The 288358-nt window shown below is 45.0% G+C and overlaps 1 protein-coding gene across 5 annotated transcripts; it reads left to right on the plus strand.

Moving 5' to 3' along the window:
* Positions 1 to 105088: 105088 nt before the first annotated feature.
* LOC144755652 (uncharacterized) lies at positions 105089 to 236876 on the plus strand. Of its 5 annotated transcripts, none has more exons than XM_078644805.1 (11): positions 105089 to 105283; positions 105477 to 105725; positions 112706 to 112832; positions 122212 to 122322; positions 129908 to 130021; positions 163323 to 163433; positions 171914 to 172030; positions 214771 to 214884; positions 231935 to 232048; positions 233941 to 234042; positions 236023 to 236876. In XM_078644805.1, exons 2-11 carry the CDS (start codon positions 105702 to 105704, stop codon positions 236715 to 236717), a joined length of 1629 nt encoding a protein of 542 aa, XP_078500931.1. In that variant the 5' UTR covers positions 105089 to 105283; positions 105477 to 105701; the 3' UTR covers positions 236718 to 236876. The 5 variants fall into 5 exon arrangements, with proteins under 5 accessions (XP_078500931.1, XP_078500932.1, XP_078500936.1 ...); XM_078644806.1 differs by having other exon boundaries at positions 105111 to 105283; positions 233944 to 234042; XM_078644810.1 differs by lacking the exons at positions 122212 to 122322; positions 171914 to 172030 and having other exon boundaries at positions 105117 to 105283.
* The last annotated feature ends 51482 nt before the right edge of the window (positions 236877 to 288358 follow it).

The raw sequence follows: 288358 nt of genomic DNA on the forward strand, positions 1-288358 counted from the left end.
AGTGCACAGGTGGCAAACAAATCCTGTATGAGAATTCCCTCCCTTGCATCCGACCTCCCCTCTGCCTCAGAGGCACACATAGTGCTACAAGGCGAATTGGTCGTTGGCACACAAGTCCATCAGGTATTGGCTATGTTAGACTCAGGGGCCACCGGCAATTTGATTGACAGTGGTTTGGTCTTTCGGGGAATGTCACGGAAGGTTCCGGAAGAGGTGGTGGCGGTGGACGGCAAGCCTTTAAAATCGGGTATGATCACCGCGCAGACAGAAGAGTTGAGATTGATCCTCTCGGGTGGAGGGAGGCAACACACAGAAGTTATAGTGTTGAATATCATAGACGCACCACAGAACGAGCTCATACTGGGAATGCCTTGGTTTTGCCGGCATAATCCAGCGGTGAACTGGGCAGACAGGGTGGTGAGGTTTCCCTCAGACTTTTGCAGTAACCACTGCATGAGAGAAGAAAGGTCTCCCACGACAGCGTTGGCATCATCCTGGTGTGTAGCTACAGTGGTCGAAAAAGAGATTAGTTTTCCACTGGAATACCAGGCTTTTGCTGAAGTCTTCAACAAAGCAAAAGCAGAGAAACTACCGCCTCATCGACGTTACGATTGTCGAATCGATTTAATAGATGAAAGTGTTCTCCCGGCATGCAGAGTGTATGCTTTATCAGAGCCCGAAACTGTGCATCTTCCCGCCTATCTGGACAACTATGTCAAGTTGGGGTTCATCTGTCCTTCTAGGTCTCCGGCGGCATCCCCTTTGTTCTTCACATCGAAAGCCAATGGAGATTTGAGGGCTTGCTGTGATTATAGAATGCTGAACAAAAATACCATTAGGAACAGGTACCCGCTCCTCCTCATTAGTGTGTTATTGGATCAAGTGCGTGAGGCTGTGAAATACACCCGGTTAGACCTGCGAGGAGCGTACCATTTGGTGCGTGTTAGGCAAGGGGATGAGTGGAAGACAGCCTTTAAGACAAGGTATGGGCTGTACGAGTATCTGGTAATGCCGTTTGGGTTGTGCAACGCCCCGGCGGCCTTCCAGTACTTCTTGAATGAAGTGTTGTCTGAATTTGTGGACTTATTTGTTATAGTTTACTTAGATGACATTCTCATCTATTCTGAAAAGACACAGGACCATTACCCCCCTGTGTGCAGGGTGTTAGAGAGGCTCCAGAAACATGCACTCTTCTTTAAACTTAGCAAGTGTGAGTTCGGCGTGAATGAGGTGGAATTTCTAGGAGTTACCCTGAGCCCAAAAGGACTGAGCATGTCGGAACGCAAAGTACAAGTGGTGTTGGAATGGCCCACGCCCAAGAACATCAGGGAAGTGCAGAGCTTCCTTTGGTTCGCAAACTTTAATAGACGTTACATCAGTGATTTCTCAAAGAAAGCGGTACTCATCACGCGTCTGCTTAGGAAAGGAACAACTTTTGCATGGAACACCGAGACGACCAGGGCTTTCGAGGTTCTCAAGAAAGCCTTCACCAAGGTCCCAGTGCTGAGACATCCTCATCTGGAGGCGCCGTTCATCGTTGAGGCGGATGCATCCGACGTTGTCAGAGGCGCAGTTCTTCCTCAAAGGGATATGGATACGGGGCGGTTGCACCCAGTGGCGTATCTATCCAAGAAGCTGGACACTGCGGAAAGCAATTACACCATAGCGGAGAAAGAGCTCCTCTCCATAAAGAAGGCGTTTCAGGAGTGGCGACCGTACCTGTTGGGAGCCCGTCACCCGGTCACGGTATACTTAGACCATAGGAATCTGCAATACATGCAGTCTGCTCGTCATCTCACCCAGAGACAGGTGAGGTGGACTCTCTTCTTTGCGGAATACAATTTTCATATCACGTTCCGACCAGGAGTCAACAATCGCAAGGCCGATGCCTTGTCCCGACAGGAATGCCCCGGGGATCAGGAAGTTCATGCACCCATGGCTATCATCCCAAAAGAGAAGGTGATATGTGTAGTGAAAGCTGAATCGTTCTTGAATGAGATACGCGAAAGCCGTTCCAAAGAAAGCTGTTCGGCCTGGGCTGAGAGCTCGGATGGACGAAAAGTGAGGGAAGGTCTTCCCTTCTTCAAAGAAAAGTTGTTTCTGCCTACCCAGGTGTTACAAAGGCAGGCGTTTACTTGGTGTCATCAGTCACCTTTGGTCGGTCATCCGGGGATAAAGAAAACCCTAGAACTGCTACAGCGACATTTCTGGTGGAAGTTCATGTCTGTGCTGGTCAAGAAATGGGTATCACAGTGCGAGACCTATGTCAAAGGGACATCGACAATACCAAATACAGGGGGAAACTCATGCCTATGCTCACGCCTCCTTATCCCTGGCACACCATCAGTCTCGACTTCATCACAGGGCTGCCCGCAGAGATGGGCAAGTCAGCGGTACTGGTAGTGGTCGACAGCCTGACCAAGATGGATCACTTTTTTGCCTTGCAGGAACTTACCCACGGTGGGTCAGACGGCCCAGCTGTTGTTGAGCGAAATAGTACGTCTACATGGACTGCCAAAGGTGATCGTGCCGGACCGTGGTCCTCAGTTCGTGGCTAGTTTCTGGAGAACTTGGTGTAAAGCCCTACAGATCGAGTCAGCAGTGTCCACCTCGTTTCACCCACAAACGGATGGGCAGACTGAAAGGCTCAACCAGACATTAAAGAAGTACTTGCGGTGTTATTCCAAGGATGCCCATGAGTCGTGGGTCTCATTGTTATGGTTGGTAGAGCTCTCTTACAACAATGCGGTGCATAGCTCCACTAGAGTCTCTCCCTTTATGGCCAACTTCGGATATGCCGCACGGACACTCCCAGTGGCCTTTCCCGCAGAGGTGAAGGATCAACCAAAGGTACAGGCCCGTATCAAGGCCTTGGTGCAGGTACACAAGAAGATGACTGGACACTTGCTGCGGGCTAAGCAGGAATATAAGAAATGGGAGGATCGAAGGAGAGTGGAAGGGCCCAAATACAAGGAGGGGGATCGGGTGTGGCTGCCCACTAAGAACATTGGGTTCAAGCTCAGGAGCGTCTTTCACCCTCGTTTTATCGGTCCGTATGAAGTGATTTGGAAAGTAAACCCTGTGGCTTACAAGCTCCGGCTGCCTGGAAGCCTAAGAATACACCCGGTGTTCCACTGCAGCCTTCTGAAAGAAGCTGGGCCCGCGAGGAGTAAGGCCCCTCCTCCGATCCTCACGGATGATGGCGTGGAGTACGAAGTATGGAGGATACTCAACTCACAGTTTCGCCGGGGCCGTTTATGGTTTCTGGTATCTTGGAAGGGGTATTCGGAGGAAGAGGATTCCTGGGAGCCCAGTAGCGGAGTGCATGCCCCGCTTGGGATTCAGTCCTTTTACAAACGGTTTCCCAGGAAGCCGGGTTCTAGGAGGGAAGAGGGGGCTACTGTCAGGAACTGAGTAAACAGCGCCTGCCGAGGTTCAGGACTACAAGTCCCAGAAGGCTCAGCGGTAGGAGGAGCGGTTAAAAGAAACAAACGAAGCACTTCCGCGCGTGCGTAATTCTTTGTTTTTTCCGGGAATCACCAGCGGGACCTAGACGCGTCTGGAGAAGACGGCGAACACGGATGAGTTGCCGTTTCCTTCGTTCGAGTGGAGAAGCACCCGAAGCGGAGCATTTTGGATTCCGGACTACTGCTGCTGAACGGTAGGGAGAGAAGAGTCGGGGCTCCGTTCTATCTCTCATGACATTCAGTGATAAAGGGAAACATTTCACGGAGCATTTCGGGGGGACTACCGTGCTGCTAACGGCTCCTCACGTCAGCTCCACAGTATTAAAGAGCACCATTTCATTTAGCGGCTATCACTCTGGATGGAGGGAGGTCGCGGTTTTCACAGGGTTTGTTTTTGGTTTGGAAACTCTTAGGTGTATGGACAGCGTGTTGATCCCCCGTGAGGAGGAGCGCTGAGTGAGACTATTGATTTAAGGGCGGCGGTTTATTAGACACCGTGGAAGCCAAGGCTGTGATAATTCCTAAACACATGTAGTACTGGAATTCTCCTGTAGTGTAGGAACTAAGGCCCACATGCATCAAGCATTTTTGCAGTCGCAAACGGTGCGATTCCTTAAAATCGGCCGTTTGCGAATGCAAAAGTGCTTTTTGGGATGCATGAAGCAATTTTAGAATTCGTAACATGTGTGCGAATTCTAAAATTGCGGGTGCTTTTAAGAAGTCGCAGATGTGCGATTTCTTAAAAGCAATGCATCATTTTTTTAAAAAGTGAAAATTCGCAAATAGGGTGCCAAATTTACCGAGTGGTTGAACCACTCGGTAAATTTGATAAAAGTGTGTAAAATGTTGAAAATGTTTTTTTTGCAACATTCATGTTACGGACACACATGTCCTTAGGACATGTGTGTGTGCAACATGATGCGAAAAATACATTTCAGGGGTGCATGGGGGGGTCCTTTGGACCCCCCCCTGCACCCATGAAATTTTCTAAGTGCCACTCGCAATTTCCATTGACTCCTATGGGCCTTTTGGCCCATAGGAATCAATGGGAATTGCGAAAATTAAGTTAAGAAATCGGTATTTCTTTGGGATTCGGTAAAAATTGCGATTTTTACCGAATCCCACAAGAATACCGAAAATATTGATGCATATCATTTTGCATTTCTTAATTTGCGATTCCTTATTTTTCGCAAATTAAGAAATGCAAAAAGACACAATGATGCATGTGGGCCAAAGAGACTTCCTTGCATCTTAGTTCTGGAAACAGTCCTCTCACGCCTGGTCTTAGGGTGATGGTTTTTGACTTTTGATTTTAGCATTAATAAAGGCTGCTTCAATTACCGCCGTATGGTGAGAAGTTATGGTTTCAAATGATGTTTGGGTCTGCATTTAAGGTAACCAGGGTTAGCAAGAATTAATGAGAGTAGACTTATTTCTTGTCTGTGGTATGTTCATGGTGTCTGCTTTTGTATTACAGATCCTTTGTCCTTGCAGTCCCTATCCGTCCTTGTCCCCTGTCTGATCTGACTTGAACTCAGTGGTTTTTTATTCTGAGTTTGGAACGATCTGGAAGTGGAACCCTTATAACATCTGCCTGATCCTGAGGAGCATCAGAACCTTGACACATTGCAGTACTGGATGAGCTAGCATTGGGGAGATATAACTGGTGGACGTGGGCTTGTGCCTCAAACTTGCCCTACCCATTTGACTGGCAACCCGTCTCACTCTGCAATTTGGCAGGGGTCTGTCGTCCACCTGTGATCCATGATTGATATCATCATCATTTAGACTGCCTTCCTGGGACTGATTTTGCCCAATGTATATTGTACCTGGGAAAAGCAGAACTATCACAAAAATGCAGTAGCATGCTTTGATCCCCCGAAGATCCTTTTGTTTGTTCAACAATCTGTTGCCATTAAGAACAAAATACTTCAGCAAGCCTAATAAAAGTGGGCAGTACAAATACCACCTCTTGAACAACCAGCCCTTGAATAGTCAAAGTCCTTCCTCCACTGTAGTTTGTAAAATGGCAAGAAGGAAAACCCTGCTATCCCACATGGCCCAGCTATTCCAGCCCTGTGCAAATGCATACAGAGCGGCAAGAAGTCCCAAAACTGCCTCCGCACCAACTAGTGCAATGTTTAGAAATTCAAAGAAATGTATTACTGACTTTTATCCGAATCTCCAGGTTAAACCAGTGTTAGAAATGGGGGTCTCTAGTTGGCAATGGTATACACCTTTGTCCAAATAAGGACCCTTGCTTCTAGTTAGGGAAAGGAGAATAACTCCTGAATAACTCCTGCTCACCCCCTTTATTGCTTGGCAGAGGCTTATCTCAGAGGCAGTGTGTAAAGCATCTGTGAACACATACAGTAATACAGTGAAAAAACTACAAATGGACAACACACTAGTTTCGAAAAATAAGTATTCTTTACTAGACTTAATACAAGACCAAACAACAAAAATCCACACTACAGTAATCAAAAATAAGACTTTAAAATGGTAGAAATAGCTTAGTTCAATGTAGATGGTAGATGCAACACTTTACTCGCAAAGTACCTCGGAAGTGTCACGCAAAACAAACAAAAGGGTCGCAGGGAAGGTGATGCGTCAGTTCCTTGCTTCGTGGGAGGTGATGCGTTGGTTCTTTACTACAGCGCAGGGGAGGTGATGCATCGGTTCATTACTGGAGAGAAGTTGATGTGTCGGTTACTTACTGCGTTCCAGTTACAATGCGACAAGATGGCGCCTCGATCCGATGTGACGATCCGATGCAATGCGACAAACTGGCGTCTTGGATGCGATACGACAGCGTGGATGCGATGCGTGCATGCCCAACAGCCGTGCGGCAAAATCTATGAACTTTGGAGCCACGGCAGGCCCTGCGACATGCTTCTCCGGAGATATAACTGCAACCTCTGCAGCGGCGGCACACATCTCCGGTGATGCGACAAGCTTCGTCTGCGTTACTACGGTGAACAGCTGCGGTGGTGGCACGCTTTTTCGGCGATGCAACTGCAACTGCTGCGGTTGCGGCATACTTCTCCTCATTGCGTCGTGCTTCAAGCTCCCAGCGGCATGCAGTCTCTCAGAGGGCCCAAACAACAGCAGGCACCTCACTGCAGGTAGAATTCCCAGCAAGGGCATTCAGGGGGAGCTGGTGGTGAAGTCTTTGTGACCCTGAGACTTCGGAATAGGAGGCAAGCTCAGCTTCAAGCCCTTGGAGATCTTCCTCAAGATGGTGAAAGTACACTCAAAGTTCAATTTCTCCTTTCTTTGGCAAGTATTACCCACTGGAGGTCAACTCTAAACAGTCTTTTTGCGCACCCGGACAAAGAAGGCAGTAGACCGTTTGGATATCCCGCTCGACAACTCTTAAATAGCGTGTCAGAGCAGGAGATTGTCTATTTTCCTATATCAGTCCATCCGTATCAGTTTGGATATTCCTCTTGACAGTTCTCAAAAAGCGTGTCAGAGCAGAAGACTGTGTACTCTGCTAAATCGGCCCATCTGTAGCTGTATTTCATGTTTAAACATCACACGGGAATTATTTCAGCTTGCTCGAAAATCCTGTAAGCACGGATGGTAATACCCCATGTGATCCCTTTCGGGGGCCTTTTACTATCGACTGGTTGCACCTGGATTTATACATGCTCCTTCTGAAATCTTGGAGCATTCCGTTTTTTGGTATATCTACATGCACCTAGAGACTTTCTATTCCAGCTCGCCCATTGAATCTGTACGTGGGTCTCTTTAAAAGAAACGCTACGCCTTGCAGTCTATTGCCCAGCAAAATTGAAATGAAAATGTAACCTACCTTCACCTGTGCCCTGATGAAGGAATTCTTAATACTGGCACTTTTTCCAAAACGCGCGTCGGCACTTTCTCCTGTTTGTTGGTCTTAAATGTGTTCACAGTTTTCTGTTTTGATATATATGATGATGGCTGTATGTGTGTGTGCCTGAAAGTATGAGTGGGTCTTTGTATATAATGTTTTATTGCTTTTTGTGCTGGGCTAATATTGTTATGTACCCTATTGACTTTGGAAAAAATTCTATCTGAACAAATGAATTTTTTATGAATGCTTTTTTATTAAGAAATATATGAAAATAAAATAAAATGATTTGATATCTTACTACGTCTCTGTGGGCAATTGTCAAAATGTCTTTGAACGCCTCAGTCCTTTAGAGTTATGGGAACTTCCCTCTCATGTTTTTGTTGTGATTCAACTCTAAACAGTCACCAGCGCTGGGGCAGTCTCCTCCGTCAGCTTCCTTGGTTTCTCTCCTTAGCAAAGGTTTGTCTTGATTCCCAGAAGAGATCTAAAGTTCTGGGGCCTGGGCCACAATATTTATACTGCAAATTCCTTTGTTCTCTGAAGGCAGAGATTGTCTGTACCTAGTCAAAACCAGTTCTGTCCTCCTGGGTTCACCTTCCTGGCAGGAGGTGGAGACAGCATTATTTGAGAGCAGACTTGGCCCAGATAGCCAAAAGGAAATCTCCGCCCCTTACTCTCTATTCTATGAGGGCTCAAGGCAGTGAAAGGAAATCTCCTCCCCCTACTCTCTATTCAATCCAGGTCCTATTCAGCCCAGCCCTGATCCATCAGACTGCTGGATACAAGGCCCTCTCCAGCCCCCTGTCACTCACAAACCAGACATGGAATACACAAACCTGGCAGAGGCAAACTGGATGGTTAGGCAAAAATAATACATACTTTCTAAAAGTGGTATTTTCAAACACAGAATGTAAAAATCACCTTCTCAAATTTCCACCTTGTTCCCTGGGTCAGTTAGGATTGTAAGATGTTATAATAAAAAAGTCAATGCTGGCCTATCGGAACAGGTCGCCTTGCAATAGTGAAAAACGAAATTGGCTGGAATTCACTATCAGGACATGCCACACACATCAAGGCATGTCCTACCCCTTACATACAATGCACACTGCCCATGGGGGTACCTTGGGCCTACCTTAGGGGTGACTAACATGTAGAAGAGGGAAGGTTTAGGGACTGACAAGTGGGCACACTTGCTAACTCGACATGGCAGTCCCAGACTGCACACAGGCTCTGCAATGGCATGCTTGAGCGATATTTTATAAGCTGCTTCTGTGGGTGGCACAACCAGTGCTACAAGCCCACCAGCAGCATTTGATTAACTGGCCGTGGGCACATGTGGGGCACTGTACTTGGGTCTGACAAGTAAATCAAATAGCCAATCATGGAGTCACTAATCCATTACAACAATTCACAATGGGGAGCACTTGCACTTTGGCACTGGCAAAGTGCCCAAAGCATCTAGACCAGCATAAACATAGCACAAACACTGGAGGCACCGCAAAGAATGGAAGGGAGACCCACGTCAATGGTGCCAGGTCTAACAAGCAAGCTGTTGCAGTCATAATGCAACAAAAAAGAGGGGCCTGAAAAATTAGATCACCAAGATCTAGAAGACTAGTAAAGAGACAAACAAATAAGTGGTAAAGGAATCTAAGCTCCTAATTGTAGCAGGAGATGAATTGCCTCAAAACATTTTCTTATGCCAACAAGGCAGGTAGGGATTCAAGCCAATACAGATTACAGCTCAAACATAGAAATCGCGCCAAATAAGGCAGGCAAGTAAGTTCCTGCAACACTCTACAATTAGTAGAGTTGCCCCAAAACACGTTGCTCTCCTGACAGCACTCAAGATTCCACGCACTTTGGTTGTGAATCAGAGGCAGGACCAACACTGATGCCCTGTTTAACTTGCAAGCCTCCAGCACGAGCCCTGGATAGCCCAAACAGGTATGCTTCCAGTGGAAACAACATAATATTCATAGAAAACATGAAGGATAAATGCTGGAGTCAGATAACATGCAAGTTCATCCACAAATTCTCTGAGCCCTACAGAATCCAACACTACACCAGTGGGAGCGATTCACTCACTGAGAGAAGCTCTAGCTCCTTGTTGGAGAGCAGTCCAATTATTCTGGAACTACTAAATGACTATACACTGCCATAAGTCCCTTCCCATATACTGGATGGGCTTGGGTGCCAATTTCACAGCACCTCAGCCTAAAGATCCAGGCACCCCTTTTGAAGAGACCTTAGTCATGCAGAAGCCGCCCAGCTGCCTTGGTCAAGGCCATATAATCTCTAGTTCCTTGTTGTCATTGAAACGGTTACTGTGCTCAGTACTCGCATTGCTAGAGAGCACTGTCCACGATAACGACCACAGCACTGATCTCCCTAGGCTCATACTAGAAGCTATGGCCGTGACTAAGCATGAAGCTTTAATACAAACAAGTATTAGTGCAGGTACCTGGCCCATTCCCCTCTCCAGGCCTGAAGGAGTCATCAATCCCACTGCCTCTCCACTAGTATCTGGAGGAATTTTAGAATCGGGGAAAAATATATCAGCAAAAGGTCTGGGAGGTAGAGACTGGGCCCAATCAAAGGGGCAATTGAGCAGCCACGGCCGGCAGTGGGAGTACCTGCAGGGCGGTGATGTGGGTAGCGGGAGGGGCAGGGTGGGGGGTAGTAATGTATGGATTACGGATTTTTACAGGTAATTAAACATTTAAATAAATAAAACAAATTTCGTTGAGTGCACTGCATCACCAAATGCGATGCAGTGCGCGCTACGAAATTCGTTTTATTTATTTAAATGTTTACTTACCTGTGAAACTCCATAATCCATACATTACTACCCCCCATCCTGCCCCTCCCCCTCTCCACGTCACCGCCCTGCAGGTACTCCCACTGCCGGCCGTGGCTGCAATTGAGCCAGGTGTACACTAACCCCGGCCCCTGCAGTGCAGTATATCCAAGCTGCAATGCTCCACCAGGTGAAGCATTGGATTACACTCCATTAGGAAAGATAGTTAGCTGCTGTAGCGACCATACAGGCAGAGCTAGCATACAGCAGTAACTGAACTGCCACTTGAAGCCGCGAAGAAGACAGCCCGGTAAGACAGATGTTAGACTCTACCACGCATAAAGTTGCAATCAGTAAGCCAACACCAGTGCTTTAAATGGGCCGGTACTCACCGGTACTGAGTACCGGCACTTCTTAGAATTATTGTTCTGAATACCGGCACTTCTCCACTGCCCTGGAGAGTACCGGTACTCATGAAAAGGTCGGCTCAGTGGCTGTGCTGGTGAGCAGGAGATGAAGGTGTCTCTGGCAGCCAAGGCGCCGCTTCTGTCTCGCCGATCTGAGCCACTGCGGAGCTATTCCGCAGGGCTCATTTGAATAATGTCAGGTGCTCACCCTCACGCTGTGAGGTATTTGATGGAGCAAGGTCCATTCAGGCCCTGTGCTGTCAATCACATTGCAAAAACAAAGGTTGTGATTGTGCTCCTTTAAGTATAAATAGGCATAATGCATCAAGTTGTTCTTGCCTTATGTTTAGGGTGCCAGTGGGTATTCCTTGCCTGAATTCGACCCACAGTTCGCACCTTACTTACTTGGTTTCCATTCACAGTTATTGTGCATTGGAGACAGTGACTCACATTTACATTTTCTATTTTTTGTTTCCTTTCAATTCTGTGTCACATTACTCGTTCTTTTATTCTATGTAATTGACACCCCGCCGCGGCATTGCGACGTCTTCTATTTTAGGTGAAGCGTGCACCTGGTTCTCATTCACTTGGATACTGATCTATGCCACGAGCACATTAAGTTCGGTATCACAATTAAGCAGGAACCGTTGCTTTCTTTCTTACAGGGCACATTCTTATGCCAGACACATGTTATTTTTCTACAGTCACCCTTGGGGCTGCTGAGCCACTCGGATTATGAACGTCATTTCACGTGATCAGGAACTTGAACGTATAATTGTGATATTAAGGCACCATTGTTTAACGGTAACTAGATGTTACTGGAGCAGTACATTTTTGTGCTCTGTTTTTTTTTTAACAGTGGAGTGCCGGGAGGGTGCGATTTTCCTCCTGGGAGAATGTTCTCTTTACACTGACAATCACATTCTCACTATCCTGTGCATTTGTGCATACAAAGGAATCATGGCAGTCCCCTGGCAGTGGCAATCAGGATACCGCCAGTCCGGCCCTGGTGGCAATTAACAAAGCCATGGTAGGTGAAGAGTATTACATGGCTTTTATCATGCGCGAGTCTTTTGTGTGTCTGCTTAGGTTTGTGTGTTTGCCTGTATTTGTATGCCTGATTTTGTTAGAGAAAAGTGAAAGAGAGAGAATCAAGACACTCTCAGGAGGTATTTTAAAGAAAATGTGTGGCACTTTGTTTGTACATGTCTGGTAGGTGACAACAATTCATAAATAACATAAAAGTGAGGGTTGTGGGTTGATGGGTGAGTGAATGAGTGAGTGGGTGGATGAGTGAGTGGATGAATGGATGAGTGAGTAAGGGTGGATATATAGATGGATGGGTAGATGAATAGATAGATACATGAGTGAAAGCATGCATGGGTGAAAGAGAGAGGGTGGATGATTGGATAAAATGGTGGATAAGTGAAAGATTGGATGGATGAATGAAGGGTAGGGAGGATGGATGAAAGGGTGAGTGATGGATGAGTGAAAGGAGGGATTGAGTGAAAGGGCGGATGGAATAAAGGAGTGAAGGGGTTGATTGCTGGATGAAGGAAAGGGTGGGTAAAGAGATGGATGAGTGAATGAATGAATGGATAGGTTTGGAGGTAGATGGATGGATAGGTTTAGATATGAAGGGTGAATAGATGGAATGGTGAAATACTGAATTGATGAAAGACTGATTAGACAATAGAATGTAAAGGTTAAATGGTGGACATCAGCAGGTAAATGGTAGGGTGAAAGGATGAATGGATAGAATGATGGAAGAGACAAGAGATATCTTCTGGGGAGGGTCATGATGAGTTGTTTCACTTGCCTTGTGCCATAAGCGCTTTGGTGCGATGTGGGGGTATTTTCAGTCTCTTCCTGCTCGCGTGCTAAAATATATATAGTATTGTGCCAAACAGCAATTAACAGTATGACATTAAGAAGGTGCAACTATTGAAAAAAAAATGAAATATTAACATATTATCGCGTTTCTTTTTCATTTTGTGTATGAGTTAAACTGCTTTGTTTATATAAACACATTTCTCATGTGTTTTGGTATGTGCTGCAACTAATATAGAAGTTGTTAAGTTTCATCAAGTCTTACCCTGAGCCCCGCCCCTAGCCCCACCCCTGGCCCCGCCCACTCATTACACCTACAGCTCATTTTAATGAGTACCTGCACTTATTTCTTTCCATTTAAAGCACTGGCCAACACAATGCCTAAAAGCAGAGGGCAAACAATAGGGCAATAAAGAAGTCCAATTGCAGGAAAAGTTAAAGGAAAGGAGGACAAAATTACAAGCAAAAGCTAGAGCAATGGACTCGGAGGGGCGCTATAATGTAATTACCTTTTTGCAGAGTCTAAGAAAGCTGCGAGGAAAAGCGGCTACATTCAATGTTATGTTTAGGAGATCGACTGTACATACTAATGTGCCTTCAACGGTGGTGGATGAAGAAGTGGATAATACTTCGTAGAAGATAGTGGCTTTTTTTTTTTATACAAAGGAGAAAAATAAAGTTTAAAAACACAAAATAGCCTAAAGGGGTGCATTAAAAGTTTAGAGGGGTTGCAAAACCATCTGTCATCTATCGGGTGAGAGACAAGTACTGCCGAGCAAACAACAACCTCCTTAAGTGATGGACCAAGGAACCACAGGTCCCACTGAGGAGGAACCCCAGAGCAGCCTTCCCTTGGGCTCGGTGTTACTAAATCCCCGTGCTAGAGCATTCTCTCTGTCTCGTCTACAACCGCTAGTAGTTTCTGAAATAACACTCAAAGGATCACTACATCCACCATTAGAGAGAGGCAGCCTATGTGGCAACGCAATTTACCTTCATTGACCTCTTTCCAGACCCTGAGTACCAGCCCCCCTCAATCATCCATGCTTGCTGGTGGTGTTCCTGGCCATCCCTGGACTTCCTATATCATTGCGGGATATAAGTTGATCAGTGATAACATAGATTGCCTCCATGTGATGGGCCTGGACATGCCCCTGCATGGAAGGGCAAAGTCAGCTGGCACATTACACAATCATCAAAAATAATTTTGCGCTGCATCAAGCGGCCCAAGAAACAGAAGAGTGACCAAGGGGGGAACTACTGATGACAGGATAGTCGCCTAAGACAGAGTAAAAGGCCTGCTCTCCGAATAGACAAAGCAAGCTGGCAAGGGTTGCCCACAGCTCCTACAGCTTAGGGAAAACCTGGCCAAGAGCTGGCATAGTTTCAGACACACATTTCAAACGGAAATAAAGCCCCGTCTACTAGTCACCTCTGCAAGACCATGGATAGTGATAATGCCTAAGGTGGGGCAAATGGGAATAATATCCTGTCATGGAATGCAGCTGGAATACAGTCAAAACTTCAGGATTTTGATTGGATCGAATTTGTAACTATAAAGGAGGTATTTTGCTTTCAGCACACGTGGGTTGCAAATGTTAACAGGCTTCCTCGGATGTTATGGGGTTTGCTGTTGAGGGTGGTAAGCTTAGGAGAGCGAGAGCAACAGGGGTTTTATCTACCTGGAACTCAACGAAACTGGTCTGTACAGTAACTATAACCTCCTCAACTGTATCTTCGGAGTACACGCTGCATGCCAGCCTGGTCCAAGTGCAGAGAAAGGCTAGCATTGCACTGGACGTTCTAAATGTGTACTTAGATCCAAGCAAATGCAACAAGCTCAAGGATCAACCTGCAACCCTAAACACTATTTTTTGCGGCATAGGGAACAAGGCTCCAAATAACAGCAAGCACTACCTTCTAGCTTCTGGAGATTTTAACATCTATCCAATGCAAGACACAAGTGATGAGGAGACCAGTTGGCTTATACCGTCACCCGAAATGGAAGTACTCTTCCCCTTAGTAGGCACAAGAAAGGGAAATTATTCAGTCATTTCCTTACTAAGTTGCAGATTCTCTTCCTAAATAGTCGAACAATAGCCGTGCAGTGTTGACATTTGGAAATAGTAGAACTATCCTTATCGAATATATTCTCTTTCCAAACAAATGCTGGGATCTGGTGTTCACGTCTGTGATTCCAGTGGGATCTGGTGTTGGGCATGGAAGTAATTCAAAGACCTGAGAGTGATCACGACCTTTATGCTTGAACGGTACAGTCCTGACTGAGGAGAGAAAGGTCAAACACTTTGCTGCCAGTATCATTCCAAACAACAGCATAAAAGCTTTACGTGGGTAAAACGGAGCAGAGAGAACTAATCAAACCACGAGGCTTCACTAAAGGCATGCGCAGAGCATTTTTTCACCAGCACCATGGACAGCGACGAGCATGAGGGAATATTAACAAACTATAATAAACTCTCAAGAGAACTTGCGTGTCATTGGTCTGCACCATGGACATCAAGGAGTAAAAGCAGGACATCTGACCAAGTTTGGTATGATAAAGAGTGCAGAGCTGGCAAACAGATTCTGAAATGGGTGTACGATGACTGCCGTGCCTCCCTAGGAGAAGAGCGAGCCATCAAGGCCATAAGGAGAGAATGTAAAGCCCTACTTAGAGGTAAGACATTGATTACCTGCAAGAAAGGTTGCAAGACTTGATCAAAGCAGCAGAAGAAGAGAACAGCAAATCCTTTTGGAAAATTGCTGGAATATTCAGAGAAGGAATAGGATCCCAAGATCAACATATTCCATCATGGACCTGGATAGATTATTATATCTTGTATTAACCAAGTAGCTGTAGCTGCCTGGACACAGAGTGCTCAAACATTTGGGCCCGTATGTCAAAGTTTATACAGGTTATGAAGTATAATTAAATAAATAATCAAATAAATAATCTGCAAACCTAGCGTGCAAGTTTTGAAATAGACTAGATTTGCAAAATATTCAGTAAGTTAAGTCCTTCTTAAAAATATGTCCAACTGCATACTTGCCTCTGAGCCTACCCCGCAGCTGCTGCTAATACCTGAGACTCTCTCTCTGCAACGGCTTCCACTTGTACACCAATACTCACCACCTCTGTGTAGATACTATATGTGCTGATTATAAATAATGCCATGTCACTCCCAAGCATCGCTTTTATTTTAGTTTACGCCTAAAATTACTTTGACCCTATCGTATTGTCAATATCATTGTACCTGTTTTTTTCACTATGTACCAATTTGAGATACTCACAACCTTATCTACTGCTCGCATCATGGTCAATTATTTTTTGTATGTATGCTTTTGATTCTGTTGGAAACTCCCAATAAATAAATTGTGACATCAAAAAAAATATGTCCAACTCTTGCCTTGTTCTAGTTCAATCCCAATGCATTTCGAGTGAGTGCCCAGTCTCCTGTTTTACATGAGGTATGTTCTACCTCATTCTAGGTTGCAGTATGTACAGTGCGCTGTTACCTTTCAAGAGTGCATTTTGTCAGAATGCAAACAAAAAACAAACGTTTTCCTGGTGTGAGAAACTCTTTATTTTCTACACAGTGAGGCCCTACGAAATGACAATGTAGACGGCATCACTCGTAGTTCTACAAACCAATTCCACAACTATCACCAAATTACATTGCTGAAATTCCAAACACATTCTCCTTTCCCCAACAGTTTAGTGGCAGTAGAAATAATGCACGCCACTTGTAAAGAACTCTAAATGTTGAAAGTAAGAGAGTAAAGTCTTCAAACTTTAATTAATAGTATAACCAATTACATTGCATGTGTTTCTTCTCTCGACATCATTTACAAGGAGACCTACTTGGTGACAGTAATATATCATGCTTACAACTGCATTTATGGTAGTAATTTCATTCAAAATGTAAGATGATGTTTTTAGTGATGTCACTCATGATGTCACTTGTGATACCATAAGATGCAAGGGGCCATATCACATAAAGTGAACACTGCAAGTAGCACTTAAATTGTGTGCTCAGGATGGGCTACGTCACGCTGGGCGTGTGCTCAGGACGGCCGGGGGCCGTCTGAACACTGCCGATTCCTCATCGCGGCGCAAATTCCCTGCCTGTGCTGAAGAATTAATTTGTGGGCGGGGTTCAGAAAGCCCCTGGCCATCCTGAGCAAACGCCCAGCATGATGTAGGATGGCCGGGGGTCGTCCTGAGCACGCAAGCAGGGGCGGCTCTAGGCTCATGGTGCCCCTGTGCAGGGAGCGTAGGTGGAGGCCCTGGAAGAGGGGGTCCGGCCGGGGCGGAGCTCAGGAAGGTGTTTTAATAATACGTCCAGAAAAGTCATTAGATGACCAGTACCTGCGGCTGCTCCTACCCTTCGGAATTCGTCTCAGAACGATACAATTTAGGAGCAGTGGCGTCACTAGGGTTGGTGTCACCCGGTGCGGGTAACTCATGGTGTCACCCCCTCACGACTTACCACATGGACCTCCTCCGCTCCGAGTCTGCCAGTGGACACAGTTGGCAAATAACAGGACCATATAGAATCCTTAGTAACGTTTGTAAATGTAATTTGTCACACCCTATTTGAGGGGATAGCGAAGTCTATAATCATTGCTCATGAGGAGGGGGCAGCCCTGCTAGCCCAGAGGAGACGGCTTCCCCCTCATTTCATGGCGAACCTGGCGGTTTAATCAGATTTAACTGGTGGATGCGTTTCTGCCAGGCAGCTCTCCACCATGGTGGAGTCGTGTGACAATGACACCGTAGTTGAGCCTCCCACCCAGGCTTGGACATCGGGGGGAGCTGTTCCTACAAGCTATTCCAAATAAAGGTCTCAGTTCAATAGCACATAAATGGCCAAAAAAGGACAGCCAAATATAGCCCCTGCCCCCCTTCATGTACTGTGATGGGAGTGACAGAAGTAAATGGTCTGAAAAATGATAGCGCGACAGATTCAGCCCTTGTGTCGTCTTCACATTTCAAATTACAGATGGCTGCCAGTGCCAGGTCCCATGATAGTGAATTTTACAGCACATGTTTCATTACATATTAAAATTGTATCAACTTTCAAAGCACAGCAAATAGTAGATGATGACCTTAAAGAACATCAGGTTACCCACCTAGTCATAAGTACCCATAGACATTCTTTCAGAGAGCACCAAAATAGACACAAGTAGCGAATCAGAGAGAGAACAAAGTAAAAGTGAGACCAGCCCCCACATGGTGTGTAGCGAGCAAGCGCAGTGAGCAACCACTACTAGGGGGAGTTTGTGGGGGTTGAACTTCTCCCCTCTCAAGAAAATTTGGGAGACAGAAAGGTCAAAAACAAAACATTTTTCAACACATATTAGATTGATTTAAGGTTATAATTAGTTATTGACAGTAAAATGTATTCAGAAAGTGGCCATGGGATATGCTTCTAATAGCAGAATGTCCCCAAATACGATAAAATGTGGAAGCACAAGCCATTTCTCTCCGAGCCATGGAGCTTCTGTCATCATTCAGCACTTCTCCCTTTTCCACAACAGCAGTTCAAACATGAATGGCTAAATATCCTAGTTTGCAAAAGTTTTCTAAATAATAATGGCTCAGCCATATTTGCCCTTATAATGCAAGATCTGCAGCATGATGTGACCATTTCAACTAATAAATTGTTTGTAGCTCAAACGTATCAAAAGTTAAGAAAAAATGTGACTTGTGTTGCTGCAGAGTAGATGACATAGCTCAATGTTCTATGTTAGGATTTTAACTTATAAACTGCAAGTAACAAAAGGATCACTCTGACAAAAGCGGTAGCCCACACCACCCACTGGCCTATTTACATGATTATGTGCACTTTGTGATCTGCATGGTACATGTTCTTTGCAGCAGGTACATTAACCCTCTGAGCTACCTTTCCATGAGTCAAATCTTCCATTAGACAATATTCCGATCTCTCTCTAGGAAGAACATTAATCACCAGAGTCATCATGACATTTTTGTTGTTACCGAAAATTGCTGGAAGGCAGGGAGGAGGCACTGGTTATTAAGGCTGGCTGAACTTGGTTCCCCAGTTCCAAATTCAGCATCTCCTCTGCCCATAGTGCCACATCCTCTACCCCACTGAACAGGATACTGCAGTGCCCCACTGAGAAAAACTCAGACTGCCTTCAACTACAACCCAATTGTTGCCACTGCGCTACAAACACCTGGATGCGGCTCAATTACGCACTAGGCAAGAAGAGCAATATGTGGCCTACAAAAAAGAAGTGACAGCATCCTGGAAAAAGCAAACAATCAAAGGGAATGCAAAATTTTGCAAACCATGTGAAATGTAAGCAGGAACAACATGGTTACCTTAACGCTTTTACACTCAGTGTTCAGAAATGAGTGCTTTTGCCTGAAAAGTTAAGGACATGACTCGGAGGCCCTGAATGGACCCATTTCAATGGCCATTGCTTATATCCTTACAAAACGTAAGCAGTATCTATGGTAAAAAAGACATCTCTAGATGCAGAGCAGCAGTACAAATTTTGTTTTTGAATCCTCACATTGCAGTACCTCCAAGATTGGTGCACTAGTTCCAAGCCCACTGAAAACAATGCCAAGACAACAAAAATAGCGCTTCACTGGTAAACTCTGTATAAGTGGCGCTAAATGTTTTTGGGTGTGAATAAAATCAATCTCGCCAGTTTCCTACCACTAGTCTGTCTTACTTTATTTTGTTATTTATTTTTCATATTTTTTAACTTTTGTTCCCGATGCTGCACTTTGGAATTAAATGTCAGAAAAATACGACATTGATTTCCAGCAAGAACTACAACCCATTAAAGGCAGTGGGCAAAAATAAAGTAAAATAGCAGCTCCAGGGACAGTCCGGAATCACCAAAGGAACTATGTAGAAAGCTGACATCGATCTCACTGCTCACCTCACAAGTCACAACCCATTTCAGTCCAAAGAAATCATCTTTGAATTACATCCATGGCATGACCCACATTTCAAGTAAAACTGTGTGAAGACTGTGAACCACTCTTAGAAACTGCAACTCGCTCCAGTCAGAAAGCTAACAGCGGGAAGAACTCAAAGGCAAATCAGTATGGCATCCCTAACAAGTGTAACATAACATATGAGGCAATACTTTAAATCAAGCCAATGTGATTTTGAAAATGTATACATTGAATTGACATTGCATTTAACAAAATTCGATCAAAATGTTCTATTATACGTGCAACAACTTGGTTCATCATAACTTGTCTAGATGAAAGAAGAGGTGCAGAATAGTTGTAGAATTTTTCATACCAAATTCCCCACGATAGCACAGCCAATCTATGCTGAGCAGCTGAAATCGTTGTTACTGGTTTAAGTGTTAATCAAACATCCATTGAACTGCTACGAAGAGAATTCAAGTTTTATTCCAGAGGGGTCTTGGAAATGGTTATTGTTGTCCAATGGTGTGTCTAAGTTTAAGTGGGTATGTTGATTGAACTGGTTCTGTTCTGTGGGGCTTTTGGCTGAAAGTACATGTTCCACGTTACAAAAATACTCTTCCATACCTGGATCCACTAAAAATCACATATATCTGGTGAACTATATTCTCAAGTGTGGAAAGACTAAATGTTTTTAAACAGGAGCAAATATCTTTGGATTGCATCACAATGTGTACTATAAGACGGGTCCTTCATGAAGGCAGTGATTAAACAACTAAATACTAGGACTTCTTTATTATATTTTATTAGTTAAAACAGTGCGTGTTAGCACATGCTATCCACATCAGTTGACAAACACAATAAAAAGGTGGTAATTGAGTGCACATAAGGGCACAGAAACGAATTACTGCACTCTCTATTTCCTGTTTGTTTTTTATACCAATATGCAGTTCAGGTTTAAAAAGACTCCTGATAGCCAGAACGTATTATATTTGCTGTGTGTTTTCAAATTTACACTGGGGGGAATGATGGTTTCTCTCTGGGTAGGGAGTTTTGCAGGCAAATGAAACGCTTCTCATTCTTTGTGTATTCATCTGTGCTGTCTGGACGATATTTACATGTATATTTCTTGTCACTGGTGCATTGTCTCAAAGAAAAATTATACACATAGAAAACACATCATTTAAATCAACTTTGGGATTACTAATCGTGGGTTAGGATTTTACGGTATTTTACCAACTGTAACATACTGTACGTTTGGAGCAAGGCATGTGTTACTAAGACAAAAATGTGGGGTTTTAAAAATAGATTCGGCATGTTCTGCCTCATTTTCTGGATAAAAATTCGGAATAGAAGGTATTCATCACACGTGGTAAATACCTCACCCTGGGGTAATAACCTTCAAGCGCAGGGCCACAGAAATGGAATCCATCTCCCGGGCGTGCCAAATCCTACCTCTTGAGAATACACTACAGCAGTCTGACACTCACATAATGAAAACTACAATGAACTTTATTGGCAAATTTAAAGAGAAAAAAACTTACAGAGTCTACAATCCAATCAAAACACCCATGGACATCTACATCGACATCCACGGAAATCTATGTTGAAGCATCACCTCATCTGTCCTTTCCTCCTGTGAAAGGGCAGATAACAGAACTTCTACCCTCCATTTCGTTCAAGTTACCACTTAACAATCAAGGTAAATTAAGACAATCACCACCTCTCTCTCTATAGCAGTCTCACCGCCCGTTCCAAATTTGAAGGGGAGAGAGTAGAGAGAGACACTCACAGCAATTAGTGCCGGTCCGGTGGTGGTGGTCTCTGATGTCGTCGTGACTCGTGTGGCGTCGTCGTTGGACTCGGTATTTATTTGTTCTCTTTAATCTCACAGTCGCAATTACCGCGCAGGCACTCTCCCTGGCGGGCGCCCGCGCGGTGGCGCGTCAGAGGCTAAGCAGGTGCAGTTGGGCACTGCGCGCAGCGCACGGGGGCTGTCCCAGGGCCGTCACGTCATTGGTAGTAGGGAGATTGACGGCCCTGGGACCCAAAGTTAACTGCTGCTGGGCAAGTGAAACTGAAAGCCGCCCTGAACAACAACGCCGCCGCTGCTCATTGCCTGCCTGATAATGGTATATGCATGCATGCAGTATGCATTCATAACTGGGTTCGGCTTTGGTTGGTTTAATCACACTGACACTCACAGTAATTGCAAACCCTTCGTTGTTGTGTGACTGTGACTGGTGACGGCGGTGGTGCGCTTTTAAGTTCTTCTTACTAGTCAGTGAGTCAGTGAGAGTGTAGGTGCGGTCCGCACCCACCTAGTGACGCCACGGGGGGCCGCCAGTGCCACGAATATTATATGATTGGTATCCGATGGATCCGATCCTCGTCGTCTTGGCGGCCCCTGGGGTTTGGCGGCCCTGTGCAGGTGCACACTTTGCACATGCCTAAAGCCGGCCCTGACGCAAGGGGTTACCCCCCCTCTAATTAAATCCCTGCACCACGGCGGAATTAGCACCACAGGGAAGGGGTTAAAGACACTGTCTTGCCACTCTTTTTGGCTAACTAATATCTTAAATAGCTGAAGAGCTGTTACAGCACTATTTTACCACCATAGACAGCGGTAAGTGATATGCTTCTAACAGGAACCTAAAATCATTAGGTGCCCCAGAAATGTAGCAGCTTTTGTTGACATACCTAAAGCATATAACATAACACAGTAACAAACACAAATCAACATAACAACACCGTGAAAACATAACTGGGCACACCAACAACAGAACAGACAAAGCAGGATGCAACAGAACATCAATTTGCAGTAAAGCAGCAGAAAAACGCTGCAGCTCAAAAATCAACAGGATACATCAATACCACAACAAAATGCCACACAATAAATATGCACAAACACTGTTATCAAACATTGCCTCCTCCAGAAATACGTTTTCATAATATGTTTGGTAAAAGGAGTTTGCACCAAGCACTGCCTTAATCCACCACCAACAATGTGAAATAGTGGATGTCAAAAATGATCCGTGATCCAGCTCTATGTGTGATGTCACTAGCAGTGCAGTGGGGAGGATCATGGTTGTGTAGCTCACCGTAAATGCTATACTGCAGTGATATTGGGTCATAGTGCCTCACATGCTGTACAAGACAGCAGCTTAAGTTTGCAAATGAGAGATAAGAAGTAAAGCTTGGTATTATCTTGAGAGCGAAGGATAGCAGAGGGTGTTGGGAAATTGTGAATCGTCCCTTTTTACAGATTACTTTACTCCCAGAGTTGATTGTTTAATACCTGCAAAAACTGGGGTAAAACGTTAGCACGCCTTATAGTGGTGAACATAGTAGCCATTAATAACCTGATGATAATGGAGATGTAATCCTTGATTTTGTCGCAGCATCACTTTTAAGCCAATCTATAGATTAAATAAGTCATAGCAGGTATTATAAAGAGCCCCTGAAAGAATCTTCAGGACTCAATCGTGTCCCGATAGACGTCTTCAAAGTGAGCATTTTCTTATGGTCTCCAATATTAACTAATGTCAACTCAAAGTCAAAATGTTAAGTTTATTTAGATCATTGATCTCTAAACCACAAGGAATACACATTTATTTTAAAATTCTTAAAATAATTACTAAAACCACACATCGTTAACTAATGTGTTGAGAGCAGTAACTGTCAGCCCAATTATCGGTTCTTGGAAAGAAGCAATAACTGTTCCTATCTTCAAAAAAGGAGAAAAGAATCAACCTTCTTGCTACTAATCCATTTCACTATTTTATTTGACTACCAACATTTTGGGCAGAGTTCTTCTTTCCAGATGAGAGATTTGGGATGAAGATCATCACATCTTGTCCAATAATTAAATTTAGTTTTCGTCCCAGTGTTGTTCAGTAGAGCAAACTTTAAACCTTTATCTTATCCTGGGGGAGTATACTAAAGCCAGAAGCGGAGTCATCCATATGGCTTTTATGGACCACTCCTGTGCTGAGGACACAAGCAGGCCACTTCAAATTGTTGTCCATTATGGATATTTGGGTGTTTAAAAAGCACTAGTGGAATTGATGAGAAGGCTTCACCGGGGAGCATATGCAAAAGTGTGTTATGGCCCATATGGGGAGTGTACCTCGCTAATAAACTGTAACCGTTGTGTACGTCAGGGATGCATACTTGCATATTTTTTGTTCACTATCCACATCAAATCACTGGAGGGTCACCTTGTGGCAAAAGGGAAAGATTTGCTGCAGGTTGGGTATGTTCTTTCCTAATTCCTTTTACATGCGAATGCTGCAGTACTTCAGCGAGAACAGGTAACGGCCTCCAATTACTGCTTGATTCATTTACCTCATACATGACCTTGATCTAAAATGTCACCTTTCTCAACCATTTATGTGAAGCAATGGACCTAAAAATGTTAACTCCAGTTTTTATTTGATTGAGGGAGTCCCTGTTGCCATAGGAAATAAATGTCAATTATTTAGGGATGACTTGCAACTCTCGCCTTAGGTTAAGTCTACCTTCGGAATTTAAGAACTCTTCAGATTCACAGAGCAGATGATGCAGTCTTCAGGTTTGCTTCAAAGTTAGGATATTAATCAGTGAAAGTCATATTACAGATATACAACAGTAAGTGTAGTCTGATGGGGCGGTATGGGGCAGGAGTCAGGGCATATACCAAAGCTAAAAGCCTACAAAGGGTCGAAAACTGTGTCCTGCGTAGGATTTTACCTTTATGGCAGGGAGCAGCTACCTATATTTGCCATATGGATAACGAAACGAACTATTTGGAAGATGTAATTAAGGTATTGCCTTTTGATGTTGTGGCTCAAAATGTGGTCTAAACCGGTAGTTGTTTTCACAAGAAGCATTCTTAAGGACTGTCTACTGTTCAATAGCATGGTTCAGATCACAGGGTTACACTATGTGAGACAGACATTTGTAAATGTGTCTGTTTCAGAACTTTTCACTAATCCTGACTTCACAGAAGCCACCTCCAAAGAGCGTGCAAAAACTCTGTTCCTTAAGTATTGTACTACTGCTCGCTGTGACAAGGTGCAAACCATGCAGTCGTTGCAACCTTATCTTGCCCTAGTAAGTAATCCAGGAATATAGATGTTATCTTATTCGATTGCGACTTAGCACATTGCACTTTATGGCAGCATTTCCTGTGCATGGTACATGGCTCCCCAACATTACGACAAGTCCATGTCATCACTTATCATGTCAAATCAAAATGCACTTTATGCTTTTTTAGCAGTTTGAATAGTCATCAACGCAGACAATTTTTCATCCCTATTTTGAAGGCTGCCAACATTAGACGATATAAATAAGATCAGTATGATAAGTTTACGTCAATTAGGGCCTAACTCAAATTTGTTATGCTACTATTAATTATATTAGAAGTGCTTTATTAATCAGGAAAAGTTATGGTGCATCTGCTTTTCACTAACTAAATTGTTTTAGTTAAAGCGTATAAACATATTTATATAGATTTTGTTATGATGTTTTAGGGTCATTTGCTTGAATCTTCATTCTTAAATTGTGTTTTTAATGATTTGTATCAACTGGGTACCAATTTTTACTAGACATTCACTATAGATTTATATATAATCTGGGGTAGGTTGATTTTTCAATCACCGTGGTGTTATTTATTTGTGTGTTTTTATGTATTTTTAAGCCAATTAAAGGAATTCGACTGGGCCATACTGCCCTTTTAATTGAACATTTAAGGGTATAAATTATACATGTGTATATTTAGAAAAACATTCATTCAAAGAACTCAATGTGAATCATAAAAATGTAATGAGAGTCTTAATTGCGCTCCAAGTTTAACCAATCTTCCCTATAGCAATAATGGTGAAAAAATTAAAAATGATTTTGTGTAAGATGGAGCTGCTTGAATCATTTCATAAGCAACTATTTGTTCAATACTCCAGTGTTAGGAGTAAGTGATTTTACCCATTTGGACAGCAACTCGAATGGTACACACTTTAAAGGGCTATAGCTCTTTGACAGAGGTTTCTACTAAAGCTCTTTTTTTATATACTAAATAGAGCACACTCATGCGCAAAAATAAATTTCAAAAGAGCATAAAAAGAATGCAAAAAGAGAATTGTACGCTCGAGAGGATTTTATGAAGCAATTTCACATATGCAATATAAATCTGTGCTAGTGCCCAAACGTTCAGTTTTCCCATTATTAACCACAATGGGGTGATAGGTTTGTATGTGATATGTATGTCAGACGATAAGAAATTTTGGTGGTATACCAGACAATGGCCTAGTGGTGTCCTTGGTTTTGTGTCCATCTTCACTTCAATATTTGCTGCTCTTGAGGGCCTGGAAAGAATTGCACCATGCATTACTGCTGCTTTTCCTGACTAATTCATCTTCATTGCAATCTATTAAAAAGTTGGACTGTATTCATTGGCAGAGCACTGACAGACAGAAAGTTAAATCTTCACAAAAAATATTCTGTCAGTTATCATACAAATTGTCATGGACACTCCATGTCTCGATTAAACGTGAACAAGGAAAAAGGTAAATAAACATGCCTGAAATTGCTATTAAAAACACTTACAAAGCAGAGCATTAGCTTTCATTAGTGCAGCCACTAGAGTTGCTCTGAAGCACAGGGATATGAAGAGCAGGGCATACTTTACAGCCATAAAACAAACACAAGTGCGTTTAACTTACTTTTTTTCGAACTTTGTGTATTTTCAACCCATTTGTTCTTCTGTTTAACTGTCATCCTTTTAAGATCTGTTTTTTGAATCATAGAATGTTGAATTTTATGATTTGTCGTTTGGTTTTACCATTATAAGTATAGGCAGGGCTACTGGAATTATGTGGGTCTGCGTCTGCTACTTTTTCCCAATAATTACAGATTTGTCTCACTTCAATGGTGTAGCAGAATTTAAGGGCCCCCCCTGCACGATATGCCGATGGGCACCCCATCAAATGTCTAACCCGGGCGGAGCTGGCCTAGTACACGTGCATGATGTGCAATGTAGAGGTTTTCATGGACGAGGACGGCGAGGACAAAGAAGGAGAGAGAGACCATGGTGAGGAGGAGGCGGCCACAGCAGGTAAGTGCCTTTAAAAAAAATTATAATGATATTAGTGAGGGTGGAGGTGCTGGCTAACTACGCCAACGAGACGTAGTCGGAGATTTGCTTGAACTCCGTGTTCTCAATGGAGCGCGGAGTAGGCAAAACTCCATAAACTCTACTGGCTGAGCGTAGTTACCCACCCATGCTTACAAATGTCTCCTCACTCCAATAAATCCAGTAATTATATACATTTAATCTATATATTTGTGGGATGAATAATAGTCTAGAGATGGGATTTTCCATAGTGAAACCCACAGGCCACAATTCTATTGTATTATATTTATATTTTGCTTTCAGGTACACAAAACAAAAAAGAAAATATTTTACTGAAAAAAATATTTTAAAAAAAAGTAAAACACATTACACCTTGAACCGCAACATACCACTTGAATATTTACCTAACATAAAACCTAAAAACCAAATAACTTGGGCTTCCCAGTCCCTGTGCTTCACGAAGTCATAGGGTTTGCAACCACAAAGTGACTTTTTAATATGCACTAAACCCATTTTGCAATTCAGTTAAGCCTTTCAGACTCCTCTTTTAGCAACAATTTTCTTACAGCCGCCCAGCATTTTCATCATCTGCCCAATAAATTAATGTGCTTGGTCGACTACTTAACAGGCCCATAGACCATGCTTTGGTATCACAGACTCCCTTGTTATATGTGAGAGAAGGATTTTAGTTTGAAACTACAAATTAAATGCTGTTGAGCATTTCTGTTATTCTACTTGGCAGGAGGTTCTGGCCAGGTACGATAATAAACTAAAAACGGGGTTTTGGGAATTTTTTCAAATCATAAATTTTATACATAAATATAATGTGCCGGCAGGGGAAATGCCACTGGCTATTGCCCTATACAAAGTAAAATTAACAGGATTAGGGAATTCGTATAAATTCCTTAGGAAGGGGGAAGCTTCTCCTTTAGTCGACGGAATCCTGGCCAAAATATCCCTGGATACCAACTGTTCCTTCTCGTGGCAGGAGTGGGAGCGGATCTCAGAAGTGGGTCGTAAGTCTCTCAGAGCGGCCAATTTTAAAAGAATGTCGTTCCTATCCTGTTGGCTGGCGTACCTCACTCCTAAAGCATTAAGTAAACGCTTTTTGGGAGTAGAAAACAAATGCTTTAGATGTCAGCTTCATGAGGGGGGTGATTGGTTGCACATTTTTTACACATGCCCAAAGCTGTTCGATTTTTGGTGTAAGATCTTTTCTTCAATCAACAGGGCCATAAATAAAGTAATTGAACCCGAAGCTGAAATAGCCTTGTTGGGCATTTCAACAAAGAGAAGGGATTTGCTTAGTGCAGAAGTAACTTTCACTGCAATCTGCACTTTAGTCGCCCGTTCTCTAATCCTTCAAAACTGGAGGTCAGAGGAGGTACCATCTTATTTTAAATGGGTAAATAAAATGCGACGGACGAAAAGATTTGAAGAGGCGTATGCTAAAAGAGTAGGGTCAACGAGAAAATGTATGAATATTTGGAAATATTCTCCTATTCGTGCATCTACCACCACCTCATAGCATTTCACACGGGAATATACTAAGAACACACAGGGTCTGAGGTATAGAAACGAATACTATTTACCGAAAAAACAAAATAGCACTTTAAAAAATTATACGGCACGATTGCACTTTAAAGATTTTTAGCACTTATGCACTTTAGCACTTGAGCACTTTAGCACTTTAGGTTAAAGGCTCAATTGGAGGAGGGTATTCAGTTTTTTGCACTAGCCGTGTGTCAATTATTGAAGCTGCTAAACTGTTTAAGTGTAACTGAAATTGAATGTTCTTGGTTCTTTGGTTTTAGCTGTGTTTCTTCTCATGCGCTTGATTTTATTCTGATTTTATTCTGATGATGTGTATAATAATCCCTGCTGAAGTATGTTTGTTAAATAGGTACGTTTTTGTATTTCTTGCACTGACCTCTGCTCTGCTCAATAAAAAAAAAAAAAAAAAAGGACAGAGAAGGAGAGAGAGACCATGGTGAGGAGGAGGCGGCCACAGCAGGTAAGTGCCTTTAAAAAAAATTATAATGATATTAGTGAGGGTGGAGGTGCTGGCTAACTACGCCAACGAGACGTAGTCGGAGATTTGGTTGAACTCCGTGTTCTCAATGGAGCGCGGAGTAGGCAAAACTCCATAAACTCTACTGGCTGAGCGTAGTTACCCACCCGGGCTTACAAATGTCTCCTCACTCCAATAAATCCAGTAATTATATACATTTAATCTATATATTTGTGGGATGAATAATAGTCTAGAGATGGGATTTTCCATAGTGAAACCCACAGGCCAAAATTCTATTGTATTATATTTATATTTTGCTTTCAGGTACACAAAACAAAAAAGAAAATATTTTACTGAAAAAAATATTTTTAAAAAAAGTAAAACACATTACACCTTTATCCGCAACATACCACTTGAATATTTACCTAACATAAAACCTAAAAACCAAATAACTTGGGCTTCCCAGTCCCTGTGCTTCACGAAGTCATAGGGTTTGCAACCACAAAGTGACTTTTTAATATGCACTAAACCCATTTTGCAATTCAGTTAAGCCTTTCAGACTCCTCTTTTAGCAACAATTTTCTTACAGCCGCCGAGCATTTTCATCATCTGCCCAATAAAATAATGTGCTTGGTCGACTACCTCACAGGCCCATAGACCATGCTTTGGTATCACAGACTCCCTTGTTATATGTGAGAGAAGGATTTTAGTTTGAAACTACAAATGAAATGCTGTTGAGCATTTCTGTTATTCTAGTATGAAAACACAAATGTACTTTGTGGAAACAATGAAGGAAAAGGCTTTCATGGTGTATATGTGTACAAGAAATCTTCCATTAGGCCCTACACAGTGATCTCGATTGTTTCCATTTCAAGTGTGAGTAGTTGATGCATTCCATTCTGGTACTTGCAGTCCTGTCTATAATGGGAAAAGCAAAATACCAAGAACCAGGTTGCAAAAACAGATACATCTGACAAGAGAGAAATTAAGACCTTTGCTTTACAAAACTGCAACTTAAATTGGTTATTCCTTTTTTCCTTCTTTCTAAACAGAGTTTTATATAGCGCGAACTTGACCCGAAGGTATTGGGTATCAGAGCGCTTTACATAGCACCAGTTGCTTTACATGAGGACACATTTATATTTGTTAGGCACTGGGATTTTAAGTGATTTGTCCAGAATCACAGGTATTTAAATATTAGCGGGCACATTAGGATGGTGGGCGGACTTTGTCCACCCGCCATCCCGTCATACAAAGGGACAGCCCGCCATAAGGGCGGGCGTCCCGTGGCTGCCATTAGGATGCTCCCCGCACAAGATTGCTTTTGTGCAGAAAGGGGCACCTTCCGGAACAAAAACAATACACTGAGGCCTATTTATCTATGTGTGCTGCAAGATGCAGCACACATAGAGGAAGTAACGAGGGGATATGAAGATAGTTCTCCTTGTTATACCTCACCTGGGAAGGAGCAGCATTTTGGCGCATTCCCAGGTCTACCAGCAATAATAAATTTGGGAATGCGCAAAGTCCATAGGAGTTGCGTGGGAACACCCACGCAACGCTCATGGAACACATTCCCAGGCAGAGTAACGCAATGTGGCAATTTGTGCTGCATTGTTATTACTCCGGATTTATCAAGCCATTATGTGGCTTAATAAATCACATTTGTGGGTTGCAATGTGCATGCACCACGTTGCATGATGCAAAAGCGATGCAATCCACTTCATAAATATGGCCCTTAATCTCAGTTTTCAGGCTAGCATACATATGTCACTGCCAGACATGACCTTCTTAACTGTCTCATTTTGCATTCAACTTTTACAACATCTATATTAGCAGCCCAATGTCTCAGAGGCTGAACTGAAAATGTCAGAGCTAGCAATAATCCACAAGCAGCTGCAGGGCCAGGGTCCAGTGGAGATGACTCATTTTAATTAAAACCAAAGAGCATACAGTGACTTCAAGAGGGGGGATACCACAATGTGAGTGAGAAACAGGGAAGAGTCTATGCTTTAATAATGTCGGATGTCTAAAACATACTGGGTGTACCAGATATTGACATTAAATCCACCATCACACAGAGCAGGTGCAGACATTCTTTTGAATGAATTATCAAACCTTACTGCTTTCATTAAAAGTAGGTGCTTGAAAGCTGCACCAGGTGCGTGGGAGACTTCACACACAGGTGGCGGTGGAGAAGACGACACTGTCAGCACAGTCTGGTCGTACAAAATGCAGGTTCTCGTTCTAATCAAGTTCAACTTTTCTCATCATTTTTATAGCTATCTCAGAACAAGCAGGCTATTCCTTGGGCTTTCCCCGTGGAATAGTTAACAATATTGAAATTCACCAGAGGATAATTAAATGAAGCGCGAACAGGAGCTAAGTTTTTTTTTCTACAGGAAGAAGGATCCGTACTTCATTTTGAATGTGTATTTCGGTCCCTTCCAAAAAACAAAGAATCGGGGTGCCTCGAAAATCCATTCCAAACACAGACCTGGGGAGCAATTGAGAAACAGTGATAAAAACGTGCAATTGAAATATAGTTAGAAATAAAAGAATGGATATTACCTACAAAGAAAATTCCCAAATATAAATCATTATAACGTTAAGTACCTAAAGAAGAGATGACCTTCTTGATGGGTAGGTCATATGAAGAAAGACATAAGGGAGAAACCTACAGCATATGCTAGAAGAAACTAGTTTTTCAAAACAAACTCCAAAGTTCCACACCATGAAATCTGTGCTTTTTAGTCAACGTGCTCCAGTTTTAACATCGCCGGGTCCGTTTGGTTTTCCACCACAGCTTCAGGGCTCTTTGAAATACAGAATGTACTAAGCAAGGTCCTGCACAACCACATTTCCCCATGCACATGGGCCACTAGAATTATGTGGTGGGGAGCACCAAATTATGCTCCAGGGTTGACTAAATTAGACAGCTAGAAAAAACAAATTATTTGGCACAATGCATCATATTTTGAAGCTGTTTTGATTCACTATATGTCATTTTGACACATTAACAATTTTCAAGGCTCACCTCAACTGAAGTAGAGCACCACAATATAAACATGCTAAACTGTCAATGTGGAAGGAACCATAAGGGAAACATGGAGAACAAGGATTCCAATAGGTAAAGAAGGAAGGGCAAAACATAGTAGGAGCATATACATTTGTTTATATGTTACAGATAAAGTCTCTCTTCCCTACAGGAGAGGTTCTACATCTTTTGACTGCAACATCACTTTTATCTCTGTTATTGGTCTCATGTTCATCAGAAACTTTCGCAAAGTAACTAGGTGATTCACCAAAGCATTTGATAAGTCTATCTATACTCCAGCCCTGGACATTTCCAACCTTTACAACGTTATGCTTGACCTCACCAATTTACGTGGGTTCATAAAATGTGCCCACCATTACTAGATTATTATCAGGCCTTTTAACTGAAACCCAATCAACCACCCTCTATTTTTGTTTTTTAGCACCCTATTTAAGATCATACTGTATTTTGTCTTCCTTTTGATGTCTTTCTATAATTTCTGAGCACTTTTTGTGATCGGTAGTTACTCTATCACTTCCCTTACCAATCTAACTGGGGCTAAGTTTACTGCAAGGATTTCTGCCAATTAGACATAAAAACGTGGATATACCCGTGAAAGGATTTGGTGAATTGTGGTCAAACCTTAAAAGGGTCTTTTATTGATTTCTCAACGTGATGACCATTGACACTGGCTAATTGTATCTTTTATCATGTGATTAGCCCGTTCAACTGGCTTTAGGACAGAATTGCAGGGGTGGCTCCTCCTCTGGAGAGGAGGAGAGTCCCGTCACTTAAGTGCCCCTCAAAGCCCCAGAGATGAAAAATAAAATGATAATTCTTTACCATTTTATTTTTCATCTGCCTGTCCTGAACCGAGTGTCAGGACGGTGTTAGAATAGACCCGAGATTGCTTACGCAATGCCCTATATAAGTTAGCATTCGCTGCACCATTTTCTGTTCAGACGCCATTTTGAATGACGATTGAAACTAATCCTTTGCCATTTCCGAGAAAAGCCTCTTTTAAGTTTTGTTTCAGAAATGTTGAAGTTTTGCTTCAGTAATGAATAGACTGCTTATATTAACACATACCTTTCGGGGCGTGGCCAAGCAGGCTACGATGGCTGACATATCCTGCTGAGGCTCCCTGATCGGGTGCACATATTGCCCGCTTCCAGGCATCGTCTCGACCAGCACAGACAACGGTCACGTGTTGGAAAACCTGCAGCACTGAGGATTGCCGTGGAATCGTACCTGGGTGCGCTCCAAGCCACAAAACGAGGAAAACTGGCCTACAAGTTCCCGACGGCAAGATGGCGCCCGCCGACTTCTGACCGCGGGCTCTGGGAGTCCAGACAGGTGCCCCAGGCCATACACCAGGAGCAGCATTCAGGCACATAAGGGCGGCCACAGCCAAAGAACAGGGGCACTCCAATACTGCCACTGTCTGTTGTGAGACCTGAAGAACACACGCGGAGGTGGGCGGCGGAAGCGATCAGTGACGGCCCGCCATTTTGGCCGTCACTCCACAGCCCCACAAGCCTGTCGAGTGTGGTCGCAGCACCATACATTGATTGACAGAGACTTGAGAACCAGAGGATTGCTTATTGCCCCCAACGCCACATAACGGTACGAGACAGCCCCCGATCAGCAACAGCTGCCTGACTCCAAAATGGCGCCCAGTATTGAACATGGCCGATGGAGCCGATCCTGAACATCTGGAAACTCCTGGGGGCGTGTGGCACCAAGGGGATAAAGGTGAGCAGCGGGCTACAAAGAATCAGGGACAATTCTAAAGAGACTTTCTCACTCTGCAGCAAGGATATAACGTTTACATGAGGGCGGCTGCCCGACCTTAAAATGGCGGCCCTGCAATCCTGACTCTCCCAGCTCTGATCTCTCCGCTGGAGCACTAGTGAGGCACACAAACTGGCTCCTCGATCACCTGGGGGGCCCCCGCAAGGATTTCTTTCCCGTGACAATGCCCAAACCACATCACACCATTCCTTACAGCACCCACCTCCCCCTGCGCTTCGAAACTCCCATTGAACTGCTGTACGTTCCTTTTTTTGCCAGGTGGGTGCCATTGCACCCGGAAGGACCACACAACTCAGCATACACACAGTGGGCACCACACTACGTGACACCCATTCAGCCACCGCGATGGGGAACCGAGAGCTTCACAGCACGCCAAGGTCCCCGAGACCGCCCCAGAGAACATGCCATAGAACCAGACATGTGTCACAAGTACAGCACCTCCACCCGACCTGTCCATTTCAGACAAACTGGACAAGTTCTTAACCGCCATCAAACTCTCCAGGTTCTCCATGGAATAACGACTTGGCACCCTCGCGACGGATGTCAGCCTTATCCGAGATGACCACCGCAAATTGGCAGACAAAGTGAGGGAAGGTGAGAGGACATTGGCCAATATGCAACCCATCATCAAGGCACACCAGAAAACACTGCAAGACGTCCTGAGCCGCCTATCCACCATGGAGGAATGCGCAATTGATTTAGAGGGACGCTCGAGGCGCTGCAACATCCGCGTGCTTGGTCTTCTGGAGGGAATTGAAGGCGCAAACCCACTGGAGTATCTAGAAGCATGGGTGAAAACCTTCACCCCCACGCCTGATCGAACAGCATTCTTTTCCATTGAACGCGCCCACAGAGTCCCAGCCCGTAAACCTTCACCAGGATCAGCCCCCAGACCGATGCTGCAGAAATTCCTACATTTTCGAGACCGGGATGCAGTGCTTCGAGCAGCCAGACAAGGGGCCGCCCAACGGTTGGAAAATAAACAGATAATGATTTTCCCTGACTACGCACAAGCGGTGCAGCAACAAAGGTCATCATTTCAGGAGGTAAAACGTCAATTGCAAGCAAACAATATCCAATATTCATTGCTCTTCCCAGCTCGTCTCAAGGTCCTCTTCAATGGCTCCACTATCTTTTTTGCCAATGCTGAGGAAGCGCACGAATGGGCCGACCAACACTGTATGCAGCAACCCAGAACCGAGACAGCACAAGGCTCACCCTTCAAAGCGCCACGCACCAGGAGACGCAACCCGAAACAGCAACATGGCAGGTCGAATAAAGTGGCTGGCACACAAGACTCTCTGGACCTGGAACAGATTATGAAGGAACAACGGGAGGTATTGCAGGCGGTGATTGACCTGTAGACCTCCCCCTATGCGGAGGACATAGATCGACCCCCACACATTTTTTCATCGGAAGGAGAAGATGACAACAACAGGACACTGTCTGGAGTGGACTCAGTCGCACCTCCCCTGGTTACCACTCAGACAGCAGAAGCCAAGTTGGATGGACAATTGTCTACCCCCGTCATGAGACGATTCTTTGGAGAACACAGTAAGGACTCACTCCACCCAGGCTCACCCATTGAGCGCACACTACATTGACACAACCTGACAAGTCTCAGGTGACGCGCACTGATCCTACTTAGGCCCGATCAGCATCCTGCCTCGCACGCAGTAGTAAAATACTACAGGAGTATGACACATAAACCAGGTTGGGATCTGGGTGGAAGAATAACATAAACAGACAATATCCCAACAGGTATTATTAGATAGACAATTAAACATGTATTCAAAAAGCATTACTAGTAGGGAGATAAGGAGACTCAAATTGTTTTAGAACGTGCTCATTGCATCATGTATTTCAAGCACAGACAGGGAATACAGTTATGGCAGCACTGTATAAAAATGAATTAATAAACAACCTGAATTACACTTGGTGCTCGGTATGTGAAAGTGACATAAGTGGCAACGCAGGTGACAATTGTGGACATCGTGAACGGCGCAAGGTGTGAGAGTGTAATAATATATACAGTGTGAAAGTTGAACAATCTGGCTCCAAAGTCAATTACAATCAGTTGTATTTAATTTAGCGGTAACAATTCAAGTGAGCCACTTTGGGAGCTGCGCCATTTTTTGCGCTGTGTAGTCGATGACGTTTCGATACTCGTGACTCGGGATCGTCTTCAGGACCGGGCTGTGATGTATTGGCGGTGCTTCTGTGTGGGCCAAGCGATGGTTAGGTCATGCTGGAGGGTCCACTGTCAGTAGGGCGGAACAGCGTCTGAGAAAGATCTGTAGAGGGGATGGAGGCGCCTCGGTTAGACGATATCTTCGAGTGCGGCAACCCTGTCAAGCCAGGAGTTCGGCGGGATGAATCACGGGTTGGAAATCTGAATTAATCAGTGCGGACTCGTACAGGATCGGGTCCCCGGGCGGTATTTAATCCAAAGAGTTCCCTACTAGTAATGCTTTTTGCATACATGTTTATTTGTCTATATAATAATATCTGTTGGGATATTGTCTGTTAATTTTTTTTTCTGCCTCGCACGCATGCACTACCACCCCCATTGTATATTGTTGTACTCCCCCCTTTTTCTTCGAGGGGTCCGGTTTGGACGCATCGTCACCAACGATGGGTCCTCAGTATTGGGACTGTTTCCCGACCCCACTGTTTATTACCCCTGTTCAGAAACGTCCCATACCCTCATGGAACGTCACACAACAGGGTACCCGCAAAGTACGCATAGGCGACATTATATATCACATAGGTGCATCACACTACTAGGGAGTCACTGGTCACTATGCTCCGGCGGATACCAGCCACTTTAGCGCATGATAACAACCATACATGGCTATAACAACACAGAACACTAACATCAGTATCCTCACGCTCAATGCCAGAGGCCTCCACACTCCGAGCAAGCGCTATGCGGTATACTCATACACAAAGAACCAGAATGCACGGATCGTGTTTCGGTAGGAGACGTACCTCACTACGGCAGAGATAAGCAAACTACAGCCAAATGGTGTGGAACCATATGTGCCACATCATACTCGGCATTTGCACGCGGGGCACTGATTTGGGTTTGTCCAGGGACCTCATTCTAAGAAATCAGACGGGTGGTAGACAAAGAAGGCAGATATGCCCTGTGAGAGGGACTCCTAGATGGGCAGGCAGTACTACTGGGCAGCATATACGACCCGAACGTCGAGCAGGACAAATTCTGGGACCACCTCACAAAGGTTCTTGCCCAATTCGCCCCCACACCATGGATCCTGAGGGGAATACAACTGTATACAAGACCGCATCCTGGACCAATTTAGGCAAACTGAACAGTTTAAGGCATGGGTCACACAATGGGCACTCACAGACACATGGGGAATGCAACACCTAGACTCGACTGTACTCGTTCCACTCCTTCCCACATAACCTGGGTTCCGTTTAGATAGATTCTTATGCTTGGCGGCATTACTCCGCAAAATCCACCACTCGGACTACATGGGTAGGATTGTTTCTGACCATGATGCCCATATCCTGCAACTCAACTGGAGGCCCCCACACACCCCAGTCCCCACATGGCGACTACCACAGGACTGCCTAACAGATCAAGCCTTCAAACACGAACAGGGACAGAGTATCCAAGACTACTTCGCCCATAACACAGGGACAGCGTCCTCAACATTAGTGGAGTGGTACACATTCAAAGTAGTGGCCCAGGGAGAATGTATTAAACAATGGGCTGGGGTAAAACGGACACTAGAATAGGCTCTCACCAAAGCTGAAACACAACTTGCTACTAAACGAGATGACATATCCAATGAAACTGCGACACTAGTGGCTAACGCCAAGACAGAATACCAAGCAGCCTGTGTAGACCTCCGGCGATACAATTTTAGAACATATGCGACCCGTATGCACAAAGAACGGGATAAAACCGGTACATTGCTGGAATGGTTAGCCAAACAGGACACTGACGTGCGGCCCATAACAGAAATATTCGACCCCCTCGGAAATCTTGTACGGTCCCAGATCCTCTTGGCGTTTCATCAATACTACTCGGCGGTTTATCGTAACCCAGCACCCACCGAGCAGGTCATACTTGACCAATTTCTTGACCCCCTAACGATCTCCAAAATTACGGAGCCAGACAGGACACCATTAGATACGAAGATACAGTCTACCAACATTACTCAAGCCCTTCACGCCCTAGCTCGCAATAAGGCTCCGGGACTAGACGCGTTCCCCCAAGAATATTATACCTCCTTCTCCCCCTTATTGGTCCGCCGATTGGTCGAAATGTTCGCGGTCGCATTCGAGACAGGAGAATTGCCAAGATCCCTTCGGGAGTCGGTTATAGTGACTTTCCAGAAGCCAAACCACGATCCACAGCAAATGGCCTCCTATTGTCACCCTCACGCTTCTGTCCGCCGACTGTAAGATTTTAGGAAAGATACTAGCGGACAGATACTCGCAAATCATACGACCGCTGGTGCACCCAGACCAATACGGCTTTGTCCTAGGCAGGAACACATCCCAAAATATACGCTGACTATTCCATGTTCAAGATCAAGTCGGTGACGAGAATCCCCGGGCCGCCTGTCTCATTCTAGACCTTGAGAAGGCCTTTGATACCCTTGTGGTAGCAAGCCTCAGCCAGGCCTACTAGTGCAAGGGATTCGCCCTTCTCTGCTCAGAGTCCTTAGACCAATAGTAAGAAGTTGGCAGAGAAACTGGAATAGAAAAGACAGAGTTTATTAAACCTCATGAGGTGGAACTACATTCACACAACACCCTTCGGTATAGTATGAGGTAGCACACTGACTAGAAGGAGCTTGCGCCTTTTATACCCACACAGGGGCTCAAAAGAAGCTGCTGTTCTTAGGCACATTAAAGGTCATATAGAAACTGCACAGTCGATAAGTCGGAGGAACTAACAGTTAGCTAGTTGGAGTGAACACATCCTGACAGTTACATGCTAGGGACAGCTGCAAGCTCAACTGAGCATGCGTGGAGTGGCAGAAGCTAAATATAATCTGTCTCTAAGCAGAATTCATGAGCAGTTAACAGAAAGGTAGGACAAAGCACATGGCATACAAAATGGCCGACAGAAATACAAAATGGATTCCGTAAAACAGGCAAGATAGTCTTTAAATGCCGGATGTCTTCTGCTAATGCTTAAACCAAATATTTCTAAATTTCCACAGACAACCCTTTCAGCATTTGCTGAAGACATCTGTCTGTCTGGGGTAATCTGGATCTGCATCCTGTATATTGATATTCATCATATCAGAAATCTCTTTGCTTAACATTTGCTGTTCTTTTGTAGCACTTCTTTTGGCAGGTGTACAAGCAGTAAGGCACACAGAGCGAATCATGGGACCACATTGTATACAAGTACAGCATGTAAATAGGATCAGCAGTAGTATACAGAAGATAGTCAGTAGTTTCCAGCCCCAAGTAGTAAAAAGTGTCTATATCCAATTCGAGAATGTTCAAGTACCAGTCTCTGGGTGAATATCTGCAGCAATCTTATGCAGCTTAGAGATTGCGTCATAAACTGAAGGTGAGTGGTCTGGGAGGAAGATGCAACAATTGCTTCCGATGATGCGGCATGCACCACCACGATCAGCCAAGATCACGTTGAGCACCATTTGCTACGAGTGCTACAATCCTTGCGATTTGCAGTTCTTCTGTAATGTTCCCAAGTGCCATAGCTGTCAGATTGGTGACAGCTTCTACTACATGAGTCAATTGTCTAATCTTTCTACTATTGAGTGCAGCACCCACAAAGAAAAATAAACCCAAATTGAAATCAACATACTGTTGCAGGGCGGTGTCTGTCTGATCAATCTCATCAGTACTTGTTGTCTGTTTATATCTATTCTTTGAAATATCATTATACAGTTTCAGGTCAAGATGATATGATGCAGGTGCTAAAAACACAGGGGGTAACAAAAATGATATGTAGCATACCTCTGCCCATCCAACAGGTAATTGATAGTATCCTTTATTACCGCACACAAAATAGGTGATGTGCGACGATATAAAGCTACTATTATTAACACCCTCAATGTTTAATAGAGTAGTACATTTGCTTCGTCCTACGGGAATTCTCCCAACACTGCCAATACATAAATCTGCTTTTGCTTTTGTTACAGATATCACAAAAAGTCCATTGTTTTTAATCGCCCTCACATTTGTGAAGACATTTGGTGTCGAAATATTTTCCAGTTGGTATTCATCCCATTCCCATGTAGTCCCTTTAGCTTCAGGATATCCATTCTCATCTTGGTAACACTCTTTATTCAATTGAAAAATTATTCCACCTATTGAAGGCTTTCCATAGGCAAACAAAAGAGCACACCAAGCTTGACATGAACCATTATGGGAAAACGGCAGAGGAATAAAAGGCGTTGCTCCTTTCTTCTGGTATGCAGGTATCATCCCACAAACCCAACAATTGGTAGTATTTGTAGCATTATGGGTATGATGCAACATCTGAATTAATGTGTTATTCAGATAGGACTGTCGATGCTTCTGCTCATGATAAGGAAGAGTATAATACCAATGCTCCCGTGGAGCTGGAGTAGATGCAATAAAAAGCTGTCGAGCAGGAACTGCTTTCTCAATGAACCAAGTGGTTATTGCCAAAATCACCAAGGCAACAATAAACCCTATAGCACAAATAATGTTCTTGGTGTTATTCATCTCTATAGCAATGATGATCAATCTTTCAAACAATCTTTTAAAAAAAACAATTGTTGGAGCTCTTCTCCCGTGTGTTGCTGTTGGTTTCTTCACCACAGGCCAAGAAGGGTGTCACTACACCAATGCAGGGCTGATCCCCCCCTTGCCTTATTGGCTCTCCGTTTCACAACCCAGGGCGGTAGCTCAACCAGTCTCGTTCAAAACTGCAGATTCTTTTCTCGGTCTCAAATTATATCGTGCTTTTCCAGGAATCGTGTGGTCTGGGAAGACTTCCGTAGACTCGTCAGATGAGATAGCTTGACCTTTCTCTGTTTCCAGAATCTCTCGATGGTCGATCAGCACAGCAGGTTCCACCAAGGCGGGCGATACACGCTTGCAGTGCGTGGTATGGAGCCAGTTCTTTCTGTTCATCACTCGGACCGCTGTTCTTGTAGCTAACAGCACCTGCTCTGAACCTCGACACCTCGGCTCCAAGCTGTTCGATCTGTCGAATGCTTTGACCATCACATGGTCACCGGGACAGAGATCATGAGCCTCACCTTTAGATCAGTCAGGAAGAGCTTCTCGAACCTGTTGATGAATAGAGGCCAAACTGTCAGTTAATTGTGCCAAATAATCATTCAACATGAACACAAGGTACATCATGTATGGGGCGTGGTTTAGGAACCCCCCAAATTTTTGCAGCGTTCAAGTTGGATGTAATCCATCTGCAAACCTTCAAAAGGTGCGGTTGGTGTAGTAAACCCTCCTGTAGGAGTTTGTGTCCCTTTCCCAGGATTATACTGCCAACAGATCAAACAGGACTGTATTATTCTTTTAGCCGTGCTGGCAATTTCAGGATGCTCCCAGACTTGTGTAAGCAATTTAGTTATTGCTAGAACTCCAACATGTGCCAGCCCATGTGCCATTTGAACCATGGGTTGTAAATAGGCTGCAGGCAATTTCCACTTGTTCATATCTTTGTTACGCCAGTAACCCTCATCATCTAACATTCCATCTTTGGACCACTGTTCAAGTTCTTCCACAGAGGCAGATCTCTGCATATCCTCTCTAGCATCATGCCAACGCTCAGCTTGTGATTTTACTACATACATAGGTGTAGTGCTTCGCTGTATTGCAGTTTCGCGAGCTACACGGTCTGCAAAGGCATTTCCTTGTCCTATTTTATCAGTGATCTTCTTGTGTGCGCTACACTTCATAATGGCAACTTTCTTCGGATATGTAAGTGCAGTCAAAAGATTATGTACTAATTCTCCATGCAATATCTGCATCCCATGGGATGTAAGAAAGCCTCTCTCCTTCCAGAGTAGGCCAAAATCATGAACCACTCCAAAAGCATAGCGGCTATCCGTGTAAATGTTCACACATAAGTCAGTGCTAAGCTCACATGCTCGTATCAAAGCTATTAGTTCAGCTGCTTGAGCCGACTTCTGTGGTATGCAAGCTGTTTCCACTACTGTCTCAAGTGCCGTGATTGCATTTGTGGCTGAGGTTGTGCCAACTGGTAACTTCAAACAGGATCCATCAACCCACAGCTCCCCATCTACATCTGGAAGGGGCGTATCTTGCAAATCAATACGACCCTTTGTCTGTTCCTCAGCAAGGAATATACAATTGTGAGGCTCCTTTGATTGAGACTGAGTCACAGGATATGGCAACAAAGTGTCTGGGTTTAGTGTTGCACACCTCTTCAATGTAATATGAGGTGCTAACAGTGTCAATTCATATCCTGTCAAGCGAGCACTAGTTAAATGCTGAGTTTTAGTCTAATTCAAAAGGGCATCTACTGCATGGCGTACTAGCACCAACACTTTATGTGACAAAACTATCCCTTCACTCTGACGTATAGACACGGCTGTCGGTGCAACTGAACGAAAACATCCAGGCAGCGCACGAGCAACAGGATCAAGAACTGCAGAAAAATATGCACAGGGACGCTGCTTGTCACCGTGTGTCTGCACTAAAACTGACAATGCACATCCATCTTTCTCATGTACTTAGAGTGTAAAGGCCTTCGTATAATCTGGTGTTCTTAACACTGGTGCAGAGCAAAGAGCTTGTTTCAACTGGCGAAAAGCATTTTGACATTCATCTGTCCAAGGAAGAGGAAGAGGAATATGCTTAGTCAAAAGTGCTAGCAATGGTTTAACAATGTGTGAAACACCCAATATCCATTGCCTACAAAATGAAGTTAAGCCAATAAATGCACAAACGTCTTTCTGTGTAGAACAGGGGTCTCCAACCAGTAGCTCAGGAGCTACTGGTAGCTCACCAGCACCCTCAATGTTGCTCTCAGAGAAGAATCAAACCAAGCCAATCTGGGAGATTCTCTTTATATTGTAAAAGGCAGCACTGCTCATTTCACTACCCTTAAGAGTTACAGACAGCCAACCCAATGGCTGGGCCATTTGATAACACTCAAACACACACTTTGGTGGCTATCAAGCAATCAATCAGGGATTTATAGAGCGCACTACTCACCTGTGAGGGTCTCAAGGGGCTGGGGGAGTGTGTGTGGGGGGATTTGGGCAGCTCAGGTTATTCGAAAAGCCAGGTCTTGAGACTCTTCCTGAATGCTTTCAGTGTGTTGCTTCATCTGATGCTGAGGGGGAGTTTGTTCCATGTCTTGGCCATGATGTAGGAGAAGGGTATGCCTCCTGTTCTGGTTCTGTAGATGCAGGGGATCTCGGCAAAGACCTGGTCAGCGGAGAGGAGGTTTCTTTTGGGGGTGTAGAAGGACATTAATTTCTTGAGATATTGGGGTCCGGTGTTGTGGAGGGCTTTATAGGTGTGTGTGAGCAGCTTGAAAGTCACTCTTTTTTCGACTGGGAGGCAATGGAGGATGCTGGGTAATGTGGTCTTGTCATGCGATGCTGAGGATGAGTCTGGCTGCGGCCTTCTGGACAGTCTGAAGTTTGTAGAGTAGAGGTTTGTTGATTCCGGCATAGAGGGTGTTCGCATAGTCCAGCCTGCTGGTGATGAGTGCATAGGTGACGGTCTTCCTGGATTCGGGGGGGTGGGTCCATTTGAAGGTCTTGCTGAGTATGCGGAGGGTGTTGAAGCATGTGGAAGCTGCAGTATTGGCCTACGGGTCTGCCACATGAACCATCTTTATCCACTTAAAATCTACCTAAGAAAGAGATTGGCCATATTATCCGCCCTGCTTGATCAGTCGCACGGTATATGACATCAAAGAATAGTAGCAGCAGTAACCAGGGATGACCCACCTAAGGGTGTGACTTCAAGAACTAAAGTGAAAATACGTTAGTTGGGAGCATGATCAGCCAAAGAGTTGAAGAGAAGAGAGTATGCATCCAGTGCAGGGAACATTAAAAAGATCACATTCATTTTTGTGAGGGTGTGTGACATTGTGCCCTTCCTAAATAAACAGTGTGGATTCCTTAAAACTACTCCTAGCGTCAAGGACTGCCAACTATGTATGCTGGTCTCCGTCATAAGAATATTATCTCTGATGCAATTGTGCACATTCATGGTATAATTGTGCCATAGCTATAATATTTACGTCCTTGACTATTTTGGGCACATAAGTAGAGTAATTACATACTTGCTGCCATCACTGACATATTAAGAGCATGACTGGTCTGCTTTAGCCATTCCTTACAGAGTGGCAGCATCTTCTCCCATAATAATGGCCATAACTGATATATGTTGGACATCCAGCTGTGCCACAGTGGTAGCCCGGGTTTAATGGTGGGCATTATTAGCATAACAGAGGCATTCTTAGTATTATGGTGAGGAACCATGGCCTATGATTCCAATACCTGGGTATTTGACGCATAATTTGTCCATGAAAAGCATTTTTACATGGCGGTACTCAATTAAAACTAAAAGCTGATGTTTACGGACTGTGTATTCTCTAAGAATGAAAACTGATTTGATGTTTAAAGGAATAAATTATGCTTTTTAAAAAAATGTTTTTCTTCTGGAAAATTGAGTTTGATTGCTCAAAGCTGAAATGGATTTTGATAGAAAAGTATGTGTATTTTCAAAAACTAATATGTGAATGAAGACAAAATATTGCAATTCTAAAACACATTTAAAGTTGTTAGCTGAATGATAATACAATTTGAGTTGGGGAGGAGACTTACTGCTGTGATACTACCCTTTGTGGCACACAGCATGTGATTATTTGAATATTACTTCATTACAAGCATTTAATATTGATAAACGTTTTCCTAGCATTCTGCTGATAACTTCACCTGAAATTTTTGGGGGGTTACTACTGATAAGTGTGCTTAGGGTGGTCATAGTGTAATGTTAATACATATCATCGGCATTTTACAGTAATAAAATATGCTAGTAGCTCAACAGGACTTTCCTACGTCAGAATTAGCTCTTACTACAGAAAAGGTTGGAGACCCCGGGTGTAGTAGGTACTGGAGTGTCTAGAATTGCTTGAATGCGATCTGATGTCAGTGCACGTCCCTCCTTAGACAGAAGATGACCTATATAGGTTACCTTCGGTCTACAATATTGCAATTTCTTCCGTGATACTTTGTGATGGTGTGTAGCAAGAAAAGAAAGCAAGGACAAAGTACATTTTTCACGCTGTTCAGGTGTATCAGCTGCCAACAAGATGTCATCAACATATTGTATGAGAGCCACTCCTTCAGGCAAAGTAAAGGAATCGAGTTGTCTTTTTAAGGCTTGACTATAGATACTCGGACTCTCAGCGTACCCTTGAGGAATTCTACAAAATCTGTATAATTTATTATTCAAAGTGAAACCAAACAAATATCGGCTATCAGGATGAATAGGTATCTAGAAGAAAGCATTCTTCAAGTCTATTACAGAGAATGTAGTTGCAGTTGGAGGGACCAAAGTAAGTAATGTTGTTATGTCTGATACTACAGGGTACTGCGGTACTACAATCTTGTTGACCTCTTTTAAATCAATAATAAATCTATATATCTTAGAGTCAGTATCTTTTTTCAGAATGGGAAAAATCGGACTGTTGCAAACATTATAAGGCACTTCTTCCACAACCCCCACTTCAATCAGGTCTTGTACAATACGTGTGAGTGCTTCTTCTCCTTCTCGAGAAATTTTATACTGAGGCAATCTCGGCAATATAGCACCCTCCTTGACACTAATATGTACTGGTGTTAATGTTAATGTTAATGTTAAGCTACATTTATAAAGCGCGCTAACACTGGAGGTTTCCTGGAGCTGAGATTGGGATTGAGGGTGAAGGCAGAGGGCTAGTGGGAGTTTGAGAAGAGCCAGGTCTTCAAGCTCTTTCTGAAGCTCAGCATGGTAACATAGGTTTTGATTTGTAAGGGGAGGGAGTTCCACAGTTTGGGTGCCAGATAGCTGAATCTGCGGCCACCCAGTTTCTTTAGTTTAACCACCGGAGTGGTGAGGAGGTGGAGATGGGCAGAACGGAGGTTACGGTGGAATAATCATTTGCCATACGTCAGTGTCTGAAGTAGCCCACAAAGTACTAGGGAGTGAAGCTAGTGCAATATCCTCTTTAACAACACTAGATCTCTCAATCGTGGGGTGGTTGTCATTTAAAATAACCCGTAGTCCTTGCGGAGAACATCGTATAGTGGCCCTGAAATATTTGAGCATGTCAAGACCCACAATATTGTCTGGTGTATTTGGAGAAAGCAAAAATGGACATGGAGCAGTAAACTTATCAACATGGAGTGCAAGTGGCTGTGACAATGGGCTAAGGGAGGATGTTCCATCGAAACCTATTGATGTAATAGTTAAGCCAGACAGAGGAGCCCTAGGAATCAAGTGTTTAGACAAGGCGCTACGAGTAGCTCCTGTATCAACCAGAAACTGATCAGTAGCACCCAAAACATGTGCTGTAACATAGGGACACTTCTAATCTACTGGAACTTCAACTGATTCCTTACCCCATCCTAGGCAATCCTATGCATAAGCAGAATCTTGCAAATTAGACGGCTCATAGTCGGACATTTGATATTGATTCCATCTGTCAAAAGTATTAGCTCCCTCTTGTCCAAGTGTATTTGCATCAAACCTAGCACGATCATTTGTATTTTCTCTAGGCCCTGAATATCCTGAACGATTTTTCATTTGTCCCCGACCACGTGAACCCTGCTGGGCATGTAGTACCGGACAATTAGAAATCCAATGTCCTAATTGTCTGCAATAGGCACACTGATCAACAGACAAATCTACACAAAGATAGGGAGAAAAAGACGACCCATAAGATCCACGTTCACCTCTATTATTACCTCAAGAATGTAGGCCATAAGCTTGAGCCATCATAACATTTGTTTTTAACGCTTTAGATATTGTATCCTCCTTACTTTTTGCTTCTAATTCTTGTTGTTCATAATACTGAGCCATAGTTAGGAGAGAAACCGGAGAGGAGGTAGTCCATGAAGTTTCGCTGGCCTTTAGGCTGCTAGCTATTTCTGGCAAAAGGTTTGTGACATATTTATCAACAAACAGATGCCTACCCGTGTCATCTGTCAATGACTGGCCACTAAAATTGTGGAATGCTTCTTCAAAGCGTGTGAAAAAATCTGAAACTGATTCATCTACCTTTTGCTTGCAAGACGCTAACATAGTCCAATCTATCTTTTTAGGGGGAATAATCGTCTTTAATTTAGCCAATATAGCTGCTGGAAGATCTAAAATTTGCTGACATGGTTTTTGTGCAGGTTCTCTATCTTTATCTAATTGTTCTATATCTGACGACAATGCCCCAAACACCGCACGATTGTCAACTTTACGCACAGTTCTCCACATATCAGGCGGTAATATTAATCCAAAAAACAAATCAATGTCAGACAAAGTCGTAGTACAAGAGCTAATGACACACTCAATTTCTTCATAAAAGGCTGTCGGATTCTTTCCCGGATCAGGCAATGCATTTTTAAGAGCCATGACATCTGCTCTATTCCAAGGAGTGTAAACCCAATTATAAATAAAATACCCTTTTGCGTCAGTAGAAGTCTTATCATCACTTGCGCTTGTTCCTTTAGGAGGAAGATATAAAGGCGCAGCTTCCAGCATAGGTTTCAGATTTACAACATTCTTATCTGTTTCGAGCATCGGAGCTCGTGCCATGTTGATTCGAGATGTTTGTGCAGCTGCGTCTGCTGCCTTTTTCTCCTCCCGCAAACGGACTGCTTCATCACGTAGTTTAACCAAGCATCTGATTGTGTCAGCCACCTCGGAGAAAACAAAAGAACCTTCACGTAATTGCTTACAATCAGCTGCTATATCATCTGGCTCTACTTCCTCCGAAGGTTTCCTAAATCGCTCAAGAACCTCTCCAGCAAATATCTCGGTGAAATATTTCTGTTCCCTTTCCGACCAATTCTTAATAGTATCTAATATTTCGCAAGCAGTATTACTACTACGATCGGCTTTACGTGCCGCAGATCTAATCTGAGAGGAACGTTCGGTATTTAACATTGAGCGAGTGTCTCGAGCTTTATCCTGATCCGTAGGAGAGTCCTCATCTGACTCATCAGGAGCAGAGGGAAGAGTATACGGAGGTGGAAAAAGATCTAATAAGAGAGAATCATCTTGGGGTTTATTAAGAATAGGATAAAGAGGCCTACGAATAGCGTATTGGCCATTTACCTGTAACTGACGCTCCCTATCACACAATCAAACATGTCTTGCCTAGCCTTTCCCTTGAACATCCGTTGCTTCACATACTGAATCTTTGGTAAATCAAATGACCCATGCATAGGCAAACGCAACTCAGGATCCTTACGGGTATATTTGTTCCATAACGTGCTGTACATTATGGCCGAAATACCATATTTAACATACATGTCCCTATTAGGCGTCCCCTCAGGGGGGGCCGGTTGTACTTCATCTATTCTCAAATTGGTACCACTACAAAAGCAACACATCTTACGAAGTGTGCTGGAAACAGGCATGCCGCAAATAGTGCAAAATATGCAGTATTATAATCAAAATAGCGCTTAAAGTACTCTTTGTACGTTGCGCCGTTCAAATTTCTTGGAAATAGAGAAAAATCTCCTCATTACCTGCCCATGTGTACTGCAATATACATGTTTAGTTTCATATTCATAGGACTAACTCAACATTTGGCCAACTCCATATGCCACAGTAAGTGTTTCTAAACTACCTTACCAATCCAAGGCGTCAATCTTACAACAAGTGCCTCAAAACAGCTCTTACCAATCAAATAGTGTCCACGTTCCTACTGCCAAGTTCTCAAATCGACCAAATGGTCACTGCACGGCGTATCAACAGAAGAGATCTCAGTCGAGGACCGGCCCCACCTGGATGGTCAGATCAGAAAGAAAGGGAAAACGCAGTGGATGCCAAGACTCGGGTCTCCTCCGGCAGTGATCACGTCCAAAGCGAGATTACAATCCTTCGTCTCGACCAGTCCTTCGGGCATCCAAGTCGCCGATGAGCCCCACGTTGGATGCGCCAATTTTGTGGTAGCAAGCCTCAGCCAGGCCTACTAGTGCAAGGGATTCGCCCTTCTCTGCTCAGTGTCCTTAGACTAATAGTAAGAAGTTGGCACAGAAACTGGAATAGAAAAGACAGAGTTGATTAAACCTCATGAGGTGGAACTACATTCACACAACACCTTTCGGTATAGTATGAGGTAGCACACTGACTAGAAGGATCGTGGTCCTTTTATACCCACACAGGGGCTCAAAAGAAGGCGGCACAAGTACAAGCTGCTGTTCTTAAGCACATACAAGGTCATACAGACAATGCACAGTCGATAAGAGGGAGAAGCTAACAGTTAGCTAGTTGGAGTAAACAGGTCCTGACAGTTACATGCTAGGGACAGCTGCAAGCTCAACTGAGCATGAGTGGAGTGGCAGAAGCTAAATATAATCTGCACCTAAGCAGAATTCATGAGCAGTTAACAGAAAGGTAGGACAGAGCACATGGCATACAAAATGTCCGACAGAAATACAAAATGGATTCCGTAAAACGGGCAAGATAGTCTTTAAATGCCGGATGTCTTCTGCTAATGCTTAACCCAATTATTGCTAAATTACCACACCCTCACATGGCAGTTCCTTTTCTCGGTTCTACAATGAGCGGGACTGGGCCCAACCCTCATAGCGTACACACAGCTCTTATAAACTAAACTCACCTCACGCGTTTGTATCGGGCGGTGCAGCTCACCAGAATTTGCGATGCAGAGAGGCATGAGGCAGGGCTGCCCGCTTTCACCACTGCTCTTTGCACTCGCTGTAGAACCCCTGGTTATACTGTTGCACCAGGAGGGACAACACTGGGGAATTCCAATTGCGGACACCGTGCACAGTGTATCCATGTACGCCGATGACCTCTTTTTATATGTTCGGGACATCACTGCAGATCTCACTCCCATTTGGGCAACGCTCACAGAATTTGCAGACGCCTCAGGCTGAGAGTGAATTGGGATATATCCACGGTATACCCACTACATCCGAACCTTCCCCCCCAGGACATTTGGCTGGGGGACCAGAAAGTAGCCTGGACTGCAGAGGCCCCCCAATACCTCAGGATCCGTCTCTACTATTCCCCAGCCGACATATTCGAGGGCAGTCACCGTAACACATTGGCCGGTATCAAGTCGGCAGTTGGATTTTGGCGGATTCTCCCTTTGGCCCTGATTGGTCTGGTGGCTCTAGCCAAAATGATAATAGTCCAGAGACTGCTGTACCATTTCACAAATCTTTTAGAAGTCCCGCCCAGAACCCTTTTTCAGAGACCTAGACTCACTCCTCAGCTCACTAATATGGGGAAAAATCAGACATAGGATAGCATTGGCAAAACTGAAACTACATACTACACAAGGAGGACTAGGTGCCCCGTCCTTCGAATCATACTTCCTTGCGGCGCAGCTGCAGTGGCTATCCTACTGGACAGCAGGAAGACACTTAGGTGAGACTTTCACTACAACCGGAACTGCGCCACCTACTAGTACCAGGAACTACACCGAGACGGACATACCCCTTACAAGTAGCAGTGGCCTGCAAGTGCATGCAAAGAATACATCGTATGTCACCAGGGAAGCCCCCATACTCACCTCTGCTGCCGCTGGTCGGTTGGCCCATACACGAACACAATTATACACCCAACATGCTCCACACATGGACGATCTGCGGTATCACCGAAGCAGAGTCTCTATTTGAGGACGGACAAGTAAGACCGTTCCAACAACTCATAGATGACTACAAGCTCCCCCCTGGCCAGTTTTTACTTCATCGCCAATTACTCAAGAGTTACCAATGGTACCACGACCTATCGTCGGGGGGACCAGCCACGCACCCGGTCATCCATACAATCTTATATATGGGGGTGGGGCAACACCTAACCATGTGGCTCTACAAAGCCATACGGGAACTAACAGACCCCTAGAGACGCTACGGACCACCTGGGAGGAATAAATAGGGCGCCCCTTACATGAGAAAGAATGGGGGAAGGCACTTAAATTTCCCAAAAAGGTCTCCAGAAACGCACGTTTTAAAAATATATAATTCTATATCCTACATAGGGCATATCTGACGCCAGCCCGCCTCCAAAGATTTTATCCGGATACCCAATTCCTTTCCCCTAATGTCATGCACAGGAAGCAGATTTTTACCGTATGTTCTGGAACTGCCCAACTATACAAGCATACTGGCACAATATTCACAAATCACTCAGAGAGCTCACCAGGCTCACACACATGACCACCTTGGAATCCTGTGCACTAGGTATCTTCCGGAAACAGAAGCAACACAAAGTGCCCACTAGGTTTGTCTCACTGGCCATTTTACTAGCTAAACGAGGCATAGCCATGCACTGGCGATACCCCATAGGCCCCCGATTATGGCATGGGTGGGAGCAGTCCTCAAATGGCCAGCGGCAGACGAAGAAACAATGCGCGAGGAAGGAGGTGAAAGGGATATGCAAGTTTCCCATTTCAATGGAATGGGCCCTGTTACTGCACCAATTCAAACAGTCCCCGCCCTGTGATAACCCACACCGTGACACACACATATCTAGGACCTCACAACCGCCAGACCAGCCCACAAGTACACACCCCAGATCTACTCCCGTGGCATCCACGCAGAATCACTAGCGCATAGTGCCATGCATCACGTTAGATGTCAGATGTTTTTCCAATTCTCCCTAGTAGTGCATAACTGTACCGGCCAATGTATATACCCAGAATTCCTTGAACACCCCCCAGTTTCGTACCCCAGTTTGATATGGCAAACATTTGATTTGGCGCCCCACTGTCGCCAGAACAATGGACTAATCAGAGTATGAATAGCACTGTACCACATGCTAACGGGGAGTATTGCAATCCAATCTACTGTATCCAAGTTTAGTCTGTCAATGTAACCTTTAAATGCCAATAAAACATGTCACAAAAAACATTAACGCATACCTGTCTCACTAGATAGAGGCCCTCTCCCACTTGTCTGGTGGTGGGCGCAGGGTCAAACGACCTTGGAATGTGCTAGGTTGTGTGAGATATAAGAACCAAAACCTATATTTTTTTCATTTTAAAGTCCAATTGCACCTGCCTGGAAAATTCCACTCAGGCGTGGCCAGGCTACTGACCAAGATGGTCGCGCAGCGCTGAAGATCTGCCGCTAAACCTGACATTCTGGCCCTATCCTGCTAATCTGCCTGAAATTTGGGCTTTGTGGGTTGCGGAGATCCTGGCTGCTGTGTGTGAAGGAGCTAAGGAGGCTCAGAGATTGCCTGATTCGGCCTTCGCTACCAGGACGCTGCAGGCCTACACTTGGCTGCTTCTATGATCGGTTGCCAGCCATGCGTCGGCTGTGGCCGCAGTGCTTACCATACATCCGGATGACTTGAGAGCCGTTGACTCATCTGCAGTTGCGGCACAGCCCAGGATCCCCCGCACCAAGCAGGTGCGTCGGCCTGCTTGTACCCAGAGGCTATGTGGCATTAGCGACCGCAAGTAAACCTGGGGGCCTGTCACCCAACAGGTCCGGCTTGCGGAGGTGGTGCGGGGTCAGACAAGCACCACCGATCCCCCATTGTGCTTCTGGTCCACATGGTGTCCTGATGGCGGCCGACAAGGCAGAGGAGCAGATTGAAGCTCCAAAATGAGGTGCCGGAGGCATGGTGTGTCCCGGTGCTCTGGGCCTGCCCCCACGGTGGTAGCAGAGATCAAGGCCTGCTTTGGAGATGAGTCGGCGAGACTCAGTAAGTGGCCCCCTGTTTGAGTGTGGTGACAACTGAACAGAGCGAAAATGATTAGCCTGTCAGGCACTGTGGGATTGAGTGCCATGTAAACGAATTATTAACTGCTGCTGATATTATGATATTTCTTCAGGCAGTGCCATTTTGAGGACTAGATCCCCCTCCCATTGCTGCCTGAGATATAGTCTGTCACCCTCATTTTCTGGGTGTTTATTGGCTGTAGTTAGGTGAATGGTCTGGGATATTGGACGCAAGAACCCAAAACAATTCCTACTGCGATTTGGCCACCTTGAAACATCGCCCGAAGAGTCTGCTGTAAATATGGCAGATGGGGGAGTGGAGGGTGCTAGTTCGATAGCTCCCCCCTGGCTCAGAGGCACTGATGCAAGAGGTCAGGGCAGGATTCAGAGCTTTGGATGGGTGGTTTGATGCCCTGGAAAAGCGTCTGGACACTATGGGGGCTAAACCTGACACACAAGAAAGGCGACTGAACAATGTGGAAGGGAGGGTGTCAGACGTGGAAGATAGAGCTGCGCAGTCTTTAAAAACAATTGACCGGCTGAAGAAAATACTTAAATCTGTAGCTATGAAGAATGAGGACTTGGAGGTGTGCAGTACGAACAATAATATTAGCATCTTAGGTGTTCCGGAGTCCACTGACACAGGGCGCATGGACTTGTTTGTGGAAAATCTGCTTACTGACCTCTTCGGCAAAGACGCTTTCACTGCCACTTTCCTAGTAGAGCGGGCACATCGTTCCCTTGGCCCCCACCCCAATCCAGGATGCCCTACCAGGCCTATAATTGCCTGTCTGCTGAACTTCAGAGACAGGGACACAGTGCTTAGACTGGCAAGAGAAAATGGCATAACTTCCTAGCAGGGTTCAACTTTAATGTTGTTCCCTGACTTCACAGCTATGGTCCAGAGGCGAGAAGAAAGTACACAGGATTAAAAGCCATGCTCCGAAATTTGAGTCCACGTTATGGTATGATTTATCCGGCGCGCCTTCGGGTGGATGTGGACGGTAGGTCCAGAGTCTACAACACCCCTTCTGCGGTCCATGCGTTTTGTCAAGACTATAAAGTGAACACCGGCGGCAAGACCAAAAATCCACCCAGAGGCTCCCCATTGCATAGTGGCTCGGTGGCAAGTGGGGAACTCTTTTCATCGGAATGACCCATGTCACTGTAATTTGTGTGCACGGCTAACCTTTTTTCTATCCCTTACTGTGGAAAAGTAAATTTTGCCATGTTATATGTGCCTACGTGTTCCCCACTCTATGTTATATGTGCATGATCGATATGCATGTATTCCCCCTATGATCAATTAAAGACGCAATTACAGTTGTGTCCAACTCTAGTATGCCAGTTTCCAGTTCTCGTGAAAGTAACGAGTATTAGGCCTATGTTGCCACATTTTACAGTGTGCACGTTAATCCATTGAATTGTCCCCGTTTCTAGGCCTCAAAAGGGCCCGGACACCAGATTCAAGCTCCAGTCTCCTGAACCCTCTCCGAGGAGCGATACAGCCCCCACCTGCATCCCTGACCCTTCACTTACTTCCTGCCGCACAGTGCCCGGCCCGGCCTGGCTCTGCCTGCCTGTCTGCCAAGAGTATGTTATGCTTCTAGTTATCAGTCCAGCCCTCCTTCCCTGCATTCCTAAGCTACTGAATCGCATCAACAGTTCCAGCTATGGTCTAGTCTTTCTGTCTCCATGTAAGAGAAATACTGTATTAATATTCATAGAATATTCCTCGCGCACGCAATACATGTAGAATAATGCATGCACCAGTCTTAGTGTCAAGTAGCCTTTGCCCTGATAACTTTTGGATTCTATCAACATGTACTCCAAACACCAGATACCAGATATGATATAGGTACATGTCGTCCTGACACCGCAGACTTTAGTCTCCTCTTCTAGTGCAGAAGTCATAGCCCTAGTTCTTCCTGGTAACACGTCATTGCCCGTTTGCGCGCACCACTAGGTTAAAGGTCCCAGCTGCTCAGGTAGCCCCCTCCATGTTTCCGCCCCATTTATGACACTTCTGTGACGTCTACATCACATGTCTATGTATACGCCCTGTACACGCCTTCTTGTTACACCCATTTTGTCCTTATCTTTCGCGACTGCTACGAGTTACGCCTACTGCTACGCCTACTGTATTGAATGTAATGTAATTGTTATAGTATATATACAATGTACTGTTAATGTGATCTACCCACTTCTCCCCACTTCTTCCCCCGGCAGCTGCCATCCATTCTATTTCCGTGCAGGCTATCCCGTTCCTGTCCCTTCCCTTATGCATGATTAAAGCCTGTTAGACTCAAGATACCTCGAATCCTGTCTCTTATTTATTGAGCTATCTGTTTTATTCACTGTATTCAAAAATAGTACCGGTAATTAATTATTTATTTACCACATAATGGCGCCCGAATAGGGACTTGCCCTTTCCCCACGCGCCGGCGACGCCACGCAGGCCCCCTGACCCTCTGCAGCCGTGACGGAACCATACCGTGCACATGCAGATATTTCTGCTTCAAGTATCCCTCAGGCCCACGGAGGAGACGGAGGTTGCGGTCCAGCATCCAGACGAGGCGGTGAGGAACGCGGCGAGTCCCGACCAGAGCCCAAGCCGAGAGTACAGGGTCCGAGGTATCCGGAGGCCCACCTGTAACTGAAGTCCGAAGTTCGTAGTCCGACGTCGTAGCAGTCCAGTCCAGTCCGAGGCCTTCCGTTCTTGCTGCCCGGTGAGTACCGTTGCTGGGGTAGTATCTAGACAGGGTCAATTAATTTGTCTCTGGTCCAGTGGGTTTGGGTACACAGATCCAGTCCGAAGTGTTCACCTAGGTGGACACGGGTCCTGACGTGTCTCTTTATGAGACCGGTATGTTTCGTACTGTTTTAGCAGTGCATCTAGTAATTCTAGTATGTTCCGTTCTCGAGAAACTCATGTTTTCTGTTTTCAGTATACCAGGTAATATTTCTGTCCGAACTGTTATTCTAAATGTTATTTAATGTGTTTTCAATGTCGTGGTATGAGTGATTTGTTTTTCTAGTCATTACTGTGTTTATCGTGTATTGTATTGTGTTCGGATTCAAGTCTAGGATGCCTCTGTTTTCCAAGTTACGTCAGTTAAAGACCAGAAAAGGGTTACTCGAAGAAGCAGTTCCTGTCCCTCCGAGGGACAGTCCAGGACATTTTATGTATCACAAGCATGGCTTAAATGCCATAATATATCTAGACTTATGGGCGGACTATACCAAGGAACTAGAAGAGAAATATAGATGGCCCGCATCAGGTACATGGGATGCCGAGTGCATCATGCGAGTAGAAGAAGCATTATGGAAAAAGAAAGCCAGACAGTCCCAGAAAGATGCCATCGAGTTATGGCGCAAAGAATCTCATAAGAGAACCGAAAAAGAATTCAGAAAAACAGAATTAAGTAGGGAATCCTCAGAAAGAGCCCAAGAAAGGGAATTAATCGAAGTAGGTGAACGAGTTAGAGCAGAACAGTCAGACAGACAGAGAAATGCCCTTATTAAGGGTATGTATCCTCTTCTTGCCGAGGGCTTGCCAAAAGCAACCCCGGAAGCACCATGTAATTTTCCGCCGCCATTGGTCCCGATTAAGCTACGTCATAAACCAACCGCAGCTGATATTTTTCTCTCGTCCTATTTGGACGACACAGTCCCCGAATATGCAAATCCTGTTCCGTCTGCTCCCGTTAATAATGTAATTCCTGTTCCTCCAGCCACTGGTCCCGTGGGTCCAGTTAATGTTACAGTACCTGTTACAGCACCCCCGGCCCAGTCCACAGTACATGTATCCGCTTTACCAGTCACTTTACCAGCACGTACAGTACACACCGACGATTCTAGTTTAGGAGCCGCGGGGGGAGATTCTCCTCGTACCCCGCCTCAACATAGACGTATGACGCTACATGAACTAGCGTTACAGCGTATGCCAAAAGTGAATACATACGTAGATATCAAGCGAGCACTTACCGAATGTCGTTATGATCCAGTTCCAGGCGATGGTACCATGGTCATATATTCATTACGTTTAAGACGGGTGACCGACTATTTGGACACCCTGCCCGATATGAGAGAACATCTAGACAGAATATATCGTTTTATCCGTACAGGAGTGAATCCAGAAAGTATTCACGAAGCCATGGTTCAGAGAAAAGTCGAGACTCAGCTCATGCTTTTAAAGTTTTTGATTAACTGTTTAATATGAGAGCAAGATTGTCCAGAAAAAGATCAAGAAGAAATGAAAGTCCTGACCAGGTGGAGTGACAATATAGCCGAGGGAAAACACAAGACACAAAATTGTATAGAGAGTATGTACAAGAAAATTTGTAGGGAAATCATAAAGATACACGAGAAACGAGAAGCAAAACAAGCAACCGAGAAAGAAGATGACTCTTCTACTGAAGAGGTAGACAACAAGAATACCTCCAGAATAGCGTATGTAGGTAGAACTAGACTTTCCGACCGACACTCACGCCCAGATTACAAGAAAACTGTTCCTCCTCCAGTACCAGAACAGTGTTCTCTTGAGCAAGTATTTCAAGCTACCGATCACATTCTGAAATCACGAATAGGTTATAGTGAGCTCAGTACAATGCATGAACAAGAACTAGCCCGATCAGCAGTCCGGTGGACTACTGATTCTACCACTTTTCCAGACGAAATAGTGGCACAAATGTTTCTGAAACTGCCCCCAGCCGAGCAACGACTGGTGGGTATGTATATGATCCAGCATCTCATTACACTGTATGAGGAACAACATTCTGATCCAGGTCCTCTACATGATGTATTGAACGAGTTACTCCAGTACAGATGGAAAGGTCTAGGTACCGATTTAATAAGTGTCATTCTAGAACAGCGCCACAAATACCGAACGTTTCTGAATCCGCATTTTGTTCACGTCTCACCCCCAGAGAGTAAGCCATTCTGCATAGACAGACAGAACCCGTTACGAGAAGTACATCCAGTCAAGAAAGAGGGTGGTGGTCTAGAACGAGTATTTGTTTACACCCCCATCACAAAGATGGAACTCTTAGAAATGAAGAAGTTAATTCCCTGTCACGATAAAGATCCAGCAGGGTTCCACCGTGAATTAAAGGACATGCTCCGTATGGGAGAATACACGTATCCTGATATCATTAAAATGTTAAAGGTCCTGTTGCCTGCGGGCATATATGAAAAACTCAAGGAAAAAGAATGGGAGGTGGGAGAGAAAAAGATAGATTGGACAGCTCTAGAAGCTGAAGAAAATTCACGAGTACCAGGTACCGGTCTTGGGGATAAAGCTAAAGAATTGCCCGAGTTATTGATACAAGTTTTGCCAAGATTACTAGCCACGAAAAAGGAAGATTGGGATGCCATCTCAGCCTGTAAACAGAAACAAGACGAAGATACTAGTGATTTCTATTCTAGATTTGAAAAATGTTTTATTATTAATAGTGGTCTGAAAACAAGTAGTGAATCATACCCTCATCTTTTTGTTACTAAACTAGTCGAGAATTCAAGTCCACAAGTTAAAAATCGAGTCTTGAAAGTTGAAAGCACCTGGCAAGCTAATTCTCCGTCACAGATGCTCCAGATGCTCCAGTACCACCAGAACAGAATCAGGGAAGAGCAGGAACACGAAAGGAGACGTATGAAAGACACAAAAATGAAAGTATTAGTTGCACAGTCTGTTCCACAAGACAGTCAGAAGAGGGGTCCGAATCAAGCCAGTCATCCTGCAGTTCCCGTTAAAGGGACCTGCAATTACTGTAAACAGCCAGGTCATTTTATAAACGAGTGTGCAGTTCTGAAACACAACATAGCTACTGGTAAAACTAAAGAAAGACCACGTCCGCCTAGACAAGAACAAGTTTCACAGACTTCCCAGCCACCACAGAATGCACAACAGACAGTTACAGCATCGCGGCCTATCGCTGCAACACAGCATGTTACACAGCAGATGTACCAGTATGCACAGTCAGAGTATCCAGATTATCAGCCATATTCATGAAACAGCCTAGAGAGGGAGGTAGGCTTGCCTCTCATCGAGATTCCTGTAGATCAAGAGGGTCCCTATGTACACAGTCAAGTATTAGGGAAAGACAGAAAGTTTCTGATTGATACAGGGGCAAGTAGGACTACCATCAGTCATGACGAGGTTCCAGGGGCTCCACTCTCAGGCTCTAGAAATGTTTCCCTTGGATTTTCAGGAAAGCCTATTGTTAATGAAATATCGAAACCAGTTACTCTAGAAGTTGGTCCATTGTCCCGAACTACAGACTTGTTACTCACGAAATCTTGTCCAGAAAATGTGTTAGGCATTAAGACGTTGAAAGAATTAGGAGCCGTCATATGTTGCTCCCCAGAAGGGGTCCGCCTGTTCCTCCGAGACTTTAAAGGTCATTATGTATTACGTGATTTTGATCCAAGATTATTGAATGTACCACAGCATTTATGGGCGCAAGGTCCAACTGATGTAGGTTGTATGCATATCACACCCCATCGTGTGTCTCTGAAGCAAGGTGTCGTTTTACCACGAATCAGACAGTACAAATTGCCACCTGAGGCTGTAGCAGCCTTATCCAAAATTATTGACGAGCTTATCGTTCAAGGAGTAGTTGTAGAAACTGACTCCAATGTATGTAATTCTCCTATCATTCCAGTCCTGAAACGTACTGATCCAAATGCACCTCCAGTATATCGATTAGTGATTGACCTTCGAGAACTTAATAAATGTATCATACCCCAGTACCCAGTGGTCCCAGATATTTCATCCCTATTGACAGCCATTGATTCTGAAGCTACGTTCTTCACAGTTATCGATCTCAAGAACGCATTCTTCAGTGTCCCCATTCATCCAGACAGCCAGTTCCTTTTCGGATTCTGTTTAAATGGAAGAAGCTATAAATTCACACGAGCTCCTCAAGGTTTTACAGAAAGTCCTAGCATTTACAGTCAAGCACTTAAGAGACAACTAGACAATATTCACATGCCAACTGACACTGCCCTGCTCCAGTATGTTGATGATCTACTGATCACAGCCCGTTCTGAACGTGACTGCGAGCGTGCGTCACTTACAGTCCTGTATTTTCTGGCCGAGATGGGGCACAAGGTGTCCCCTTCCAAATTGCAATTCTGTGTCCAGCAAGTGGTCTACTTGGGACACTTACTGTCCAAGAGGGGTAGGCAGTTGACACCCGACCGTATCCAGTTAATAGCATGTCTTCCACAGCCCAAGACACAGAAGGAGGTACGAGCTTTCATCGGCCTCACTTCTTACTGCAGACAATGGATTCCGCAGTATGCATTTCTAGCCAAGCCACTGATACAGTTAACGATACAGGAGGCAGCCGCATCGACTGTCCTCCCTTGGACCCAGGAACATACACTTGTTTTTAATGAGTTAAAGAAAGCCTTATGTCAAGCACCTGTTCTAGCAACACCGAACTACAGTAAGCCTTTTACACTTTTTGTTACAGAACGTGATGGTACTGCATTATCTGTTCTCACACAAGATCAAGCAGGACAATACAAGCCCTGTGCTTACTTTTCTAGCACATTAGATCCGGTGGCCCAGGCTCTGCCTGCGTGCCTTAAGTCAGTTGCAGCCACAGCTCTAGCCATCAGACAGAGTGATTCCATAGTGTTAGGACACTCCCTGACAGTACAAGTTCCACACTCCGTGGAAGTTCTTTTAAACCGAACACAGACTCAGCACTTGACAATTGCACGTTTAACAGGTTATGAACTGACACTGTTTCAGCCACACATATTAATTAGACGCTGCAACATTTTAAATCCAGCTACATTGTTACCGTCAGTTACTTCAAAACCTGCCACACATGACTGTGTGGAAGTTGTTAACACTATGACAAAGCCAAGACAAGACTTGACAGATATTGCATTACCTGATCCCGACCTGACACTTTATGTGGATGGTTCATGTATGAGAACAAGTGCAGGAGAACTAGTAGCCGCGTATGCAGTGACTACTGGCACTGAAGTTACAGAAACACATCGTATTGACACCCTGTCTGCTCAAGCCGCAGAGCTAGTCGCTCTGACCCAAGCCTGCATACGTGCCAAGAACCTGAAAGTAAATATATTCACAGATTCACGTTATGCATTCGGAGTCGTACACGACTTTGGAGTGCTCTGGCAGGAAAGAGGTTTCATGACTTCTCATGGAACCAAGATCCAGCATGGTCTCCTTATTCAAGCTCTGTTAGATGCAATACATTTACCGACAGCTATCGCTATCATGAAGTGCAAGGCACATACGAAAGTCACTGATATCATTTCCCAAGGTAACGATCTAGCAGATCGAACAGCCAAGCTCACCGCTCAGACTCCAGACATTCCAGTTAACACGACACAGACACTCACTCCAGATCAGACTACTTGTATGACAGTTAAGGACCCTACACAAGATGTCATAGATATACAGTTACATGCTACTCCCGATGAAATCAAGAAATGGTCCGAACAAGGAGGGGTCCAGACAGACCAAGGATGGTTGACGAAGGGAAAAGCCACATGGTTTCTCCCCGACTCTATGGTTCAAGTCATTATTAACACCGCACATAGTCCAGCACATCTAGGAGAAAAAGCTATGTTAGACAGTATTCAGAACCTTTGGTTCAACAAGCATTTACGAGCAGCAGCCAAGCAGAAAGTCCGTACCTGTATGATATGTTGTCAGTTCAATCCAGGTAAAAGTGTCCCGGTGGAACAAGGTGGATTCCAACCCCCTGACCACCCTTTTGAAGTCCTCCAGATGGATTACATTCAGATGGAGCGATGTCGAGGTTTCAAGTATGTCCTCGTAGTTGTATGCGCTTTGTCCAGGTGGACAGAAGCATATCCAGTTCCAGATTACACAGCTGCGACCACTGCCAGGCAGTTGGTTCTTGAGTATTTTCCCCGCTATGGATTACCTAGGGTCGTGTATTCAGATAACGGCCAGCCATTCTCATCCGAGGTCATGAAACAAGTTTCCCTTCTGTTAGGGTACCAGTGGAAGTTCCATTGTGTACGCCATCCTGAAGCAGCTGGTCTCGTAGAGAGACATAACCAGACTTTGAAAATCCGCATTGCTAAAGTGTGTACAGAAAAAGGTGTAGATTGGTTAGTAGCCCTACCAGTTGCTCTTTTTTATATGAGAATGGTTGCACATTCCAGATCAGGTCTGTCCCCGTATGAGGTCGTATTCGGCCGCCCTCCAAACATGTGGGGTACACCTATGCCCCGAAAGATTACAGACGTTTCCAGTAATATGCTGACAGATTACCTAGCTTCCTTGATGTCTGCTCTACACTCTTGTCGTTCACAGGTTGCCGCTGCATTTCCAGACAACACTGAGGTGAAACCGCATGAAGTCGTTCCAGGTGAATTCGTCCTGGTGCGCAATTTCGATCGTTCAAGTCCGTTGGAGCCCCGTTGGAAGGAGCCCCAGCTGGTGTTATTGACAACAAGGACCGCCGTCAAGCTAGAGGGTCGCAAGGGCTGGGTGCATACCAGCCATATCAAGAAATTCCATGGATTGCGACAAAAGACATTTATCAAAGACTGCCCTATTCTTAAGGACTGCCCAAAGACAGACTCTGAATTCAAAATTCCCCTGTTAGAGAAAACTCCGCAGCAGGAGTATAAAGCAAAACTCCGGTCTAGTAAAATAAGTCAGCCAGTTTAATTGTCTAAGTCCCTCTCGGGTGAAACGGTTAGACAGGTTCCTGACATGTATGAGACAGACCCACACAGTGAGAGAGTTAGTCAAAACTCTAAAAGATGTATTATCGTTCTTTTCTTCTTATTATTCTTGAGTCTTAGGTTACATGCACAAGTTATGCTTTACATTTATGTTTTCCAATTTCACATGTACATATGTTTTCTAATGTTACAGTAGAGCACACATTTAGTGATCTGCCTCCTCACGAATTATCTTATCGTCTTGCTATGCGTAACAACACATTCATCCGAATGTTGCATTATTCACACCAGACCAGCAATGCCACTAATTGTTGGGTGTGTGGTCGACTCCCCCCTTTCCAGACACCGAAGGGAGTTCTGCCACTTTTTCCCTATCCGTTTTCACATAATGGTTCGTGTGGAGCATGGTCCACATTAACGTCATCCTCCACTGATACGTCCCTTCTGAATCGAACATGTTTCTCAGACAAGCAAGGTCTTTCCCATAGAACAGGGTAAGACCTAGAAAATGAAGTATATGATTTAGGTAATTATTCCTCGAATTTCATGGTCTTGGATGTTCAGTCCGATATTACTCCAGATTTGCCTGCTATTTCAGTACTACCAGTTAAAGGCGAATTATGTGTCAGAAAGAATGGTTCCGCACATGTAGGACATAGTGATTGTACTACTATTGTCGAGTATAGTGACAGTGGGAAATCTATTTTCAAGGCCTCACGTCATTCTTATTTTGTTTGTGGTCAGACCGCATATGTTCGTCTGCCCCTTGATTGGGATGGAACATGTTATATTGCCTTCCTACTGCCACCAGTTTTCCTAGCCCCATCTGATTATCACAGAAACACACATCTAGTACACGTTAGACCTAGAAGGGAGACTGAGTCCCCAATTGTCGATCAAACTGAAACTGCTCTAGAACAATATCAAGACTTCAATAAAGGTTTCTTTTTCTTTATAGGACCTGTCCAGAATAGTAAGTTAATACGTAGGTTAACCAGAACCCTTGAAGCAGTAGTGAATGAGACTACTTCCGCTCTAGGTAACTTGACCGAAGAGCAATCTGCTATGCGTTTTGTTGTGCTCCAAAATCGTCTCGTTCTTGACGTCATACTGGCCGATAGAGGAGGAGCATGTAGAGTCATCGGATCTAGTTGCTGCATTTTCATTCCTAATAACGCGCCGTCTGTTTATTCAGCTATAACCAGACTTCATAAAATTGCCCATCAGTTACACCAGAATCCAGGCACCTGGACATGGTCCGGTTGGCTCTGGAGTATCATATCTGCCTGGGGATGGAAAGTATTGTCATTCCTAGGTATAGCAGTAATGATCATATTCAGTTGCTGCCTCTGTTTACAATGTGGCCCTGCGATTTGCGGCATGTGTGCTACCTCTTGTATTCCTAGTCCTAAATTCCGTTCCAAGACAATTCGAGACGAGCAAATGATGCTATATGAACAGATAGATGGTATCATGAATATTGATGTTTCCTGATGTTTCCTGATGGAAACGTAGGGCACAAGGAGGGAATGTGGAAAAGTAAATTTTGCCATGTTATATGTGCCTACGTGTTCCCCACTCTATGTTATATGTGCATGATCGATATGCATGTATTCCCCCTATGATCAATTAAAGACGCAATTACAGTTGTGTCCAACTCTAGTATGCCAGTTTCCAGTTCTCGTGAAAGTAACGAGTATTAGGCCTATGTTGCCACATTTTACAGTGTGCACGTTAATCCATTGAATTGTCCCCGTTTCTAGGTCTCAAAAGGGCCCGGACACCAGATTCAAGCTCCAGTCTCCTGAACCCTCTCCGAGGAGCGATACAGCCCCCACCTGCATCCCTGACCCTTCACTTACTTCCTGCCGCACAGTGCCCGGCCCGGCCTGGCTCTGCCTGCCTGTCTGCCAAGAGTATGTTATGCTTCTAGTTATCAGTCCAGCCCTCCTTCCCTGCATTCCTAAGCTACTGAATCGCATCAACAGTTCCAGCTATGGTCTAGTCTTTCTGTCTCCATGTAAGAGAAATACTGTATTAATATTCATAGAATATTCCTCGCACACACAATACATGTAGAATAATGCATGCACCAGTCTTAGTGTCAAGTAGCCTTTGCCCTGATAACTTTTGGATTCTATCAACATGTACTCCAAACACCAGATACCAGATATGATATAGGTACATGTCGTCCTGACACCGCAGACTTTAGTCTCCTCTTCTAGTGCAGAAGTCATAGCCCCAGTTCTTCCTGGTAACATGTCATTGCCCGTTTGCGCGCACAACTAGGTTAAAGGTCCCAGCTGCTCAGGTAGCCCCCTCCATGTTTCCGCCCCATTTATGACACTTCTGTGACGTCTATATCACATGTCTATGTATACGCCCTGTACACGCCTTCTTGTTACACCCATTTTGTCCTTATCTTTCGCGACTGCTACGAGTTACGCCTACTGCTACGCCTACTGTATTGAATGTAATGTAATTGTTATAGTATATATACAATGTACTGTTAATGTGATCTACCCACTTCTCCCCACTTCTTCCCCCGGCAGCTGCCATCCATTCTATTTCCGTGCAGGCTATCCCATTCCTGTCCCTTCCCTTATGCATGATTAAAGCCTGTTAGACTCAAGATACCTCGAATCCTGTCTCTTATTTATTGAGCTATCTGTTTTATTCACTGTATTCAAAAATAGTACCGGTAATTAATTATTTATTTACCACAGTTAGGACAATTGCATATACTGTTCATGCTTGAGATTATGAATAATTGGGTGTGCGGCTTGGCGTTGCCTCGCCCCTAGTGTTGTATCGCTTTTAATCTTCTATCCCGGTTGGAATGTACGTTAAGTTGTTTCCATCTTGCTATACAGTATGTTCCCATGCTGCATTCTATAGGTTTGTCAGTGGGGATCTTCCCTGCAAGGGAGTGTGCAGGGATGGGTGGGGGGGTGCAGGGTGGGGTGTTTTGTCTCATTGGGGATTTACTGTACATAGTTTTAAATGCACACATTGATGGGATATGTACTTTTTAGTACTCATGCTTGAACTATCATTATGTCTTTAGGGGGTAGGCTATCTGCTCTTTCGGACCTTACATTGATCACTTGGAATGTATGGGGCCTTACTAATGTCAGGAAAGGGATGCAGGTGTTACACTATCTACAGAGACACCAGGTTTTTTGCAAGAGACGCACTTGCCCAGGTTAGCTTCCACTAGCTTTGCTTCCTCTTGGTGTCCCCATTGTTATTTCGCAAACTATAATACATATGCCAGGGGGACTGCAGTCCTGCTACATAAGCGCCTGCCTTTTCAGGTGGACAGAGTCCGTAATGACAGTGAGGGTCGTTATACAATGGTAACGGGGCTATTAATGGGTTATCGTGCGGTATTTGTGTGTATGCGCGGAATACTGATACCAAAACTTTTTTCATGACCTCCACACGCAACATGATGCAGACTATATGTGCATTGGCTGCGATTTTAACATTGTTGTTGTGCCAGCATTAGATAGCACATCAGGCTCCTCTGATCCTAAGCCGCAATCCCGACATGCACTTTTGGAGCTTTGTGACTCGTTAGTGTTGGTGGAGGTGTGGCAGCTCTGCCGCCCCGGGGAAACTGCCAACACTCACTACACTGTGCAATATGAAACCTGGAACAGATTAGACTTCTGGTAGTGTTCCCAAATTTAACTTCTTGGCACCTTGCAACAAAGCATCTTCCTAGCACACTCTCTGACTGCTCCCATGTGGTGTTCATGATCAGGGTTCCAAGACCAGAGGGTTGTGAAAGACAATGGAGGTTCTCGGGTCAGGCGTTGATGGATGCGGTGTTCAATGCTGAGCTACATTCAGCTATTGTAGAATACTTTGCTTTAAACAATAGTTCAGTGCAGATGTAGGCCATTCTATGGGAAGCCTATATGCGTGGAATTTGTATTGCTAAACATTCAGGGAATTAAGGGATCTGAGGGCCACCTTATCCTGCATTGAGCAGCAGCTTGAGGCACTTGACAAGGAGCGAATGGCACAACCTGACCAGACTAGATGGAACCACCGATTGTCGCTCCTACTGGAGTTAAGGGAAGCAGCAGAGTGGGAGACACTTTTCTTTTTTTTTTAGTTTAAAATGCTATATTGAGAATTTAAAACAATGTAGAACATCGGTGCAAACAGTAGCATAATAGGAGCAATTAACAACATTGAAGTATAAAACTAAGCAAGTTGATAAAATGTCCTGTAAAAGAAAAATGCACTTAGTGAAAAAGCATTTTGGAGATTTTAACAGAAGAAGAGAGGAAAAAAGAAAAAGAAGAAGAAAAGAAAGAGAGAAGAAGGAGAAGAAAGGGAATGCAGATAAGAGAAGGAGAGGAGAAGAGAAGCATCATAAAGCCAAAAACTATTTGTTTTATATAACAATAAGAAATTAATAATTGCTAAATTCATGTTAATGTTCTAGACAAGAAGGTAGTTAAAGGTAACCATAATAGGTCTCTCTTAATTAACACGGAGGTGGAGGTTGCATAGGCTCTGTCCATTCTGTGATGATGACATAGTAGATTCCACCAAGCTTGGTAAGAGATATTAGAGGTATCCTTCCAATTAACAGTAATAATTTGAAAGGAAATTGCTAAGAAAAGATTAATAAAAGAACCAACATCCTTATAATTTGCAAAAACAGGGGAGAGATTGCCCAGGAAAACGTGGTTAATTTGTAAGGAAACATTCAGTTGAAGGATATCGTTAAGTTTAGTCCAAATAGTGGTCCACATGGCGTTAGTGCGAGGGCAATGAAAAAACATATGCAGGAGATCTTCACTAACATGAGGACATGACCAACATTTAGGGGAATCTAATAAACGAAAGCAGGGTAGGTCAGAATGGGTCAAAAATAATCTATTATAAAAATAGAATAAAGTTTGCGTTGTGCTGGCGGAACGAGAAATAGTGTGAATTCTGGAGCAAAGCAATTCCCAGGTATGTATAGGAAGATCAAGATTCAGGTCTTCCTCCCATTGGAGTTCTAGGGAAGATTTAGTTCTAATGGCAGGAGGATGGGAGATCAGTTTATATATGGTAGCTGCTTTAAATGGAGATGAAAAATCAATAGGAGTTGAAGAGGGAGGGACTTGGTTTGAAGAGGTAGTGGGAGTGGAGTGCAAAGGGGCATAATGACGAGTAAGGACGTCTATGAGTGTAGTGAATTGAGAGGCATGTTGTGAAGAGATATGATAGAGGGATTGGAGGGCTGGAAAGGGCATAAAGGCGCCGTCTTTCATCAAGAGCTGTGGGGTGAAACTGCCTTTATCAATCCATTCCTTCCAAAACAAAGCACGATTGTTAATCTTAAAGATTTTGTTATACCAAACAGGGACATTAGTGGAGAGGGAATGAAAAGAAGGCTGGGTGCGAAATTAAGAAAGAACTAAGGCCTTAGAATGAACCAGAGTGGGGAAAGACAAACGTTTTGGAGGTAGAGTAATCTGGATGGCAGAAAGAAGAGAAAAGGGAGAATATTGAGCTTGTTCCAGGGCACTCCATGCCGTAGAGGAGGAAGGGGTGGAGTCAGAAAGGAAAGTCCAAATTTGTTTCAAAGTGAAGGCAGAATGATATCTTTTAAGATTGGGAAAATTAACACCCCCTGAATCTTTAGGAAGTTGAAGTCTAGCTAGCGACAGTCTGGATTTGCGATTGTTCCAAACAAATTTGATGAGAATAGCGTTAATGGTGCGAAAGAAAGAATTAGGAAGAGAAATGGGAAGCATAGAGAGATAGAAAATAATAATAGGAAGAAGCATCATTTTAATAGTAGCTAATCTACCCCACCATGAAAGGAAAAGGGGAGACCAACTATCAATAAGGGCCGAGGTCTTTTTACAAATTTCGGTAAGATTAATTTTAATAATGTCCTTTACGTTATTACAGTAGAGGATACCGAGACATTTAATATGAGAGGAGGACCATGCAAAACCCGAGTCAGTAAACATAGAGGGGAGACAGAATTTGTTGAGGGGTAGAATTTCAGATTTATCAATATTTAATTTGTAGCCAGAGACAGTGGAATAACTATTCAAAAGAGAGATAAATTCAGGAAGGGAAACAGATGGGTTTGAGATGAAAAGAAGAATATCATCGGCGTAGGCAGTGAATCTAATGTCAACATTTGGAAATTGAAAACCTGTATAGGATTTGGAGCATCTGATGGTTTCTAGGAAAGGTTCGAAGGCAAGAATGAAGAGGAGGGGAGAAAGGGGACAACCCCGTCTAGTACCTCGAAGAAGAGGGAAATAACTTGATTGACAACCATTAACCCATACGGAAGTGGTAGGAGCGGAGTAGAGTATCTTAATTAATTCAATGAAAGTGGGGCTAGAGCCATGCCATTTTAAGGAGCCAAAGATGAAATCCCAGCTTACCCTATCAAAGGCTTTTTCAGCATCGAGGGTAACAGCTGCAAGGGGAGAATCAGATTTAGAGGCAAGATGAATGATATTGAGGAAAGTACGTGAATTATCTGTAATAGAACGGCCTTTCACGAAACCCGATTGGTATATGTAAATTAAATCTGGTATAACATTATTATTACGGAGGGCGAGGAGCTTGGCATAAATTTTGAAATTGGTATTAATGAGGGAAATTGGTCTGTAATTCTTACACAGGGTAGGGTCTTTATCCTTTTTTGGGATAAGGCAGAGCATTGCTTGCATAAAGGAGCCCTGAGGAGAACCATCAGACAAAAAGGATTCTATCAGTGACAGTAACTGAGGGATCAGAAGTGCTTTAAAATGTAGGAAGAAACGAACCGTGAAACCGTCAGGACCTGGTGTTTTGTCTTTGGGCAATAAGGAAAGCGCCTCAACCAGTTCCGCAGTAGAGATGGGTGAGTCTAAGGAAGAAAGGTCAGGAGCAGTATCAGGTGATTTGGGAATAGTTTGAAAAAAGGAGTCCAGAAGGTCAGAAGAAGGAGAGGTCTCTGGTGTATATAAGGAGGTGTAGAATTTAGAGAAGCAATCAAGTATAGAGGAATAAGAGACATGTGGAGTGCCCGAAGTGTCTTTAATGGAAACAATGTTAGACTTTTGTCTCTTAATCTTTAGATAGTTCGCTAAAGATCTGCCGGCTTTGTTGTGACCACCATACATCTTAGAGTTAAATTTAAGGAGGGTGTTACTGGCTGAGTCCCAGGAGAGCTTGTTATATTGCATCTTAGTTTGGATGAGAAGAGGTAAAATATCAGGAGAGGAGTTAGTGAAGTATTTATGTTCAAGAGCTTTAATTTGCTTAAGAAGCAAAAGGGAGTGAGAAAGGGCCTTCTTTTTCTTTTGCCAAACATAATCAATAATAAAGCCTCTGGCTGAGGCTTTAAAAGCATCCCAAAGAGTATGAAAGTGTGAGACGGAGGAGAGATTATGTCGATTGAAGTCTTGAGCGAAAGCTAGAAATTGTTCGGAGAACTGAGGATCTAAGGGAAGAGAGTTATTAAAGCGCCATCTTTTGGAAGTAGGGGAAGGAGAGGGATAGTCCATGTCTAGAATCACAGGGGCATGGTCAGATATGAGAATGGAGCCAATTTCTACCTTATTCAAGTGTTGGAGTGCGGATTGTGTGAGAAAAAAAGTAATCAATTCTGGAGTGTGATTTGGGAACAGGGGAAAAAAAGGAAAACTGAAAAATTAGGGTGAGAAGTGCGCCATACGTCTATAAGCCCCCTATTGGTAATAGTCTTGGAAAAACCTTTCTGCATTCTGTTAGGGATGAGGAGAATTTGGAACCACTAATTAGGGAAATTATTCGATACGGGGGTTTCTGTGGACTTGCCATAAATTGGGGTAAATCGGTCATTTTCCCTCTAAAGTCAAGCAATGTCAAATGGAATTGCGGGTTTACCCTGCAGTAGTGTGAGGAGTCGACTCGATATTTAGGGATTCAGATACACTGGGACACTCAACAGCTTATATTGCTCAACTATGGCCCAGCTATTTATAAGTAAGAGCAGCAACTAGAGCGCTGGCTTAAACTCCCTTTGTCAATGACTGGAAGTGTCGCAATTATAAAGATGGTGGTGCTTCCAATTTTTTTATATCTGTTTCATAATATCCCCATCCTGCTCCCCAACAGTTTTTTTTAAAGCCATCAGGCCCATCTTATCAGGCTTGTTTGGGGAGAAAGTAGGGCCAGATTGGGATGGGGCACATTAACCCTGCCATACGAAAGGGGTCGGCTTGGGGTTCCAAACTTCCATGTATATTATCTTGTAGCTCAGTGTAGCTTTGCACACTCCTGGTATCACCCTGATGCATGGATCCCTTATGCTAGGCCTGAATCTCACTTAGTACTACCAGCCCCGCTGAGAACAGTGTTACTGCGAGGATCTCCCTGGGACCCCTGCGACATTCAAACTGTCTCATCAACGAGTTGGGTTTGGCAGAAGCGGGTAACAGGTGGGGGGGTTTCTATCCATCTGAGATTCCATTGCGTAATAGCTCATGGCTCCCCATTACAGAGGAGAGATTAGTACAGCGCACTCTTACTTCCTATTCCCTGGATAAGTTAAGCAATTTGTTTCCGGAGGGACATGTGTTCAATAGTACAGATGATGTGCGGTTCAGTGGAGCCACCTTTATGGACCAATTTGTCTAATGTAGAGTTCGTAGCGCACTTAGAGAGAGGCTAACTTTCCCCTGGAACGGGAGTCCTTCCCGCCATTAACGTTATTGATTACCAGCAAAGAGGGGAATCATTTGATCTCTAAGCTTTACAGAGCATCCATGACTCTGGTTCCTTGCAGGGATGCCAGAGTTAGAGAAGCATGGGAGCGGGATTTGGGACACCCAATACAGGACTCACATTGGGCATATTGTTGCTCTCAGACAAAGGAGGTTTCACTCAACAGCAGATGCAAGTTATTCATTTTAAATATCTGCGTAGGACATATATGTCACATGTGAAAATCCACTCCATTGATCCTGATAGGCCGCACAACTGCCCTAAGTGTGGGGGGACCACATGCTGATTTCGCATATATGACATGGAACTGTGCAAAAATTGGGGATTATTGGAGGTCTATTCATGAGATATTGTCGCACATGATAGGCCGGGATATTATCCCCTTGCCAGAGGTTGCTCTGTTGGATTATGTGCATGGGTTCCCTAAGAAGTTGTGTAAATTCATAGCTATTGCTTCACTCCTTGCGAAGAGAGAAATTGCACTTCATTTGGGCAGTAAGGTTACCCCCACAACGAACGCATGGCTGGCTAGCCTCACGTATTGTAACACAAACTGTGAATTGTATGTGTCATTGCAGCCCACTGCATCCAGGCTCAAAGACATTTGGAATCCCCTACAGACATACCTCTTTCAGATAAGTTCCACCCCGCCAACATCACATCCTGCGGGTATTGTGGGTTAAGTTTTAATTGACAATGTTTTAACTATGCTAATTTGTACTTTACTAAGCATGAGATGCATAGACATGTGTTCAATGAAAGGAAACGGTCAAATGTCTTATTTCGAATGCCTTGGGGGTGGGAGAATGTATGGAATATCTGTTGGAGGTTCCATTGTACTGATGTGTGAGGACCTGTAGCTACTGCCTTGTCATGGTGTGTGTAAATGATATTCCTTTATTGTGTGCATTTATAAAAGGATAAATAAAGTTTACAAAAAAAACAATTACTAGTATATTCTCAACTGTTCTTCTAACTCTTCCTTTGGTATGGGAGGCTGATAGGTGGTCCGAGGTGATTTGGGTGGCCCCAAGTGGGTCACTTAATTCAACGGGGTGGGGCCTGCTGAATGACAGCAGGGAGGAGTGGTGGGCAGAGGGCTGCCTTTGCACTGTTTAAAGGGATCACTGACATAATATCGAGGGACATAATATCGACTATCAAAAATATCGGCGACAAAATATCGACAGACAAAATATCGAGTTTGTATCTACAAACAGGTAAGTACAAAAATATCGAGTAAAAAATATTGTTTACAAAAACATAGTTTAAAAAAAATCGACTTTATTAAAAACAATGTTAAATTAAATTAATATTAAAAATTAATTACTGAAATATACTTAAAAATACTTAAATTACCTTATAAAAATTAAATAATTAATGAAAGTTATAAAAAAATGTTTTACAATCATATTTGTTAAAACATATATATATATATATAGTAACATAATATAATTAAATAATATACAATATTATTACCATACGATAGCAGAAATGTTAAAATTACTATTCCCACTCCAGGGAATGCAACAGTAGGGAAAGCGATGGATAGCTTAGGGATAAAAATTACTATTCGCACTCCAAAGAGTGCAACAGTAGGGAAAGCGTTGGATAGCGTAGGGGTAAAAATTACTATTCCCACTCCAGAGAGTGCAACAGTAGGGAAAACGTTGGATAGCGTAGGGGTAAACATTACTATTTCCACTCCAGAGAGTGCAACAGTAGGGAAAGCGTTGGATAGCGTAGGGGTACAAATTACTATTCCCACTCCAGAGAGTGAAACAGTAGGGAAAGCGTTGGATAGCGTAGGGGTACAAATTACTGTTCCCACTCCAAAGAGTGCAACAGTAGGGAAAGGGTTGGATAGCGTAGGGGTACAAATTACTATTCCCACTCCAGAGAGTGCAACAGTAGGGAAAGCGTTGGATAGCGTAGGGGTACAAATTACTATTCCCACTCCAGAGAGTGCAACAGTAGAGAAAGCGTTGGATAGCGTAGGGGTACAAATTACTATTCCCACTCCAGAGAGTGCAACAGTAGGGAATGGGTTGGATAGCATAGGGGTTCAAATTACTATTCCCACTCCAGGAGAGTGCAACAGTAGGGAAAGCGTTGGATAGCGTAGGGGTACAAATTACTATTCCCACTCCAGAGAGTGCAACAGTAGAGAAAGGGTTGGATAGCGTAGGGGTAAAAATTACTATTCCCACTCCAGAGAGTGCAACAGTAGGGAAAGCGTTGGATAGCGTAGGGGTACAAATTACTATTCCCACTCCAGAGAGTGCAATAGTAGGGAAAGGGTTGGATAGCGTAGGGGTAAAATTTACTATTCCCACTCCAGAGAGTGCAACAGTAGGGAAAGGTTTGGATAGCGTAGGGGTAAAAATTACTATTTCCACTCCAGAGAGTGCAACAGTAGGGAAAGCGTTGGATAGCGTAGGGGTAAAAATTACTATTCCCACTCCAGAGAGTGCAATAGTAGGGAAAGGGTTGGATAGCGTTGGGGTAAAAATTACTATTCCCACTCCAGAGAGTGCAACAGTAGGGAAAGCGTTGGATAGCGTAGGGTTAAAATTACTATTCCCACTCCAGAGAGGGCAACAGTAGGGGAAGCGTTGGATAGCGGGAGGGTAATAAATTACTATTCCCACTCAAGAGAGTGCAACAGTAGGGAAAGCGTTGGATAGCGTAGGGGTAAAAATTACTATTCCCACTCCAGAGAGTGCAACAGTAAGGAAAGGGTTGGATAGCGTAGGGGTAAAAATTACTATTCCCACTCCAGAGAGTGCAACAGTAGGGAAAGCGTTGGATAGTGTGGGGGTAACAATTACTATTCCAACTCCAGAGAGTGCAACAGTAGGGAAAGGGTTGGATAGCGTAGGGATAAAAATTACTATTCCCACTCCAGTGAGTGCAACAGTAGGGAAAGTAGATAACATAATTATCAATTAACCAATTTAATAAAATTAATTCTCAATTAAAAGTTAATTAATTACCAATTAACAATTATATAACTATTAATTATAAATAAATAAAACTACATTAATTAACATATTTAATTAACTATAATTAAATTACTTCCCACCCTATTCCCCTAGAAACCCACAACCTGCTACAAAAAATAAATTAGTTAAATTAACGTAATTATCAATTAATCAATTAAATTAAATTAATAGACAATTAAAAATTATAAAATTACTAGCTAAAAATTAAATAACAATTAATTAGAAACAAATACCTATACATAAATTAACATAATTAACAATTAATCAATTAAATATAATTAATTGGCATTTAAAAATTAATTAATTACCAATTAAAAATTATATAACTATTAATTATAAATAAATAACACTACATTAATTAACATATTTAATTAATTATAATTAAATTACTTCCCACCCTATTCCCCTAGAAACCCACAACCCGCTACAAAAATTGAATTAGTTAAATTAACATATTTTATCAATTAATCAATTAAATAAAATTAATTGACAATTAAAAATTAAAAATTTACTAAATAAAAATTAATGAACAATTAATTAGAAAAAAATACCTATAAATAAATTAACATAATTATCAATTAATCAATTAAATAAAATGAATTGGCAATTAAAATGTAATTAATTACAAATTAAAAACGAATTAACAATTATAAACAATTACCAATAAATTAATTAACATATTTAATTAATTATAATTAAATTACTTCCCACCCTATTCCCCTATAAACCCACAATCCGCTACAGAATTAAATTACGCAAAATTAAATTAACTATAAATTCATTAATTTAACTACATTATAACATAAATAAACACTTTTAACACATAAAATACACTATAAAAAATTCGATATTATTAAATGTTCGATATTTTTATTAACCTATATTATGTACTTCGATATTTTGACTTTCTATATTTTAAAATTCAATATTACATTACTTACCTTCAAAACGATATTTTTGATGTCTATATTCTGTCCATTCGATATTTTGTCCAGCCTATATTTTGAACTCGATATTATGTCCATTCGATATTTTGTAGCCGATATTATGTCTGTTTACCGTTTAAAATGTGTGCTATTCCCTTTTGCTGGCCGTCTTTCGAGGGCAAGCCAGACTTGCGCACTTCAAACCTCTCAACCCAGGTGTATTTATTTATTTATTTTAGGTTTACTAACCCGTAGTATGTCGCTTTGCACCCCCTCACTGCCGTCACCCCTACCCCACCACCCCACCGCGCTTACCTGCATAGACAACGTCCGGTATAACTACCTATGCTTAGAGTTGTTTGTCAGACATATTGCTGGAGCTCCAGGAGCTCCTTTGGCATTCATCTGATATAAACTTAATTTAAGGTTCATTAGATGACAGGGCTATTGGACAAATGTAGGCAAGCCATGAATCTCAAGATCGGCGACAGGCTATGTTGTGTTGAACCTAACATGCCCAGAAGGCCTAACAGAGGCATATTGCTCTAATATTTCCATGCACCTAATGGTAATAGTTCTTTGAGAGTGGCCACAGGCATAGGGTTGGAGAAGAAGTAGTAAAAGGTTAATCTAGGTAAAAATAGATAGATGCACTCTGGTTGTCTGTTAGAGGTGAAAGGTGTGACATGCATTTCTCCCTTTTGCATCACCATAGAGTGCATGCAAAAAGGGCAAATGGCGAAGGAAAAGAGTATATATTTGCCTTTATAAAAGGGGTGGTTCCCCTTCAGATGTATGCGTGAGCTGGCAGAGGAGTAAGGCCCTTCGGGATATGAAAGTCGGTTAGAGTTTGTGATTGAAACCCTTACCCTTACCTAAGTAATCTCACAGGCACAGCAGATAGACAAATTGTGTCCGTTTTCTCCTTCAGAGGTTGTAAGTGGAAACCTTTCTTCGGAGGGTCAAATGGGTGGTTCCACTCCAGCTATGCGTACAGAAATATTTTAGCTGGGGTAGCTCCTCTTCAGGTGTATGAGTGTTTTTCCCCACCCAAAGTCAATGGTAATTCTTAAAGTAATGAAGGGTTAGAGTTGGCACATATCCCCTCCCCTGCAAAGTAATGCCTGTGAACTAAAAGTTGATAAAGGTTGATAGGCATACTTGTTTGTGGTTGAAGGAATGGCAATAGCTCACCAAGAAAGACATAAAATTGCAATTTCCTGAAAATGGTTAATTTAAAAGAAAAAGTTAGCAATATTTGCGAAGATGGTTGATTGAACTACAGATGTCCCCTCAACCAGCAGAGGTTGACGCAGTGAATTAATGGGAACAGCGAGTGTAAGATAAAGATAATGAGAGCAAGGCAAAGGGACAGGTGTGAAAGTTGTTGACTGGTATGAAAAAAACTTTGCAGAAAAAGGAAAGAGTGTTGACATTAGCACCTGATGGAAGAGACTGGGTTATGCTCTTCTTTGGTAATACCGTCAGCTCCTGAGGGGTTGGACGAAGATAAAGATTGTCTCATTGAAGATTTGCTGAATGTTCCTTTCCCACCATGGCATTATGTCCCAAAAAGGGTGCTAGAAAAACTCTTAGGAGAAACTGTTGGATTACTATGTTAAGCGATCAAAGAAGGGCCTGGCATTGATAGGATTAAGCAGAGATTAATTGGTTCATTTGGCATTAAAGGCAAGTAGTCGAGCGAGAATGCCATGTCATCAGTTTGTTACAATAGATGCACTGGTAGGAGTGGTTGAAAAAAAAGAAGAATTACATCCATCACATGTGTTAAATGTGAGTGAGACTGAGGTGAAGTAAGAGAACCTGGTGACGTGGCAGACTTTGTTTGAGGAGTTATTGGAAAAGATAAGAAAGTGGGAGGGCCTGTAAAGTTAAAAGAGAGGGTGGAGTAAGGAATCATCAATAAAACAGATGGCAGAGGCTGATGATGACATTCCATAGGTAATATATTTGAATCAACAGAAGAATACTCATTGAGAGAGGTGCCAGGAGCAGATGGGCAACTGGTACACATTCATGTGCCTTGGACCAGGTATGATGAGTGATCATTCACTAAGGATGGTACATGGAGGAAGGAAAAGAACATTGCCAACTTTATTGTGGACAGTTTTGGATGCATTGCTTTCTATTTTAGCACCAAAAGACTTGTGGGACACTTGAAAGGTCTGTGAAGTGGGCAGATACAGAAACTCAGCATCTAAGTCCAGAGTTTGAACCCTCATCAGTTGTGGTCAATAAGTTCAAAGAAACAATGCAGTATTTGAAGGAAAGAGAGCTGCCGTATCATATAAACTGGCCACAAACAATGCAAACTATCCAGAATAATAATCAAAGTGTACACACTCATTGCTGGAAATGGGGGTCTCTAGTTGGCCATGGTTTGCAGCTACGTTCAATTAGGGACCCTTCTTCCTAGTCAGGGTAAGGTAGATACTTCCCAAAAAAAACATGCACCCCCTTGGTAGCTTGGCACGAGCAGACAGGCTTATCTCAGAGTGTAATGCATTTGTGCATGCATACAGTAACACAGTGAAGACACTACCTAGTTTAGACAAATAAGCAATTATTTTCTAAACCAAACAAGACCAAAACCAACAAAAATCCACAATACAGTTCTGAAAAAAATGCAGTTTGCAAGAAAACCTTAAACCTGTGGAAATATCCACAAAACACAGTTCTTCTGAGTTGGTAGCTCTTCTGGGTCTACCACGATGCCGAAAACAACAGTCTACCGTTCCAGCCAACAGCGTCGGTACATGCCAGCTAAAGCGTTGACAGACTCGTGAACAGTACCTTTCTCGTTGTGGCCGACAAATTGCAAGTTCATCGGGGCAACTGTCAAGGTTTGCATTGCAAAAGTGAAGCGGTGCAGTGACAATGCCCTCATGATGCGGTGAAGGCAGCGGCTTGGTGACCATCGTACGAACGGCATCTGTAACACCAAGGCTTATGGTGCAGGGTGAAACAGTGCCCTATGCAGTGCTGGCAGGTTTGCAGTGCAGGCGAATGAGCCAGTCTATGTTCGGGTCATGCAGCGACGATGTCGGTGACGTCCAGGCATAGTGAAGCGAGGCAGTGTGGAGTGCGGTGCCAAAGGATGCGGTGCAAGCAACGGCCGGTGACAATCGTCCAGAGGGCGTCGGTGTGACCAAGGATGCGGTGCGAAGTGCGGCGAGGCCGTCTGTGTTGCCTCACGACACGGAAGCTGTGACAGACTTGGTGACAGAGTCAAGAACTCCTTTCTTCTGTGGCAACTGAAACCAGAAGTTCCAGAGACAATGCCCAGAAGAATGGTGAGGTTTTGATGTTCCTAAGACATCTGGAACAGAGGGCAGGCTCTACTTCAGAAAACTTGGAGACTCTTTACGAGAAAGAAACACACACAGCCCTCTCTTTGTAAGAAAACAGCTACTTCAGGTCAACCCCAGCTAGCTCAAAGCAAAGGGGCAGTACTTTTCCTCCAGCTTTTCCCAGCTCTTCTTCTTGGCAGAGGTTTCTCTTGAATTCCAGAAGTAGTCTAAAAGTCTGGGGTCTTGGCCCCACTTTTTATAGCACAAATTCCTTTGTTCTCTGGTGGCAGAAAAGCTCTTTGCCCAGCCAAAACCAGTCTGTCCTCTCTGGAGCAGCTTCCTGGCAGGAGATGGAGACAGCATTGTCCAGAGTAGACCAGGCCCATTCAGGTGTGAACAAAATCTCCTCCCCCTACTATGAATGCAACCCAGGTCTATTCATCCCAGCCCTCACTCACCCTGGAAAGGCAGGACACTCCTCACTACCCCAAGTGTCTGTCTGAAAAGAATGCACATCCACCAGCCCCTGTCACTTCAAAGCCAGACAATCATTACACAAACCTAGCAGAGGCACACAGGATGGCTAAGCAAGAAATACCTATTTTCTAAAAGTGGTATTTACAAACACAGAATGCAATAATCATCCTTACTAAAAGATGCATCTTTATATTCTGAGTTCAGGCATACTAAAGGTTACCTTCCTACCTTGTCCATATGGAAAGTTATATTTATAAGATGTTATAAATAAACTCCCATTCTATCCGATTCAACTTCTTAGTTGCAGGAGGAAGTAGGTGGGACAGGCAAATGGTCAACAATAGGGTCCATCTCAATGACAGTGTTGTGTGGTGCGTTGAAAGTTGCGCCAACCCCAGGATTCCTATAAATTGTGGGGCACCAAACAGCAGGCGTCATACTATTCAGAATCGGCCAGACGTTGCAACTTGACACTGTCCACTGAGATGTATCTGTTGTCTTTGCGACTAGGAAGCGGTGGTAAAATGAGTGTGTGAGTACCCTTCAAGCCAAGGACTAGAACCGGTGCACGATAAGAGGGACCAAATTCTTTTTTGTTTTCCAGTCTTTCTCGGACCAGATCACCATCTTTCGGAAGCCAGACGGTCACCTGAATCAGCAGTGCAGCATCAGTGGCAGAGGGCAAATGTTCAGTTGCAAGACAGTCACGGGTCTTTTGTAGGTCCTGTAACATAGTAGAATGATTATCTATGTCAAAGGTTGCGGCAGCTGCTGCAACGTCTAGACCATCAAGGTCTGGCACAAATATTTTGATGCCAAAGAACATCCCGTATGGGGTCCCCCCACTCAGAAATCTTCAAGGGAGATTATTCAGTGCACGTTGATCTCCATACAAATGGGTCAGACCCTGCCAGTACCTAAGACTCTAGATGCCAATGATTGCTTTAAGTCACCTTTCATCCATTCCACAATTGAATTGCCCTCAGGCCTTTATGGAGACGAAAAACTGCACCAGCACCCCCAGAGACTTTTTCGCGTCCTTGTACGCCTTAGAGGTGAACGCTGGACCTTGGTCTGAATGAAAGGTGCCACAGGCAAACATCCCTACAAAGACATGCAAATCCCTGACAACATTTCGAGGGTCAGCACTGTGTTGTGGCCAAACCCAAAGGAATCTAGTGCACGAATTAACTGCAACCAACATTTATTTATATGCAATATCAGAAGAAAATGGACCGCAGTGCCCAAGACATACACAACCAAAAGGCGGATTAGAAATGCATAGCTGTGTTTGTGGTTGACGTGTTACCGTAGAAGGCTTGATTTGCTGACAGATGTCACAAGAAAGTACATAATTATGGGTCTGTTTACATAAATCACGCCACCAGTAATGTTGCTGCAAGATAGAAACTGTCGCAGACACGCAGGCATGGGCCGAGTCCATGCCTTTGTGTGCGGCTTTAATCAAAGAGAATCAGCGGTCTGCGTTGGGAATCAGCTGATCCCCAACGTCCGGTATCCTTTCAAAAGGAACTTGTTCAGGAGTGAACTGATAAGAATACTTTGAAGGGAACCCCTGTGGGTAATTGGCGCCCTCCGCAGTAGCAGCTATTGCTGCCAAAATCTCATTATCGATCTTGGTCATGGACCTTGTAACGGCTGCTACAGAACACGTGGCTACTGCAGATTTGGCTGCTTCATCAGCCAAAGAATTACCAACAGCATGTGCTCCCACATGCTGATGGCCAAGAGTATGGATAGCCTGTGTGAGTGGGAGACAAATTTTAAGTTCTGCTACTCAAACCCAAAGCTGTTTATGCTTTATAGTGCTGCCTTTAGAATCTCGATAATCATTACGAGGCCAAAAGAATAACTCGTCATTGAAAGACTGAACAGAGTAGTAAGAATCACACACAATGAGAGTAGACATATTTGGATCTTCAAACTCAAGAGCAAGAACCAGAGCGAGCAGCTCACCCAATTGAGCGGAACAGTCTCCTAGCACCTCTGTATGCACTATATTAGACTTGAGTTCACCATTCACTATTGTACCAACTACAATAGCACAAGCCGTTGAATAAGCATGTTTAGAGTCGGTGACCGGTTTCGCCGAGCCATCGTTATAAATAATACATTGGAACTACTCTAAAGGAAGTAAAGACAGAGGAGGAGGATGAACATGTTAATATTGCAAGGACTCCTGTGTCTGAAGAGCGGGATCAAAGATAAACGTGACATCAGGAGACGTCAGAGAAGTGGTCCATTGTATCCAATGGGGATGTAACGCTTTAGAGTTTGGCACACTAGCCTTAGTCACTGCTTCTAAAGCAGGGAAAGGCATGCCTATTAAAATGTGCTTCCCCTGTGCCAGTGCACATTCTTTCAGGACCGCCATCTGAACAGCTGTTAGAACTTTTTCAACAGTGTAAAACCGCATTTTGGCAGAAGTGTGCAAATGTGGTTTGTATGCCATAGGTACTGTGTCACCTTCATTGTACATCAAGTAAGTGAAACCCACTGCGCCAGGCACTATTCGTATCACCAGGTTTGGGTGGTTATCACGCCTCAAAGGGTACTTAGATTCAAGTAGATCAGACTGCAAAGATTGCAGTATAGCTGAATGTTCCGGAAGCCAAATGGCATTAAAAAATGTAGGTTGTATCAAAGCATAAAGAGGCTTGATACGCTGGGCATAATCGGGAATGTAAGTCCTCCCAAAATTTAAAAATCCCAGTACCGACTGAAGCTTTTTCACTGTAGATGGAGACTGCAATCTTGCACATTTCTCCAGAAAGTGGGGGGCTAAGCCTCTACCTTCATTGTTGAGCTCGTAGCCCCAAACGAGAACTGCATAGTAAGCAGTTTGATTTAGCAAAATTTAATTTTTAACCGTACTCTGCAAACATAAGTATGGTGTGGCCGACACGGCATAGATGCGGCCATAGTTCATCGTCCGTGAGATAAATATCATCAAGGTACGAGTATGCATCAGGGTCTATGCTGTCCAATAAAGAGACAACACACGCAAACTTCAAGAGAAATGTAAGGGCGATAGCTGCCGGAAATGTGACCCAAGAATAAAACACCTCAAAAGGATAAGCTGCGTTTGTCTTAACCACAAAAATGAGTGCGACACCAGCATCAGGGACTCCATGTTGAGCGAAAAAGGCTCTGACAGCAGTCCTATTTTGCGGCGGAATATGAACAGCCGCCATGCTCAAGAAATAGAGAAAGACAACTTACGCGTGGCAGCACGATAGTGAGTATTACAAGTAAATGAAAAGACCTTTTAAAATTTAAGCTTGAAAAACCTATAAAAGAGTTTAATATAGGAGGATACCCCGTCACAACTGTCTCTGGAAACAGAAGTGAGGGGATTGTGGACAAGGGCGAGCACTACTCAAGCGTCTTGCAGATAAGAACCAGACCAAACGTTGGCAGCGCCATGTTGCACAGATTCTGCACATAAACAGAACTATGAGCAGGAAGCCAGAACCTCGGTGTATAGTGGTGTACCAACCTATCACCTTAGTGCCCAAAAATCGCAAAAACTGGCTAGCTATAGTGTCTCATTCATTCTCCGACAAATAGCAAAGATACCAATGATTAGACAACCCAGAACACAACACTCCAGACTCTCTCAGGAATCGCGGTAGCAAGACAACTCTTTTGCTCACTCCCTCATAATTGTCCACAATGAGACTATCAGAGTCACTGTATAGTTTAAAATGTTTATTTTAACAAACGTGCTCTAGGGTGCAGTATACATGCCATTATTAGCAGCAAAATGCATAAACATAATACCATCAGCATTGTTACAATTCCATAGAACACAAAAGGGTATGTCAATTTTTAAAGGCAGTGGAAAAGGGCTATAGGACCTAACCACCCTCCCCGTGATAAGATATAGTTTATTATAAAAAAGAAGACCTCTGGTCTTCGTCAGCAGACCCCATACCTCAAGGCCTAGATAAAAGATTTACATCTCGGGATCAGCACAGCTCTTCTCTCTGGAAAGGTGTCTCTCCAAGTGCATGTATAACATGCATCTCTGCAATATTAAAAGCACTCGACTTTCCATAGTGCAGCTGTGTGTCGTGTTATGTCTAAGTGCGAGGGACTCACGAGAACAGAATAACAAGGGGCATTGTTTATCGACCTTGTACATCGTGTGCAGACCAAACCCCAGAGAACAGCAAAGAACGCGAAAGGCATACAGTTCTCATGTGAAAGGCACAAACATTGTTTTGTAAAATAAAGGAATTTAGTAATGTGTTCAAAAGCAGCTTCATGGCAGCGAAGCTCACGCTAACTTAGCATGCAACGGAAATATAGCAAAGAGGTCTGTAGCCCTCGAAGTCTAAAAAGAATCTGCCCAAAGCAAGAGTGTGACCCCCATATAAAACTTAAAACAGAATTTGAGAATCTCACACCACGTGTTTGAGTACTATTCCACCTTCTCACAGTAAAGCTTGGCTGTTTCATCCGATTCTCCCTTCTCTTGGTCTGTACATCAGAACGTCCCTGGATTCCTTCTGTCTCCATGAGTCAGGGTCCTCCCGTTGTTCGTTGGTGCCTCTCGCCCTTGCCAAAAGTTGTTCTCTTAAACCTCACTTTCGCTCATACAGAGTGCCTTTCACTAACTATGAGACCATGTGAACGCACCAGCAAATAAGAGAAAAACATTGGAACACAAGCAAATTTCTCATTGAAGGTTAAACATTAAGACTCCAAATGCCAAGGCCTTTGGTCAAGTTAGCGTTTAAAAGCATGGTTATCAATACACATACAATTATAAAATAAATGCAGGATACTATTCAAATGAATATGTGATTATATAAGAATTAACAATCTTATTCACACCACACAAATGCAGATATATATGAGAACTGCAATTCAGTGATACTATAAGGAAAACATTAGTATGCACACTCATGTAAATGTTGCGATTATACAGTAAATGCACTTTCAGTATCTGGTCAAGTGCATCACTTTACGCTAATGACATTCAGTCACACAAATATATACATGTACAAATATATATATGTTACGGTCAAAACGTAAAAGGATGAACTTTGGCAGGGCACAAGTCGTAAAAAAAGAAGTGGGGGGACGCTGTCAACGGAAGTGACGTCACGAAAGATGCCGAGCTCCTCGTCCCAGAGAGGCCAAAGAGTGAAGTCAGCTGTTTGGCAGGGGGACGGCCAGACATGCCAACCCTCCCGTTTCAGGCGTGAGACTACGATTTGAAGGCTAGTCTCCCGCCTCCCGATTCCTAAAAGCAAAAACCCGATTCCTCTGGGGTTTCTGCTGACAGGGCATGGTATTGTGTAAAGTGCTAATTCTTTCAGCAAAGAGTGGCGATGCAGGGGCTCTCGATGGAGTGAAAAACCAACAATGCGTCATTAACAAAGGAATTGTCTTTTAATGACCTGCGAAGTAGGGGGGGGGACTGTTTCAGCCCAGGCTGCCACAGGGGGGCTGGGGGGGTGCATGCACTGCCAACAACCTGCCAGGCCAGTGCCCAACACTTGTATCACCCTCTCTGCCTGCCATTATGCTCCATGCTTCTGAAAGGTAAGAAAAGAAACGTGCATTTACGTTTCAAATGTCCGATCCTACAGCAGCACACTTCCACAGCCCATACATGCCAGTAACCCGATTCAAAGCCCCATTCTCCCGATTTTTTTTTGTGATTTTTTTTTTAAATCTCCCACTTTGCTCTCCTGAAATGTTGGCATGTATGGACGGCGTCCCCCCGGTAAAATAAGTGGGGGGGACGCCATCCACCCGCGTGGTACCCCTAATGGAGCTCTGGACTTTGGAGCCAAAATTGCGCTGCTCCAAAAGCGAAGTTCTCAATTTCATATCAATTCAATAATTTCGGAAAATTGTTCAAGACTGAAACCAGAATCTCCACAGAAGGCACATCTCCAAACATTGCATACTCTAAAACAACTGCGCATACAGAAAACGCACTACTCGCTAGCAATGCCGAGGTCAACCCCCGTGCAAGCAGACTATGAAGCATGCGCACAAACAACCTGAACTTACAAAAAATGCACTACTCGCTAGTAATGCCGAGGGCAACGCCCGTGCAAGCACACCAAGGAGCATGCGCAAAAAATGAAACGGTTCCCTTTAAAAAAAAAAAAAATTTGAAGCAGGAAACATAAAAACTTCTATAGATAATACCTTTATTACAGTATCTCTCATTTAGCAACGATGAAAACGCCTTAACAATAAATTATAAATTGCTGAGTGCCGGGGCTCTGCGGACTGAAAACAACCGGAAAAAGCACACGTTATCTAGTGTCAACGATCAGTGTCTCTCTCAGTGCTGTCTGAGCATGTCCTTGAGAGACCTCTTTCGGCTTCTGGGCATAGGCAGTCGGACAGATGATGGTGGCAACCCGAACAACATTCTTGTTACTACCGGTCAACAGGAAGATGTTATTTAGCAATTAAGGCCATACATTTTACCCTGTTATAGGACGGAAACTGAAATTACGGCGTTAAAATCGCGCTCAGAAAAGAAATGTTCAAGCAGATCCCAAATAAGGTGAGTACACAGGGTGCCTGTGCTCTATTGTGCGGGTACTTCCTGGTTTACCCATGATCTGGACGTATAAGTATTTGAGGTTAAGACAATGTTTTGGTGTCCCTGTCTTGTGCTCTCTCCCTCGTTCCAATTTCTGTGCGTCCTGCTTTGCAGGTATTCAATGACAATTTTAGCAGTTATTTATGTGAGTGGGGAGAGAATGCCGAAGTTTTAGACAATTGTGTGCGGGTGTATTATAGTCGCAACCTAAGGATGTGCATTGTGAGAAGTTGGCCTGATATGCAGTGCTCACTATTCTAGTGATCACTATGTATCAGTCCAGACAACCCTTATTGATGATTGGTTGTAAGTCACCTTATAGACCAGCTATCCTAGTAGCATGGATACGAGCAGTCTAAGGCTAAGACTCTAGAGGGCGTGTTAAGCCAGCTGTTTTACCATCACATTACCCCTTGAACACCAAGTGAAAGGACACCACACAAGTTGTTATGAAAATAAACGTGTATTTATTTCTAACAAGACTACCCTGAACTCTTTATTCAGGGAGCTAAGCACACAACAAAACTCTTATAAAAATACTTTAAGTCGCACAATTTACACAAATGCCCGAGGGGCACGAAAAACCATATACACAAGAAGTGGAATGCGAATTACTAGCAGGTAAGTAACTATTCTCATAGACTTTAGAATCGCTAGGCCTACAATACTAAACACTTAGATTAGGAGCAGGAGGCCTGTGGACGTCGTGTGCAGAGTGGGAACTCTCACGCGTAAGGCGGGAAAAAGTCTATGGAGGCTAGTAAAGGCAAAGTTACTGTTCTCGGGCAAACCCGACTAGGTGGGTCAAAAACGGGAGTGGATCCGAACACTTAGGGTGTTGGACTATGCTGGAGCACCGGGGTACTCAGTTTACCTAGCCCAGGGGCTGCGGCTGCATAGGGTTGAAGTTGCGTCGGAAACCCTCGTTGAAGAACCAGGAGCCTGAAGAAAGAAGTTGCTGGCAGGCGGCCAGTAAAGAAGTTCGTAGTGATCCAAGCCTGGATCAGGGAAGAAGAAGACCTGAAAGCAGAGGGGACCAAGTTCTGAATCACTAGCCAGTGATTTAGGTGGGCACCAGGATGGCACCGGACGAAGTCACCTCGACCAGGTGAGTGGGCGCTGCTGGGCTCTGCAGTCTCTCGGACCAGGAGGCGTTGTCGGCGACCAGGATGGAGGTGCGAGCTGTCCCACGAAGGTCTCTGCTGTCGACGTCGCTGGACCCAGGATTGGGGCAACAAGTCTTGGCAAATGCAAGGCCCACGCGGTGGACCTAAAATGGCGTCTTGAGTGGACCAGGAGGGTCCAGGGTGCTTCTCTGATGGAGGGAAGCAAGGGCCAGTCTGGAGCAACCAGACCAGCGGTGTTTGTCATCGTGGAGCGTCGTAAAAGGGCCACTAGCCAACGGGCAAGTGACCTGGACAACGCGGTGAGCAGCCAAGAGCAGAAGGGCCCCACGCAGATCTCGTGGATGCAGGGGGGCTGAACTTCGGTGCTGGAGCTGCTCAGGGTCGGGGCTTCTCTTACCCCAAAGCACTCGGTCGAGGGTCACTCGGTGGTCGTGCTGGACAAGCGTCGTGCAGTTCTGAAGATGGCCGGTCCCTCGAGGTCTCGTCGCACCCACGGATCACAGCTGGGCTGATGATGTGGGTTGAGGTCAGAGGTGCCAGGGAAGCCGGTTCTCGTCGTGCTGGAGCAGTCTTGATCCGAAGGTGAGACTGGCAACAAACCGCGATGCTTGGTTGGTGCCTGCTGCTGCAGGGTGACTACTCCTTAGTCACAAGGGAGAAATCTTGAGAAGAGTCTTGAGTTCTTCGTGTAGAAGGTCGGTTCAGGATTCAAAGATTGATCTGATTTGGAAGGGGGCCTGCTCCTACCTTTATCCTGCAAAAGGGGGCTGGCACGCGACTAAGTCCTGCCCTATGGGTGGGACCAGGAGGGGGGTGGTTACACCCCTCTCCTTTGGCGGGCTTTTCCCCAGCTCAGGGTCTGGAGTGCCCCTGGAACTTGTTCAAGCCGGCCTATGCACAGTGAGCACCGGGGTGCCACTTGCAGTCACCTTCCTCTAAAGCCCTGCCTACCTAGGATACACAAAATCCTGTCTGGGACGGTGCTGGCACCGCCCCTGACAGGAAACCCTTTGTCCTTGCCTCCTGCGCTGGGAGGACTCCCAGCAACAGGAGGGCAGACTTGTGTCTCGGTGGCAGTATCCATTTTGTGGAGCTAAGGCTCTGTCTGACTTTTACCGGGGTTACAGGTTACCAACATGTCGTGTCCCTCTAGAAGGGTGGAATGCTAACCCCGTCGCCAGAATTGGCGAGGGGCTAGTATTCCAATTCGTATGACACCTTACTCGACATGTTTTGATAAAGCGATACCAGAGTTGGCATATAACCGCGAGGATTATAATGCACTTAAGAGTATATGGTATGCGATATCATGGAAACGGCTAAGGGATGGATCCCGAAAGCCGCAGACAGGCTCAGCTCATGCCAGAGCACTATCTCACACGATTCCAAGCACTCTGCCTTCAGGATTGTCAAGGCCTGCCATAGGAGTGACTGATAGGAGATCTGTGTGCCCATTTAGGTTTAGATATAGGAATACTATACCTATAGCAAAGGGTGAGTACACCACTTTGCCCCAGCTGTCAAGCAGCCAGTTGTGTCTGTTTAGTTAGTCAACCCAGGGGTGGCATAATACATGCTGCAGCCCCTGGGAGACCTCTGGGTGCACCTCAGCCCTGGGTACAGGGACTTAGAGAGGGCCCAGTGCCAATTCAGTACCTGGGTACAATTTGGGATAGAGAGAACAGCTAGGCTGTGGGTCTGATTAGCAGGCCCACAGCCAGGGAAAGTTGTAAACCAGTGAAGCAAAAAGCAAAAATCTGGGTGATCATAGGATTGCAGACCCTACTCTCCTACATGACCCCCCCCCCAAACTTTGGGACAATAAACTAACCTTGACCAGGTGAGTCTTCTTGCTCTAAGTGGAAATACCTGGAGAGCCCATCGGCATTGCCATGATCAGTACCAGGTCTGTGCTCCACTGTAAAATCCACCCCCTGTAGGGAAATGGACCACCTAAGTAGTTTGGGGTTTTTACCCTTCATCTGACTTAGCCATAAGAGGGGCTTATGGTCGGTCTGAACTGTGAAGTGAGTTCCAAACAAGTAGGACCTCAACTTCTTCAGGGCCCATACCACAGCAAAGGCCTCCCTCTCAATAGCTGACCAATTTTTCTCTCTGGGGGTCAGCCTTCTGCTAATAAAAGCAATGGGCTGGTCATTACCATCAAAATTCAGTTGAGATAGAACAGCTCCCACACCCAACTCAGAAGCATCTGTTTGGACAATGAATGGCTTGGAGTAGTCTGGACTCTTTAGGATAGGTGCTGTGCACATGGCCTGCTTTAGGTCATCAAATGCTTTTTGACAGCTTGCTGTCCACTGAACTTTCTTTGGCATCTTCTTACTTGTCAGGTCATTAAGGGGGGTCACAATGGACCCATAATTTCTGACAAATTTCCTGTAATAACCAGTCAGGCCCAAGAAAGCTCGAACCTGAGTCTGGGTGATTGGAGGAGTCCAGTCCTTGATGGCCTGTATCTTACTCACCAATGGCTGAACCTGGCCTCCACCTACAAGGTGGCCCAGGTATACAACCTGTGTCTGCCCTATCTGGCACTTAGTGGCCTTGATAGTGAGGCCTGCCTTTTGCAGTGCCTCTAACACTTTCCTCAGGTGGACCAGGTGATCCTCCCAGGTGGAGCTTAAGACAGCAATATCGTCAAGATAAGCTGCACAGAAGTCATCCAGCCCAGTGAGGACTTGATTCACCAACCTTTGGAAGGTGGCAGGTGCATTTTTCAAACCAAAGGGTATTACCAAAAATTGATAATGCCCACCAGGGGTAGAAAATGCTGTCTTGGGCTTGGCTTCCTCAGCTAACCTGATTTGCCAATACCCAGCTGTCAAATCAAATGTGCTTAAGTAGTTGGCAGAAGCCAATCTATCAATAAGCTCATCTGCTCTTGGTATTGGGTGGGGATCAGTCTTAGTGACTGCATTGAGGCCTCTGTAGTCTACGCAAAACCTCATCTCTTTCTTACCACCCTGGGTGTGAGGCTTTGGCACTAGAACTACTGGGCTAGCCCAAGGGCTATCTGAGGGCTCAATGACTCCCAGCTCCAACATTTTCTGCACCTCTGTCTTGATGCAGTCTCTGACATGATCAGGCTGTCTGTAGATTTTACTCTTGACAGGCAGACTGTCTCCAGTGTCAACTTCATGGGTACACCAATCAGTTTGGCTGGGTGTCAGAGAGAACATATGTCTGAAGGATTGCAGAACTTGTCTACAATCCTGTTGCTGACGTTCAGAGAGGCTGCCACAAAAGACAACACCATCTACTGAGCCATCATCAGGATTCTGAGTGAGCAGGTCTGGGAGAGGGTCACTCTCTTCCTCCTGTCCCTCATCTGTGGCCATGAGCAAGCTCATGTCCTTCCTGTCAACATATGCCTTGAGCCTGTTTACATGGAGCACCCTGAGGGGGCTCCTGGGAGTTCCAAGGTCCACCAGGTAGGTGACCTCTCCCTTTTGCTCAATGATTGTGTGGGGCCCAGACCATTTGTCTTTGAGTGCTGCTGGGGCCACTGGCTCCAGCACCCACACCCTCTGTCCAGGCTTGTACACAGTCAGGACAGCCGTTTGGTCATGCCAAGCTTTTTGGAGTTCTTGGCTGGCCTCAAGGATTTTAGATGCCTTTTCCATATACTCAGCCATCCTGGAGCGGAGACCAAGTACATAGTCCACAATGTTTGTTCCAGGCTTTTTGAGAGGTCTCTCCCATCCTTCCTTTACCAAACAAAGGGGTCCTCTCACAGGATGCCCAAACAGAAGCTCAAAAGGGCTGTAGCCAACCCCCTTCTGTGGGACCTCTCTGTAAGCAAACAAGAGGCAGGGGATCAGGATATCCCATCTTCTCCTAAGAGGTTCAGGTAATCCATGAATCATCCCTTTCAGGGTCCTGTTAAATCTTTCAACAAGCCCATTGCACTGTGGGTGATAGGGTGTGGTGAACTTGTAGTTAACACCACATTCCTTCCACATTGCAGTCAGATATCCTGACATGAAGTTTGCACCTCTGTCAGAGACGACCTCCTTAGGGAAACCCACTCTGGAGAACACTCCAATTAGGGCTCTTGCCACCACAGGTGCTGTAGTGGTCCTAAGTGGTATAGCTTCAGGATACCTGGTGGCATGATCCACCACCACCAGTATAAACTTGTGCCCTGATGCTGTCTGGGGTTCCATTGGACCAACAATGTCAATCCCCACTCTCTCAAAGGGCACCCCCACCACAGGTAGTGGTATGAGGGGGGGCTTTGTTTGACCACCTGATTTGCCACTGGCTTGGCAGGTGTCACAGGAGCGACAAAACTCCTTGGTATCTTCATTCATGTGGGGCCAGTGAAAGTGTGAGACAAGCCTGTCCCACGTCTTTGTCTGACCTAAGTGACCTGCAAGGGGAATTTCATGGGCCAAGGTAAGAAGGAAACCTCTCTGAGACAAGGGGATAACCAGCCTCCTGGTCATACCAGGCTGGGGGTCTCTTGACTCAGTGTACAGGAGTCCATCATCCCAGTATACCTTGTGGGTACCTGTGGCATTCCCTGCAGCCTCAGCAGCAGCCTGCTGTCTGAGGGGTTCAAGGGAGGGACAGTCTAACTGTGCCTTCCCCAGAACTTCCCTGGAGGGTCCCCCTGAGCCCAGAAACTCAACCTGATCAGGTTCAAGCTCTTTAGGCTCAGTTTCCCTCAGTTCCTGGAGATCAGCTTCCTCAGAGGCTTGATCCTCAACCTGGGGCAAGGGGGAAGGCAATGCCTTAACCCTACTGCTCCTCTTCTTGGAAGGTGTCTGGTCCATTATTCCAGGATCCAGCACCTGTTCAGTGGGGCATCTTTTGGCCTGTGACCTAGTCACAGCAAGGACATGTGCTGGCAAGCCTAACATTTCCATGTGAGTCCTCTGCTCCACTTCTGACCATAGGGATGTTTCCAAATCATTGCCCAACAAACAATCAACTGGGAGGTCTGAACTAACCACAACTTTCTTTTGGCCACTTACCCCTCCCCAGGAGAAACTAACAATTGCCATACTATGGTTGGTAGTGACATTGCTAGCATTGGTCACTAGGTAGTCTGTACCTAGCATGATCTGTCCAGGGTCCACAAAGTTAGGTGTCACCATTGTGACACTGGCACAAGTGTCCCTGTAGGCCTGAGCCATTTTTCCATTTATCAAAGGTGTCTGCCTGTATTTGCCCAAAGTATTGGGACTTGTGTCAGGGGATATATCCATATCCCCTGTACAGACAAGGACAGCCTGAGTGAGTGTGCCAACTAAGTTGTCAGACCCCTCAGTTCCCAAGGTTAACCCAACTAATGCCTTGGGAGGTGCACTACCACTACTGACTGTACTAGGGGGTGCAGTTGCCTTAGGGGCTGTAGTGGTAGGAGTTTGCCCTCCTCTTTTGGTGCACTCACTAAACCAGTGAGACTTACTTTTACAGTACTGGCACCACCTTTTTGACTGGCCTTCAGGAGTCTTCTTTTTCTGCTGTGAAGCCTGACCCCCACCCTCTTTGGTTTGTTGGGGACCTGTCGAAGACTTCTGGTCATTTTGTTCATTCTTGTTATTACCCTTCTGGTCTGCTTTCTTCTGACCACCCTGGTTCTGGTTCTGGTTCTGCTTGATCCTTGTCCTGACCCATTTGTCTGCCTTCTTTCCCAATTCTTGGGGAGAGGTCAGATCTGAATCAACAAGGTGCTGGTGCAACAACTGGTTCTGACAATTATTTAAAATCTGTTCTCTCATCATGAGATTGTACAACCCTGTGTAATCAGTAACCTTGCTACCCAGCAACCAGCCCTCCAAAGCCTTAGTGGCACAATCCACAAAGTCAGACCAGTCCTGAGACTGAGTTTTCTGGGTGTCTCTGAACAGCAACCTGTACTGCTCAGTGGTTAAACCAAACCCATCAACCAGTGTATTTTTCAGGACCTGGTAACTGTTAGCATCCTCCACTCTTGTAGTGAGGAGCTTGTCTCTACCTTCGCCATCAAAGGAGTGCCACAGTATAGCTTCCCACTGACTTTGGGGAATGCACTGCACAGTGCAGGCCCTCTCCAAAGCAGCCATCCATTTCTGGATGTCATCCCCTTGCTTGAAGGGGGGCACTATCTTTGTCAGGTGTTTAGTATCTAAACCCTTCTCTTTATCTCTTGGGAGATTGCTGCCACCAGTGGGAACCATCCCACTCATCTGCTGCTCTCTAGCAAAGGCAAGCTTTTCTTTGGCCAGGGCAAGTTCTTCCCTTTCAATCCTCAGAGCAGCCTGTCTCATTCTGGCTTCATGCTCTATTCTCTGGGGGGAAGTCAATCTCCTCTGGGGAGAGTTCCTTCTCCTCTGAGAAGAGGCATTAGAGTGCAGAGATCTATTGGAGTCCCTAGAAAGAGATCTATCTCTCCTAACTCCAAGGTTAGGCCCACTTCGGGTCAGTACTGGGGGTCCCCCAGATCCTAGCCCAAGTAAGTCTAAGTTGGCCCTAGTTAGCCTTCTGACTACCTCAAGACCTTTGTCTACCTCATCCCCAGAGAGCTCCTCGAGTTCCTCCTCCTCAACTGCTTTTGCAGTGTTGGGGAGGTCTGGATCCCCAGAGGTACCCTCTAAGGCTGGCATATTCCCATCTAGCTGAGAAATCTTTCTCGCATCATATGTCTCTAAGAGACCTATCAGAAAGGGAATGGTGGGGTTAGACCCCTGTTTCAGTTTCCTGGAGGTACACACTTGTCTCATCTCCTGGAAACTGAGAGCTGCATATCTTGATTTGACCTGTGGAGGGTCAATATCCACAAGGGGGGTCTCAGTAGACTCTCCCTGGGTAGACATGCTTTTCTAGTAAGGTGTAAGTGGTGCACTTACCTACACTATATGTTTGCCTACTGATCCCTTGCTAGAGCTGTAGTTTAGGGTGTGCTAGGCCCTAGGAGCTACAACAGCTGGTTCAGTAGAACTCAGAGTATTCTAAGCTAAGTTATATGTACCTCAGTACTTATGTGATCTTTCAAATGATATTCTTAGGATATGCGTGGTAAAACAACAGCAAGCTCAAATCCCAACCGCTGCTCACCAATGTGAGAAGTTGGCCTGATATGCAGTGCTCACTATTCTAGTGATCACTATGTATCAGTCCAGACAACCCTTATTGATGATTGGTTGTAAGTCAACCTTATAGACCAGCTATCCTAGTAGCATGGATACGAGCAGTCTAAGGCTAAGACTCTAGAGGGCGTGTTAAGCCAGCTGTTTTACCATCACATTACCCCTTGAACACCAAGTGAAAGGACACCAGACACGTTGTTATGAAAATAAACGTTTATTTATTTCTAACAAGACTACCCTGAACTCTTTATGAGTCAGGGAGCTAACCACACAACAAAACTCTTATAAAAATACTTTAAGTCGCACAATTTACACAAATGCCCGAGGGGCACGAAAAACCATATACACAAGAAGTGGAATGCGAATTACTAGCAGGTAAGTGTTATCCTCCAAGTCCTCGGGATCAGCCAGATGATGTAATAAGGCCACCTCCTGATCTATCCGAACCCAGAAAGCTATTATAGCCAGGGCCCAAGAAGGATCAAGTGAGGGCAAGAGGAAAAAATAATAAACAGGAAGGGAAGGATGGGAACAGCAGGGAGGGAGAACTGAAATGACAAGAAAAGAAAAAAGAGTGATCGTCTCAATTCTTGATGTATACAACACAAACAATGCTCAAGGAATCACTGTGGCCAATACCTGTAAATTAACTAAGAATAGGCCCTTTAGATACTTCTCTTTTCCCCTCTATCTGGTCCGAGAAACAGGTTCGAAACATAGAGCACACCACCTATAATACACAATCATATGGGGGGTTTGAGATCAGGGTAACCATATCATGACAGGCAAGTAGGAAGATTTTACTCAGTACATACCATGCTACTCTGATGGAGTCGATTAAGTTCCAAATCCCCAGTGCACAGACCAAACACCAAAGTACTACGTAAGGTAAGAAAATACTGGATTATTAAACGGGTTACGTCACCCCTAAAGTAAAGTAAGGTCTACAGTACCTGATAAGAAGGCTCAGATCTGTGTAATTCTTAGCGTGGTGCACCCTGCATGAGCCGGTGCAAGAAGGCTCTGCCAACAGGGGCACCGTAAGTAACGACCAAAGAAAACGGAGCACCCCCGCACGAGCCGGTGCAAGAAGGCTCAGCCAACAGGGGCGCTTAACATGGGAAGAAACACACAAGGCGTTCCCCGCATGAGCCGATGCAAGAAGGCTCTGCCAACGGGGACGCCAAGGAAAACAAAGGACTGTAGACACTTAGCGCACCCTGTATGAGCCGAGGAAAAAAGGCTCTGCCAACAGGGGCGCGGATGAAAGCTCACACCAGTAAAACAAAGGAAGCACCTTGTTAGCTTCACAAGGTGTGACGGAATTCTCGTTCTCTGTAACTTCCCTGCACTCGCACAAGCCAGCGAGCAGGGTAACGGATCCGACAGCACAGAACACCGCCTCACCGGAAAGAGGCGTCCGGCGAAAGACTCCACCTCTACGCTAACTCACGAGGCTGATGAGCTGACGGCCACTGCTCTCAAGATGAAACACAGGAACTCCAAACACGAAACGCACCTCTCCCGGTCCGGAACCAAAATATCCGACGTCCAGCGTTGTTGACTTCCTCTTTTTATATCTCCGCCCACGACGCCAGGGTTTCTGGGAGTTGTAGTCCTTGTCGGCATGATTGTTATTACCGGCGCTCTATCAGGGTGTAAATATGCATATGACAGTATATCCCCCCTCACCGAGAGCACCCAAAAGGGCCAGGTCGCAGAGGGTAACGACTATGGTACTCCGCCACAAGCCGAGGGGCATGCACCCCCGACGCCGGCTCCCAAGAGTTCTCCTCCGGGCCATACCCCTTCCACGACACCAAATAACAGAGGCCCCTACCCCTCCGTTTGGAATCCAGGATGCCATCCACCTCGTATTCAGGACCATCCGGAGAAGCCACCGGAGGAGGCGGCTGACGCCGTTGAGAGGAAGAGGGCTTCAACAGTGACACGTGAAACACCGGATGCAACCGCAAATGTCTAGGCAAACCGAGTCTCATGGCCACAGGATTGACACGCTGTACAACGGGAAAGGAGCCGATGTATTTCGGGTTGAAAACACTGTACTTACGAAATCTGATGTTCCGGGTAGACAACCATACCAGATCCCCCACTTGGTACATCGGGCCCTTTCTTCTGCGTTTATCCGCAGCTCCCTTGTAAACCGCTTTAGAAGCTTGGAGACTAGTTTGGGCCTTCATCAACGTCTCCTTGATGTGAGACACCCTTGCTGCTGCCTCAGGCACTGTCTGTTCCCCATGAGGATGAAGAAAAGGAAGAAAGCGTGGATGGCGCCCGTACGTGCAATAAAAGGGAGATACCTGAGTGGCACAATGAGTGGAGTTATTATAGGCCACTTCCGCAAGCCACAAGTATTGCACCCACTTGTCTTTGCCTTGGTCCACATAGCATCTCGGGAACTGTTTCAGTGTCTGATTGAGACGCTCAGTCTGCCCGTCGGTTTGGGGATGGAAGCTGGTGGACAAAGCAGTCTCGATGTGTAAACGTGAACACCAAGCTTTCCAAAAACGGGCAGTAAATTGCAAACCCCTGTCAGAGACTATAACAGACGGTAGCCCATGCAGCCGAACAACATTTTCCATCAATAATCCTGCCAAGTGACCAGCGGAAGGAACTTGTGGACATGCAATGAAGTGGCCCATCTTGGTCAAATAGTCTATGACCACCAACACCGCTGTGCACCCTTGATCCCTCGGCAGACCCACCACAAAGTCCAAAGAAATGCGTTCCCAAGGAACCGAAGGAGTGGGCAATGGTTGGAGCAGCCCAGCCGGGCGCCTATGATCCATCTTAGATGTTGCACAGACCTCGCATTGTGAAACCCATCCTTTAACGTCATTTCTTAAGGAGGGCCACCAACACCTCCGTAGGAGCTGATCGATGGTCTTGTCCACCCCCATGTGCCCTGCACTAGGCGACTCATGGCACCAACTGTACACTTGTTTACGAAGAGGCAACGTGGGTACCAATAACCTTCCTTCTTTCACTGGATATCCATCCTTTACTAGCCATTCAGGATGCCTGCGTAACCAATCCCTCCAGTACGTGGTCTTGATACCTAAACGGAGTCCCTGCAAGAATGCGTCCGGTTGGATAACACATATCCTATTGGCTGGGTCAATGATGGCTTTTTCCCCCAACCTTTCTGGTGTTTTCAGTGAGGATTGTCTTGTCAAGGCATCAGCCTTCCTGTTCTCCACCCCCGGACGGAAAGTGATAGCGAAATGAAACCCTGAAAAGAACAGCATCCACCTGAGTTGTCGCGGTGTGAGGAGCCTAGCTGATGTCATATACTGCAAATTCCTGTGATCAGTGTAGACAGTCACCATGTGTTTTGCTCCCATCAGAAAGTGCCTCCATTCGGTGAATGCCGTCTTTATTGCCAGCAGTTCTTTTTCGGCGATGCAATAATTGGATTCGGCCCCATTCAATTTCTTAGACATGTACGCAACTGGATGCATCTGCCCTGTTGAGTCATGTCTTTGCGATAGAATGGCCCCTAGGGCAACATCGGAGGCGTCCGCCTCTACGATGTAGGGCTTCTCTGGGTCTGGATGCGCCAACACCGGTGCGGACACAAAAGCTGCCTTCAACGTCTGGAAAGCCTCATCCGCCTCTTGCGTCCAGTTAAAGGTCTGATTCTTTCTCAATAGATGCGTAATGGGAGCCACTACTCGTGAAAACTGTTTGATGAAGCGCCTATAAAAGTTGGCGAAACCAAGGAAACACTGAATGTCTCTGATGTTTTGTGGCACAGGCCACTCCTTGTCAGCTCTGATCTTTCTCTCTGCCATTTCTTGTCCATGGGGACTAAGCATCACCCCCAGAAATTCAACTGTGGTGACATGAAAGTCGCACTTGCTGAGTTTACAAAAGAGACTATTCAGTTGCAATCTCCTTAGGACCTCCTTGACATGCTGAATATGCAACTCCACCGATTCTGAGTATATCAATATATCGTCTATATAGACGACTACATAACGATCCAGTATCTCTCGTAGAACATCGTTCAGGAAATACTGGAACGCCGCCGGGGCGTTGCATAGTCCAAATGGCATGACCAAATATTCGTAAAGGCCGTATCGGGTCTAAATGCTGTCTTCCACTCGTCCCCCTTTCTCATTCTCACCAGATGATAGGCACCCTTCAAATCCAGCTTGGTATAAATGACAGCTGTCTTGACTTGCTCCAATAATACATGAATGAGAGGAAGGGGTAACGGTTCTTTACTGTGACTGCATTCAAGGCTCTAAAGTCAACACACGCCCTCAATTCTCCATTCGCTTTGGGTATGAAGAAAAGAGGGGACGCAGCAGGTGATTTGGAAGGCCGAATGAACCCTAACCTAAGCAGTTTATCCACATACTCTCTTAAATGAGCGTTCTCAGGCTCGGTCAGGGCATACAATCGTCCACTGGGTACTACAGCTCCAGGAACCAAATCTATTTGACAATCGTATTGTCGATGAGGAGGGAGTACTTCAGCTTGCACTTCATCAAACACCCCGGAAAAGGCATGATACACCTCTGGCAAACACACATCTTTTTCGGCTGCCGTAGCTATGTGTACACTGTTGGCCAAAGAGAAGGATGGTCTAGGACTGTCTTCATAGCAATGTTTTTTGCAATATGCGGAATTCATGGTTACAATACCCTCTTCCCAATCGATGTCGGGGTTGTGCAACCTCAACCATGGTATTCCTATAATCAAGCCAGAATGAGGGGCCTGTATGATGCTAAACGTAACCCTTTCTTGGTGACTTCCAAACAACATGTCTGTCTCTTCGGTTTGGTAACTAATGGGGCCTACATCCAATTTCCGTCCATCTACTGCATAGACCTTTTCAGGGACGGACTTCGGGATCAGGGGGATACCAAGTCTTCTAGCCTCTGTTGTGTCCATAAAGAGCCCTGTGGCCCCTGAATCCACCATGGCCTGTATCTCAACCCATTCGGAGTGTACTGACAGTTTAATTTGTATGAACAAATGATTCCTACCCACAAAATCGTTCAAGAGTGAAGGGATGACTGACCGACTCCAAGGAACCCCTCTATTACCCTCGGAGCCCTCTAGTTTTCCGTCGGTTTCTCCACTACTGCTGATGCCCCCTTATTAAAGCGGAATCTAGACACCTTAGGCTTAACGGGGCATTCTCGCACGAAGTGCCCCTTTTTACCACAATACAGACACAGCCCGTTCTTTCTTCTCTGTTCTTTCTCGGTCATGGTTAACGCTGCTCTCACTGCCCCTATGTCCATGGGTTCAGCTCCTGATACAGGAGAGCTATCAGAGGTCTTGGAAGAAACATAAGATGGTGTGGTTCGACTCTTCTGATCACCCTTTCGAGCCCTCATCCTATGGTCTAAGCGCATTGCCAGATTTATCAAATCCTCACACGTAGTCGGTTGAGGGTCTATTTGGGCAATGACGTCCTTCATTTCTTCACTTAATCCCTGATGAAACAAGGAAGCTTGTTTGGCTTCCGGCCACTTGGTTTCTGTGACAAGCCTCCTAAATGAATTCAAGTATGTTAACAGGTCGTGGTTACCCTGTTTCAGAAGCAACAACTCTCTATCTGCGGTATATGTGTCTGCTCGTCTGTCAAACACTTTTACGAACTCATACCGAAAGGCCTCCCAATCATGAATGATGGGGTCATTCCTTTGAATTAGGGGAACTGCCCACTGGGCAGCATCACCGGCCAGATATGAAACTAAAAAGGCCACCTTGGCTTGGTTGGTGGGAAAGGATCTGGGTTTGCATGAAAAATGTAACGTAACTTGGGTTAAGAATACCTGTATGGAACCAGCATCACCCTTGAATCGCTCAGGGTTAGCTAAAGGTATAACAGTCGGCATTTCCACCACCACTGAATTAGTCGGAGGTGTTCCCCCAGCCCCTGCACTGAAAGGGTTTCTCTGTATGTTATCAAGCCTATTTCGTAGCTCTGCTGCCTCTTGCTTGGATGACTGGAGTTCCTCCTGTACTAACACCAATGCTGCCAATACGTCATCCAATGAGGCCATTATTACCAACAACCCACTGATCGGGAGGACGATAAAACTTGGGTCGGATATTCTGTTATCCTCCAAGTCCTCGGGATCAGCCAGATGATGTAATAAGGCCACCTCCTGATCTATCCGAACCCAGAAAGCTATTATAGCCAGGGCCCAAGAAGGATCAAGTGAGGGCAAGAGGAAAAAATAATAAACAGGAAGGGAAGGATGGGAACAGCAGGGAGGGAGAACTGAAATGACAAGAAAAGAAAAAAGAGTGATCGTCTCAATTCTTGATGTATACAACACAAACAATGCTCAAGGAATCACTGTGGCCAATACCTGTAAATTAACTAAGAATAGGCCCTTTAGATACTTCTCTTTTCCCCTCTATCTGGTCCGAGAAACAGGTTCGAAACATAGAGCACACCACCTATAATACACAATCATATGGGGGGTTTGAGATCAGGGTAACCATATCATGACAGGCACGTAGGAAGATTTTACTCAGTACATACCATGCTACTCTGATGGAGTCGATTAAGTTCCAAATCCCCAGTGCACAGACCAAACACCAAAGTACTACGTAAGGTAAGAAAATACTGGATTATTAAACGGGTTACGTCACCCCTAAAGTAAAGTAAGGTCTACAGTACCTGATAAGAAGGCTCAGATCTGTGTAATTCTTAGCGTGGTGCACCCTGCATGAGCCGGTGCAAGAAGGCTCTGCCAACAGGGGCACCGTAAGTAACGACCAAAGAAAACGGAGCACCCCCGCACGAGCCGGTGCAAGAAGGCTCAGCCAACAGGGGCGCTTAACATGGGAAGAAACACACAAGGCGTTCCCCGCATGAGCCGATGTAAGAAGGCTCTGCCAACGGGGACGCCAAGGAAAACAAAGGACTGTAGACACTTAGCGCACCCTGTATGAGCCGAGGAAAAAAGGCTCTGCCAACAGGGGCGCGGATGAAAGCTCACACCAGTAAAACAAAGGAAGCACCTTGTTAGCTTCACAAGGTGTGACGGAATTCTCGTTCTCTGTAACTTCCCTGCACTCGCACAAGCCAGCGAGCAGGGTAACGGATCCGACAGCACAGAACACCGCCTCACCGGAAAGAGGCGTCCGGCGAAAGACTCCACCTCTACGCTAACTCACGAGGCTGATGAGCTGACGGCCACTGCTCTCAAGATGAAACACAGGAACTCCAAACACGAAACGCACCTCTCCCGGTCCGGAACCAAAATATCCGACGTCCAGCGTTGTTGACTTCCTCTTTTTATATCTCCGCCCACGACGCCAGGGTTTCTGGGAGTTGTAGTCCTTGTCGGCATGATTGTTATTACCGGCGCTCTATCAGGGTGTAAATATGCATATGACAGTAAGTAACTATTCTCATAGACTTTAGAATCGCTAGGCCTACAATACTAAACACTTAGATTAGGAGCAGGAGGCCTGTGGACGTCGTGTGCAGAGTGGGAACTCTCACGCGTAAGGCGGGAAAAAGTCTATGGAGGCTAGTAAAGGCAAAGTTACTGTTCTCGGGCGAACCCGACTAGGTGGGTCGAAAACGGGAGTGGATCCGAACACTTAGGGTGTTGGACTATGCTGGAGCACCGGGGTACTCAGTTTACCTAGCCCAGGGGCTGCGGCTGCATAGGGTTGAACTTGCGTCGGAAACCCTCGTTGAAGAACCAGGAGCCTGAAGAAAGAAGTTGCTGGCAGGCGGCCAGTGAAGAAGTTCGTAGTGATCAAAGCCTGGATCAGGGAAGAAGAAGAACTGAAAGCAGAGGGGACCAAGTTCTGAATCACTAGCCAGTGATTTAGGTGGGCACCAGGATGGCACCGGACGAAGTCACCTCGACCAGGTGAGTGGGCGCTGCTGGGCTCTGCAGTCTCTCGGACCAGGAGGCGTTGTCGGCGACCAGGATGGAGGTGCGAGCTGTCCCACGAAGATCTCTGCTGTCGACGTCGCTGGACCCAGGATTGGGGCAACAAGTCTTGGCAAATGCAAGGCCCACGCGGTGGACCTAAAATGGCATCTTGAGTGGACCAGGAGGGTCCAGGGTGCTTCTCTGATGGAGGGAAGCAAGGGCCAATCTGGAGCAACCAGACCAGCGGTGTTTGTCGTCGTGGAGCGTCGTAAAAGGGCCACTAGCCAACGGGCAAGTGACCTGGACAACGCGGTGAGCAGCCAAGAGCAGAAGGGCCCCACGCAGATCTCGTGGATGCAGGGGGGCTGAACTTCGGTGCTGGAGCTGCTCAGGGTCGGGGCTTCTCTTACCCCAAAGCACTCGGTCGAGGGTCACTCGGTGGTCGTGCTGGACAAGCGTCGTGCAGTTCTGAAGATGGCCGGTCCCTCGAGGTCTCGTCGCACCCACAGATCACAGCTGGGCTGATGATGTGGGTTGAGGTCAGAGGTGCCAGGGAAGCCAGTTCTCGTCGTGCTGGAGCAGTCTTGATCCGAAGGAGAGACTGGCAACAAACCGCGATGCTTGGTTGGTGCCTGCTGCTGCAGGGTGACTACTCCTTAGTCACAAGGGAGAAATCTTGAGAAGAGTCTTGAGTTCTTCGTGTAGAAGGTCGGTTCAGGATTCAAAGATTGATCTGATTTGGAAGGGGGCCTGCTCCTACCTTTATCCTGCAAAAGGGGGCTGGCACGCGACTAAGTCCTGCCCTGTGGGTGGGACCAGGAGGGGGGTGGTTACACCCCTCTCCTTTGGCGGGCTTTTCCCCAGCTCAGGGTCTGGAGTGCCCCTGGAACTGGTTCAAGCCGGCCTATGCACAGTGAGCACCGGGGTGCCACTTGCAGTCACCTTCCTCTAAAGCCCTGCCTACCTAGGATACACAAAATCCTGTCTGGGACGGTGCTGGCACCGCCCCTGACAGGAAACCCTTTGTCCTTGCCTCCTGCGCTGGGAGGACTCCCAGCAACAGGAGGGCAGACTTGTGTCTCGGTGGCAGCATCCATTTTGTGGAGCTAAGGCTCTGTCTGACTTTAACCGGGGTTACAGGTTACCAACATGTCGTGTCCCTCTAGAAGGGTGGAATGCTAACCCCGTCGCCAGAATTGGCGAGGGGCTAGTATTCCAATTCGTATGACACCTTACTCGAGATGTTTTGATAAAGCGATACCAGAGTTGGCATATAACCGCGAGGATTATAATGCACTTAAGAGTATATGGTATGCGATATCATGGAAACGGCTAAGGGATGGATCCCGAAAGCCGCAGACAGGCTCAGCTCATGCCAGAGCACTATCTCACACGATTCCAAGCACTCTGCCTTCAGGATTGTCAAGGCCTGCCATAGGAGTGACTGATAGGAGATATGTGTGCCCATTTAGGTTTAGATATAGGAATACTATATCTATAGCAAAGGGTGAGTACACCACTTTGTCCCAGCTGTCAAGCAGCCAGTTGTGTCTGTTTAGTTAGTCAACCCAGGGGTGGCATAATACATGCTGCAGCCCCTGGGAGACCTCTGGGTGCACCTCAGCCCTGGGTACAGGGACTTAGAGAGGGCCCAGTGCCAATTCAGTACCTGGGTACAATTTGGGATAGAGAGAACAGCTAGGCTGTGGGTCTGATTAGCAGGCCCACAGCCAGGGAAAGTCGTAAACCAGTGAAGCAAAAAGCAAAAATCTGGGTGATCATAGGATAAATACCATCAGCATTGTTACAATTCCATAGAACACAAAAGGGTATGTAAATTTTTAAAGGCAGTGGAAAAGGGCTATAGGACCTAACCACCCTCCCCGTGATAAGATATAGTTTATTATAAAAAAGAAGACCCCATACCTCAAGGCCTAGATAAAAGATTTACATCTCGGGATCAGCACAGCTCTTCTCTCTGGAAAGATGTCTCTCCAAGTGCATGTATAACATGCATCTCTGCAATATTAAAAGCACTCGACTTTCCATAGTGCAGCTGTGTGTCGTGTTATGTCTAAGTGCGAGGGACTCACGAGAACAGAATCACAAGGGGCATTGTTTATCGACCTTGTACATCGTGTGCAGACTAAACCCCAGAGAACAGCACAGAACGCGAAAGGCATACAGTTCTCATATGAAAGGCACAAACATTGTTTTGTAAAATAAAGGCATTTAGTAATGTGTTCAAAAGCAGCTTCATGGCAGCGAAGCTCACGCTAACTTAGCATGCAACGGAAATATAGCAAAGAGGTCTGTAGCCCTCGAAGTCTAAAAAGAATCTGCCCAAAGCAAGATTGTGACCCCCATATAAAACTTAAAACAGAATTTGAGAATCTCACACCACGTGTTTGAGTACTATTCCACCTTCTCACAGTAAAGCTTGGCTGTTTCATCCGATTCTCCCTTCTCTTGGTCTGTACATCAGAACGTCCCTGGATTCCTTCCGTCTCCATGAGTCAGGGTCCTCCCGTTGTTCGTTGGTGCCTCTCGCCCTTGCCAAAAGTTGTTCTCTTAAACCTCACTTTCACTCATACAGAGTGCCTTTCACTAACTATGAGACCATGTGAACGCACCAGCAAATAAGAGAAAAACATTGGAACACAAGCAAATTTCTCATTGAAGGTTAAACATTAAGACTCCAAATGCCAAGGCCTTTGGTCAAGTTAGCGTTTAAAAGCATGGTTATCAATACACATACAATTATAAAATAAATGCAGGATACTATTCAAATGAATATGTGATTATGTAAGAATTAACAATCTTATTCACACCACACAAATGCAGATATATATGAGAACTGCAATTCAGTGATACTATAAGGAAAACATTAGTATGCACACTCATGTAAATGTTGAGATTATACAGTAAATGCACTTTCAGTATCTGGTCAAGTGCATCACTTTACGCTAATGACATTCAGTCACACAAATATATACATGTACAAATATATATATGTTACGGTCAAAACGTAAAAGGATGAACTTTGGCAGGGCACAAGTCGTAACAAAAGAAGTGGGGGGACGCTGTCAACGGAAGTGACGTCACGAAAGATGCCGAGCTCCTCGTCCCAGAGAGGCCAAAGAGTGAAGTCAGCTGTTTGGCAGGGGGGACGGCCAGACATGCCAACCCTCCCGATTCAGGCGTGAGACTACGATTTGAAGGCTAGTCTCCCGCCTCCCGATTCCTAAAAGCAAAAACCCGATTCCTCTGGGGTTTCTGCTGATAGGGCATGGTATTGTGTAAAGTGCTAATTCTTTCAGCAAAGAGGGCGATGCAGGGGCTCTCGATGGGGTGAAAAACCAACAATGCGTCATTAACAAAGGAATCGTCTTTTAATGACCTGCGAAGTAGGGTGGGGGGGGGACTGTTTCAGCCCGGACTGCCACAGGGGGGCTGGGGGTGCATGCACTGCCAACAACCTGCCAGGCCAGTGCCCAACACTTGTATCACCCTCTCTGCCTTCCATTATGCTCCATGCTTCTGAAAGGTAAGAAAAGAAACGTGCATTTACGTTTCAAATGTCCGATCCTACAGCAGCACACTTCCACAGCCCATACATGCCAGTAACCCGATTCAAAGCCCCATTCTCCCGATTTTTTTTTGTGATTTTTTTTTTTTAATCTCCCACTTTGCTCTCCTGAAATGTTGGCATGTATGGACGGCGTCCCCCCGGTAAAATAAGTGGGGGGGACGCCATCCACCCGCGTGGTACCCCTAATGGAGCTCTGGACTTTGGAGACAAAATTGCGCTGCTCCAAAAGCGAAGTTCTCAATTTCATATCAATTCAATAATTTCGGGAAATTGTTCAAGACTGAAACCAGAATCTCCACAGAAGGCACATCTCCAAACATTGCATACTCTAAAACAACTGCGCATACAGAAAACGCACTACTCGCTAGCAATGCCGAGGTCAACCCCCGTGCAAGCAGACTATGAAGCATGCGCACAAACAACCTGAACTTACAAAAAATGCACTACTCGCTAGTAATGCCGAGGGCAACGCCCGTGCAAGCACACCAAGGAGCATGCGCAAAAAATGAAACTGCTCCCTTTAAAAAAAAAAAAATTCGAAGCAGGAAACATAAAAACTTCTATAGATAATACCTTTATTACAGTATCTCTCATTTAGCAACGATGAAAACGCCTTAACAATAAATTATAAATTGCTGAGTGCCGGGGCTCAGCGGACTGAAAACAACCGGAAAAAGCACACGTTATCTGTGGCGCCGCGGCCAGGGCGACTGACGCTGGAATCTGGGGACCACGGTTCGATCCCCGGCTCCGGCGGCAGGGTAGCCCAGCACCATGTGACTCTGGGCAATAGCTCGCTTAATCTTCCCGACGGCCCCCAGCGCCTAGAGACCCTTACGGGTGATTGTGCGCTTTACAAATGTGGACTTTACTTTTATCTAGTGTCAACGATCAGTGTCTCTCTCAGTGCTGTCTGAGCATGTCCTTGAGAGGCCTCTTTCGGCTTCTGGGCATGGGCAGTCGGACAGATGATGGTGGCAACCCGAACAACATTCTTGTTACTACCGGTCAACAGGAAGACGTTATTTAGCAATTAAGGCCATACATTTTACCCTGTTATAGGACGGAAACTGAAATTACGGCGTTAAAATCGCGCTCAGAAAAGAAATGTTCAAGCAGATCCCAAATAAGGTGAGTACACAGGGTGCCTGTGCTCTATTGTGCGGGTACTTCCTGGTTTACCCATGATCTGGACGTACAAGTATTTGAGGTTAAGACCATGTTTTGGTGTCCCTCTCTTGTGCTCTCTCCCTCGTTCCAATTTCTGTGCGTCCTGCTTTGCAGGTATTCAATGACAATTTTAGCAGTTATTTATGTGAGTGGGGAGAGAATGCCGAAGTTTTAGACAATTGTGTGCGGGTGTATTATAGTCGCAACCTAAGGATGTGCATAAAGTTAACTTTAATTTAAAAGAACACAATTAAACTGTTAATTTCTGCAACTTAACTTTTGTTTGTATTACCGTGAAATATGTTGTACCCTATTTATTCATGTTCTATGTAGACTGTCTTCGGCAACTTAACTGACGATAGGTAGTCCACATTCTTCTAATGGTTCATATTACTTCGTTTTTGCAAATTTCCGTATTGTTTTTACCCTACCACATCTAAAGGCAGTTCCAAGGCCTTTAAAGTGATGCCAAATGGACTAACCGGGAGTCAAATGCTGTCAATAGCATTAGGCTGTCGCTGGACACGGGATTATCAGCTATGTTTCAGTCCAAAAGCCTGGCTAAAAAGGTATCTCTTGAGCCACTTCCTAAATCCTAGAAAAATGTCTTCTGTGCAAAGATGGAAGAGATTTCCATTGCCATGAGCCTTGAACATGAAGGTCAGTGTACGACAGGGTGCCTGTGTGTTTTTGAAAAAAAATCAATCCTTTGTTTTGTCATCCTTCAGCTTTGAGATATTACTGTTGCGAAATTTGGTCACCGCCCTTCAGGGCAAAGATGAGCCACACTGTAAAGTTTTGGGCTGTTTGAAGCTTGATTCCAACAAGGATCTGTCACTGCGAACACGGCAAACACAGTGACAATTCTTGAGGGAGAAGCTAGCAGAACAGGATATATTGTGTTAGACTTGGCATCCTTGGAATGGTTTCCCCTGAATTTTTGCTTCTACCTCATATGTTTTTGATGCTGTTCGGGATTTTGTTTTTGCTGGCTTAGATGCTTTGGGCACTTTTCCACTGTTGATCAGTGTCAAAGTGCAAGTGCTCTCTATAAATTACTACTGTGATTGGTTATCCACGATTGGCTTATTTAGTTTACTGATAAGCCCCTAGTAAATTGCACTGAGTGTGCCAGGGCCTGTAAATCACCGTTCTTTAGCTCACTTCGCCACCCCAGTTTAGACCCAGCCATATGCAAATCAGTCTTGACCCTGTACCTCATGAGAGCAGTCCAGCCCGAACTGCCAAGCCAGGTCTTCCCTGGACCGGAAACAAGCATCCTGGGACTGGTCTCGTGTCAACACCCCTAATCTGCCTGGCTAGCTTGAAATCTGTGGCAAAGTGAGCAAGGGACCCACGTCTGGGCATACCCTGCCAACTTAGGGCAAACTGGGTGGACCTGGCCTGGCAGTTCAGGCTGGACTGTTCCCATTGGGAACAGGGTCAAGACTGATTACATATGGAAGGGTTTAAACTAGAATGGAATGGGGAGCAAACAAACAATGGATTTAGGCCTTGATCTCTGTACTGGGGTGAATGTATGACATTGTTCTGCATTCTGCCCATCAATTGTTCTTTTTGCATATGTCACCTCAAGTGGGACGGATATGCCCAGACGTGGGTACTGTGCTCTCGATGCCATTGGAGTTAAGCTAACCTGGCTGATGAGGGGTGAAACCCCAAAACCAGCCCTAAGATACTTGTTTCCAGTCCAGGGAAGACCTGGCCTGGCGTTTCGAGCTGGACTATTCCCTTGAGGAACAAGGTCAAGACTGATTTGCATATGGCTAGGTCTAAGCTGGAATGGCATGGGGAACAAAAAAACAATGGATTTAGGTCCAGATCCCTGTACTGAGGTGAATGTATGACATTGTTCTGCATTCTGTCCAACAATTGTTCTTTTTACTATTAGAAAGTAGGACTTTTGTTATTCAACCATTCTGTGTGCCTCTTCTGGTTTGTGTATTGGCTGTCTGGTTTTGGAGTGACAGGGACTGGGCTGCATAAAGCCTTGCTGCATTTAGAGTGGTGTGAGTAGTTTCATACCTGAATAGGCAGCGTCTTCTCTGCACAATGCTGTCTCCACCTCCTGTAGTGATGCTGCATTAGAGAGGACAGAACTGGTTTGGGCTGGGCTCAGAGTCCATTGCCATAAAGAGAACAAAGACAAAATGGGGGAAAAGTGGTGGATCGTAAACCTCAAAGAATTAAATTACTTCTGGACTCAAGAGGAACCTTTGCCAAGGAGGAGAGCTGTGAGGAAGAGTACTGCCCCTTTGCTGCTTGTGGCTGGCCTGCAGTGTCTGCTTCTGCCAAGGAAAGGACAAAGATTGCAACTGTGCTGAGAAACCTGCTTGAAGAAGAATCTCAAAGGGCTTATGTGTGCTGGCCTCCTGCTCTGATGTCTCTGGGATACAAAGATTGGACCATTGTGATTTTTGGGACTTAATGGCATGTAAAATTGATACACGGCTCTGAGAAACAGATTAGGGTGGATGACGGGCCTCCCTTGTGCAGCACTGCTGTGCTCTATACTGATCATCCAGAGATATACTAATCCCTGATGAAGTCGATATATTTGTCGAAACACCTGTTGGCTACAGGGAAGAATCTGCTGTTTCAACATTGAAAGTACCTACTATAAATGACCTTTGGAGTTCAAGTTTTGGAACATCAAAACATTTTGTGTGGAGTTGAAAATACTCAATTGTTTATTACTGATATCACAATATTGTGTAACACTTTAATATATATCATATACACAGTGTGTGCCAAAGGGATTTGTATGACTTTTTTTTAGGACCCTGGGCATAGGGCGTCTGAATGTGAATGTAGGTAAAACCGTCCTCCCCTGTGTGCATCACTCCTTAAACTAAGGATTAAAAACACTGTGTTGACCGCCAGGTGAGAATCGTTTTTAGATCCTGCTTTTTACCCGTAGTACTTTACCCATTGCCTCTGGGATAAGCCTGTCTGCTCATGCCACGCTACCAAGGGAGTGAGCAGGGATTATCTAAAGTGTGTATCCCACTTACCCTGACTAGATGCAAGGGTCCCAACAAAGGTACTTACCTCTGCCAATTAGAGACTCCCAGTTCTAAGATATGAGATGAAATATCACCTCACGGAGGAGTACCCGGTCTATAGTGAGGGATGACGTCGTAGGCCGAATTCCTTATAATGCAATGGAACTCCGAGGTGACTTTCAATATGTGCGTAACAGGGCACTTTATTACTTGCAGTACATGGCCACACCATCTCCATTGCCACAAGCCCCTTAAATACTAGGTGTATTTTATTTTCAATGCAGACGTGACAAATCAAAGCAGGATCTCTACTGCAAAAATGAAAACACTAAAAAGCAGTTTGCAGGTTTTGCAAAAACGATATTAGAATCTGTTTAATCTAAATTACAATGAAAAGCTACGACCCCTGGCTTGTCTCTTGCTATTCCTGCCACTGCTTTTGCATCCCCTGGTCCAGGAGGTGGCACAATCAGTGCCTGGAACACGGGGGCAGCTCTTCTTAACGGACACTGTTTGGAGCTCCACTTGCCTGTTTTTCTGTCCATTTGTTTTATGACACTAATGGTGAATAATATTATTCACTATTAGTGTATTTAAAAAAAATGGATGCATTCGCTGTAATATGACCATACCTGGAAGCTAATGTAAGTAAAAAATGGTGTTAAATGAATGTTGGATGCATGCTTGCAGGTGAGGGTCTGTCTATGTGCGCAAGAGTGTGTGAATGTATAAGCATGTGTGTGTGTGTGCGTGACAGTAAAGGTCAAATGGAGTGCGATGTTGCTTCTTCTAGCCCAGGCATTTTGGTGAATTGAGTCCATGAGCAGGTCCTCCAAGACATGCCTCTCAAGTGCGTAAGACAATTTGAAATTGTCTATGAGAACTAACAGTTCTCTCGAAGGCGCAACATCTGAATTCCCTCCAAATTAACATCCAGTTAGTGTTCTGGAAAGCCCAGGCAATGCCGTCTGCAAAGTTGATTAAGAGTAAGGTACCTACCTGGACGTAAGGAGCGTTTGGGGCTGGGTGCGCATGGTGTTTGGTGAGAAGAGATGTGAGAATAAGCCATTCAGCACCATTATAAATGCCCCAAGGTCTATATAAAATACAGACCAAGTATCAAAGGGTACCATGTTCGGGCGCCATTAAAGAGAATGTACAATGTCAGAAGTGCATCGAAAATTCCTCTAACAATCGTTGTACAAAGTCAGGTTGATTTAAAAAAATGCCTGCACTCATGTTCATATTATTTAAACTTTTCTTCACTATGTGTCTGTTGGACTTGCCCCCCTCTGCAGGTCACCCATTAACTTTTTGCCTTCACCCCACCTGTTTATGTTGGCTTTTAGGACTCCGTGCACTTAACCATTGCTATCAAGTGCCAAACTGTTTGTGCTCCCTCCTGAAAACATGTAAAAATCAGCTTACACTCAATTGGCACTCCTAATTTACTTATAAGTACCTAGTACAGTGGTACTATATGCACCTAGGGTCTGTAAATTAAAGGCTACTAGTGAGCCTGCAGTACTTATCGTGCTACCCTTTTAAGTAGCTCCTTAAACATGTCTCAGACCTTCTATTGCAGCCTGCGTGAAGTTTCAAATTGCTAGTTCGCCCTGGGAAAATGAACCTTTTGCCAGACCTAATCCTTCCAGTTTAATACATATAAGATACCCCTAAAGAAGGCCCTAAACAGCCCATAGGGGAGGGTGCATTTTATTGAAAAGTAGGACACATGTTTCAAACATCCTTATAGTGAAAATCTTTTACATTTTTTTTTCACCACTGGAAGGCCTACCTCTCCCATAGGATAACATTGGCTTATCTTATTGCATTTAATAAGTGGTAACCTTTGATTGGGAGCAGGTAAAATGTTCTATTTGGGCTCTAATTGTAATTTAAAATCTTCTTTAACATTAAAATTAGATTTAAGATTGCAGTGCCACATTTTGAGAGTTGACATTTTCCTACCCTAAGCTTTTTGCGGCCTTCAAAGAGTTTCCAGCTGCTTGTGCCTTTTATTTTCTCCCCCATCCGGAATGTGTTTGGTCCTAGACAGAGAACAATAGAACCTGGGTGTAGCTAGGAGAGGGCAATGCAGCCAGCATGGGAAGGGTGGAACTGTTCCCTGCCCTACATACATTTAAAAGTAGCCGCCTCAGCACACTCACAAAGAACTTGACGGTAGGCTTTTGTCACCCTAGGTGGACCGTAGAAGTTTCTTCCACTTCAAAGCTGCACCAAGTATACATAGTGGACACTTAAAGCAACTCTTCAGTACACTGCTAGACCTGCGGAATACTACAAAAGGACTGCCTTGTATTGCCGGGGAATGCCCGCTGCTTGAGGCCTGCCTTGTTTCTCAGAGTACTCAGAGTACTGCTCTGCTACTACTAGAGGACTGAACTGCTGGTTGAAAACTGCCTTTTTCTACGGATGACTTACCTTCAACTTGAGGCCTGTCTTGCTGCTTGACGGAGAGCGCACGATCTCCTTTAATCCAGGACTACCAGAAGAACTCTCGCCATTTGGCTGACCTCCTGTACTGAGCTACAAGACCACAACAAACTCCAGAGGCCACCCTTCAACTACCCTGCTGCCTTTTTGCAATTGGACCTTCCCAAGCTCTGCTCACTTCTACTAGAGGAGTTCCAGATCCCCAAAAGGTGCCTCCCCAGGTCCTGGACACTTGGCTGACATTAGGCGAACTCTTCTTGGGAAATCCTGAAGTTTTAAAGTCTACTCACTGAACTTTGAGAAGGTAACTTTTTCAGGAAGACTGACCTGGCTCTTGTATCTAGCTGGCAGACCAGTGCCGTCAGCCTGACCTTTTGACACTGTCCCAGTCTAGCGAAACCAGATATCCACAGTTTGTGATTTATGCTTCTTTCCGCTATTTTTACTTAAACCTTTAACATTTCTTATTTCCTGGTCTACAACTTGGATTTTTGTCACCTTCGTCTAATTTTATTTATTAAATTTCACTCTATTTTTCTGAATTGGTGCCGGAGTTTTCTTGTTGTGTTTTCACTTTATTACTGTTTGTGTGGCATAAATACTGGACACAGTACCTCTAATTAAAGACTGCTTTTGTGCCAAGCTCCCAGAGTGTTAAGCACAGATTAATTTAGTGACTTTTGCGGTTCATCCTGACAAGGATTGTGGTTGTTGTCTGAGTTGGGTTTCCAACTCCCCTAACCAATGATACAATTTCTCAGAGTGTCCTGTTCCACTCAATCCTCTAGGAGGAAGTCTTGAATGATTAACTTCACTGCCATTTGAAAGTAAAGCTTAAAAGGGATATACTCAGCAATGCGCTGAATTTGCAGCAGAACATGTCTCCTGTAAGGGCAACAACAGTACATCTTGAAAGGATTACCTAATTGCCCTTGAGCTAGATTGACCCCAGAGAACTGTCCTGACCAGGTGCGAGTCTTGTAGTATGTCACTGCTGTAGCTACTGATCGGGACATATTAATAGGCAAAGATTTTGGTATCCTATATTCCCTATAATTGTCTTTTAAGAGTAGGGTAAAGATTCATGGATGAAGAGAACCATTTTTTTTACTTTGGATTATGGAAAATGGGTATAGTGTCAAGCTTCAACTCACAACTTTAATCATTTATTGATGAAGTGTCTTCACGGATTACCCTTAGTCAAATGTTCCTGGGGCTGTGCAGACCATGTTCATACACACATTTATTTTTGGGTAAAGCAGTTTTGTGCATGGAGATACAATTTCTTACCAGCTTTTAAAACAAGGAGGGAAACGCGGACAGTTATGGGTGTCCGTAGGTACCCATATAGGTAAGAGCAGAAAGTAATACCAGGTGTAACATTATTGTATTGTTAGTAAATATTAAAGTTTACTGTATTATTGCCATAAGTGTATGACCTACATCTTTGTGTTCCAGGTGCCAGTTACTCTCTCCGATGCTGCGACCTATTTCCCTGAAGAAGAGTGGAAGCTTTTACATGAGTGGCAGAAGGAACTTTACAGGAATGTAATGAATGAAATTCATCAGGCCTTGATTTCTTTAGGTAACTTTACTCCGGGGGCTGGAATTCTATGAAGAGCTTTGCCTAGAACAGTAGGGACGTGTCCAGAATTTATATATCTTTTAAATTAATTTGACGGTCATTAATTATGACATGAACAGTGTTTTACTGACAGCATAATATATAACACAAATATAAAGCAGGCATACATTCACTTATGCAACAGTGCATGAATAGTTGTTCACGCTTTCTAGCCCTTTTTGATACTCTCTGTTCAAATGCAAAATGTGCCTGCATATAACTCCATTTGTAACAATAATGGTGTTAACAAACCTTTTTGCTTTTTATAGTAATTTGTATTTTCATTTCAGTCCTTCACTTATAGTTCAAACTAAACTGAACTAATATAAATGCATTGCAAATAAAATACACTTCCACTCTAGACTCCCAGCTTCTGCAGACATAACTCCTGTTACCTTTCTGCTCACATCCAGGGATTTCTAAAGTATTTTCAGTTTATTATAGAAGTCTCCAGCCAATCTAGGTAGTCCGGGATATAGTTTCATCTGTTGTGTGGATTGGCAATTTGATCGTGATACAGTTGCATACTTTTTATCCACTGGTTTTACATCTGTAGAATTGTACTTCCTTTATATAGCCAGTCAAAATTTGAAAGCTAACACTCATTATGGCCAAACATCAACCCTGGCAGTAGATGTCTTTATCCTGGAATCGATGTGGGCAATATGAATGTTCTCTGGGAGTTCGGAAGAAACTAAGGAGCCACAAAAAATAAAATAGACATTCATTGAATTAATGGTCTAAACCTGAGCTAGGCTTTCAAACTTATATTCCGTTTTGTGTTTGGAAATGCTTTTAAGCCTATGCAACTTCCCATCTTGCACTCTGTTAAATAGGGATTAACCAAATCAAGCAAATGTTGATATTTTTAGGACTCTCACCTGCGACGCAGGGTGAAGCCCTGTCGCAGCGAGAGACCTATTGTCGGCGGCTCTGCTTACAAGGGGACAGGAGATGGGCACGCGCAGTATGCCAGAATCGGATCAGGTCGCGCGCTCGTTCACCATCTCCTGTCTCCCTTGAAAGCCTCCAACACACACAGCCACACCCCCCTGCTTTCGCACACGCAAGCGCACAAACCGAGACACACACGCACACACACGAGCGCACATACACGCCCACACACATACAGAGACACACACCACCCCCCCGCCGCACACACACACGAGCGCGCACATACACACACACGAGCGCACAGAGACATACTCCCCCGCCAGCCCCCCCGCCACCAACCCCAGTACAAGTAAGCCCCACTCACCGCATCGGCGCCACTACGGACTTCTGCAGCCTCCGCGGGGCTGTCCCTCGGGCATGGGAGCCCCGCGTCACCACTGCTCCTCTGGCCAGCCACTCCGTGGGCGCGGACTTCCCGCAGAAGATGGAAGTCCCGCCCCACAACAGGTTTCGTTTCGGCAGTGCACGCGCACGTCTTGTTGTTAAGAGTTAACAAGCAGGTAATCACTGGCTGTATGTCCTGCTGCCGGGGAGGATTCTAGTGCATGCTATATGTTTCATCTCTTGTTTTAAATGCTCTGACTGGCGATCAGAAAGCAACCAAAGCGCGCTGGATCGGGTGTCACACGGGGATGGACGGAGAAACTGACAAATATTATCGCATCCAAACATTGCCTTCGAATTAAAAAAGTAATACGAGCAGAAGTGAAAATAGTGACTGTTGAATATTAAACTCACTCTATCCGCAGTTGTTTAATGAGCGCGGCGCCCACTAGGGACACCGCGCTCACTTTATGTTTCGCGCATGGTGGATCATCATCCAGCCGCAATCACTCGGAGGCGCTCACAGACTTCTCCCTGCTCCGCGGAACAAACTGAATCATTGTGTGAAGCCGGTGCCGAGCGGGCTCTGTTTGCGTGTTTATTTACGTGCGTGGTTGGTTGGTCTCCGGCCCCATGACTCAAGGAGTTTACAGACCTCTCTCTGGTCCGTGGGTCTGACTCCATGCCCTCACCGGTGCCGGGTCCGTGCGTTTGCCGAGCTCCTCCCGGTTTCGCGGAACTCGCAGTGTGCATCAGGAGCTGTTTGTTGACTCACGGTCGGGGTGGGGGGGGGAATTGATCGCCGGCCCCATCTCCCCGGTCCCAGTGAACAGATTGACTCGCACAGAAGATGAACCGCTATGTGTAGCTGAGACCCCGGGAAGAGAGGCAGAGAAAAAAAATGAGCGACACAGTGTCCACCCTTGTTTGCCCGTCTCCATTGTCCCCAGCCCATCCCGCAGACGTAGACGGCAGCAACCAGCTCCGCGAAGAAAGGCCGGCCCTGCATCTGCTCCAGGCACCCACCGCGTTTGGCAGAGTCTGGGTATTATCCGCCTAGAAAACACTGAAATGTGCCTACACCCAACAAATTTCCAAAATTCTATTTCAATTATAGGAAAAACACAAACTTATTGAGTTTGACCTGGTATTTTTATTTATACCTGTCTATTTCAAGTATTTTTTTAACTTTTTTTTTAACTTTTTTGGGAAGTTTTGCAAAAATAGAAAAACACTATACATTCAATACATTTACATACCAATATCTGACTATTTACAAACAAATTATTTACAATCCATATATACAGTTAACATGCAATCCACAACAAATACATTAAACAAAACAACATACAATTGAAAGTTTCAATAAAGTTAATCAGAATTCATAAAGAAAGAAGGGACAAAGTCAAACGGAAAGGAGCACGTCCTTAACTAAGGATAACTTATACAACCAGCTACAGCTAGTTCAAACTATTATTGATGTCAGTTCCCGGACTGTCCTCAGGGCTTTGTCGCTTTTCTTTTTTGTTTATTATCCTTGCCTCTCAAGATCTCATCAGGCTCAGAAAAAACTTTTTCTATGAATCTTGATGTTCAGGAATGGCTCATGTTGTAATACAGGACACTTTATAGGCTGCCTCTGTCTAAGAATCAGGGTCCTAATTACTGCAACTGGGTCACCTTGCCTCCGTTTTGCGCTTTAACAATGCATAGGTACCCAAATAAATTACTTTCGCTTGGCTGCCTTCCCTTGCCGAACCCGGCGGTAACCCGGATTCTCTGATTTAATCTTTGCCGGCGAACCCAGGAAGGCTCGTGTTATCTCGCTCGGCTCCTTGAATCGATCTTTTGCACACCGCGGGTGCTTTCTCTAATCCGCATTGCCGGTAGTCATCTTCAAAACAAAAAAAAAAAGTTAAAAAAATACTTGAAATAGACAGGTATACATAAAAATACCGGGTCAAACTCAATAAGTTTGTGTTTTTCCTATAATTGAAATAGAATTTTGGAAACTCGTTGGGTGTAGGCACATTTCAGTGTTTTCTAGTACAATAGGGTCCGGCCTACCCCATATCCCATATGGACCTAACTCCTTAGTTTTACAAAGGGTATTATCCGTCAGCCCCGTCTCCCAGATCCCTTTTTGTGTGCCCTGATATGTGTGCTAAATGAAGTCTTAATTGCATCACTTTTGAATGATAAAACAATGTTAATCAGGCAGAAGAAGTAAATATCAGTTTCCGCCGCGCCTTTACTCTTTGCTTCGCTACTTGTTTTGCAAAGAAATTACATAAAAGCCGGCATAAGGTGCAGTGAGCGTAGTACCCCAAAGGAAAAAACAGGGAGGGTACATGGGTTGGCACATGCTACCTACACCAAGGGGCAAAACGTACGGAAACAAAGGGCCGAAAGCCAAAGCCCCCCCCCCCCGGAGTGGCAGACTCACCCTCTTCCTACTCCACAGCATAAGATACCCACCCCAGCATGCCCATATCTCACTCAGAGGAGCCCCTCACTCGAAGCATAAAAGCACCAGCGAGGCTGTGGACTTTGAGGTGGTGTCAGCACAGAAGCATGTTGCAGACAGACCTCGCAAACACTCGCATGCAGGCCGTCGAGTGCGGGACAGACTGCAGAGATATATACGCCCCCCCCATGCACCCAGAAACTCAGGCCAGCTGGAGACACACACAAAGACTCAGGTCCTCACCCAGTCACTGCATAGGGCTACTGCGACACAAACAGACTGAGGTACACCTACATTCCAGCTACACTTACAGCACAGCCAGTGGTGCAGACACAGGCATACTAACATTCACATGCGCTCGCACACATAAACACACGCTCACCCGCAAGCATGCATACAACATACATTTAACAGTATTTTTTTTAGTTACCTTAGCTTCCAGATAGGGTCATATTCTACCTAATATACTCCATTTTATATAACACTAACAGTGACGAATAATATTCACTATTTGCAAAATTAAACAAGAATTTTCAATGCAATAGGTCTCCCATTTGATATAGTTTAAGCTATTGGCATTGTAAATGACAATGTCTTTGATTTATGTTTTAAAAAACAATACATAAATAAAAGGCATTGTCATTTACAATGCCAATAGCTCAAACTTGCGCACATGCGAGACCTATTGCATTGCAAATGCTTGTTTTGGTGTGGTTATCAAATCTGAATCAGCATTGTCAAGCGCGAACTGTGCAGTTGCAGCTTGGTTTTCTTTTGTGCCTGTTGTCAAGTCGCAGTATCAATTTTGAACTTTCTTCATGAGATTCTTAGTTGCCTGTTGAAGGCACCAGGATTGACCAGTTGCTCAGCACGATTATTCCCAATCACCTAGTGCTGTGTAGACACATTTGGTCTTGTTCCAGTATATGGTCCTCTCCTTGTCAAGGACAGGGTCATTGTTTGAGAGTAGATTGCCATGGTTTACATGTTTCTTATTTGTATCATTTTATTGGCTTTCTGGGCATATAGGTAATACATAAAACCTTGTGGTACAAACTCAGAGTTATGGTATATTATTTTGTTATGGTAAGGAACAGGGGAATCACTTGTAAACAGCCACTGTATCATTCATGCAATGGCTTGTTGGGCCCAGTTGAGAAGCCTTCTTTAGAATATCATTGACCCATGTATTACCAACAACAGCCTCCAGATCACTCTTCTACTTTTTCTGGTAGGTATATCCTTAATAAAACTCCAAACAATAATAAATGGGTATAACATTGATAGTAAATGAGTATAACCTTCTACATGTGCTTCACTCTCATTTACATGCACTTCTCACTCATTTACACTCATCCAATCATTAACCCATTCTCGCATTCACCTATTTACCCATTCACCCAAACTGCAGACAACATCCGTGAAAAAACACTGTAATTTGTTTGAAAAAGGCAAACCTATTATCTTTGTCAGTGCTTTTTAGGTCTCGCCTCTCAATGCGCATTGAGCAGAGCGAGACTATAGGGGCTTAAATAAGCTTTAACTAGACTGGCGATTGACTGGCGATTTGATGCTGTGCCCGTGCACTTTTAGGTCAATGCGCAAGTGCATTGACCTAAAATGCGGGTGCATATCATCAAATCGCCATCTGTTCCCCAGCAGCACTCCTCCCACACCTTTGAAGTGAAGCTTAGCTTCACTTCAAAGGCCCCTGCTGCTTCACACCCTCATCGCCGCTCTCCCCGCTCCGCTCCGCCCCCTCCCCTGCCCGCCGTGTCGCATTTCTCCTCCCCCCCTCCCCTTCTCTGCCTTCCCTCCGTCTTGTTTTCCTAGCACCCTCCCCACCCCCATGTCCCCTACCAGCCTCCACTGAATGTTCCGATTTTTCTGTGAAAGTAACTGGGCTCGTGAGAAGTTACGCTTTTCTCCTTCCAGTCCTAATGTGCATTGAGTTCCGGCAGCTTCCAGTTCTGCAGCACTTCGTCTATTGCTTTTGGAAAGCTGCATTTCTGTAATTTTGGCTCTCCCCGCTCCGCCCCCTCCCCTGCCCGCTGTGTCGCTTTTCTCCTCCCCCCTCCCCTTCTCTTCCTGCCCTCCGTCTTGTTTTCCTAGCACCCTCCCACCCCCCACCCCCCTGTCCCCTACCAGCCTCCACTGAACGCTCCGATTTTTTATACCAGTCTCAGATTTCATAACATACGTGGTGGCGGGGAAGAGGGAATGGCAAGCTGGCTTATATTTTTACATATTCTAAAATTTCCAAGTAACGGAAAATGTGTAGTATTGAAGCCCAACTTCACTCAGTTTTGCTCCTTTTTTGTATGTAAACAACTGAGAATTAAGCAAAGATGTTGTGATTTTTTTTTTTTTTTTATATATACGCATCGAGTCCTAGGTACATTTTACACACTGAGCACGTGTCCTTTCACTACTGTTTCCCCCTTTAGCGTGCTTCTGATTTCAAGAGGCAGTTTTCATTCTAGCAGTTGCATCATGTCATGTGATGCTGTGTGCAAAGTAAAGCACCTAAAAATAAGACGAGGTCGAAGGTAGCTCTCTGAAAGGGACGGGTGGGTTTTGCTTGGTCATTTTCGTTAACCAATCAGCCTTTTAACATCAAATGGCCAGGGCGTTTTTCTTCATTTCCTGCTATTGTCTGGATTGTTTCTAGGTTTTAGTAACTGTTCTTGTGAAAGGTACAGGTAGTATTTTTTTCTTACTAAAGTTTTGGAAAATACATAAATGAGGCAAAAAGCTAGCACTTATGAGTTATACGTAAGAGCATTTTCTTGGCTAGTAAACAAGCCTAACACTATGGCTCGAGCGAAATAAGTGCAGACTGGCCAAATGTGTGGCAAGGTCTCGAGTGACATTTCTGATTTTATGTTGAATTATAGTTTTGAAAACGGCCATGATGTTAATGGTAAAATTAAACAGGGCACGTGTAGCCTGCCTGCTCTTATGAAGAGTGCTGTCACATTGATAACCTTGGCAGATTGCTGGCAAATTACATTTGTCTGAAGCCAGCCATAGTATGGTGTGTGCTTCCCCAGGTACTATGTACAAGGCCTTTCGGTGGGATTGACACCGTAATGTGAAGACATGTTTCTGTAATAAGCCTGTCGATCATCTGCGTCCGTTGTTGATGGCAACTTCTGCTGTGCTTAACTAAATCATGTGGTTTGTATATCAGCCTTAATTAGCTTCATGTGAAATGGCTAGAATGAAACTGGAGTTCTTTTACTTCTGCTTGTCACACCACTTAATGTAGTAGTACTCTGTGCTGCAGGTAAACCGCAGATGTGGCCTAACGACCAGAGCTGCCATCTAAGTCACGTAAATACAAAACATGTTGCATTACAAATGCTATAGGTGTCACATTCGCGAAAGTTATAACTATTGGCATTGTAAATGACAAAGCTATCAATTTAGCTATTTTAAAAACCAACACATAAATAAAATATTTTTCATTTACAAGACCAATAGCTACAACTTTTCTAATGCGAGACCTATTGCATTTCCAATGCTTGTTTTTTTATTGTTTCTACAGATCAGTTTCCAGTCTGCACTGCTGTTTTACCCTAATTTCATTGAAGTTACAACCTGTTGACAACAAAGCTTCTTGCCTCAAGTGTTTCGGGCATGTGTACATTTTCAGTCACCAGTGTAAACTTTAGAACAAACACAGTATATTTTATTTCATATCTTACAAGTGCTTTGCAAATGGTTCCCCTTTCTCTAATCCTGTCTTTCTGGCTTACTGAAGCTGCACAATGTGCCCCTTAAGTGACATTTATTTACAGCATCATGTATGTAATATTTGAGAATTAGTTAGTGAATGCGATAATACCGAGACCTTCATGACGAGTTTACTGGATGTTGATGCAAGGATACAGGGGTGCTGGAATCTATGATGCTGAATGGTGCCCCACACAGAAGTTCGGAAGTTTCAAGATTTTGTTTCTTGAAAAGAGGAAGAACCACACAGTCCTGGGACTTTCAGAGCAGTCAGCAAGGGGCAGCTGGGTTGTGTAGGGTTAATTATTATTTATTATTATTTAAAACATTTATATAGCGCGACTGTCACCTTACAGGCATCCTGGCGCTGAGATGACCCCAGAGGGGGAAGCACGGGGAGGGGCAGCAGTTCAATGGCCAGCAATTTAACATTTAGGAAACAGCCAAGTTTTGACACGTTTCCTAAAGGGAAGAAGTTCTTTCATTTGACGGATATCGAGGGGCATACTATTTCAGAGTTTAGCAGCCGCAACTCTGAAAGATCTGCCTCCGGTCCAAACTTTTTAAAATCTCGGCACTTTTACAAGGGATGCTGTTGTGGAGCGAAGTGCTCTGGTTGGAGAGTACCAGTCAAACATGGCTTGCAGAGAGCTGGGCCCGAGTCCATGCAGGGCCTTGAAAACGAGACAGAGGGACTTAAAGGCCACTCGCTGTTTCAACGGGAGCCAGTGGAGTTCGGCCATCGCTGCTGTGGCCGAGGATCTTCTTGGCCAACCAAGGGCCAGTTTAGCAGCGGCAGATTGTACTCTTTGAAGTCTGTCTAACAGAAAGGCAGGGGACTCGAGTAGCAGCGCATTACAATAGTCCAGGCGACTAAGAATATTACACCTGACTATTAATGCCCGGGCCTGTAAAGGAAGTAGTGGCAGGATCTTACGCAGGGATCGAGTGAGGGCTGAACAGGTGGAGACTGTTTTCGCGACCTGGGCTTCCATACTGAGTTTGTTGTTCATCATAACACCCAGGTTGCGAACAGTAGTGACCGGCTGTTTTTTTTTCGAGGATTCTGGAGGCCAAAAATCCATCGGGAAAGGGCGAGGGATCCGGCTTCCTGCACAGTACAAGACCTCCGTTTTGGAGGCGTTGGGCTAACTTGTATGCTCCCCCATACCCCCGTGGTTCAGATGTAAGAATGGGACCAAACTGTGCTTCTGCCCACAGACTGCCCCTGTTCCTGCAGTGGTTTCACCGGGTGCTCATTGTCACCCGGTGAAACAGCGCCTATAAATATAAGGTCCTGAGACACCATTGTGCATGGAATGACCCAGGACAGTAATGCCCTCTACTGGTAATGTAGGCTTCAGTATATTTTTAATCATTTTACTGTAAATGTGTACTATACAGTAAAGCTTGCTTTTTTGACTGAGAATTGTGACTATACTACTGTGAGCATTGATTTCCCATTTACTATTTCGGTGCTAACCTATGAATTGATTCCTGAGATGTATGTGGACTGACTCGTGTCCTGTGCATTCCTACTGTAGACTATGACTGTGACGTCTGCACTAGAAGTCTTTCTCTACACTTGTTGTTCTCTTTCTCTACTGGCATCTATGCTGCTTTGTCTAAATATTGTTCTCTGCTATGATTTCAATTCTCCTCCACTTTTCCCTTCATTAGCATTTCGTATGAGGTTTGGATAGAATGCATGGAAAAGTTTGAGAGTTGCTATTTTCTTACCGTAAACTCATTAGATTGCTGTTACAGCAAGATATAGTGCGACCATCAGTTGTAATTGTACTCATTGCTCATGGTGTTATATATTCACTGTTTCTCCCCATTTACTTTTAATGCCAGGTCCTCTAATTGCCACCACAGTCTTTTCATTAAGAGACAATGAAAGAGAATCTGCTCGGCCTGTGGTCAGTCAGGACTCTGAAGCAATACAGGATGATAAACATCCTTCAGGTGAGAGATAAGTGAGTGGATGGGTATGCGAGTTCATGTTTGCACCTATAGCTGGGTTATCACCACAGTGACATTTTAGTACCTTTCACTCTATTACGAAGGTCTCCCCTATTAATTCTGCATGTTCCTAAAATCTTGCTTTAAATTTCAGTCCAAATAAAATTTCCCCTTGCGTCATAGTGATTATAACTCACACAAAGTAATGACAACCCTCCCTCATTTAATAGTCTGCTGTAAGCACTGAACATTTGAGTCCAGTGATTGAACTGAAAGTATTAATTTTTTTATTATATTTTATTGATAGATTGCACACGTTACACATCAATGCGGAGTGCCTCTCTGCCAGTACACATTGTTCGATAAGTGCAAACCATTTTCTTCATGTTTAAACCACACCCACACCCACACCCACTCCCCCCCCCACCCAAACATCCGAAGGTCAGCAAGTACAGTGATAAATGGAAAAAACATAATGCATGTTACTTTAGAGCTATGCTGGTGAAATGTGCCATCGTGGATAATCATTCAAGTCCAGAATATGTACATCATCACGTCGCCTGCAGGTCTACATTTTGTAGCAGAAACAAAGTCAATGGTGCCCAAAAACCTTTTGGTCTAGATGTTATGGGCAGCTCCTCTGCATATATGCTCGTCTGTTCCTTATAATACACCAGATATCGGATCCATTGCAGGGTCGTTGGGGCAGTGCTAGCACCCCAATGCATCGCAACTGCTCGCTTGGCGTATAGCGTGGATATAGCAACCAGCCTCCTATTACATGGTTTAACTCGTTTCATCCAACCCAGTAGCACATGGAACCTGCTCAGTAATAATGTCTGATATCATACGAATGACCTTGCCCCAGAATACATTAATGGGAGGACAATTCCATGCTATGTGCAGGAAGGCTGCCTCCTCCTGCCTACATCTGGTGCAGCATGCCTCTTCGTGCAACCCATATTTCTTACGCTGACTAGGGGTATAGTACAATTGATGTAAGTACTTGAAGTGTATAATCTGGAGATTACTGTTTGCTATTAGCCGACCAGTCAAACCACAACAGGCTTCCCAAATCTCAAGCGTCATTGGCGAGGCCAGCACATTATTCGATTTTGATAGCGAATGGGGGTCTAGTAGCACATTTTTTAACTGAGAAGCCCTATAAAGCTGGGTGATCAGCCCCTTAATTTCCTCCCCAGCCAGCACCACCTGCAAAGCTTTAAGGACCGTTGGCTCGGCAGGCAACACTTGGTAGAGTGATTGCATCGCTTGGCGCACTCTTACAAATTTGAGTCGCAGCATAGTATAATCTGTGCTCCCAGCCTGGAATTCGGCCAAGGACCAGAACGTCCCATTATGATACAAGTCTCCTATTTTTGTGACCTTTGCTTTCCGCAAAAACCTTAGAGCTCCCTGTTCTTGCACCGCAGAAATGCCCAGGTGCGCCGCAATTGAGAGTTCTGGAGCATTAATATATTCCAGTCCGGCTCTCCTGGCAAGACTCTTCCAGGCCCACGACGTACACTTCACTGTGGATTTGGGTGAGGCCCTAAAAGGTGCCAATCTAGTAGCACCCAGACTAGGAAGCATAAGGCTACCACTTTTACAGTACGCCGACGATACAGCCATTATGGACCATACGAGGGTAGGCTTACAAAGAGCTCTAACGGCCTTAAACAGTTTCAACATTGCCAACAGCCTGACGGTCAACAAAGGGAAAACCAAGGTCATCATCTTCGGATCGTTCCGTCATAAACGGCACGCACAGTGGCAGCTGGGGAACGCTCAAATACACTCAGTGGCCTCTTACAATTACCTGGGGGTCTGGTTTTCGGAACGGGCAAAAGCAAATGTCCACCTCAATCATCTGGCCTCAAAAGCTAATAAGGTAACACACCTGCTAAGACAACTAAATCGGAACCTGATCAGCCCCTCTGCTAGCCCAATTTTGATAGCTCTAAGAGCAAAGCTTCTGCCCGCAATCTCCTACGGGCACTTGGCATTTCCAGGGAAGTTGGATGCACTCCTCACCTCTGCCCAAATCAAGGCGTACAAGTCGGTGTTACACATCCCAAGGTCCGCTAGGAGAACCAGGCTGAGACTGGAGCTTGGCCTTGCAAGGCCAGACGTGATCGGCCAGGGGGAGCTCATCAAACTGTACCTAAGGATATTAAAGGACCCGGCCAACTCCCTAAAATACCATCTGCGCCCCATCTTCGAAGATCCAGCATCGACATGGCACATTAGGCTGGGAAAAGCAACTAAAGCTCTTAAGTTAGTAGAAGAAGATCTACCGCGGCAGGACATCCCGCTGAACTTTTGGAAGAGAGCTATCAATAAACAAGTGAATGAAATCTCCTTTGAACTTGATCACAGATCCACTCGTCGAAGCTCCAATTTGGAACCCCTAAACAGCTCCTACACGGTGGGCAAAGCACAACCATATCTAAGCGAGGCCATCACAACACATGCCCGAACTAAAATTCTATCTATGAGGCTGGTCACGCTCGGGATAGCCGATTTCAACCCTGCTTGGGCCCAAAAAGGGGTCCCCTCATCATGCAGGCTTTGCACATACAAGAGGGAATCTTGGCTGCACCTTCTTTGCTGCTGTCCTCCTTTCAAGAGCGAACGTCGGCGACTGCTGCGCCCGATCTGTCTCAATCAGAACATTACAACATGCTCAGAAGCATCAGCCCTGTGCCTGTCAACCACTAACACCATGTTCCTAGCGCGATCAGCGAAATTTGTTCACCAAATTAGTATAGCACTAAAAACTCATAATGAGAGTACCCCCCCCTAACTCAGGACACTCACCACAACAAGAACTGATATGAGCTGAACAGAACCAGACCCGTTGTTCCACCGAAAAAGTCACCAGCTCGCCATCGTAACCAACAACGCAAAGTCTTACCTGAACCAATACAAATGCTGGGAACTCCTAATCAATGAGACTAAGACTGTGGGAGCTGCACTCATCTCCACCCACTTTGCTCTCCCCTATATACCATTATCCTAATCAGCATAGGTACACTTTTTTTTTTTTATTCTTTATCTTATTTAGAAGGTTATTCTAGAATTATTGATCTTTGTACTTTCTCTTTTACTGTAAAGATTTTAATTAATTGCGCAGTCAATAAAAACCACACTTCACTGTGTTTATTTCCTTGCTTTATGGCACCTTCCCTACCCTGCAAAGTCATTGCTACTAGCGGGGTAGGAAGCGTAGTAGCCGCTTCCACAGCCGTGTGGGGCAGAAACATTTGGGGGTAGAACCAGTAGTGCGCATACTGCGCTTGTGCACATAAATAATATAGCCGAAGATCGGGTGCCTCAAATTCACCTCACTCAAAAGGCTGCTGAGCACTTTCCAGCTACATCTCGGCTTTTTCCCAGCCCACACCAGGGACAGCAAGTAAGACTGAAGGGACCTACAAAAGAGCTAAATTAAGCCTGATCGGGATATTAACAAATAGATATAATAGCTTTAGTAGAATAGTCATCTTTACAATGGCAATCCTATCTGCGAGTAAGAGAGGGAGACAAGTCCATCTAGCGACCTGATCTGCGATTTTAGAATTGAAAGTATTCTTTGGCTGTCTGTATATGCATTAGGTTTAAGATTTATATGAATTTTAGAATGTGCCAGTGTGTGTAACTTTAAGTTATTTTTGTATGTGCATCTAGAATTTGGCAAGACGGCTAGCTATAAAAATGCAATATTCCTATGCACTATCAACTGCTCTAACAAGACCGCCACCTTCCCCGTTGACTGGAAACATGCCTAGATCAACCCTCTGCTAAAGAAACTATCCGCTGGCCCGACAAACTTCAAGAATTTCAGACTCCTACTCCCTGCTCTCCTTCCCAGCCAAGGTAATCGAGAAGGCCGTCAAAGCCCAACTTTCCAAGTTCATTGGAACAAACCACGTCCAGGACAATTCCCAATCCGGCTTTAAGAGCAACCACAGCACTGAGACTGCACTCCTCGCTGCCACTGATGACATTCACTCCCTCTTCGACCGAGGCAAATCCACTGCCATCACCCTCCTGGGCCTCTCAGCCGTCCTCGAAACTGTATCCCACCTCATCCTAATCAAGTGACTCCGATCCTCTCTGAACCCATAGAGATCAGCTGCGGAGTCCCCCATTGTTCTTCCCTGAGCCCCACCCTCTTCAACGTCTACATGGCCCCGCTCGAGACCATCGCAGGAACTAGGATTTAACATAGTCCCCTACCCCAATGATACCCAACTGATCCTCCCCTCACCAACAAATCAACAACCGCCAGAAACAACTTTCACAGAGGAATGAAAGCCATTGCCACTTGGGTGAAGAGCAGCTGCCTCAAACTGAATTCGAGCAAGATCGAAGTCCTCATCCCAGGACCCTCACCCTCCTCTTAGAACGACTCGTGGATCCCACCGCACAGACCATGCACGAAACCTCAGCATCATACTTGACTCCTCGCTCGCAGTGTTCCATCAGATAAAAGCCCTCGCCTCATCATGCTTCAAATGCTCCGCCAGCTACGAAAGACATTCAGATGGATTCCCAACCAAATCCAGAAAAACACCCACGTACTTATCAGCAGCAGACTTGACTATGCTAATGCACTCTACTCTGACTCTAAACTCCTCAAAAAACTTCAGAACGTTCAAAACCCCACAGCCAGACTGATCCTCGACATCCCTTTGCCGCAGCCACATCACCAAACACATTGGAGAACTCCACTGGCTCCTAGTCACCTTCAAGCTGCTCATGCACACCTACAAAGCCCTCCACGACACAGGACCAGCATACCTGAGCCACTGTTCCTCGGATCCATAAGACAAGTATCAGGGAAAGATCCTCCTCCTACCTCGCTACCAACACCTGGAGCACCCTGATGACCCACATCAGACTGTCTCCCGTCACTGACCCAATTCAGAAAGGACCTCAAGACCTGGCTCTTCGACTGAACACCATAGCAGAGACGGTTCAGCAGCCCCCCTCGCCCAGCTCCTTGAGACCCTGACTCGGGAGTAGCCGTGCTTTGCAAACCCTGACTGATTGATTGATTGATTGATACTGTGATTGAACTGTAAAAATAAATCCTTTATTCGTGATTATAGTATAATCAGTTACTGAACAATTGAAAACTAATATCCAACGAAACTGTGGGCCTTGGAAGATTTACATTTTCAGTCAAGGGATACTTAACATTTGACAATTTACTTCTTGACTCCTAATTCTATTATTGTGATCTATATAATAATTATTCTGTGGTTTGGAATCTAGTTAACTATAAATCTGTTGTGTCAGGAACCTTGTTGGCTATGTCTTTTTTTTTCTTTTTTCTTTCCAAATTGACTATGCAGATGTGATACATTTATCATGGACTATTTAAACATTATTCAAAAGAAGAACACATGTTTAACTTTTTTGGTCTCATGTACAAAAAGTGTAATGAATTTATTAAAATTGTGATTGACAAGAGTTAATGATGAGCTAAGATTGTTTGACAGGACTAAGCTTTCGTAATACTTCTAAAATGAGACTACATTTGGATGGTAAACAAGATTTACAGTAATTTGTTGTAGTCATAAATTGGGTAACAACATATCAGACAATTGATCCAGTAATTAAAAGTAGTTATTAGCTGCACCCTGGCTTTCCATCTCTTAGATCAGTTCCTTATACCACAACTCAAGTGCTCCGCCAAATACTTCTCAAAATGCTTAAATAAACCTGACAATTGAACAATACAAAAAACAGTGGTTCACGGAGGGGTCATTAGTAAACAATAATATATTTTCTTTAGGCGTGTTTTAGAAAACAAATAGTTAATAGAAACAAGAGAGTTTAAAAGTTGTCCAAAGAAATGGATATTCTTGTTTAAAGGAGCCTTAAGTGGACCATTGTGCTTGTAATCCGCTTCATTAGCTCCAAAATTCAAAATATGCTGCCTCATTTACAAAGCCTGCATACTTCACCCACAATCTCAGTCCGTTATCATTTCCTCGGAAGAAAATAACTTGTTCCACCTGGAAGCAATGTAATTGAGGACTTCACAAGCGCAGACTCAATCATTCACAGTCATAGCAACAAAGTTATGTAACTCACTTCCAGCCAAAATATGTTCTTTACTCCTACATTTTTATCTTTAGAAAACATGTAAAACATTTATTGCAGCTTAACCTGAACTGTTTCTTATGTTATGTTATATGTTTGATTACCATCAACATGCCTAATGAGTATTTGTAATGCCATGCCTCTGCAGTGTGGGGTCCCGCAGGGCTCCGCTTTGAGCCCTACACTCTTCAACATTTACGTGGCCCCACTTGCTAGGCTTGTTAGAACTTTTGGACTGGAAGTTCTCTCGTACGCCGATGACACCCAGATTATGGTCTCCTTGTCCCAATCTGTCGAGACCACGGCCCTAAACTTCCGAAATTGTATGGAAGCAGTGGCAGGCTGGATGGCCTCGAACTTCCTTAAATTAAACGGGGAAAAGACGGAGATCCTGGTCTTTGGTGGAAACAAGGAGATCTGGTCAGATGATTGGTGGCCCCAAACATTGGGAACCTGCCCCCTGCCCTCTACCGCCGCCCGCAACCTGGGAGTCATATTTGACACCTCACTTGCCTTTGACAAGCAAGTAAACAGAACGGTCTCAACCTGCTGCGGGGTCCTAAGGGTTTTAAGAAAACTTACCCACTACCTCTCTTCTGATGCCCGGAAAAGGGTTGCAGTCGCCCTCATATCCTCGCGTCCGGACTACTGCAATGCCTTATATCTTGGCATGAGCAATAAATTACTCCATCGTCTGCAGGTCGTCCAGAACGCGGCAGCGAGATTTGTCGTTAATGCCCCAGACGCTCTTCAGGTACCAGGATTAGGAGAAATCTCCACTGGCTTCCGGTACATGCCAGGATGAAATTTAAAATTCTGACCATCACTCACAAGGCTCTTCATGGTGCGGGAGCTGAAGCTACTAGGACCCTAGTGTCGACCTATGTCCCAGGCAGGGCCCTGCGCTCTGCCGGCCAGAACCTGTTGACTATCCCCCGAGTCGTTAAGGCGAGATGGGGTGGGAGGGCCTTCTCTGCTCTAGCCCCTAGACTCTGGAACGAGCTCCCTTCGGTACTCAGGGGTCAGGAATCTCTTCGGCTCTTCCGAAAGGGCCTTAAAACTCTACTCTTTACTGAAGCCTACTCCTAGGCCTCTATCTCCTGTGTCTTTTCATCTGTACCTGGCTTTATTCCATCATTTGCGCCTTGACGCCTTCGGGCAAAGTAGCGCTTTTACAAATCTCAATTCAATCAATCAATCAATCACTAATACTTCCTCTGGTGCAGAACCTTTATAGTAAGCTGTTAAAATAAATTGAAAGATAAAGTACAGAAATGGCCAGACAAAGTGAGTGAATTGGGGTTTACTCATACGACCATAAAATAAAGTTGTGATGGTTCTAAAAGTTAGGAAGACAAGTCCCCTTCATTGTCTTTTGAAAGAGGCAAGGAACTCCAGACAAGCTGAATCATATGTGGACTAGGCAGACCTCACTAAAGTAAAGGAATTGATTTCTGTCTTTGGTTTACAGGAGGTGTGGCTGTCGACCCCGAGGAGTGCCTGGAAGTCAAAATGGAGACAAACCAATGTCTGAAGAATCGCAAGAACAGTAACAAGAGGCGAAGCTGTGATTATCCAAGCATTGGTAAGGCATTAACGTTGTGAAAAGGCACACACTGAGAAAGAGCTAGTGCAAATGAGGCCAAAAAGTAGAGAGAGCAATGGACACAATGACAGGAGTGAAGACTAGAGAGTCGGAAGATCTAAGGGACTAAGCCTGTAAAAATGAGGAACAGAGGCTATGTGATACAGTTGAGAGAGCACAAAATACTCTTCCTTATTCGGCTTCAGTAATGTGATTCCTGATGGACTGGAAGCAGCCTCATTTCTTTGATTTTTGCAGTCTGCACCAGATGACTTAAACTGTCTATCGCAGACAGCATTGTAACCAATACTTAGATTAGATTAGATTGGGTTTTGGATCTGCCCCATGCTCATGATTGGATGGCGTTCTTGTCCGTTTCAGTTCCCTGCCCCGAATTTGAACTCGTTCTCTCCCTATTCTTGTGTTTGTCCCTACTTTGAAGCATTTAGGTATTACCTCGTGCATTTTGATTGAGAATATCCTTCTGCTGTTGCTGTTATGGAACTACTTTTGTTTTGGCTTTCGTCTATGTGTGCTGTTTGATATTAACCGCTCAACTGATGTGCTTGTCCTGCTCCTCAGTCTCTTCTTCTCTCTTTCATTTACCCCAACTTCACTCTACCCCCCTCACCTCGCCATTCATCTTTTACTGCTCCCGCCTCCCGCCTCCCTCCTTTCACTGTCTCAATACTGCTGTCTCTGATACCAAGCACTACTGTGGCTCCATGTCCTCCCCCAACCTCACTCTCCCTACACACCGCCCACTACCACAGTTGATTTCACCAATGCTTCCACAAATGCACCGGCAGCAACAAAGCCAATAGTGGAGGCCAATTAGCTTGCATGCTGATTCAAAGTGGTGGCCATCTTGGAAGTATGGAAAGTAATGGACAAAGATGGCTTTCCACAGCTATTGACTTTGCAAATACTTGTAATTAGCAATTTTACAAGCATTGGCAACAGTGCATGAACATTTTGAAACATTATTTTCTATATTTCCGAAATGTCCACCATATTGCATCTAGATGCAGCATATTGGTCATCATGGGAGGATAGGAAAAAAATAAAATGAACAATTCAATGCTTGCCATTCTTTGGCAAAGTCACTACCTGCAGTTAATTAACATTGGCAAAACGAGACCCTTGGCTTTAGCAGTGCTTTTCCAAAATTAGAAGTGATAAAAAGCCTATGCCTTATCAAATCAACACCTTCTTAGCTTTCTGTATTAAGAGTAGGTTTCTGACAAATAAACAGTAGGTCTGACTGGTGGATTTGTGGCCAAGGTGTACTTGGGAGTCATTTTAGACCCTAAGCTGTCTTTCGAATATCACACCAGGCAACTCACCTCTGCATGCTTACTCGTTATGAGTTGTCAGAAGAATTCTGCCATTCATTCCTCGGACAGCCAAAATAAAGAAGGGAAGGAGCTCACTAAGATTATACTGTATTCAAAACTGATAAAAAATATGATTGAGAAAGCAGCAAATGACCTACAGAAAGAGGGAATTTAACTATTAACTGAAGAGGAGAAACTGAGAGAAATAGAAGGAATTGATTGGCAAGGAAATAACTTCCTAAGATGTCATGCAGGGTTGGGAAAGAGACAGGTAAAGATAAGGGACCCAGAAGAAGAGGAAGGAACCGCCCTGGGTAACATACAAATAGTAGCAAATAATTCAAACTTAGAAAACTGGTGGGGAAATTGAAGTAAGGTCACGGCCCAGGCGGGTCCTTCATCTAGAGCCCTTGAAATTCAGGGCGAGGATGGATGGCTAGAGGACATAGAATAGGTAGAGGATATGCCACATAGCATAAGATTGGCCTCCTGGAACATAAATGGCCTAGAAGATAACGTTAAACAACAAAATATAAAGGCATTCGGTAAAAACACAGAGATTTTATGTATCCAGGAGACCTGGCTGTGTGGCAGAACCCCGACAATAGATAGCTTCTTCCAGCTAAATAGAATGGCTAAGAAACAGAGGTTTGGCCGTCCTGCGGGGGGGAATAATAAAAGTAAAGTCCACATTTGTAAAGCGCACAATCACCCGTAAGGGTCTCTAGGCGCTGGGGGGCCGTCGGGAAGATTAAGCGAGCTATTGCCCAGAGTCACATGGTGCTGGGCTAACCTGCCGCCGGAGCCGGGGATCGAACCGTGGTCCCCAGATTCCAGCGTCAGTCGCCCTGGCCGCGGCGCCACACCTCTCCCACATAATGACCTTGGTGTCAACAAAAATTATGAAAAACGTGACAAATTACCGTAAAATGTAAATGGCTACTTGTCTGTAGAATAATGTTATCAGGATGTATGGAAAAGAACATGTTATTGCTAATAAATGTATATATGCAATGGGATACTGTAGAGGAATATGCTGCGGAAATGGGGTGATTTACAGAAGACATTGATACAATCTGTGACAAGTATGGTAAGGATGTGATCATGTTAATGGGCGACTTTAATCATAAAATGCATTCCAAAAATGTAGATTGTTGGTTTCAAGAATTACTAGAGGCCTATGAGATACCGCAAGCTATTTTTTGAGACTGCACAACAAGTGCCAAGGATATCCAGTTGGGAAACTTTTTGGGAACAAAACATTTTTTCTCTCTAAATGGAAGATCCCCCTCAGACTGTCCAGCAAAAAAAAGGTTCAAAGTGGGCACTCAAAATTGCCCAATTGACTACGTATTTGTGTCCCCCTGGAGTTTCCAACTAATAACAGGGTTTAGGATTCTAAATAGAGAAGGGAGCGACCATAATATTGTAGTCCTGGAGATTCCAGATGTACAACTAGAACCCGGAACCCAAGGTATGGAACAAAGGACGTATTATCCTAAACGTCGTACAACTAGGTTAACCGAAGAATATATGGCCAAACTAATGCAACTACAACAGAATTTAGATCTGGATGCAGAAAATGGCCAGGGCCTAGACTGGTACGTAGGGAAAATTGAGAAGGTAGTCCAAACCCTCAGTGATGGACTGAGAACTAGCCAAAAAAACCCTAAAGGAAACAATCTAAAAGTGGACAAACAAAGAGGTTGGTTCACAAGGGAATGTCGGGAAAAGAAAAGAGAAGTGAGGAGAATGGCACGACGTAAACTGATAAAAGGTGGGCATGGCAGTGGAAATGCATTAGCATCCCTAAAAAGAGAATATAATATGTTAATCAGGAGGACAAAAGTGGAATTTAAAGAAAGTTGTTGGCAAAAGCTATTAGAGGCCATAGAGGCAAAGAACTTACGACAGTTCTGGAAACTAGTTCATTCAGCAGCAGACCATCAGCCAGCTGGAATGAACTGTGTAGTGGAGGAAGCAGCCTGGGAGGATTACCTTCAGGAATTATATAGCCCGGGGAGTAACCGGGAAGTGAATCAGCACACAGATTGGAGCGGTCTGGTAGCTGATATAAAACTTGACTTCACGGCCTCTATAGTTAAAAAACGATAAAGGGCCTGAAATTAACAAGGGCAGCAGGTCCAGAAAACCTCCCGGCACTGACAATTCAGACTGGTGGGCGGAATTTTTTGCTAATATGTTCAGAGTAATTTTAGATACTGGAAGGATCCCTGAGAATTGGAAAGGGGCAATAATAAGACCAATACATAAGAAAGGCAATGAGCACACACCAAAAAACTACAGGTTAATTAACCTGTTAGACATAGGGGAAAAGGTATTTACTAAGATAGTGCTGGCCAACCTAAAGACTTGGGTAGAAGGGAAGTCAATTATCCCGGTAGAACAGGGGGGATTTAAAGCAGGGCACTCCACGGTGGATCACTGTTATGCCCTTTGGGCACTTGCACGGAAGTCGACGGAACAAACGGGGAACATGTTCTGTTGTTTCGTCGACTTCCGGGCAGCCTTTGATTTGGTGGACCGCGGGAAACTATGGGAATGCCTGACTAAATATGAAATCCCAGCGGGACTACTAGCAATCCTAACAGAATTGCACAGAGAGAACTGGGCGCAAGTAATTAAAGATACTCAAGGGGCACTGACAAGGAAGATTGACATAGCAAACGGGTTAAGACAGGGCTGTGTCCTGGCCCCACTCCTCTTCTCGATTTTTCTAGCAGATCTGCCAGCAGCACAGGAAGTAGAAAGAAGTGCTAGCCCAAGAATGAGTGGCAGGAAGGTGACAAACCTGCTATACGCGGATGACCTAGTAATAATCGACCAAACAGAGCTAGGGCTGCAGAGAAAACTAAATGTTTTTAATGACTACTGTAAGGCCAAACTCTTAGTAGTAAATACGGATAAAACGAAGATTCTGTGTTTTGGTAAAAGGTCGAAAAGTTTTAGCTGGTACCTAGGCAAAACTAAATTGGAAACGTTAAAGGAATATAAATACCTAGGCTTATGGTTCGAAAGCTCCTTAAATTGGGATAGACATATTGAAGCCCAAATGGCAAAAGCATCATCCTCTATTTGTGGGTTGAAAAAATTCAATAGAGATTACGGGGACCGGTCGCATAAACCCATGCTAAAGGCTTATGAAGCAATGATCCCTCCCCAAGTATTGTATGGGATGGAAGTTCTCTACTTCTGTGGCAAAGTGGGTTGGGATCGGGAGGAAGGTAAGGTGTTGAAAATGCTTCTGTCCTTGCCAAAGTCAGCGATGATACAGGCAATTAGACTAGAGACCGGAACAATAGCATGGAGCATTCAGGCTAAAATGGCTGTGGCTGTGTTCTGGAAACGACAATTACAAGAGGAAACCCAGAAGGTGTCCCTTTGGTGCAGTAATGAAATCCGGCATAGCAATCTAAAATGGGCAGTGGAGGCAAAAAGGAAAATAAAGGAGGTAACTGGTAGCTTAAAGGTGAGTTAGTCAGAATCCAGTAGAAATTTCTTTCACCAAAGGCGTACTAAGAGCACAAGCAAGGGAGCAATCAAGACATCGGGACATAGAATACTTGAGAAAGAAAACGTCGGTTCAATGTATGTTAGAAGCATGGGAAAATGATGCATGGTATCCATACTTAGAAACCCTGCCGAACTACGGATTGAGGTGGGAGATTTTGAAAATCCGAATTGGAACTAACCCTTGGCTATTGGAGGGGAGATTAAAAGCAGAAATGCTATATCCTGATGGTCTATGTAAGTGTGGACTGGAGACGAAGTGTGATATCTTGCACATATTGTTGGATTGCCTAACAGGTTTAGGAGTGAGAAAACAGTTCCTACGACCGTTATTTATAAAATATGACATAAATTCCAGAGGGCAAGCTGCTACACTACTAATAAAAATGGAAAACTTGGATACTGCAATTGCACTAGGGAACTATCTGAGAGGTATAATCCGTTTGGCCAGGGAAAAGCTCAAGAAAGTATTGTGACTCATTTTAGTTTAGTTTAGGACATTTATAAAGCGCCTGGTGACGCCAGAGGGCGTGTCCCCGCGCTATGATAAGTGAGCAGTTGCCATCCCCCCTCCCCCAGGAGTTACCTGCTAAAAAGGTGAGTTTTTAATTTTTTCCTAAACAGGGCCTCTGATGGCTCAAGACGCAGGTCTGGGGGCAAGACATTCCAGCATTTGGGAGCAAGGTATCTGAAAGATCTCCCCCCCATCCGTGCCTTCCTAACTCTGGGCACCACCAGTAGTCCCGTCTGTGAGGACCGTAAATTGCGGGTAGGCTCATAGTGGGACACCAAACTCTGGAGCGGCACAGGGGCTTTGCCGCTCAGAATGCGATGGCACGTTGAGAGGGCCTTAAACTCAACTCTCTTCTCCATCGGGAGCCAATGGAGGGCTTGGAGAGCGGGTTTAGAAGGTGACCTTCTCGGGAGTCTAAGCACGAGCCGTGCTGCGGCATTTTGGAGCACCTGGAGACGACCCATGACCTTGCCTGAAGCCCCCAGATAGAGCAGGTTCCCGTAGTCTAAGCGCGAGGTGACCAGGGCGTGCACCAGCGTCCTACGAGCCGAAATGGGAAGCAGATCTAAAACCTTCCTCAAAGTTCTCAGGACACCGAAACACACCCCCGTCATCCGGCCAACCTGCGGGCCAAAGGCAAGGTCCTTGTCAAGCCACATGCCAAGATTCTTGGCCTCCAGACTGGGAGTGGGGGCCTCGCCTAAGCAGGGTGGCCACCACGCAGGCGACCACGCAGAAGGCCCGCCCCCCACCACGATCACCTCGGTCTTGCTACCGTTCAATTTTAAACAGTGTGCGGACATCCAGGCTGCAAGATCTTGCATGCAGTTCCTGAAGATGTCCGCCGCAAGGCCGGGGGAACGAGACAGGGAGACGACCAACTGCGTGTCGTCGGCGTAAGACACCAGGTGGAGACCGTGGCCCTCCGCGATGGCTGCTAAAGGGGAGACGTAGATATTGAATAAGGTCGGGCTCAGGGACGAACCCTGTGGTACGCCCTGGCCCAACTCGATCTCCCTCGAATAGCATTCTCCCATCCTGACTTGGAAGCACCTGTCAGACAGGAAGGACTTGATCCAACCAAGCGCAGCGCCTGTGACCCCACCTTCACTCAGACACTGTAGCAAGATGGTATGTGCTACAGTGTCGAATGCTGCACTTAAGTCGAGTAGGATCAGCGCCATAGTCTGGCCCTCATCCACACCCTGTCGGAGTGCCTCCACCGCCGCAAGAAGTGCAGATTCCGTTGAGTGGCGGGGACGGAAGCCAAATTGCGAGTCGTGGAGTAGCGATGCCTCCTCCACGAACTGCATCAGTTGAGTATTAGCAATTTTCTCCGCTATTTTAGCCATGTAAGGCAAAAGAGAAATGGGGCGGAGATTGTCGAATTTCTCGAAATTCACATTGGCCTTTTTTTGCAGGGGGAGTACAACTGCCCGCTTCCAAGCCTTGGGGACACTCTGGGACAGAAAAGAGGAATCGAGTAGATTGCGAACATAAGGTTCAAGCACCTGCAAGCTACCCTTAAGCCGACTAGGGGTCGTCGGGTCTCTTGGAGAGCCAGATTTAATTGACCCGCAGATACGGATTAGCTCTTCTGTGGGCGGGGTGAAAAAAGAGGTAAGCTGTCGTACTCCCATCTTTTTAACACCCTTCCCCCATGTGGGAGCGTTTAGTGCCTGCCGAGGAAAGGAATTGTAGAGGTGAGTGACCTTGTTAGTGAAAAACTCTGCAACACGGTCACAGCCCTCCACCGTGCAGAGTTTCGAGGGGCATACAGCAGACTTGCCTATGGTGATGGATTTGTAGATTGAAAAGAGCTCTTTAGTGGACTGCTCAGCTCCTTCAATCCTAGCGCAGAAGTACGCCGATTTGCCCTTCCGTAGCAATTTATGGTAGCTACGCCTACAGTTAGTATACTCTGCTTTAGCGGAGGCGGAATATGCTACTCTCCATTGTCTTTCAGCCCTTTTGCACGCTGCTTTTGCCACCCGCATATCAGCATTAAACCAGAGAGCAGATCTTTTTGCTCGGCCCCCCAATTTGGCCGCACCAAGTGGGGCAACCAGATCCAAGGCCTCTGTAATACGTTGGTCTAGGTTGGAGTTGATGTCTACCACACCTATTCCGCCTGGATGACCTTTGGCTTATTACCCACTTTTGCAGGAGACTTTATTAAAGTCCGATGCACGTCTAGTTCAAATGGTATTAACTTTTGTAAATAATAATGATGTTTGTACAGGTTTTTTTTTTAAAGATTGTAAATGCTTATTTTATCAAGTTTAGATGTTTTTAAACATTTTAACTGACTTTTAAATTTGGGAATACGGAAATATATGGGCCTATAGTAGCTAGGGTTTTACTAGAAATGTATAAGTAGAGCAACTTAGAAATGCAAATGTGTGATTTTAGAGATCATTACGTATCATTGTTACCGTTTGGATTGTAAAGTTTTAATTTTATATGAACTCGAAGTTTAAAGACCACGGTCTATATAAACAGATTTCTCTCTCTCTCTCCCTCGGACATCCAAACAACTATTGATTTAATCCCTGTTTAGTAGCAGCCTGGATTATTGCAAAACTTTGTTGGTTGGCCTCCCTTCCTAGTACATAAGCTGTAGTTTATTCAGAATGCATCGGCCAGGCTGCTACTCGATATCCCCGTTCTGTAAGGCCGTGTGCTTTTGTCACAAGGCTGTGTTCCCCCATGGCTCGCACTAATTTCCTATTGTAGATGTTCTCCAAATATTCTCCTCCCAGACTGTTACACTTCTTGACTTTAAACTTGGTAGTTGTTCCCCACCAAGGCTCCTTTGTGTTTTAGCGTGCTCTATAAAGGAAAATCAAATTAAATCAGAATCAAAAAGGCAAACATTGCTCACTGTTTCCAAGCACTAACTCAGAAATATTCAGTTAAATGAATTCTCATTATGCCCTGCAAGCGTATAACCACAGGCACTTGGCTCTGGACTGAGCCAGCAAAGCCTATCATGATACAGCTCCACGTGATGTTCAGTGGTGCTCAGAGGACTGCAAAGAATGCAGCTGCGTGCACCAGGTCATGGGTGAGCAGGCAGCCCTGTGCAAAGCATGAGCCTATGCCCTGACTAACTCCAGGGGCTTCCACGGCCTGGTCTTGATCACATGAGAACTGAACTGTGATATTGGAGGCATGGTTAATCTTTTCTTATGGAAACACTTTCAAAAGTAAAATATTGGTGCTTGCTTTCTCCTTGAATGTAGTCCGTCCTATATAGAGTGCCGTAACTGCAGCTCTGGAAAAAACAACATATTGCTGAACAAACAGCCCGCCAAGTGATTCCTATTGGTTTGGCAGGGGATGCATTAACCTAAGGTGGCAATGACTACCCCATCATGAGGTTCACATGAAGGCCATCTTAGAAGATAGGATTTTCCTCCCAAATAAATGGAACTCACCAACTGGTCTGTATAAATGACTTCTGGTATAACTTCATGTGACTCACAGCTAACAAAGCCAGCACAGTGGTACACCTTTCAGCTATATCACAAGAACATAACAAGTGGCAAGCAAATTTATTGTAGCTCTCGTTGACACATACACCTGCAGTGCCCAAACTTCACTCACACTGTTCTTATGAAAAAGGTAAACACCTGCCAAATGACTTGTGTATAAATGCCATTTCGCACAAGCACTAACTGAAAAATTGCTGACCCAAAGAAACTAGTGACTGAGGGTTGACCCTGATTACAAGGTGCACAGATCCGGGTAACAGTGAAATTGCATGTAATTTTAGCGTTAAAATGCAGTAATTCTGCACTAGTACTATGCAATTATGAGTAAAAACCCCAATACTATATGGGACTTATTGTTTCAATCATGAAAGCGCACACAGAATTCCCAATTATATGGGTTTTTAATGCCTACATATAACACCTTCTCTGAGTAAAACTGGATGTGAAAAAACCGACCAACTCTGAATCGGCAGAGCGAAACTCCAAGCTCTAATTTTGCTGCTCGAGCCTCAGACCTGCGTGTATTTTATTTTGGTGTTTATTATATGAGCTAGGGCTGACCGATAAAGCTTTCTGCCACCAATCCTTAAAAGACCGACAGAGCGAGACATTGTGGATATGCTCTGCCTTTTCTGCAGGAAACACAGCAGAGATCATATAGTCTTCCTGCTTTTTTTAATATTGTTTATTTTCATTTTAGTTGGGTAACAACACATTACAAGGCTTATACTATTGGGGCACACGCAGGTGCAGATGCACAAAAGCACAACGACAACATTGTCAGTTCTTGAAGCGCGCAGGGCAAAACAACAGGACGCAGTTGTATACAGGATTGTTCACTCTCGATCAATGGTACATGAATCACACCTGCTTCCTCTGGAACCACCCAGACCTCCTCGTCCCCAGATGACAATGGCAGTCAGTGCTTCGCAGTATACACAGAGGAGGAAGCCCTATAAACGTCCACCATTTTCTCAGATATCCCCATTAGGCAGGTCCCCGGTACATTTCACCAGATCTTTAGTGGTAAGCAGATAGGAAAGCAGGGGACCCCATATGTTTTTTGGCCTCTTGGTGTTGGGTAGAGTGCAAAAATAGGTGTCTTGTTGTTCCTGACAGTGTCCGATATCAAGAAGCCATTCCCTGACAGTGGGACTCTTGTCCCTACCCCAGGTGCATGCCTTCCATTGTGAAACTAGCAGTAGTGCAATAGTGATGTTGCTGCAAGCTTAACTCTGTATCTCAACTGTGTGGCCCAGAAGCACCACCAGCTGAGACTGTTGAAGTGACAGTTCCACCATCCTCAAGAGGGCCTTGAAGACCCCCACCCAGAAATCATATGTAACCAGGCACTGCCAAGTTAGTTGCATGAAATCCGCATCCCAGGCCCCACAGCGTAGACAGCGAGAGTCGGGTCTCATTCGGAGCCTAAAGAGACCAATTAGTGTACAGTAGAGGTATGCCAAACCTTGAAATGTAGAAGGCGCAATCTGCCATTCGGAGGCAACTGTCCGATGAGCCCACAGCAATAGATCCACATTTTTCAGGGATAGCTCCCCGAAATCTGTTTCCCAAGCAATCCTAGCCTTATGGGTCTCTTTCAGGGTCTCAAAATTTGGTGGGTCAAAGCTCCCCTCTCAAATGGCAATGTGTGGATGTCCCAGCAGATCTGCAGCTGCTTACTAGCCCATGCAAGTGTGATCATATGTGAGCTTAGTGTAAGAAAGAATCGGTTGGTCGGTATTACAGGGACTTTATAAAAAAAGAATAGCCGAGTAATATTACTATTTTCCTTAGGGCAATCTACCCCATTAGCTAGAGGACCAGGTGTCACCATCTCTCCACATCTTCTGTCTTGTACATGGCTACCCAGTAGTTCTCGGACAAAACTCATTTTTATCTTGGCTAATGCAAACACCCAGGTATTTCAGTGATGAGCTGCATCAAGGAATGGGGTACTCCAGTGTGGTCTCCAGCGTGCCGGAGGCAAGAGGGAAGATGGTCAATTTGTTCCAGTTAATGGTAATGCCCAATGGCACTCTAGACAATGAAAATTCACTGATAACCGGACTGAGATTATGGGCAGGGTCGCAGATGTATACTGTCACATCTTCAGCATGGAGTGAAATGAGAAGGTTGCAAGACCTGAAGTTTAGTCTGCTTTGATCATGCATTTGCCACACTGTGCAGCAAGGGGCTTAGAAGCTATGGCATATAACAGTGATGAAAAGGGTCATCTCTGTCTGGTTCCCCTGCTCAAAAGTATGGGATCTGACATTAGTCCATTCAATTTCACCCTAGCAATGGTGTCCGTGTAAAGTAGCTTTAATCCAATTTATGTATTTGCGGGAAGGCCCATCCTCCCAAGAACAGCAGATGGAAAGGACCACTCCAAGGAGTCAAACGCCTTAGTGGCATTCAACTGGTGTATAAGGTCAAAGAGGGTATGGATGTTGTGATAGGTAGACCGGTTGGGGATAAACCCACCTCATTGGCAGTAACCCATAAGGGGTGCCAATGCATATGAAGCAGACCTACTGGCTTTGTCACCACATTAATAGAATCAGCAACATGTAATTTTTTAACCTGATAACGCCATCAAAATCAGTAAATTCTGTATTATTAATTAATGACATTCATTATAATGATGAACGTTCACTGTTCAACATCCATATTGTCAATAAAGCTTTTACATTCATAATAGCCTGTGTTTCTGAGTTTTTGCTCACAATCAACAGGCAACAAAATGGAATCCTAGGACCAACCACAAGGAGCAGCTCAGGGAGCTTTCTATGTAAATGAAACCTCTCCCAGGGTCATGTATGCTTCTCCCTGATAGAGTTAGGGTGTCATATACCAATTACCTTCCCTCTGGGCAGCTGAACATCAGGCAGCCCCCAACAGTACTGGGACATATCGTTGGTGTCTTCCCAGCCCCTCCTTAGGGCAGCACAAGACAATATGAAAATGAGTCCATGTGGGGCATTATAAGGGGCTCCCATGACGGAGTTATACATAAATAATTAGTGGGTTTGCCCGCTTTGCTAGGGCTTCTGCTGCCTCTCCCCACAAGATTTTTTCTTGTGATTTTTTTTTTTTACTTTGTGGGGGAAGGGAGAGACCCACAGGCCCGCGGTCCCAGCCGGCTTCCTACGTGCAGCTGTACTGCATGGGACTGGCATCTTATTTTCTGCTCCTGTCATGCAGGAGCAGCTACTCTTTTGCTCCTGCATTACCCCCTACAAATGGGGAGCATGGGCAGGGAGTCCAGAGCTTGGGATGCCTCACACACCACCCCTGCAAAGTCAAGGACACGGGAGTGGGCAGCACAACCAACCAGGCCTCTCTACGGCTCCCATTATGAAGTTGAAAGCTAATCATGAAGCTGCAATATGGAATGGAATGGAATGGAATAGGATTTAAAGAGCGCGTGGTTACCCGTAGACGTCCCAGCGCTAAGAGAAGAAATTAGACCAGAGCTAGCGGAAGTGGTGGAACCTTTAAGGGAAAAGGAAGGTTTTCAACAGCTTGCGAAACTTCTGAAGGCTGGGTTCAGTGCGAATCTTGAGGGGGAGGGAGTTCCAAAGCTTTGCGGCATTAACGGAGAAACAACGTCCTCCTGTTCGAGCCTTCTTTACTCTGGGGACATTAGCGAGGTACAGGTGGTTGGATCTAAGTGCCCTATTAGCTTTATAGGGGCTGACCAAGATTTTCAAAATGGGGGGGGGCCTTGCCCAGTAAGCATTTGTGCATAATGCACAGCGATTTGAATTTGACTCTCTCCCATATTGGCAGCCAATGGAGACATCTGAGGGCGGATTTGGCTGATAGCTTGGTTGAAGATCCAGTTAGCAGTCTCGCTGCCGAGTTCTGGATATCTTGTAGTTTATTTATAGTGGCTTCTGGAGCACCTAAGTGTAGAGCGTTGCTATAATCCAACCTGGAGAGGATCAAACCCTGCACAAGAAGTCTCCTAGAGTGGGGAGGTAGGAGAGGCACAATTTTCCATACAGTGCGGAGTAGGCCAAAACACACCCCGGCCGTTTTCTTGGCTTGGGTTTTGAGTGAAAGATCTTGGTCAAGCCATGCCCCAAGACTTTTGATTTCATTTTTTGGTGTTGGAATTGGTCCTAGGTATGTGGGCCACATAGAGCTAAACACAGATGTGGTGCTATGGCCTAATAGCATTAGCTCTGTTTTGTCTCCATTTACTTCTGACAAACAGGACCGTAGGTTCTCGGAGCAGTGGTCAGATTGATTGAGTGAAACGACCAGTTGTATATCGTCAGCATAGGTGACTAATTTAATCCCAAAGGGGGTGACGATATCTTCCAGTGGGGTCATATGTGCGTTGAAAAGTGTCGGGCTCAAAGACGAGCCCTGTGGTACACCACACTGGAGAGGGGTCGATTTAGATCAAGTGTTGCCTTCCAAGACTTGAAAGGTTCTGGAGTGTAAGAAGGATTCTAACCATGCCAGGGCAGAGCCCGTGATCCCTCGGTTGCTGAGGCGTTTGATATGGATACAGTGGTCCACCGTATCAAAGGCCGCACTTAGATCCAGGAGGATCACTGCCGCTGATCCTCCTGAGTCCAAGGTCTGCCTCGCCTCTTCAACCACAACTATAAGGGCGGTGTCAGTACCCTGACCAGGGCGAAAGCCTGTCTAGGACCTGGCCAACCGCTCACCCGCTTCTAAAAAAGCAGACATTTGCTGGTTGGCGAGTTTCTCCGCGATCTTACTGATCCCTGGCAGTAACGAGATAGGTCGATAGTTAGCCATCTCTGAAGGATCCAGCTGTGGTTTCTTTAGTAAGGCTTTCACAGTAGCCTTCTTCCAACTGGGCAGAACAATACCCTGGGAAAAGGAGGAGTTAATTAAGTCCGTGGCTAAGGGGGTGATGGTTGCAGACACCAATTTCATGATATGCATTGGTGCCGGGTCTCCCGGGGATATAAAGTCTAAGACATAGGTTAAAAATAAAACCAGAAAGCAATTATAGATAGAATATGGGAATCAAGATAACGAGGATCGTAGTACCCAACCCAATGATTAATTATATATCCTCAGGGTAGGACAAGTTGGATTGAAAGGGTGTGTTGGTGTGACTATGTGGTGACAGCCAGCATGAGTGATTCAAATAACACTGAGCTTTTATATGGGATTATGCCAATCCTAATATGCCACATCAGCCCTCCAAAACTGTGCCAATCCTCATTCTCTGACACTCCAGAATGGTGACGTAACGTTTTCTCTAGAAGGAGCTCCTCTGATAGCCTCAGTTCCATCCCTAGCGGGCTTCACAGCCAGATTCCTTCGCACCAAACTTAAACAAGCATTTACAATGCAACGGTCTCGCCTTTGCAAAAGTTAGAGCTATTGGCATTGTAAATGACAACATTTTAATTTTATGTGTTGGTTTTGAAAGCAGATAAATAAATGGCATTGTCATTTACAATGCCAATAGCTTAATCCTTCGCAAATGCCCCACACAAACACACAGATCCACACACACAGAGCCCCACATACAAACAGAGCCCCACATACAAACAGAGCCCCACACACAAACAGAGCCCCACACACAAACAGAGCCCCACACACAAACAGAGCCCCACACACACACAGAGCCCCCCACACAGCCCCCCACACACACACAGTGACCCCCACACACACTCACACAAAACTGGGTCTCTCCTACCTAGGAGGTGGGATTGTCTTTCCAAGGTACGTCTACCACATCTCATCTTTCCTTTATAAAGACACTGCAGACCTGCGATGTTATGGTTAATGAACTGCTAGCGAATGAATGAGTCCCGTTGCTACTGTACATGCTGTACTAATGGAAGATACACCCCTGAGTGGGGGGGCTTAGGGGATTGCATTGGAAACAGAATCAGCTTCACAGTTGTAATTAAGAACTTGGACCTGAGAAATGTGCAGCTGAAAAGACAACAGTGCGGGAGTTCGGGACAATGGACTTTAAATAAACCTCAGCGTGTGTAAGATAGCGCGGTTGGCTAAGCCCCCACTGCTGTGATCTTGTACATTCTGGTTTGACTGAGATAGTTTTTGTGATTGGTTTGGAGTAATGGTAATCAAGAACAACCAGTATTTATAGCGCCTTTAACTTACAAGCAGATGTGACATGTCTATAGTAATGGTTTGTTTCACAGCACTCACTCTGAAACTGAGCCTGTCTGTTAGAAATGAAACTGTTCTTGGCATCGGAACCGACTTTCGGCTACCAAGAATGTTTACGGAGGTATTATTGTGTGTATGGGGAGGTGGGGTTGATGGTGGGGAGTTCACAACGAGCTGTATTCCAGTGCCGAAATACTTGTTCTCATTTGCTCTAGGTTTGCCCATGGAACACAGCGCACTGAAAATACAAAACGTAGTGCTGGTAGGCGCTATGAGCTCTCAGGCCCCTCAGGCATCCACTAAGAGGTTTTAGGAACTATATAGCTCAAGGGCACTGTGTGCGCCTATGGTTGTCATTTGTAACCTCAATGGTTCGAAGCAGACTCTGCCTTTCATCCTTCTCAGGTCAATGAAATGAGAACACTTGAGGTTGGTAATTGTTACTTCTGTTCTGATGACGCTGATACCCGGAACATTATTACTGTTGGGAAATGCAATTTATTTCTGTTTAAAGGCAGGAGTTGAGATGCATCTCGCAATCACCCCCACCCCCCACACACACACCACAATGCAGGAGGTGGGCAGAGAGAGTGTTATCTTCTGATGTCGCACGTCAGTAACAAGGACGGAGGGCTCTGTGATACCATGCAGTGCCTGCCCCTCTCTCCACTGCTCCCCCCTGCCCCCACCCTCGCTCCACCACCACCACCCTCCTTTCCCTGGCACCTTTGCTTATCCTTACAAACACTCCTGCTCTGGCCTATTCGAAATGGGAGGGGACAGGGGCTGCAACGTCTTCTAGCTGACTAGACAGCTCTGCATGTTTGCGCTCCTGTTGTGGAGATCTGTGCACAGTGGAATTAGCTTTGTATCTCCCTTGACTAGATTATTCTGTCATCCTTCTGAAGTGGATACAATGAGACCTTTTACGACTGCGTGTGGTTTTATGAATCTGCAAGACTTCCGTGCAGGCGATATAAAGGACACTGGCATATTGTGGACCAACTTCACACCCCAGAGGCAAAGGCTGCCCTGATCGGGAGATGGAACCACAGACTTCCCATCGGGACCCAACGCTGGGTTCGCCCGGAGACGGCACAGCTGGCAAAGGGACCTGGTGTCCTGGGTGACGCCTTTGTCCGGCCCAAGATTCGCATCCATAAACAAGGTCGGATTGGGACAGAAGACAGCGGGCACCAAAATAAACATGCCTCTCTGTTAGTGAATCACACAGCTTAAAAAAGTGACCAAAAGTTGCCCAAGTGCTCGAATTGGGGCAGTTTTAAATCTATAAAGACACGCTACTTCGGTGTTTTTGCAAAGTAGGGGAGAATGTCTGAATGTGTGCTTTCTGTAGGAAATATGTGCAGTAATAGCAAACAAATGAACAGCAAACCCCGCCAACAGACCCTAAAACAGGACCACAAACAGCAAAAAAAATACTGCTCTGTCAGACCAGCCCTCTGGCACAATTTGACACTGCCAACCACATTCTTTAGGCTGAGATTTTTTTAGACCCATTTGCCTAGTGATAAAAACACAACCGCACGCCACACACCGCAAGGAGGTGTCTGATAGAGACAGCCAAAGTTTACTGCGTGACACTTGTCCGCTAGCGTATGTTGGTGAAACTACATAAAACTGTGCGCACCGGACACTGTTCGCGCCGCATCTTCAAGGCGACTTCCCAAAAAACTCCAAAGAGGAACTTCTTGTCAACGGAGCCACCATCTTCACACCAAGACACTCATAGACAGCTGACCGCAGGCTTAGGCACATCACAAGCTCAATGAACTCTTGGCGCTGAAATAAGCAGGCGCTTGTTAGTAATGCCGAACGGGACTGCGGGCGTAGACCTCGGGAGGATGAAAGCGCTATATAAAGGGCACCTTCATAAAAAACAGTTAAGAGGTGAGAAGAGGGGTGGGGGGAGAGAAGGCAACGTCATTTTTGGAAGCTAAGCCCCGTCCTTTGCAGACTGGGGGGGCGTGTTTTTCGAGGAGAGAAAGAAACTAAAAAAACACGCCCCTCAATCTGAAACAGACGGGGCTTAGCTACCAAAAATGACGTCACAGAACCCTCTTCTTCAATGGCTGGCCGCCATTTAGGCAGCCAGCCAATAGAGAAGAGGGGCGGGTTTTACCCTCGCTACCTCTGAGACATGCGCGCAGCCTACGCTAGTCTCGACCTAAAAATGAGCGTCTCCTGTGTTGTCTCCAGAGGCCAGGTCGCCTTCCTTTGTTCCAATGGGCCTGTGCTATCCCAGCCCATGTGCAGTGTGACAAGCTAATGATCAGATACAGATTTCCTCCCAACCCCTTCCATTCCTGAGGATTGCTCCTTTTGTGTGGGGAAGCCTTTGTTCCCTCTGCTCCGCTCCGGATCGACGTCGACAAAGAAAGTTATATTCGGCGCGTATTCCCTTTCCAATTCGACGGTATTGTTATCGAACGCGGCTACACTTCCATTTCGACGCGTTTCGACGTCAACAACAAGTTTTCGAACTGCTACGTCGACGAGACCAAGAAGCCCATCTCGACGTAGTCCAGCCCGGAGTCCATGGAAAGGACTCCCTTCAAAAAATGTCCAACGTGTGGTGCTAAGTTTCCACACAAGGACCTACACGAGGTGTGCAACCTCTGCTTGTCCCCTGAACACGAATCCAGGGACGGTGAAGCCTGCGCGGCATTCTCCTCCAAGTCGACGATTAGAAAACGTCGAGCCCGAAGACACGAGGTATCGAGAATGCAGTCACAGGCAATCCCGGAGCTGTTCGAGGACCAGCACCCCGAATAGGAGGAAGAAGAGGAGGACGAGGCGGGGTCAGAAGCGGACGAGTCCGACGTCGATGAAATCGACGTTGATCAAACCGTGAGTGACGACGTTCCCTTTACCAAAGAACAGACCCAGCACAGTGTCGACCCCGCCTTCGAGCCCGGTCAGACAACCGAAAAAAGTTTCAGACGCCCCGCCTTCGGGCCCGGCAACGAAACCGAAACACTCGGTCTCCCACCATGGTGGATCCGAAAAACGGCCCACCTCGACATCGACACCGAAGCTTCATACAAAGGAAAGCTCGAAGTCGAAACAGTCCATGTCTAAACCGAAACATGCTTCGACGTCGAAGACATCCTCGACAACGAAGACATCCTCGACACCGAAAACATCGGATCCGAATAAACTTTCGGTGCCGAAAACACAAATGGACAGTCAGAAGAAAAGGCACCTTTCGGAACCAAAAACTTCGGTACCGACACAGGAGCATCAAACCGATCCTAAACAAAAGACTCTGTTTATTGATCCACAAACTGGCAAGGTAGTGACAGAACTACCTAAAAAGAGGAAGAATGAGCAGTTGGACGACAAAACTCCTCCTCCTAAGAAGAGAACAATGGGGACGAATACAACTCCTCCCCTTTCTCCACAACCTAGGGACACACCCTCTTCTCCTCTTCCTCACAATAGGCCAACTACTCCTTTCACACCACGCTCATCTACACCTATAACAGACGTAGAAAGTGACACAGGAGAGGGAGAACATCCTAGGTATGATGAAGGCACGATCCCAGAGGATGCAGACCCATGGGAAGATAATAATGTAGGGTCAGATAATGATAACGACCCTGAACTGTATCCCTCAAAACCTTCACCACCTGATGATAATACAGATTTTGCATAACTAATTAATAGGGCAGCAAAATACCACAAGGTAGAACTACACGCAGAACCTCAAATAGAGGGTTTCCTGTTAGAAACACTACCTGCTGCACAAAGAACATCAGGAACACTACCAATGCTTAAGGGTCTCCACAATCACACATCAGAAATATTCAAAGACCCGGTGAGGGCTAGGGTATTAAACCCAAGAATTGATAAAAAATATAAGGCAGCTCCAAAAGACCCAATATTTATCAAGGGACAAATTCCTCTAGACTCACTAGTGGTCACAAACGCTCGTAAGAGAGCAAACTCTTTAACTACAGGAGAAGCTCCGCCTCCTGACAAAGAGTCTTAGGTAATAGATGCCTTGGCAAGAGAGTAGCATCCCAAGCGGCAAACAGCTGGCGCATAGCTAATACGCAAGCGCTACTTGCACGGTATGACAGAGCTCATTACGATGAATTAGAAAAACTCATCATGCATCTCCCTAAAGAACATCAAAAGAAGGCAGATCAACTCATACAAGAGGGAAAGATAATAACTAATACTTCCATTAAGTGCGCCCTAGACGCAGCAGACACTGCAGCAAGATCCATAAACACAAGCATCATGCGAAAAAGACATGCATGGCTCAGAGTTTCAGGGTTCAAACAAGAGGTACAAACATCACTATTGAACCAACCTTTTGATGAGAAAACACTTTTCGGCTCAGGGACAGATGAGGCCTTAGAAAAAATAAACGGAAACGGCTAAATCAATGGGAGCATTGCAACAGCCAACCCAAAGAGGTTCCTTTCGTAGGACCACCTATAGAGGAGGATCTAAAAATACAGGTACAAGCCAGCAACCAACCTCTTTTACACCAACATCACCCAGAGGTAATGCTAGAGGCAGTTACAGAGGTAACAACAACAAGGGTAGAGGTCGCGGAAACAACAACAACAGCAACTCTCCAACCCCAAAGCAGTGACTTCATACAACTCCCCCCAGACCATATAACACCGGTCGGGGGACGCCTATCACAGTTCCTACCTGTCTGGGAAAACATCACATCAGACAGGTGGGTGAGACAAATTATCCAACATGGTTATTGCCTGGAACTCACAGCTACCCCACCAAACATCCCCCCCAAACAGCGTCCAATGAGCCAAGACCACCTAACACTGTTAAAACAAGAAGTACTATCCCTACTAGAAAAGCATGCCATAGAGAAGGTTCCACAACACCAACAAGGAACAGGAGTATACTCCCTATACTTCCTAATCCCCAAAAAAGACGGGCCTCTAAGGCCAATACTAGACCTCAGACCTCTCAATGCATACATAAATTCGGAACATTTCCACATGGTCACGCTCCAACAAGTACTTCCTTTACTGAAGAAAGGGGACTTTCTTTCTACACTGGATCTAAAAGACGCTTACTTTCATATCCCTATTCACAAAGCCCACAGGAAATACCTCAGGTTTGTGGTAGAAGGACAACATTATCAGTTCAAAGTCCTTCCGTTTGGAGTCACAACGGCACCAAGAGTGTTCACAAAATGCCTAGCAGTGGTTGCAGCTCACCTAAGAAGACAACAAATACATGTCTTCCCTTACTTGGACGACTGGCTAATAAAGGCCAAGTCACAAAAAGAATGTCTTCAGAACACACAAAAGACAATTCAGCTGCTGCACCAGCTAGGGTTTACGATGAACTACACAAAGTCACACCTGCAACCAAGCAAGGTTCAACAATATCTAGGGGCTACTATAGACACAGAAAAAGCCAAAGTATACCCCAATCCAGTCAGGATCCAAACAATGCTTACAGTCATTCAAAAATTTCAACCACAACACTCACTAACAGCGCGAGTGTTCATGCAGCTATTAGGGATGATGTCATCCTGCATACTGCTAATACCATATGCCAAACTACAAATGCGTCCGCTGCAAGAATGCTTAGCGACACAGTGGAATCAGGCTCAAGGACAGATTACAGATCTGGTGTTGGTAGACGACCGCACACACCGCTCTCTGAAGTGGTGGAACACAACAAACATTGCCAAGGGGCGGTCGTTCCTAGAACCAATTGAACAGGTGATAATAACAGCGGATGCATCGCTCACTGGATGGGGAGCGCATATGGAGAAATATACAGTACAGGGAAGATGGAGTGTGCGGGAAAAAAGAGTGCACATCAATCATCTAGAACTACTAGCAGTGTTTCTAGCATTGAAAGCCTTTCAAATGCACGTTATCAACAAAGCAGTCCTGATCAGAACAGACAACATGACAGCAATGTATTATATTCAAAAACAGGGGGGGTCGCACTCTCTCCAACTATCCAGACTAGCGCAGGAAATCTGGAGATGGGCCATTCCTCAAAACATCTATCTATTAGCCGAACACCTACCAGGAGTTCAAAATCAGATAGCAGACATCTTAAGCAGACAGTCAGAACAAATACATGAATGGGAACTGCACCACTAAATACTACAGCCATTCTTCCAAAGATGGGGACAACCAGAGATAGATCTCTTTGCCACTCATCAGAACGCAAAATGCCAAAGCTTCGCATCCAGGTACCCACACCACCTGTCGCAGGGCAATGCGTTATGGATAAATTGGTCCAACAAATTTGCATACGCTTTTCCCCCTCTCCCACTAATCCCATTAGTGGTCCGAAAGCTGCAACAACTCTCAATGACCATGATACTAGTAGCACCCACGTGGGCACGACAACCGTGGTTCACCACACTCCTGCAACTCTCACAGGTGCCACACCAAAAGCTAAAAATTTTACCCATGCACCTTACACAGAACCATGGAGAAATAATGCACCCAGATCCCAAACAACTGAACCTAGCGATCTGGCTCCTGAAATCCTTGAATTTGGATACTTAGATCTACTCCCAAACTGTATGGAGATCATTAAGCAGGCGAGACGTCCCACCACCAGAGCATGCTACGCAGCGAAGTGGAAAAGGTTTGCTGTATACTGTACCAGTAATAACATCAACCCTCTGGACGTATCAACAAGAGAGATTATTTGCTATTTACTACACTTACAGCAATGTAATCTGGCGTGCACATCCATCAGAGTACATCTAGCAGCTATAGCAGCGTACCTACAAAACAGGCAACACTTATCCCTGTTTAAAGTGCCAGCAATCAAAGCCTTCATGGAAGGCCTTAAAAGAGTCATTCCACCAAGATTACCACCTTCCCCGGTCTGGAACTTTAACATAGTACTCACCAGACTAATGGGACCACCTTTCGAACCTATGCATAGGTGTGAAATACAATTCCTTACATGGAAGGTGGCCTTCCTTATAGCCATTACCTCCTTCAGGAGAGTAAGCGAATTACAGGCATTGACAATACAAGAACCATTCCTACAGTTACACCAGAATAAAGTGGTTCTTAGAACAAACCCAAAGTTATTGCCTAAAGTAATTTCAGCATTTCACATCAATCAGCCAGTGGAACTACCAGTCTTTTTCCCAAAACCACAGACGGTAGCGGAAAGGGCCCTACATACATTAGATGTAAAAAGGGCAATATTGTACTACATAGAAAGGACACAAAATTTCAGGAAAACTAAACAACTATTTGTAGCGTTTTCCCCAACACATAAGGGCAATCCTATCTCTAAAGCGGGCATTGCCAGATGGATTGTAAGATGTATACAAATATGTTACATAAAAGCAAAGAGAACATTAGCTGTTCCTCCTAGAGCTCATTCTACACGTAAGCTAGGAGCATCTATGGCATTCTTAGGAAACATTCCCCTAGATGACATATGCAGAGCAGCAACTTGGTCTACACCACATACCTTCACAAAACACTACTGTGTTGATGTGCAGGCTACACAACAAGCCAGAGTGGGCCAAGCTGTATTAAAAACTTTATTTCAAACGGTTGCGACAGACACGGGTGACCACCGCTAGGGAGGTAACTGCTGTATAATCTATTCATAAATGTACCATCTGCAGCCCATATGCCTCGAACGGAATATGCTACTTACCAGTATGCATCTGTTCTTGGCATAGAGGGCTGCAGAGTGGTACATGCCCTCCCGGCCTCCCCGGAAACCTGTGTCTGTCCCAACATTATCTTATTCAGATACACTTACATGGGCATCTCTTTCTGTATTCTATTACACTACTCCATCTAACCGTACTATGGCAAAACAATCTAAGGATGGAGCCGATGCCCATGCGCACTAGCACCCAAAGGAGGAGTCATCGATCTCGTGACGACAAAGACTTCTCCAAGAGAAAAACAAGTGCAATCATCCGAGCCCAACACCAGATGGCGATCTATTCATAAATGTACCACTCTGCAGCCCTCTATGCCAAGAACAGATGCATACTGGTAAGTAGCATATTCCTTACTTGACCCAGTAGGTATGGACCAAGGCCTAGAATATGATTGTGGGCTGAGCAAGAGAAAACTGATACATCTAGAAGTCACATAAGATGTGGGTTATTAGGAACTGCAAATTCAAACTGGTTGTGCATGTGATAAGCCAGGTTTATACCTTGCTGGACTATAAAGGCCAAAGTGAAGCAAACTGTACTTTTGGGCAGATTTCTCCTATATGTAGTAAAATTACTACAACTTTTCCAGTAAGTCCACCGATCTACATTATGAAGGCCCCTTATTGTATAAGGCCTATATCAGGTGACTACCAATCCTTTCAGAGCCCCTGCTGTGATAGGCTACCTGTGTGCAGATACGGGGCTGCTCCTGATGACAGCCTGACAATTGCAGCCCACATATATGCGTGAGCACATGTTCATTTGTAACCAGCCATAGTCTCTTAAGCTTGCTTCAAAACAAAAACCTTATTATAAAAGGCAGACACTGTCATTAACATGCTTATTTCAATTCCTGTGAATGAGGCTCAGGTAGTGAGATTCGCTTACAGTAAAAGTGTAGAATAAAAACAGGTAGTCAATAGCAAAACATCCAGGTGGACTAAATGGGTGGAATCCACTTGGTACTAGAAGGCAATCCAAAAGTTGTAATTTGCTAGATTTATCTGTGTAATCAACAATCTGCATAGCTGTTTTTGAGTTTGCCTACAGACTGCTTTGGTGACCTTTTAATTTCCCTATTTTCAACTGTACATAGAGTGGGCTTTGGCCTGGCCAAGAAAAACATTTATGATATTGGCTGTTTGTGTTTGAGTCCACCTTCTTTTGAATGAGTGCTTTGGCATGTATGAGGTACTACAGTACAGTCTCTTTTTGTCATACAACCATTTTATACACAGATCAATCACTTTTTATATTATTTTCCATTGCAACAGCCTTTTTTAGGTCTGGTCTAGAGAAGGCTTTAGTTTTGTCACCCTTATGTAATCAAATCATGCATGCAGAAGGCCATGAGACCCAGCAGCCTCAGTGTTCTTCTCACTGAAATCCAGGCTAGAGGACGGAACATCAGAATCATAGCCTGAATATCCCAGACTCACTGGTCCGTAGAATAGGTGCAGAACTGCATTGTGTCCAGAATGGCTCCAATAAAAGGGAACATCTGGGAAGGAGTCCAGTATGAGTTCGGCATGTTGATAATGAACCCCAGCAAATGTAAAAGGTTTGCCGTATTCTGGAAGTGAGCCCACCTTTAACAGCCAGTCATCAAGGTAAGGGAAGACTGGAAGCCCTGACCTCTGCAGATGTGTGGCAACCACTGCCATCACTTCCATGAACACCAAGGGGCACTTGAGGCAAAAGGGAGCACATCAAACTGGAAATGCTTGTTGCCACCACAAACCGCAGGTAGTACCTGTGGGCATGCAGGACATAGAGGTGGAAATATGCTTCCTGCAAGTGCCGGGCCACTATCCAGCCTCTGGGATCCAGGGCAAGCAGAACTTGAGCCAACATGAGCATCCTGATTTTTCTCTTTACTTAGAAGAACTTGAGATGGTGCAGATGTAGTACAGGGCAGAGTCCTCTATCCTTTATCAGACCCACAAATTAGTGGGAATAAGAAATACATGCTGCGTCTGGTGCATGCACCCTCTCAATGGCTCTTTCGGCCAAATGTGCTTGCATTTACGGACTAAGGGGAGAGATGGACCTTCGGCAGCTGTTCCTGGGATGTTGGCAGGTGCTGAGATGTTTCCACAAATTAGTATACTCCTTTTGCTTGATCTGAAGCACCCACTTGTTGGATGTAATTTCTGACCATTGGGGCAGGTGGTGCCTGATCCTGTCACCAATGGGATGGCTGTGCTGGATGGAAGGCACACTGAAGGGGCTTGCTGGCTGCGGCAGCCAGAGGGTCAGGGGACTGGACAGCATGATTGGACTGAGTCTTGCATCCTTTTTGGGCTCTACTGTTCCGTCCATGAAAGGACTGGACCAGCTACAGAGTTTGGCTGGCACAGAGGGCACCCAAATTTGCCCCTTCCATGTCCGTGATAGGGGCAAAAGGACTGCTGTTGCTGCCGGGTCGATACAAAAATCATGGACCCTGCTCTTGCAAAAGCTCTTCAGCGCCCGTCGCCCTTGTTGCTAAACAGGTGGGAGTCATTGGAGGGCATATCAATCGGTGATGGCTGAACATCCCCATAGAACCTAGTAGATCAAAACCAGGCGTGGTGACACCGCACCACTGTAGATGCCATGGCTGTACCCAGGGACTCTTCTGCGGTCACTGCTCTCTGACCTCTTCTTCGGCCACAGCTCTCTAACCACTTCTTCGGTGACTGCTCTGACCTCTTCATTGATCACTGCTCTCTGACCTCTTCTGGGGTCACTGCACTCTGACGTCTTCTGCGGTCACTGCTCTCTGACCTCTGCTGCGCTCACTGATCTCTGACCTTTCCGGGAATTCTGGCGGTTGGACCACTTACACACGGGATGAAATACATCGATTAAATATGGGATTTCACCCCCTAGATCCAGCTACGCTAGCCGTATTGGACTAGCTTTCCATCCAAAACCCATATTCAGGTAAGTCCATTTCTGACCTGTACACTTTGAAGTTGACTAGCCTAAATACGAGGTCTATGCAATGTCATAATCTTGAGATCTTCACCTTGCTCCAAGATGAAGATATAGATATCTTGACGCCGACCGAGACCTGGCTTGGGGAAAATTCCTTACCTGATATCATAGCTGCTGTCCCGTCAGGATATGATATACATTGGCATAATCGTGCTGGGAATGCCCGTGGAGGAGGAGTAGCAATTTTATTCAAAAAACATCTAGCAGTAACCAAAATTTTGGCAGAAACAGTGGACTTGGCTGACATGCTCGCAGTGAAAATTATGTTTGACAACTTGTGTCTAACTATTCTCACTGTCTATCGTCCACCTAACTCCACTCCGTCTTTCAATGACCTATTTATGACTAGCATGTCTGACATATGCTCACGGTATAAAAACATAGTAGTTACGGGAGACTTTAATCTGCATTTGGACAGGGATAAAAAAGACTCAGCAGCTGGTTCGTTAGAGACAACCATGTCCTCTCTGGGCTTTAGGCAGTTGGTAGACTCTCCCATGCACATAAAAGGTCATATCCTTGATCTGATTTGGGCCTTAGATCCCAAGGTTACCTTAGTGAAAGTCCTCCCCTGTATTTGGTCAGATCACCATCTGATCTATTGTGATGTCCTTGTCGGTACGAAACCCCTGCAACCACCACCCATAATTAAAAAGACTCGTAAGTGGAAAAACGTTGATTTACAAACGCTGACCACCAAACTTACGGAATTCGTCCAACCTGTGGATCCTGACGCTGATGTAGATCAAGAGTGTAAGGATATAATGGATAGCTTGATCAGAGCAATAAACTTGATTGCACCTGAGAAGCTTCAAAAAATTAACTAGGGTGGGAAAGGCGCCCCTTGGTTCACCCCTGCTCTGAGGGAGCATAGGAAAGAATTACGCAATGTAGAGAGAACCTGGAGGAGGAAAAAAGATGAAGAATCCTATGAACAATATAGGAAGTTGTTTCGTACCTATAAAAAATATGTACAGGACTCTAAAGCTACAGTTTATGAAAACCGTATTAATGAGGCAGACAACGTCCAGAAAGAAACTTTCTAAATACTGTCGGAACTAAGTAAAAGAGCCCAAGTTACGGATACCACAATTAGTTGTGACACCTTTCTGAAATATTTTTTGGACAAGGTTGACACTATTTTAAAGGAGATAAAAAACACTGTCACTGGCCCTATGGAACCACAACTTGCTCAAACTCCGGTCGGAATTTACATGTCCAACTTCCCCCTGATGGACTCATTAGGTCTTGAAACATTGATGAGGAAAATAAAGTCAGGCTCCCCAGCGGACCCATGTCCCCCAAGTGTGTTTCGCCTAGCTCGCCTTAGCCTAGAGGATCACATCTTGTCCATGTTGAATAAGTCATTAGACACAGGACGGCTACCAGTTAGCTTTAAAGAAGCTCGGGTAAAACCGCTAATAAAGAAAGCAGGGGCAGACCCTAAAGTGTTGAAGAATTATAGGCCGATCTCCCAGCTACCCTTCCTGTCCAAAGTTCTTGAGCAACATGTGTTGATATCGCTGACCTCGTTTCTGGAGTCTAACCATCTTCTCCATGAGATGCAGGCAGGGTTTCGAGCACATCACAGCACCGAGTTGGTAATGCTCTCGGTGCTGGACGATCTCAGACTGTTGGCTGACAGTAAAAAACCTAGCGCACTGATACTTTTAGATCTGTCAGCAGCGTTTGATACTGTCAGCCATACTCTACTTTTGGACAGGTTGGCTAGTTATGGGTTTCGGGATTCAGCCTATCAATGGCTGGAATCTTTCTTATCCGGGAGAACCCAGAGGATTCAGTTGGGAGATATGGTATCAGGAGTGGGAGAGCTCACATGTGGGGTTCCCCAGGGCTCTGCTTTATCCCCCCTCCTGTTTAACTTGTACCTACAACCCCCTAATAAAAGCCCTGGTCGAGATGGGCTGCCGCGTGTACAACTATGCGGATGATACTCAGTTGTTGTTGACCATGGATGACACTGAACAGGCCCAGTTACAGGCACAGGAGGTACTCAGATTCACAGTCAACTGGATGTCCAGGAACCTCCTGAAGATCAACCCCGAAAAAACCGAGGTGTTAATAATCTCATCTATCTGCTCCCCCTGGAGTGACCTGTACTGGCCCCAGGAATTGGGCCCCACCCCTAAGCCAGCTGACCTGGTAAAAAGCCTTGGTATCAAGATAGATAGTGCCCTTTCAATGGTGAGCCAGATTTCTACCGTTGTAGTAACTTGTAACGGCCTTATAAGACAATTGCGCAAATTAGTTCCGCTTCTTTCCCAGTCCATGCTTCGCACTGTAGTCTCTGCTACTATACTTTCGCGGCTGGACTACGGAAATGCGCTCTACCTGGGCTTACCAAAGGTATTAACTAACAGATTGCAGGTGGTTTTGGCAAGACTCATTTATAAACTTCCAAGAAAATCACATGCCTCCCCGCTGCTGCAGAGCCTTCATTGGCTGCCAGTGACGCAAAGGTCTGCCTTTAAAAGTCTCTGCATAGCCCATAAGTCCATCTATGGGCAAGCCCCTGCCTATATTAAAGAAAGGTTGGAGATTTACCGGCCAGAAAGAAGTCTAAGGTCCTCCGAGGCTCAATTGCTCGTGTGTCCTCGGTTTAATCTGGCCACAAAAGGCGGAAGATCTTTTTCGGTCCTGTTGCCTAGGATCTGGAATAAACTGCCTGAGGCTCTTCGTAAAGATGGAAACCGGCTCCACTTTAGGAAAGCCCTAAAGACTATCTTATTTAGAGAAGCGCTGAGCCCAGTATAGTTTCTATCCGTTCCCCTGTTGTTGACTAGGTTGTTATGTTTTGCGGTCAAAAGCGCCCTGAGACCTGCCGGTGAATTGGCGCTATATAAACTGACATTAACAATAACAATTTTCTGTGGTCACTGCTATTTGACCTCTTCTGCGGTCATTGATCTTCGCCCCGATCGCTTCTCGGGCTTCTTCCTGTACCGTCCGCGGTACTTCTGCGCCCTGTCACTCCATGCGCTCTTTGCTTGTCTTCGCTGGTCACTTGCGTTGGCATCCTTTTATCACTAGGTACGCAAGCTGCACCTTACTCCAGTCTCCCAGAAACTTGCTGCCTGGATCTGCTTCTTCAAGCCTTGCCATCCAAGTGCGTTGCTCACTGATGTCATCACTCTTGCAGCAACGACCCCTGGCCGTTAGGCTTCACTGCACTTCACGCACCCTTGGCAGCAGGTCCTCTTTGAGATGTCTTTAACAGGTGCACTTGTGGGGTCTCGCACCTCAGCGTAGGCAGTTGCACATTTTGTTCACTCTGGTTTACTGGGTATCAGCTTTCCTAGAGCTGCTGTGCATTCTACCTGTCACCTTTGCCTTCTTTCGTTGTCCTTCACTAAATCAACCTGGAGCTGCCTCTCCCTAAGCAACCTCTGTGCTCCCTAGTTACTCTCTCCCAGAGTCCCAGTTCTGTTGCACTTTATTTGATTCAGGAGTGCAGTACTTCGAGAGGGCCACTAGATGGTGCTGTTGCTTTGTCTTTTAATGGCCACGGCAGCTTCTCCAAACGCTGCGAATCTTGTGCTCTCGCTCTGGCCGTGCACCGGTCTCCTGCATGCCTGCCTCGGGACTCCTGATCCTCTCAGCTTGGCTTGGTTGCTGGGGGATATCAGGGCAGCCGCCAGCCCACGATCAGCTGCATCCTCTCCACAGGACTCGTGGACAAGGCACACCGGCTGCTTCCAAATCACCCTTGCTGGACTCCCGCCCTACAGCAGGACTTTCCTTCCTCAGCCGTGAGTCTCTACAGTCTTTTATTTCATTTTGGGGTGGGCGTGTTGTCGGCTGTTAACTTTTCTGCAGGGGTGCGCGCTGTCCTTACAATCTACTAGCGCGGCCACTGGGGACAACGCAACACTTTCGTGGCCCGCAGACTTGCACACCACACACTCCTGGCGTCTCCTCAGTTGTTCTCAGCAGCATTTTTCCTTCGCGATTCCAATCGGCTGCTCGTCAGACGCCGACTCTTTCCTCCTCCGTCCCAACACCGCAGCCTCTCAGCTCACACGCGTGTGTGGGGGGGGGGGGGGGGTTCTGGCTTCAGTTTATGCTGGCTGCTCTGATCAGCCACATGCCGCCCGCTGTCTCCTTTCATGGCATCACCCCCCACCGCAGCAGCCTCGCTCATTCCACTTCGCTCCACTGGGTGCTGGCGCTGGAAGCTTCTTGCTCCTTTGTGGGGGCAGAGTTCCTTTCCCTCTCGGGGCAGGGGATTGCTCTCTGTCCTCCTTCGCCGCAAGCTCACCTTCTTCACTCAATGCTGGGTGGGCTCCCGCTGACCTTCTGCTGCCCGGGGCACTCCTCTCAGCTAGTCACGGCCCCACAACACCTTCCCCATTCATGGGCTCACCTCCTGCCCGGCGGGTCGTCGCGACCGATTCGGGTGGGCTCCGATCGGCTCGCTCTTCATTCGGGGCCTAAGCAGGTCGGTGGCAGGGGTCACGTCGCAGGCTCCAAAACACGCCTCGCAGGCGATCAGGCTGCTGGTAGGGGCATGCCACCCGCTCCTCTTCTCACCACACGGGGCTCTCCCTTTTGGCACGCAGGTCTCACCGCAGTGGGCTGCCGCCAAGTACTCTCGGGCACATCCAGTGCAGGGTGGGCTCCCAATCACTGTCTCCACGTCTGGGGCTCTTCATATGCCCCACAGGTGATCAGGCGCTTCTCTCGCCTGCTCCAAAGGGTGCCCTCGACACGGGCAACACTTTTCCCCCTTCCACCTTCAACAAGGCGGCTGCACACGCGGGACTAGCCCGCTTATCGCCACTGTGATAGTCTGGTCTTGGGCCCTAGGCCCACATGCAAACTAGAATGATGAACACCGACACAGTTTGTTACTGGGAAGCAATGGCCTCGAGCACGTGCGCCCAGCCCCTTTTATTGTCAGAGGCACCTGACTGGTAACGCCTGTGAGGGGTGGGTGTAAAGTGTGGATTGCATGACAGTGCAGAAACACTCGACCGGTGATCAGACGATCACTACAGGCAGGACACGGATGACAGTGCTCCCATGTTCAATCCTCGTGGACAGGGGTGAGAACTAGAAGGCAATGTAAAGCCACTGCTTAATGTCTAAAAGAATATATGCCAGGCCCCAAACTTTTCTCCCCAAGCCTGTAGCAGCTGAATGTCAGGCTTGCTGAATACCATGTCCAGTCTTGATTTCACCTCATGCCTCTATCACCCTGCCCCCTTAAGCTTTCTTGTTTTTTTTTTTTGGGGCAAATTCTGATGATATAATATAAGTATCAGTCCGAACAAATTACTTCCTGGTGTGCACGACCTGCTAGCACCGGCTCAAATTAAGCACTGCTTGGACGAAGGACCCAGACGTCCTTTCTGACGTTGGGAACTGGTAAAGTCACAGATTGTCACTAATAAACACCATCCTGCCACATCCGCTCCTATTCCAGTAAAGCTCCACCAAAGCAGTAGCTCCTGGTGCATTTAAAAAGCGGCAGAAAGTTAATTATAAAGTTCAAGCGTGGAGGATGGGGGTTACAAAGCAGGTGAGGAGAGGATGTGGCCAGGTACGAGTCTCGGTGTGGGCTTAGCATCCTGTGATACTGGGCCTATCGCACAATCTCCCAGTGCCGCAGGGTAAAAAAAATGCTGAATGTCATTTATACATTGAAGTGTAGAGGTGGACCTCAGCAAGGCCTACCAGTGCTAGGGGTTCGCCCTTCTCTGCACACAAGTCCTCAGACCAGAAAATAGAAGTTGGCACAGAAGCTGAAATAGTAAAAAGATATTTTATTAACCTCATGAGGTGGAACTACATTCACACAACACCCTTCGGTAGTGTATGAAGTAGCACAAGGAGTAGAAAAACTACAGGAGCTCAAAAGAAGGTGGTACAAGCACACATAGGAGAGTTACATACATAAATGGTCATACAAAGAATGCACAGTCAACAGTAAAGGAGGAGCCAACAGTTGCTGACTTTGGTAAAAACAACCTGACAGTTACAGACTAGAGCAGGTGCATGGGCAGCTACAGATTCTTCTGCGCATGTGCAGAGTAGCAGAGGCTAAGTAGAGCCAGTTCTTTGAGCAAAGCACAAGGGCAAGCAACAGTGAAGAAGGAAAAAGCACATGGTGAGCACATGATTGAAAAAATGGCTGATATTTCAATTTTGCCCAACTCTGACAAGAGTTGCTGGCAGAGGGTGCTTTAAAACATGCTGTTTACCATAGGGTTATCCAGTGACCCCTTTGGGGAACACATCCTGGCCACAATAACTATAATGTAGCCATTTGTCTTATGAGATACCGTTGCAACTAGTTGTTTAAAATACAGCAGCATGTAATAGTCTAATTGTATTATCTTGCAAGCACACTACTTGGTACCACATAGGACATACATTTAATACTTGGCCCACACAAGCTCCTATGCTGTCTACACACTTATTAATCAATCAAACAATCAATCCGGATTTATAAAGCGTGATAAATCATCTGTGAGGGTCTCAAGGCGCTGGGGTTGCGAACTGTTTCGTGCTGATTTCTTCATAATGGAGTTTTTGGAAACTTTCACAAACACAAATTCTTATTTAAAGGAGCATTTGTGCGCTTTTTAAACATACATATTTATGTTGTTCAAAGGCTGCATTTCTGCTTGCAAATTAACAGGCATTTGCAATGCAATATGTCTAGCATTTGTGAGAGTTTAAGCTATTAGTATTGTAAATGACAATGCCTTTTACTTATGTTTTAAAACCCGAAACATAAATAAAGGCATTGTCATTTACAACGCCAATAGCTCAAACTCCCGTGAACGCGAGACCTATTGCATTGCAAATGCTTGTTCCTTTGGTCTTCAACACCTGCTAGCCCCTGGTTCAAGGATGAAGCATTTTGGCAGGAAGGACAGAAGGAGAAGCAGATAGTGACTACCTCTTAGGAATGTTTTTGGTACATAATTATTTATTGGACTTTCATAGTACATAGAATTAAAAATGTCTGTCCGAGAGTAATCTTAAACCCAAAATTGACTAACTGACCAAGGGTATATACTACAAGTGACTTAATTGCATTAGGCCTTGTTTAATACTATTTCAGTGCTGGACAACAAACGACCTTGCCTGGTAATTAGCACTGCAGCATGCCCTAGTACGATGTAGAGAAGTCTCAGACCTGTGCTTTTCTGCTAAAACACCCCAAATAGCCGCACGGCTAGGGAAATTCATAGAAGCAATCCGGGCAGCCTTGTCACAGAAAACTGAGTCACTAAAACAAAACCAGCCGAGCTTCAACCAAGAGAGACTATAATAATACTCTCCATAAAGTTTTATGTACTTGCACTTTACTGCCATTTTTTGATAATCGTTTTTAATGTTTTAAACTTCTCCACGGTTCGTAGCAAGTTTGCCTGAGATTTTAACTTTTTTTTCTTTTTTACTTCTTTTCTTTTCTTCTTTTCTTTGGAAGTTTTTTTGTAAAAATAGTATATTGTAAAGATTTTAAGTAATTGAACAATAAAGCTTAACACACTGCAGCATTTATGTGCACCTATTTATGTACAATTTATTACATCATATATATCTGTATATACATTATATGTTTATCTCCTGATATTTACAGGACAAGCCGTTCTCTGTTCTGATACTTCAGTTAAAATTACTAAAAGTAAAGGGACACCCGTCTGGGAACCTGTGGGATCAGAAAGAACATCTATCAATCCGTCCACCTCAGGTATGTTTAAATTTGTAATATTAAAGCAAAAACTCTGGAAAATTAATGAGATTCACAAATCAATAAGGCAAGCCATGGCTGGTATAGATAGATTGAGGAAACCTAGAAGAATAAAATAAACCAGACATGAGAATTAAAAGTGTACTAAAATTGCCAGCTGAGATTAAGGGCCAGAAACATATACTGTGCCAAAATGTACAAATCACCATGCTTTACTGTTGTGTGTAACATAGTAAAATAAATAAGTTGAGCTAATTCCACTAGAAGAGGTTTAATTTCTATGATTATATTTTTTTGATAAATGTTGATAACAATATTTGAAATTTACCAATGCCTGATCGCTTAGAATAGTAAGTGTTACTATTTGTTTAGTATATACAATTTAGACTGGCTTTATTGAAAAAACGTAATTGTAATAGCCATGTGAGATAGTGGTGCCATAACGGATGTTTGTTATGCCTAAAAGCCCGCAATTGTAGGCATTTCTCTTGAATTCATTGAGACCGTGCTTCCAAACATTTTAGAACCACATCCCTTTTTTATTTAAAAAGACAAACTTTCACAGCCCTCCTACTTTAAATGGACATGAGTCAGCGCGATTTTTATATGTGACTATAGCATTATGTGGTAGCACTGTCATTTACAGACCGCACATTTTACATTGAAATTGCCACTAACTGGGCACTGACGTACAGTTTTACTGATAGAACAGCACACAAATGATATTGTATGGAAATCGGGTGCCCTTGAATATTTATAATTTATGCATAAACAAAGTATCTTGATGTTTTTCAATCCTATTAAAATATGTTAACAGCACATTTCAGTAGTACAAAAATGTGCTTAATGTATAATATCATATTTAAAAAAAACAGTCTTAAGAAAGCAGCAAAAAATATCTTAAAGTAAATAGCAATTTCATAAAATGTGTGAAAATCTACTTTAATAAAAAAGAAATAACTCAAATATTTCACTCAGTTTTCTTAACACTTTCCATGCTCATGACGAGCTGAGCTCGTCATGAGGCACGGTTGAGCTGTGCTCATGACGAGCTGAGCTCGTCATGACCGTTGGAAAGTTCACACGCGGGGATAATTTCCCCGCTGTGCTGAACGTTCCAAAACTGGTGTGGTGGTGACGAGCTCCGCTCGTCATGAGTGCAGCTCCACTGTGCCTCAAGACGAGCCGAGCGTGTCACAAGCACAGCCCCCCCCCCCCCACCCCCCCCCCCCGCACAGCAGGTGAAAACGCCCGCAGCGAAGGGGTTAAATTTAAGAACAGAAGAATGCAGAAAATGTAGAGTTTATTTTCAAATTAAATCCGAAAATGCCTACAAGCGTACAATAATTAGGTAGGTCAGAGAACCCAACGCATATAAGGACTAAAAATACACTGTAGGAGGCTGGCTCTGTATATGGTATACCCAAAGTGTACAGGGCTTAATGTAAACCCAAAGTGCTCTATTAGTGGTAGTGTAGTTGAGCCGCCTTAGGCCTAACACAGAGGAGTGTAAGACATTTATTGGACAACATGGACCAATAAGGGGCACACAACTCAAAATGGAGATCCACAATTTTTATACAAGAACGCTTTTTTCATGTTTTATTTTAAGACCAAGATCTTCGTAAAAAGGTAAGTACATTTTCCAGGAAAAATATTTTAGTCTTTTAAAAGTCAGCACTTCAATGTTATCCTATGGAGGACAACAACAATGCAGTTTCACGGGTAAGTACCCAACTTATAGTTCCTGTCTTCAGGATTTTAGATCAGCAGAAGGCAAGGTTCAGGTAAGCACAAAGTCTGCACCACCAGCGGCACAGGGGTGGCATGGTGCAGGGTGCAAGTACAGCGCTGGGCGCCCAATGCTTTTAAATGGAGAACTTGGGTTGAACAAACAGCCTGCAGGCGTTGCACTGTAAGTTGCATGAGGGAGACCAATGACAGCAGAGGGAACTAGAGATGTCGGGGGTCGTAGGGGCACTGTCGGTTCCGGTCACCAAGGCCCAGGGGGTTTGGGTGCATGGGTGCTCTTTAGACATGAGTCTTCTTACCGAAGCCGGTCGCGGTCAGGGGTAGCCTCGAGATTCAGGCTGCAGGTATTGTCGTGGAGTCCAGGACGGGTCAGCCAATGCTGGACTTGAGGTCATGATCACAGGTGAGCCTGCTCTGGGTTAGTGGTTCACCGGGACACCGACTAGAGGTGTCGGGTGCAGAGTGGGCACGAGTCGCAGTTCAGCTGGATCCAAAGACCCTGGAGTTGGTTTCTTTGGGACAGAGCTGCTGTCTTTGGGGGTTCTGGTCTTTGTCGAAGTCCAGGCAGTCTTCCTGGACTGGAAACAAGTATCCAATGACCGGTTTTGGGCTTTCAGCCCTCATCAGCCAGAATAGCTTGACTCCAGTGGCATGGAGAGCACAGAACCCACGTCTGGGCATACCCGTCCCACTCAGGGTGACCAATGCAGAAAGAGCAATTGATGGACAGAATGCAGAACAATGTCATACATTCACCCCAGTACAGAGATATGGGCCTAAATCCATTGTTTTTTTGCTCACCATGCCATTCCAGTTTGCCACTCCAGTATGCCATGCCATTCCAGTATGCCAAGAACAGTGCAGCCATGAAGACTAACACCCAGCAGAGGCCACTGACGATTGTCAGTGCCCAGAAACATACCTTTAGCTCTTCACTGGTAGGTGAAGGGGCTAATTTACAGGCTTCTTTGGGTTCAGGTTGCCTGTCTGCTGATTTTAGAGTGGGGGTCACCCCTTTTGTTAGTGAGCACTCTTCTTTCACTAGCCTTTCTGTCAGCTGAGGAGCCACCAACTAAGGATGGATAGCTGGCTGACTAGTCGGGTCTTTTAGTTAGTCAGGTAGGACTTCACCTGTGCCAACTTTGGAGTTCTCCCCTATTGGTGCAGAATCTCCTTGGCCCACACCTGTGGCCATAAGTGGTCCACCTTTCCTACACGTTCTCTTCTTTTTCTTTTGGGGCCTACCTACACTGGTAGCAGGTTCTGACCCCCCGCCCCCCCACCCCACTCCCCAAGGTTCCTTCGGTGAGGCCTGGCACTGGACCAGTGCCTCACTTTGGCTCAGACCAACCTCTTTACTGACTACCACCCTTCTCTAACTAAGGGACACCGCTATATCTAGGGACACTACTATTTCTAGGGACACTACTATTTCTAGGGACACTACTATCACTGGCCTTACAATGACCTGCCCTGGGATAGGTTTACTCTTTTGTCTCCCCTGGCACATACTGGTTTGAGACTACCAACCTGTCATGCACCACAGTGTGACTGGCACTGGTACCTCTCAGGGCAGTGGCTGGGATTTGACTGGGATTCCAGTCACCAGTGCGTGGTGGAAGTGTGTACTTCCCTCTTGAATCTCTAGCCCACCTGTTGGGCTCTTTTTACAGGTAAACGCTAGGAGGACATACTCATCAGGAGGATTTAACCCATAGGCTACACTGGCAACCCCTGGAGCTACACTAGGGATTTTGCTTTGAGGACAGCTAGGGTCCATGGTGTGGTGTCCTGTTTTTTGACAGTTGGGACACCATGCCTTATTCGGATCCCAATTTTGACCGTGGTACCCATTTTTGGTTTGTAAGGTGTCTCTAGGCCCACCCTTCTCGATAGGTTTATGGGGGCCTACATGGGACTCCTTACTTTGATCTTTTTTCAGAGTGGTCCACCATTTTCTCATGGGGGCTTTTTGGCCTATTCTTTTCGTATCCCTCTCCATAACCGTTCATTGACACTCTAGTTCTTACCCAATGGTCACCTTCCTCCCCAACTCTTGGGGAATGACTTGCCCAAGGTCTACTGTGTATTGGTGCAACCTTTACTGCACACAATTACTTAACAGTTGTTCTTTTATTAACAAATTATAAAGCCCACCATAATCAAATTATGAAGCCCATCATAATCTTGCACATTGTTACCATATAACCAACCACTTAGTGTTTTCACTGAGTAATCTAGGTTTTCATAGCCTCGTAGAATCTGATCCTATACTCCTCAGTGCTGAATCCAAAGCCCTCAATCGGGGTCCCCTTCATGAGGTCAAGGGATTTAGCATCTTTCTCATTGAGTTTCAGTAGTCTACCCCTGCACTTCCCTGAGAACATTTCCCACAGCATGGCACTCCACAGCTTCCAAAACAGGCTCTTTCAAATACAATGAACCACTTTGTGGTATCATCACAGTCAAAAGAAATTAGGGACAATTCCTTTGGGGATTTTAGAGTCAAAAGATTCTACCTCACTATTTATTATTTTGCTGCTACAGAGATGGATCCTATACCCATCTAAGCTCTCTTTTTCCTTTGGCCAGGAGTTTAGCCTCTAAGGATATCCTCCTGGCCAGTTCCCAAAGGTCGACATCTTCACTCTCTCCCTCATCTTTAGATAAAACCAGGGTCACTCCCACAAGTGGAGTTGCTATCTGAGGGGTTAGTGATGGAGTCAGAGTCCTCCTCCACCACTTGGGAATTTTCATCTTCTTTCCCCATTGGGGGAAGTATGACTTTCCATTGCTTTGTCATTTGTTGCCTGCAACTGCTGGAGATGGCCTTTTGTGGGTTTAGGACCTATGGCAATTTTCCATGCATTGCTCATATCTTCAAGTTGGGAAACTTTCAGAGGTGCATAAGGGCCAGATTGAGCTCCTGGTTGGTCGCTGGATTTTCAGACATGGTTTTTAAAGTAGTCGGGTCTTATTAAAGACTATTTTTCTAAACAGTGGGGGACTTAGCCAAAGCCCTAACACTAGTTTATTAAATTTGACAAGCATTTGAAAATCGATTAAATTAATGAATTATAACTAAATACAATTTCGGATTTCCTCTTGTGAAATCAGTTATTAATCAAGTGGTACAACACATGTCAAAGTCTTGTATCCCACCACTGCACCACCAATGTAGGAGTTGCCACATGTTGGTTATACCGTGCACTGAGTCCAAGGATTCCCCGGAAGTGTAGAGGGCTGAATGTAAAATGCAAAGGGCTCCGTTAGTAGTAGTGTGGGCAAGCAGCCGTTGGCCTAACACAGAGGAGTATAAGAAATGTGTTGCACAACATTGATCAATAACTGACACACAACTCAAAATGGAGATCCACTCCGATTTTATAAAAAATAAGCTTGCTTGTGTTTTATTTTCAGACCAAGATCTTTGCAATAAGATAAGTAGGTTTTTAAATAAAAATACTTTTCACTTTCAAAAGTCACAGTGCAATTTCTGAACAGTTCAGTATTATCCTATGGCGTACACAACTTACAGTTCTGGCCTTCCTGACCAAAGGTCAGCAAGGGACAAGGGAAAGGAGAGTACCAAAACTGCACCACCAGCAGCACAGGGGTGGTCAGGTGCAGAGATCAAAATCGGAGTTTGGCCCAATGCGTTTAAATGGAGCTTGGGGTGCTTGAAGCCATGCTGCTTGCAGGTAAGTAGGTAAACTGTTGCAGGGGCCAAGGTTTGGGGGTAGGAACAAGCACAGAGGGGGCACAAAGCAGCACCAAACGTGGACCGCCAGTGGCATGTGGGCAAACGGGTGCAGGGTGCAAATTCAGCTTCGGGCGCCCAATGCTTTCAATGGAGAACTGACTACGGACAAGGTTGCAGGCTTCGCATCGGAGGTTGCACTAGGGAGACCAGCAGCTATAATTAGAGATGTAGGGGATGGAAGGGGCACCATCCGTTCAGCTCACCAAGGCCAAGAGGCTTCAGGTGCAGGGGTGCCTTTAGACATCAGAGTCTTCTTACCGTAGTCTGTCGCGGTGAGAGAGAGCCTCAGGATTTAGGCTGCAGGAATTGTTGTGGTGTCTAGGACGGATTAGCCAACGCTGGACTTGAGAACTAGATCACTGGGCCAAAGGCGTCAGATGCAGAATGTGCATGTGTTTCGGTTTCAGTTGGATCCAGAGTCCTTGGAGTTGGTTTCTTTGGGACAGAGCTGCTGACCTCAGGTGTTCTGGTCTTTGTCGAAGTCGAGGCAGTCTTCCTCTGGTTTCTGGAAGTGGCTGGTGGCAGGTTATGAGTAGTGTTTTCCTCAGGTCCTTAAAAGCTAAAGGCAGGCTGGTGGTGCTTGAACCAAGTTAGTAGTAGTCTGCAAGCTTTGCTGCATGGCCTCTTCTTCGTCCTTCTTAGGTTGCAGGAAACTAGTTTCAAGGTCTGAGGGGAGCCTCCTAAAAGCTAGATTTAGGGGGCGTTTTAAGGGAGTAACAGGTAAGGCCAATGGGCACCTCATCTGGGATGAAAACACACTCTATTATGCCACCCTCATCTGGGAGGGGGACATAGTCCTTGCCCGAATTGAAGGGACCCCCTCATCTTGAAGATGGAGGAGACTGAAAAGTGTGCTTAACTTTACTTCCTTCACATGAGGGGTGGAGTTAGCAAACATGGGCACTCCTCCTTGTCTTTCTAAGCTTTCCCACCCAAAGTGGCTTCCTGGCTGTAGATTAAAAGGCAATCGAATTGGAAAGCTGTAAACTAATTCTCAGATTGATCGCATCAAATGATAAAGGTTTCAGATTTCCTTTTAAGGACAGAGGGGATAATCTTTTGCTAAATGACTGAGCTTAGTGAGTCGTCATTTTACAATTCTTTTTTTGGAAGAAACCTCTGGTGACCCTTTCAGCATTTCGCCTTTTTGTACAACTGAGGATGTTTAGAGCTTAATTTGTTCACAAACCTTAGTTGTTTAGTAATGTTGCAGGAAGTAAGGACAATATATTGAACAGTCACCTCTGTTTTTATAATCATTGGTCTGTATGAAGTCTGTAGAGGAGGGGGAAATGTAAAGATAGTTGTACATTACATCCTTCAATCTGAATTCTTGTGGAAGCACTTATTTGGGCAATTGGTCTTACTGAAGTGGGCTTACAAGAATTAATAGATGCAATGTTTCTTTAATTTCCTAAACAAATAGGGTTTTGTTTTGCCGCTGTCACAGACCAGGACAATTGGATCATTTCAGGGTTAGTCATGTCCCTCATGTTTTGAACCAACCACTCACCAGAATCTTCACAAAAACAAATTATTTGTCCATCAATCATAGGGAGGCCTCTGATGTTGTCCATGACGACCCGTCCCACGCTAAGATGTATAATTTGCCAACCTTTTCCAGGTTTGCCATTAAAAGTATTCTGATAACCAACACGTTTCAATAAAGGTCATGTAGGCAGGGGAAACAAGTCTAAATTCTCCTGGCATTTATTGAGGAATAGCTTCGATTGAAAATGTTTTAAGTATCCACGTTTCATTTTATATATTATAAACGCTGTCTACTTTTTCTATCTATCTAATAAATTCATGTAAAACGACACATGTGTAGTCACATATACAAATGAAGAAAATATCAATTAGAGGCTACAACATATAAAGAATATCAATAGAACATACAATGAACACACCTTGCATGATGAAGAGTTTGTTGTAAGTGTGTAGAAAGGGGATAAAGTAACTGGGTCATCAAAAACAAATGCATTGAACCATTTGGCAGAATTTGGAAGTACTGAAAATTGGAAAGAATCTGCTTTGAAAATCATAGATTTTCTTGAACTGTGTTAATTTGGGCTAATGCTCTAATATCGAAATGAGCTACACTTGATTTCCAGGGTGTCAGAATCTTTAATTTTATAGAACCACACTATTAAAAAGTTGATTTTTGCTGAGTTAGTATCAGTTTCTGTCGTCTCTATCATATTATGTTTTTTAAAAAGAGTAAAGTGACATGCTATGCAAAAGAGACTGGAGTGATGGCATGGGCATAATGATTTAAGATAATATACAGAGGGAGATTAAAGAAAAGTCTCTAGCTAAATCTACAAATGTAGCCTTATATCTGGTACCGCAGAACATTGAATCTCTGATACAATACCTTGAGATATAGGGTGACTAATGTTGGACTTGGACTGGTGAGTAATAGTGATGTTATATATGTACCCTTTATGAGGTCTGAGTGATAAAGGCTGTTTTTACGTGATTTTTGCAGTTAAATATTGTGTTATTTCAGTATTGCTGTAAATTTACAGGGCAACACTTGGGAGTAGAAAGTCTATAATGTGAATTCTATTTAGTGACTGCTCAAACATGTTCCCATGAGGACGGGTATGCCCAGACGTGGGTATCGTGCTCTCCATGCCACTGGAGTCAAGCTAGCTTGGCTGATGAGGGGTGAAACCCCAGAACCGATCCCAGGATACTTGTTTCCAGTCTAGGGAGGACCTGGTTTGGCAGTTAGGGCTGGGCTTTTCCCATGGGGATCAGGGTTGGGACTGATTTGCATATGCATGGGTCTAAACTAGAATGGCATGGGGAGCAAAAAATCAATGGTTGTATGTCCAGATCTCTGTACTGGGGTGAGTGTATGACATTGTTCAGCATTCTGTCACTTAAATTGTTCTTTTTGCCCATGAGAAATGCAACATCAGCCACATATCTAACTAAGAATGTATTCTCTGAGCAGACATCTATTCTCCAGTCCACCCAGACATCCTTCTACAGATTGAGGAACAGAAAGAGCTGCTTTGCCGAGATTGGTCAGATTTAGACAGAACAAAAGTCAATAACCCTCCTAACAAAGGTGAGTTAAATGTCTAAATGGCATGGACATAGGAGTTCTTTCTTTTCTAAGCCTTATGCACAAGTTCTAAACCATGATCCTGTCACAAGGAGTTCTATGGAATACCATTGAGACAATGTGTAAAACAATGTGTCTCCAACAATACTACTGAGAGGACACAACACAGCTCGGATATTACTGCTGTATTTTCCCTATCCTGCATGTCTAATTCCCATTGTACCTCAGTTGGACCACTGTGACAAATGAAAGGTCAGAACGCAGGCATTTACCCCAGGCACGAGGCCCCTGCGACTTTTTTGCAGCTGTTCAAAATAGATTTGAGGTATTCTCAAACCTGGAAGAAATTGACTGACTAGTTACTTCAGAGGCATCTACCATCGCTGTCCAGTCGATTGGGGCTCAAAGGAAGGAATTATTAGAATTAAGTACTTCCCCCAAAGAGAGGGTGGGTCTGACTGAAATTAAAGAAGGCACCAAGATTCTAACTTGGAACATTGCAGGCCTAAAAAACAAACTAAACGATGTCCTTTGGAGAAACTCCTTCCATGGGGCTGACATTATTGGGTTGCAGGAAACATGGGACACTGAGAACTTGCTATGTTTAGACGGCTACACAACCCACTTCATTCCAGCAACTGCCTCTAGTATGGGGAGGGCAAAGGGTGGGTTAGTGCCTCTGGTTTCTGCTAGTATCCCAGGTACTCATACTAAATTGGACACAGGGTCAGCGCACTGTTTGGCAGTGCAAATTGCTTCTAGTAATGTGGGCACCATTTTGATTATTAATTTTTATAATCCATTTGATAGGGCCAATACTACAGAACACCTTGTTAATCTAAATCATTTTCTCGACAATTATAGAGAAGCCCACACAGACTCTCTTTTGGTCATTGTCTTAGGAGATGTTAATATTCACGGTTGCCCTGAGAACTGTCAGGTTATGGACTGTTTAGGCCCCGTGGACCAGGGTGACATCCATTTTGAGCACTCCTCTCAAGGAGAATTTTTGGAAGCTTTAATGGCTGATAATGGATGAATACTCCCCTGTACATGGAAGGAGGCTGTACCTACTTTTAAAGGGAACGGAACACCATCAATTATTGATTATACTTTTATTAGTTCCGTGCTGGGTGCCAAGGTCTGTGGATACACAGCTATCTGGTCTATATTTAGCGACCATAACCCAGTGGCCTTGACCATGGTGGACCTGGTCGATAAACCGGAGATATGTAATAGGAGGACAGGTAAACTGGATATCCTGCCGGTAGATCAGGCCCGTAGAATCAGATGGTGCCGAGTAGTACTTGGAGATTTTTACTCCAACCTATTAACTAAGGTTGGAATGGAGATGCATATCTGCATGAACGAGCAAGCTGGGGACAGGGAGGTTCTAGAGGCATATATTAAAATCTGTTCTCCGGTTGCAGATGATCTTAAAAGGCCTGGCAAGGTGCATGATTTAGCCATGGAGGGTTGGTTTGATCATAATTGCTCGCTAGCACATCGGAAACTGATGGAGGCCCTGAAACAAAATCCAGTGGATAAGCCCTTTGTGGCGGCTCTAAGGAAAGCCTACAAAGTTGCCCTGGAAAATAGAAGACGGGAAATCAGAGGCGAGGCATGGGAAGAGCTAACCTTGTAACCTCCTGAGGCGGAAAGCCGGGAGCTAGTTGTAACTATTTTAAAATTTGTGTGTCACTTGGATAATTTGCTGATTTTAAAAGCACCTACCTGCCCAGGCTTCACAGGACTCAGTCCTGAGCACACCGCACAGCTGTCTCCGCGCTGTCAGCGGACTTCCAAACAATTCACGGTGCCATTGCCGGCGTGCAGATAGGCCACGCCCCCTTGGAAGCCACGCCCCTTTTTCGAGCAGGTATATAACGCTGAATGCTAGCGCTGCCTGCCAGAACCTTGTAACCTCCTGAGGCGGAAAGCCGGGAGCTAGTTGTAACTATTTTAAAATTTGTGTGTCACTTGGATAATTTGCTGATTTTAAAAGCACCTACCTGCCCAGGCTTCACAGGACTCGGTCCTAAGCACAACGCACAGCTGTCTCCGTGCTGTCAGCGGACTTCCAAACAATTCACGGCGCCATTGCCGGCGTGCAGATAGGCCACGCCCCCTTGGAAGCCACGCCCCTTTTTCGAGCAGGTATATAACGCTGAATGCTAGCGCTGCCTGTTAGAACCTTGTAACCTCCTGAGGCGGAAAGCCGGGAGCTAGTTGTAACTATTTTAAAATTTGTGTGTCACTTGGATAATTTGCTGATTTTAAAAGCACCTACCTGCCCAGGCTTCACAGGACTCGGTCCTGAGCACACCGCACAGCTGTCTCCGCGCTGTCAGCGGACTTCCAAACAATTCACGGCGCCATTGCCGGCGTGCAGATAGGTCACGCCCCCTTGGAAGCCACGCCCCTTTTCCGAGCAGGTATATAACGCTGAATGCTAGCACTGCCTGCCAGAACCTTGTAACCTCCTGAGGCGGAAAGCCGGGAGCTAGTTGTAACTATTTTAAAATTTGTGTGTCACTTGGATAATTTGCTGATTTTAAAAGCACCTACCTGCCCAGGCTTCACAGGACTCGGTCCTGAGCACACCGCACAGCTGTCTCCGCGCTGTCAGCGGACTTCAAAACAATTCACGGCGCCATTGCCGGCGTGCAGATAGGCCACGCCCCCTTGGAAGCCACGCCCCTTTTCCAAGCAGGTATATAACGCTGAAGGCTAGCGCTGCCTGCCAGAACCTTGTAACCTCCTGAGGCGGAAAGCCAGGAGCTAGTTGTAACTATTTTAAAATTTGTGTGTCACTTGGATAATTTGCTGATTTTAAAAGCACCTACCTGCCCAGGCTTCACAGGACTCGGTCCTGAGCACACCGCACAGCTGTCTCCGCGCTGTCAGCGGACTTCCAAACAATTCACGGCGCCATTGCCGGCGTGCAGATAGGCCACGCCATCTTGGAAGCCACGCCCCTTTTCCGAGCAGGTATATAACGCTGAATGCTAGCGCTGCCTGCCAGAACCTTGTAACCTCCTGAGGCGGAAAGCCGGGAGCTAGTTGTAACTATTTTAAAATTTGTGTGTCACTTGGATAATTTGCTGATTTTAAAAGCACCTACCTGCCCAGGCTTCACAGGACTCGGTCCTGAGCACACCGCACAGCTGTCTCCGCGCTGTCAGCGGACTTCCAAACAATTCACGGCGCCATTGCCGGCGTGCAGATAGGCCACGCCCCCTTGGAGACCACGCCCCCTGCTCCCTCTTCCTCCATAAAAGTATGTGATTTTACCGTACGCGCAGCGGACGGGCGCAGCGGGCGCACCGTTTGCGCGCCAAAGGCAAGCCCGTCTTCGCCCGTCATCGCCTCTCGCCAATCCCCCTGCTCAAATTACACGGGCAGCATATCACTATGACAAAAACAATCTCCTCGCACTTAACCCGGGCCTACGCTGTGACAAGTTAGAGGGTTGCATTGGACTGACTGGTCTTCAGTGTAAATCCTGTAACTTAGTTATATCTGAGCCGAGCCTACCTCGACACAAAACCAGCAGAAGAAAACTTACTTCGCTCACTATTTCTCAGCTTAATGTCAGGTCCCTGGTTAGTGTGGTGAGGTGAAAACAACTACGGGATGGCTCTGATCAGCAAGGCTGAGCCAAAGTACCAATGAACAAAAGAAAGTGCCAGTGCTGATATAAGTAGAATTCGTGCAACAAATGACCAAGACCGGACTTGAAAAAATCAAGAACTGGAATAACTATTTAATAGTTTTTTTATTTTAGCAGTGTTTTGGAAAAAAGAAGGCTTCTCTATTTTTTCATTTACAAGGGGACATGTTTGCAAAAGGACACATAAAACTTAGAAAAGTGGTTGTGGTTCATCAATCAAACAGTATTCCAGACATATCACAGACATTCAACACACATTCATACCACTACGTGACGGGGATATAGTGGATTTACAATTCTTAAAATATGTACACAATATACTACGAAATGAGCAAGGTGTATACTACAAGATAAACAAAGAAACAGGCCACAGTCTGCGAACAAAATTTACAGAAAATGAAAAAACAATTAGTTTTTTACTGTACAATCCTAACTGGATCTACAAACAAAACTTTTTTTACTAGGACAACTAGGTATTGTACTAGCGACTAAGAGAGGACAACTGTGAACTCTTGTCGCTCTTGCAGACACCGTGTGGCAAGGGCCTACGCGTTTCGAATCCCGCTGATTTTCCTGGGATTCTCTTCAGGGCCTTATGTAGTATCTGATGTACATGCTGTGTAGGCCTTCGTCTTAAGAACTGAAGTCAATGGGGACACAAGAAAAAACAGGGCAAAACACGAGGTTTCTACCCGTGGCACGTAGTTGCCGAGATTCCAGGCGGCGAACCGGTTTTAATAATTTGTAGTGGGGTTCTAAGCTGGTCTGGAAATTTACTGTAGACCGGTTTGAGGAATTACTTTGTGATACAAAAGTTCGCTATCTTTAACAAGCATGTAAAAAAGTCAATGGTCCGGAATTCAGTTGGCCGGTGCCGCCTAGTTCGTGCACAAACGCTTTGTCAAACTGGAAGACACACGCTGGGAAGACTTGATTTAAATTCAAGTTGTAAAGCCTACCGGCAGCCTCCGGTCTGCTGGCGTTGCAACAGGTACTAATCTTTGGCGCATGCGTGTAGCAGGTCCCTGGTTAAGCACCATCTTGAGGTTAATACTCTATTGACCGATGAGAACCCAGACATACTATTCCTGTGTGAAACCTGGCTCAAGGATGAACTAACCAGCATCCCTAACCTTACGTTACCGGATGGATTCTCTATGACATCCATTAATAGAGGCTCTAGGGGAGGCGGCATTGCCGTCATCTACAGAACGCCTTATACTTGTTCATTTCTGAAGGAAGACATCACGGGATGTGAGTGTGCTCGTTTTAAAATCACCACAAGCCCTCACTTCTCCCTTTCTGGCCTTTTTATCTATCGACCCCCGGGGCCCACCTCTAAATTTATGGAGGAACTTTTAGAGGCCAAGGAAATTGACTCCAGCCCCAACCCTACGAAAACGATTTTTAAACTGGTCCAAAAGCTACACAACTGTGGCAATCCTGCCTCGTGTATCTCTTCCACCCAGCAGTGTGAGGACCTCGCCATCTTCTTCATTGAAAAGGTGAGGAAGATTTATAACACCTTCTCACAGACTCCTTCTGACTGCACTAGCCCTCCCAACTCCTCTCCTAAAGGTTCCAGACTCACCTGTCTGCCTCCTATCTCTCACGAGGATCTAGCTAAATTCTGTAGAAAGGTGAAATCCGGTGCCCCTTCTGATTCCATGAGACCAGCTCACTTTCTAGAGGCTCTGGACTTCTTTCTTCCTTCTCTGGCCACGCTCCTTAATCTCTCCTTCTCATCGGCTACGGTACCCACATGTTGGAAACAGGCATGGGTCACTCCCATTATCAGCCCACCCTGGACTCCACAAAGCCGGAGAACTACAGGCCCACTCCCTTCCCCTGAACATCCGCCGCCTTGACAACGTGTCTGCTTTTCGCAAAGCAATAAAAACTCACCTGTACCCACTACTGTAAGCTTCTGCTCTCCCTACCCCCTCCTAGTAGGTTATGCTATGGTTCTTAGCGCCGGGACGCCCCGTTGCTGGGGCAGCTGTCGCGCTCAACAAACCCGTAACATAACATAACACCGATCAAAGTCCTTAAAAACAGCTCCAAATTTCGGGCAGTGGTCAGTAAACCTTTCTTTAATGATTCCTCTAATGATCAACTAGATTGTGGTATACAGGAACAGGTGTGGTGTTCCCATTTTAAATCTGTTTATGAAGGGGCTGTCTCGGGAGGGGTGGCTATATCCCTACCCATGCATGATCCTTATACTTTATCGGTCACCGAGATAGAGGTGGCAGAGGCCATCAGTCAGATGACAAGTAACAAGGCTCCCGGACCTGATGGCGTCCCAGAAGACCTTTTTAAATCGGATGTCAAGACATGGTCAAAGATCTTATATAATGTTTTTAATAGGGTGTGCAAATCAGGTTTGCCGGGAACCTGGTTTGAATCTGTCATTGTACCCATTTTTAAAAAGGGAAATAGAGGGGACCCTAGCTGTTACAGCCACATTTCCCTTATGGATTCTGCTGTCAAAGTCCTTGGTCAGGTGGTTTTAGGCAAACTCAGAGGGTGGCTGGCAGAAACTAATACCCTTTTGGGTCTGCAATTCGGGTTCAGGAAAGGGCGAGGCACAATCGATCAAAGTCTCAACCGTCAATTATTAATTGGGAAGTACACAATCGCCAAAAGGGGTACCCTATATTTAGCTTTTATGGACCTTTCCTCGGCCTTTGACCATGTGAATAGGTCCAAATTATGGGTGATGCTCCTTCACCTAGGCGTGGACAAAAACATTGTGTACTTCCTTGCTGACCTTCATAGGGACCCATCTGCGACAGTGAGATACGACCGCAAGGGTAATTGTACAGGGAAGATCTGTATTACCAATGGTGTTAGAAAGGGGTGCATCTTGGCTCCCCTGCTCTTCACCCTGTACATTAACGACTTAGGCACTGATTTAATGGAGGCTTGCAAGGACATACCGAGGGTAGGCAAACGATTAATCCCGGCATTGTTATATGCGGATGATGCCTCCCTCTTAGCACGTACAGCGGTAGGGCTGCAAAGCCTTTTAAATTCATTCTCTGTTTTTATGAAATCGTTAGATCTCAGCGTCAATTTTTCTAAATCTCATGTTATGATGGTGGGCACTAAAGTGAAAGGGGTAAAAACTTTGCATTGTGAAGGGAATGTGCTGTCCAGGGTATCCACTTTTCCATACTTAGGCGTTATCTTTGATGATAAGGGCACATGGTCTCCTCAGATAATAGCTAAACGGAATGTTTTAGCGAGATTCATCTTGGCTGTTCTGGGCTTTGCCCGTAAACTGGGCGTTAAACCATTTCAAGCTCTGCTAAAGATATACAACGCTAAATGTACCTCCCTTGCTATGTATGGGGCAGACCTCTGGGGTTTTAAGAACGTGAAGGCCATTCAAGTGGCGGAGGATACGTTTTTGAAAACTATTCTATCTGTTCCTCAATCCACATCTGGTTACATTTTCCACCAGGAGTGTGGAGTGGGTTTCAATCTGGCTAAACCCCGAGCTGGAGCTGAACCAAGAAATTAGAGATTGCCTAGCACTCGATTTTGGCCATCGCATCCCCTGGCTATGTCCATAAATTAGCTGTTAAACTGGGTCGACCAGAATTGTTTAACTCTCCTGATAAGTTAGTGAAAGGGGACATTAAGTGGGCCAAGGACTCCTATAAGTTAGTGGCGTGCTCGTCCAGAGAGGACAGAGAGCTGGGTAAACCGGCCGTAAGGGCTCATCAACTATTAAAAACTACAGGAGTGATTTAGCCATACCTGAATATTTTAAATATTGTTAATCATCGTTTTTTATTGACCAGATTCAGGTTGAATCAATTCCATCTCCTTTTTTCTGAATCTCCAGGGTGGATAAGGGAGGAAGATTTGGGGATATGCTCATTTGATGGCTTTTCCACAAAGGACACAATGCATTTTATTTTATTTTGTGACCACTTTCACCCCATTCGCATGCGTTTCATCATCCCTCTTATAAAAGATAAAGGTTTTACGCAAGTCGAACCGGCCCTTCTTTACTTGCAGCTAGTTTCTAATGTGTGGGAGATCTCTAACATAGCTAATTTCCTTACTGTGGCTGTAAGATTAAAGAAAAAAAATAATGGGAACTAGTTATTATAATGATTTTTGAAGAAATGAATTGTGACTGAGCATACTCTCTTTTTTATTCAAATGGTTTTAAAGGTTTTAACCCCTTCCGTGCAGCCGGTATTCCCCCCCCCGGTGCTGAGCCCTAATGAAAACGGGCGTGGTCATGACTGAACGGTTCCGTCATGAGCACAGCTCGACCGATGCTCATGACGGAACCGTTCCGTCATGAGCATGGAAGGGGTTAAAGGATGTTCTTAATTGATATAACATGTACGGTATACATTGCTAGTTTGCACTTTTCAATTGTATTCTTAATTTTGTTTTAATTTTGGTCTTGACATAAAATGTTTAGTATACTTTTATGGTTTTTGTTATGAACCGAATAAAGTATTTTTGACTGACTGACTGACTGTGACTCCAACAATACTACTGAGAGGACACAACACAGCTCGGATATTACTGCTGTATTTTCCCTATCCTGCATGTCTAATTCCCATTGTACCTCAGTTGGACCACTGGTAACCCCATTCTACATCTACCCCCACTTAGTACACATAATGACCTGGCTAAAACCCTTCCAATCACCATTATTTACCTCCACCCATCGGTCACAGTAATACTTAAAGCACAGTACATACCATGCCTGCTGCCTACCTAAAGCAAACGTATCACATATATATCATCTTCTGTCCCCAAAAACACATTCTAAGTATAGTTTTTACAAGATGACGTGTTCGAGGCATATGGGCTGCAGATGGTACATTTATGAATAGATCGCCATCTGGTGTTGGGCTCGGATGATTGCACTTGTTTTTCTCCTGGAGAAGTCTTTGTCGTCACGAGATCGATGACTCCTCCTCTGGGTGCTAGTGCGCATGGGCATCGGCTCCATCCTTAGATTGTTTTTTTCCGCCATCGGGTTCGGATGAGGATCGAAGCGCTCCGGATCGACTTCGACAAAGAAAGTTATATTCGGCGCGTATTCCCTTTCCAATTCGACGGTATTGTTATCGAACGCGTCTACACTTCCATTTCGACACGTTTCGACATCAACAACAAGATTTCCAACTGCTACGTCGACGAGACCAAGAAGCCCATCTCGACGTAGTCCAGCCCGGAGTCCATGGAAAGGACTCCATTCAAAAAATGTCCAACGTGTGGTGCTAAGTTTCCACACAAGGACCTATACGAGGTGTGCAACCTCTGCTTGTCCCCTGAACACGAATCCAGGGACTGTGAAGCCTGTGCGGCATTCTCCTCCAAGTCGACGATTAGAAACCGTCGAGCCCGAAGACACGAGGTATCGAGAATGCAGTCGCAAGCAATCCCGGAGCTGTTCGAGGACCAGCACCCCGAAGAGGAGGAAGAAGAGGAGGACGAGGCGGGGTCAGAAGCGGACGAGTCCGACGTCGAGGAAATCGACGTTCATCAAACCGTGAGTGACGACGTCCCCTTACCAAAGAACAGACCCCGCACGGTGTCGACCCCGCCCTCGAGCCCGGTCAGACAACCGAAAAAAGTTTCAGACGCCCCGCCTTCGGGTCCGGCAACGAAACCGAAACACTCGGTCTCCCACCATGGTGGATCCGAAAAACGGCCCACCTCGACATCGACACCGAAGCTCCATACAAAGGAAAGCTCGAAGTCGAAACAGTCCATGTCGAAACCAAGACATGCTTCGACGTCGAAGACACCCTCGACACCGAAGACATCTTCGACACCGAAAACATTGGATGCGAATAAATTCTCGGTGCCGAAAATACAAATGGACAGTCAGAAGAAAAAGCACCTTTCGGACCCAAAAACTTCGGTACCGACACAGGAGCATCAAACAGATCCTAAACAAAAGACTCTGTTTATTGATCCACAAACTGGCAAGGTAGTGACAGAACTACCTAAAAAGAGGAAGAATGAACAGTTGGACGACAAAACTCCTCCTAAGAAGAGAACAATGGGGACGAATACAACTCCTCCCCTTTCTCCACAACCTAGAGACACACCCTCTTCTCCTCTTCCTCACACTAGGCCAGCTACTCCTTTCACACGCCCATCTACACCTATAACAGTTGTAGAAAGTGACACAGGAGAGGGAGACCATCCTAGGGATGATGAAGACACAATCCCAGAGGATGCAGACCCATGGGAAGAATATAATGTAGGGTCAGATAACGATAACGACCCTGAACTGTATCCCTCAAAACCTTCACCACCTGATGATAATACTGGTTTTGCACAACTAATTAATAGGGCAGCAAAATACCACAAGGTAGAGCTACATGCAGAACCTCAAATAGAGGATTTCCTGTTAGAAACACTACCTGCTGCACAAAGAACATCAGGGACACTACCAATGCTTAAGGGCCTCCTCAATCACACATCAGAGATATTCAAAGACCCAGTGAGGGCTAGGGTATTAAACCCGAGAATTGATCATAAATATAAGGCAGCTCCAAAAGACCCAATATTTATCAAGGGACAAATTCCTCTAGACTCACTAGTGGTCACAAACGCTCGCAAGAGAGCAAACTCTTTAACTACAGGAGAAGCTCCACCTCCTGACAAAGAGTCTAAGCTAATAGATGCCTCCGGCAAGAGAGTAGCATCTCAAGCGGCAAACAGCGGGCGCATAGCTAATACGCAAGCGCTACTTGCACGGTATGACAGAGCTCATTATGATGAATTAGAAAAACTCATCACGCATCTCCCTAAAGAACATCAAAAGAAGGCAGATCAACTCATACAGGAAGGAAAGATAATAACTAATACTTCCATTAAGTGCGCCCTAGACGCAGCAGACACTGCAGCAAGATCCATAAACACAAGCATCATGCGAAAAAGACATGCATGGCTCAGAGTTTCAGGGTTCAAACAAGAGGTACAAACATCATTATTGAACCAACCTTTTGATGAGAAAACACTTTTCGGCTCAGGGACAGATGAGGCCTTAGAAAAGATGAAAAAAGATACGGAAACGGCTAAATCAATGGGAGCATTGCAACAGCCAACCCAAAGAGGTTCCTTTCGTAGGTCCACCTATAGAGGAGGATCCAAAAATACAGGTACAAGCCAGCAACCAACCTCTTTTACACCGACATCACCCAGAGGTAATTCTAGAGGCAGTTACAGAGGTAACAACAACAAGGGTAGAGGTCGCGGAAACAACCATAACCGCAACTCTCCAACCCCAAAGCAGTGACTTCATACAGCTCCCCCCAGACCATATAACACCGGTCGGGGGACGCCTATCACAGTTCCTACCTGTCTGGGAAAACATCACATCAGACAGGCGGGTGGGACAAATTATCCAACATGGTTATTGCCTGGAACTCACAGCTACCCCACCAAACATCCCCCCCAAACAGCGTCCAATGAGACAAGATCACCTGACACTGTTAAAACAAGAAGTACTATCCCTGCTAGAAAAGCATGCCATAGAGAAGGTTCCACAACACCAACAAGGAACAGGAGTATACTCCCTATACTTCCTGATCCCCAAAAAAGACGGGTCTCTAAGGCCAATACTAGACCTTAGACCTCTCAATGCATACATAAATTCGGAACATTTCCACATGGTCACGCTCCAACAAGTACTTCCTTTACTGAAGAAAGGGGACTTTCTTTCTACACTGGATCTAAAAGACGCTTACTTTCATATCCCTATTCACAAAGCCCACAGGAAATACCTCAGGTTTGTGGTAGAAGGACAACATTATCAGTTCAAAGTCCTTCCGTTTGGTGTCACAACGGCACCAAGGGTGTTCACAAAATGCCTAGCAGTGGTTGCAGCTCACCTAAGAAGACAACAAATACATGTCTTCCCCTACTTGGACGACTGGCTAATAAAGGCCAAGTCACAAGAAGAATGTCTTCAGAACACACAAAAGACAATTCAGCTGCTGCACCAGCTAGGGTTTACGGTGAACTACACAAAGTCACACCTGCAACCAAGCAAGGTTCAACAATATCTAGGGGCTACTATAGACACAGAAAAAGCGAAAGTATACCCCAATCCAGTCAGGATCCAAACAATGCTTACAGTCATTCAAAGATTCCAACCACAACACTCACTAACAGCGCGAGTGTTCATGCAGCTATTAGGGATGATGTCATCCTGCATACTGCTAATACCATATGCCAAACTACAAATGCGTCCGCTACAAGAATGCTTAGCGACACAGTGGAATCAGGCTCAAGGACAGATTACAGATCTGGTGTTGGTAGACGACCGCACACACCGCTCTCTGAAGTGGTGGAACACAACAAACATTGCCAAGGGGCGGTCGTTCCTAGAACCAATTCCACAGGTGATAATAACAGCGGATGCATCGCTCACTGGATGGGGAGCGCATATGGAGAAATATACAGTACAGGGAAGATGGAGTGTGCAGGAAAAAAGACTGCACATCAATCATCTAGAACTACTAGCAGTGTTTCTAGCATTGAAAGCCTTTCAAATGCATGTTATCAACAAAGCAGTCCTGATCAGAACAGACAACATGACAGCAATGTATTATATTCAAAAACAGGGGGGGGGACGCACTCTCTCCAACTATCCAGACTAGCGCAGGAAATCTGGAGATGGGCCATTCCTCAAAACATCTATCTATTAGCCGAACACCTACCAGGAGTTCAAAATCAGATAGCAGACATCTTAAGCAGACAGTCAGAACAAATACATGAATGGGAACTGCACCACTAAATACTACAGCCATTCTTCCAAAGATGGGGACAACCAGAGATAGATCTCTTTGCCACTCATCAGAACGCAAAATGCCAAAGCTTCGCATCCAGGTACCCACACCACCTGTCGCAGGGCAATGCGTTATGGATAAATTGGTCCAACAAATTTGCATACGCTTTTCCCCCTCTCCCACTAATCCCATTAGTGGTCCGAAAGCTGCAACAACACTCAATGACCATGATACTAGTAGCACCCACGTGGGCACGACAACCGTGGTTCACCACGCTCCTGCAACTCTCACAAGTGCCACACCAAAAGCTAAGAATTTTACCCATGCACCTTACACAGAACCATGGAGAAATAATGCACCCAGATCCCAAACAACTGAACCTAGCGATCTGGCTCCTGAAATCCTAGAATTTGGATACTTAGATCTACCCCCAAATTGTATGGAGAACATTAAGCAAGCGAGACGTCCCACCACCAGAGCATGTTATGCAGCTAAGTGGAAAAGGTTTGCTGTATACTGTACCAGTAATAACATCAACCCTCTGGACGTATCAACAAAAGAGATTATTTGCTATTTACTACACTTACAGCAATGTAATCTTGCGTACACATCCATCAGAGTACATCTAGCAGCTATAGCAGTGTACCTACAAAACAGGCAACACCTATCTCTGTTTAGAGTGCCAGCAATCAAAGCCTTCATGGAAGGCCTTAAAAGAGTCATTCCACCAAGATTACCACCTTCCCCGGTCTGGAACCTCAACATAGTACTCACCAGACTAATGGGACCACCTTTCGAACCTATGCATAGGTGTGAAATACAATTCCTTACATGGAAGGTGGCCTTCCTTATAGCCATTACCTCCCTCAGGAGAGTAAGCGAATTACAGGCATTGACAATACAAGAACCATTCCTACAGTTACACCAGAATAAAGTGGTTCTTAGAACAAACCCAAAGTTCTTGCCTAAAGTAATTTCAGCATTTCACATCAATCAACCAGTGGAACTACCAGTCTTTTTCCCAAAACCACAGACGGTAGCAGAAAGGGCCCTACACACATTAGATGTCAAAAGGGCAATATTGTACTACATAGAAAGGACACAAAATTTCAGGAAAACTAAACAACTATTTGTAGCGTTTTCCCCAACACATAAGGGCAATCCTATCTCTAAAGCGGGCATCGCCAGATGGATTGTAAGATGTATACAAATATGTTACATAAAAGCAAAGAGAACGTTAGCTGTTCCTCCTAGAGCTCATTCTACACGTAAGCTAGGAGCATCTATGGCATTCTTAGGAAACATTCCCCTAGATGACATATGCAGAGCAGCAACTTGGTCTACACCACATACCTTCACAAAACACTACTGTGTTGATGTGCAGGCTACACAACAAGCCAGAGTGGGCCAAGCTGTATTAAAAACTTTATTTCAAACGGTTGCAACAGACACGGGTGACCACCGCTAGGGAGGTAACTGCTGTATAATCTATTCATAAATGTACCATCTGCAGCCCATATGCCTCGAACGGATTATGCTACTTACCAGTATGCATCTGTTCTTGGCATAGGGGGCTGCAGAGTGGTACATGCCCTTCCGGCCTCCCCGGAAACCTGTGTCTGTCCCAACATTATCTTATTTAGATACACTTACATGGGCATCTCTTTCTGTATTCTATTACACTACTCCATCTAACCCTACTATGGCAAAACAATCTAAGGATGGAGCCGATGCCCATGCGCACTAGCACCCAGAGGAGGAGTCCTCGATCTCGTGACGACAAAGACTTCTCCAGGAGAAAAACAAGTGCAATCATCCGAGCCCAACACCAGATGGCGATCTATTCATAAATGTACCACTCTGCAGCCCTCTATGCCAAGAACAGATGCATACTGGTAAGTAGCATATTCCTTATAATGCCCAGCCTTCCCAAAATAAGACGTGCAATCTTTACAAGCCATCTCCAAAATAACCTCATCTCCCTGTCTGTTTCATAAGAGGTGTGAACTCTTTGTACCCTACCCTTTTAAAGAGCCACAAGGACAGTGATCAGGAAAGAGGCAAAAGGCTGGCATCTCCTAAAGTACCCTTCTAACTCTAAAAAGCAGACGGAGCAGCCCCCTTCATTCCCACCATCTACCAAGGTGCCAGTGACACAGGAATAATGATTAGCAGACCCCGTCAACAAAATGATCTGATGGAACTTATATAGGATCCATGTCTCTTTTGGCCCTACTTTAATGTCCAGGTCTCTTCAGGAATGTCAGCAATACACTCCCACTATGTGGGAAAATCACCATATATCATTATGTTCGAGGCATATGGGCTGCAGATGGTACATTTATGAATAGATCGCCATCTGGTGTTGGGCTCGGATGATTGCACTTTGTTTTTCTTCTGGAGAAGTCTTTGTCGGCATAGATGACTCCTCCTCTCGGTGTTAGTGATATATATATATATCAAGCACGAGGAGAGGGGGCAGAGCGGGCTTCCACCAATCAGGAAGCATTTGGACATATAACATGGTGATGATTGTAAGTCTCCTGACATTAATGCATCCGAAGAAGGCCAGAACAGGCCGAAATGCATCATGCCGCATACTCCAATAAAGGTGTGTTCCTAGCAGCCCCCCGTGTGGCCTCTGCTCTTTTCCTCGGGAGAGAGTTTGCTTGGATATTATTCACGGTAGCCGGCACCGTGATACAGAGGCTCCCACTTCGCAAGCTGGCCGCGGACAAGGCTGGCAGCTGCTGCTGCAGAATTGTTGGGACTCCGAGGTATCGGGATGTCCGTGGTCCACCTCCCGCATCAGAACACAGCAAGGCGGTGATACGTAGGGCGGGTCGCATTCGAACACCTGCCTGCGCCACATTTGTTTCCTGGTTTGTGGGGTTGAAGTCGTGTTTGGGGACTGGAGGAGGCACCTGGGATCATATTCAAGCAGGAAATTGGCAGTTTTTAATCTTCACGGCATGTCCAACACCCCGCGTTTCCACTTGGACTGAAAATCCCCCACCGCAGCACTTACCTGGACAAAGAGAGGCATTGTGGGACCTGTGGTTCCGATGAACTACAGGTTAGTGAGCAAGCACGAGGAGAGGGGGCAGAGCGGGCTTCCACCAATCAGGAAGCGGTTGGATATATAACATGGTGATGATTGTAAGTCTCCTGACATTAAGGCATCCGAAGAAGGCCAGAACAGGCCATAATGCATCATGCCGCATACTCCAATAAAGGTATGTTCCTAGCAGTCCCCCGTGTGGCCTCTGCTCTTTTCCTCAGGAGAGAGTTTGCTTGGATATATATATATATATACATATATATATATATATATCACAGAACACTCCTCCAACAAGTAAAGAAGCAGGGGCCACAGCGGGGAATCCGGGGAAAGCATTTATTTCGATGTGCTGGCATAATGCATTTAGGCCGAGTTTCGGCCTTCCTCAGACGCCATAATCATTGCTGGAGATTCCTTCACCCATACAAGTATCAGCCTGCCACAATTCAATTGGCTGTGAGTCGCCACACCCCCTCCTGTAGTCACTGCTCACCACTTGTAATTTGTAGGAACCACAAGTCCCAGAAATCAGAGTCCAAGTAAGTGCTGCGCAGGGAGTGTCCAAAATGGATTTGACGAAGTGCAGGGAAAATAAAGGTGAAATAAAATCAATACCCAGTAGCTGTATTTCGCAGAAATGCTTCCTCCGGTCCCCTGACGTTCCAGTCCCTCCAAGAAAGAAAGTCAGCCAAGCCGGGGTCAAGAAGACCATGCTTTCTATTCCTCCGTGCAGTCACGGACAGCACTGCAGCCTCCCTGGATTCCTTTATGTGGAGAGGCGGACACCGGGCAACCAACACCTTGGAAAGTAAAGAAACCACTGAAGAAGAGACCAGAATAGCCCGGGCTCCTAAAGGGGACTGGTGTGTGGAAGAAGTATAGCTACGAGCCAGGGCCGCCTGCCTTCCAGTGATAAAAAAAAAAAAAAACAGGATTTCCCTAATGAAAATCGCTGTGAGGTGCAGGAAAGGACTAGCAAGACAGGCTTTTCCACTTGCTGGCTGTGAGTATGGGAAACGCTGTGCACAGATGTAAATGGATTAATCACAAAGTGAAAAATGCACAACAATCAGTTATTTTGAGACAGAAAGACTGTTATGGTCTTTAGGATGAAAAGTGAAAGAAAATTACTGTTTATTTATTCAAAGTTTTATATAGCGCGAACAAGATCCTTACAGATATCAGAGCACTTCACAGAGACAGGGGTAGGGGCAGCAGGAATGAACAGAGATAATGGGAGCAGTATAATAGTCACTAACATAATAGGATAACAGTAACGTACAGAAAACATATCGATATACAATCAGGTAAACAAGTAAAATAAGACGGCACAAGTCATTGATCCCACTACAGAAGGGTTCAGGTAAACCTTGGATGTGTGGATGGCTTATACCAATTTCTTAGGATAGAGAGAACACGGGGTGGGGGCATCGGGAGGGTGATTCAATAAACCAGAGTGTATCATATATTGGTCGGTAGTAAGAGAGTAGCGTAGTAGTGTCACCATCAAGTAGGAGTATAGTGCCAAAAGACAAGGTGATCAATGATACAAAGCGATGCAGAGTCTCTGATCCAGCACCTATGAAGTTCAGGAGATCTTGGCCAGAAGGATGGTTTTTACCTCTTTCTTGAAGAGTGCAGTGGAGGAGATAAGCCTGGTTTTAGGAGGGAGCGCATTCCAGATCCTGGGTGCCATTCCTGAGAAGGATTCAGAAAAGGGGGTGGTGATGAACAGAGTGTCTGAATTAAGCAGACCACTCTTACCCAGTCCAAAGATCAGGGCTTGATCCATCGCCGTTATTTAGCTCACTGCCCCATCCCAGCTCAGAACCTGGCTATATGCAAATTAGTCTATCCCTGGCCCAGTGCATCATGGGAACAGGGCAGACCAAACTACCAAGCCAATTCTTCACCAGAAAGGAGACAAGCTTCCGGGGACCGGTTTCTGGCATTTCAGCCTCGTCGGCCCGGCTTGCTTGAATCCTGATGGAGCAGTGAGCAAGGGACTCATGTCTGAGTATACCCTGCCACACCTATAGTGGCCAAAAACGATTCAGAAAAGGGGGTGGTGATGAACAGAGTGTCTGAATTAAGCAGACCACTCTTACCCAGTCCAAAGATCAGGGCTTGATCCATCACCGTTATTTAGCTCACTGCCCCATCCCAGCTCAGAACCTGGCTATATGCAAATTAGTCTGTCCCTGGCCCAGTGCCCAGACTGGCTCTTGCTCCCTTCCAGAAGAGGAGCACCCCGGACCCTCCTGGTCCACTCAAGACGCCATTTTGAGTCCACCGCGTGGGCTTGAATTAGCCAAGGCTTTGTTGCCCAATCCTGGGTCCTTCGACGCCGACAGCTTCATCCATCGTGGGACAGCTCGCCCCTCCATCCTGGTCGCCGACAACGCCTCCTGGTCCGTGAGATCTGCAGAGCACAGCGTCGCCCACCCACCTAGTCGAGGTGACTACCATCCGGTGCCCTCCTGGTGCCCCCTGACTACTGGCTAGTAGTCACGAACTTGGTCCCCTCTGCTTTCAGGTATCATCCCTCTTCAAGATCCAGGCTTGGATCACGTCGAACTCTCTTCACTGGTCGCCTGCCAGCATCTTTCTCCAGGCTCCTGGTTCGTCAACGAGGATTCCCGACGTCTTTTGAGACATATGCAGCTGCAGCCCCTGGGCTAGGTAACTTCGGCATTTCGGTGCCCCAGCATAGCCTCACTATCCAAGGGTCAGGATCCACTTTCGTTTTCTCCCTACCAGGTCGGGTTCGCCCGTGAACACTAACTGTAACTTTACTAGCTATCATAGACTTTGTCCCGCATCCCGCGTGAGAGTGCACACTCTGCACCCGAGTCCCTTGGGCCTCCTAGAAGTAATTTAACGATTCTATAGTCAAGTCCTAGCGATTCCAAAGCCTATTAGTACTGTACTTACCTGCTAGTAATTTCGCATTCCACTTTCAGAGTATATGGTTTTCCGTGCCCCTCGGGCATTTGTATATACTGTGCTAACTTAAGTATTTTCGTAAGAGTTTTGTTGTGTGCTTAGCTCCCTGTCTCATAAAGAGCCAGGGTAGTCTTGTTATAAATAAATACACTATTATTTTCATAACAACTTGTGTGGTGTCCTTTCACTGGGTGTTCAAGGGGTAATGTGATGGTAAAGCAGCTGGCTTAACACGCCCTCTAGAGTCTTAGCCTTAGACTGCTCGTATCCATGCTACTAGGATAGCTGGTCTATAAGGTTGACTTACAACCAATCATCAATAAAGGTTGTTTGGACTGATATATAGTGATCACTAGAATAGTGAGCACTGCACATCAGGCCAACTTCTCACATCAGGTCATCCTGTGGGAGGGGGTGTGTTGGAAAACGAGGCAGTATCTGTGAGGCCTGCACAAATAACATGACCACATTTGTCCTTCACTGGGAACCAAACACCCCATTGTAGAGCTTGACACTCAGAGGGTAGTGTTGCAGAGCAGTCTAAGGCTTACTCAAGGGAGGTAGTGTGGGCTAGTAATCGCCATTTACCAGTACGCAGAAATAACAATCAATAATTGATTGTCCAGTCTGTTCTTTGCTTTATAAAAGGAAGAGTACATTTATTAAAGACACACACTGCTCAATACTATGCATTAATTCACAAATGTACATGAGCTGTTGGAATTACTTTGTGACATTGCATAACATTCCAACCCCTCCCACAAGGGGGGTGGGGTCTAGTACCACCACTCCAATGCATGCATATGATCTTGCCCAAAAGCAGTGGGTTGACCATAACCTGAAGTGAGGGCCTTGCCCACTGGCCCCATCCCAGTGGCTACCCACCCCATTATCTCAACAAGCATTTAAAATGGGCACACCTGCCATGGTGACACATAACCCTGACTGAGCATCTCGAACTCACCATAAAGTATACACCTCTACATCTTCAGGGCTAACAGTCTGGGTTTTACTTCACCTAATGCAGCAGCAAGAACACATGTTTAGGCATCACTTAAAATCACAGTACTTTTTGTTGCAGATAACATATATAAGGAATTGCAATACAAGCCCCTAAAAGGCATTCCCATTAGAATCACAGGATTAAGCATACTCAGCCAGACACCCTAGCAGGAATGTCTAGCAACATAACCCCACTTTGTTTATGACCTCACGTTACACATGCAACTTTCAGTCCCTCAAAATAAATAACCTTAGGTAAATGCACTTCTCGTGCAATTGCACTTTACCTCCAGGGGATACCCTTCTTCAGACATCCCCCGCTCACCCCTTCACACCTTGGTGCAGTCCCAGACGCACCCCCACCTGAAGAACAAAAGTTCCAGCCACAGGATGCTCTTGACGCACAGCTGAGCCCTTGACGAGTTGCTTCTTTCAAGTCCCCTAGAGACTTAGGGAAGGAATTCAACTCCTCGTGCTGGGGGTGACTGCTTTGCCCCTGCAGCTCCCCCTGCACCTTTGTACCTATCCGACGGTGACCCCGTCCTCCCGGGGCAACCACACGCGAAAAACTGGCATGTTTTCCTGTAGGCCTCTCCAGGCTCTGCAAAGCATTATGGGGCACTCTTCCCCCATCTTGTGCATTTCAGATGAGCGGCTCTCCCGCTGCTCCAGGGAGAGCCATGCTGCCCATGATGGTGGCCCTGCGGCGCATTAGCCCCTTGTTGGGGGCTCGGTCCCACCCGGACCCCTTCTCTCCAGGTGAGTTGTCACGCTGCTCGGGGAGCCCACCTCCGCCCGCTCCTGCTGCTCAATGGAGGGGCCCGGTCCCACCCAGGCACCCCACTGCCTTCTCTCTAGAGCAGCTTGGTGCCTGGCACCAGGTGACAGCTGCTGATGGATAACCTGCAGCTCCACCCACCATCTCTCCCTCTTGGAGAGGAGACCTCCCTTGAAATGCTTGCAGTGAAGGGCTAGGCCTGTGGTGCTACAGCTTGAGGAGGAAGGTCATTAATCCAGCCTGGAAGGGTCACTCCCATCCAGGCTCTGGTTATGAGCGGAGTCAGAGGAATATGACATTTGTGGATGACCCTTAAGCAGTACATATATGGGTTTGGACTCAGCGGAATACTTCTTTTCACACAACTTGCAGTGTACTTTGGTGCCGGTCTGAAATTTGTAGGCCCTAGGGAAGTGAAACTACACCATGTAGTCCCCATCTTCATAGGAGAATAATGGAGTGTTCATTCAGTGAAAACATTAAAGCAGACTGACTTTTCGTTACATGTGTCTTCCCATAGTATGAAGCCTATTCCATGTCCCCACCCATCTCTGCATAATTCCTGCCACACCATTCTATCTGGACTACGCACTCCAGGAACAGGGGCGTAACACAGGCCCCCTGCAGATCCCGCAATGCGGGGGGTCCCCTAGCTGCAGGGGGCCCCCTCAGCACAGTATTCAGGCCCAAGAGCTCCGGATTAGATCCCTCTTTGTACGTGGCAGGGGTGCCCCCTCAACTTTCGTTACGCCCTGCCCAGGAATCTTCCTCCGCACACCCCTACATGTGTTCAATCGTAGGTACACAAGTGTCTGCATGTAACCAGCCTGGTGCCCCTTACTCCAGCTGCAGCGCAGCTGCCTACTCTCACCAGGGGGACACCGGTAAAATCCACATGCAGTCTTTTTCATCATAAGTTCACTGTGGGTGAGTCCCAACTTATGAGGCTCTCCTGCGGTAAAAGCTCAACAGTTAGGTATTCAACAAGCGAAAAATCTGGGCGGTTCAGATGGTCAGAACCACAGTCCGAGCCACCTTCTTACAGGGTGTTACAGCCTCTTACCGGTCAGGCTTTTGTTCTGAGGCTCTCACCCTAGCAGGTCAAAACAATGTCTCGGTTAACAGGCTGGCAGAAAACAGTCAGCAAGGAACACTGAGGTGCCGGGTTTTTAGGAACCCGGTGGTGCCAGGGGGTAACACCCGAAGACCTCTGAGTTCTCCCTTGTTCCGGACCACAGAAACTATGAGTCTTCTAGTCGCAGTCAGAGATCAAGTTTTATTGGTAGCTACCAAGTAACACGTGTCCTAGAAGCACGACAAACACGGGTCATGTATTCTCAGGAGACTGTACGTGTTCGTTTTTACAGAACCAGCCTTCTCCTTTTATACAGAAATAATGGCTTCGAGCAAGAATTCTTGAGTTTATGATATGGCTATAAACATATTTCTGCAATAATACAAAGTGCGGAGTCATGTAAGCAAGCCCACATTTTAGATGTCCAGTTTGTGACAGATTACCCAGCAGGATCCGGGACTCCCATCAGATATCGATGAAACACCAATAAGGGCAGGTACCACCCAGTCATTTAAACTGGCCATAAAGAAGAAGTATGGCCAGGTGCATGTTTGTAGAAAGCATGTTCTGTATGGGGTGAATGGTTTGTGGAATGTTATGTGTCGATGTTATCGTATTCGGCCACTGGGCGGGGAGCCGCCCAAACAGGTTTGGCTTAAGGCAATGGAGTCAGTTTGGACAGGTCAGGGGGAAGTCAGGGAAGGTGGACGTGTCCTTTTGGATCAAGCTCGACCTTTAATTGACTTAACATGAGGGCAAGACGTAAGATGGATGCCGTTCACAAAATGGAGTCTAAGGGAGTGGGATGGAAACTACGATTTAGGGGTGGTGGCAACCCTCGGTTGTCACGAAAATACATAGGAATGATGTCCTAATCATTATCGGTTCTTAGACACTAAATTCGTCATGGTACGTTGATATTTTGTGACACGGGTATTGGACCTCGATATTGGGATAACAATAGGGTCCAGATTTCCAGAACCACAGACCCTCTTTTTGCCCTTATGTAAGGCAATAACTCATGTTAATCTGAGTCTAAATCTGTATGAAGGAATTCGTGGAGATGCTGCTGTAACATCATTCTGTTGCTCAGTTCGTCCCTTGACGCAGGCTTCCGTACACATGAAGTAGCACAGAGGCCACAGAGTGCAGGAGCGCACTGGACACATAGGCAGAACATAAACAGAAGTGTTAAGATCATCCCAATCAATGTTCCCTCTAATTTTTTTCATCTGTGTGCGGCAGTGGAGGGTCTCTGTGCGCTGCAACCATGGCTATGTGCGCCAGGAACCAAACCGCGCGTGTCTGCGGCGCCAAATGGCACTCCAAAATTTTTCTTTAAAAAGTGAAAAGATAGTGCATTTTCACACATACAGCGCCACAATAAGGGTCTTAAGGGCAGTTTGCAATATTGGATAAGCACGCCATGACATGAACTGGTTACACTGGCAAGTACACTTCAAGTTTAGAAAAGCACAAGACTTCAATGGTGGTACCATCATTAGATTTTAATAAATATTCTTAACTGGAGCACAGTTCATTGGGTGGGGAAATGCTGCGAGCCTATACAATATCACATATACACAAGAAGGTAGAGGGCTGTTCAGACACGTCAAGTGGCGTCACTAGATGGGTGACAGGGTTGCTTCTCACGGCGATCCTTGCCATTTTTCCAGTGCTGATAAACTCGGTCTAGGTCAACTTTCCCGTTCAGGAGGTAGGCCTTTGTCCTCATCAGCATGTCCAAATGCTTCTGCTCTAGTCTATTCCTCAATTTGCTCTTGATAGTATTCATGAGGCTGAATCCTCGTTCACAGTCTGCACTAGATGCTTGAAATGTTGCGCAGACATCAACAAGCTGAGACACGACACTATACTGAGCAGCATTGCGTACAGTGAAAGTCACCATGTCTTGAAAGGTGGTAAATAACCCACCCTTAACATGTTCTGCCACCACATATTTATAGTCTCTGTACTGTAGAAACAACATCTTCTGGTGTTTCACAATCACCCAGGGCCAAGACATTTTTATACTTTTCAACAAGTCTTTCAATATTCTCAGTCCCAAAATCAAAATGCGATTGTGTGGCTATTGCCTGGATCTCAAAACTTGCCCATTCTTTTAGCTCACCTTCAGGGAACCTTTTTTGCATGTGCTCACAAAGAAGGGAAACAAAAGACAAAATAGGCCCACTGTCAAACTCTTGTCTATCCTTGTACAAAACCATCAGCTCTCTTACATTGCTGCTCCAAAAGACAGTGTGGTACTCGCACCTGACCACTGTAATCCAAATACCGTACAGACTGGAAACCTACAAGTGAAGACAAGTAAGTCAGCAAACGCCTGAAGAATTACAAACTGTGAATGGGACCGGTCAAGAGGCCCAAGACAAAGAAAGTGCCCAAATAATTACCTGGGATTTCAGCCTAGGACAAACAGGGGTGTGCCCATGTGTTCCATTATTAGCATCCATTATCTTAAACTGGTCTATAAATGTGAATCCCAGGGGAAAGCGGCATTACAGAAGGTGTAGCACAAAATACAAACTGCAAATGGTTGAGGTGGGTGAACAAGGTAACCCACAGGATGGCTGAGAAGCACACAATCCATCAAAGACAAGTACAAAGGAGACCACAGACAGAGGTCAGTGGGATCTCAGAGCTGAGGCAGCAGGGCCTTGTGGAAGCAAGACATGTGGAGAGGAGGCCTCAGACTTGAGGCTGCAGTCAAACAGAGGACAGTGTGTCCTCAGGGCTGAAGCAACAGAGCCTCGTGGGAGTATAATGAATATGGAGGAGTCCTCAGGCAGAGGTCAGTGGGTTCTCAAACCTGAGGCTGCATTCAGATGACAGTGTGACTTCAGAGTAGAGGAGAGGGAGACAATAAATTAACAGGAAGGGTTGAGCTAGAAGGGAGTCAAGAGTGGGCTCTAACAACCTGTGCACAAGCTGAGTCTGAAAAATATTTGGTATATAAGTCAAGCAACAAACATGTTAGAATAGGATTACAATACGTGCTGCTCAACCATAACATCCAAAACGTCTTCTACCAGGTCATTTGCAATAAATGCTAGGGGAGCCAAATGTGCAAATGTGCATCTGTACACTGTGAGGATCTGGGGGGGGGGGGCATAATGCCCTCTTTCTGAGTCTTTAACGAGCTCCGTGGAGGCTGCCTTTTTACACTAAAACTAATGCAGGTGATAACAGGTGTAAAACGGTTTTAGTGCATAACTGCCAAGGTTTCAGATTGCTATGTGTGACATTTCCACAATGTCAGTTAATTATGAGTGACATTTCAATGAATATGAGTGACTCTTTCACGCAAGTAAAATCAAGCATTGAAGACGAGGGAAACAAATTAATATCAGAAATTACACCCAGTTCAGCAACAAGAAAGTCTAGGATCTCAAAATTGCATCAAAGCACCAGAAACGGAAGGTCACCAACCAAAGACAAACTGCATGACGGCTCTTAATCACAGACATCCACTCCCCACCCTCCCCCTCCCTGAATAAAACCAAGCTCTTAAGTCCATGGAAAAAGCTCAATATCAGGAAGTATGCCCTTAAAACAATACCTCGCTTTGAAAGACTTTCAAGCTGCTGCAAAACCCCTGAAATGTAAAGTCACAAACCTAGTGCCCCTTTCCAAAAAGACGGTTACAGGAAGGGGATCCAAGAGGAGCCATTTTATAATTCAGGCTAGCAACAGGCTTGTCTTTTAAAATTCCATATTTCACACAGATAATCGATCCATCATGGTAATTAAGAAATATGTGAACTGTAAGTAGTCAAAGTGTGATTTTTAAGGGGCCATTTCTCCCTTTTCCGTTTTCATGCTGCTTTACAAAAATGGTATTTTTTTGGCAGGCATTTACAACGTGATCTGTGTGAATTAACCTTGCTGTTGCTGAAAGTAATTGTAATGGACCGGCAGCACTGGTGGCCCGCTTGCACAATTAATAACATGTAGATCACATTTTCAAGAAAAGATAACTCACTGAGGCGCAACACTTACTTTCTAAGGCAACTCAAGGAACAGTAATTTTACCGATCGCACATCGCCACTGACGCAACAACTCTCACCACAGCAAACACAGTCCGGGCAGGATAGGGAGTATGGCTCAACAGCAGCTGCACAAGAGGGGCTGGTCTGCTGCTGAGAAACAATCCCAGAGGCCGTGGCGGTCCGTGCGGGATTCAGCTGACCCAACCAGCTATGTGTCTGACAGACTGAATAAAATAACAATGGCACAACTCAGTCGGTGTGAGCACCGCGCCGCTGCAACTCCATTCACTCAGCGCCGGGTAAGGGCTTACATTAAATGGGAAGCAGATTTGCAGGTGCTAAAACTGCTATTTTACCAGCAGGGAACAGCCGATAACCTTTTGTTCTGTGGATTGCACGCTGTGGATATGTCGCTAAACTGGAGGCACCACACACTATCCACAAGTGTTTCGCCCTTGGATATTACTACAATAGACTTAATCAGGGCTGAGGTTAACAGGGGTTCCCAAACTTATATACAGTGTTCAAACACCCTTGGGTACATGGACTCAGAAGGATATCTCTAGCCCTTCAGCAGAATAAAGAATGCAAGAAGATTGAGTACAAAGGAAAAGATTGACTGGTGTCAGAGTGCTCGAGATTTCTTTATGTTCTTGGACCTATTCCCCATTAGAGAAGATTTGGTGGCTTTTCGTCATCTTTGAATACCCATTTTCATGTTCGGAACCAACTGTACTAATATGTTTGACATTCTGCGATACACTGACAGTGTGTGCGTGTGCACGCCAAGAAACCCAGCCGCCATTTCTTCCGACCTACATAGCAGACATGTTCACCGAGGGCTCGCTCCCTAAAGTCAACAATCAGGCAAATTGTCCTCCACCCGTCGGGCTGGAGTAGATGTGAGAATTGATGGAGAGAAAGCCCATGCAGTCTTTTATAGAGAAGACTATGGCGCGAGACGGTGATAGAGATGCCCTGGATTTCCCGATCATTCCTGGTTAGTCACATCTGTTCGGCCAATTTCACTACGTTGAAAGCACTCCTCCAAACGACTACCCATTAATTGCCAAGAGACTTCTCCCGCTCCCACACTACCATAACCCCCACAATAACCACCGGTTCCTCCCGCCTCCCGCCTCTCGCTTCCTGCCTCCCGCCTCCCGGCTCCCGCCACCCGCCTCCCGCCGTGGTAAATACATTCTCCTCCCGCTCCTTACCTGCAACTTCTCATGCCCGCACCGCCGCCAACCGCCGCCACCACTGGAAATGTGCTGCATGTCATGTTCGCGCCGCTCGCTTTTTAAAAGCGGCGGGCGGCGCGAATCTCTTGCGACGGCCTGTGTGCGCGCTCCACGATAGGTGGTGCGCGCTGACGTCAGAGAAGGTGCGCGCGCGCGGCCTAGAGGGAACACTGATCCCAATGAAGATTAGCGTTTTCCATCCCCAGGCAGCGATCAGTCCCCAGAACCACCCTAGCAAGGACCAATCCCCTTTCTCAACGTGAAGGGAACCAGATATTTCATGTAGTTTAGAGATGGCCTGGTATACTGTCGGTGCATTATCAGGGATGAATATGCAACAACTGGATTGGATGACTCTACACACACCACCACGATCGGCGAGTATGATATCAAGGGCAATTCGGTTCTGAAGGGTCATAAGTCGATCCGACTGAAGCTCGGTTGTCAAATTGCCAAGTGCTCCGGCCGTTGTAGTCACGGCGGATTCAACTATCCTTGCTAACTGGCGAATATTCCTGCTGTTCACCATAGGCCCCCAAAATGGCAGAAAACCTTTTGCGAAGTCAGCAAATTCCTGACCCGCGGTGTCGTCTTTACTCACGACACCTCTAGCTATCCTTGTCCGATGGTAATCTGCTCGGGCCGTGTAGGTAGGAGGCAGCAGAAATGAGATGAAACACGTGCCTGAGAAGTCAGGGGGTAACCATGTATAGGCTTGGTCGTGGCAGACGAAATACGTGCCTTTGGCTGCTAAGAGTATAGGGGAAGTTCGGGAGGCGAGCACATACGTTTCCGTGCAAATGCTCTTTCCTAACTGTGCTGTAGGATCCCTACCAATACCTTGTAAACATAGGTGACCTCGATGGGGCACTATCCAAACTGGGCGGGATTTCTTTGCTGCCTGGCTCTTGATCAGGTAAACGCCATGTTTAGTTACGTTCCAACGAGTGTATGGGGTCAGTTCATCTTTGGGGATAGTCAGATATGTGTCAATATCCCTACTCATATTTCTTATCCCTGCTATTAGTGCCTTGTTACTGAAATCGCTTTCAGTGGAACGGGTCGGGTATGGTTCTAGGGCGAATAGGAACATGGTCTGAAAAGCCCACAGAGAACCATAATAACTAAAGGGCAGGATGAAGTACGGGATACCCTTATCAGTCGTGTGCGGCATGAGTCCGCATATCCAACAGTTTGATGTGTTCATTATAGACTGGTGTTGGTGCAGGAGTTGGATGAAAGAGTTATTTACAAATTCGAGCCTTCTGGCAGACTCGTGCTCAGGTAGAGGGTGAAAAGAGTGCGGGGAGAGAGAGAGGGGAGGCGTTGGCAGAGTGTCATTTGAGAATAGGGAAACTCGAAATGCGAATAGAGCAGAACCAATCAAAAGCATCACAGCGCTAAACCGCATTAGAACACATATTATTAAAAACTTTCTCTTGGACAGTATAGTACACAATTGTTTTTCAAAGTTCGTAAGTTTGACAGGTCTCTCTACCCTTGGAAACTCCATCCTCTACTTGCTGCCCGCGGTGGTAGGCTGATTCTGCCAGGGAGCGCGCTCCGTTCGGTCCGGGGTGACTCCCTCGGACCAACCAGAACCGTGGACCTAAAACTTCCTTGGTTGCACTCCCTCCACTTCAACCGCGACCCTAGCAGCGGAACCGGATGGCGGTTCGAAAATCAAAAATGAGCTAGTTCCCTGGGACGAGAGAGCTGGAAGATAAAAATAGTTCTTGGGGAAAAGGGAAATCACATTAGATCAAGCTTTTATTAGTCTCTAGGGCTGGATCTCAGATCGTATCGTCGCTTCTCAGGTACGGTGTGGTCTTTAAACAATGTCTCAGGTTCGGTAGTGTCCAGTTGCATAGATGGTGACACACGTCCTTGCAGAATACGATCACTCTCCTTTTCGGTACCAGTCTCTTTTAAACGTGCATCGCTGAAAGGGATGAAACCGAGGTACGGATTCAGTCTTAGAGTCGGCAAATCCTTTATCGACCCACTGGTCGTGTGGAAGGGGCAGAGGGACCTGTTTGCAATGGGTCCCATGCACCCAGTTCTTTTTGCCGTCCACCCGAACGGCTGACCTCGTAGAAAGAAGCACCAAGTAAGGTCCGGTCCACCTCGGCTGTCCGTTGCTGGTGCGCTGGAAGTTTCGCACCAGAACCCACGTGCCGGGTTTGATGAGGTGGCCTGGATCGTCCGAGGCTGGCGGAGAGGAACTGTGAACCTGTTGGTGTAAAACACGTAATTTAGCTGTCAATTCGCACAAATAATCAAGCAGTATGGGGTGTTCTATTTCACGGAGTTTCTTTGGTCTTGGCACGCCCCAGACGTTGGCTGGGCGGCCGAACACTATCTCATGGGGGCTAAGACCTAATCTGGAATGGACAGTCATCCTAGTTGACAAGAGTGCTAGGGGCAAGGCGTCGGGCCATTTAAGACCTGTACTGGCTTGGATCTTGGCTAGCTTGAGTTTCAAAGTGCCATTGTAGCACTCTACTAATCCAGCTGATTGGGGGTGATTTGCAGCGTGGAATTTTTGGTGTATGCCTAGACACTCACACACTCTCTTCATCACTCGTCCTATGAATTCACTTCCATTATCACTCCAGACAATTCTAGGCATACCGAATCTCGGGAAGAACTCTTTGACAAGAGCTTTGGCAGTTGTCAAAGCAGTATTGTCTTTGAGGGGGTAAGCTTCCACCCACCTTGAAAAGGCGCAGACAACAACGAGTACATATTTTAGATTGTTGCACCTTTCCATGTGAATGAAATCGAGCTGCAAAACCTCGAACGGATACGTAGGAGGCGCAAAATGACCAGCTGGAGTTGGAGTTCCTTTACCGGGATTGTGTTTTAGGCATATCATACAGTTTCTGACCACATTTTCTGCATATTTTGGGATATTGCTATTCTGCCATACTGGGGCCAATAGTTTACATATTCCTTTCGAACTGATGTGTGCCATGCCGTGAGCCATGGTTACTACTGCAAGTACGTATGCTTTAGGTAGTAGCCATCGCTGGTGTTCCGATAATTCGACCCAACATCCATTCGCATCCAATCTACCCTTACTTTTTCTCCACTCATTCAACTCATCCTCAGTTGCCTCAGCTTGTATACATTTCACGCTTTCAATGGTGTCCTCACACATTCCCACATCAGCAATACATTTAGCGGGACCTGCAACATACATTCGACTCATCGTGTCCCTTGCGGTCTCTTTCGCAACCTCGTCTGCAAATGCATTCCCGCGGCCAATATCGTCTTGAATTTTCTTGTGTGCACTGCATTTCATAATGGCAACTTGTAGTGGCATGGTCAGTGACTCAAGGAGCTCATTAACTAGCTGACCATGTTGTATCTTTGCACCATGTGAGGTAAGGAAACCACGTTCACGCCATAATCTCCCAAAACTGTGAGCCACGCCAAAGGCGTATTGGCTGTCCGTGTACACATTCACTCGCTTTCCTTTTGCTAACACGCATGCTCTGGTAAGGGCAATAATTTTCGCAGCTTGTGCAGAGTTGTGGGAAATACGTGCGGTCTCTATAATGGTGTGTAATGTTGTTACGGCATACGCTGCAGTCGTGTCACCATTCGGTAGCTTGAAACATGAACCATCAACCCATAAAGTATCATTGCATTCAGGAAGGGGAGTGTCCTGTAAGTCTACTCTCCCTTTTGTCTCTTCTTCTGTCCTAAAGCAGCAGTCATGTTTATCGATCTTGTCTGTTCCTGTCGAAATGGGTAATAACGTTGCGGGGTTCAGTGTATCACACCTCTTTATGTGGATGTGGCTTGCTAGCAACGTAAGTTCGTAACTGGATAGTCGAGCGCTAGTAAGGTGTTGTGTCTTTGTCCTGTTTAGTAAAATGTCTACTACATGTGGAACCATAACGATCAGAGTATTATTCATGACTAATCCAGCGGACTGTCGGATGCAGACAGCTGCTGCGGCGGTGGCTCTCAGACAACTTGGTAGTGCCTTAGCCACGGGATCGAGAGTTGCCGAAAAATACGCGCATGGGCGTTGTCTGTTCCCAAAATGCTGTGTTAAGACTGATAATGCACAGCCTTCCTTCTCATGGACATATAATGTGAAAGGCTTACTGTAGTTGGGGTTTCCCAACACAGGGGCTGAACACAATGCATCACGCAACTTGTGAAAACTCGTCTGACAATCTTCAGACCAGGGCATAGGATTGGGCGTATCTTTAGGGAGTAGTGCCAGCAAGGGTTTAGCTAGTAGTGAGAAATTCGGTATCCATTGTCTACAGTACGATGTAATGCCCAAAAAAGCTCGAACTTCTCTCTGTGTCCTTGGGGCACTTAGTTCTGCAATTGCCTGTATTCTTTCTGGTGTCAGTCTCCTTCCCTCCTTCGACAAGACGTGACCTAAGTAGGTTACTTCTTGTCGGCAAAATTGTAGTTTGGAAAGGGAGACTTTGTGCTTCATATCACATAAGTGATGCAATAATGATAACGTAGCTTTCTTGCAAATTTCTTCAGTGTCTGCGGCGATCAGCAGATCGTCGACATACTGAATCAGAGTTGAACCACTTGGTAGAATGATCGTGTCTAGTTGTGTTTTCAGGGCCTGACTGAATATTGATGGGTTTTCGCAGTAGCCTTGAGGAGTGCACTTGAAGCGGAAGCTTCGTCCTCCTAAATTAAATCCGAAAATATCTCTACTTTCCTCGGCAATCGGGATACTGAAGAAAGCGTTCTTCAGGTCAATCACCGAGAACCAATTTGCTGAAACTGGAACCATTGTTAATAAAGCAGTAATGTCGGGGACGACTGGAAACTGTGGGATAACTATCTTGTTTACTTCTCTCAGGTCGATCACGAACCTATACATAGGGGTTGTGAAAGATCAGTACATTTTAAGACGGGCAAAACCGGACTGTTACAGATATTTCCTGTCGTTTCTTCGATGACGTCTTTATCAATCAAGTCATGAACAATTTTCAACAACGCTTTCTCGCATTCGCTAGATATTTTGTATTGGGGAATACGCGGTAACCTAACGTCAGCTTTCAACGTTATGACATATGGTGCGATCTCCAAACGACCTACATCATTAGAACCATCTGCCCAGAGTATATCAGGAAGTGACAATAATTCAGTTGGAATATTTTCCTTTGATAAATACATTGAAGAAATGACCTTCTTGCCTAAAGTAAGTTGTACTCCCGAGGGAGAACAGTACAAGGTCGCATATAATCTCTTTAGCAAATCCAATCCTAACAAATTTTCACCGCAACCTGTTGTAAGAATGAGGGGTGCTTCTAATTCGCATGGGCCAACAGAAAGGGATATAGGACTAGAGATCGGGTTTCTAACAGGGGCGCCAGAGAAACCTACTGAGACATTCATTTCGCCAGACAAAGGTGCGCCAGGAAGTTTCGAGTGCATGATAGAACTTTTTGTAGCACCAGTATCCAGCAGAAATGGTTCTGACACTCCTGAGGTAATCACCTCGACATAAGGTCCATTCTGATCTACCGGAACTGAGACAACTCCCTCTCTTTGTCCATGGCTGTCCTAGCAATCGTTACCCTCATTTTCGTGTTCAGCGTAATAGTCGTCAGCATAGTACTGAGCTGACTTAGACGATGAATTATTCTGTTGGTCAAAGCTATTCATGGACTTCTGAGGCGGAAAAGGAGTTGTATTCTGAGTGAAATTTCCACGGCCTCTACCTCTAGGGGCCTGTTGAACACCTCTTCCCCTTACACCTTGACCACCGTTTAAACGTCGCGCAAGAGCCGGACAATTATCCTTAAAATGACCCTCTTCCTTGCAATACGCACATTGATTCGGGCCATATGTAGGACGCTGATGGGAAAACTCGTTACCCTGCGCGTTCCTCGAATACTGCTGTCGTGGTTGATAGTCGGGCTGACTAGCCGTGGGAGGCGGATAGGCCTGCTGGAGGAGAACCTTAGTTTTCAAATCTTTCGTCTTTTTATCTGCCTTGTCTAGCTCGTCTTTACCCCTATTTTCATAGTACTGGGCTGTAGCTAAAATCTGTGCTGACGTAGAGACAGCCCAAGCACTCTCAGAGTCTTTTAGTTTATTACATAGTTCAGGGAGCAAATTATGTACGAACTTGTCCACAAACAATCTTTGGCCACCCTCGGTAGCCATATCTTGACCACTGTGGTCGGTGAATGTTTCCTCAAACCTTGTGAAAAAGTCAGACACATTCTCATCTTTCTTTTGTTTACATGCTGATAGCTTGTCCCAATTTACGCGTACTTCAGGCATTATTGTCTTCATGTATGCTATAATTCTACCGGGAAGTTCAGCTATTAACGGCTCAGGTTTAAAACCACCGACTTGTCTAGCATCTGTAGTCGCAATGTTCGCCCATGAGTCACCTAGTTCCTGATCGTGATCCGTATGACGTATCTTGCTACATAAAGGATGTGGAACAACGTTCCCAAATAACATGTCTACATCTGCTAAATTCATTATACATGAGCTTGCAGTTTGCGATAACTCCTTATAATACCCAGTTGGGTTTTTACGAGGGTCAGGTAGTGACTGCTTGAGTGCTAATACTTCCGATCTTTTCCATGGGACATGTACCCATACACGCTGGAAATGGGGCAGAATTGGTGGATTAGCATTCGCATCACCTTCCCTCCAAACAGGAGGAACCTCTCTCATGGGGTACTGTCTCGCTCTTTTCCTACTAGACGTACCACATTCAGACGATGACCCAGAGTTACCACCTGTGCTTCGATATGATAATAACACCTCAACTGCTTTGTCGACATCGGGACCTACAATCATGCCTTCCCCAAATTTAAATTGTACATTACGCAATTCTCGAGCGTTGCTCTCTTGACCATTATCTTCCAAGTCCTCAACCAGAAAAACACACATCTGTTCAAAAACATATCTTTGCGTCGGTTCATCCCATTGACGAAAAACGTTCATGACGGACTCTACATCATATCTGGCTGTATCCAGAGCCCAATTCCGTGCTAACTTATTCAGGCATTCCCTCTCTCGATAATCAGGCATTTGGCTTCGTAACTGTCTTAGTTACGTATTAGGGGTCGTTTTAGGCGACCGAAAAAGTGGTGAAGGAATGTTAGTAACAATGCTGGCCGTTTTATGCCAGACGAAAGGTGAAAGCGGAGGAATAGCTGGTGTCAGAACAGAGTCACGCAAAGCAGAAACAGAAGCGTTCGCAGAGCTAGTATCGGAAGAAATGGAAGCAATAGAAGGTGCGCTAGGCGAAATTGTAGAAGGAATAGTAGGAGAAGTAGATGTGATTGGTGAGCCTTGAGGAGGCTGCACTAGAGAAATAGAAGCCAGCTGAAGAGTAGCTGGTGAGTGCTGTAGAGGAGCTGGTATAACAGCTACCAGAGGTGCAACCAAAGGTTGCGGAGGTGCTGTGGCATTTTGTGCATAGGGCGGTGGCGAACTCAGCAAATGCGCCATTAATGGATCTTTCTCACGCTCTTATACTGTCTCTTGCTGAAGAGATGGTAAGACAGGATAGCATTTATCTATTGCCATTTTACGTTGCCTGCGCAACTGCTCACCTATTTGATCTTCTTCATTGTCTTTAAATTTTATCGCGGCTTGTATTACTGAAATACCCCTTTCCCTCTTATTCTTCTTTTCTAATTTTATTTCCTTTTGTTTGGCTTCTTTACGCCATAAGCGGAAAGAGTCAAACATCGCCGGTCGAGCTTTCTTTTTGAACAGTTTCACCTCTAGGTTATCTAGAATTTCTGAGTCGAAACTACCATATTGGGGCCATTTTAAAACACCATCCTTACGGGTGTATTTTATCCACACTTCATTATATGTGATAGGACCTACGCCATGCTTTACATAGAGCTCATACGTTGGAGTTCCAATTGGAGGAACCGGACAGGAATCCTCTAATCGGGAGTCCTTATTATAACCAAGACAAAACAAGTTTCCAAGTCTGCTAAAACCAGGCATCTTTGCTCACTAGTCTAGCTTCAAACTTCAAAGGATTATCTATTACGATATTTCTCGTGACAACACGAGTCCTTCGGCTTTGGGGCTTGCAAGTGCCAAATCAAGTCGTATCTCAAGGATACCAAAAACTAAGGACAAACTAAGGACTGGGAGACGCTCCACTTATACTTAACTGAAGTATTTGAAGATCGGTGACGTCGCTAGAAGACTCGTCTATCGTTTCGCTCTACCAAGGATCACTGGGTCCAAAACAAGGCGATAGTCAGGGCAGCAGTCCTTCGTAGCCGTCGGGACGCGGGGAACCTCGCAGCAAAGACCTTCGGAACCACGTCGACATACAGGGGTCGCTGAAGTGGCTGGCCGTCCTCCGGAATTTTCACACGAAGCTCCTCACGAACATCTGGCTTGGACCGTCGCCGCTTGATATCGCCCCGAGTTGGGCGCCAACTGAGGTGCCGGGTTTTTAGGAACCCGGTGGTGCCAGGGGGTAACACCCGAAGACCTCTGAGTTCTCCCTTGTTCCGGACCACAGAAACTATGAGTCTTCTACTCGCAGTCAGAGATCAAGTTTTATTGGTAGCTACCAAGTAACACGTGTCCTAGAAGCACGACAAACACGGGTCATGTATTCTCAGGAGACTGTACGTGTTCGTTTTTACAGAACCAGCCTTCTCCTTTTATACAGAAATAATGGCTTCGAGCAAGAATTCTTGAGTTTATGATATGGCTATAAACATATTTCTGCAATAATACAAAGTGCGGAGTCATGTAAGCAAGCCCACATTTTAGATGTCCAGTTCGTGACAGATTACCCAGCAGGATCCGGGACTCCCATCAGATATCGATGAAACACCAATAAGGGCAGGTACCACCCAGTCATAAAACTGGCCATAAAGAAGAAGTATGGCCAGGTGCATGTTTGTAGAAAGCATGTTCTGTATGGGGTGAATGGTTTGTGGAATGTTATGTGTCGATGTTATCGTATTCGGCCACTGGGCGGGGAGCCGCCCAAACAGGTTTGGCTTAAGGCAATGGAGTCAGTTTGGACAGGTCAGGGGGAAGTCAGGGAAGGTGGACGTGTCCTTTTGGATCAAGCTCGACCTTTAATTGACTTAACATGAGGGCAAGACGTAAGATGGATGCCGTTCACAAAATGGAGTCTAAGGGAGTGGGATGGAAACTACGATTTAGGGGTGGTGGCAACCCTCGGTTGTCACGAAAATACATAGGAATGATGTCCTAATCATTATCGGTTCTTAGACACTAAATTTGTCATGGTACGTTGATATTTTGTGACACGGGTATTGGACCTCGATATTGGGATAACAATAGGGTCCAGATTTCCAGAACCACAACCATAAGCTGGTAAGTTTTCAGGGGGAACCTCTAGGGTGCCCTCTGGGTGCATGTATTGGTAAATCCAACACTGGCATCAGTGTGGATTTATCAATGCGAGATGTTTGATAACAAACATCACTATTTTCAGTAAAGCCGTGATAGCTGAGGAACTTGTTATCAGCAGTGTCCAGTACATGTCTTAAGATGGCTTCTATGGTCACAGCCTGTAATGGCAGCATTGCATATGCTTTGTGAGGGGTGGCACAATTTTGCTGCTGCCCTTAAACCCTCTTTTGTACCTCAGTTCCTTGGTGCTCAGGGTACCACTTACAAGGGACCTAGAGGGTGTTAAAGGTTAAGCTAATTAGGGAAAACAAGTGAACCATTTTAGGTAAAGAACACTGGTACTGGGGACCTGGTTATTGGGAATCCAGTAAACTTTAGTCAAAGTTGCATCAAATACTAGGCAAAAAGTGGGGGTGTACCGCAACAATAACCCCGTTTCTGCACCTGCCCTGATCATTAGGTGGAAAAGGGTAAATCATTGCAAGCCCAAATCTATAAAATACAAAATTCCAGTTTAATATTTATTTCCCATTGCATTTTATAGGAAAATTAAACCATATTTTTAAATTGTACATACAATTGAGTGGTGATGGTCTGTGTGCATGCTTAGGTTCTCATGGCAAACAGTCGAATTGTAACCATGCAAGTAATGTTGTTTTCTTCTACAGTTTTTGCATGTTCACTCTTAAGACCTCCACAATGTTTCTGAAAACGGTGCATGACCTGAACTTAAAATTTATGATTGTTGATTCTGCTTTTTCTATCAAATTGATCTCCTGCCTTTCCAACCTCTGCATGCCTTTTGTATGAGCTCACTAGAGTATACAAAACGTGATAGATGGAATGCTTGAATTAATCTCAGCCACTGGTAATTACTTGGGGCTGCATCCCAATCCACCGTTATTTTGCACACCATGCCACCTCAGTTTGGACCCAACTATAGGCAAATCAGTCTTGGCCCTGCTCCAACAGTAACAGTCCAGCCAAAACTGCTAAGCCAGGTCTTTTCTCGACCGGAATACAAGCAATCCAGGACCGATTTCACCTCTCTGAACACAGCCTACACAAAGTCACATGTTTGTTTTAGTTTAATCCTTATATTGCATCTGTGCAAATTACCCACACCTCATTTTAAAGACCACAACCTCTGCTGAAAAAGTCATACATGTGCATTATAGAAATGAGTAATCTTATGTAGCTAGTGCTTCCTCGGCATTGCAGGTCAGACATGCACACCTCTCTAAGGACTGTCCTCCTTGCTTTTAAAATTTTGTCCACTGTTCGCTTGTTTTAATCATTATCTCCTGAACCACTTACCGGTTGAGGCATGCTTCCCTGGTGAGCGGTGGGAGTCAGCATCACCATTTTAACCACACAAAACACTGGAGGTCACTTTCGCTGCAGCGGCCATGCCCACTTCCTGCCTCACTTAAGGAGGTGCTCCGAGCGGATGCGCGCAGCTAGTGATTCCTCGGCATTGCAGGTGCGACGTGCACACCTCTCTACGGACTGTCCTCCTGGCTTTTAAAATTGTATTTCGTCCACTGTTCGCTTGTTTTAATCATTATCTCCGGAACCACAGAGGCATGCTTTCCTTGTCCACCGCGGCAAGTGCCGTTTGAGCGGAGGGAGTCAACATCGCCATTTTAACCACACAAAACACCAGAGGTCACTTTCGCTGCAGTGGTCCCGCCCACTTCCTGCCTCACTTAAGGAGGTGCGCCGAGCAGATGCGCACAGCGGTGCGCCAAAGGCAAGCCCGTCTGCGCCCGTCCGGCGCCAGTTATGCTGCCTGATTTTATAAAATCTCCTTTCCTCATGGCTTTAATCCAATACTCTAGTCTGGAACTCCATTCCTTAAACCCAGCACTCAACCTAAGTAAGACAGCCGCTCTCCTTGTATCAGCTAATGATGCCTCACCTGTGCTCAAACCTTCCGGAGATTGCAAACTCTCACCAGCTAGAGAAGTTACCAAACCCAACCATACTAATCAGGCAGCACCTAAAAGTAAACATCTGACAGGCCTCTATTGCAATGCCTGTTCTCTTCCAAAGCATGCCATAGAAATGTGGGCCTTACTAGATCTTGAAAAGACAGATTTCTTTCTCATTACAGAGACCTGGCTACATGAAACCTCTCAACCCGATATAGCCGTTGCCATCCCACAGGAGTATCAACTATCTAGGTTGGACAGAAAAGATAAAAGAGGGTGTGGGATCGCCATTGCTTTTAGGGCAAACATTAAAATACACAATTTCCTCTTAGTAGAGGATTTTATTTCCATGCGGAACTTCTATCTGACCCTCACACAAGTGATCTTATAAACAGTCTCAATACTTTAGGACTTTCCCAACGTATCATTGGCCCTACTCACTCGGCAGGACACACCCTTGATCTTCTCCTGACCAACTCCTCCCTATTAGAAACTGACCCACCGTTCCCTATTTTATGGTCTGACCATTATGTAATAAGGTTCCGCCTCCAGGACTCTTTAAACGTACCCTCAACCTCGAATATAAGCAAATTCAGTCGACAGTGGAATAAGATCAATTCTGATTCTTTTTCTGCCAATTTCTCCCCCATCCCTCTGTCTGATTTAGCCAATCACGGCGCTAGAGGTCTTGAGCTCGCCATTACTACTACACTTGATTGCATTGCCCCCAAAAAACAAACTAAATGCCCCACTAAACTTTCCTCCTGGTTCACTCCCAAACTTAAAATCGACAAACTTACCGTCAGGAAGGCGGAACGCAAGTGAAGGCGCTCCAAGGATAGTAGTGACACACAGCACTATAAGACCACTCACCGGCTATATATGAATCATATACCCGAGGCTAAAAAATAATACTTAGGCAGCAGAATCACCCTTGCAGCTAACTCGCAGAGGGAACTGTGTACTATTGTCAAGGAATTCACCAATCCTCCCTCCTGTCGACCACCACTAATTGCCTCTCAGGAGTGGGTGAACTCCCTTTCTATTTTTTTTGTTGAAAAGATTAATGACATTCACAAATCATTTCCCCAATCATCAGACATCACACCCAACGGGATCAATCCTGACCCTGTATTTTTCCATACTGTCCCCTCACTGACTTTCATACAGTTTCAGAGGACAAAGTACTATTAGCTCTTATTCGTATAAAATCAGGCTCTCCTACTGACCTGGCCTCTGCTCAAGTCCTATCCAAAATTGGCCCTGTCTTCCTCCCCAACTCACTGCTCTACTTAACCATTCCCTGTCACAGTCCATAGTCCCCACCCTCTGGAAAGAGGCCATTATTAGACCCATTTTAAAAAAGCCCTCTGCAGATCCCAAACAGTTATCCAACTACAGAGCAATATCCCTTTTACCATTCTTTGGCAAAATTCTGGAGTCTCTGGTTAACGGCCAACTTACCCAGTACCTGGAAAATAATAAATTACTAGATCCCTCCCAATCAGGATTAAGGGCATTCCACAGCACCGAAACGGCGCTGCATGAAATGGTCGACAATATCAGACTTTCCCGGATGCCAGGCAATCAGCTATAATGGCTCTGCTTGACCTGTCGGCTGCCTTCGACACCATTTCGCATGGCATCCTACTTGATCGCCTACGCGCATCTGGTGTCGAAGGCGCAGCTTTGAATTGGCTCAGGAGCGATATGACAGACAGCTCCTCTAAAGTGCAAATAGGTGACTACTCCTCGGAGAGCCAAGTTATCAACAAAGGTATTCCCCAGGGCTCTATTCTGAGCCCCACGTTATTCAACCTATACGTGTCCCCCCTAGCCAAACTCATCAAATCTTTTGGGTTTCAAACAGTGTCTTTCGCAGATGACACTCAACTGTTAATCACCATGGGATCAGATGTCACCGAGACCAAAAAGCATTTCAAAGTCTGTATGATAGCCATAAACAACTGGATGAAGAATAATTCTCTTCTCCTAAATGCCAACAAAACAGAGATTTCGCTTTCTGGGGATGCAGTCAAACTATGGAACAACCACTGGTGGCCCCCCATGTTAGGACCTTGCCCTTCACCTAAGACAGCTGCACGCAATCTTGGTGTAATGTTGGATTCCAAACTTTCTATGTCCAACCACATTAACAATCTGGTCCGCGTTTGCTACAGACATATGCGCAGTCTTAGAAAAATATTCAAATGGATCCCACTCTCCTCCCGCATGCCCCTTCAGATGCAAAAACAACAGGTGATGGACAGAATGCAGAACATTGTCATACATTCACTCCAGTACAGAGATCTGGGCCTAAATCCATCGTTTTTTTGCACTCCACACCACCCCAGGTCACACATGGCCATATGCAAATCAGCCTGGACCCTGTGCCTCATGGGAACAGTCCAGCCCGAATTGCCAAGCCATGTCTTTCCTGGACCGGAATCAAGCATCCAAGGACCGGTTTCTGGCTATCAGCCGTCATCAGCCTGGATAGCTTGACTCCAGTGGTGTGGAGAGCATGGGACTCACGTTTGAGCATACCCAGCCCACTCGGGGTTAAAATTGCAAAAACCACAGTTGATGGACAGAATGCAGAACATTGTCATACATTCACCCCAGTACAGAGATCTGGGCCTAAATCCATAGTTTTTTTGCACTCCACACCACCCCAGGTCAGACATGGCCATATGCAAATCAGCCTTGACCCTGTGCCTCATGGGAACAGTCCTGCCCGAACTGCCAAGCCATGTCTTTCCTGGACCGGAATCAAGCATCCAAGGACTGGTTTCTGGCTATCAGCCGTCATCAGCCTGGATAGCTTGACTCCAGTGGTGTGGAGAGCATGGGACTCACGTCTCAGCATACCCATCCCACTCGGGGCGACAAAGGCAAAAACGACAGGTGATTGACAGAATGCAGAACATTGTCATACAATAACCCCAGTACAGAGATCTGTGCCTAAATCCATCTTTTTTTGCACTCCACACCACCCCAGGTCAGACATGGCCATATGCAAATCAGCCTTGACCCTGTGCCTCATGGGAACAGTCCAGCCCGAACTGCCAAGCCATGTCTTTCCTGGACCGGAATCAAGCATCCAAGGACCGGTTTCTGGCTGTCAGCCGTCATCAGCCTGGATAGCTTGACTCCAGTGGTGTGGAGAGCATGGGACTCACGTCTGAGCATACCTGTTTCCTTCAGAGCCCGCTACTAATCCCAATTACCAAATAAAAGAAAACTACTAACTCTGGGTACTGGAGCAGCATGCTGCCTGTTGTAAAGCTGGCTGACGAAGGACTTTAATTTAGGCAACCACTGCATGTCCCAACAAGCTACATACTACCACCGCTTTTTGGCATCTCACAATGGCAATCATAAATAGGATGATTATGATAAAACCATCCCAGCAGATCTGCTTCACTTTTTCCCTCTCCAATCCTGCCTCCTCAGGACCATTAACTTTAAACAAAATACCCTAGAGCAGTGCAGAAACCTGCTAAGTGGACTATGAACAAAAGAAATACCATAAATGGACCTGCAGAGCTGCTCAAAGCCGCCAAGTTAGTGAAAACCATAAATTGCATGCCTATCCCTCACATTTCTTCATCGATCACACTGGTAAGCGCTGCATCCCATTTCACGATAACCGCAGCTCAGTGGTCTTCATGCACAACATGGAAACACTTCCGACACTGTATCAAAACAAACACAACACACTTCCAAACACACACCCTACACCGTGTAGTGTGCTACCCACATAGACAAGTGCTTCAACGCCCCACATAGGAGTCAAAGCACTCTACATGGTCAGTGTAGAACTAACGCATGGATAATACAGTAAATGCTATGAAGCCATGTGAATCAATGCTATTTTTATTAAACCATGTTGAACAATATTAAATAGTCAGCAATGGCAGAAGAACAAACCTAGTGAAAGTATAAATACTGAAAATTGCACAATGTTTCTTAAAAATATATACATCTGTGAACTGCATTCCTTAGCCTTGCTTCTTAATTTAGATTAACAGGAGGGTGTATCAGGGCTATGTCTCTAGAAATGAATAACCTCTTGATTATTATTGAATAAATTGGCCAATTAAGTTACTCACGTCAAAGTTGTCAGTCAGATAATTGTTTCTATTCCTGAAGTGGATGCTCTTGGCACAAACTGATTACAAAGAAATGCCTCTGGTGCAAAAACAGAGTAAGTAAATTTTTTTCGTAGTTTTCTTCAGCTTGCGTATTTGGGAATGAGGCAGATTTTGCTCCAGTCTATATTATATCAATATATTTTATTTTCAGCTGTGCAAAAATAGAGCAACCCAATTGTGAATCATTTGCAAAAAATCAAGTTTGTCAATTAATCTGTGCATATATGTGTGTTAAACCTTTATACTTTCAGAAAAATAAGAACTGTCAGTGCTCAATTAGTAATAAAAACAGAAGCAAAGGGATTCGCCTTTGAAGTTTTTAAGTGTAGAAGTAGACAAAATTGTTTTGAGTTGAATCCATATTATATAAATATGGCAGAGAATAATTAGTGGAAATACTGCTTTAAGTGTTCGGAAATGTTTTTGTACTCTGGAATGGAGCAAACACTGTTTAGAGTATTACTCTTTCGCATTTGGTGCGTTTTTTGTACCTCTGCAAGGTTTCTGTGGCCTGGTTACATTGCTTTATATTTGCTGCTCAACATACAACTTTCATTTGAGATTCCACTTTCATTACTATCATACATTTTATTAAAGTTATTACTATCATACATTTAATTAAAGTAATAATGGTACCTGGTTGCATAGAGCAGTGTGAAACACAATACGTATTTGTTCAACAGGAATTCCAAGCCTCAATTCTGACAATTGTTTGAGGAAGGATGACGAGCCAAATGCTTTTCAAATAAATCATCTAGGTGATGAAAGAGGCAAGCACAGAACCACTCCCAGCTCAGGTAAATTTCAAATAATTCTGAATGTTTACACTGATTGGACTGACTTTTAGAGACCAGTTTTAATTGGGGCTGCATTAACCGAAGCACCACCCTCATCTCCTTTTTTTGTTCTATATACTACTTACACTTGTGCTACCTCTTGCCATGGTACAACACATTTGTATATAATTGGGTGTGGAGACCTGTGAAACTTCACCAGTTGTATGTTGGTGATTTAAGGATCTCAACAATGTAATCAGTAAGCCTCTCTCTGTCTGGGACATTTAGGCAGAATCTGAAATATTTCCTGAACCTATCAGAGATGCAGAATTTATTTTTGGCACCAGTCCTAATTGAGACTAGACTAGTGTTAAGGAGGGATTGGGAAAACATGTTGCGATTTACAACACATGTGGCACACCTAAGTCAACCATTGGTGTCATTTTGCTTTGTTCCGGACATTGAAATTCAAATCTGTATTCATAAACTCTGGGTTGGTGAAATTTTACATTTGAAAAGTGTACCTATGAATGTATCATCATAATCCATATTTACAAAGGGTGGGGGGCAACATATTTGTAGGTGTTATGGAAGTTCCCCCTTCCAACTTTTTGTGAACAAATTTTTAAGTTTATGTGTATTCAGAAACCCCTTTGCAGATAGATTTCCCACCTTAACAGTGACCTCATTTCCTTTCAATGTGCCTTTCAAAGGCTAAAATGGGGGGGCAACAGCCTCATGTTTGATAAGAGTGTACGAGAAGGGGTTTCTACATAGGCAGAAATGTTTTCTCCATGCTGAAGAATAAAATAAATGTGCCTAGCAGTCCCCCGTGTGGCCTCTGCTCTTTTCCTCGGGAGAGAGTTTGCTTGGATATTATTCACGGTAGCCGGCACCGTGATACAAAGGCCCCCACTTCGCAAGCTGGCCGCGGACAAGGCTGGCAGCTGCTGCTGCTAAATTGTTGGGACTCTGAGGTATCGGGATGTCCGTGGCCCACCTCCCGCATCAGAACACAGCAAGGTGGTGATACGTAGGGCGGGTTGCATTTGAACTCCCGCCTGCGCCACATTTGTTTCCTGGTTTGTGGGGTTGAAGTGGTGTTTGGGGACTGGGGGAGGCACCTGGGATCATATTCAAGCAGGAAATTGGCAGTTTTTAATCTTCACGGCATGTCCAACACCCCGCGTTTCCACTTGGACTAAAAATCCCCCACCGCAGCACTTACCTGGACAAAGAGAGGCATTGTGGGACCTGTGGTTCCGATGAACTACAGGTTCGTGAGCAAGCACGAGGAGAGGGGGCAGAGCGGGCTTCCACCAATCAGGAAGCGGTTGGACATATAACATGGTGATGATTGTAAGTCTCCTGACATTAAGGCATCCGAAGAAGGCCAGAACAGGCCGAAATGCATCATGCCGCATACTCCAATAAAGGTATGCTCCTAGCAGTCCCCCGTGTGGCCTCTGCTCTTTTCCTCGGGAGAGAGTTTGCTTGGATATATATACATATATATATATATATATCACAGAACACTCCTCCAACAAGTAAAGAAGCAGGGGCCACAGCGGGGAATCCGGGGAAGCATTTATTTCGATGTGCTGGCATAATGCGTTTCGGCCTTCCTCAGACGCCATAATCATTGCTGGAGATTCCTTCACCCATACAAGTATCAGCCTGCCACAGTTCAATTGGCTGTGAGTCGCCACACCCCCTCCTGTAGTCACTGCTCACCACTTGTAATTTGTAGGAACCACAAGTCCCAGAAATCAGAGTCCAGGTAAGTGCTGCGCAGGGAGTGTCCAAAATGGATTTGACGAAGTGCAGGGAAAATGAAGGTGAAATAAAATCAATACCCAGTAGCTGTATTTCGCAGAAATGCTTCCTCCGGTCTCCTGACGTTCCAGCCCCTCCAAGAAAGAAAATCAGCCAATCAGGGGTCAAGAAGACCATGCTTTCTATTCCTCCGTGCAGTCACGGACCGCACTGCAGCCTCCCTGGATTCCTTTATGTGGAGAGGCGGACACCGGGCAACCAACACCTTGGAAAGTAAAGAAACCACTGAAGAAGAGACCCGAAGAGCCCGGGCTCCTAAAGGGAGCTGGTGTGTGGAAGAAGTATAGCTACGAGACATGGCCGCCTGCCTTCCAGTGATAAAAAAAAACAGGATTTCCCTAATGAAAATCGCTGTGAGGTGCAGGAAAGGACTAGCAAGACGGAGGTTTTTCCACTTGCTGGCTGTGAGTATGGAAACGCTGTGCACAGATGTAAATGGATTAATCACAGATTGGTAAAGTGAAAAAATGCACAACAATCAGTTATTTTGAGACAGAAAGACTGTTATGGTTTTTGGGATGAAAAGTGAAAGAAAATGACTGTGTCACTTCTTCGAAAAACGTGTTAACTATCGTAATGGATTGTTAAACCTGAAGTAAGAGGAAATGACACTGCTTTCCCTTTAAGAATCGTGAACATTCCTGTTTGAAACTGTGCACTCTCAAAGATGATGGAACTGCATCTTTGAATAACAAGTGGTTTATCGAGAAAGCAGAGACATTTACCAGTGATCAAGGCTTTATAAGCAGAAACGCGTTGGGTTCTTATGCTTTGCATGAAATAAAAGCGTATGACTACTACTTGCAGTAGGTGCCGGTAAACCTTACCTGGATGTGGGAGGTTGTTTCTGGATATATATATATATATGTATGCTTAGCATAAGTCCATCTAATGTTGGGCTTGGAAGTGAACAAACTGTTATTCTTCGAAGCAGTCTTTCGAATCACTAGGTGTAGTGACTCCTCCTACTGCTTGTAGTAGTAACATGGTCATCGACTAAATTTTTAGATTTTTTTTTTTCACCGTCCAGTTCGGTCATGTGATCCTCTGCTCCAGATGACAGTCTTTAGGATTCTTTCTAATACCATTGGTATTGTTTTCGATCAAGAATTTATCTCTAAATATAGACATATGAAGTTAATGCCGAATTTGTCAAGTGGACTCAATTCAAGCGCACCAGTGATCTGTGGCCGCGGATAGTTTGCAGTGGTTGCGCGTGTAATTGCAAATGCACGCACCAACGGAAATGCTCTGATTGGTTGGACTTAACCTGAAAAGAAAGGTGCAGCCGCCACTTTATCTAGCAGAAATTGTTCTCGGGGCTCAAAGTTTGTGTGAAAGCCCACATAAGGGAGTCCGGGTCGAGATACTCTGAACCCATGGTCGAGAAATGGGGGTGCTAGCGACACAAGATATATGTCCAATTTTTTTTTGTTTGCGTATGATCGAAAGAGATGGTTTGTACGACTGGGTTCCCAATTTGACTAACTTCCATATTTTCTTGAAGTCTTTAGAGGTAATGGCATTTGTCATTAGCAACCAACATTTAAATAGTCATGTGTTTTCTTGAGTAAATAGGCTTTGGCGTCTTCAAGGGTTTTATGTTTGTTTTATAGTTGCAGATCCCCCTCATTTTATAGTTGATGTATTTTCTTCAGTTTGCGTTTTCGATCTGGCAAGCTCTATCAAATCCTGTTAATTTGTATTAGAGATATTTGGGCAGAATTAATTGTTGGGCCTGCCATCTTCTTCAAAGTTGCAACTAAAAATCTTTATTAAGTTGTTATACTACATAATTATACATTGAATTAGTTACCTGCTGGAAGATGGGAACACTAATAAAGGTTTAGTTATTTCAACTGTGTACTGTTAAGTTAAGTAGTAAGGCCGTTGGGCACAGCTCTATCAATCGGTTGACAAGTTTGGTTTGATATGGGCATGTAATGACAAAAGATCCCTTCCATCATATTTCAACCAAACCAGGATATAAGAGGCCAATACATTTATGAGGGTACAGCACCAACTTGAAATATTGCCAGGAAGAAAAAGTTGTAAGAATGTTGCAGGCTGTGAGAAATGAATCCAGAGAGTAATCAGTGGATACCTGGTATAATCGTAGAACGAAGTAATAGCTGATCAATTAATTTCTAATTTTTTTAAAAGCTTCCAATGTTTTAATTAAATCTGAGATTGAAATGAAAACATGGATCAAAATCTGTCATGATATACTAATTATACTAATATATAAATCTTGCACAAGGTATGTTGCCGGTCATGCAGGTTTTCAGCTCTGCTGTCACTACTGGTGCTAAAATGCAGGACGATCTTCCTATTTTCTGCCCGTTGGTGGAATTCTATTGAATCTCCTAGTTTTTCTGTAACTCTGGGAGTTCTGCCTACCCTGGGTGGTTGCAAATTAATGAACATCAGGGTTTCTTCTAAGTCAGAGGAACACCAAAAATTCAGACACAAGTAAACAAATCCAACTAAGCAAACATCAGAAAGGCCAAATAGTTCTTTCGGAGGCTATGGATGGAACAATGGTGACCAGGCTCCCATAAGGAATTCAGTGAGGGATGTGTTAGTAAGGAGATGCTGATTACTTTTTTTACTGAGCATTGTAGGTTTGGTAAACTGGGTGAGACTGCCGTTTCCATTAATCATGTGCGGATGTTTCTAGGCAGGGCCTTCCCTTTGTGTGTTGAATTACTGCTACAGGAAGTGGAATGACAGCCAGATGCAGGATCTTACACTTCAGTGTGCTTATGTTGTGGGTGCTCAGAATGCAGAATCCCCAGTGCACCCCTACTCTGAGAAGTGTTATTTTACACAAACACACTAAACCAGATTCTATACTCCCTAATCCTGCAGTAGGGAGCAGGCTCCTACAGCTGGCTCTTTATGTGATCTATCAAGAATGTGATATACCTTTTAAAAAGTCCAGGGTTTCCCTTATGAGTGGAGGAGGGCTTGCTTTGTAACGCCAAAGTGCTCTATTAGGGGCTAGTGTGGTCAAGAAGTCTTAGGCTACATTTGCAAATACAAATTCAACTCCAAGAAGGAGATCCACACCAATTTATAAAAAAAAGCAAGTATCTTTATATATGTTTAGACATTGGAGAAAAATCGTTGAGGTAAGTAAGTTCTTAAATATAAATTGTTTTCACTTTAAAAAGTGAACACAGTGCAATTTCTGAGTACTGCCGTGTAATCCTGTGGAAGGAAGAACAGGTTCTGCAAACAGGTCTAGTACAGCGACTTACAAGACCAATCTACAGGAGTTAAGGTGAGTGGTGAGCAAGGTCCAAGGCAGCACCAGCAGTACAGCACCAGCGGCACTAGGGCAGCCAGGTGCAGGGTGTTAAACAGCATTGGAAACCCAATAGGTTTCTAAGGAGGTCACTGCAGAAAGAGGCTGCAGGTTCTGGCAGGAAGTCCAGTGGGGCTGAACCAGCAAGTTGGGTCAAGTCTTGCGATGCTCGGTGAAGGGAGGACACCTTTGGTACTCTTCTCCAAAGCCCAGGAGCGATCGGTGCTGGGGTGTCCTTGGGTGTCTGATTTTTCCTTACTGGAGCATTTGCGGTTGGGGGGAGGGGCTTTGTGCAGAGGTTGCAGACGACGTCTTAGAGTCCAAGAGGGATGAAGCCATGATGGACTCTAGCTCTGGAGGGGTGAGGGACCTTAATTGCACCAGTGGCCCACTTCAACTTGGGCTGGAAACGACGGGTGCAGCGGTGGCTTAAGGTGTTGGGTTTTGGTAGTTCTGGTGACCTCAGAGTCTTCTCTATTGGAGTCTTTTCATAACCGGTCCACTGTTCACGGGAGGTCTTGAATCTTATTTCAAGGCAGGCAGAGTTCCCAGGTTTCTGGAGTCAACAGCTGCAGGACGAGTCAACTTAGGCGCAGATGGTACCAGGTCAGTTGCTTCTTCTCTTCTCGGTGTCCTCGCTCTTCCTAGGTCATCAGATCTGCTTCTTTGGTGCCAGGTGCTCCCCTAAATACAGAATTTATGGGTTTAAGGGAAGTGCAGGGTAGTAGCCAAAGAGCTACTGACCCTTGGGTTCACTATGCCCCCTATCTAACCATTAGAATGCCTAAGTATGCCATCACAAAGATGGCTACTTCTAAAAAATCATGTCCACCTCACAGTGGCCACTTTAGGGTTGGTACTAGCCTGGAGGTGACACACCTACCCGACAAGCTAATTTTCCTACCTGTCTAGGTGCCAAGAGGACCATGGACATATGGGTCAGCTTCCTCACCTGTGAGGGGGATCCAGATTTTCATTTCAAAGGCAGCAGCCCTTTGAGACTTGCCGCCTAAGGAAGGCTAATCATCAGGTCATCCTGTGGGAGGGGGTGTGTTGGAAAACGAGGCAGTATCTGTGAGGCCTGCACAAATAACATGACCACATTTGTCCTTCACTGGGAACCAAACACCCCATTGTAGAGCTTGACACTCAGAGGGTAGTGTTGCAGAGCAGTCTAAGGCTTACTCAAGGGAGGTAGTGTGGGCTAGTAATCGCCATTTACCAGTACGCAGAAATAACAATCAATAATTGATTGTCCAGTCTGTACTTTGCTTTATAAAAGGAAGAGTACATTTATTAAAGACACACACTGCTCAATACTATGCATCAATTCACAAATATACATGAGCTGTTGGAATTACTTTGTGACATTGCATAACATTCCCACCCCTCCCGCAAGGGGGGAGGGGTCTAGTACCACCACTCCAACGCATGCATATGATCTTGCCCCAAAAGCAGTGGGTTGACCATAACCTGAAGTGAGGGCCTTGCCCACTGGCCCCATCCCAGTGGCTACCCACCCCATTATCTCAACAAGCATTTAAAATGGGCACACCTGCGATGGTGACACATAACCCTGACTGAGCATCTCGAACTCACCATAAAGTATACACCTCTACATCTTCAGGGCTAACAGTCTGGGTTTTACTTCACCTAATGCAGCAGCAAGAACACATGTTTAGGCATCACTTAAAATTACAGTACTTTTTGTTGCAGATAACATATATAAGGAATTGCAATACAAGCCCCTAAAAGGCATTACCATTAGAATCACAGGATTAAGCATACTCAGCCAGACACCCTAGCAAGAATGTCTAGCAACATAACCCCACTTTGTTTATGACCTCACATTACACATGCAACTTTCAGTCCCTCAAAATAAATAACCTTAGGTAAATGCACGTCTCGTGCAATTGCACTTTACCTCCAGGGGATACCCTTCTTCAGACATCCCCCGCTCACCCCTTCACACCTTGGTGCAGTCCCAGACGCACCCCCACCTGAAGAACAAAAGTTCCAGCCACAGGATGCTCTTGACGCACAGCTGAGCCCTTGACGGGTTGCTTCTTTCAAGTCCCCTAGAGACTTAGGGAAGGAATTCAACTCCTCGTGCTGGGGGTGACTGCTTTGCCCCTGCAGCTCCCCCTGCACCTTTGTATCTATCTGACGCGAAAAACTGGCATGTTTTCCTGTAGGCCTCTCCAGGCACTGCAAAGCATTATGGGGCGCTCTTCCCCCATCTTGTGCATTTCAGATGAGCGGCTCTCCCGCTGTTCCAGGGAGAGCCATGCTGCCCGTGATGGTGGCCCTGCGGCGCATTAGCCCCTTGTTGGGGGCTCGGTCCCACCCGGACCCCTTCTCTCCAGGTGAGTTGTCACGCTGCTCGGGGAGCCCACCTCTGCCCGCTCCTGCTGCTCAATGGAGGGGCCCGGTCCCACCCATGCACCCCACTGCCTTCTCTCTAGAGCATCTTGGTGCCTGCCACCAGGTGACAGCTGCTGATGGATAACCTGCAGCTCCACCCACCATCTCTCCCTCTTGGAGAGGACGCCTTCTCCCTTAAAATGCTTGCAGTGAAGGGCTAGGCCTGTGGTGCTACAGCTTGAGGAGGAAGGTCATTAATCCAGCCTGGAAGGGTCACTCCCATCCAGGCTCTGGTTATGAGAGGAGTCAGAGGAATATGACATTTGTGGATGACCCTTAAGCAGTACATATATGGGTTTGGACTCAGCGGAATACTTCTTTTCACACAACTTACAGTGTACTTTGGTGCCGGTCTGAAATTTGTAGGCCCTAGGGAAGTGAAACTACACCATGTAGTCCCCATCTTCATAGGAGAATAATGGAGTGTTCATTCAGTGAAAACATTAAAGCAGACTGACTTTTCCTTACATGTGTCTTCCCATAGTATAAAGTCTATTCAATGTCCCCACCCATCTCTGCATAATTCCTGCCACACCATTCTATCTGGACTACGCACTCCAGGAACAGGGGCGTAACAAAGGCCCCCTGCAGATCCCGCAATGTGGGGGGTCCCCTAGCTGCAGGGGGCCCCCTCAGCACAGTACTCAGGCCCAAGAGCTCTGGATTAGATCCAGAGCCGGGCACCTCTTTGTACGTGGCAGGGGTGCCCCCTCAACTTTCGTTACGCCCTGCCCAGGAATCTTCCTCCGCAAAGCCCCTACATGTGTACAATCGTAGGTACACAAGTGTCTGCATGTAACCAGCCTGGTGCCCCTTACTCCAGCTGCAGCACAGCTGCCTACTCTCACCAGGGGGACACCAGTAAAATCCACATGCAGTCTTTTTCATCATAAGTTCACTGTGGGTGAGTCCCAACTTATGAGGCTCTCCTACAGTAAAAGCTCAACAGTTAGGTATTCAACAAGCGAAACATCTGGGCGGTTCAGATGGTCAGAACCACAGTCCGAGCCACCTTCTTACAGGGTGTTACAGCCTCTTCCCGGACAGGCTTTTGTTCTGAGGCTCTCACCCTAGCAGGTCAAAACAATGTCTCGGTTAACAGGCTGGCAGAAAACAGTCAGCAAGGAACCATAAGCTGGTAAGTTTTCAGGGGGAACCTCTAGGGTGCTCTCTGGGTGCATGTATTGGTAAATCCAACACTGGCATCAGTGTGGATTTATCAATGCGAGATGTTTGATAACAAACATCCCTATTTTCAGTAAAGCTGTGATAGCTGAGGAACTTGTTTTCAGCAGTGTCCAGTACATGTCTTAAGATGGCTTCTATGGTCACAGCCTGCAATGGCAGCATTGCATATGCTTTGTGAGGGGTGCCTTAGGGTGGCACAATTTTGCTGCTGCCCTTAAACCCTCTTTTGTACCTCAGTTTCTTGGTGCTCAGGGTACCACTTACAAGGGACCTAGAGGGTGTTAAAGGTTAAGCTAATTAGGGAAAACAAGTGAACCATTTTAGGTAAAGAACACTGGTACTGGGGACCTGGTTATCGGGAATCCAGTAAACTTTAGTCAAAGTTGCATCAAATACTAGGCAAAAAGTGGGGGTGTACCGCAACAATAACCCAGTTTCTGCACCTGCCCTGATCATTAGGTGGAAATGGTAAAATCATTGCAAGCCCAAATATTTAAAATACAAAATTCCAGTTTAGCATTTTTCTTCCATTGCATTTTATAGGGAAATTGTTATGTTATGTTATGTTATTGGTTTTTATTGTGCGCACAGCTACTCCAGCTAAGTGGCGTCCTGGCGCATTTGACAGGAAATGCATAAAAAACATAACAAAGCTAAAAAGAGAACCAGGGAGGACCACTCTAAGTACATAACACAGGCTGGGGGTTAGAGACTAAAACAGGAATGTTTTCAAGGCTTTCCTAAAAGCCATAAGATCCTCTAACAGGCGCAATTCCACCGGGAGAGAGTTCCAAGCTGATGCCGCCTTTACACCAAAGGAACGGCCGCCCATGCGGCAAAGCCTGTATCTGGGGACTACAACCAGGGCCTGGCCCTGGGAGCGAAGAGTGCGAGTAGGGACATAAAGGGAAAGAGAGCCAGACAAGATTTCAGGGCCTATGCCTCTCAAGATCTTAAAAGCCAGACAGAGTACCTTGAAAAGAATACGCTTCCTTATTGGAGGCCAGTGTAGGGAGCGAAGAACATTCGCCACCGAGCAGAATTTAGGGAGGCCGACAATCGCCCTGGCTGCGGCGTTTTGTTCCCGTTGTAATCGAGTAAGCTCAGCCTGATTGGCCCCGGCGAGAAGAGAACTCGCGTAATCCAGGCGAGCGATGACAGTGGCCTGGATTACTAACTGTCTGGTTGGGGCATCAAAGTACTTAAGAACAGGTCTTAAGCCTCTCAACAGACCAAAGCAGCAAGCCGCTGTTCTTTTAGTATGTCCTACGAAAGTCAGACCAGAGTCTATCCAAACTCCCAGATTTTTCAGCTCCAAAACCGGCGCCGGGGATGGTCCCAACTCAGATGGCCACCATTGGTCACCCCAGAGTTCCGCTCCCCTACCGACAACCATAACCTCTGTTTTAGTGGCATTCAGCTGGAGACCGTTCCCTGTCAACCAGCTAGCCACCGCCTTCAATCCATCCTGAAACCTGGGGGCATCTACTTCCGCATCCCCGCTGAGAGTAACCGCCAGCTGTGTGTCGTCGGCATATGAGACCAAGGTTAGGCCCCACTACCTAGCAACATCAGCTAGCGGTCTCACGTAAAGATTAAACAACGTGGGACTCAGCGAGGATCCCTGCGGAACCCCCATGGCCAGTGGTTGGAAGTTGGACTTGAAGGGAGAGATGGAAACACAGAAGGAACGATTGCCAAGGTAGGAGCGGAACCACTGCAGAGCCTGTCCGCCGACACCTATCTCCTCGAGCCGATGCAGGAGGATGCTGTGAGAGACTGTGTCGAAGGCGGCGCTGAGATCTAACAGTATCAGCGCCGCCGTCTGTCCAGCATCCAACACCGCACGGAGATGTTCCACCATCACAAGAAGGGCGGTCTCCGTGCTGTGCCCAGCACGGAAGCCGTTTTGTGTGGGATCGAGGACATTGGTTCGGGCGAGATACTCAGACAGGGCCAAGTTGACATGGGCCTCTGTTATCTTCGCCGGCCAAGGCAGCAGCGAGATGGGATGATAGTTTTCGGGCTTAGATGGGTCCAAGAAAGGCTTTTTGAGGATGGGAGACACCACCGCCTGCTTCCACTTAGTTGGAACCACCCCTGCCTCCATTAAATTAAACCATATTTTTAAATTGTACATACAATTGAGTGGTGATGGTCTGTGTGCATGCTTAGGTTCTCATGGCGAACAGTCGAATTGTAACCATGCAAGTAATGTTGTTTTCTTCTACAGTTTTTGCATGTTAACTCTTAAGACCTCCACAATGTTTCTGAAAACGGTGCATGACCTGAACTTAAAATTTATGATTGTTGATTCAGCTTTTTCTTTCAAATTAATCTCCTGCCTTTCCAACCTCTGCATACCTTTCTATGAGCCCACTAGAGTATACAAAACGTGATAGATGGAATGCTTCCCTGGTCCGCCGCGGCAAGTGCCGTATGAGCGGTGGGAGTCAGCATCGCCATTTTAACCACACAAAACACCGGAGGTCACTTTCGCTGCAGCGGCCATGCCCACTTCCTGCCTCAATTAAGGAGGTGCGCTGAGCGGATGCGCACAGCGGTGCGCCAAAGGCAAGCCCGTCTGCGCCCGTCCGCGCCAGCCCGGCGCCAGTTATGCTGCCTGTTTTCATAAAATCTCCTTTCCTCATGGCTATAATCCAATACTCTAGTCTGGAACTGCATTCCTTAAACACAGCACTCAACCTAAGTAAGACAGCCCCTCTCCTTGTATCAGCTAATGATGCCTCACCTGTGCTCAAACCTCCCGGAGATTGCAAACTCTCACCAGCTAGAGAAGTTACCAAACCCAACCATACTAATCAGGCAGCACCTAAAAATAAACATCCGACAGGCCTCTATTGTAATGCCCGTTCTCTTCCAAAGCATGCCATAGAAATGTGGGCCTTACTAGATCTTGAAAAGCCAGATTTCTTTCTCATAACAGAGACCTGGCTACATGAAACCTCTCAACCCGATATAGCCGTTGCCATCCCACTGGAGTATCAACTATCTAGGTTGGACAGAAAAGATAAAAGAGGGTGTGGGGTCGCCATTGCTTTTAGGGCAAACATTAAAATACACATCATTGAGACATCTCAGGTAGACTGGGGTGAGATTTGCATTTTCTCCATAGAGAGTACCAATCACAAATCCTGGCGGGTCGCTCTAATCTATCGGCCTCCTGGCAGCAAAGCGCATTTTTCCAGTAATCTCATAGAAGCTATTGCCCCACACATCCTGGCTGTAGACAATTTCCTCTTAGTAGAGGATTTTAATTTCCATGCGGAACTTCTATCTGACCCTCACACAAGTGATCTTATAAACAGTCTCAATACTTTAGGACTTTCCCAACGTATCATTGGCCCTACTCACTCGGCAGGACACACCCTGGATCTTCTCCTGACCAACTCCTCCCTATTAGAAACTGACCCACCGTTCCCTATTTTATGGTCTGACCACTATGTGATAAGGTTCCGCCTCCAGGACTCTTTAAGCGTACCCCCAACCTCGAATATAAGCAAATTAAGTCGACCATGGAATAAGATCAATTCGGATTCTTTTCCTGCCAATTTCTCCCCCATCCCTCTGTCTGATTTAGCCAATCACGGCGCTAGAGGTCTTGACCTTGCCATTACTACTACACTTGATTACATTGCCCCCAAAAAACAAACTAAATGCCCCACTAAACTTTCCCCCTGGTTCACTCCCAAACTTAAAATCGACAAACTTACCGTCAGGAAGGCGCTCCAAGGATAGTAGTGACACACAGCACTATAAGACCACTCACCGGCTATATATAAATCATATAGCCGAGGCTAAAAAAGAATACTTAGGCAGCAGAATCACCCTTGCAGCTAACTCGCAGAGGGAACTGTATACTATTGTCAAGGAATTCACCAATCCTCCCTCCTGTCGACCACCACTAATTGCCTCTCAGGAGTGGGTGAACTCCCTTTCTATTTTTATTGTTGAAAAGATTAATGACATTCACAAATCATTTCCCCAATTATCGGACATCACACCCAACGGGATCAATCCTGACCCTGTATCTTTCCATACTGTCCCCCTCACTGACTTTCATACAGTTTCAGAGGACAAAGTACTATTAGCTCTTATTCGTATACAATCAGGCTCTCCTACCGACCTGGCCTCTGCTCAAGTCCTATCCAAAATTGGACCTGTCTTCCTCCCCTACTCACTGCTCTACTTAACCATTCCCTGACACAGTCCATAGTCCCCACCCTCTGGAAAGAGGCCATTATTAGACCCATTTTAAAAAAGCCCTCTGCAGATCCCAAACAGTTATCCAACTACAGAGCAATATCCCTTTTACCATTCTTTGTCAAAATTCTGGAGTCTCTGGTTAACGGCCAACTTACCCTGTACCTGGAAAATAATAAATTACTAGATCCCTCCCAATAAGGATTTAGGGCATTCCACAGCACCGAAACGGCCCTGCATGAAATGGTCGACAATATCAGACTTTCCCTGGATGCCAGGCAATCAGCTATAATGGTTCTGCTTGACCTGTCGGCTGCCTTCGACACCATTTCGCATGGCATCCTACTTGATCGCCTACGCGCAACTGGTGTCGAAGGCGCAGCTTTGAATTGGCTCAGGAGCTATATGACAGACCGCTCCTCTAAAGTGCAAATAGGTGACTTCTCCTCGGAGAGCCAAGTTATCAACAAAGGTGTTCCCCAGGGCTCTATTCTGAGCCCCACGTTATTCAACCTATACGTGTCCCCCCTAGCCAAACTCATCTAATCTTTTGGGTTTCAAACAGTGTCTTTCGCAGATGACACTCAACTGTTAATCACCATGGGATCAGATGTCACCAAGACCAAAAAGCATTTCAAACTCTGTATGATAGCCATAAACAACTGGATGAAGAATAATTCTCTTCTCCTAAATGCCAACAAAACAGAGATTTTGCTTTCTGGGGATGCAGCCAAACTATGGAACAACGACTGGTGGCCCCCCATGTTAGGACCTTGCCCTTCACCTAAGACAGCTGCACGCAATCTTGGTGTAATGTTGGATTCCAAACTTTCTATGTCCAACCACATTAACAATCTGGTCCGCGTTTGCTACAGACATATGCGCAGTCTTAGAAAAATATTCAAATGGATCCCACTCTCCTCCCGCATGCCCCTGGTACAGGGACTGATTATTAGCCGCATGGACTATGGCAATTCCCTACTTGCCACTACTAATGTAGAACTCCTGGCTAAGCTCCAGGTCGTGCAGAACACAGCGGCCAGAATGGTCCTTAATTTGCCCTCGCGTTCTCCTTCCGTGCCCAGTTTGAAGACCCTGCATTGGCTTCCAATCAAAAAAAGGATCCATTTCAAATGGTGTTGTCTGGTGCACAAGACGCTCAATAATAAAGTACCCCATTATATAGCTAAAAAACTCGCCATACACCAACACGCTAGAACCCTTAGGTCCAATAGCAAACATCTTCTGACAGTGCCGAAGATCCGAACCATCAGAAATGGTGGTAGATCTTTCTCCCGGGTGTCCCCAGAAACTCTGAACACTCTGCCTTTATCCCTCCGCCTGGAAATTGACCATAAGAAGTTCCGTAGACTCCTTAAAACCAGGCTGTTCTAGCCCAATCCTCTACATCTGGTCTGTCACGTTTTATTTTTTTTACCTATCTTGCCGTGAACACTAGCAAGCGCTATGAGACCTCTATGGTGATATATGCGCTGCATAAATACCAAATACAAATACAAATTAAAATCTCCAACCAATGCTTTAATTCATTAAATCTAACTTCTATTAGAGCAAATGCATGGCATTGTTTCCTTCAGGGGCAAAAACAACAGGTGATGGACAGAATGCAGAACATTGTCATACATTCACCCAAGTACAGAGATCATGGCCTAAATTCATTGTTATTTTGCACTCCACACCACCCCAGGTCAGACATGGCCATATGCAAATCAGCCTTGACCCTGTGCCTCATGGGAACAGTCCAGCCCGAACTGCCAAGCCATGTCTTTCCTGGACCGGAATCAAGCATCCAAGGACCGGTTTCTGGCTATCAGCCGTCATCGGCCTGGATAGCTTGACCCCAGTGGTGTGGAGAGCATGGGACTCACGTCTGAGCATACCCATCCCACTCGGGGCGACAAAGGCAAAAACAACAGGTGATGGACAGAATGTAGAACATTGTCATACATTCACCCCAGTACAGAGATCTGGGCCTAAATCCATCGTTTTTTTGCACTCCACACCACCCCAGGTCAGACATGGCCATATGCAAATCAGCCTTGACCCTGTGCCTCATGGGAAAAGTCCAGCCCGAACTGCCAAGCCATGTCTTTCCTGGATCGGAATCAAGCATCCAAGGACCAGTTTCTGGCTATCAGCCGTCATCAGCCTGGATAGCTTGACTCCAGTGGTGTGGAGAGCATGGGACTCACGTCTAAGCATACCCTTCCCACTCGGGGCGACAAAGGCAAAAACAACAGGTGATGGACAGAATGCAGAACATTGTCATACATTCACCCCAGTACAGAGATCTGGGCCTAAATCCATCGTTTTTTTGCACTCCACACCACCCCGTGTCAGACATGGCCATATGCAAATCAGCCTTGACCCTGTGCCTCATGGGAACAGTCCAGCCCGAACTGCCAAGCCATGTCTTTCCTGGACCGGAATCAAGCATCCAAGGACCGGTTTCTGGCTATCAGCCGTCATCAGCCTGGATAGCTTGACTCCAGTGGTGTGGAGAGCATGGGACTCACGTCTGAACATACCTGTTTCCTTCAGAGCCAGCTACTAATCCCAATTACCAAATAAAAGAAAACTACTAACTCTGCGTACTGGAGCAGCATGCTGCCTGTTGTAAAGCTGGCTGTTGTAAAGCTGGCTGACGAAGGACTTTAATTTAGGCAACCACTGCATGTCCCAATAAGCTACATACTACCACCGCTTTTTGGCATCTCAGAATGACAACCATAAATAGGATGATTATGATAAAACCATCCCAGCAGATCTGCTTCACTTTTTCCCTCTCCAATCCTGCCTCCTCAGGACCATTAACTTTAAACAAAATACCCTAGAACAGTGCAGAAACCTGCTAAGTGGACTATGAACAAAAGAAATACCATAAATGGACCTGCAGAGCTGCTCAAAAGCCGCCAAGTTAGTGAAAACTATAAATTGCATGCCTATCCCTCACATTTCTTCATCGATCACACTGGTAAGCGCTGCATCCCATTTCACGATAACCGCAGCTCAGTGGTTTTCATGCACAACATGGCAACACTTCCGACACTGTATCAACGCATGGATAATACAGTAAATGCTATGAAACCATATGAATCAATGTTATTTTTATTAAACCATGTTGAACAATATTAAAAAGTCAGCAATGGCAGAAGAACAAACCTAGTGAAAGTATAAATACTGAAAATTGCACAATGTTTCTTAAAAATATATACATCTGTGAACTGCATTCCTTAGCCTTGCTTCTTAATTTAGATTAACAGGAGTGTGTATCAGGGCCATGTCTCTAGAAATGCATTACCTCTTGATTATTATTGAATAAGTTGGCCAATTAAGTTACTCACGTCAAAGTTGTCAGTCAGATAATTGTTTCTATTCCTGAAGTGGATGCTCTTGGCTCAATCTGATTATAAAGAAATGCCTCTGGTGCAAAAACAGAGTAAGTACATTTTTTTCGTAGTTTCCTTCAGCTTGAGTATTTGGGAATGAGGCATATTTTGCTCCAGTCTATATTATATCAATATATTTTATTTTCAGCTGTGCAAAAATAGAGCAACCCAATTGTGAATCATTTGCAAAAAATCAAGTTTGTCAATTAATCTGTGCATATATGTGTGTTAAACCTTTATACTTTCAGAAAAATAAGAACTGTCAGTGCTCAATTAGTAATAAAAACAGAAGCAAAGGGATTTGCCTTTAAAGTTTTTAAGTGTAGAAGTAGACACATTGTTTTTAGTTGAATCCATATTATATAAATATGGCAGAGTATAATTAGTGGAAATACTGCTTTTTAAGTGTTCGGAAATGTTTTTGTAATCTGGAATGGAGCAAACACTGTTTAGATTATTACTCTTTCGCATTTTGTGCTTTTCTGTACCTCTGCAAAGTTTCTGTGGCCTGGTTACATTGCTTTATATTGCTGCTCAACATACAACTTTCATTTGAGATTCCACTTTCATTACTATCATACATTTTATTAAAGTTATTACTATCATACATTTAATTAAAGTAATAATGGTACCTGGTTGCATAGAGCAGTGTGAAACACAATACGTATCTGTTCAACAGGAATTCCAAGCCTCAATTCTGACAATTGTTTGAGGAAGGATGACGAGCCAAATGCTTTTCAAATAAATCATCTAGGTGATGAAAGAGGCAAGCACAGAACCACTCCCAGCTCAGGTAAATTTCAAATAATTCTGAATGTTTACACTGATTGGACTGACTTTTAGAGACCAGTTTTAATTGGGGCTGCATTAACCGAAGCACCACCTCATCTCCTTTTTTTGTTCTATATACTACTTACACTTGTGCTACCTCTTGCCATGGTACAACACATTTGTATATAATTGGGTGTGGAGACCTGTGAAACTTCACCAGTTGTATGTTGGTGATTTAAGGATCTCAACAATGTAATCAGTAAGCCTCTCTCTGTCTGGGACATTTAGGCAGAATCTGAAATATTTCCTGAACCTATCAGAGATGCAGAATTTATTTTTGGCACCAGTCCTAATTGAGACTAGACTAGTGTTAAGGAGGGATTGGGAAAACATGTTGCGATTTACAACACATGTGGCACACCTAAGTCAACCATTGGTGTCATTTTGCTTTGTTCCGAACATTGAAATTCAAATCTGTATTCATAAACTCTGGGTTGGTGAAATTTTACATTTGAAAAGTGTACTTATGAATGTATCATCATAATCCATATTTACAAAGGGTGGGGGGCAACATATTTGTAGGTGTTTTGGAAGTTCCCCCTTCCAACTTTTTGTGAACAAATTTTTAAGTTTATGTGTATTCAGAAACCCCTTTGCAGATAGATTTCCCACCTTAACAGTGACCTCATTTCCTTTCAATGTGCCTTTCAAAGGCTGAAATGGGGGGGCAACAGCCTCATGTTTGATAAGAGTGTACGAGAAGGGGTTTCTACATAGGCAGAAATGTTTTCTCCATGCTGAAGAATAAAATAAATGTGCAAATGTACATTTTCATGGGATGATTAGAGCATGGTGGGAATTGCCAGTTGAGTACATTAAACTCATTAAAATCAACAACTGGTATAGATTTTCAGAAACATCCTAGATTCTTTGTGAATACCATAAGAGTTGGAAATCTGCCTCAAACATAAGAATAATCCTGGAGCATTACATTTCTGACTTTACCACCCGTACCTTTGTGGATGGGGCCGAGGAAAATGGCTGTAAATTATGTGAGCTTATTTTGTTTGAGTACAAAAGAGGTGAACAGGACAATGGGGAAAAGGATCTTAAATTCTTTTCTCAGAAAGTACCTGGCTCAATTTACCTTTAAAGGAGGATTAGAACATTTTGGATCAGTACTATTTTTTCAGTTTAGTATAATTTGTAATTGGATAGTTTTAAGAGAAAAAATATATACATTCAATGAATGTTACTTATAGATGGGAATAGCGATTTAAAAATGTTTTTTAGAAGAGTTCATCTTTTTATAGGTATTCCGGATTATGAACTTGAGTGAAAATGAAAACTGCTTATCACTGCAATAAAGTTCTCCATAAAAAAGAACTTGAATTTTTTAAGAGTATTTTTCTCTTTTTTCTTTGAACACTTCAGTATCAACACCCATTGACTTACATAGACCTTCTAAAAACGAAAAATTTTAATTAATCCCCAGCCTACACAAACTTACATAAGATCTGGGAAGGAGATGTTGCCTAGTGGCTACCTTTGAATAGGAAACAAGATTTGAATCCTAGCCTCAGACAACATCCTGCGATTCCGGGCAAATCACCTAATCTCCATGTACTTAGAAACATGTGTTATATAATCTGCTTCTCTGATAAAGCACTATAATGCCTGTGGACCAGGTTCGCACTATATCAAACTGTAAAAAGAAAAAAAAAGTAAAACAAAGATCTGGAGTTTACTCTGTATACTCTCGATCCTATGGTATCAATGCATTTTTTTAGTACCATAGTCCTTTTACTAGAATATAGACTGCAACGGTTACTGAACTCGCAATTTTGTTAAAGAGGTTTCAACCTAATATATATTTACATGGTGAGCTTAATATCCTTCCATTTCCATTATCAGCAGGCCTGGAGTTTACTTCACTCATCATAAAAGAAGAAGATGAAATATGTTCTTTGGACCATCAGGAGATTCGAAGTAGAAGAAGCATCAATCTGTCTACACGTAAGTAAACTGTTTGAAATAGCTGGGAAGGTAATGTTTAGCAGAATTATCAAATAACCTCCTAAAATAATGTGAAATCTGATTGCCTTCAAGTTAAATGTTTTCATGTTTCATTTTGAGTTTTGTTCGCTTCCAAAGATGTATAGGAGTTTCGGATTTTGATCAAGCACCAAACACTTATATATGTATGTATTAATGTAAGTATCATTTGTATAGTGGAAACCTAGCCAAACAACAGTGGTACACCTTTCCAGCTAAATTGCCCTCCAAGCAAGAACTTAAAAGACTAGGCTAAGAAGCTCAAATCAGATAATTCGGTGATGAGCAAAAATGTGGTAAAATAAGCTATTGCCTCTATTGTAGACTACTGTTGTCCAGATCTGTGGCTGAAATGGTGTCTAGCATATCTTTTTCTGAGTGCTGGACTGTGAATAAACATTTCTGCTACTGTATATTGTATCAACTCTGTAACAAAGGTGTATCTGCTTATGTACACCTGTTTTTTTATGTTTTTTTCGATCTTGCGTGCTATGTACCTGCATATCAAAGTATCAAGAATTTGTGTGCATTGTTAATAAAATGATAAATAAAGGTAAAAAACAAACTCTTTAACAAAGGTACCTTTCGACAAAGCTGTACCATCTCAAGGGTTAATAAATACCTGTTACTATTATTTATTTCACTTCTTTTGCAAGGCCATTATATGAAGAGCAGCAAAATAATGTACAAGACTTTATTAACATTTTTGAGTTTGATCACAAGCAATACCAGGGCGAGCAGAAATGGTATAAGCATCAACATTCAAAGTATTTTCGATTAGAAGCATTTTACTCCTACATTAAGACCATTCTCTTTACTTGTTCACAAAAACCTTCTGTTAAGTATTGTTGGTGGACGCTCAGAGTAATTCAGCTTTACTTTAATTTTATGTCCACTTCATAATGAGCAGAAATTGTGCTTTTACGTGAGTGTAGGAGCATCATGGTTATCAATAATTACAGTGTATCTCTCAGTCCATTTCCTGCTTCTCCATTAATTCTAGCAGCTCAAGATGATGCCATGGATAATTTCTCTACATCATGCCGTGCATAGCCTCTCTTGTATACTCTTAACAACTGCTGGCATCAGACTATTTAATACACTTCATGCATAGGTACTAAAAGAATGAGCACACAATTTTAGGTGGTCAGTATTGGCGAATGGTGAAGCAGCTGCATTTGGAGCTTGGAGAAAAGTTGTTTCAACTTTTGCCATGACATGAAAATCAATTGCAAATATTTCAAATTTAAGAAGTTGATTCACAAGGTGTTGCTCTTAGTAGTTTTCTAGAAAGATTATGGTTACATTTTTGTATTTGTTCTTACAAAAGCCAAGAGGAATGTTTCTTGCCCTATAGGAATCTGATGGGATTTTCTAGCGGAGTTGTTCAAATATAAAACAATATCAAATGAGACTGCTTATTACATATTTAAACAAATACTTGCATTGTGGGCTAAGCTTTTAAATATGTGATCCTTGCCAGGCAATTTTGTAATACAGTGTTGTATGAGTCTTTAGAAGGCAGCAATTGATAGGGACATTTTACAAGAATATTAGAGAGGATGAATGCTGCAAATGTTTAGATTGTGGTATTTTGATTATCAGAAAAAACATTCCACTTTTGCACAGTAAATTATATTTTGCCATGAAAGGCCACAGGTCTTTTATTGTTTAGGACTCTTATTTTCATTTTGCTTTAAAACAATTACAGTAAAATACATTCTTGTCCAATATATAGGAGCTATTTTTTACAACTTGTAAACTAATGTATTTTTACACAAGTAAAAATGCACAAAACTAGGACATGTGAGGGAGCAGGCTTAAATCCATCTTTATGCACTGCCTTAATACACATTTATTAAACTATAACTTTGGGTGTTGTCTTCATATGTACTCTCCAACTCTTAAAAATGTAAACACTGCTCTTCCTTTTGATTTCAGCTCAAGAAGAAAGTATGAACAGGAAAAGGAAAGACAGCGCCTGTACTGAACGCCTACCAGTAAACAATGTTTCATCTTGGCAAAATGACATAAATTTGCCACAAACAACTGGGGAGGAGACAGAGCCTCAAAACCAGTTATGGTCCGAAAACTACTGGGGACTTGGAGTTGAAAGAAATTCCGACTGTGAAATGGGTTTCAGTAATCCAACACATATTAATTTGCAGCTATGGACACCTAAAGAAGGGACTTCAGACACGAGTAACATGCATTTCAGTGGTCTGAAGAAAGCATCTCTATTTCAAACCACAAAGCAAATCCAGAGACTATACTCTTGCACTGAATGTAAGAGAAGCTTTAGTCTAAGGGGAGAGCTTATAAGGCATTTTAGAACACATTCAGGTGTTAGACCATATGCATGCACTCAATGTAATAAAAGCTTTTCTAAGAAGGGAGATTTTACCAGACACTGGAGAACTCACACAGGCGAAAAACCTTACGAGTGTACCGATTGTCACAAAAGATTCAATTTGAAAGGTAATCTTGATCAACATCGTATATTAATACATTCAGGTGTAAGACCATATAAATGCGATGAATGTGAGAAATGTTTCAGCCGGCAAAGCCACCTTACAAAACACAGAGAAACACATGCAATAACATTCCTTAGCAGCCATGAATTAGAGGGCAGATAGATGTTTCTCTTGTTATCGTTTATTGAAATGTTTTATTTAAATAACGAAAAAAATAAACTGGTTGATTTTGTACACGAGAAACATTCAACATTACCCATTTGTAAAAATAAATAAACCTATAGACAATAAAATTGCACATCCGAAGAGCAGAAAGAAGAATTGGTTTCAAATGGAATGTTTTCTTTTGACTAAGTTTAATATACCTACAGGAATGCTTACTCTGCCTCAAATGTTTGGGATGCGCACAGAGGGTGGCCAGATCAAAGGAATGACTCCACATCTTGCAAATATTAGGACAATGGGCACATTATGGTAAAAACATCAAAGTACAATTTCTGAAATTGAACCAGGGTAAAGAAGGGACTGATATGCAGTAGAAGAAGAAATTAACCAGCTAAGCAAATATCTTGGATGTTATATTTAATATCTGCAATGCACACTTTCACAGTCATAACAATATCAAAGTGGTAAGAGAAGTAGGGGCGTGCAGAGCAGATGAACCAAAACATAGGCTGGAATAACCCTGTTGACAGTGTATTTTTAGCTGATTCTCAGGGCAAGCAGGCAAAAAGCTCCACCTCCACTTCATGTGCTTATTTTCAGGGATGCAAAGCATATCTTGGTTTGCCCATCATGGGTACTTAGAAGTTTGATCATTTTTTTTAAGTGCTGGTAAGTACATTTTGTCCCATTTAGCTGATGCTATTGCTGACCGGACACAGCAATTTAAATTGAAATCACTGCTTGACTGGGAGGCAGTTATTTTTTTTACATGCTGAAAAAATGTTTTTTTTTAATGCACACTTATTAATTCTTACACACTGTATTTTGTAGTTTTTACAAATTGGTTTTGAGATAATTTTACACGCCCATTATGCAGTTTTCATAAAGTCAAGGTAAGTGATCACAATTGTTAGTATTGCCTGGACCTCTAGGAGGAAGTTGATACATGCTTTTTAAAAAAGAAAGCATTGATGGTAAAAGCCATCATTCTCCACTTAGGATATTCGGCAGGTCATTATTTGCATGGTTTGCGAAGTCCAGGCTTTTAGGTGGATGGAGGCCTTTTCCTCTGCTTCTCGCTTTGCCACCTGTCTGGCAGGAATTTCTGTGCTTCCCTGCCGCCACCTGTGTGATAGCTAAAGTGAAGACACTAATGGAAATGTTACTTACCTACTGTAACGAAACAATCTTCCTGGTGGATACTCTTATCTACATCCAAATTCCTCACCTTTTAAATATCCCAGCTCATTGAAAATGTGCTTCCTTTTTCCCACCAGAGACCCCCAGGCCGCCACAGCTCCCCGCTGGAGTAGGGCTCGAAGAACCCCGTATATCTAGAAATGTGCACCAGTAAGCGCACATACAAGAAGGCCGTCAGGTCATTCCCCGTGTGCTTGGCCGAAAGTACTTACTTGTCCGAAGTGAAGTCCACGCTGTGTTGACCTACCCTCGCTGCCCGTCCCTGGACCGCTGGTGCCGCATGCATAATGGTTTGGCAATATATTTGTCCTGGGAGGGTGCGCGTAGGTGGGGGCGTGTCCACAGCGGGTTACTTCCGCGACAGTGTGTGCAACTGGGGCATCACGCGTTCATGGCCTACTGTGGCGGCCATCTTGGAGTGCGCTTGTTTACTATAGCACTCGTTGCTTAGACTCCTTGTAACCAAGGAATGGATCTGTTCATGGAACTATAGTTGTCTTGGCGTGTATAATTCCACCCAGTGTATATCTGGGTGGTGTTTGTAAGCCAGCCAGTTTGCTACACCAAGGTCGGTGCTATTGGGTGAAAAAAGCAGGGTGTAAGTTATAGTAGGTCTTCTGTAAGGGAATTCATCCGCTTGGTAGTGGGTCAGAATAAAAATATTTAAAATGCAAGTGGCTAGCAAACATAGGGGCTCTGTATTGGTACGGCATATATTCCATCAAAGGAAAGGCAGTCTGCATTTCCCAATTTACAGACTTAATGGTTTATCCACAACCAGGCTCAGAGTCACTGTGAAACCATACGACTGACCTACATGTACTAGGTGGTGAGTGCCAATCAGTCACTGATCTGTCTGTGAACAGTATCACCCGTCAGTGCCCTCAGGTACGTGGAATTGCATGAAGCATATGGTAATACATACGTTCAAACTGGGCTCATCTGTTATTAACCCTCTGGTGGATGTTGACAGTCGATGTATCCAATGTTGCTCAGTTCTGAAAAGTGTCTGTTGTGTGCTTCCAGGGAGGTGTTCTAGTACCAGCCGTTCAAGTGAGTCTGGGTTATGTCCTTTCTCGTGATAGTGTGTGTACATCTTGGTTGTCAACCTGTGGCGCATACATAAATCCCCTCGAGTCTTATCTGCAGCGTTAGTGAAACCATTAATGTACTATAGTTTGTGTCCTCTCAAACCAAAAACTAAAAAGTGTCAATCAGTAAGGGGAATTCATCCCTTAAGGATTAGAACCCTCACTCACCCAAGGGTGACATGCTTCATCATATGGGTCCTCCTTACCAGTGAAGAAATGCTAGTCAACACTGGGAGCTACTACTTCGTGATGTTATGAAGAAGCTCAGAGATGTTTTTATTTTAACTGGAAGGATGGGTACTAATTCCCATATGAGAGTATGATGGGTGTCGTGAGGTTGCAGCGCCGTGTAGAAATCGAGTGAGAAAAGGTTAAAACTGTCTAGGATAGATGCACTACCGTGAGTTTTATGTTTGTGCTCTACCTGGCAGTATTCAAACGTAAAGCAACACAGTGGTATGGATTTAAAACCACTTTCAAATTAAGGTCAAACCTGTGGCACCTGATATTGCTTTTGTACCCCCGGAAGTGTAGTGTAGTTTCTATATTCCCAATAGGCTCTGCGCATTGGAATAACATAAACGATAGTTTAGACGTAGGACTGAGGTCGACGAAGTCTCTACTGAATATGTTAGACTTAATTATGAATGCCAGCTAGCTCAGAGGTCACTAGAAACGTTCTCGAATGAACAGGAAGGAGTTAACTTTCCTGATTAGATAAGAAGGGATTAGTTTCTGACAACCGCATAAACATGACAACTTTGCTCCCCCCAGAATAAGGAGTATATCTGCAGAGTCGTGTGAAAACAATAGACCGCTATTTCACTCAGTCAATTGTGCATGCTTAGTTTCACCAGGAATGCAGAGAAATAGAGAGACTGGCGTTTTCAATAAAAGTTGTTATTCATTGAGCAGTCTTCTTTCTCATGCAAGAGAAATGAATTGCCACAATTGCAATACTTGTTATAAAGTAAAGTGCGTACAGTAAAAGTAGTATTATGAAATAATACTGTAAAAGCATTGATATGGTTTCTGAGCCATATGATACTTAAAATGGATAAAATATATACATACATAAAATCATTGACTAAACGTACTCAACTGGTGCTTCTAAGATACGCCTATCCTGGTGTACCTAACCTAAGCCTAGTACGTGGGAAGGAGTAAGTGAGCTGCAGTTTAAGTTAAGTTAGTTTTTGCCAAGAATCTGAATCAAGAATTCTCTAAGGATCTAATCAGCTCCGTACCTTGGTTATAGAATGAAGGAGGTCTTGTATCTCTCTCTCAGGACTCGATCTCCCAGCAACCCGCAAGGGTGACTGGAAACACTGGAGCTGGATTTCTCGGCAGCAGAAATGACAGCGTCTCTCAGTGCATCAATGGGAGGGTCGGCTTCCTTCGGCACTCGCATCAGCTGGGCGTCAGGCAAGTAGATAGCAGCTCTGCTCCAAACCACAGTGTGTTTGCTTAAGGCAAATGCTGGTATATTTATACCTAGAAGGTGCCGAGTTTGACGTATGGTTGGACATAAGACGTCACTAAGAACTTACAGTTCTTTCTGGACTCCAGGAGTTCTTGTACAACTCAAAACAAAAGCTGGGGGAATTCCCGGGCTGCTGGAGGCTTGGTTTGTTTAAAGAACGCGTTGTACTTTCTAGGAGTCTATGGGAGTAGCCTTGCCGTATTTGGACTGCATTGGATATGACTAAATATGGATATGATTCTTATGCCTTTATAAGGATATTATTTGTTATAACCACATAAGGGCATGAATCGGGAATATTCAAATAGGATCCTAGATACATTCACAACACCCACTCCACATATAATGTCCATCATTACTAAATACTAAGCAATACTAAACATATAACGATGCATGTGTTTTCCAACCCACCCCAAAATACATAAATTGCATTGGAAATGGTGTATGGTATATACACGAAAATGAGTATTTATACTGTACGTTTTCAAACAGAGATAACATTCAGATAATGCATATATGAATATTGGCTGAATGAATTGCGAAAATTACATTTATGAAATGGCTCTTAATACAGAAGAGAAGGTTGAGACCATTTCATCACATATTTATACAATACTGTACATGTGCTAGAGGCTAAGTTAAAATATTGTCTCTAGAGTCTCTAAAAATAGAAGTTCTGCTCTCTAAGAATAGTTCTACTTTAAGCAGAGTACCATGTGCCAGAAAAAGGTAAATATTTTGGAAATGGAAAAAATAATTTCGCTTTCAGTGGAAAAAATAGTTCCAATTGTTTTCAGTAAGGTTGTTTATCAAAAACTGAAGGCCGAATTCAGAGTTCAGGGAACGCTGTGTGCTCGTTGTTTTAAAAGTTATTCTCGTTGTTAGGAGAGCACATCAAATCAGACAGGCTTGTGAAAAATTGGTGTACAACAGTAGGTGAAAGTTCGACCAAGTTCGAAAAAGCTGAAATAGTGCATATGTGAGAATCATTGCCATCATCGATTTCTACATCAGCAATGCTCACAGAAGGTTGTACCTGTGTGGTGCTGCTTTCATATCGTACTTCACCGCCACCTAATCGTAATGTTGAAGTCTCAACGAATGCCGTCATAAGAATAGGTAGCCGCTGGGGACAACACGTTGCATGAGCCGTTACCGAACCAAGCAAAGTATCGATATCCATTGGTACTGCTGATGGTAGTGTAAGACAGACGTCCAACACGCATTCTTCTCCGCATAGCAGACATCGAAGCACAGGTAAGATGCAATCTTGCCAGATTGGTCTGAATGAAAGAAACCAGGTAGTACTCAGATCTCTTAGGCGGGCAATGCCGAGGACATACCTATCAGGTATGGGCTTTGGAATAGACGGTTTGTTTAAGTCTTTTATCTTGGCTAGGCCAAGACAGGTTGTTTGTTGAATGGTGTCATTCAGGAATATTATCTGTTCTGGGGTCATGCAGGCTCTAAATAATGATTCTAAACCTTGTACCTGCCAGTCTTTTGTACCCAAGATGGTTTTTTTTCAATGTTGTTTTTCCAAAATTCAAAACCAAATGTAGACATTTTTTCATAACATTTTTCAGCATAAATCAATTTAGTATTTGTCAGCATGTTTTTCATTCCTGTCTTATTTAACACTTTGAAATAAAACATTTCTGGCTCAGTTGTGTTAAACCCTGAGAAGTATGGGAATTTCTCATAAAATGTTTTCGAACTGCCTTTCGGCGGTGTTGGACAATGTTCCCATTGGTTATAAGTAAAAACATTTCTAGGATTAGCAGATTTATGCAAATAGTGATGACCATAATGATTATAGCAATACATCTCTTCATAATTTGATGAACCCTGCAAATAATCGTGTTCTGTGAATTTAGCTGACATTTCAAAATCTGACATCATATTATTAATATTTTCAAAGTCCCAATCATCAGAGAAAGTACTTGGTGTCACAAAGTCACTTAGCGAAACTTTGAACTGATGTGGATATTTCAAGAGCTCAATTGGGCCATAGATTTCGTAATCAGTTTTGTCCCATGCTACACCCCCAGGTATAGGATTGGCTGTGATCTTCACTGATGACAGTTCTCTTTTTTCGATGTGTGAAGATCTGTGAGGCTTTAGGACCAAGTTGATGTTCTGACTTGCTGTTTCCATTGTACTATATTTTCCATCAATAAATCTACCCAAACTTAAAATCAAGATGAGCAACAGAAGGAGGAAAAGTACACCTTACACAATCCAAAATTCAATCCATGGTGAAATCAGATATGTTTCTTTTAGTTGATGAAAGAGTTCAGTCATTTTTTCTTTGAAAGTTTTTGTTACTGCTGTTTCTTCATGTTCACTGGGATCATCAGAAAAGTCATCGAAATTGATGAAGTAGCCAGATGCAGTTCTGTCAATTGTTGGATAGCTTCCAGATTTCCTTTAGTCTTTGGATCTTCTTTTGTCACATTAGTATAGTCCGAGGCTACATCATTGTAGACGGGTGTTTCTTGACGAACTGTTGCAATTTGGGTTTCAAGAGGCACAAGTTCCATGGCTTTGTTGCATAGTCCTTTTTTATTTACTGCAGGTTTATCAAATGTGATTAGTCTCTCAGTTTGAACCTCTTGGATTGTAGCAAGATTTGGTCTTCTGCTATTTCTTGGGAGTCCACTGGGCCTACTACTTAGTATTGGCCACATGATTGTGGTTTTACCAGGTCGATTGATAAACTCTGTTCTCCTTTTTACCAGCAAGGGGCGGTAGTACTACTGATCTCGTTCCGCTGACAGCTAAGACAGGTACTGCTTTTCTGTAAGAAGGCCCAAATTCCTTCTTCACCGCGATCTTTTCTCTGACTAGATCCCCAATCTTTGGAATCCAGACAGGTCTTGCTGGGACAGGTGGTATTTCTTCAGTGGCTGTTGGCTTTAACTTTTTGTTACTTAGACTTCTTCTTGTTTCATTTAAGTCCTGTAAAACAGCCAAATGATCTTTGATATCAGAGGATTTTTCTTTTACCACTGAAGTCTGACAATCTAAATCCTGGATTATCATTCTAGTACTGAACAATAGTTCGTATGGAGTGATACCTCTTAGAGAATTTCTTGGCAGATTGTTAAGACTACGTTGGACACTTGTTAGATGTTTGACCCACCCATCACCCGAACCTAATACCCTCGCCTTTGTAGATTGCTTTATGTCACGGTTTTTTCTCTCCACTACCGCATTTCCCTCGGGATGGAATGGATAGAGTACCGCAATGCAATGCCCATGCTGGCCATTGCCTGCTTGTAAGCTCGAGAGCTAAAGCAGGACCCTGGTCAGAATGTAGCATGCCAATTGCGTATGTGCCGATAAAGAATCGCAAATCTTTTATAACAGTTCTGGCGTCAGCCGAGCGCTGGGGCTTACATCTAATTGAATCTCGTCTTAATAATTATGGGATCGCATTTCTCCGGCTGGATTTCTGCGTATGGATAGCCTAATGCTTTCTAATAAAGGTGTCCTGGCAATTGCCGTGTCTGGTTCACAACTGCGATCTCTATTGCAGTCCTGACAATCCATTGCAAAGTTATAAATTTGCAAGCTCCTCCCCGGCCACCAGTATTGTGATTATAAGTCTATAAGAGATTTCAAGATCTCTTGGTGCCTCAGACCCAGTCCCATGTGTGCTTCTTGAATCAAATAAGCTCTCTGGTTCGTGTTTGGAATTACTCTATCCCCACTCCAGGGATTTGAGCAAAAGGAACGGAGTTTGCATCAATTATGTATTTATTTCCGAGTGGATAATTTAGAGGTAACGGCGCATAGTTGCCTTTCAATTAGGCTTTTACTGCTAGTAGCGTTTCACCATCTATTTGTTTTTTAGTATGCTTTTTTGTAGCTACAGAAGCCGATTGAACAGCTGCCGCTGTGGATCTGTTAGCCAATGAATTCCCTGCAACGTGAGCGCCATCACGTTGATGACTCAGTGTATGTATCACGTGAGTCTTTTGTAGTTCTTTCTGTAAAAGAACTACTAGTTCCCAAAGCATTTTATGCTTGATTGTGGCACCTGTCTCATCTTTGTAACCGTTTTTGATCCATGTCTGCAAGTCATTATTGTAAGACCGGACGCAATAATGCGAATCGCACACTATTAGTGTGGGGAATTCGCGATTGGCATTTTCAAGGGCCATCTTTAAAGATCTTATTTCAACTCGCTGAGCTGTACAGTTTCTGAGTGATTCAGTTTTAGTGATTATCGGTCTGAATTTACCTAAGCGCCAGCGACCTTTAACAATCGCCCACGCTGCATTGTAAGATTTTTTATCCACAACGTAGTGTTGTGCAAATCTCTCTGTGTAGATTACACAGGTGTACTGTTCTAGAGGCAGAATTTCGATTGACAGGGGATATTCATGCTCGTATTCCAGATTTTCTAGTTATTTCATTTTCGGATCAAATGCGTGTTTCACGTCTTCTGCAGCAAGAGAATTTTCCCATCGTATCCATTTTGGATCTAATGCCACAGCATTCGGAATGCGTGGTCTTGTTATTGGCTCAAGGGCTGATTCTGCTGTTAAAACAGATATGTTTCTCCCTTGGACTAGGGATTTTTCTTTTGCTACAGCAGTTTGAACCGCAGTCAGAATTTTTTCAGTAGAACTGAATTTCATTTGTGATTTATAAGCTATTGGTACTGTTTCTCCCTCTTTATAGGTCAGGTATGTGAATCCGCATCTTCCTGGGATGACTCGGATTACAAGGTTGCGTACGTTTACGCGTGTTTGCAGTTTTGTTTTAGTTAACATGTCTGTTTGTAATGATCTTAAAATTTCTGTGTTTTTCTGAGTCCAATTAATTGGATTGAAATCAGGATTAATTAATTCGTAGAGAGGTTTAACCCTCTCTGCATAATTTAGAATGTATGTTCTTCCGAAATTCAGGAAACCTAGTATTGATTGTAAGTTCTTCAGCGTTTTTGGTGCTTGGAGTACTGCACACTTCTCTGCTAGGCTTTTGCCTTCACTTGATAATTCATATCCTAGAAATAGGACTGTTAGGTGGGAATTCGTGACTTTTTAACGTTGAATTTGTACCCTTCAGATGCGAACCCAAGTATTATGGTGTTCACTCTTTTCAAGTGAGTCTCCAGGTCATCGTCTGTAAGATAGATATCATCGACATAAGATAATGCCTCATCAACATACATTTGTAGTAACTCTGTTACCCTTGCTGAGAATAATCCTGGGCTATTCTTAAATCCCTGTGGGAGACGACAAAATTGTTTTATGCCCCCATACAGGAGAAAGCGGTCAAATACCTGCTTTCCGGTGATATATTTTGACAGAGGAAGCCATTTGAGATATCTAATGTAGTTTTATATTTTTTGCGCACAATGTTATTCATTAGTGCTGCACTGTGTGAGTTTTGTACTGCAAATGTTTTACAGCAGGAGTTTAGGTGTCTGCAGTCCAAAACTAGACAATATGAATCGTCTGGCTTGGAGACAGGAAACAAGGGATTGTTCATTTGTGAGGTGCATGTTTCAATCACCCCCTGATATTCAAGTTGATCTAAGATCTCCCTGACTTGTTTTTTAGCTTCTTGCTTAACAGGATACTGCCTTTGTGCAGTTGGTTGATTTTTTTAACTGAATTTTGTGGTGAGGAGAATCCTCATCCCATCCTACATGATTTTTATATAATGCAGGGGATTGGGCCACTGGCCATTTTCTTGCAAATGTGTATTTTTTATGAATTGGAATGTGATTTGAGAAGGCAGGCATAATCATTTCTTCGCCATGTGGGCACTCCCTGACAAACTCTGGTGGCCAGTCTTTCTCAGCTAACAGGATATCCTAGCCTTTTGATAGGTTCTCCCAAAAGAGACCTCTTATTTTCTATTTCTGTCCCCCTCTATACGTAACGTTATTTTATATAATTTATGGGGTATGCTAACTCTGGTGTCTGCAGTTTCCACCTGAATGTATTCATTTGTGTCCACTGTCTCCAGAAGATTCATCAGGATCTTGCGAGCTATGGTCACTTCTGCTGCACTGTCTAGTATTGTCTGGGCCCACTCTCCGTTTTTCAGTTGTGTCCTCAGAATCCTCGGCATGTTTTATTTTAATACTGGCTACCTTCTTTTTTGTAAATTGTAATTTTTTACTTTGATGAGCAGGTTCCTTGTCTTTGGACTTGACGTGCTCTTCTCTGTGTTCTGACCGTCCTCTTCTTTCCGATTTCTGTGAGGAATTCTGAAAAGATCGAGAGGGACATGTATCAATATCTTGATATCTGTCAGGTTTTCTCAATTTATCCCTATCTCTAAGGTTGTATTATTTTTCAGAGGGTTCCCTGTGGGGAGACTTGCTTCCTCGTTCTGGAGATGTATTTCTCCGTTGAGGGGACCTTCCTCTGGACTGAAACCGTTTTTCTCTGGGAGTGGTTTCTTTATTACCCTCCCAACTCTTTTTTGGAGTATTGAGATTATTTTTAATAAATGTTTTTTCAGGATTTTCAGTTAGTTGGGGTTTTAGTGGTTTCCCACCCAAACTATCTCTACCTAGTTCTTCATAGGATTTTTCTATGATTCTGGCAAGTTCAAAGGGTTGTTCTGCTATAACTGTTTCTTTCAATTTCTGGCGGATCGCCACAGATGCTGCTTCTCCTTTTATGTTGGCTAGTAATATAGCCGAGACTTGCTTCAAGTCTTTCAGTAATTTCATACCTAGAGTTAAAGCAGGTTCTGGACCATATTCATTTTGAATCTGTCTTAGTACGTCTGTTATAACCGCCATGGACGGAACTCCATGTGTTTTTTGTGTATATTGAAGCAAAGACTGTGCCCCAAGTGTCACAGTCCTCCACATGTGGTGCGATCCCCATTGGAAGACAGATAGTCAGAATTCTGCTGTCTGAGTATACGGCTTTGCGCAGCCGTAGAGAGGAGACACTCGATCCCGCGACTGCCGCCGGTAACTTCGCTCAGAACTGGGCATCTTCGCCGGAGCTGCCAGGAGCTGTCAGGAAGGCAGGCAGTTGTTGGCGGCTGTTGGCTTGGCCGGAGCCGCCGGGTGTCTTTCCGGTGCAGAGCGGCCGGAGGCTGTCCCGCTTCTCGGCACCTCTTCTTGGCGCGGCCGGAGCCGCCGGCTGTCCTTCCGGTGTAGGGCGACTGGAGTCTGCCCCGCTAGCTGTCCCCTTGTTGGCCGGACCATATCAGCCCGCATTCAGCCGTTCCTACTGCCAGCTTTCTCCCGCTTGGTCTAGCCCCGCGCTGGACTGGCGGCAGCGGCTAGAGGCATCCAGCGGGAGCCCGGGGAAGCATTTGGCTCTGGCGGCAAGCATCAGGAAAGCCAAGTAGCAGCGCAAAAGTATCCCGCGCCGCCCAAGCAGGAGCCCACCTTGGTGCATCGCAAGGTCCAAGGTGTGGAGAGAAGCAGACTTGCTGGCATTGAGAGACCATGAGAGTGCGCTAGAGACTTGCAAGTGACACCACAGAGAACGCCAGAACGCCATTCTGCCCGGACGCCAGATCAGATTAGGCTGCTGCCACGGCTCTTGTAGGCTGCTGCGGCCTGCCACATTACAATACACTACGGGCGGATAGCGGGCTACCTGTGGAGTTCAGAAAATCCTCTCAATTTACAATCTTCGACTTTCATCGCGGCGAGGGCATTTCCTCCGCCGAGGTAGCTGAGGCAGGTTTAACTACCTGGAGACCGCATTGAGGCTGCATTGAGACCGCATTGAGGCTGACAGGACCGCCTTCACCATCGCTACACGCATCTGCGGGGGCCAGGAGCCCAGTGAGTCCGGTGGGTCCGGTTCTAGGCGTGGGCCTCGCTAAGCTAAGCTGGGCAAAGCAGCGGAGCAGGGCGGGGAGCACGGGTGGTGCCGGCTTGCCGGGGTGAAGGTTTGCGGTTGGAAAACCTGAAAGCCGTACCTTGTGGCACCCCGAGGCATCACTGTCCAGGACTCTTCGTGTGGCTACCTACCTCCTGTTTCCTGTGTGCAGCCATTTCTGGGGGCGGCGCGGGACTGTGGGAGGCTGCGGGACCAAGGCGGTGGTATTGGTGGCGTTCCTGAGCCCTGGCAGTGGCTCCTGGTTGTTCCCGCTGAGTGCCTGTGACCCAGAGTTCCAGCCTCCTGCCTCCTGTGCGCAGCCACAGCTCTATCCCCTTTGCGGGCACTGGCACGAGGAGTTCCTGTGACCCGGAGTTCCAACCTCCTGCCTCCTGTGTGCAGCCACCGCTCTATCCCCTTCACGAGTTCAGGCACGAGGAGGTTAACCACCAGGCATTGAATTGGAATGGTAAGCACAAACAATTGTAACGTTGCTTATTACAACTAATACAAAAACCATAAGAGCATGTTCTTGACTTTTCCTGAAAAGCACCTACAGTAAGTTGCGCTGAGACTGTAGATAACACATGCAAAAAGCTAACCTTGAGTGGGACAACCTACATCATTGCCTCTGCCTATACTGCAATCCCGCAATCATCGTAACGTTCCTCACTGACGGCAGCTGCTCCAGATTCTCTGTGTGTTGTGCATGTGTAGGAAGTGGATTTACACGGCAGCGAAAAGAGGGAGCAGACAGGCTTGGGAGGGCGTGCAGATCATGAGGACTTGTGCCACCAGGTTGAGTAGGGGAAAACCAGGTGTGTCTCAGAGTGACTTTCACGAAACTAAATTAAATTATACTCAAACACAAGGAATCTAGAAAATATAAACACAGTCTATATCATAGTCATTAATATGAGATCTGGAAGGGAAAGGTCTGCAGGCGTAACAACAAAACGTGTAAAAAGAATGCAGCAATCTAAGGTATCAAAAAAGGTAAAAAATGCACCTGGGCAGACCCAGTCTCTTATATACCCGATTGCACAGATGTTTGAGAAGTCAGGTAAAATCCCAGATAAATTCCAATTTACGAAGGACCCAACAGGAGCTCTGTTGTCAATGAAATTGGAAGCAAATAAGGACAAACTACAGACCCCCATGAAACCTTCGAGTAGCGAAATCCATAACATGCCACAAAACAGCAACCAATTGGAGCAAACGGAACAAGATACACTGATTGGAGTCCAACTGCAATGGATAACTCAGCAAGAACCTGCAAAAGAGTTACAAAATTGCAATGTAAATACGGAGACAGATGGAAAGGGAAATGCAAAGGCAAATGATGACGACTCTATTACAAATAAACCGCATTCACAAGTTCCGGAAACAATCCAACAACATTATGGAGATAGGACGGAGCAGGCAGCCCCAAGTTGCCCAATTGAAGTTCATGTTGAAATCAACAAACGGTTGTGTGTGCCCCCTGAGCAAGTTGAAACACACTTAATTCAACATTGGGCAGAACACGGGTGTGTTAACAGGATTGATATGCTCAATGAAGCAACAACAAATGAAACCAAGATGTTGGGGGAAGATTCTGAAAGACCTCAGGAAAATAATGACTTAGCTTCAATTATTACTTCAACTATTACTGATAAAAATATGGCGGAACATAAAAACCCCCGGAGTAGCAAACAATCTAAGTGTGAAACGGTCCACAACCCAGAAACAGGTATAAAACACCAAGAAGCTGCGATACCCTGGGATATCTTTTACCAAACAGCGACCCTCACGCTAGAAGCTCTCCAGTACCAATCAAATAAAATTGACATACAAATTGACCTCTTACAAATGATGGCAAATAATGTGGCGGGAATCGACAACAAACTTTCCCAACTAAATGATCTGATACTCAGAGTGCAAACAGAAAATGAAAAAATGACTTCTGATTGTATCTATGTACCTATTAAGGATACACTAGCAGTACTACCGGCAGTTTTAACTAGCATAATAGAAGATACCAAAAGAAACATCAAAATCACCCAGGAGAAAGTTATGATGGATAATACTGCTACTAAGGAAAAGAATAAAAACGAAACTGGGAATGGCCTCTATAGCTCTAAAGGCACAGAATTAAAACAGTCAACAAAACATCATGGTGAAATAGTTAGTCTACCAGTTCATCAGATCATGGAACTACCGGGGAACGAAACTATGTGTAAAGTTAACCACGAGGATCAAATCGGCAGTCATACTGAAACAGATGGTTTCTCTATAATGACAAAACGACAAAGAAAAAAACTTCGCAAAGCAAAAAAAATTATACATCGAAATTAACTGCCACATTAAAGTTAGAAAATGATCCGATATCAGCAGTCACGGAGTATACACCGAAAGGTAGAAACACCTACTTTCCTATCTTTGAGAAAAAACCAATAATTGATCCGATACAAGCACCTTGCCACCGAGTAAATGATACACAATTGCCTACGAGAGACGACAATGGAGTACTGGAAGGGCAAATGGGCAATGGGATCCTTGATAACCCGCAACAGGTAACCAAACTGGATACAAAACGAAAAGAAGTAGAAAGAGCGCCAAGCAATTGTAACTCTAACAAAACGAATGGAAGTAGCCCAAATAAATCAACCCAAATAATGATTCCTCACCAAAATGACGGCACTGATGAGAGAATTAAAAAGACTGGGCCCTTGCAGTGTGGCAGGTAGGGAATGGACCTACAAATACATCAGAATGGGACCATTTACAGATCAAAAGCAGGGAAGGGCAAAAAACAATCAGCTACATACCCAAGCAATTTGAGAAAAAAAATGTCCCTACCCAACAAAACCCCATATTCAGTGAAAAACTTATATTGACACCGGAATTTCAGTCCAGAGGTAGGCATGACATACTTAATAGGGGGAACTTACTCAGACTATTCAAATCAATACCAGCACTGAATAACATCGCAAGTGAGGACATTATCTCTGTCAAGTTTTTGGAGGGGAAACATAATATCCAGACTCCGACGTTAATAACATTAATATCACCAACAATAGCTGAACAGATCATGAATGAGCAAACAACATTTAAAACCTGGGGCATAGTAATAACCAAACAAATCCCAGAGGTTTACCCCATTCCCTTTATTGGGGAGGAAACAACACTAAAACACAAAAAGGTAGACACACAGACCATTTCAGTCCTAAAAAATGCACTTGGTAGATCTCCCACCAAAAGCGTATGTACTGTGCCGCAAAACAACATAGACAGAAATTTAGAAATAAATGAAAAATTGATAAATATAGCACTCCACAGTAACCAGAAACAATGATATGGTAGTTCATTACAAGTAGGAATTAAAAGCAACGCCAGTGAAATGGTAAGATTATGCTCATGGAATATAAATGGATTGAGAGGTAAGATCCAAAATGCTCAGATAGACTCCATAGTGGGAAAACCCCATATTATAGCATTACAAGAAACATGGGAAACCGATCCATTTATGCTACATGGATACGCCGGCTACTATGAACACGCAAAAAAAGAGCGTAGGTTCGGGCGAGCTAGTGGGGGTCAGGCAATATTTATTTCTAATATGCTTCAGGTACAGCATGAGCAAGTGAAAGTCGATAGCACGAGTATCCTGATAGTTAAACTAAACTATAAAATAACCAACCAAAACTTTAAAACAATAAATCTGATCACTGTATATATATTGCCTAAAAACCGGAGCAGGGAGGCAACCTGTGGAACTCTGAACAATGTTCTTATTGATATAATGATGGAAGATCATCTAGCAGACTTTCTGATTACCGGGGATTTTAACCTCAATCTCATGTCATCCCACATAAGAGACAATACAACGCTATTGCAAAACCATCAGTGGCTAATTCCCGAGCAGGATCTAGGGATAGATAACCGCGCCAATGAGAATAGAATGGGATAAAAACTTGTAAAGGACATTGAAGCAATGGGACTTCGAATTCTCAACGGTAGAATAAAAACGGATGTTCCTCCAGCATACAATTACTTTGGGTATAACGTACACTCCAGGATTGATTATACCATGATCTCGTTATATATGTTTCACAATTTTACCTCGTACCAATTAAAGCAAGTAAATGAAAGTGACCATGCCCACCAGACAATTATAATGAACATCGGAGTAAATAGAAATAAGGCGTATCCGTCTGTCCAAGGGCATATTGGTACAACTAATTATAAAAAACTGTTTTGGAATATTGAAAACAAAGAAACAACGAATGAACAAGTGGAAAGGATCATGGAAGCATGCTTTACAGACACGGTAACAAAAACAGTGATAGAGCAGTGGGAATACCTCACTGGGATGCTGATCAAAACGCAAAGTAAAACACATACTAATAAGAATCAAAAGTATAAAGAACCAATCAGGGATAAGGAATACCAATTAAACTTGCCACATACAATAATGAAATTGAAGAAAGAACGGAATAGGACTATCAGGCTAATAAAGAAGCCGGGGATAAAAGCAGAAAATCTGGGAAACTTGAAGCTACTAAATCAAAATCTGAAGAAGCTAATATGGGGTGAAAAAAATCAAGCAAAACAGGCAACTTGGGCAAAAGTATTGCACGCCAGTAAACAGAAGAATCCAAGAGACTTCTGGAAGATTATCAACGGACTTGCTAGACCTAACAAGCAGGTAGTCTCATCACAACCGAACAGGAATGGGAGATTTTCTTGAGGAGACATCTAAATCAGGACACTATACAGTCAAGTTCACTGGAAATGCGACATGGGTGCAAAAATGATAACGACCCGGAATCTTCCTTTAAGGATAAGGATTTGGATACGCCAACAATCATAGAAAAAGAAGAGATAATCAAATTTATTAAAAAACAGAAGAACGGTGCTCCCGGACCAAATGGGATACCGTTTTCTCTCTACAAAGAAAACCCAGAACTATGGGCGACCATCTTAGAAAAATTATACATAGAAGTCATTTTAACAGGAACTGGCCCTAAGTCATGGCGAGGATCCTTAATAACCCCAATCTTTAAAAAAGGAGACTGGGCACTTGCCGAAAACTACAGACTGATCACTTTACAAGACACGGATGCCAAGCTGTTTGCAAGGATTTTTTTGACTAAACTATCCGAATGGGTGAGGGAAACCAAGCAACTGCCCTTAAACCAAACAGGCTTTATACAAGGCCTCGGAACAACAACAAATACACTGGTTCTCGCCCTAATAATGGATAAATCAATCAGATTGAACCAACCCCTGTATTTATGTTTTATAGACTTTAAATCAGCATTTGATTGTGTCAACAGAAACTTACTTTTGAACAAACTTGAGAAAATGAAAATTCCAGCTCCCCTCCTTAAGCTGATTTGCCTCTTATATACAGAGACATGGGTAAGTGTGAGAATGGGGGACGGCCAAACGCTATCTAAGGAGATTCCAGCAAAGGAAGGCCTGAAACAAGGCTGTGTTTTAGCCCCCTTCTTTTTAATCTGTTTCTTGCTGACCTAACTGGAATACTGGACGATGAGAACGCGCACCCCCCGAAATTAGCCGATAAGCGTCTCACGAATTTGATGTATGCGGATGACGCCATATTATTGACCCATACTAAAGTGGGACTACAGCGCCTAATTAGGTGGACTCATACGTACTCGAAGGAGAACGGGATGGTCATAAACGAGACAAAAACTAAGATCATGGTAGTGACCAAAAAAAATAATAAGAGAAGATACAAAAGTAAATGGTTCAGGGACACAACCGAGCTGGAGCAAGTAGAGGTATATAAATACCTGGGTGTATTATTTGATGCGAAGGGCAGCTATCGATTACAAAAAAATGACATTCAAAGAAAAGCGAACTCATTAACTGCAGCATTTAGAATCGTGCAAAAGTCACTTTCCAGCCTAGCCTGTGGTCCTCTCCTGAGTATTATTGGCGCAAAACTCCTACCGACCATTGTATACGGTAGTGAACTGGTCATGGGTAAGGATAGTGAAAATCTGAACAAGATCATAACCGGAGTATATCGGGCCCTATTTCATCTCCCAGCGAACGCGTCCCCGGCCCAAGTAAGGTTGGAGTTTGGATTGGCCAATCAGCACTATGCAAGGCAAGGCCACTTTTTAAAAGTATGGAATCAAATAAAAAGTGACCACCAAAATGAGATATCACACCTGTTATGGAGAGAAATAAATAACGACACTAACTCCACTGCTGGGCTCTACCTGAGGGAAGCAATAAAGGATTTTGCGGTCACGTCAATATGGGAAAACAATATAACCAAGACATCGGTTAAGAAAATAATGAATAAGACTGCAACCCACCTATCCATCTTAAACGACAAAGCTATCCTTACCAAAAGAAAACATGCATGGGCGATAATTAACGGCTATAAAAAGAAGGAAATCCAACAATATCTGGTAACACCTTGGACGGAAAAAAACAAACAGGTGCTCCTTAAAGCCAGATTTGGAACAATGCCAGGCCTGTGTCACCTTCCCCCGTGGGAGAGACCGGAAATTCAAACGAAATGTAGACTGTGTAATAATGGTGAGGAGGATATGCTTCATCTTCTGTGTACTTGCCCTGAACTCTTACAGGAGAGAAAATCATTACTTAAGTTTCCTTTCAATGCACGAGGCATAAGGACATGCAGGCAGGCCTCGATTAAGTGCCTGAACTCGAATGATATCAATTTAAATGCTATCTTTGTAAGGTTCCTAATGATAGTCAAAAGGAAACTAGGTGACATAACTATTTTAAATATTTAACCATCTACAAACCTGATGCAATGACATTTTAACTGTTTTATTTATGAATATAGCTTTTAATTTTGTTTTAGATGTGTAATCTTGTAAGATTTTAAATAATCATCACAATAAACTATTTGTATTTGTATTTGTCATTAGGAGTAGTATCAGGAAATACTGCCTCTATTTGAGTGATTTTTTGAGCTAACCAGAATGGAATTTGCTCCCGTTTTGCAGGTATTTTGCCAATGACTGATTGTATAGTCTGTGGTGTAATTTTATTTGTGCTCCCCTGGTGAGGGGTGTGCTGTGGAATTCTTATTGCTGGTTGGACTGTTGAAGTCCGCATGACATATTGGACCAATTGTCTATGTATTTTAATTAGTTGTTTTAGCTGAGCTAAAAGTTCCCGGTCTGACATTTTTTCAATGTCGGGATGTGGTGTGTAGCTGGCTAGAACCGGCCATGTGGCTCCTGGTCAACCTAGTAGACCGAGCCTGGTGATGTGATTTTGATGTTTTTAGGGCGCCATTAAACCAGAGCAGGTGCTCTTGGTATGTTAGTGGAATTTTAACGTCCTCGAAAGGGGCATATTCTGTTGGAGATTCCTCTATTTTGTAATAGTGGAAATCGTGTGTTATTGGATTTGCTTCAGGAAAATGTATCCATGAATAGAATACCTCTGTCTGCCGATATTCATGGGCCTCTACCACAAATATGACTGTACCACCTCTTGATGATAGTCCATTTCCTATAAGTTTAATAGTAATTGTTTTTCTTACATTTACCGGAATGATTATAGCATTCAGGTCTTCTTCTTGGAGACTTGTGTCATCCGCTAGAAGTTGAGCTGCTATTCTAGCTCTCTCCCTTTCGTCTTCACTTTCTCCCATTTTACTGACAGAAAGTTTTTTGTTGCAGAGCAAGTTTCAAGGAAACAAAGATTAGGTGCACAATATTTTGGAACACTGTATCCTTCAACGTTGACTAAACCAAAAACGAATGCATAGGAATCTCTTCCTACCAAGTTCCGGCGGATATTAGCCTTTTACCCACTCCAGACGTCTATTGGAGTTTTTACGGGAAAAGGGGTCTGTATGATAAGCACGACTGAGTTACTCTAGTGTCTTGCGTTAGATTATCGCCTTACCAAGCGTTGGGCGCCACGTAGTGTAGTTCCTATATTCCCAGTAGGCTCTGCGCATTTGAATAACATAAATTATAGTTTAGACGTAGGACTGAGGTCGACTACGTCTCTACTGAATATATTAGACTTAATTATGAATGCCAGCTAGCTTAGAGGTCACTAGAAACTTTCTCGAATGAACAGGAAGGAGTTAACTTTCCTGATTAGACAAGAAGGGATTAGTTTCTGACAACCGCATAAACATGACAACTTTGCTCCCCCCAGAATAAGGAGTATATCTCCAGAGTCGTGTGAAAACAATAGACAGCTATTTCACTCAGTCAATTGTGCATGCTTAGTTTCACCAGGCATGCAGAGAAATAGAGAGACGGCGTTTTCAATAAAAGTTGTTATTTATTGAGCAGTCTTCTTTCTCATGCAAGAGAAATGAATTGCCACAATTGCAATACTTGTTATAAAGTAAAGTGCATACAGTAAAAGTAGTATTATGAAATAATACTGTAAAAGCATTGATATGGTTTCTGAGCCATACTTAAAATGGATAAAATATATACATACATAAAATCATTGACTAAACGTACTCAACTGGTGCTTCTAAGATACGCCTACCCCGGTGTACCTAACCTAAGCCTAGTACATGGGAAGGAGTAAGTGAGCTGCAGTTTAAGTTAAGTTAGTTTTTGCCAAGAATCTGAATCAAGAATTCTCTAAGGATCTGATCAGCTCCGTACCTTAGTTATAGAATGAAGGAGGTCTTGTATCTCTCTCTCAGGACTCGATCTCCCAGCAACCCGCAAGGGTGACTGGAAACACTGGAGCTGGATGTCTCGGCAGGAGAAAAGACAGCGTCTCTCTCAGTGCGTCAATGGGAGGGTCGGCTTCCTTCGGCACTCGCATCAGCTGGGCGTCGGGCAAGTAGATAGCCGCTCTTCTCCAAACCACTGTGTGTTTGCTTAAGGTAAATGCTGGTATATTTATACCTGGAAGGTGCCGAGTTTGACATAAGGTTGGACATAAGACGACACTAAGAACTTACAGTTCTTTCTGGACTCCAGGAGTTCTTGTACAAATCAAAACAAAAGCAGGGGGAATTCCCGGGCTGCTGGAGGCTTGGTTTGTTTAAAGAACGTGTTGTACTTTCTAGGAGTCTATGGGAGTAGCCTTGCCGTATTTGGACTGCATTGGCTATGACTAAATATGGTATATAACAAATATACAAATAACAAATAGGTAAGATATATGACTAGTAGAAATCAGACTGAACATTCACTTTAGGGCACGATTAATGAATTTATATCGTGAGCAATAGTAACAGATATGTTAGTATGTGTTAACTTTCACAGATGTGTAATAATAGTATGCAACAATCTTAAGCTAGAACATTGAATTTTATTAATATAACGAATATCCTTCTTCAGTTTAGAATACCATCCATGTGATACCACCGATCATGCCAATCGTCATAGATATATACGAATTTGGAATTGCACTTTACAAATAGAATTGAGCGTCGTGGAGCCATATAGGTATGAAGTCCTGCAACATGGTCGCAACTTTTACTTTGTACTAAATCTACCATAAATGACTAGGTGAAATGGACTTAGTATGATTTGAATAGGTGGAGGCTACTTTTCCCATCCTATACTAGCATTGCAGCTTGGTGATTCCAGCTATTACTTGGTGATAAGCAAAACACTATGATTCATATCTTTACTTTAGGCACAACTATCTTTCTGGGATATATTCCCTTTTGACTTTACGTTTATAATGTTTCTCCATAGAATTATGATGGTTTAAATTTAATGGTCACTATACTTTGTTTGGGTTGTAGCCCTGAGGAAGTCTAAGGTCGTACTTGACCAGACGAAACACGTGTTGGCTTCATTTGGTTTGAAGATTGTATTCAAGAATGCTTTCAATGAAGATGTCAATTGAAACACTTCAAGAACAAAAATTAAAACTACTTCAATTGATAAATTATTTTGTGGACTTTGAGTTGCTTGGTGAAAATAATTGCTTTGTTTGAGCTAATTTTAGCGCTTTGATCTTGTCGTGGTAACCGACTTGCTTCACCTGGAGCACCACTCTTACTCAATTGCATTGTGATATTCCTTTACACGCTGTGCGCTCAAACTGAAACAGTTACCGTGTCTTTTCTTGTCTTTTCCTTTGTTGTTCGGCTGGTGCGTGTTCCAAGTCCTGCTCTAGCGGACTCGGCGTGCTACTTGGAGCCTCCCCTGATGCCACTGTTCTGCTTGAAGCGGACCCGGGGTGTTTTCTGGGTCCGCTGTGCATTTCTCTTCACCCCTTCCTGCTTGTAGCCACGGCATTTGGTTTCCGGCTGGCGGTCATGTAGGCATGGCGAGTGGGGGCTGCTTTCGCTCACGGTTTATGTCCGCTTCTGCTGCAGAGTGTGTTACCGGTCACACTACCACTTATGGATTATTGCCGCTTGCCTCGAAGTGGGATCACTGTGAGAGCATGCATGGGTACGGGTCCGAGCTGTTCAGCCTACCAGTGTTTGTGTTGTTGGTATGCTGATTTGGCGCTTTTAACATGCATTGTTGTTTTCCACCACTTGCGCTTATGCGGACTCTGGTTCTGTTTTTGCCTTCCCTCCTGGTCACTAGTGAGTCGCATACAAGTTTGCTTCTCCCTCTTGCCCCCCTCATTTTGCATGATACTGAGTCCTGCTGTAGCGGACTCGACGTACCTTGTTTTTCGGGCCGCCCTGTTTTGCATGCCAGTTCCCTCTTCCTCTCCGCTTCATGGTGGGCCGTGGCTTCTTGCTGTCATCTGTAGGGGCCGGCGCTTGGTTTATTGCGCTTCTTCTGGGGTTCATGCTGCGACATGCTTGCTTTGGGCCTGCCGCTCCTGGAAGAGGGCTGTTTTCTCTGGTTTCCATGGTGTTGGTAGGCTTTTGTGTACTCCTGCTTACTGTGGTGATATTACTGTTTATTTTTCGTGCTGGTTTTCGGGACTCAGTCCCTTTCCTTGCATTGGTGCAGCTGTTATTGGTTTCTGCGGTGGCGGCGGCCTTGCATTTTCGAGACTCTCTTCCTCCTCCCTAATGGGCCAGATGTGTTCAAGTCCATGGTGGATATGAGGGTCTTTCATTTCTTTGCGCCATTTCGGCGTGAGGGGCCTGTATCGTTGCCTCTCTTCTCATCTGTTTTGAGGTTGTTGGAGGCTGGATGGAAACATTTTATTGGTAATATTTCTCCCGGTTTCTGAGTGAACGTTATCCCTTGCTGAACTTTGCGGTTCAGTTTCCTGCCTCTGTTGTGGTGGATGTTGGCCTGAGTGTGGATGTTTTCATACTCTCACCCTGATGGGATGTTGAGGCGGTTTATTTCTTTTGTTTCCTTTGACTCCTTGTGCCTATGCCCGTTCTGCCCTATTCCTCTCTTGATCTCGTTTGCTCTCAGTAGTTAGAGGTCGTGCATGGTTGGGCAGCCGCCTGGTGGTACTGGGTGCTGTGGGCGGGCGCCTATTGTGGTTCCGTTCTGGGAGGGCCAATGCTGCGCTGTGAGTTTTGGTTCTGTGCCGTTCTCTTTCTGGTGTTCACCTTTGGTGCTCATCTGGTGGTTCTGCACTTGCTCCTGCTCGTCGTTGACTGGCTCCTCCAACCTTTCGTGGTCTTCGGCGTGGTTGGGGTACTTCTTCCTCTGACTTGTCTCGGTTCCCTGCTACCTCTTCCTCCTCTTCTACTAGCGCGGGTTACTCCAGGTGTGGGTCCTGTAGGTGGTCGGCTGTCTCTCTTTATGGTCGGCTGGATGCGGACTGTGTCGGTCCACTAGGCTCTCCTGGTGGTGTTGCCAGGTTTTCTCCTTGTTTTCCTGCTGTCTCCCCCAGATGGTTTTGGGTCGCCCCATGCCCCCGGGTCACTCTACTCTATGATTAGAGGCGCTGTTGGGTGCGTGCACTGCCTTTTTTAATGTGGCACTATTGTTCTGATAACTGTGGATCAGTGTGTGGCAGGTGTATTCTTTGTTCTCTTCCTGGTGGGATGTCTCACGGGGCCTGTGTCCAATAGTGGATCTGCCTTGGTTGGATTGATGTTTTGATCCCGTCGGTTTTCGGTTGGTGTCCTTGCAGGTGTTCCTGCCTCTGCTCATTTATCGGGTTTCTGGATTCCTTCGGTTTGCGGGATGCTTCTCTCCATGTCCCTGTCCTTTTGGCCTCCGTATTGATTTGCCCTGTTGACTGTGTTTCTCCCCTCATGTCTTTTGCTGTGGTTCTGGAACCTCTGGTTGGGCTTTTTCATAAGAGGGGGTTGTGATCTTCCTTACCTAGTTGTTTAATAGAGTCTGCTTCTTTTTTTCTGAGGCTAAGCTCCATGTACGTGAGAGTTGCCTGGTTCTTGTGGGTCTCGGACATTGGGGCTCACTTGGGTCGCTGTTGGATTTGGTGTTCGGGCATCATGCACTGTCGTTGCCTCTGATGTCTGTTTTCGGTCCCTGGTGTTGGGGACTTGCCCTCCGGTGTGACTTTGTTTGGGGGTCCTGATATACTGTCCGCCTACTTGTTGGTGGTGCCTTGGACTCCTATCCCTTTGTCTCTCCTGGTGTGTTATATTGTTTTTCTCATTGGCACCCCTATGGTCTGGTATTCGATTTGTGGGTTCCTATGCCTGCCCTAGTGAGGGTAGTTCTCGGTTGGTGGCTGGAGGTCCGTCATCTGTTCTGATGTCATCCGTTTCTGTTTGTTCCCTCTCGGTTGGTCACTGCGAGTGCCGATCTGTTACCCTGGGGGGCTACTCTGGGCGATTCTTGGATGCGAGGCTGGTGGTCGGTGGCTCTGCTTTCTTGTTTCTCCATTTGCAGAGAGCTGAAGGCTGTTCAGTTGGGTCGTTGACGTTTACTGCCTTGGTGGAGGTTCACCGTGTTGGTGTCCGGACGGACTCTCATGTTGTCATGTTCTGCTTCTCTCTTTGGGGGGTTACAATGTTCGTTCCCTCAGTTCCTCTGTTGTCTCTGTTGTTCCTGGACAGGGTCATGGTTGGGCTCCCTGTCTACGGTTTCTCTCCCGTACTGGGGGAATGTGTTGACGGACTGTCTGTACAGGATCCTTCCCTCATTGGGGTCTTTTTCTCTGTTCTGGATGATATTCCAGCCGTTGGAGGGGTGATTTGGGTGTCCGATGGACTTGTTTGCGTCTTAGGTCCATGCCACGTTCTGTTGTTTCTATGCATTTGTGCCTTTTCCATGGACTTGGAGGTTGGTTGCAATGTCCTTCCGGTGGCTGAGGGGCCTGTTGTATGCCTGCCTCTGGTTCTCCTGATTCCGACGATTGTGCTTTGGTTTCATTGTGATGGGGCATCAGTGCCTCTGGTGGTTCCGGGTTGGCTTTGCCCCCGTGGTTTCCTCTGTTGTTGGTGGCAGCATTGTGTCCAGGTTGGACGTTGCAGTTCCTTTCTTGTCCTTTTGTTGGACCCTATGATTCCTCTTCCGGTGTTCCGGTCCGTGTTCCTTCTGGGTTGGCTCTTGTGCTGTGTTCCCTGTTCCTGAATGATTGTTCTTTTGGGGTTGCGGGTCTTATCCTGCTTATCCTTCTTACCTCTGCTTTGTTGTCTTTCACTGCGCATTGGGTCTCCATTGCTGTTGGGGTCTGCTCTATGGTTTGACTCCTGATCGGGTCCTGGATGTGTTTTGGGGGGTCGGTATTGGTTGGGCTTGACCCTTTCTACCCTCCGTGTTCAGGGGGCTGCCTTCGGAGCTTTTTCTTGGTCCCCTTTTGTGTCTGTGGGGCCTTTGAGGGCTCGTCATTCGCATCTCTGGCACTTCTACGTCCTTGTCCTGTATTATCTCCTCCCTGTGGGACCTTCCGTTGATGTTGGGTGCATTGCACGGGGTTCCATTTGGTTAGTTGGAGTGGGGGACTTGATATTTTGGCCTTATGAAGGTTTCTGTGCTCTTGAGTGCTCTTCCTTCTTTTGTGTCGGCGGATGTGATGCTTCCTGTTGACTCCTTTACACGTTTTTTGTTGTGGGGCGTGCGGCTGCTTTTTCTGTGGTGGCCTCTTGTTTGTCATTTTGGCTGCTCCGTCGGGGTCTGTTGCCATCTCTTTCGCTCTCAATCGGTGGATTTGGGTGGCTCTCCTTTTGGTGCCCGTTTCTGTAGGTGGTTCCCTCTCATTCGATTCGGGGATGTTCTACTAGTTTTGTTGCTGTTTCTTGTACTGCCTTTCCGGTTGATTCCGTGGGTGTTTTGCAGGTCGACCTCTTAGTCTTCCCCCTCCTGCCTTCTTTTCTCATTACCGGCTTGAGGTTGGTGCTTCTGTTGCCATTGCCTCTTTGGTTCTGTACTCAGTGGTTTCTTGAGGTGTTTTTCTCTCATTGTTGTCACTGTCATTTTTTGCTGTACTGCCTTCCGTGTGTGGGCTGCATTTCCTATCCATGAAGCTGATATTGCTTTATCTGCTCATTAGTATTACTGTGGCGAGGAAGACGGACGAGGAGGTAATGCCACGATTACTTACCGGTAATCTTCATTACTCCGAGTCCTAGTCTTCCTCGCCGTAGTATAGTTTCCCTTCCCTCCCGGCCCTTGTTTTGGCTTCATGTATACGGCTTTGGTTTACAGGTCATGGTGTGGATCTTGTATCTTTTTATGTGATTGGTGGTTGCCACTGGGGGCCATCTTGGAGGGATAGGGAGACTAGTATGTTAACTTTTGCTTGGAGTTTCTGTAGGAGCAGAATGCTCATTAGTAATTACTGTGGCGAGAAAGACTAGGACTCGGAGAAATGTAGATTACCGGTAAGTAATCGGGGCATCTTTTCTTGAACACTGACATCTGACACACATTTGTTTGCATGCTTGTATGAGTGTTGGGACAGAATATCGAGTTGGAATTGTCCACTTACACAAATATCGAGTTTGAAATATCGTGATTCCGAAATATAGTATGTGATGAATGTTTTTTGTATAAGTATTGTTTATATTTTTTGATATGTGTCACATTTTGCATTTTTTAGTTCCATATCAGGTTGTGGGTCTATAGTGTTAATTGTGGAAAGTAATGTATTTATAATAATTATTAATTGGTTGTTAATCAATTAATAATTAATCATGGTAATTGTGTATTTTTTTTCATGCATGGGTTTTGGTGTTTATAGGGGTAAAGGGTGGGAATTATTTTTTTTGATTAATAATGTATTCTTAATTAATATTAATGAATTGATAAATTCATTATAGAAATTGTACAATTCATTTTAGGTACGAGTTGTGGGGTTTATAGTGGTAAAGGGTGGTAAGAAATGTATGTTTAATTAATTAATTAATAATTGTTAATTTATATTTACTAATTAATTGATAATTCATTTTGATAATTGTGTTATTTTTTTAGGTCTAGGTTGTGGGGTTTATGGGGTAAAGGGTGGGAAGTAATTTATTTTTAATTGGTTAATTTATTTTTAATTAATATTGATGAATTAATTAAATTAAATATGGAAATTGTGTCATTAATTTTAGGTGTGGGTTTTGAGGTTTATAGGGGTAAAGTGTGGGAAGTAATTTAGGTTTACTTAATTAATAATTGGTTGATCATTAATGCTAATTGATTTATATTAAATTAGTGTAGTTGTTTATATATTTTTTCCAATATTTTTATACTTACCTGTTTAAGTATAGGGAGTACATATTTTTGCATTCTATATTTTTTCATTTATATATTTTACCTTTATATTTTTTCATCCATATTCTGTCAGTGAACCCTTCTATGAGATAATGTACTATTAAATAATTTTGCTTAGATTTACACATCTTTGTAGGCATATTATCAGAGTCTTGAACATCCTGTACAAAAGTTAAAGTTCACTGACCAAAATATTGTTGTTTGTTATTGTTTGCTCAGAGACACCTTTGTTAGGATAGAATCAATAATGATATCCTGACTGAGACTTCGGCATGACAACATGGGTGAATGTTATTATATAAACAACATCACTTATTTGTTTAGTCAGAGGAGCATTTCACTGACACTGTCAAAGTCGCCCCATGCTGGATTTCCAGCCCAGCTGAATCCTATTTAATTCAGCCGCACTATGAGTAGTTCCGCAAGTGGTATAGTGCCTTAGGAGGAGCTGTTCATACAAATTCTTTGTACCAGGTGTTTGTCCTGCACAGGGAAATCACCACAAATTGCACCATGCACAGCTCAAGAGGGTGCTACTTCCTTCTGCCACCAGAGTAGTTTCTACAGGAGCAGCAGCTTCCTCAACGGAAACTGAAGGTTTCTCAACTTGAGCGATAGCTGCCATACATGACTGCCCGCATTGAGAAATCTTGCCAGGCGGTGGTCTGGAGTAAAATTGTGTTTTTTGTAACTCCGTGACCTACTCAGGGCGGGAAGGAGGGAAAAAGACTGCAAACTCTGCAAGCGGAGCAGAATTTCACACCCAGGCCTACTAAAGACCTAGTACTGACTTGCAAGTTTATGCAGATGGGTGAATGAGTTCATGAATGGATGAACGACTGAGTGAACAGGATGCATGGAGGAATGAATATGTTAATAGGATAATGACTGACTAAATGTATGGCAGAGAATGTACATGTGGATGGGTGAATAGAAGAATGAATTGATGAGTGAGAGAATAATGTTGTCTTGAATTGTTTAGGGACGACGTGATCATTTAGCCTTCATTTCAAGTGCACTAAGGTACATGGGAGTGGTCTAACTTTTTTTTAGCCTTAAGCACCTCTAGCTGACGTAAGCTTTCTCAAATACACAAAAGAGGATGCGCGAAATACTTTTTTTTTTTAAACTTTGTTTATTAGTTTTTCAATGTAGTACAACATAAGAGTACGGCTGAGGGTTCAACGAGGCAGCATCAAAAGCACATTTCAGATATAGTACATGACAATGTAGACAAATGAATCCAATACGGAGTTAGGCAACAGGTCTAGTGGCATACCATGCCTTCGGTGTGAGCACACATTATCAGCATATACTAGGGTGAGTCATGATACAGTACATAACAATGGGGTGTAGGGAAAAGTGCATGGGGAGTGCGTGAGTTCATCTATGGCCTAAAAAAAAAAGGCTTATGGCAGTCAGGAAAGTGTGCATGGGTAGACCAGACGAGCATGCGTGGTCAGAAGCATAACCACTGTATGTTTATCTAGGGGTATGTACATGTGACGTTTGCGGGTTGGTATCGTCAGGAAGATCATCCCCAGGGTGGGCCAGCAAATAGGTCGTCAGTGGTCCCCAGATGTCCTTCGGTCGGCTAGTAACTGGGAGTAATTCCGCAAATGTTGTTCCTGATTGTGCGTCATGTCAGCAAGCCACTCCTTGAATTTCGGGGCCCTGCCACGACCCCATCTGCACGCCACCCGTCTCTTTGCAAGCAGCAGTGAGATGTCCACGAATTTTCTACATGTCGAGGGAATGTATTGTGTGTGTCCCAGTAGTGTTAATAATGGATCATTACCAATGGTTATCCCAGTCATCGTTTCAAGAGCCCTCTGCACCTGCTGCCAGTAGGCCTGAACTGGAGGACATTCCCAGGCAAGGTGTAAAAAACCTGCATGTTCTGCATGCCACCGTTCGCAGTTGTCATTATTAGTTAAGCGGAACCTACATTTTTTCACAGGGGTATAATAGAAGCGCTGCAAGAATTTGTAGTGGATTATTTTGAGCCTACTGCTAGCCGATATCCGGGCTGTGAGGGAACAGCAGTAGGACCACTGCTCGTCCATGAGCTCATTGGTGAGGTCAGCGGACCAGTGTATGCGGGCAGAGCATTCCGGTACTGGAGCACACGTTCGAACCGGCCGATACATACCCGATACTAAATGTGAGCCACCTACGGAACTGAACATGAAGTGCAGGGGAGGTAGGGGCTCAGGTTCGTCCGGGAAGTTAGGTAGGATTTCCCTCATTCCCTGACGCAAGCGTATGTAGTAGAATACTTCAAGCGGAGTGCGATCATGTGCAGCAAAGAAAAGGTCTGCAGTTTTGAATCGACCAGCTGTAAATAGGTATCCCCAACATGTTATATGTAGTTTCTTGCAGAGCAACCGGAAGCCGCATTCACTCAGGAGCGCGAGCCTGGGGTGATAGGCCAGCGGCATACGGGGGGAATATAGCAGGGCACAGCTCAATTTTTTAGCCAGGCGGCGCCAGGCCTCAATTGTGCACGTGACTGAGGTGTATGGCCTGGTGATATCCGATGGTGGGCAATGTAAAAGCCCGTTGAGGGGGAGAGGGTGTGCAATCCAGTCTTCCACTGCCAGTTGCGGCATAAAAGGGGTGGGAACCATCCAATGATAGGCATAATGCGCTTGAGCGCATAAATAGTAAAACTCAAAGTCAGGAATATCGAACCCCCCACTAACATAAGGTTGTATCAGGGCGGACCACTTCAGCCACGGGCTCTTACCTCCCCAAAACAAACGGCAGAGTTCTGACCGCAATGTCTTAAAAAAGAAAGCACCCGGGTAATACGGAATGTTCAGGAAAAGATAGAGGAAGTACCACCATTTTAATGAGGGACGCCCTTCCCGCCATAGAAAGGGGGAGGGATATCCAGCGATCCACCTGAGTGGTTAGTCTCGTGACTGCCACACCATAGTTTGAGCGTAGCGTCTCATCTTTATTGCGCAAGACTTGGACTCCTAGATACCGAAGTTCCGAGCGGCACCACTCCAGGGGGAAGTCAAGGGAGAAATCCACGACCGCTTCTGTTAGCGGGTAGAACTGCGATTTAGCCCAATTGATATGCACCCCGGACATGCCCCCGAAGGCGACGAACTCTCTAAGTAGGGGATTAAGGTTACATTCAGGGTGTTTGACGAATAGCGTTATGTCATCCGCATATAATGAAACATCAATTTGATGCCGAAAGCAGCGGATCGCACTCTCACGGTGCAGTTGGCGTATCCTACAGGCCAGGGGCTCAACAGCTATCGCGAACAATAGCGGGGATAGGGGGCACCCTTGACGGGTGCCTCTAGAAATATCAATGGAAGCAGACAGGCGGCCGTTAATCAGGACTTTCGCCGTCGGCCGTGTGTATAGTAAGTGGACCCACGAGATGAACAGGGTAGGGAACCCCATGCGTGCCAGTACGGTAAACAGATACGGCCACTCAACAGAGTCAAAGGTCTTAGTAGCGTCTAGGAAGACCGCAGCGACAGGGAGTGCAGGATCTACAGTATGTAATAGGGAGAACAAAGTGCGCAGGTTGTGAGAGGTGGAGCGGTCCGGAACAAAACCAGACTGATCAGGCAACACAATCCGGGCCATCAAAAGAGATAATCTGTTAGCCAGTACCTTCGCCAGTATTTTGACATCGCAGTTTAAGAGTGAAAGCGGGCGGTAAGAGCCACACACCTTGGGGTCCTTGCCAGGCTTCAATAGAGATGTAATTACGACTTCGCGCATTGATTGAGGGAGGAGGCCGTCAGCCAGTGAGTCCACAAAGACCTCGCGGAGGACAGGGGCCATAATGTCGATGTAGGTTTTAAAAAATTCTGCTGGGAGCCCGTCGAGGCCGGGCGCCTTACCATTTTGGAGTGACATGATGGCATCTCGAATTTCTTCGAGCTCAAAGGGGGCAGCAAGGAAGGCCCTGTCACTATCACTAAGCCAGCAGAGGGCCACATCACCCAAAAAATCGTCGTATGGGACGTCCGAGGTGGTAGCAGTGGTGTACAAGGTACGATAATGTGAAACAAAGGAAGTAAGCAGGTCGTCGGAGTTTGTAAGTGTGCTCCCTTGCTCTGTGGACAATTCTAAGATCGAGTTCTCAGTGAGGGGCGATCTCGTCAGCAGTGCTAGGGCTCTACCCGGTCTATCCCCTTCACAATATTTTCTCGCTCGCCAGTGTTTCCCTTTAAATTTGGATTCCCTATCGGCTTCCTCCTCGTATTGCGTAGGTTTGTCTCTAAATTCCGCATGAACATCAGGGGCGTCACCTTCTATCATCTGAGCCTCCAACGCTTTCAGTTCACTATCGAGCTTGCGAATCGTGCGTTGGATATCGCGCAGTACCCCAAAGCTCTTTGAAATGCAATATCCTCTCACCGTCACCTTAAAGGCCTCCCAGATACAGTCAACAGAGTCAACCGAACCTTTATTGTTGGGGAAGAATGCAGCAATCTCTTCTCCGAGTTCAGTGCGGAATACAGTGTCTAGAAGGGCCGCTGGTTGCAAGCGCCAGTGTGGTCTAGGGTTGTCCCACCCAGGTATGTGCAGGTGCATCAGGACGGGACTGTGGTCTGAATACGTCCTCGGGAGGTGACCTACTGTAGTGACCCCCGCACAGATCTCTCTAGTGATAAAGAAATAGTCTAATCGTGCCCATGTGCCCGTCAGGGAAGTAAAGTGTGTGCCCTCCTGTCGGTGGGGATGTAGATATCTCCAGCTATCTATAAGGTCGCCCTCCGTGAGCAGTCCACCTAGCGCCTCCCTAGCCCTGGGTTTGTAATGGGACACCCCATCCGCCCTGTCCAGGTGAGGTTCTAATGCTAGGTTAAAATCCCCCTCCCCCATATGATATGTTGTGAGCCAACATCCAGGATTTTCCCCCAGAGTGTAGTGAAGAATGTAGGCGTGTCCAAGTTAGGGGCATAGCAGTTAATTAATGTAATAGTATCACGACCAAGTCGTCCCCACACCAGGGCATACCGACCCTCTACGTCTATCAGTTCACCGCATACCTGAAAGGGCACAGAGCGTTTTATTAGAATAGTAACTCCTCTCGCGTAGGAAGAATAAGAGGAGAAGACACGTGTGGTGGCCCATTTGCTTGCAAAGGTGGAACGTGTCTGTGGCGATAAGTGTGTCTCCTGTAACATGGCTATTTGGACATTATGACGTTCTAAATATGCAATCACCTTGCGACATTTCCTAGCATTGTTAAGCCCCCGTATATTCCATGACATACAATTTAAGCGTGCATCAAGCCCTAGACCCGACATTTGTGAGTTTCAGTATACACGTGTGACATGCCCTAGTCGATACAAGTCCAACAAAGTCTCTTGAGTGATGCAATTCTCCTCGTCTCATGATCAGCCAATTCAACTTCGCACAGAACCAAACTCCCACCCCAGGGTCAGAACTCAACCCCCTCCCACTACGGCATCCCAATCATGCCAGCAGCCGCCCATGTCCATGGCCCCCCACCCCACTCCCCTCCCTAACAGACACAACATGCGTCTACAAAAAAATTAAAGGGGGTATACCCGTTGGGGGGAATACAGCAGCGAGGGCGCGCAGCCACGTCTCCACCCAATAGCCTACTGTTCTGTACCGCCCTAGGAGTAGGCCTGGAGGAGATAGTGGTCCCTGTAATACGTTACCAGTGGAGAGGTCTCGTGGACTCCCGTGGCTGCAGAGGAAGTAAGCGACCTGGCACAAAGTTCAAAGAGAAAGGCAACTAGGAAAGTCCAAGAATCATGTGAGTTATGAAGAAGGTTCCGCCTCATTCATCATTGTCCAGTCGAGCTGAGTCGTCCTCGAGGTCTGCATTTTCTCTACGATTATCTTGCCGTGCCCTGCGAATCTCCTTCAAGTAGTCCTCAGCCTTCTGCGGATTGGTGAAGAACCTCTGCTTGCCTTGGTGTGTCACCCGCAGCTTCGCCGGGTAGAGTAGGGCATAATCCAGCTGTGCCTCCCGAAGCTTATTTTTAACAACTAGAAATTTTTGGCGTTCCTCCTGCACCATAGGAGTAAAGTCAGGATAGATTGAGAAGGTAACTCCATTGTGTTGCAGGTTCTGCTTGGACCGGGCAGCCCACAGTGCGACGTCTCGGTCACGATAATTGAGCAATCGGGTGATGATCGGCCTGGGTGGTGCTCCGGGATTAGGGACCGGTGCAAGCGATCGGTGTGCCCTTTCCACTATAAATTGAGGGGAGAAGGCATCGTCCCCTATCGACGCCCGGAGGATCTTTTCCACATACAGTTCCATCTGCCCAGTATCTGTGGATTCCGGAACGCCCGTGACGCGGATGTTATTGCGTCTGCTTCGAGCTTCCAAGTCCTCATTCTTTGCTGCTATTACCCGCAGTAGATTATCCATACGGGCAAGTTGGGTTGAATGGGAGGCGGTGATATCGTCGCCATCCGAGATGCGCTGCTCCGCTGTAGTGAATCTCTCTTCATGCTGGTCCACTTTATGGACCAGTGTGTCCATTCTAGAGGACATCTTGTCTACTTTGTCCACCACCGTGGCGAATCCTTGTCGCATTTCTGAGAGCAAGCGGTGTAGATCAAGTTCCTGGGTGGGGGAGGGCGCCCTTGCCGGATCCACACTGCTAGGCCCCGGCTCCACCGTCCCGGTCTTGGACCCTTTCTTTGCACTGTCAAAGTTGATCTTCGTCTGCCAGTTCTCAGGGCGCACCATCGTGCCCCCACGTCGCTGACGTCTCTCCAGTCCGGTGGGAAGGTACAGGCCAAGCAGGGCAGTGCGCAGTATAGCCCGACTGTGAATAGCGGGCAGAGGTAAATCCACACCTTCCAACCCCGTGCTCCAGTGGGTTATATATATCTGGGGACTACCTCAGATCGTGAGGTAGCGTGTCGCCAAATGGAAGGCAGTAGGTAGACAGGGCTGCGCCACAGGCAGACCGAGCTAGAATCAATTGAAGGCTGTCCACTCGGTAGGCGCGAATCAGGGGATAAGAACCAGCGCGTGCCCAAAACAGTTTGCACCTCAGGCCGATGGAGCCGTTCAGAGGTTCCCCTATGCCACAACGACAGCTAGGAGCATAGCGGCAGCAGCGGCCCTCCGACCAGCGTGATAGCGATTGTAGGATGATGGGGAGCAACTGTGCGTGCAGCCCGGTGCAGGAAGGTACGGCTGTCCCGTCGAAATTTATATTCGGGGATGCCCCCCCTCCGCAGTCCCCTGGGGCCGCGCTCACCCCGTCCACACTCGGCGCCTCGTGAACAGTAGGGGGGGGGAGTAAGGCGTATCTCCGTAGCGAGGGGCCCCCTCCACAGGCGGAGAGCAGGCCAGAACACCACAGCCGCAGCAGAGCGGTCCAGTCGAGCACAGTGGGGCACAGTACCTTGGCGCCGGTGGTGATGGGGGGATGGGCAAAATGGCTCACGCTGCAGGTCCGTTAGCGTCTGCCCGCCAACCTCGGTGTCTCTGCCAGGTGTAGATCGATAGGCAGCTTCGGGGCTCCGAGCGTCCGCACAGGAGTCCGGTGTGCCGGACGGGTCGTCGGTGCGCGGCAGAATGAAGTTGCCGCGCTCGCCGGCTAGTCAACGTGTCAGGCCCACCGCCTCAGGAGAAGCACCGGTCTCGCGCAATGGAGTGCGGCCGGCCACAGCAGCAGAGCAGACCCAGGGGCAGTGCCGGCGAAACTTGCGCGATCAATAGCTAGCTCGAACGTGGCCCCCGGGGTCTCAGACTTGGACCGAGTGTAGGCAAAGGGTCCCGGCACAGGTGCAGCCACTTCTAGTTACGATAGCCCTCCAGCAAGTAAGGATTAATAGAGGATAACTGTATCAGGGAATGGGAGCCTCACAATCAGGCAGCCATTCCGTTTGTGCGCCCTCTAGCGCCCCCAGGATGCGCGGAATACTTAAAATTAAACTACTGGCAATTGCTCATGGTAACAATGTAGGATGTAACTCCCTGAGTGGCTAAGGGTTTGATCAGATTTGGGTTCCATGCTCACTGGAACCAAACTACATCCGATTGTAGATCCCCAATTAGGGTAAAACTGCTTTTGGGTTGCTTCTGTTCCAGTTCAGGGGAGACCTGGCCTAGAAATTTGGTAATTTGGGCTATACTGTTCCTATTGTAGCAGGATCAAGGTTGATTTGCATATAGCTTGGCCCAGACTGAGGTGGCATTGTTTTGGGATGCTTCCCAGATCAATTGCCAGTGGCTAGACTTATTGCAAGCATGCCTCCTATCATATTCTATGTGTTTGATGTGTTCCTTATGTCACCCCTTAAAATATTATTCACTCCATTTGTCACCATCTATGGTCCCTGCAGTGACATTTTCTCATGGTAGAGCTCTATTTCTTTGGGGTTTTTGCTAACTACCTTCTGATGGTTAGTTACATTGGTGTAAATATGAACAGCAAAGCCAAGACATGAGTAATAGGCTTCCAACCACTTTTTAGATCACAGCTGTCTTCTTGGTCTAACCAGGTGAAACACCAACTGGTCAGACTGAAATGGTAGCTGTGTTGTAAAAGTAGTCTACCTTCCAACAAGGCAGACCAGTTGCAACCACCAGTCCTTGAAAATCAAATTACATGGATCTCCTCTTACCCACTCTTCACTCATTTCACCTCCTACTCCTCTTTCTCAACCTTTCCATCACTTATTATTGCTCGCCGCATAGACCAATTGGGGATCCTGCTGAATTGACCCGTTTGTCTCCTTCTTCTTCTACGCTGATTTCTAGCAGTCATGCAGCAGTATTGGTAGCTGATAATAAGAATCTAAATGTTTTGAGACCTAAGACCACAGGAACCTGTTGTGTTTAGCAGTATCATGAGCATCAGCAGCTCAGGCGGGGTGGCGTGCAGAAGCTTGAGACACTATGGACCATAGAAATGGAAACATGGAAACCTCAGGGAGGGCACATAATATTGTTTATTGCTCGAGTGTATCCTCCATGGAACAGGAGCATAAACAGTGTGTGGCTTCTGTTTTGTTGCACTCACTCAATCTCCTTATATTGTCTGACAATCAAGGACCTGAGTTCACACGTCCTTATGTGGAATCATTGGACTGCTGCACCACTGACATGGCCAAATGCAGGCACAATGCGTAGGGAGACCCTTTTGCACCTCTCCATTTTTTGGCTTGGTACCTCTCTCACTATGGAGCATGAGAGTTCCTAGACCAAAAATATACCTTACTTGTTCAGATAACCCTCATCAAATAGAGCATCCAATGATACATAAACAATCCAGAAATGGTCACTCGTTGAAGCATAGCCTTTCATACAAAATCCCTTTGTTAAATTTTTCAGATTTTGTTTAGCACATGTTTAACACATAGACAATGAATAAAAACATTGTAATTAGTGCTTTGGTAACAATTTCAAATTAGGTAATTGTGTATTTGTTGCCCCCCCATAATTTCGTTCTTTTATCTTCCTAGGTGACAAGTTTATATCCTTAGGTTTTACCCATTGTGCCTCTTCCGAATGTTATGATTATTTCATTTTCTGATACCCTTCCCTCATATGCCTTCCCAAGCTGGTCCCCAAGTAACATATACAGCAGAGACTGACATGTACGTGCCCAATATTTTCCCAAACTTTAATGGGGTACCCACCAAATTTCACAGACTCCTTTTCAATTTTCATAGATGCCTCTAGCTTGTAACCAGGTTAACATTTCTTTAGTAAATACTCTTTTATGTTATTTTGCCATGGCTTTCATTGCCACCATTAAACCAAATAGCAGCAGAACGTTGCCATATCTGTGGTCTACTTCTCTACTGGCACCTTAGTAGTGCTTGCTTTGGGTCAAGGACTCTTCTTTGTCCCAGTGCCCTGGACCTTACACTGCACAATTATCTTTGGATTTACATCAGCTCCATATGCTAGATAGAAAGTGTTCCTTTTCTTATCCACAATTGGGACAGCTGGTTGTCTCAACCAAACCCATTTGTCATTACAATAGTGAATTCTGTGGCTAAACCATAAGAAAGTTTATCTTATTTGCCTTCACTGAAGGGTCCAGATCCGCAGCTCCCTTTAAGCTTTCCGTAATTACATTTTAAGAGTTTTTACCTACAGTGAGGTTTCCCTAGCTGTTATTTTCCACATTAACTCTTTTGTAGCATGTTTCTCTCTTACCCACTGCTTATACCTTTGGTACAATGTATGAGCAACCTCCCCCATAATAGAATCTAAGCTCCCTCATATTAGAATTTAAGCTCCCCCATATTAGAATCTAAGCTCCCCCATATTAGAATCTAATACTTGAAGTTTCCTCTATGAGTTGCATCTCTAATTGGATCTATGACTTTGTACTCCAAATGTGCTTACAATTGCTGAAAAGCATTTTGTTATGGGTCAGCAACACTTCTGCACACTTGGACGACTTAATCCCACTTTGGAGACCTTTCTAGAGAGCTGTATTGCTCCATCTGTTGGAATTCTATAATTTCTTTCTAATTTTCACATTCCATTCATATTTTGAAAGTAGGCTATAGTAATCTAAGAAGGCAATTTGATTTGCAACATAATCGATCTTGGTATCCTCTACCAATGCTTTCCATTTTCTCCAAATATACTCAGTATTGAACCAAAGTTAAGGTGTAACAACTTTTGTTATCCTTACATTGTATATTCCTCCGTACCATAATGTCTCTCTCTCCACTCATAGATGACATCCCATAAGTCTAGCGGCCTTCCACCTTGCACAATATCAGTTAATGACAATTTATTTTATCGCCACCCCAAGAATTATTTTTATAACCAGGTCTGAAGCAACTCTACAGGGGGCACCAGAGTAATATTAAAACTTAAGTAGAATTAATGAGAACCCCTTTTGACTTCTTCTTCGTGATGGGAATGAGTCTGAATGTACAGGCTTGCAGTCAATGCCTTACTGTATAGTAGAGATGCAGTTGAAGGAGGAGACACCTATCTCCTTGTAAAAATAAAGGTATAATCCCATGTCAGACCTTCTTATAGTTTCCAAGTTAGTTGTAAAATTATTGGCTGGATATTTCCAGGGTATTTCTCATCATAGGGATGGCCAACGTTTGACCCATCATGAAGATGGCCAACGTTTAACCATGGTTCAGCTGCCATTTGCAAGTAAATTTGGTTCAAATTTTAAAGCAAAATTAAGGGGAAGATTTACAAGTCCCATGTGCTGTCAGTACATCACTTTTTGTGATGTACTGGCAGCACATTTCTCTGCCCCATATTTACAAGGACAGGAAAAGCCATACTGCGTGTCTTTTCCTGTCCTTGTAAAATATGGCCCCTTTACACGCAGCACTTTGCATGAAAGGGGCGTTCCATGGGTGTTGCTGTGGGCGTTCCCAGGCAACACCCATGGAACCAAACACATTTCCAAATTTACGAGGATTCGTAAACCTGGAAATGCGTCAGTATGCTACGCCACCCTTAGGGGTGGCGTAGCGAGGCACACTGAGGAGAAATGTTTTCATTTCTCCTCGTTTATTTCCTCTTTCACTGCATGCTGCATTCTACAGCACGCATTCAAAGAGGAAAATGCCTGTAGTGATTGTTTTTGTGCCCCTTCCTGCAGAAAAACAATCTCCCCATGATGCAGGCATCCTTGCAACATAGTGCAAGGGTGCCTGCACCAGTGCATGGCAGCTGTTTCTGCACCAGCGCTGAGGAGATCACAGGAGTGCGACATATCATTGTAAATATGTCTCATTCTTGTGCCTAAAAGTGCCGCAGCGTGACGCAGCCAAAGAGCTTGCTGTGCCACGCTACGGCACTTTCTTGTAAATCTACCCCAAAATGTGTATACTTAGTTCACCATTCCTTAGGGTTCTTGCAAAAAAACCTTGCGTAATTGGTGTCATGCTTTTCAGTTTTTTGTTTCTAACCCCTAAATTTATATAAACAACATTGTTAAAAGGTGGTTCTGACACTCTGGGCCCAGATTTTTTGCTATTTGTTGAGCGTTTACTGTAGGAGAGCCTCATAAGTTGAGACTCACTCACAGTGAACTCATGATGAAAGATACGTCATGTGGGTTTTACTGGTGTCTCCCTAGCACAGAAGCGGGAGTAAGGGGCGCAGGGCTGGTTGCATGCAGACACATGTGTCGATGCATGTGCAGATGTGTACGGGCTGCACAGGGGAGATTCCTGGCGTGCGGAGCCCAGGAGCAGCTACAAAGTGAATGTTTTGGCAGGACTCATGCAGAATTGGGTGGTGACATGCAATAGGCGTTATACACTGGGAAGAAACATGCCAGGGAAAGTCAGTGTGTTTTAATGTTTTCACTTCATTATTGTCTTATGGGGATGTGGAGCCCATGGGCTAGATTAGGTTTCCTAGGGCCTACAAATTCCAGACACGCACTAAAGTCCACTGTAACAGGTGTGAGAAGAAGTATTCCGCAGAGTCCAAAGTCATATTTGCACTGCTTTTGGGTCATTCAGAAATGTCATATTTCTCTGAGTCTGCCATAACCAGGGCCTGGCTGGGGGCTTACCTCAGCAGGCTAGATTGAAAACCTTTCTTTCAAGAGCTAAGGCCTCCTCTCTAAGGAAAGAGAAAATGGGTGGAGCTACAGGCTCATCCATCAGTAGCTGTCACTGGGTGCCAGGCACCAGGCTGCACAAGGTGGAAGGCAGCTCTTGGGGGGAAGGAGATTTCAGAGACCATGTGACAGGAGAACCCTGGATGACGCAATTTTTAACAAACCCAGAGGCCTGGGCAGGATGGAGGGAGCAGGGGCAGAGAAGTGATGTTGTTGCTGTGTGATAGGGCACACAGAGACTTCCTGTCAGCCCCCTCCCCAACTTCTTAAAAGAACTTGCACACGAAGAGAAACTCTCATGCAAATTAGTCTGACCCTGGCCCAGTGCATCATGGGAACAGGGCAGACCAAACTACCAAGCCAATTCTTTACTGGAAAGGAAACAAGCTTCCGGGGACCGGTTTCTGGCATTGCAGCCGTCTTCGGCCCGGCTTGCTTGAATCCTGATGGTGCAGTGAGCAAGGGACTCACATCTGAGCATACCCTTCCACACTTGTGGTGGCTAAAACGATTTAAAAAGGGGGTTGGTGATGGACAGAGTATCTGAATTAAGCAGAACACTCCTACCCAGTCAAAAGATCAGGGCTTGATCCTTCACCGTTTTTTAGCTCACTGCACCATCCCAGTTCAGAACCTGGCTACATGCAAATTTGTCTGACCCTGGCCCAGTGCATCATGGGAACAGGGCAGACCAAAATACCAAGACAATTCTTTACTGGAAAGGAAACAAGCTTCCGGGGACCGGTTTCTGGCATTGCAGCCGTCTTCGGCCCGGCTTGCTTGAATCCTGATGGTGCAGTGAGCAAGGGACTCACATCTGAGCATACCCTTCCACACTTGTGGTGGCTAAAACGATTAAAAAAGGGGGGTGGTGATGGACAGAGTATCTGAATTAAGCAGAACACTCCTACCCAGTCAAAAGATCAGGGCTTGATCCATCACCGTTTTTTAGCTCACTGCACCATCCCAGTTCAGAATTCCACTAGGAAACTGTTAACACCCCAGTTCAGAACCTGGCTACATGCAAATTAGTCTAACCCTGGCCCAGTGCATCATGGGAACAGGGCAGTCCATCACCACCCCCTTATTGAAATTATTTTGGCCACCATGAGTGTGGAAGGGTATGGTCAGACATGAGTCCCTTGCTCACTGCACCATCAGGATTCAAGCAAGCCAGGCCGAAGACGGCTGTAATGCCAGAAACCGGTCCCCGGAAGCTTGTTTCCTTTCCAGTGAAGAATTGGCTTGGTAGTTTGGTCTGCCCTGTTCCCATGATGCACTGGGCCAGGGTCAGACTAATTTGCATGTAGCCAGGTTCTGAACTGGGGTGTTAACAGTTTCCTAGTGGAATTCAGAATGTTTTGGATACACAGTCGCAATGTTGCATTCAGGAGTTTTCTTTCCTGCCTGTTCCTGGTTATTTTTTGACAACAGATTCCTAGATGTTTTTCTTTTCTTCGTGCTGAGGCGAATCTCTGATTTCCTGTGCAAACCTTTGTAAGCCATGGTTTTCTTACTACTTTCTACTAAGTAATCAGATCTTCTATTCCTATTTCTGTTTTCTTCACCTGTTAAATTAAAAACAAAATAATCTATTTGAATTTGCTTAAATAATAAATTGCCAGGCAACGGTATTTTAGTGTCCTAGTGGAGTACTAATTTTAAGGGTGAGCCTACCGGCTCCACGCATGCGCTGCATGCTCTGCGAGCCTGCTCTAGTAGAGTATGGGAGAGAAGCTGCGCCCACTCTCCGCCCATATTTTTCATTGGCTTGTGTCATTGTCTTTCGTAAATGCTGCCTTTGGATACGTTAATAGGCTTGTTAGTCCCTCCTTAGAATTACCTTGTCTTCATTGGCCCCTTTACTTCAGTTGTTACACAGGACCTGTTATTTAGTCTGTAAGCACTATTTACTTTATTAAGTTTCTCTTACTGCAGGCCGGACATGTGCTGCTTCAGCTAAAACTGCTTGTATTTTTTTAAGCAGCACGGCCGCCCCCATAACAGGGCGCATACTTTTAATCACTTTATCCCGGCATTATCTTGTCTGTTTCAACCCCCCAAGTAAAATGGATTTAGAAATAATTAGCGATTTAAGTCACATGAATTCCAGGTAGCACATAATCATGTGCTAATGGGCAGAAGCTGGAAACAGCACACCTGTGTTACGTGTCATCTGCATTAAAGCCACCTGAGGGGTTGTTTTCAAAAGCCTGTTTTATTAACAACAACACCACCAATCCCACTAATATGACTACCACCACCACCAATATAACTACCACCAATAACACTACCAACATCACCACCACAACGAATACCACCAATAACAACACCACCACCATCAATACCACCACCACCACATCCACCACCAATACCACCACCAATATCACCACCAATACCACCACCACCAAAACAACCAACACCAAGCTAATACCACTGCTACCAATTCCACCACCACCAATACCACCACCACCAATACCACCACCACCACCAATACCACCACCACCAATAACACCACCACCACCAGTCCAATACCACCACCACCAATAACACTGCCAATACCAATACCGTCACCACCACCACCAATGCCACCAATACCACCACCACCACCAATCCAATCCAATGCCACCAATACCAATGCCAATACCACCACCACCAATACCACCACCAACAATACCACCTCCAATACCACCTCCACCAATACCAACAATATCACCACCAATGATTCCACCATCAATATCACCGCCAATACCACCACCACCAAAACAACCAACACCACTGCCAATACCACCGCCACCAATTCCACCACCACCAATACCACCAACATCACCACCTCGACCACCACCACACTATCACCACCACCAATACCACCACCACCACCAATACCACCACCACCAATAACACCACCACCACCAATCCAATACCACCACCACCAATACCACCACCACCACCAACCGCCACCAATATTACCACCACCAGTACTACCACCCCCACCAATACCAATGCCACCACCACCAATCCAAAACCACCAATACCAATGCCAATACCACCACCACCAATACCACAACCACCAATACCACCACCACCAATACCAACAATATCACCACCAATACCACCCCCAATACCACCACCACCATCACCACCAATACCACCTCCTCCAATACCACTACCAATACCAGAGACTACCACCACCACCAATATAACTACCACCAATAACACTACCAACATCACCACCACAACGAATACCACCAATAACAACACCACCACCATCAATACCACCACCACCACATCCACCACCAATACCACCACCAATATCACCACCAATACCACCACCACCAAAACAACCAACACCAAGCTAATACCACTGCTACCAATTCCACCACCACCAATACCACCACCGCCAATACCACCACCACCACCAATACCACCACCACCAATAACACCACCACCACCAGTCCAATACCACCACCACCAATAACACTGCCAATACCAATACCGTCACCACCACCACCAATGCCACCACCACCAATACCACCACCACCACCAATCCAATGCCACCAATACCAATGCCAATACCACCACCACCAATGCCACCACCAACAATACCACCTCCAATACCACCTCCACCAATACCAACAATATCACCACCAATGATTCCACCACCAATATCACCGCCAATACCACCACCACCAAAACAACCAACACCACTGCCAATACCACCGCCACCAATTCCACCACCACCAATACCACCAACATCACCACCTCGACCACCACCACACTATCACCACCACCAATACCACCACCACCACCAATACCACCACCACCAATAACACCACCACCACCAATAACACCACCACCACCAATCCAATACCACCACCACCAATACCACCACCACCACCAACCGCCACCAATATTACCACCACCAGTACTACCACCCCCACCAATACCAATGCCACCACCACCAATCCAAAACCACCAATACCAATGCCAATACCACCACCACCAATACCACAACCACCAATACCACAACCACCATTACCAACAATATCACCACCAATACCATTACCAATATCACCCCCAATACCACCACCACCATCACCACCAATACCACCTCCTCCAATACCACTACCAATACTAATACCAGAGACTGCCCTAATGACCGTGATGGACGATCTTCGTCAACTGGCAGACGGGGAACAATCTGCTTTCTTATTCTGCTCGACCTGTCTGCCGCTTTTGACACGGTCAACCACAACATCCTGCTGACCCGTCTAAAGGAGGTGGGAATAATGGGCACCGCTCTGGACTGGTTTCGCTCCTACCTTTGTGGCAGGTGTCAAGCAGTGGCTCTTCCTCCATACCAATCTGCCTTCTCCAATATCTGGCATGGTGTTCCTCAAGGGTCTGCCATCAGACCAATTTTGTTCCACGTCTATCTGAGCCCATTGATTAATATAATCCGGGCTCATAATGTAAAATTGGTGAATTATGCTGATGACACACAGATTATTCTGTCCCTTGATGGAACTCAAGCAAATGCCCTGGAGCACTTTCACGCCTGTATGCATGACACTGCGCAATGACTTCGCGGCAACTCCCTTCAATTTAATTCAGATAAAACTGAAATTCTACACTGCACAGTAGGGAAGGCTCCTCGGCCTCGTCCTCATAATTTCTGGCCCATTACTACTTTTTCTCCTCTAGTCCCGACTAAAATAGCGCATAATCTAGGAGTTAAGTTCTGGGCTAATCTGTCACTGAAGACTCAAGTGAATAAAACGGTGGGGTGTTGCTTTGGTCTGATTAGATCACTGAGAAAGATCTTTCCATTGCTTCCAAACTCGGCCAGAGCACCAATAGTGCAAGGTGCTATTCTAAGCAGACTTGACTATTGCAACGCCCTACTGTTGGAGTCACCTAAGTATCTGAGTAAGCGATTGCAACGTGTCCAGAATATGGTGGCCAAATTAGTCCTGTCCAGACCACGAGACTCTTCTGCATCATTATGTTTAGCTGAGGTACATTGGCTTCCAGTGCAGCAAAGAATACCATTCAAGTCTTTATGTATAGCATTTAGGCCCTTACATGGACTTGGCCCTAAACCTTTGCAGAAGAAGCTGGTCTGGTATACACCCTTCTGAAGCCTCTGTTCCTCTTCCGCCTGTCTAGCGAAGGTTTCAACGTTTAGTAAGGTCAGAATGGGAGGGAGAGCTTTCAGTGTTGCTGCTGCAAAACTGTGGAATGAACTACCACTTGACATCAGACGATGTAACACTCTGTCTCTGTTCAGGAAAAGGATCAAAACATGGCTTTTTCCCAGAAATTGATCCTTGGCCCTGTGTGATGTTGTCCAGAAACCATTCCCCTGCTTCTGTGTGCTGTCTACGAGAATTCTATCTGTTTAGTCTAATGTTGGTTCGTGTTGCTACTTATAGCACCAGGGTACAAGCAGGCTGATTGTTGTGCTTTATAAATGCCATATACAATACAATTATATACAATACCAATACCACCACCAATACCACTTCCAATACCAATACCACCACCACCACCACCAATACCACCACCACCAATACCACCACCACCACTAATACCACCGGTATCACCACCACCACCAATATCAATACCACCAACACCTGTACCCGTACCACCACCAATACCAATACCGCCACCAATACCACCACATCCAATACCACAACCACCGATACCACCCCTACCACCAATGCCACCAATACCACCACCACCAATACCAGCTTCACCAATACCAGGACCACCAATACCAACATTACCACCACCACTAATACCACCACCACCAATACCAGCATAACCAGTACCACTAATACCATCATCACCAATGCCAACAATACCACCACCAACAATATTACCACCACCACCAATACCACCACCAAAACCAATATCACCAATACCACCAGCAATGCCACCAATACCACCACCACCAATGCCACCAACTCAGCGCCTCTCACTCACTACTAATAGCAGGTGTACTGTATGAGGCCAGAGCTGCAGCCGAGACCATCCCTCCCTCCATGCCTGCCATGAATCACAGTCCGCCCTGCACCAGGAGGTGAAGCCAGGGCCCTACTACAGCTGAAGTGTTTTTTTATTAGGCCAAAGATATTAATGACATTATGCAATGCCACACTGCATGCTCAAATCACGGAGAAGGCAGGAAATAGCCCCCCCGCTCTTCCTCTGAGGTGTTGGAGCACTTTGTTAGTGTTTATAGCTCAGATCATATGTAACTCTTACTTCACACTTTGTGTCTGTGTAATTTACAACACTTACACATAACCTTTGCTGCACTATTTATCACTACTTTGAAGACGTCGCACTCTGGTCTCTTCCTCTGATATTTACAATCTAACAAGCGATCGAAAAGGCCCTTTATTGCAATGCAATAGGTCTCGCATTTTCATTTCATTTATTGAATTCCAATCTATTTTCAATTTCTTCTCTTCGTACTGCACAGGTTATTGATACTGAGATTGATTTTGATTATGATTTTGATGACAAGTGTGATGGTGTTTTGATCTTGTTTTGGTTATTGGTTTTGGTTTTGTGTTTGTTTTTGTTTTTTGTTATTATGTATAGAGTGTGGGTCCTCTAGGGTTCAAGGGTTGAACTTTTTAATTTTATTTTTATTTTATTTGTGTAGCCCATCCAGGGCTTGATTGCATCCTAACGAGTTATACACCTATGAAATCTGTGGGGATATGGAAAAGGATGTGGACTTTCTTTGTTCACTGTACATCTGTGTTCTAATGTATTTACAGTTGAGAAGGGGCGCGTGACATCAGTGTTTATTCATGAATTAATTTTGCACTGTTACATTGAATCGCCCATTGAGGGAGCTATTGTGATGTGTCAGTAGATTTAATTTAATTTTTATTGACATTTGAACATTCTAATATGGCGCTCACGCTTCCCCTCTTTTCCTTTTCCTTTTCCCCTCCTCGAAGGCATGTCCTATGTTGATTTCTGTGACCCGGATGTATAAAAAGTAACGCCTCTGTCGGTTCGGTAAACTTAGACAAAGGTTCCGACCGAAACGCGTCAGTTTGCTGTGTTAAAATAAATAAACTAGAGAATTGTACCTCCGTGAGTGCTTTCCTTCCTTCCTACGGGAAGTTTACGTTTCTGGGAAGTGGAGCAGTATTGGATTTGCGAGTGCACCCTCGCAACGGAAGCACCCGCCTGGGAGTGCGGCGCTTTGGTGTTTTGGAGCTGCAATGGATATTTGAGCGGCACCGTGCACAGTGGAGAGGATGCATAGGGAGTAGCGGTGTCACTGGAACGAGCGATAAGTGATCCCGACGCGGCTTCTGAATCCCGGTAAGACGCCGGCTGGCGGTCTTACGCATTGATTTATTCCTGCTCTCTGTGCATAAGGCGAGGAGGCGGGGACATATATATCAAAGTCCCACACAGCACGAAAGATGATTTGTGAGTCGGAGCGGCATGAGGCGGCAAGCAATATGTTCAAAGGCAAAGGCAACAAGGACAAAGGCAAATCTACTCAAAATGCACACGGCAGTCAGAGCACTGATAACGTGGCCACCAAATGCAAATCGCTTGAACGGCTTTGCGAGCGAGAAATAAGGAAATGGTGGGAAGGCACGTCACTACAGAGTTACATTGATGTAAATAGGGTCCCAAGGGGCCTGAGGATTTACACAGTACCTGCATACGAGTCTCCAGACCCATTGCTTTTAGATGCGTGGGCGGAGCATACGGCGGAGGCATGCAAGGGAAGTCTAAGACTGCTAGTAAAATTCGCATGGAGTGACAGAGAAAAAGCACTGGAAGATATTAAAGCTCTGGAAAATGAACTATCTAAGGAAGAGGATCAAAATAAAGTTACAGAACTCAAGGAGCAAATGAAAGTATGACTAAAAGCGTATAAGGAGAAAATTAAGCTACGTAAGGAAAGCAAATTCGAGAGAGATGAGGAGGACTATGCTCTGGGCAGGGTGTTAACTTTTGCGAAAAAGTATGATGCACCCCGGAAAGAGCTATTAAAAAAGACGTCACCTGCCCCCACAGAACAACCTGAGGTACCTGTCACATCAGAATCTTCTGCGGCAGAGAATGAATCCTCAGAAGAAGACACTGCGGGACGCCTACGAACAGGACGTGTCCGTACTCCTTTTCGCTAGGAATTCAAGCTGATTCGCCAGTCCTGGCGAAGCGGGGGGGGCGGGCAAATCCCCAGAGAGAGGAGCAGGAGGAAAACGAGGCGGGGGCAGAGGGGGCGCAAAAAGATCAACCTCACCACCGGTAACACGGAGCAGAAGGGTGTACAACAAACGGAAGTGACTGAAGGAGAGAGTCATACCATTGTAAACCTGACCAATAAAAGTTTGTCTGTGACTGAGGAATCAGTCCTTAAGTTGGGTTTGAACTTCTGCCCGCAAAGACGTTTGGAATTTGCACAGACTCGGATTGATCTCTACAAGTTTACCCGTAAGCTTAAATTGCACAAGTTTTTTAAGACCAAAGTGCAAACCACTACACAAAAAAGAAAAACAAGGAGACCTTTGGAGACTGATAGTCTCATGATCAGAGATCTTGGTGCAGTTATGGTATTGGAGGACCTTTGTGATGAGAATGACAAGGAGAATCACACTGCATTGAGTGCGTCACAACAAGTTTCCACCATAGGAGTGGCACAAGAAGGAGAAACAACACCTTTTAAACCTGTCTCTACCTTTAACCCTCAATTAGCATATGATGCCATTGATGTGTTTGCGGATGCTGTCATAAAGGACTTGAAGACATTTCGAAATAAACAGCACTTCTTGAAAAAGGATCGGGAGGGCAATTTCTCCAAAGCACAGAATCTGGCTCTTAAATCCTTATGCAGAGATAAAAACATAGTGTATAAACCCGCGGACAAAGGCGGTAGCATTGTGTTGCAAACTAAGGAGAGTTACAATAAAGAGGCAGAAAGACAATTGAATTGCAAATCGACGTACCAGGTGATCACTGAGAAAGAATACCAAATGAGCATTACCAACTATCATACGCTGATTACGAAATGGCACAACGAAGGCCTCCTTGAAATGGATGAATTTATGTTTTTGAGACGCCTAAACCCCATCATTCCAACTTTTTATCATCTCCCAAAGGTGCACAAGAACCCCACTGCACCCCCTGGGAGACCGATTGTTGCGTCACAGGGGAGTCTCACTGAACATTTATCTATGTTTGTGGATTATTTTTTGCTACCTTTTGTTCTGAAACTGAAATCACATATCCGTGACACTACAGATTTTCTTGAAAAATTAAGCAAGATCGAATGGAAGGAAGGCTATACCCTGATGGTGTTGGACATCACTAGCCTCTACACCGCTATTGATCATGGTGATGGTCTGTTGGCCATAAAGTACTATTTGGACCAGAGACCTATAAAATTTATGAGGCATAGCTGCATGTTAATGGAATTTATCCAATTTTGCCTAACCAACAACATTTTCCTTTTCCAGTAAGAACTGTTTCGGCAGTTGTCAGGGACTGCGATGGGCACCTGCTTCGCCCCCAGCTACGCGAACTTGTTCGTGGGCTGGTGGGAGGAGCAGGTGGCCTGGGGAGCAGATAATGCACCGTGAACTCGTAATCTGATCAGTTGGTATCGTTTCATAGACGATCTATTTATTGTCTGGAACGGCACAACTGAGAGTGCTAAACAGTACATGGGGATAATGAATGAGAATAGTGTGAACCTTGAATTTTCAGGTGAGGTGAGTCAAACCACTGTTAACTACCTGGATGTGACTATCTATGTAGAGGGAGGTACACTTAAAAGCAAACTCTTTCGCAAACCCACAGCGGGTAACAGTATCCTAAGAGCCACTAGCAGTCACCCTGTCAGCCTTGTGAAGAGTATCCCCTATGGGGAGTTACTAAGGATAAGGCGTAACTGTACGGACGACAAGGAATTTCATATGGCAGCCAATCAGTGTATAGAACGTTTCAAGTCGAGAGGGTACGGGGGGGGAAATCCTCTATGATGCCTATAAAAGAGCTAACTCGACACACAGAGAAGATCTGTTGAAAAGTAAAAGCGCAAACACAACAGCTAAGAGTGGGGGTAAATTTAGGTTAATAACTACCTTTTCCCAAGATGCGGCATTTCTGAGTAAAACTTTTAAGAAAAGTTGGCATATCTTGCAAACAGATCACCTTCTCAAAGATGATTTACCCACTAATCCCCAGATTACATATCGGAAGGCTCGTTCCATCAAGAATGATCTGGTGCAGAGCCATTCCACTGAGTCCCCCAAGACCAACGCCTTTGGTAAAATCTGCGGTTTTTCCCCTTGTGGGAAATGCAAGGCGTGCAAGTTCAGCAAAAGAGTACGATCTTACACTATCCCTAATACTGGGATACAGCGGAGGATCAATACATTTATAACCTGCTCTACTCCTTACTGCATATACTGCCTCACATGCCCGTGCGGGCTGTGGTACATCCGCAGCACAGTTAATCCTCTGAAGATGAGAGTCTTGGAGCACATGCGCGCTATTGCCAACTTCGATGAGGCGTACCCTGTGGCGCGCCACTTCGATCAAGTACACAAGCGCAATAGGGACCAGTTAAGCTTCTTTGGTCTGGATCATGTACCTTTGAACCCGAGAGGAGGTGACAGGCTTGTCAGACTCCGTAGACTCGAGTCCAGGTACATAATTGATTTACAAACCAAAGTGCCAATGGGTATGAATATACATGAAGAACTGTCATCTCATTTGGGGGAGTAGTGTCCTCTGGTTTGTCTGCAGATGTGCATGTAATGGTACCACTTGTCGATCATGAATTAGAATCTGATACTGTATGCATGTTCGACTGGGTATCTCTGCAGGTAACCCTTGATGAAGACTGACAATATGGGATTGATTTGAGTCTATCGATATATTTCTTGTTCTGCATCCATTCTTAGTAAGTTACTGTTTCAGTCATGTCATGTTTTATCTATGACAATTTTGGTTTTCTTCTACATGTAATACGGACTTACCTAGATATATGAATTTGGCTGCATTATCTAATTTTAGGTTTTGGAGTATTTCTAGGATAGATCTTTATTTCATTTTCATTTCATTTATTGAATTCCAATCTATTTTTAATTTCTTCTCTTCGTACTGCACAGGTTATTGATACTGAGATTGATTTTGATTATGATTTTGATGACAAGTGTGATGGTGTTTTGATCTTGTTTTGGTTATTGGTTTTGGTTTTGTGTTTGTTTTTGTTTTTTGTTATTATGTATAGAGTGTGGGTCCTCTAGGGTTCAAGGGTTGAACTTTTTAATTTTATTTTAATTTTATTTGTGTAGCCCATCCAGGGCTTGATTGCATCCTAACGAGTTATACACCTATGAAGTCTGTGGGGATATGGAAAAGGATGTGGACTTTCTTTGTTCACTGTACATCTGTGTTCTAATGTATTTACAGTTGAGAAGGGGCGCGTGACATCAGTGTTTATTCATGAATTAATTTTGCACTGTTACATTGAATCGCCCATTGAGGGAGCTATTGTGATGTGTCAGTAGATTTAATTTAATTTTTATTGACATTTGAACATTCTAATATGGCGCTCACGCTTCCCCTCTTTTCCTTTTCCTTTTCTCCTCCTCGAAGGCATGTCCTATGTTGATTTCTGTGACGCGGATGTATAAAAAGTAACGCCTCTGTCGGTTCGGTAAACTTAGACAAAGGTTCCGACCGAAACGCGTCAGTTTGCTGTGTTAAAATAAATAAACTAGAGAATTGTACCTCCGTGAGTGCTTTCCTTCCTTCCTACGGGAAGTTTACGTTTCTGGGAGGTGGAGCAGTATTGGATTTGCGAGTGAACCCTCGCAACGGAAGCACCCGCCTGGGAGTGCGGCGCTTTGGTGTTTTGGAGCTGCAATATATATATATATATA

Source organism: Lissotriton helveticus, chromosome 5_1, assembly GCF_964261635.1.
Source record: "Lissotriton helveticus chromosome 5_1, aLisHel1.1, whole genome shotgun sequence".
Taxonomy (NCBI): domain Eukaryota; kingdom Metazoa; phylum Chordata; class Amphibia; order Caudata; family Salamandridae; genus Lissotriton; species Lissotriton helveticus.

Excerpts from the sequence above, each read along its gene's own strand:
- LOC144755652 (XM_078644805.1), top strand. The coding sequence starts at position 105,702 with ATGTTCAAGCAGATCCCAAATAAG. Across the intron at positions 130,022-163,322 it reads CTGTGATTATCCAAGCATTG|GACAAGCCGTTCTCTGTTCT; the intron begins GTAAGGCATTAA and ends TGATATTTACAG. Across the intron at positions 232,049-233,940 it reads CAGAACCACTCCCAGCTCAG|CAGGCCTGGAGTTTACTTCA; the intron begins GTAAATTTCAAA and ends TTCCATTATCAG.